General features: G+C 50.3%; 1 protein-coding gene across 1 annotated transcript; it reads left to right on the forward strand.

The window, feature by feature from the left end:
• Positions 1 to 982: 982 nt before the first annotated feature.
• On the forward strand, positions 983 to 242256 carry GRIK3 (glutamate ionotropic receptor kainate type subunit 3). Its single transcript, XM_052636773.1, has 16 exons — positions 983 to 1097; positions 149418 to 149594; positions 158385 to 158642; positions 165836 to 166017; positions 168358 to 168411; positions 179776 to 179949; positions 180509 to 180652; positions 186307 to 186414; positions 189738 to 189851; positions 199368 to 199571; positions 214827 to 215050; positions 221296 to 221414; positions 223809 to 224026; positions 235095 to 235317; positions 235832 to 236082; positions 242062 to 242256. The coding sequence occupies exons 1-16, from the start codon at positions 983 to 985 to the stop codon at positions 242254 to 242256; spliced, it is 2760 nt and encodes a 919-aa protein (XP_052492733.1).
• The last annotated feature ends 45044 nt before the right edge of the window (positions 242257 to 287300 follow it).

Raw genomic sequence — 287300 nt, forward strand, 5'->3', positions numbered from 1 at the left:
CTCCTGGAATTTCGTCTCCCCCGACTCCCGGGCCCAATTCTAACTCTGCTTCCAAGAGGGATGGGGGTTAGGGAGGGAAACCGGCTCCTGGGTCAGTCCCCGGCCGCTGCCGTCCAGCCAGCGCCGGCTGCGTGGGAGCTGGAAGGCGAGACTCCGCCGACGGCGGGCTCCAGGTCCCTCTGCTCCCGGCGGGCGCGTCTCTTCCAGCTGGTCGGGCCGCTAGGCTGCCGCCGTCTCCCAGCTCGCGGTGCCAGCTTTCGTGCTCCACGCCCGGCTCCCAGGCTCCGTGCCCTCGCAGTCGAAGGGGACCGGGGGCCGCGGGGCGGATGGGGACGTCTGAGAAGCGAGGAGTCCTTGTTCTCCGGCCGTCCCCCTAAAGCGGGTCCCGGGCCCCCTTCCCCGCCCCCTGCGCAGGTGTGAGCTCGCGAGTGTACGCCTCGGCGGGTTTGAGTGTGAAGTGTGTGTGCGCGGGGGAGTGCGCGGAGGGAGCGCGGGCGGCGCGGGAGGCGGGAGGCAGGGCGCGAGGGAGGGGGCTGGGAGGGAGTGTGTGCGCGCGTGCAACTCCACTCCGGGGCTTTGTGCGAGCCCGGGCGATAGCATCCGCCGCGGCTGGAGGAGGAGCGGCCGGAGACGCGCGTGCAGCCCGCCTGCCAGCGCCCGGCAGCCGGGGGCAGGTGGGAGCCCGCGCGGGAGCAGAGCCGACGCGAGCCGCAGCTGAGTCCGAGCGGAGCCCGGGCGGAGCCCAGGAGCATCGCTCGAGGGGGGCCCGTGGGCGGCAGCCGGGCGGGGCGGGCGCCGGCGGGGCGGCCCCCCAGTAAGATGTGCGCGGCGCCGCGGGGCGCCCCCCACTCGCAGCGGCGCTCGGGAGCCGGGCTGCTGGCCCAGGCGGCGCCTCGGGGGCTGCTGCGCGCCCGCGCCTAGAGCTGCCGCCCCAGGGAGCCCGCCACGGCCGCGCCCCGGGCACGCTCGGCGGCGCCCAACGATGACCGCTCCCTGGCGGCGCCTCGGGAGTCTGGTTTGGGAATACTGGGCCGGGCTCCTCGTGTGCGCCTTCTGGATCCCAGACTCGCGCGGGATGCCCCACGTCATCCGGATCGGTAAGGGCTCCCGGGAGCCGAGGGTCTCCCTGCGCCCGGGCGGGGGCGGGAACGGGGGGCCACTGACCGCGATCCCAAGAGATTTCCCAATGTCTCTGCGGGCTGCCGGGGCCGGGTGACCACCAGGAGCTCGACCCGGTGAGGACAAAGTTCCCAAGCCGGGGTCACGGGCCTTACTTATTGGGAAAGAGGCGGCTGGGCTGCGGCGGGCGAGGGGCCCTTGGCGCGCTCCTGGACCGCCAGACCTGGCGGAGTGTAGCGAAGCGTTCGGGTCCCAGCCTGAGTCGCGGGCGCATTGGGGCGCATCTGCCCGCGACTGCCAGCAGGACCGGCCGCAGACCGAGTTCTGGGACCTGGCTCTTCCGCGAAGCGGGAACCCTGGGGAAGGCGCCAACTTCTCTTGCCTCCCAGCTTCCCGCGGGGCCCTCGCCCCGACCTGGGGCAGGGCTCGAGCGGCCGCGGCGGGGAAGCAGGGTCCGGCTTCGCCAGACGAGGACGGCCGGTCTCCTCTCCCGGTGGCCGCCCTCGGCCTCGGTGGCCCCCGTTCAGCCCCGCGGCGCGGGGCAGGGGAGGGTCGCCCCCTCCCCCGGTCGCTCCAGCCATCCATCGCGGCACAGGCCTCTCCCCCGCCTGGGGCAGCGCAGAGCCCGAGCGGCGCAAGCAGGGAAGGCGAGGAGAGGGATGCCAGCGGTTTTTAAAGTTAGCCGAAATCCCTCAGCAGCTGGCGGCTGCTGGCGGGTCTGCGCGCGGCTCTGAGGCTCTTGCGTCTCCGCGTCTCTTCTCGCCAGAGACTCTTACTCGGGGCTTTAACTTTGTTGCGGCCGCCGCAGGCATCCCGAAGGCAGCGCTCAGGGCTGTGCGGGGAGGGAGAGTGGTGGCGGGGGAGAGGGTGGAGGGGCGCGTGTCCCAGGCCCGAGACCGCCAGGGCTGGGCCCGGCCTGGCCAGGCGGGAGCCTCGGCCACGCAGGCCCTGCGCCCGCAGCCAGGCGGGAGACCTGGGCCGCCTGGGTTCGCAAGGCGCCCCCACCAGCATCTGGCTCCTCCGAGCCAGGGCCGCCTTCCTCCCCTGTGGCTCTAATCCAGGCGCGGACTCTGGGCTGCCCGCGGCGTGACGGGGTGCAGGCAACCGATATCGAGCTTGGCTTCCGTACTTGAGGTTTTCCTAGGAGGCAATCAGAAATCCCTTCTCTCTCTTCCCTGGTCTCCCCTGGATTCCAGGTCCTCTTGAACTGGACATCTGGACGCGGGTAGAACACAGTCCTCAGCTCTGCCCGAGCTGGGGTCTTCCTGTTCCTGCCCAGGACCCCAGCAGGCAGATATTTGAGGCAGAGGAATCCAGGCACCCGACTCTGGGGACAGCCCTCACGACTAGGCTTAACCCTTTGCAGCCCAGACTGCTCCAGGCAAGCCAAAAATATTGTTTCTATCTCTGCACCTTTGCCTGTCCCAGCGCCGGGTCTGGTTACCGTTCCAGGAGCAGGCAGCCCCTCAGTAGTGGGCCAGGACTTCCTTTATTCCCTCTGTTTTTTTGTTTTTGTTTTTTGGTGTGTGTGTGTGTGTGTGTGTGTGTGTGTGTGTGTGTGTGTGTGTGTGTGTAGGGGCCTGATTGATAGGGTGCCCTTGGGAGAAGAGAGGGGGACCCAAAAGGTGCTATGCACCCAGCCCACGCATTGCAGTTCCCTCTCCTGCGTTCCTTCCCCTGCAGGGGTGGGAGGGGCTCTCTCAAAGCCCAGCGTCAGGGGGTGGTGGTCTTTGGGGGCCCAGGAAGCCAGGAGCAGGTGAGGGAAGCCAGGCAAGGATACGCTGAGGAGGGGCGGTATGGTGTATCCTCACCCGCTCCCTCTTACCGTGAAATTGACTTTCACCCGGGGACTCCTCACTGCCCTGAGGGGAAGCCCCAAGCCTGCCTGCCCTTTCTTGGGTTCAGCGTGTAATAATGCAATTAAGGATGGCAAAGCCCTCCTCTCTTCTAATCTTCTTCGTATTAAGCCCCAGGATTAATTAGCGTGTCGGCCCAAGCCATTTATATCCAAGAGCCCTGCCCCATTTGATTCCCAGCCCGAGGACTGGGGTGCTGTGCCAATGCCAAACGTGACCGCCGGAGCTCTGCCAGCTTGGATGGAGGATGGGTAGGCTCTGAGATCCCTGGGTTTCTCTGGAGCTCCCTGGGGAGCTGAATTTGCCTCCTTCAGAGCCCAGGCTGGAGTTTCAGCAGGAGCCAACGGCTACAGTGGACACGGTGTGTTGAGAGAGACACACACAGAGAATAGCATGTTGAAACCCAAACACAACACCTTGGCCGGGCCCAATGCCCTCTCCTTTCTTCTTTCTCTCTCTCTCTCCAGCCCTGAAATCTCAGGGCTCTGGCTGGGGCCACAGGAATTGAGGCCCTGGAAACTGGGTGTGCTGGATGGTTCTGGTTCCCAAGACGGGGGCCTGAGCTGGCTGTGTTGGGAGCCGAATCCTTCTCCAGTAGGCAGGCGTCGCCTAGCACCAGCCCAGGAGAGGGTTTTCCTGCAGGTGTGCGAGGGGCTCTCTGGACTGGGGAGCAGCGTACCCGCCCCCTCTCTTTGTGCCTTTTTTGGGGGCTTAAATTTCCTCTTAGACAAGGAGATGGATAGCTCAGCAGTGTGACAGAGTGTTCAAACAATCCGTCTTGAATAGATGAATTGCATTGCTCTGTCTTTTTGTAATTGTGTCTATCAGAGGGAGAGGTCAAGGCATTGATTGCTTGGATGGTTTGCAAGTAACAAAGGAGAATAAGGGAGAGAGCGAGGGAGAGAGAGTAATTGGATTGTAGTCTGCAGGAAAAAAAATGATCATTGATTATTTTATATGAATATGTGGAAGATGTATTCTGTGTGTTGTTATCAAGTGTTGCTCGTTGAAGGTTTTCAAGACATTGTTCAGCATTTTATTATTATTATTATCATCGTTATTATTGTTCAGATGGATCCTAGTCTTAACTCACGGAAAGCAGCTTAATGCATGGGTCCTTCCAGTGCTTCTGTGGCCTCATGTGGGGACCTGGATTTCCTGGCTACTAGACCTAGACGCTGATGTGGAGGGACCTTGGGCTGGGAACCAGGAGGCCTGGGTTTTCTACTCTGCCTTCCACCAATTTCCTGAGCCATCTTGGTCAAGTCACACTCTCCCACCACCCTGGAGCCTCAGTTTCCTCATCTGTAAACTATTGAGTTGGCCATGATGCTTGGGATATTCTGTGATTTTAGGTAACCTTTTAGTGTGGTCTGGTGGGGACTGTCCATGCCTTGGTAGGTTTCATGTCTAGATCGTCCCTTATTTTACATACATGTAGAATCAAGGGCCAGCCTAGCATTTGAGAAGGGAACCAGACAGTGGTGGCGTTAGCTGGAGGAGCTCCAGCGGATGGTGGTGATCTCTAGCCAGCCAGGGGGAGGTTCAGAGCCAAATGACTGCAGAGACATAAAGCAGGTGTATGTGGCGGGGTGGAAGGTGGGCGGATCGGGCAGACTCGCCCAGCATCTACACTCGGAGCAAAACAGAGTTTTGAGACTCTGAGCCTGGACTAGGGGCGGGGAAGCCCAGCGGACACTGCAGTCAGTCCCAGGGGCTTGAGGTCCCCTCCCCAAGTCAGCCCTGTCTGCATCCCCTGCCAGCAGTTCACCCAAATGGTCCTGAACGTTCATCTCCTGAGTTTGGTAGCCGCTGTGTGTAAAACAATGAGAAATTCCTCACAGTGACTGGTGATGCGCTGAAGCATCGCGGCCGTGTTGGAGCAGACAGCCACTGAATGAAGATCAATAGGGTTCCCCCCCGGAAGTAAATAGCTTCAGACAAGACCTGGGAGTGGCCCGAGGGGCCTTAGAAAGCATTAACTTGAGGAATTTCTGCCTCCACTTTCCAGCCCAGCTGCTCCTGTCAGCCCGGGCTTCCCTCCTTTGCGAGCTGGAGTTTATAATTTCTTCTTGATGCCTGCCTCGCACTGCGCTAAACCGTCTTTTGACGTCAGGATGATCCGGGGTTTTTAGAGGTGGCTGATGTGGGGTGAGCCAGCACAGTGTCCCGACTAGGCCCTTCCAATGTCACTCGGGTCCCCCCGCCGCCAGCATGATAGCTGACTTCAGAAGTCCAGCCCGCTGTGTTCTTTCGGGCTTTGAGGAGCGACTCTTCGTTCCCACCCTTCCAAATGCAAGGGTGCTTCGTTGCTTCCTTTGTGGGGCCCGTGAGGGTCCTTGAGCCCCCATTGCCACAGGCCTCCTGTCCTGTCCCCAGGAAACAGAGCCAGCTCGGTGGGGGTCGGGGGAAGAGGCACAGATGCCCTGTGGGTTCTAGGACGATCGCATCCTCAGGGGTGGGGGGTGCAAGGTCATATGCAGGGGAGGCTCAGGGCTTAGGGCTGCTTTGGATGTCCATGCAGGGCAGCACCTGGCTGTGCTCCACCACTGGGACCGTTTCTGATCTGCAGAAGCCAGGCTTCCTCCAGGCTGTTACAGTCACCTGCCCCTGCCTTAGCCCCACACTGCTTCAGCCTGCACGTCCCCACCTGCACCTTCCCCCTACCTGCCCCCTCCAGCCCCCTCCTTGCTTACTCAGGACCTTCCAGAGGGAACCGAGGGGCTCCCCAGGCCCTGCCTGGCAGCAGAGAGAACTGAAAGTCCAGGAGCCGGGCCCTTCCTCTGGGGCCGGCACCCAGCAGGCCCTGGCATGTCCTTGCCAAGGTGCTTTGATGGACAGATGAGCCAAGAGTAGGCCTGGTGCAGACACAGACCGGCCTTGGGCTTGTTGGCTGGAATAGCGCTTCTTGCAGGCGCCGATTCCCCCGCATGAGCACCAGGGGGCAGTGTGCCTGTGCTGAGGTGGCAGCACCATCTCCTGCCCGGGACCCCACTGGGTCTGGAACAACACACAACGGAAATACAATGGTCCTGGTTTACTGAGCACTTACTAGCTGCCAAGCACCGTGCTTTTCAAAGAATGACTAGTAGTGTGACTAGTAAGTACTTGAGACCGGTAGCTGTTGCGTATTTTTTTTCTTCACCATCTGGTTTAGCCTTCACCAGCCCTGCCTGGAGACATTGTCCTCATTTTGCAGATGAGGAAACTAAGCTCAGTGAAGTCACTTGCCCAAGATAATGTGGCCAGTAAGTGGTGAACGCAGGATAAGAGCTCTCACCAGCCAGACCCCAGATCCTGCGCTTTTACTGTGTAGTCTGTGTAGTCGGAAGACAGGAGGCGCTGATACTCATGGGTGCTGAGTGCAGCACCCCACCGCCATGCTTCTGGGTGCTGAGTGTGGCCTCAGAGTCCTGGGCTGTTAGGCTTTCTATGGGGATGATTGCATGGGCTCTGTGACACTGAAACCTACCAGTAACTGGTTTTCAGCATCAAACTGTCCTTGCAGATGGACCAAGTGGTAGATAAGCTTTACCGAGAGGAAAGGGATGTTTGGTCTTTCCCACCCCTCCTGCATATGTGATGCACATCCTTACACCCCACCTTGTCTGGGCTTCTGGACTCTGCTTAATTCTTTAATCCAAGTCCGAAATAAAGGTGGGACACTCCTTTGGGTGTGGCCAGTCCACCCACAGGATCCCTCTGCTCTCCAGGAACTCCAGCCTACAGTTCACCCTGGCAGCCTGCTGGCTGTCCTCAAAGACAGCATCAGAGCCTTGAGGAAAGCCCAGGGCTTTGTGTCTCCCTCCATGCTCTTCAGCTGGTGGCCTGGCCAGAAAAGGGGGTCAGCAAATTTGCTTTTGTCCTGCCTTCCTTCCCCACCCCATCTCCCCTCCAACATCCTTTCCAGGCTGATAGGTTGTTTGGTCATTTTTAAAGCAAGAGTCACATTTTGACCTTCTAAATAGAGCCTGCCTTGCTGTGAGCTGAGACTGGTGGACCATCAGAGGGTAAGGTCCACTGATGCTGGGCCCTGGAACATGTTGCTGTCCCATGGACACTGTGGGTGGGGTGCAGGGACCTGGGTGCAAGAGCTGCCCATTCCCCTTCCCATGCCACCTCTGCCAGAGCAAAGGCGAATCCATGCTTACTCTTCTCCTGCACCGCATTCCTTCTTCCGGGGGCACGGCGAGACGGGGATGATGTTGGCTGCCGGGGACGGACCTGTTCTGGAAGTAGGGGAAACTGCCCTGCTTAGAGTCCTCACAGAAGGGACAGCTGTGGAACAAGCATGATAGGAGGGGTCATGTTATTTTCCAGGGTCTCAGTTTCCTCATCTGTAAAATGGGATGAGACTGCTTGCTTCATAGAGTCAGACAGATGGGATATCGTTTTAAAAATCTTGAATTCTGTTCCATTCCAAGATCAGCACTTCTTGTTTTTGTTGGAGGAGAGGAGTCTAACACCAACAAACTGGGTGGGACCGGGGCCAGGGGAGTGTGGCTGCCAGGAAGCAGGATTTAAGGAGGCTCTCGAATGGTGGTCATGCTCTTGCATGACTGACCGTGACAGTGAGCGCCTCCTTAAATTTTGTGCTCCAGATGCCTCACTGGCCTATGCTTATTAGCACCTTTGTTTCCTGTGAAGTCCCTGTTTTCTTCCGCTTCTCTTTGTGCTCCAGAAACCAAAGCTTAATTGAGTGTGGCTGGGAGATCTGAGAAGACTGGACTAAGGGCAGGGGACCTGAGGACAGCAGGTCATTCTGATTTTGCTTTGTTTCCCCTCAGCCACACTTCAAAGGTGCTGCTCACCACACTTTGGTTTATTTCTAGCCATCTGCAGGGTCCACACTACCTAACCTCCAGCCAGGCTTTCTGCTCCCCACAGAGCTTGCATTCCCACGTTCCTCTCCTTGTTTCCTTTGACCTTTGCAGTTTCTTCACCAACGCTCACTGATCTTGATTATAGCTATGTTTGTGGGTTTGTCTAGGGCTTTCTCTCATAGAGAAGTTCTGTGAGTCACTTAATATATCTCACTGATTCTAACATCAGCTCTTCCCCCGACATTTTCACATTTCTGAAATCAGTCTGGATCTCACATCAGGTTTGAGTTTACTTGCAGGATTTTTTCTTTCTCGGCACCTTTAAACATGACGGTATGTCTCAGGTTTGGTGAAATGTAGTGGATCTGAGCTTGAGTGGGAGTCTAAGGTGCTAGCTGTGAGACCTTGGGTAAGTCACTTCACCTCCAAGCCTCCATTTCCTCATCGAGGTGGAAATATTAATATTGGGTTAAACCACTTTCAGCTGGTTTGACCTATAAAAAATTCATATTGTTGAAACTCCTAAGGTCTTCACAGGGCTGTTGTGAGGATTAAAGGAAATAAAGTATATAAAGTTCTTTGCACGGGACCTGGTGCTTAATAAATGTTAAGGAGAAAAAGATTCCCCAAGGATGGAGACTGTCTCCACCCTCAGACTTTGAGCTGTGAGGCTATCTGCTTCTTATCTGCCCTCTGCCTTGTGCCAACCATGTAACCAGTACTCCCTGCAGCTCAATATGTGGGTATTTGGCCACGTCTCACATACCCAGCAATGGAATGAATGTCTCCAGCAGCCTGTGATAGTTACCTGCCATGCTAGGGAGCAAAAGGGGTACTCTTCCTAGCATGCTCCTGTATGCCCAAAGCTCCCAGGCACCTCTTGGCCTGTTATTTATCACACACCCAAAGCCCATGAGGTTCTGGTTCTTCCCTACATTTGCAGTGTTTTGATTGAAATGTGATTTGCATGTATTCAGAGCTGGGAAGACCCTGGCTATGCGATGCTCTTGAAGGATTGGTCCAGGGAGTCTTGATCAGTTCTTCTTGGATGGGGAGTCCAAGCTCGCTCCTGAAGCAAGCTGGTGAATTCTAGAGAGGGTCTGTGGCTGGAGACTAGGCCCCAGGGGATAGGCACTGCTGGCTCTGCTGGGAGACTCCAGGTAATGAAGCCACGGAGTGAATCCCATGGTGCTCTTACAGATGGGAGATAATGAAATGGGGTGAGGTCAGGGAGAGCGGCAGCTTCCACTCCAAATCCTTTGGTGCTATGCTGAATGGGGGTTAAGGAAGACAGATGGAAAAAGAGGAGGGAAAAGGAGCTGAGATCCCAGTTTGTGTGAAGAGGGTTCCCATCCATAGGAGACAGTGAAGTCTTATGCTGTTAAAGGGACCGATGCAGACAGGCTGTGTTGGAAGGGGGTTAAGAGTATTCTCAGAACCACTGCAGAGATGAGCTCTTTAAATATAGGAATGAGGGAGACTTCTGCAAAGCCTTCCTGCATCTGCTTTGCAGAACTGAAATATGCTATTTCAAAAAGCCTGCCCAATTGGGTGGAAAAGCAGGAGCAGGGAGCCAGGGCCTTCCCAGGGCTCCAGGCATCACATTTCCTGTTTACAGTGAAGAATCACAGAATCCAGGCTGAAAAGAACCCCAGGGGTCAGTCTAGGCCTCTGCTTCTCCAATATTAACATGCATCTGAGTCACCTGAAGAGCTCAATAAACTACAGACTGCTGGGTCCCAACCCCAGAGCTTCTGATTCAGTGGGTCTGGGGTGAGGCCTGAGAATTTGCATTTTAATGGATTCCGAGGTAAAGCTGATGCTGCTCATCTGCCTACACTTTCAGAGCCACTGTTCTAAGTCACTGGAGGACCCCTCCCCCATCCCCAGTAAGTGGATATCTAGTCTCCTATTGAATACCACCCGTAACAGGAAACTCACGACTTTTCGATTGTGCTTTGTTCTTTATCACAAACATATTGGCCCACTTCAATCTTTGTTGCAAAATTTGCCCTAAAACTGGTTTTCCTACAGTTCCAGGAAAGGTAGTATGACTTACACGTTGACAGTGTAGGTTCTGAAATCCGTGTCTTGAGTTTGAACTCTCATCTCTTCCTTCCATGCTGTGTCACTTTGGGTAGGTCACTTAACTGCTCTAAGCCTAGACTTCCTCACCTGTAAAATGGGGATAGTAACAGGTCTGACCTCCAGGGATCATTGTGAAAATTAACATGGCTGGCCCAAAAGAAGCCCTCTATAGAAAGTAGAAAGTGAAGTCGTTCAGTCCTGTCCGACTCTGCGACATACTCCTCTGTCCATGGGATTTTCCAGGGAAGAATACTGCGGTGGGTTGCCATTTCCTTCCCCAGGGGATCTTCCTGGGTCTCCTGCACGGCAGGCAGACTCTTTACCATCTGAGCCACCAGAGAAGCAAACTCTCTATAGATTTTAGCCATCTAACATTGTGGGTAAGCTCACAGGTTCTGAAATCTGACAGGCTGAGTTTAAGGACTGCCTCCATCACTTCCCATTTGAGTGATCTGGGACAAATTATTTAATCTCTCATAATAATAATAGTAACACCTGCCTTATGGGGTTTTTATAAGGATTAAATGAGTTAGTGCGCATGATATGTTTGGACCATAGCCGTTGTAAGCTCTCAATAGATGTTACCTATCGTTCTTACTATTACGCTTACCCTGCCCCCCCTGCATCTGGTTTGGATTTATAGCCTGTCCCACAGTGCAACCCCACAGGAATGTAAAGGCATCTTTCCAGACCAACGATGCCCAGTCCTTTCAGTGTGGTGTCCAGAGCCAACCACAGTCCTGCTTATGTACTGAAAACAGTAAGCTCATCCCCTCCTTGCGTCTCAGCATTGGTGTCTGCTTATACACCCCCAGACTATTTCAGCCTTTTCTGCAGCCATTTCACTCTGTTGATTTATCCTGAGCTGGTGGTCTCATGAGATCACAAGGTCTTTTCCACAGGTATGGCTGCCGATCTATCACTCCTCTCATCCTCTCTTTGGCAGTTGATCTTTTGAGCCTAAAGGCAGGACCTGTCATTTATCCCTGGTAAATCCTATCTTGAACCTTCAGGCAGTTTTTCTTGCTCGCTGTTTCTGGACCACCAAAGCCTGTTCCCATCTCTCCATCCTTGGGAGGTAGGCAGGGATTTCACCCTCTTCTTCCTCCTTGACCTCCCACCCATTGCCCCCCAGGGGTCTGTGGTAGAGAAGTAAGTGGTTATTGGCCCGCAATGTGGTTGTGATTGAGAACCATGGGTCTGGACAGTGAAGTTTTGTGCCTCCCTTTCTGTTGTCTGGCATGCTTCATGCCCTCTGAGCCTTGGATGAGCATGCTTGCCTTCACTTCATCTATCCATGCCACCATGCATTAGGCAGGAAATGACCAGTGTCAGAGTCTGTCGACTTTATTCAGTGGTCTTGAATCCACCACCTACACTTTAACCAGAGTTGAAATCCCACTGGCTTCTTCATGCTTTCAGGCCCTTTAAGACTGCTGGGGTTGATATCTGCAGGCTCATGCGCTGTCCCTCCTTGCCTCACACACACTCCCTGCTCCTCTGAACTGAACATCCAAGTCCCTAGAAGTCACTGTGTCTTCCCTTACACTTGACCTCTGCTCTTGCTGTTCTTTCTGGCTAACTTCTTAGTCATCCTTTGGATCTCAGCAAACATATATTTTCCTCCAGGAAGCCTTTCTTGACTTCCATCTCCTTTTATGAGTCCCCACAGCATCCTGAACTTCCTTTGTCATAGCACTTCCTGGATTGTAATTCGTGGTTACCTTACGGACAAGCTTTCTTAGAAAATCTTAGAGACAAGTGTGAACTGCAACTGACTTATTCACCACTTTGCCCAATGCACCTAGCACCACGTGTGGTAAATAGTAGGTGATTAATAACCATCTGTTAAATAAATGAATGCCTTGATACATACAGGTTGAATATAAGTCTCTCTAGCAGCCTTGTCATTCAGCTCAACACTTTTTCCATGTTGCCAGCAAGGATTTCATGAAAGACATTGTTAGATTCTTCTGTGAAGTCAGTATCCTAATGCTGCCCATGGTGGGTCTTCTGCCCCATCAATTCAGCACCTTCTATGCCAAGACCTTTCCTATGAGGTCTATTGGGCAGAGCTGGAGTGTTTAGGGGAATGGATCTTTCTTTCTTGGGCCTGGGATTGGTCTTTACATCCATTTTCTGGTTCCTATCATGATGATTCTCCTCTTGAGAAAGGCACAAGCTGTCGACTTCAAGAAGAGGCAAAAGAAAAGACCATGACCCTCCTGTCTTTTCTGACCTCACCCCTCTCCTCTTCCTGTCTGTCCCTCGGCATCTCTGCTGCTCCCTCTGGGAGCTGAACCATAAAAGAGAACTTCTGCAGTTCCAGCCTCACCAGGCAGGTCACTCAGGACAGCTGCCAGGCAGAACTGTAGCTGGACCACTTGCGCTATCACCAGTCATAGGTCAGGCTTCCCCTTTCCCTGTTTATGCCACATCACAGGATCCTGCTAGGATGTGTAGACAGCAGGTCTACATGACAGCTTTGTGTAAAGTGAGGTGTTGACGGGTAAACCTGGAGATTCGGGCTATATAGACAGTCAGCTTGGGCCATTTAGCTTTGAGAGTATAAATGCCATCCACATTGAGTCTGGTGAGCAGGAGTGTGTGCACGTGTGTGTGTGTGTGTTTGTGTACTTGTAAAGGATGACCAACTGAAGATTCGCTTCTTTAGCATAGGCTTCCCAAACTGAGGTTCAACAGCCATTCTTTATCCCAAGTCTGATGAGTGAATACAGTGACTTTACTTTGGATCATGGGGGAAACAGAGTAATTTCCCACTGGCTGGCCTGACTGTCTACCATGTAGCTGAGAGTCAGGGTGGGACAGGTTGCAGGGCAACCCTGAGCTTCCCCCCCAGAACATGACAGGACTGGGCTCTCCTATTAGACTAGGACCTCCCCTTTCTTGCTTCCCTCCCCCAAGGAAACAGATGACACATTATAAGCAGAAATAGCCTGTTGCCTACATGGCCATTTTTCCTGCCCAGTTTAATAGAGGTGACAGCCGTCTATTTTACTTGTCTCGTAACATCGAATCAGTAAAGAAAATATGGGTGAACTCTCAGGTTTAGCTGAATTATGGCTGGTCCGTGGGGAGTGAGGGCTGGGGGTAGAGTTGAGCAGAGAGAGATTGAATCCCTGACTTCTTACAAGAGAAGCTAAGCCTTGTCTCTTCCTCTGGATCCAGAAAATCTCCATGTGCTGGAGGCCAGGCAAGGTCATCCTGTTTGATAGTCTCTGAGTCCCTGAAAGAGCCAGAACACAGGTGGAGGCACTCTGAATGTCAGCGCTACAGTACAGTACCTGCCCCAGTCTTTCCTATCACAGATTGAGAGGCGCAAAAGGGAAATGGCTTGAGCCACATCCCTTGGTGAGCCGTGGAAAAATCAGATGAAAACATGGATCTCTGATCACCACCCCCAGTCCATTAAGAAACTCCCATCCACTTTCCTGTCATACACACACAAACATGCCCACATTTGAAGCTCTAAATTTACAGTCTTAAGAGAGAGAAGACAAGGAGACCAGATTTTTCCAGTGTTGCAAAACAGACCTACGAAACCTTTTTCACATTGAGGGAGAAATACAAATCAGATGTATGTGTGTTTATAAAAGCTCGTAGATAGTGATAACACTCTGTGTTGTCCGGGGAGCAGCAGGGAAATTAAGGTTCACCCCGGTCTCTGTGTTCAGCACCATGGAGAGCAGCCAAGCCCTGGGGGTGGTGAGTGGGCACCATTTGCATGCTGATTCTTATAGTAGGGGCAGTGTGGTTATTGTAAGGTCTTGCTTAACAGGCATTCTTTTTCCTAATGCTATTCCTCTAGGACTCTGGTGTTCGTAAACCAGACTGAGGTGTTTAGCAGGTACACAGTAGGCTAGTAAGAACTATTATTTGTGGTCGTTCAAATAGAGTAGCTCACAGTAAAAGAAAATGGAGCGAATGGATAGAATTTTCTCCTTTTTTCTCTCTCTCTCACATAAATTGTTCTTAAACCTTTGGTGCCTTGTACGGCTTGTATGCTCAGGAGCAGTAGCAGATGACAAAACGAATGAACATTCCATTGTCAAATATCACACCTGATACCGAGCGTCTTTGCTCAGCTTGTCAGCATCATCTTTCACATTGCATTTGGTAAGTAGGCTTGTGTTATGTATTTTTATCCCACTAAATGTGATTTCGTTAAAGTATTTTCTGTGTTATTATTTCCTGAATCGTGGAGCCCTGCACACCTATAATAGAGCCGTTTTTTCTGCTAGTAAATAAAATTACTCCTTGTTCAGGCGACAGGAATTAAATGTGTCACAGCTCTGTGGCATTCCCCAAAGAACCCCAGCTATACCAAGTGCTCCACCACCTGGATGTGTCTGAGATTTGTGATCAGACTGGGTGTTGACAAAGGTCTCCCCAGCTAGGAAAATCATGACATGGGTGACCTCAGCAGGCCTCAGAGAAAGGGAGAGTTTGCCCATCGCTGGGGTACTGAGAGTGGCCGAAACACCTGGACTTGAAGCCAAGAGCATAGGAGGCTAAGAGTGTTAGAAAGACAGGATCTGAAGAATTGGCTTTGGCCTCTGAACAAGGAGGGAAGCTTGGGTAAATGGGCTCCCAGCATTTAGGAGGCAAGATGGCACCTTGAAGTCATACTGAAGGTAGAAAGGTCAGGAAAGACATGAGCTATGGTTTGTACAGAGTAAGGCTACTCCAGGGGCCCTGGATTAAGATATCTTAGTGAAAGGGGATTGGAGGTTTTGCTGCTCCTGCTTGGGTTCGCAGAATCAGAAGAATCTGCTTTGGAAATGGGGCTATTTTTATGCTGCTTGTAATTTAGTGTTTATTTCCTGTCTTTTTCGCATAGTCTCTGGGCTGACTCACTGATTCAGCAAACATTTCTGGATCACCCACTCTGTGTACTGCAGAGCACACAGGGCAGGGGGTTGAGGGAGTCTGAGGGGTGGCACAGCATCTGAATGGCCTCGTGGCAGGTCCAAGTGGGCGACCTTCAGTGATAGCCACAGTTCCTTGAACATTTAGGGACGTGCAGTTCAGGCTAGAATCTTATGCCTAGATTGTTCTTTGTGCCTTGTTCTCCTGTGTTCTGGGGAGGAGTATGGAGGCTTAGAGAAGAAAAGAAACAAGGTGAACACCTCACAGAAGGACCAGCTGGGAAGCCACATCTCTTATCTTTCAAGCGTCACTGCCCCCCGCCGCCACCTTGTTCTTGCCTTTGCTCCTAAATAATTTCTTCACTCATATTGTTCTGAGAGTTCCCCCATGCCTGAGCTGTCACACCTCATCCTCAAGGCCCACCCAAGGTTCATTTTGGCCAATTCTCTGTCTCTTGGTAGAACTGAGCCTTAACTTTCCTAGATGGAGTGGTTCATGTGTAAGTAGGAAGGAAAAGGTAGGGACAAGCATAAGTATTCAATTTTTTTATGTCTCCAAGAGATATAATTCTGTCTCCTTGGTGAGAAAGTTCTTCTTTCTGGCCAATTCAGATTCTTCCTGCTGCTATGTAAATCCATCTCATCCATGGTGTGATGTGGCCATTCATAAAGCTTGGGAGAAACCTCTAGATTTGTAAGTAGTAGCTTCAGGGACTCTTTTCCTGGGGCTGTAGCAAAGAAGGGCTCAGACAATTAAACTGAAATGGCTACACTTTCACTCACACAGGTTCAGACAGATTTATAATATTTTCTTTTAAAAAAAATTGGGATTGTTTTTCATGGAGACAATGATTTATGGAATAATCAATTTCTTTATCTACCTAATCCATGGGAGTGATCTATCAGTGTAGGCATCAATCTCCCCTAGAGGTTGAGGAGAGTGGACAGCCTTTGAGCCTGAGTCACCCAGCGGAAGGCAGCTTTTACCAGGAGCTACTGTGATCCCAGATCTGGATCTGAGGCCTGTAGGAAGGAAGGGGTGAAGCTCCTGCAGCCTCCCTCTCTGAGCCAAGATGCTCATTCTTTCTCCTCATCAGTCTTATCCCCACCCAAAGAGGAGTAAGGTGCATCACGTGCTATTCCCATCGTACAGGCGTGGAGACCGAGTGCCAGAAAGGATGCTCAAAGACCAGATGTTGGAGACCTGACATCAAGAGGGGCTAGCCCTCTATCTCTGAGGACTGCAGCATAGAAGAGAGGGAAAAACTGATCCAAGAGGCCCCAGGAGAAAATTGGGACCTGTTGGGTGGTGGTCCCAGAAGGCAGAATTTGGTTCAACATCAGCTATCTCCTAGTCAGTGTTCTTTGAAGATTAAGTGAGATACCTTAGGAGTAGTGAGCTTCTTCCCATGGGATATGTTCAAGAACAGATTGGCCTAGGATATTTCAGAGGAGCTCTGGATTCCTTTCACTATGAAATTCTAGGCATCCTCAACTATGCAATTAGAGATGCCATAAAAATTCCGGCTCTCTGAGTTTCCTAAAAGACGAGGCTTGTACCTGCTCTGGGTTACACAAACTCCATGAAGGCTGAGCTCAGTGTGGTGGTTTCAAGGAATATTCTTAAAGATAGACACTTCCCTGGCTGTCTTCTAACAGCAGTTCATCCCTTGGCAGTGCCCTTGGGTCAGAAAGGAGCCTGGTGGCTGCAGCCAGCTCCAGGCAGGGCCCATCAACATTCCTGAGCAGTATAATACCAAATACACTGGCATGCTTGATACCACTTAATTTGCACATCCCTCTGATATAGGGATGGTGACCATCCTTTGCAGATGTAGAAACTGATGTCTGAGGGAGGTGGATGGTTCAAGGTCACATAGCTGGTTGGGGTAGAGCTTTGTCTCTTCGTTCATATGTATATTTGGTTGTCTAGTGAGCCTTTACTGGGCACATGCTCTATGCCAGTCCTCCATGAGGTGCCAGGACTAAAGGGTGAGCAAGACAGACATGATCCTGGCCTCATGGAGCTTTCAATCTAGCAAAAAACAGACAGCAAAGAATCACTACAAACTCCACGCATGTCACAGAGGGACTTGCAGGCTACCAGGGTAACATCAAGAAAGGCTCCCCCAAGGAAGTGACACTTGGGGAGGAGAAAAGGAGTGGTTAGGTGGTGGTGATGGTGGGGAGTAAGGGATACGTTCTAGGCAGAGGGTACAAATGCCCAAGGCACAGGTGGTTGTGTTAAGTTGATGCCCTATAAGCTTTGGAGGTCAGACATAGTCAAATATTGGCAATTTCATATGTTTCAAACCAGTGTTTAAAAAACCACAAGCAAGTCTGCTGTGAATGGAGCAAACAGAAGGGAATGTGAAAAAAGAAAAGTAATATTTGAGTAGTGGGAATATGGAAGGCTGGATAAGCAAGGTAAGGAGGCAGGACTTTAACCCCAGGGCACTGGGGAATCACTGAGGACTTTATGAAGGGGAGCAGCAAAACCACATTGTAGCTTTGAAAAGTCGACCTAGTGGCTGTGTGATGTGACTGCAGGTGTGAAGTTGGAAGATGGGGCAGCGGCAGGGGTGTGGGGCACAGGCATCAGGAAGCTGTTTAAGTAGTCTAGGTAGGAAAGGACAGGGAGATGTAGTGTGGAAGGTTGTTAAAGAACAAATGTCCTGATTCCTGGTCCAGGACTCTCCCCAGAAGCCTGGCCATCCCCTTCGTCCCAGGCTTGAGCACTGAAGGCCGGGCTGTGTTGTGCATGAGTGGACCCTTCCTGGGGCCACCCATCTGTTTCCCGAATCAGCCATCAGTGGATGCCACATCCACTGTCTGCGAGCTCAGCTGGGCCTCCAGTCCCATTTCATGGTTCCTGGTTGGACCGGAAAGCCCTAGGTGTGTTCCAAGGCAGCAAGCATTCCTTGAGGGGTGGGGATGGGGTGGGGTGGGATTAGGAGGATGGTTGCTCGCCTGATAGACTCACCCAGCCAGGACTTCTGTGAGTCCTCAGTATCTATGACAACCCAGCAGGGATACCCAAGAAATGGGCATTGTCTGGTCTCGATTTTTCCCTTAGAAGCCTCCACAGGGCCAGGAGCTTCCCTGTGGCTGAGCTGAAACCTCTCCTCCCAGTGAGGGTGGAGCCATCCTCCTGTTCCTTGGCAGATGTGGTGGGAGTGGGGAGACCTCAGCCTGTAGGACAGGTGCAAGGGTCACTGATACCTAGGACTGTGGCAGCAGGGGTAGGATGGCAGCCCCACACACATCTGGCTGGGCTCTGCTTCCAGTACCCTGAGCTAACCCAGTGTAACTATACTCGTGAAAATAATAATAGTGAACCCTGGATCCCTCGAAGGCTAACAATGTGCCAGATACACTGTGCTAAGCAGCTTCCAGACATTCAGTCACTTAATGCAGCAAATCTAAGAGCTGAGGACTCTATCGCCGCTTTTTAGATGAGGAAGCAAAGCCTGGGGTGATGAACACAGAGGGAGCATTCCATAGAAAGGTGGCCACATCCTCAACACATCGTCATGCTTGCTGTGGTTTAGTCGCTCAGTCGTGTCCAACTCTTTGTGACCCCGTGGACTGTAGCCCACCAGGCTCCTCTGTCCATGGGATTCTCCAGGCAAGATACTGAAGTGGGCTGCCATTTCCTACCCCAGGGGATCTTCCCGACCCAGGGATCAATCCCACATCTCCCGCATTGCAGGTGCATTCTTTACCACTCAACCTGGGAAGCCCCATGATTGCTGATGTTATTTTAAATAGTGGACATAGATAGCTATCACAGTGCCAGCACATAGCAGGTGCTCGGGAGTGTGGGTTGAACCTGTTTATTCAGATTTGGCCAGAAAATGGGGTGAGTCGGCTGGGCCTGGAAACCAGCACAGGACAAGGCTCTTCCCAGCCCTCTCAGTATTCGTGGGTCTCTAGTTCCCATTCCTCTAGCACAGGAGTTTCTTAGCCCAGTCCCTCCCCTTTCTTTTGTACATAGCGTGTCTTCCATTTCTCTAGCCAGGACACCTGATTCTCTGGCCCCCCTGGGTACCCTTTCCTGGCAGCTGCAAGGAATGCAGGTTCAGCCCTCAATACCCCCGATTTGGGTGGGGAGTGAGGGTTATAAAGGGTGTGCTATCCTAAGACTCACCTCTTCCAGGAAGCCTCCTCTGATGCACCCAGGCAGTGGGTCACAACCTTCCCTGAGCCTCCCTGGAGCCCCCTTTATTGGTGCAGAAATGTCTCCTTCCCCACTCCTCTTCCTTGTGACCCCCGGGCTTATAAACTGAGGCTTGTAGATCTTTTGTATTTGCCTCAGATTGACATAGTTTTGTTTGTTTGTTTTCTTTTTCTTTTTTGGCTGCGTGGTGTGTGAGATCTTAGTTCCCCAACCAGGGATTGAACCTGAGCCCCTTATAGTGCAGTGTCTTAACCACTGGACCACTAGGGAAGTCCCTAGACTGTTTTTAAAATCTTGTCATTAAAATAACAACAGTTTCTGATAGTTTATCCTCTTGAAAGACAAAATCCTTAGCCTGGAATTCAAGGAATTCTTTTTCTGAACTCTTTGGGGCTTTGCCCTTAACGTCCATCAATTTAATTTTAAGTTGCATTCATTTTTTTTGAGTTAGCTGACATTCAAAAATGGGGATGTTTTATGTAAAATTTTGGATTTCCAAGTTCTTTTCCCGCCATATCACAGTCCCCACACCTCCTTATCATGCCTCCCTTGTGCCAACACCATTGACTCTCACATGTGTGAGAGTGGAGTTACTTACAATGGAGTTTACTTACAGTGGAGTTAAGATGGAAAAGTAAGATGTTTTGTATACCTGTGTTTTTATTATCAGGAATAAACAGAAGACAAAGGGCTGTTTATTTAGAACATTTCTCTCTCACCAGCCTTGCTTCTCTTTATGTTTCCTGTTGGAACTTCTCAGAGACAAGGTCCTTATCGTATTCTTGTTTATCATATTAAAACAGCTAGTGTTCATTGAACCCTTTTCTGTCTCTTTTTTATTTTCTTTTTTCCCCAATTTCTTTTTAACCCTCCTGGTTAAAAGGAAGGGATCTGAGCCCCAGCTGGGTGCATGTACCCCTTCAATAAGTGATGGTGTGCCCAGGATTTGAATGTCCATCCACCTGGCTCCCACTCTGTTCGCTGCGTATTCCCAGCATCTGCCCCAAGTGATGCCCGCAGTGGGTGATTAAAAAGTGCTGGACAAATCTAATTGAATTCCAGAGTCACAGATGGGATGGAGCCGGGTGGGGAACCTCCACCCTTTGGAGAAGGGACACCTTCAGGATGCTCCTGTCTTCCTTCTTTCTGTTGGCACCTGGCTCCGAGCTCTTGCTGTGCACCTCTAGGGTAGCATCACCCAGAGCTGACACGTGCTGGGTGGAAAATCTGCCGTGGTCCATTTGCTTCACCATGTCTTTGAGGTACCAGAACCTGGTGCAGGCATCAGAGCTCTGTGGGAGGATTTAACAACCTCTGTCCCTGTTTGCTCCCTGTAGGGCTCACAGTGGTCGCAGGCCCAACACTCTGACACAGACCCAGTGACTAATTGGGCCTGGATAATGGGCCACGGGCAAATATGCCCTTTCCCATCCTCCTGAGACTCCGAGGTGGGGGCTGCAAAGGAGGAGACTCTGTGAAGCTACTGAGGTACCGACTCTGCTTGGTGGAGGTTGAGGGAGAATGGGGAGGGAGGAGGAGAATGTGCCCTCAACCAGGAAAGCATGAGGTGCTGGGCATCCTTGCCGTAGCCAGGTCTTGGGCGGGGTCCCTTACAGTGAGCATGTGGGCTGTCTGTTGCCCAGCGTCCCCTGTGGACGTTGTCAGGAGGTGCCTGTAGGAGGAAGAGTTAGAATAGTGTCTGTAAACCCCCCTCACGGAGATCCTGAGATCTTATTATGCCATCGGTCCACTGGAGCCAAGTGGCAACGGGAAGCCTCAGGTTCATTTGGGAGATGTTTTCTTTGCGGAACCTCCAGCTTTCTGTACAAGTAGATGAAGTTCTGGACGCAGTAGGGGTGCTTACTTTCTTAGTATTTGGGGCTGGCTTTACCTTCTGCCTGCTGGGATGTGCTTTGGGCATATGGGTTATCCCCCAAATCCAGACTCAGGGATCCTGGGACTCAGACACACTTCTGGTATGAGATTCTAGACATCTAGTCTTCCTGGGCCTGGAAGCAGGCCCCTTTCCAGGGAGAGAGTATCCTTGGTTGAAGGTGTTGGGTGCAGTGTCTTGGCAGGGATGAGGAGGGACTTGGTCCTGACACCACCCGGGAGAAGGCCAGAGACCGCTTCCCTGGGCCAAGTTCAGCCCTGCCCACGGGGGAAACTGAAAGGTCTCGACCTCCTGGAGATTGCAGTGGCCTGGAGGTCAGATGGGGGCTCAGCTTCTGTGAAAGTCTGTCTGCCTTCCTTCTTCCCAGCCCCAAGGAGGTCATGCTGGGGTCAGCAGACCTGTCATGGGTCAGCAGCTCTTGTGTCTCCACTTCCTGGGATTTAGAACAAGAAGAAGACCATGAAACATACAACCACTCTCACGCTCTGTGCTTCCTGAACCTGCTCAAAGTGTCTCCATCATGGGCCAGGATGAGGCTCAGGTACCCTTGCTGGGTTTAGAGGAGCGAGTCCAAGCAGGGCTTCTCAGAAGACCGCAAGCTCTGTCTCTCCCTTGGGGGTCTTTGCTTTAGCTGCAGGGTGACCTGCAGGGAGATAGGGCTTTTCCTCTCTGTCCTACTCAAGGTGGACAGCACTGCCTTTCCTCATTGGTCCAACCCAGAGGATGGGTGGGGCGGCACTGCAAACAAAGTGAGAGCTAGCAGGCTAAAGCCAGGAAAAGATTATTGTAAGGTGAGTGCAGAGAAAAAGGGAGTGAGCTGGGCAGTCAGGCAAGAAAAGGGAAATATATTAGAGGGAAACGAGAGGGTGACTGGCCCTTGAGGAGGACCAGCATCCTCCCTTTCTAGCGGGGTCTTTCTTATAGCCCACCAATGAAAAATTATCTGAAGGATGGTTAAATTTTAGCTTGTAGTTGAGTCCTGTGGTCACGTAGCCGGAGGTCTGGAATCTGGTGGTCTCGTAGCTTTGAGAAGGTAGGTGCCAGTGATAAAACAGAATGTCATTTGAGCAATTTGATCAGTCTCAAGGATCTCTGTGATTTTATTCTTTGTTTGTGAGGTCAACATAATGAGCCGTCTTAACAATGAGATCCCATGTGGGCCTCATCAATTATAGCCAGTACTTATTGGACACTTACTATGCCAGATACTCTCTGCACATCTCTGTAATCTTCTTTAATCCTCACCATGCCCCTTGTCCCCATTTTGCAGATGGAGAAATTGTGGCTCAGAGCAATGAAAGGACTTGCCTGAGGTCACACAGCCAGTAGATGGCAGATCCTGGATTCCAACCTAGATATCAGGCTCCGAGCCCTGGCCATTAGCCATCTCACTCTAGGAAGTCTCTGTTTACTTAGAGAAAACCTACATTATTGTTTAATAGTAATTTTTTCCCCACACAGACATAGAGATCAGACTTGTGGTTGCCAAGGGGGAGGGGAGGTAGGGGAGGGAAGGACTGGGAGTCTGGGGTTAGCAGATGTAAACTATTACATGTAGGATGGATAAACAAGGCCCTACTGTATAGCACAGGGAACTATGTTCAATATCCTGTGACAGATCATAATGGAAAAGAATTTGTGATGTTTATGCATAACTGAATCACTTTGCTGTACAGCAGAAATTAACACAACATTGTAAATCAACTGTATTTCAATAATTTTTTTTAAATAGTATTTTTTCCAGATTTCTGAGCCCAGAGTCCTAAGAGAATGTGGGTAGGAGTTTCTTGGGTTTCAGGATCCCTTGATGCTAAGATGGAAATGGGATGTTTAGACTCTGTTTTGACCCCACTGGTTTCACACCCCTGAATGAGCCAGTGTGGCTGCATTCTTACTGAGAGATAAACAGCAGGTCAGAAAGAGGAAGCCAGTGACTGAGACAGAGGCACTCGGAGACAAGGAGAGAGAAGCAAAGAGTTGAGAGAGAGACGGGAGAAGAAAAGGAGACGAAATGGGTTGGGGTATTGGGACGATCAGGCTCCCTGGTGGGGTCAGAATATCCTTAGAGTCCAAGTGACCCCTGACCCAGATGTCCACCTGGATCACTTCATCCTGACCCCACCAGTGTTTCTGTACCCTCTGCCCACCTCCAGCTTCTTAGCAAATACGCCACTGGGTGCGGTCTATTGGTGGGTGAGTGCCATATGTAAAATACCTAAATAGTGCCAGCCTGGCACAGAGTGGGGCTCAATAAGTTGTCTGAGACCGTTTTCCTGGGAGAACCAGATCATCTAAATGGGATCAATGTGAAGAAGTGTCTGAGAAACTGCCAGAAAAACAACTCTATAGGTGGACACACCCATCCCTGTTGGCCTGCAGTTCATCTTGCCTGGTTTCTTTCCCCTCCTCCCTCCTCAAGTCTCTTCTCCCTTTAATAAATTCTGGTTGAGCACCTGCTGTGCACCGGGTGGACTAGGAGCTGGGTCTAGAATGATGACCAAAGAGACGAGATTCCTTCCTTCATGAGATCTTGTCTATTCTACTTGGGGTGACAAGCAATAAGCAAGTAAGCAGACATGTAGACACCTGGTTGTGAATTGCAGCAAATGCTGCGCATGAGGACAGTGGGGAGGCCACTCTGGTTTGGAAGCAGGGAGGGCCTCTCGGAGGAAGTGACGTTTAGGTTGAGGCTTGGAGAATGGGAAGAATCCAGCAGGTGAAGAAGGGGGTGCATTCCAGGCAGACAGAAAGCATGCGTGAGGGTGTTGAGGTGGGAAAGGGTGCAGAGTGGTCAAAGAACAGAGAGAAGGCCCGTGTGGCTGGGGCTTGGTGAGCAAGAGGAGAGGCATGGCATAAGATGGCATGCGGGAGGTGTGTTTTCAAAAGCTCGGGGTCATTCCAGGGCTCTTACTCCAACCTCAACCTGCGTATCACTCCCACCACAGACCATTGGCTCCTTTGGTGCTCAGCCACGTTCTCCCCTTCCCTGCATCCTTCCTTGAAGCTGCTCTTGGTAAATGACATCCCCTCCCAGCAAAGGGCCTCACACAAAGCCTGTCCTAAGCACATATGACCCAGTGGCAGAGAAGCCGTATTGCATCACTGGGGAGCAGAGCTCTCTGCAGGGTGGGGCGGGGGTAGGGGGGGGGAGTCCTCTCCTCCAGGGAGGTTTATGTCTCCTGGGAAATCCTTACCATCCAGGTAGGTGAACCCATGGAAGCCTGAAGGTGCTGATCATGCTGGGAGCAGGCAGGGAGTTAAGAAGCAAAGGTTCTGATTGGCTCTGTCCATGAAGCCCATGCCAGAATTTGTAGCTAGGCCTGGCCGACACGTCTGGAGGAAGAGTCCACAGCCATCACCCAGATGTTTCAAGGATGGGATAGCAGGCCGTCCAATGATGCTTCAATCCATCGATGAATTACTCGACATGTATTAGCATCTGGGCTCAGGCTAGGAGCTTTGGGGGCTTTTGGAGGAGAGACCGCTGGCTGGAGGAGTAGAACTCTCCTCCATTCGTCAAGCGCATTCACCTCTGTGTGTAGTTCCATGCTCCCAGTTGTGAGCTCTGCAGACAGGGCAGGACCGAGGCTCCCCCACATGCACGTACAGAAACCGAGAGTCACTGAAGCCAAGTCACTCATTCAGAGTCACACTCGTATGAGCTGGATCAGGCAAGTTCTGAAGTCAGATCTGAATGTGAATTGTTCCTTCACCCTTTAGTTACTCTGTGACTGTGGAAACACACAGTTGTTTAGCTGCCAAGTTGTGTCCGACTCCTTGTGACCTCATGGACTATAGACTGCCAGGCTCCCCTGTCCATGGGATTTCCCAGGCAAGAATACTGGAGCCGGTTGTCATTTCCTACTGCGGGGGATCTTCCCAGCCCAGGGATTGAATCCGTGTCCCCTACACTGGCAGGCAGATTCTTCACCCCTGGGCCACCAGGGAAGCCCTGGGGACACAATTCCAGCCTCTTTTTTCTCATGTTTCTCTCAAATACAGAGAAGCAGGGTAAGTGTTAAAGCATTTAGCTCTGGGTCTGGCAAGCAGTGGGTGCTTAATAAATGCACCGCTCCATTTCCTCCTGGCCTTCCACCTGACCCTGGGCTGGCGTTTCCTAACCCACCACCTTCTTTCAGGTTCATCGTGGTGACCTTGCACAGAGCCATCTTCAGGTAGACAGAACATCTGGAAGATTGGCCCATCTTTTCCCTCCCCATCCCAGTGTTGTGAGGTCATGAAGATAAAGCCACAGAGATGTAACTGCCAGGGCTCAGTTCCCAGAAGGCCATAAAACGCAGGCGACTCTGCCCAGTCCTGCTCACCGCAATCCAGCAAAGTGCTCCTTGCCTCCAGCACTTGGTTATTTTTTACAAAATCGCTGAACTAGCCATGTTAACTGTATTGATCAATAAATTACTTTGATGAAAACTCAATAGGCATTGCCCCCCTTCCCCTGGCACTCATTCCCACACAAAGGAAGGATTTTACACTTTTCATATCTCAAAAACCTTGGTGCTAGGTCCTGTCCTACTTTTCTCCTCTACGTATCACTCCCAGGGCCCGCTGCCCTGGCCAACACGGCCTCGACAGGGCTTGGAGATTTATGGACCCACAGGCAGGGATTCTTTTGGGCTAGGGCTCAGGGGACCCATGGAAGAAGTTGATCCATCTAACCCAGCCTCAAAGAAGCGTTTCACTTTCCAGGGCAGTGTGGACACACAGCCACCACTACTGCTGGACATCCCCCGAAATTAGCTGGCCTGCTGGGGGAGTGACAGCCAGTCACCACACTGGCTTCCCTGCTGGAAAGAGCCAGGAGCCACAACAGGCCGACAGTCTTCCCTTAACTTCCCTCCTTCATTTATTCACTTGGCATTTTCTGAGACCCTGCTCTGTGCTGGGAGCTTTCTGTGTGTAATATTGAATCTATACCAAAAAGCAGGCTTTTGAAGTTAACTTTTCACCCCCTTAGACCTAACAACAGCCTGCATTGCATGCTTATTAGAAAAGGCCGGTGCTGGGCTAAGGCGTGGGCGTCGGATGAAGCAGAGGAACCGTATTGGTTATGAGCCCAGATATTGAGAGCTCACTGCTTGGGTTCACGTCCTGGCTCTTGACCTTGAATGCGGATTTTGAACTTCTTTGAGCTTCAGTTTCTCTATCTGTAAATTGCACATGGAATAGTGTTTTCCTCACAGATAGAGGAAAACACTTTCCTGACTAGATGGGGTTACTGTGGCTATGCTCCATACGCCTGGCACACATGAGCACCAAGTAAGTGTTGGATGCTTTTAGCTGGTGAGGGTCAAACGAGCTTGCTGCTGGTGCTGCTGCGAAGTCGCTTCAGTCATGTCTGACTCTGTGTGACCCCATAGATGGCAGCCCACTAGGCTCCTCTGTCCCTGGGATTCTCCAGGCAAGATTACTGGAGTGGGTTGCCATTTCCTTCTCCAAAGCATGGAAGTGAAAAGTGACATTGAAGTCGCTCAGTCGTGCCCGACTCTTAGCGACCCCATGGACTGCAGCCCACCAGGCTCCTCCATCCGTGGGATTTTCCAGGCAGGAGTGCTGGAGCGGGGCGCCATCGCCTCCTGTATGTGTGCAAAGTGTGTAGAACAGTGTCTGACACCTAGGGCTCAACGTGCATAAGCACAGATCATCATCACCATGTATTATCTTCACAGCAGTGCAGTGAGGCAAGAACCGTTCCCCTCCCCATGTAACTGATGAGAAAGTGGAGGTTAAGCAGATCACCCAGCATTTCAGAACAGAGAGTTAAATAGAGCTGATCTGACTCCAGCCTCAGACGTCTTTCTATAGTGCTGGACTGCATGGTGCCATCCTAGCGCTTTGGAGTTGGAAAGCACCTAGAAGACGCCTGGACCAGCAGAATAAACATGGTATAGATGTGAAAAACTGATGCCCAGAAAGGTGCAGTGACCTGCTGAGAACACACAGGCATTTGGGTCAGTGACTCTTGGGTGCTTCCTGCATGCGTTGCAGCCGGTGCTCACGTGTCCTAGGGTTGTCGGGCTGTCCTGGGGATGATGAATAGCATCACCTTCAGTCCAGGACTGTCTTTCAGAGCTCTCAGACTTGCTGGTTTGGAATCCTGCATCCACCACTTCCCATTGGTCATACTCCCTGTGCCTCAGTTTCCCAGCCTATAGAAAGGGTTGAGTGGGACAAGATGCCTGGTGCTCAGAAAGCACTTGGTTGACTTTACCCCTTATTTATTCTTCTCAAGAATAAGCACTAAAATGAAAAGAATAGATATGGATATGTAGAGCTCTAAATGTATGTACAGCCTGTTTGGGCCCTCTGGGAGATGGGAAGGGTAGAGTTCATCTCTCCTAATTTGAGGCTGAGAGGAGAGGTCCAGCTCTCTTTCGGGGACTTGTCCAGGTCACACAGCTGGCTGGTGAGAGAGGCGAGACCCAAACTCACACCCGTGGATCTGCCAAGTGGCCTGCTCCCCTGCACTACACCTGACCCCTTTGTAAAGGCCCAGCTGCAGGGAAACCCAGCCACCTGCAAAGCAGCTAGTATATAGCAGCATGGGCCTCTCATACAACTTCTTCCCTCTTCCAGGTGTAGGTGAGCTCTCAGCATGCATTAAGGGTGGTCTGCCCAGCTTAACGCTTGCCTTGTCTTCTTTATTATCGAGATATTATCCTAACTCTGCCTCCTGCCAGACCCTGGCCTCTGGCCCCTCCCATAAGCCTTCTTGGGACTGTGGCTGCAGGCCAGGGGACATTTTTCCCAATTACGGCGATTGTCCAAGTTCCTGATTCAGTCTGGACGGGCCCAGCCCCATTTGCATGCCATTAGCTATGATGCTATGCATTATGGATTCATATTTAATTTTAGTATTTTTTAGAGGCAACTCTAACCTGATTAAATCTTCTCCAAGAACCTGACATTTCTCTGAACTCTGATAACATGGGTTGTGCACGAGTGGACCACACACACATACACACATCCCTCCAGCCATAGACACGTACTGCCATTTCAGCCCCAGTTCCATAGATTCTTTTTTTAATGAAAGGGGAAAAAAATGGAAAAAAAAAAGTCTTTTTTTTTCTCTAAGGTGATTTGTATGCAGCCTTGTCTCTATGAGCCCCACGGAGCTTGTGCCTAGAGAGGCTGCCGGAGCCAGGCTCCCTGAGAATCTGGGATAGTGGAGTAGTGGAGACCCAGGCTCCAGCTCGGCCTTGACGCGTCTCCCTCTGGGAGTCATTGAGCCTGCCCTGGCCTCAGTTTCCCTTTTCTTGAGATCATTGAGTTAAAATTCTCAAGTCCCACACCAACATGTTTCCACTCAGGCAACATGAAATGAAGTATGTGAATTTTTTTTTCCTTAATCAAATGAAAATAAAATAGCTGGGCAAGAAAGGGATGAATAGATCAGAGTACAGGGGATTTTTATGGGGGTGAAACTCTTCAGTATCATATGATAGTGGTGGATACATGTCATTGTATGTGTGTCAAATTGCATGGAACATACAACACCAAGCGTGAACCCCAATGTAAACTCCAGGGTCTGGGTGATAATGATGCGTCAATGTAGATTCATCGATTGTAACAAATGTCCCACTCTGGTGGGGGATATTGATAGTAGGGGAGCTTGTGTGTGTGTGGAGGTAGGGCATATATGGGAATCTCCAAGCTTTCTGCTCATTTTTTCTGTAAACCTAAAACTTTTCTAAAAAAATAATGTTTTGTTAAAATTAATAAATAACTTTCTTTGAGTGCGCACCATTTTACACGTGCCAAGTATCTTACAGGCATTAACTAATTCCAGCTGATCCTTGAACAACGTTGGGGCTGGAGGCCCCCAACACACTTGAAAATCCTTGTACTGCTGTCTCTGTCTCAAAAACAAAGGATGTGGTAAATGAGTCACCTAGGGGCAGGAAGTGGAAACACTTCAGATAGAATCGGGACTCAAACCCTAGTTCTCTTGATTCCATACATTGTGATCTCTAATCAAATACAAACATTCCCCCACATTTAATTTAAAGATCTCAGAAATGAAAATACAGGTTTTACTTTATTGAGAAACAGCCACATATAACATGGACCGATGCAGTTCAAACCCATATTGTCCAAGGGTCGACTGTAATTCTCACAACAACAACTTGAGGTTGATGTTATTATTATAATTATTACATCTCCAGTTTACAGATGAGGTTCAGAGGGCCCCATCACTTGCTCAGGGTCACACAGTGAGAAGATGGTAGCGATTGGATTTGGACCCAGACAGTCTGATTCCAGAGCCCAACTATAACACGGCTGCCCCATCCTTTTTACCAAAGAAGAAACCAGGAGTGATGGAATGGAATTATTTCATTGTTCTAATTCTATGATAATGGCTTAATTCTCACCTGACTCGGGGGCAAGGTGTGGGCCACCATTCATCTCCCTGATATTTCTCAGAAATCAGCAGGGCGAGTTTTCTGACCAGGCTCTACTGGATGCAGCGGAGCTCAGACCAAACCTGGGAGCTGGGCCACCCCTCAGCCAGGAGGTCAGGTGTGTGGGGTATGGTGAGAGTGCAGAGCTCCTCAGGGAGCAAGGCCCCTGGCCCAGTGCCATCAGAGGCCCTCACCATCAGCTGTCCAAATCCCTTTGTCGTTCCACATGTGGAACAACCAGAAAGATGCGTCTAGGTAGGTTGCTTTGTTTGGGTTTGGTGCTGGGTTTGCAGCATCCGGGGAAGAAAATGCAGTATTTATTTTCTCCAACATTTAATTATGAGACATTTGAAATGCACAGAAAAGTTGCGAGAATTTTGCAGTGGTTGCCGCTGTGCTCACGTGGTATTTCTCTAGTTCTCGTCTGCCTTGTGGTCTGGCACCATCCCAGATGCCCGTACAGTCATTTCAGTGCCCACACAGACCCCATGGAGGTCCCCACATCACCCTCATGGCACAGATAAAGACACTGAGGCTCAGACAGAGGAAGAAATCTGCCTAGGGCCCCAGCTCTGCCGGGGTGGGAACACGAATTGCTCTTAGAATTTCCTGACCCTAAGGCTGTTCTTTTTTTTTCTACTCTGTCCTCTATTATCCCCACAAGATTTGGGAAGTCCTCTTGACAGTGGCAGGCAAAGCCCTCCCCATCCAGAGTGCTCTGGGTGCTGGGAGGAGATGTGCACTGTGGTCAGATGAAGGAATGGGAGATGCAAGTGAGATACAGGGTATTACTCTCAGGCAAGCTTGCACCAGGCACATTAACCTTTATGGCAAAGGCTCCCACTTCCGGGGCTGCTGGCCCACCAGGGACCCAGGGCTCTAAGGAGCAACTGAGCCCCTGTTGCAAGCTGGGTGGTTCCCAGGCTCCAGGGTCCTCCCTGCCAGAGGCCCACTCCCACCCTTCCGTGGCCACCTGCTATGTCTGCTACGCAGTGAAGGCTGGGTGAGGGCTGTGTCCCATCACCGCCTTCTTCAGAAGACTTGCCTGGCTCCCGCCATGCTCAGCCCCCTTAGCTGGGTCTCTTTGGACAAGTCACTTCACCTCTTTTGCAGGACCACCATACTTCAACTGTGAAGCAAAGAGGTAATCATTGAACCAACCACGTGTGGTTGACAGTATTTAGAAAACGCCTGGCAAGTGCATACCCTGGGCGTGGTACACAGTAGGCGTGTAGTGTGGTGATGTTCTCGTGTTCTCCATCTGCAGCTTCCCAGGGAGATTTGTACCCTTGTCCCCAGCCAGACCCAATGGCTCCCAAATGCCACCACACACTCGGTCCTTTGTCATTTGGTCCTCTCTGCCTGGGATGCCCTTGCCAACATCCATCTGGGTCAGCTCCCACCTCCTCCAGAAGGTCCCCTGGGTAGGAACTACCCCCCTCCTCAGACTCTCCCTGGCACCTGACCTCTGTGGTTAGAGGCACAGAGTCTGGCGCCAACCTGTCTGGTTTGAGTCTCACCTCTGTCACTTACTGGTTGCATGATCTTGGGTTAAGTTGCTCCTCTGTTCTAGGCCTCAGGTTCCTCATCTACAAAATGGGCATGATGATAGTCCCTTCCTTATTGGGAGATCTTAATGGGTTACAACATGAAAGAGCATTCACACAGTGCCAGCATTCACACGGTGCCAGCACGTAGCATCTCAGAGCCCTGTGCATGGTGGGGTCGCCCGTGCTTGTCTGCTGAGTCAAAAAGACTAAGGTCAGCCCTCATGTGTGAGACTCAGCGAGGAGGAGGCCCTGCAGTGACAGGATGCTCTGAGAGGCAGAACTCAGGGCAGCCGGCAGGCTGGGGCGGGGAGTGGGCACGTGGCAGGGCCGAGGCAGGAGCCTCTTTCCTGCCTGGGAGGTATCTGGGTGAGAAAGGCGCTCACAGGGCCACTGTGCTAGTGGTTCAGGGCTGTACAGCAGAGTCTTGGTCCAAGAAGTGGCTCTGGGGACACATAGCCTTGAGTTCCATTCCTGGCCACCCCAGGCCTGCAACATGACCTTAGCCAAGTTCCTTAGGCCCTCTCGGGCCTCAGTGTTCCCTCCTGTGAAGTGGAGACAGTGCTCATCCCCACCTCCTAAGGCTCTTAGCATAGCGAAGCCGCAGCCCTTCCAGTATTTGCGCTGTGACTGCAGATGGTTCGTCTCAGGCCTGGTCTCGATGGCCTGCCTCATCACACAACCCCACCAGTGATGGGGAACAGAGCTCTGACCGAACCCACGTGCCTGGTTTGCATGGAGCCTGCCTGCCCTTTGTCCAGAGGAGTTTAGATTCTTAACGAATAAGTTCACCTGGGTCCTGCAGAGCATTGACCAGGAAGGTCTTTGACTCCAATCTCCCATTAGCTGTCTCCTCCTCTCCTGCCGAGGCTTTTGCAGAAAATCATTTAATGTTTTCTCTGTGTTTAAAGAAAGCTCCGAGGGGCCATCGGGCTCAGCCTGGCTGGCTTGATCTTGAAACAAAGTGTAGTTCCCAGCGGAACAGGCCAACCTCTGCTCTTAAGTAAATTCAGGGGAGCATTTCTACACGTGGCCTGGCTGGCTATATTTAGGCCTTGCGAGGGCTTTGAGTTCCTCCCCCACTGCATTATTAAGGCGTCTGGCTGCCTGAGAGGGCTGAGGCCCCCAGGGCAGCGGGAGAAGCCCCACCTCGGTGAACACAGCTGGAGTTTGCCTTGCAAGGTGTGGAATTCATCTTCCGTCTGCCAGTTGAGTGTTTAGAGACAAGCATCTCACTCCATCTTGCTCCCGCCCTTCCCCACCCAACTCACATCCACGCCCTTCTCTGTTGCTTCCTCTTCATTCCCATCTTTCTTGTTGGTGATTCTCAGTCTTTGGCACGTATTCACAAGTCACGAACCTCGCTCAGAAACCCTCGAGGGCTCCCCAGTTCCTGCGCGATAAAGCATAACCTCCTCAGCCTGGCCATCAAGGCCTTCCACGATCCGGCCTTCACCTACCTTTTCATCCTCATCTGCAACCGCAACCCCTTTGAGAGTGAGCTCCGTGGAGATCAGGCCTTTCATCTTTTTTATGTACCACAGTATGCCCAGGGCTTTGGAGAGTGTCCAGAAGGTTGCAGGTGCTCAGTGAGTATTTGCTGAATGAATGATTGAATGGCTAAGCCAATGAATGAACGATGCCCTGATCTGCAGTTTCCCCACCTCGTGTTTTTGCTTTGACAGCTATTGGTGGCCTGGCCAGCCCTCCTGCCCTCTTTGCCTACTGTGTTCTACCCCTACAGCCCAGATCCTGCCTGCTTCTTCTGTGTACCTCCCTGGAGGCCCAGCCCCTATGATTCCTGCTGCTAACTTTGACATCTGTTGTCAGATACCCAGTGCCTGCCTTGGTATCTGGCTTTCCAGAGGCCACACCTGCACGTGCCCCTCTGAGGTCCAGAACAGGCGAGACTGCCTTTACCCCCAGCCTCCCAGTACAGGCAGCCCTTGGGGACACTGTTGGTTGGGTTCCAGGCCACCGCAATATAGCCAGTATCACAGCAAAGGGAGTCACACTGATTCTTGGTTTCCCAGTGCATATAGAAGCTGCATTTACACTGTGCTATTGTCAATTAAATGTGCAGTAGCATTATGTCTGAAAAAACTATGTACGTACCTTAGTTAAACAATGGTTTGTTGCTGAAAAATGCTAACCATCATCTGAGCCTTCAGCAAGTCATCATCTTTCTGCAGTAGTTACATCAAAGATCACTGATTACAAATCACCGTGACACATACAAGAATGAAAAAGTTTGGTATATTGTGAGAATTACCGAGAAGTGACACAGAAGCACAAAAGCAGATGAGTTTGGAACACAGCGCTCACAGACTTTCTCGACGCTGTGTTGCCGCAAACCTTCAATTTGTAAAAATTGCAGTGTCTGCAAAGCACAGTAAATTGAAGCACAGTAAAATGAGGTCTGTCTGTACCTTGGAGAGTCCCTCTGTGGCCTTTAGTGGATGTGGGACGGCAGAGTGGTCAGCTAGGAGGGGACTTGGACTGTCTGGGAGCGCAGAGCCACCCCTGGTGGGCTGGAGGCTGGGGCAGAGACACAGCCACAAGTAGGGGGTGGGGTCCTCTCAGCGCAGAGCATGATGGCCACAGGCGCTGCCAGCCAAGGTCAGGTAGGGACCCAGGCAACAAGGCCACCAGTGAGGTAGAACACGGGCCAGGAGAGTGGCCAGAAAGCGACAGAGCCCAGAGCAGGAATCCCAGGTGCCGGTCAGCTTTGGTGGTCCAATAGACAGCAGACAGAAGTGGGCCAGGGCTGGGGGCTCTGTCGTTGGAGTAACTGTCCTTAAAGGGAAGAGGCTATGAGACAGGTATCTGAGACCAGCACTGCAGCCCAGGAAACAAGCAGGAGCCCTCACTATACCCAGGAACTAAGACTGGGGCACCAGCCAGCCAAGGGGGCTCTTGATGGTGGGACCACTCTCCGTAGTACAGAGTTGACTGGTAAAGTACTTTCTGTCTCGACTGGGGTAGGGTCCAGAGATCTGAAGGGCCTAGACCTATAGGGAGATTCCAGGGGTCCACAGGGAAGGAGATGGGGCTGCTCCGGTTATACTCAGTAGGCGTTTTGTAAAGATAGACTTCAGCCACTGCAGATAATGATGGTTCCCCTCTGCAGTCACCAAACTTAAGTCAAACCTATGAAATTTCCCATATTGGAAAGCTTTAGAGGACACAAACATGCACACACACACAGACACACATGTGCACACGTACACAGATACACACACACACACACAGTTAAGTAACAACAAGGGGACGACGGGCCTGGCACCTGGCGAGGGACCGATGACCCCTGGAGACTCCTGCTCTGAGCACTCAAGCCTGTGGATTCAAGGGGATAAATGAAAACGGCGTGTTTCCATTTGGGCAACGGGTGCAGAGGCAGGGACCTCAGGCTACGCCCCGCCCAGATCTTGAAGCTCACTTTCTCCCTGGTTCTTCTGGGGTCACTTAGCTCTCAGAGAGAACAATTGCAGTAGCAACTCTCTACTTCTTTGTGTGGTTCTTTATCCTTTTCAAAGTCCTTTTGTGCAGCGTTTTCAATTTGACTCACCCTCTGTGAGATAGACTGGGATCCTTATCTCTGCTTTAAAGATAAGGAAATCGAGGCTCAGAGCAGGTGCGGAGTCCTGTTGGTGGGTGGGCTGTGGAACGGGGGATTAGAACCGGGAGCATATGACATTCTGCCCTGTCACATTCTCCTCTTCCCTCTGATATATGATTCCCCCCCTCCCCGCCACCCCCCCCCCGCCCCCTTTGGAGAGTACTTTCCTCCCGTCATGCCGCCTTGGTGCTTTCTGGTGTGTGTGTGTGCATGTGCGTGTGTGGGTGTGGGTGTGCATCTCTGTGTCGGATGTGGCAATGCCTCTGTGCATGTCTGAGGGGTGCTGAAGCCAGAGGCTGGCCAAGTGCTGCTCCAAGAATTCCATCCTCCCCTCTTCAGCCCTCCCTCAGGGTGGCTTTGGGCTTCCTGATGGGTAGCAGCAGCCATTCCCAGCTCCCTCCCTCCTCTCCCCTCCTCTGCCCAGCTGGGGGAGCATCCACAGAAGAGTGGGGGGGGGGGCTAAGAAGCCAGTGGGCTGGCAGTGTGGGGATGGGGAGACTAGAGATGGCTTACTCAGTCCAGAAGGGTGGCAGCTGCCGGGGCTGGGTTCAGTGTTTGTAAAGACAGAGGACTAGAGAAGGAGCAAGCCTAACTCTCTAGTACCCACCGAAGGGGTCTGTCCTGGGACCAGAAAGGACACGTTTTACGAAACGTTCAAAGGAGAAGTTCAAAGGAATTTGGAGAGAGATGTGGATTTATTGTCAGTTGCTCAGAAAGGCCAGGAGTTAATTCAGGGGACAAATGATAACAAAAAATGTGGTGATTCCACTTGGGCAAGGGGCAGGGAGGTGTGGGGGCTGGGAGCCTCTTGGCTGGACCCCAGACAGACTCCACCCCCATCTAGATCCTGAATCTCAAGCACCTTCACCTTGTGAGACTGGTGTCAGGAGGGGGAGCAAAGGACCTTACTCTTTCTCGTGTCCAAGGCAGACTCAGCAGCTGAACATAGCACTGACCCAGGAGGGCATCACTGATGTTTCCTCTTTGTGTCCAGAAGTGCTATTTGCACTATCGTTGGCTGGGCTTAATTTTTAATCGATGAATTAGTAACTACTTCATCTCATTCCATGAAAGTAATTTGAAGTTGTTTACAAGAATTGCGTAGTTCTTGTACATCATACATCATAAGATAGCTAACTTATCGTTCAAAGAATTCAGGGCCGGAAAAAAAATTATATATATATATATATATATATAAATTAGAATCACTATGTTTCCTAGGAGGAAAAAGAAAATGCTATACTGAACTCATGACATCCATAACAGTTGCTGTAATTGGCCCAAACATTTGACTCTGCACTCCCTGGTGGCCAAAGGGAAAAGAGAAATACTACTAGTTATATACGTTTACATTTTCTATGTGAAAAAAGAAAAATCACCCTAGTATCTCTGAGACAAAATTAAGCTTTCATTAACCCTTCACTTGAAAATAATGATTTCATCTGGGGTTTTAAGAGGAAGATGCTGAGAAAGACAGTATCTTTCTAAAAAATGGCAGTAGCAGATTTCCTAAGACGGTGCCTGGTATTCTGTCTGCTCTGCTTTCTGCTGAAGGCATGAAGACAGAAGACCCAACGACAAACGCCAGGAGCCTAGGCACGCAGTCCAAGTGCACAGCTTCATCAAGGATACATCTGAGAATAACTGGAGATATCAGTGGCCAGTCCACTCTTCTGTCTGTTCTCCAAAAGGTCATTTTTTCCCATCAGACTTTGGATTTGTGCTGGCAAGAAGTGACCGTCTCTGGCAAGACCCGGCATTTGGGCTGTTGTTTGGTTAGATGGAGGCAGCTCCCGTTTAATTTCAAGCAGTGATTGCCAGGCTTCTCTGATTGATAATGATCACCCCTTAGTAACAAAATTTAGCATGTATCCCAATAAAGGTGATTTATTGTCTGTAGATTGTCTACAAGTACACCCAGGTCAGTCTACTATGTATGTAATAAATCATGCACCAGTATGTGTGATTAAAAAGGATGAGATGCAAATCAATGTAGGTAGAAGTTAATAATTTCCTCCTTTCCCCAGTGGGTTGTCTTGAGTACTCCTTAACTGAGCGCATATACCTTTAGATCCTTCTGCAAGCCCAGGCTGCTCACTGAGAATGCCTGCTATTCTTTCCATACGGGCAAGGACAAGAGTGGATGCACCAGGATCCCAGTTTCCTCTTCCATCTGTTGGGATAACTCTGCAGCAGGCTCCACACCACCTCCCACAGGTCCCCAGCAGTAGGCAGTGGCCAGACTGAGCTCCAGCTGCCCAAGTGCAGTTTGCTTGGTGAGGCACCCATCTATCAGCCGCCCTCCTTTCCCCGGCTCACCCTCCCCTTCCCTCTCAGATACCCTCAGATCTGTTGTGGTTTAGTCGCTCAGTTACGTCTGACTCTTTTGCAACCCAATGGACTATAGCCTGCCAGGCTCCTCTGTCCGTGGGATTTCCCAGGCAAGAATACTGGAGTCGGTTTCCATTTCCTTCTCCAGGGCATCTTCCTGGCCCAAGGACTGAACCCGCATCTCTTACTTGGCAGATAGAGTTTTTACCACTGAGTCACCTGGAAAGCCCCAAACCTTGAGGTCACCTCCAAATAAACTACCAACAGTCAACTCTCGGTCTAGAGTCCTGTCCCCAGGGAAAGGCAAATTAATTCCCTCAAAGTTTTCTTTTGAAGGATATTGAAACTTCTTTTTTTTTCACTTCAACATGGAAAAGGGCCCTGGGTTTTTTCTTCAAAACCAGTCTGGTGTCTCTTCCTACAAATGAACAAATGGACAGATCTATTCCTGGTGTGATGATTCTGGGCTGAAATTTCCCTATCAAACATCACGGGCCCCCCTCTAGGGGCGGGGAGAAATTCCATAATGTCCTCCAAGAGGGCAGGCTGGTAGAGCCCCGCGGCTTCCTGCCTGGGGATCAGGTGCAGAACATTCCCCATGTAACTAAGTTAAGCTCCCTGCTGTATAGAGTTATTGAACATAAACTTGTTAAATTTAAGAGGACAACTGCCAAATGCAATTGATTTTTCCTTTAGAACAATTGATCTCAGACAATTCTTTCTGACAATAGGCAGATGAAGGACCACTTGTCTATTTCAGCCACTCCTGGTCTGTGACAATACAATGAAGCCATTGGTTCATGGAAGCTCATCTTTCTGAGTGCAATGAGCAGCAGGGGTGGGGGACATCCATTCACAGCATCTAAAGGCATTTCAATTCTGTAAGTCTGAATGAAGATTACTGGGTGGTGATCCCAGGAATATCCTTGTTATTTTTTGACAGATATTGAAAGTGGGATGTTACTTAGGCATTTTACTCCCTGACCTCTGCAGCCGGGTACCACTGCCAGCTTTCCTGGCTGAAGATTAGGTGAAATCAGGGCCCAGCACATGACTTTGTTATATATCAGTGGATCTGTGTTACATGTAGATTTCAGAGATGGAAGCCTCCTCACAGGCATTTCGACCCAAGAAAGGAAGCGGGATCTAGACCACCCTTTCCAAGGCTCACCTTCCCTCCCACTCTGATTGCAGGTCCCTCTGAATGTCCACTGCTGATAGAAAGCTCCCTGTCCAGGTGGCCACAGGGGGAAGGAGGCTGGGTTTAGATTGAGACACATGTGGGGTTGGATGTAGCCACACATCTTGCTGCCTGTGTGACCTTTGTCAAACAGTTGCATCTCTCTGAGCCTCAGTTTCCTTTTGCACAAAATAGAATGATTGCCTTACAAGACCGATATAAGCATTAAATGATAGGATCCATGTAAATCACTCAGCTGTGTGACCTTGTGCAACTTACCTTACTTCTCTGAACTCCATTCTCCTCATCTGTCAAATGGGGTTAACAGCACTTGCCTCCTAGGGTTGTTGTGAAGATTGAATTGGTTAGATTTATGGGGGTGAAACATTTATCCCAGGATCTGGCACATAGGAAGTGCTCAATAACGTTGGCTGTTAGTACCGTAATTATTATTCACTCATATATATGGGTGAGATAATAAAAGCAACACCTGTCTTGTCAACCTTACTGACTGAAGGGCTGAAAGATCCAATGAGACAGTGGATTTCTGAAGGTCATTCATTCATCTATTCAGCAAGTATTTCTTGAGAGTCCACTGTGTGCCAGGTACTGTTCCGACAAACACTGGGGAGTGAGCAGAGAGTAAGCCAGCAGTGGCCCTCACCCTCAGAGAGCCTGCATTCTAGCGGGGCACTAACCATGAGTGTTATCGTTAAAGTAAAATGTAGCGGGTGCTTGATGATACTGAGTTTTTAGAAGACAAAATAAACAGGGATGAGGAATAGGAAGGGGAAGGAGAAGTGGTGTGGGATCGCGATTGGGTCCCCAGGGCCTCAGTGAGAAGGATGTTTGAGCAAGATCTGAAACAGCACTCTGAATGTGTCAAAGGGACATTTAAGGGACAGTGATTGGTCCCTGCTCTGCAGAGGCCTTTTGCAGGGAGTGGACTGAGTGTGCTGCCCCGAGTCCAAGCCAGAGAACCCGCTTGCACTGTGATGAGCCCGGGCTGCTGCAGGGAGAGCTGAAAACCCTGAGCTGTGTGGGGTTGATTAGGTGACCTTTCCTTAAGGCCGCTTCCCAGCTGCTGCAGCCTCTTCAGCTGGGAGCGGGGAGATAGACTTAGGGTCTCAGGGTGCTTCCCGGAAAGGACCTTTTCAGAAGGCAGCCCTGCAGATCAGATGCTGATGCTGCGCTGTCTCCCTGCCCTGGTCCTCACCTGGCTCCCCATACCTGTCCCTGACTTTCCGTTTTCTTCCTTCTGAGAAAGCAACATCCAGCCCTGGCCTGGAGAGATGATCTGCTCTCCATTAGCCCCTGAAGCCGCCTCTCCCACGTCGGTGCACCTGGGCCGCTTCCCCAGGCCGTGCACCTCTGTTCCTGAACTCTGTGCTCTGATTATTCCTACAAGTGTGAAAGTTGTTCAGTCATGTCCGACTCTTTACGACCCCACGGACTATATAGTCCATGGAATTCTCCAGGCCAGAATACTGGAGTGGGTAGCCTTTCCCTTCTCCAGGGGATCTTTCCAACCCGGGGATCAAGCCCAGGTCTCCTGCACTGCAGGCAGATTCTTTACCAGCTGAGCTACCAGGGAAGCCCCTGATTATTCCTGGGTTGTCCTAATACATGGGGCTGGCTCACTTTCCCCTGCCCTTATGCAGTCAAGTCTCCAACCTTGGGCACCTGTCCTTCCGCTCTGCATCCCACATCTCAGCAGGTCACCTGAGCTGCCCTCCCAGGTCTGGTATCTGTGGGGTCCTCACCCCTCCTTTGTTCCCACCCCTAATACATACCACCCACCCCCACTTACCTCTGAAGTTCAGCAGAGCAGGGTTAGAGGGGACGTGACGGGAACTGCAGACCACACAGATGGCTGTCAAAGGACGTAGCAGGCGCCTCAGAAGCCCCTTGGACTTGAGCCCCTGGGAAGGGTCCTTCAGCAGCTCTGGGGGCCCCAAACCTTGCCTTGCTTCCCTTACTGCCTTGAACTGAAATCCTAACTGCCACTCACAGACTGGGAGAGGGGGTCCCTTCAACGCTAGGATGTTAGGGAGCTGTGGGAGGCTTCTCTGAGCTTCAGACTCCTCTCCTGTAAAATGGAGTTGATAACCCCACATCATAAAGACATTGGGAGGGTGGGGTGAGATGGTGCAAGTGAAGTGCTGAGGACAGCACTTGGCAAGTGATGGGGAGGGAGACCAATAAACGACAGGCAAGATGAAGAAGCTGCTGGTACTTGCCCATCAGTCATCTGCATGTTCATGAATCATCCTAGCAGACACTTATTAAGTGTCTTCTGTGTGTAGGCCTTGGCCAAGGGTGGAGACACAGAGAACACTAGTTATGGGGCTTATCTTGGGGAGGCCATGTTCTTAACTGGTGAGGTGGTGTTAACTTACAAGGCCTTGTGGTCAAGCCTTAACAGCTGTTAGATGGAGTGCCTGGGAGACCAGCAGGAGGGCACAGTCAGAGAAGGGTTTCTATTTGAACTTGGTGGGAAAGGGCTCCTTATGGTGTGGTTTTAGGCCATTTTCCAGCAGGAGGCAACATTTTTGACTCCATCCTCCCATTCCCCAAACCTGGATCTGGTTAAGAACTGCTTGTTTTACTGCTATCCTCCAATCAGAAACTTGGGCTTGAGGGAGTGGCATGGCCAGTTTTGGCCCTTATAACCCCATGGCCTGGACCCCACTGCCTCCTCCCACTCATTCATTCAGCTATGCCTACTATGTGCCAGGCATTCTATGCTCTGAATTTACACCAGGGAGCAAAACAGATCCCAGTCCCTGGATTAATAGAGCTTCAGGTTTATCTTGGGAAGAGATGGCCAATAAAAAGAAGCCAGTTACCCCAAGCTCCTCCCAGGCTGGGCATGGCCATCTGTGGCTCCTTTTAGCTTGGATTTGGTCATGTCCTTTCCAAGACTCAGGTTTGTCCACCCTTAATCCCACCCAGGTTAGGTCTGGTAATTCCTGGTCTTTCTTCGGACCTGACCTTCATGGTACCGCTCAGGCTAAGTGTGGTCACCCTGGCCCCTCCCATGCTGGGCCTGGCACTCTTATTTTCCCCAGAAGCAGCCCGAGTAGTAGGAGTTGGCAAGGGCTTTGGATTGAGTCCCTCTACTGCCCGGGGCTCCTTTACTGTCAAGGTTGCAGCCTACCGCCCCCCAGCCAGTACTGCGGAGGGGGACCCTGGCTCTCCCTCACTGTGTGTGGCATTGAGCTCTGGAATTATATTTCCTGATTTAACAACTGTGAGTATTTGCTGCAGCTTTACTGCCTTAAAAATGTTTTCTAATAATCCCCAGGTGTTTCTCTCACATACAATAGTCTGGCTTGTTACAGCCCAATTAAATCCTTATTTGAGACGCTTAATTAAAACTCTGAACAGAACAAGCCATAAAGCTCTCTCCTTCCCACCCTCATACCTGTCCCTTCCCCTGTTTGCCGCTGCCCCCTTCCCTCCTTTTTGGCACCTGCCCCTGGAATTTTCTATTTCTCGTTAACTTGGTAGAGTGGGAATATCCAGTTTCCTGCCTGGGGGTTGGGTTGGGGCATGGACGCTAAGCTCTGTTCAGACACGGGGAGGGGGCTCCTTGAACCCTTGGTTCCCACCCAGAATTAGCTTCTTCTGGCTCCCTGGAGCAGAGTTCTGCAGCCTTTGCACTCTTGACATTGTGTGCCAGATAAGTCTTTGCTGTGGGAACTGTCTTGTGCGTTGTAGGATATTTAGCAGAATTCCTAGCCTCTGCTCACTGGACCCCAATAACATCCAAACCCTGAGTTATGATGACCAAAAATGTCTCCAGACGTTGCTAAATATCCCCCAGACCAGGAAGGGTTGTGAACCACTGTCTCAGAGGAAGGGACCATCTCAGCACATCCCAACACCATGGATCCAGGAGCCAGGACACAGCAGGGCAGCCCCTGGATGCTAATTCTCACCTCCTATCTCCTCCCCATGGGGAAACAGTGGAAACAGTGTCAGACTTTATTTTGGCGGGCTCCAAAATCACTGCAGAGGGTGATTGCAGCCATGAAATTAAAAGACGCTTACTCCTTGGAAGAAAAGTTATGACCAACCTAGATAGCATATTGAAAAGCAGAGAGATTACTTTGCCAACAAAGGTCCATCTAGTCAAGGCCTTGGTTTTTCCAGTGGTCATGTATGGATGTGAGAGTTGGACTGTGAAGAAAGCTGAGCACTGAAGAATTGATGCTTTTGAACTGTGGTGTTGGAGAAGGCTCTTGAGAGTCCCTTGGACTGCAAGAAGATCCAACCGGTCCATTCTAAAGGAGATCAGTCCTGGGTGTTCATTGGAAGGACTGATGTTGAAGCTGAAACTCCAGTACTTTGGCCGCCTCATGCAAAGAGTTGACTCATTGGAAAAGACTCTATGTTGAGAGGGATTGGGGGCAGGAGGAGAAGGGGATGACAGAGGATGAGATGGCTGGATAGCATTACCAACTCGAATGACATGAGTCTGAGTGAACTCCAGGAGTTGGTGATGGACAGGGAGGCCTGGCGTGCTGCGATTCATGGGGTCTCAGAGTCAGACACAACTGAGCGACTGAACTGACTGACTGACTGACCTCCTACCCCCAGCTGAGTTCTAACTGTTGTTCAGTCTCTAAGAAGTGTCTGACTCTTTGCCCACCCCTCCCCACCCCCACCAGGGACTGGAGCACGCCAGGCTTCCCTGTCCTGCACCATCTCTCAGAGATTGCTCATACTCATATCCATTGAGTTAGTGACTCCATTGAACCATTTCATTCTCTGTCGCCCCATTCTCCTGCCTTCAGTCTTTCCCAGCATCAGGGTCTTTTGCGATGAGTTGGCTCTTCGCATAAGGTAGCCGAAGTATTGAAGCTTCCACTTCAGCATCAGTCCTTCTGATGAATATTCAGGGTTGATTTCCTTTAGGATTGACTAGTTTGATCTCTTTACGGAGAAGGGACTCTCAAGAGTCTTCTCCAGCACCACAATTTGTAAGCATGAATTCTTCAGCACTCAGCCTTCTTCATGGTCCAACTCTCACATGTGTATACAACTACTGTAAAAACCATAGCTTTGACTGTATGGACCTTTGTCAGCAAAGTGATGTCTCTGCTGTCTAGATTTATCCTAGCTTTTCTTCCACGAGCAATCATCTTTTAATTTCATGGCTGCAGTCACCGTCCATGGTGATTTTGGAGCCCAAGAAAATAAAATCTGCCACTGTTTCCATTTTTCCCTCATCTATTTGCCATGAAGTGATGGGACAAGATGCTGTGATCTTAGTTTTTTGAATGTTGAGTTTTAATCACAAGCTGGAGTCAAGATTGCGGGGGAAAGTATCAACAACCTCAGATATGCAGATGATACCACGATAATGACAGAAAGTGAAGAGAAACTAAAGAGCCTGTTGATGTGGGTGAAAGAGGAGAGTGCTAACTGAATGGGGAGTTATAGGTGACGGAGACACCTCTGTTCCCCTCCAGGAGCATGGATGCCCTGATAGCTGGAAAGTGACGGGGGAGAGGGGGGAGCTGAGAGGAGCCCTGCCTTGAATGCAGACACAGATCTCTGCCTGAAGTACCTTCTTTGCTTCCCATCTTCTTGGTCTTCCCTTCTCCTTGCACTAGTACCTCAGCTTAGGACCTAATGTAGCCAGGTTCCTTTGAGTAGCCTTTCCCTCCAGGCAGAAGCTCAAGGTAGGGTGACCAGTTCTCCAAGTTTGCTAGAGGCTTTTCCAGTTTTAGCACTGAAAGCCTCATGTGCTTGGAGGTTCCTTCTGAGAAAATCAAGATGATGGGGAAGGACTGTCCATTGCTCATCCCACCGAGTGGTCCTTGGAACACCTGCCCTGGAATAATGAGTTGTTAGTTATAAGCCATGTGCCCTACATGCATCATCTCATTTCATCTTGCAGCCTGGAGAGTTTGGTGGTATTAGCTTCATCTTATGGGTGAAGAAAGTAGGACTCAGAGAGACTTGCCCATGGTGACCCGCAAGTGGAGAGAGAGGATTCAAACTAGCCCTGCCTCTCCCCATTCTGCTCTCAGAGGCTTTTCCCACAAGATCCCAGAAAGGGGGGACCTGGACACCTGGGGTTCCCATCTACAAAGAGTCTCTCTTTGACCTTGGCTGTGGGGGAAAAGGGTCTGTTTTCCCAGTGCTGATTTTGCAGGCTGATGCAGAAGTAGAGTTGACTGTGACAGGAGAGCCAGACCCCCAGACAGCAGCTAGGAGTATCCTTGGAGCCATACAGATCCTCCAGTGAGTTCTTGACTTGCCTGGTGACAGTTCCAACTCCCACAAAGAATGTGATTGGAGGAGCTGCCTGGGACTTAATTCTGACCAACAAGAAGGTGGCTGGTGAAGGGGCACAGTGGGGTCCAGCTCTTGTGTGATGTCAGAGCGGGTGTATAGCCTGAGCTTTAGCCACTGATGTATTCAAGCTCAGAGGACACATCACGAGCAGCCTTCTGTGGCAGGAGACAGGGCTCAGAAACTTGGAGAAATTTCAGGTTTCTGTTTCCAAAGGTACAGTTGCCAATTGACCCCAGGAAATAGAAGGCTGTGGGGTGATTCCTAAGGAAACCTTCCTGGTTGTATAAGGGAGCTCTCTGGAGAGACTGGATTTATGGGGGTCATTTTCCAAGGATGGAAAGAAGGGAGGTTAATCAAGAAAGCACATCAGAAGGGGTGTGATTCCTGGAGCCCGTCATTCCCCAGGAGGAATTTCAAATGCTGAGACTTTATGGCAGCATACAGAATATACCTAGAGAAAATAACCATATGTCATAATAATGGCTGTTATTTACTGAGTGCTTACTATGTGCCAGATACAGTGCTAAACATCCTTCTTACAATGCCAGGGATAATCCTCCCAACAGGCCAGGATTTAAGCAGTATTGGTCACCCTGTTTTTTCAGATGAGAAAACTGAAGCAGGCTATAGCACTTGCCCAAGTCAGACAGGTAGTTAGTGCTGGAGGCAGGGTTCAAGTTCAACAGACCAGGGTTGAAGTTGTGGTTTGGCTACTCTCTTCCTTGCTGTGTGGCCTTGGAGCAGTTATCAACTTCCCTTTTCTTAGAATGGAGGTTGTGAGACTTGAAGAATTCATCCATGTGAATGATGATATGTTGACAGTGATGGGTGTATAGCTCATGTCCAATACGTAGGAATGCCCTTCTTTTGAAGAGACAGGTAACACTAGCCCTTGAATGGGCTGTGGCATGGAGGCAGAAGGGAGCAAATGGTAGGCCAGAGAGAATGAAAAGTCTCTTCTATTTCTATTGAGGATGAGAAAAGGGTTTCACGTTGATGGGTGATGAGGGACAAAGGTTATATGTCACTCCTGTTTTGCTATTGTTACTGAAGGGAAGTGTTGTCAGCCTTCAGGGGCAGCCCAGGCCTCAGGGAGAGAAACAGCCCCAGAGCGGGCTTTCCCGAATTCCCCTGCCTGGGTACTGGGAGAATTTGCCGCTGAGATGACTAAATCACTGCTGGTGACTTCCGGAGCACAGAGGATAGGAGAGACCTGGGAGCCCAGGATGGGCAGATTTCAAAAGGGAGAGTAGTTTTCAGAAACTACCCGTCAGGGATCTTGCTTGAGGCTGATGTTGGTGAACACGGGTTCACTGTAAACAAAAACCAGGTTTTCTTGAAGCCCTATCATGTGTCACATGCTGTTAGGTGTGAGCCTGAGTTCTGCCAGCTGAAATTTTCTTGGAGGGGTCAGCAGACTTTAGACCAGGGGAAGGCCTATGCCTGAATTCAGAAGGAGAAACTTCTCAAGCTCTCCATGTGGATACAGTGGAGAAGTGCAGATGTCAAGGTGGGTAATACCTGCTCACTGATGATGTTCCATCTACACAGAGAGGGGTCTCTGCTAGAGTGCCACTAGGCTCTGTCCTTGGCTCATAGGTCGAGTGTGGGAGTGGCTGGAAGCAGATTCCCTCTCATGATCTCAGGTCATCAGGGTTTATTGCCATGATACGTGTGTGGGGGACCCAGTCAATGGGAAAGAACCAGGACTCCAGCATAGCAAACGCTGAAGGGTGCTTGGGGTCTGGAACATCCCTGGGGACCTTCCGGAGCACCCCATAGACTGGGCTCAGGTTCCCCGGTTTCTGCCCCACTTTCCTGACTGCCCATTGCCTTCTCACCCTGTTCTCTGCCTCGCCAGCCAGGTCCATACATTGCTCCTGTCCTCTCTACCTGTCACCTGAGTGTGGTCTGTCGTGACCTCTCCTTCCTCCTCCCTAACCTTGCAGCCTTTCAGCTTCTGCTACCCATGGCTTCATGCTTAGCCTGGCCTCGTTCATTCCCATGAGAATGGATCTCACGGGGCCATCGGTTTTTCACACGAGGCCGCTCTTGTGGGCTTTGGGCAACTTGTGGATGGCTGCCAGTCTCAGCCAGTCATTTGAAGCCCAGGAGGAGAAAGGTTGCAGGATCACAAGATACAAAACAGAGGGCCCGCGGGCTGCCCTTTCAATAGATGTGGTGGATGGAATGTGACCACCATGACCAATAGTGATAATTGTTATTATTGATGGTGTGGCTGATGTAAGTGTGGTTATTAATTTCACATGTAATGTGAAATTGTGGGAAATTGCAATTACACTGGACAGCAGCAACATTTCTGAGGATCTTGATGGCTCTGTGATCTTCGTGAAACCGCTCCCTCCCCTTACTGGGCACCTGCCCAGCTCCAGTCTTTGGCGGCTCCTTCTCTGTCCCCACTGCTCTGCAGAGGTCACTGGCAGGGTCTCTCTGTCTCATTTGTGAGCTCTTTCCTCTTCTATTTGTGAAGGGCTTTCCCCAGACTAGACCAAATCAAAGAAGGTTAACTGTCGCAGAGATAAAGCTGGTGCCTAGCACACAGATTCGGAATCCAGCAATAGTCAAAAGACAAAGACATGCTATGAACGTATGTGTGAAAGGGTTTTAGGGGTGGGTTTTCCCCCCAGGAATCTGAGAGTGGTGCTTGGTGTGGTGTGGCAACTAGTGGCTAGAAAGAGTCATCCTCCAAAAATTCTGGGCAGCGTGACTAGAAATAAAAGAGCCAAATTGGGAGGTGGTAGCACCACATTTTCCCCAGTGGCTCAGCAGTAAAGAATCCACTGCCTGTTCAGGAGACGCAGGAGAGGTGGGTTTGATCCCTGGGTTGGGAAGATGCCCTGGAGAAAGAAACGGCAAAAGAGACCATAGCCAATAGCATTGCATTTTAGCTCTCAGAACCAACTAATAAAAGAGTTCTGAAGACAACAGCCGACATCTATTGAAAACCTACTTCAGGCAAGACACTGTTTCCCAAGTGTTCTGTGGATGAAGTACTCAATTTTACAATAACTCTATGGGACTGGAGCCATTTTTGTAGATAATAGAACTGAGGAAGAGAGAGATTAAGTAACTTGCTAAAGGTTGCTCAGCTTAAAGTAACTTGAAACTTAGACGTTTATATAATTATTGGGGAAATTGGGAACGAAAAAAAATTTAAGTCAAATGGTGTGAAGGCAGAGCCCATGTTACATAACCAAGGAGCACATGAATATCTTGAGAAATGTTTCTTAGTCTAACACAATTCTTGCATGAAGTGAGAGTTCCTATGCCCATTTGATGAAGGAAGAGACCAAGGCACAGGGAGGTGAATTAACTTGTCCTGGGTCACAGTGTTAAGTAACAGAAAAGGGGATAGCTCTGACTGTGGAACGCACGCTGGATGAGGTGTGGGATCCTCAGAGAGGCCAGTGCAGCTCCCGGAGGGAGCCCCGGATAATGGCCAGCACTGTCCACCGTTGAGCTTCCCAGGTGGCTCGGGGGAAAAGAATCCACCTACCAGTGCAGATGCCACAGGAGACTCGGGTTTGATCCCTGGGTCGGGAAGATCCCCTGGAGGAGGAAATGGCAACCCACTCCCATATTCTTTTCTGGATAATCCCATGGACAGAGGAGCCATGGCTCCATGCTCAGCCTGGCCTCGTTCATATTCCCATGAGAGTGGATCTGCTGGGGCCATCAGTTTTGGCCTGACTGCAAAGAGCCTCTGCAAATGGTCAGACGTGACTACGCAACTGCACACGCTCATGCACGCACGCATGTCCACTGATGGTCTGGGTGACATGTGGGCTCAGTGATCTCCTGGCAGGCTATTTATTAGGGAATGCTCTCAAGACCCACCGCTGTGAAGGATGGGACAGGAAGCAGGTTTAGTAGAGAGAAACGTTGCTGCAAGACAGTGGCACACAGGGCCTCTGCAATCCCATAAGAAGCTCTGGAGCTGGAATGACCTTTCCGAACTGAACTGTCCAGGGATGAGAGCACCAGGCTGGTACATCCCTGGGCTGGTCAGTTGTTCTATGTGGGCCACCCCTGGAAGGAGGCATGACCTTGGCTGAGGCAGTCCCCAGAGTGGGCTGCTGTCTGAGAGCCGGTCTAGGGAGTGGGGGGAAGTGAGAATAATCTTTCTTCCTGAAGGGGACTTGGGCAGCATGTCTCAGTGTCCACCACACCCCCTCCCCAACTTCCATGTGTCATCTACACAGAGTTCACGCAGGCTCACATCACATAACCAAAACTGTGAGGGTGCTTACAGATAGCCATCAGGTTTCCTGTTAACAAAAGGCTTTTGAAAGTTCAGTCACATTTTATCCTCCCAAATACCCTCTGAACAGAGAATTATTAATGTCCCCACTTGACAGAAAATGGGCTCGCATGCTCAGAGTTAAGATATTGGTTTAAGGATGTACAGCCAGCAAGAGACAACATGGGGACTCATCAAATCTGGCCTCCTGAGCCCAGCCAAGTGCTTCTCACATAAGGTCCCCAGGGCTCTCTCACGGCACGTGCAGGTGGCACCCTAGGTTTGCCACGCTCCGTCAGCCTTCCCAGCTCTTCCTCTGCAGCTGATCCATTAGCCATCCCCTCCGTGACCGCCCCCCCCCCCCCCAGGGCTTCATCACCCATGTCCCTGCTGATGCCTCTGGAACTCCCATCTCCCACAGCCCCGAGATTCAGGTCCATGTTTGCTCCCTATTAGCCCACCCAGATGTCCTGAGTCACCTCAGACTTGCCATGTCCAGCACTGGCTTTCTCATCTGACCCCAGGGCTGCAGGGCAGGAAGGTAGCATGAGCTCAGGGCTCGGGCTCAGACTGGGTTCTAATCCCGGCTCACCACTGCCTAGCTGTGGCCTTGGGAAGTGGCTTAGCCCTTTGTGCCTCAGCATTCTCATCTGTAAAATGGGGATAAAGATGGTGTGTCCACATCCTTAGAGATGCTGTGAGGATCAACTGGGCAGATGCACATAAAGTGCCGACAGCAGGGCCTGGTGCACTGTCAGTGGTCCAGAAACTTGAGCTGCTTTGACTATTGTTCATGGTGGTGCTTAAAGGTACCTCCCTCCGCCAAGTCCCAGGTTGAAACACGCGCTCCCTCAGCCCCCCCTCCTATTGGTCTCTGCCTCCCCATGTGCTGCACACGCACCCCCTCCTGGCCTTCCCCATTGCCGCTGCCTCAGTCGTGGTCAGTTTCCCTTCCGCCAGGACCCACTGTTTCCCAGGATCCATCCTGTTGCTCAGCCACCAGCATCGGACTTCTCTGACATGACTGTTTGATCATGGCCCTCTTCTGGGCCACTCCTTCTATGACCCCCTGTCCCCCTCAGGTTATGGTCTGGCTTCCCAAGGTGGGTGTCTGAGGCCCCTGCCATTCCACCCACGCCTTCCTCCCCACCTCTCCCTGAGGCCTGCACATCCTGGGATCTTGCCTCACTCAACACCCAATATCTCCCTTGCATGTCCTGCCCTGTGACCTGTCTCCCTTAAGTGATCTTCCTTCCTTGAAGTCAGCCTGCCTTACTTCCCCAAACTCTGCATGGGACAGAAGATGGCATCTTGTCCCTCTCTAGGCCCCAGTAACACCATTACTGGTGTTCAGTGAACTTGACCACAAGGAGAAGCACACAGCGGGAGGTTGCTAGCTCCACTGGAAAGCAGGAGTCAGCTTTCTTTTGGGGACCATCCCTATCAGTCCCCTGTTTTCCCACTAGACGTTGGCCTACCCCGACTCGCAGAGGTACTGCAGCCCTGTCTGCCCTCCCTGCCAAGCCACACCTGCTGTGCTGGAAGCGGCTGGGCCCTGGCTGCCCCAGCTCTAACCAGCACGGGGCCTCTTCCAGCAGGTGTGCCTCTCAGCCCACACCAGGACACAAGTCCCTCTGGACAGAGTCTCATATGCTGGTCCCAGGCCCTCCCCACCACCTGGCTGAGAACCTTCACTATTACTGTCACATTTTTCCTGGGCTGGCCAAGGGCAGAATTCAGAAGGGGCAAACCACCTGAGAATGCAGCCCTCAAGGATCTCAGTGCTCAGCTGCAGAAAGGCAGATTCCCAGAAGAGCGCCTTTGGACCTGAGCACCCTGAGACCTGGGTTCAAACCCCCGCCTCTCCCCTTGTGTGGCCCACACTCCTTCCCCTCCCCATCGTGGTTTTTCCTCTGTAAAATGAGGGTTCTTGCTGGAAAGTTCATAAGTCAGCCTCTTGTGCAGGTGAGCTGATGGGAGCAGCCGGGGCACCACGGGAAGGACCTCTGCCACTGCTCTGCCGTGTGCTTGGGGTTGCCCACTTCCTCTCTTTGGTCCTGTAAAGTTCAGGAGATAAAGAAGATGGTTTCTGTGGCCCCTTCGGGCTCTGGCCTCCGATAGTCTAGGACTCCTGTGAAAGGGAGTCTAGCAGAGGTGAGACAAGGAGTGAAAGAAGTGATGCTTATGAAGTGCTCCGAGGTATTCAGCACTGTATCAGGCAAGCCTTGCCTGTGCGAGCTCACTGAATCCTCCCAGCCTCTGGAGCAGTGAGGGCTTCTATCCTTAGTCTTAAGATGGGCTCAGAGAGGTAAGGTGACCTACCTAAGGTGACACAGCAAGGACATTATCGTACTGACTCTGAAACCCATGAGTTTCTCTCGGGCAGCTCAGGGTAAACTACATACCCTACTCTGCTCTTCTGCCACACACACCGAGGATGGGGCAGCTGGGGAGCAGGGGATGGACAGGTGGGGGGGTGCCCAGCCTCCACAGCCACACGGACTATGGAGGCAAAGTCCTTGCCCCTCTCCAGGAGGTGCATGGCCCCAGCAGAGCCTGGATTTGAGTCTAGAGCTAAGCAAGTCTCCATCTCATCTGCCCCCAGTGGCCCCCAGGGCCCACTCTCCCCACTCCCTGGAACTCTGGCTCTCACCAGCAGCCCAGGCCCTGGGCTCAGTGGTTTGCAACTGCCCAGTTGCTTCAGACCCCACACCAGTCCCCTTTGATGCCCTCCACAAATGCCCTCCATTTGATGTTCACATCCACACTTACAAAGAAATTGTGGCATCCATTCCTCGGACAGATCTCAAGATCCTGTTAGTGCCTTCATTTGTCACTCGAGGAAATGAATGTTGTTCTCCTTCTTTGTAAGTTGGGCCTCAGCCCGGGCAGCTCCCTGAAATTCAAATATTAAAAACAGCAAATTAATGGGAATGTGCCTGGGTGGAGCCCTCCGGCCATCCAAATGCTTCTCCAGAACTTCTGGCCTATCCTCCCTACAGCCTCCGAGGCTGTCCAGAGCCTGCCCCAATTCTCCCAGTCCACAGGGATGCACGGACGTCACTGGTTCTTTCGAGCTAGTAGGTAAACAAAGCAGGATCTCGGGATTGGGGACGGGATGATGTGGACCTGGCCTTGTGGGGAAAGCCTTGCCCAGTGGACACAGCCAACTGGGGTGAGGACAGGTGGTGCCCAGGCAAATGGGGCACCATGATTGTCAGCGCCAGCTTATATTTCAGAACCAGGACACCAGGCCTAGTGTGGGCAGCTGGGAGGGCTGGGCAGGAGCTCAGGGCTCAGCCTGGCAGGTCTGAGGGCTGTGGTCAGGCCAGGGACCTGGAGGGCAAGCTGTGAAAGCCTCATGATAGAGTCAGGGTTAAGGTGTGTGCGCTGAAGCTGTGCTGCTGGAGTTCAAACCCTACTGCCCTGTCGCCTGGTGTAATGTCTTAGACGAGTTCCTTGACCTCCCTGTGTCAGTTCCCCTCTCTGAAAATTGAAGATGAAAATAATGGTATGTAGTCTGTGGGATGCCAGGGAGGCTCAAAGGGGATACCGTCTGAAAGAGGCTTAGCATGGTGCCTGGGATGAGGCAATTGCTCCGAAAGGGGGGTGTGGTTGGCCCGGCACTGTGGGTGCTAGGTAGGCCAGGCAAGGCGGTGAGTTAGAACTACTTCAGCCTGAGGCTGGGGAGAGGACAAACCTGGCCCCAGAGGACATTCAGGAAGAAGACCCTATGGAACCCAAAGTGGGTGAACACGAAGGGCAGCCAAGCTTTTCTGGGCTGAGTAGGGACCTGGTCTGTGTCCACTGCGTAGTGGGCAAGGCTGTGCTGGGAAGCAGTGAAGGACCGGGCTTGGTCTCCCCAGAAAGATCCCAATGATCAGAGCATGTGATTCACAGGGGCCATTCTGCGGACAGCTTTCTCCGTCACACCAGACTCCAAGCAATTAACCAGCCAGGCCCCTGGGAGGAGCGCTCCGCGGCAACCAGAGAGTAACCTTGACCTCCTTTGCGTGCTGCCGCCGCAGCAGCCGCCTCCTGCCTCCCGTCTCCAAGGTGCTTGCGTGCTGTTGAAGGGCAGCTCCTCCCCTGCCAGCCAGAGCGGTGAGCAAGGGCGCCTGGGCCCGGCCACAAACGCTGGCACTCGGGTCTCCCACCTGGGACAGGTGGCCTCATTTGCCCTTTACACACTGAGAAACTGTTCACGTTCTGGGTATCTTTCTTAGAGATGCACCATGTCCTCATCTTGTGTGTGTGCGTGCGTGTGTGCACGGGCCCACACGTGTGCAAAGCAGAGAAGGGATGCAGGGCGTGTGTGTGCATAGGCATGCAGAGGTGTTGACACCTGTTTGCCTGTGTGAGGGGAGAGGGCGTGGGTGCTTGTGCTGGTGTAGGAAGATGGACCAAGGGTGCAGGAGCTGGGAGGGAATCGGGTGTGTCTGGTGGGGAGGGGACGAGGTGGGGCATGTGTGGAAGGGGAGGAGGAACTGTGCTGGAGGGGCAGGGGGAGTGTGTCTAAGCATCACGTGAGAAAGAGGCGCTGGAGGTGGGGGAGATGGCGCGAGGGGTGTGTATGGCTTCGGTTTTAGGATGTAGTGACAGTACGCTCCCGCCCCCTCTCTCCACCAGCTCGGGCCTGTACGTTTCAAATACTTCATTGTCAGCCCTGGTAAAGCCTTTATTTATAAAGCGCGGGTGTTTCATTCAGCTTAACTGAAAAGGCCTTTAAATCACCGCAGCTGGGAGGGCTAATTGCAGTTAGAGTTGTCAAGGACTCTCTTGTCTGCTTTTGCCATCTGTGACATAGTGAATGCAAAGATCATTTTAAACATAGGCAGTTAATGCAGAGAATAATTTGAGAGCTTTAGATATTTATGGTAAATTATTTAACTTTATAGTTGAGTTTTATTGCCTCATTATTCCATGTGTGAAGAATCTTGGCGTTTTCTGTGACTCGGCACTTTGTGGAGTTTCACTTTGCAACACTCAGGAGTAAAGTTACTCCGCACTTAACAGGAGCTCTGGATCAGTCCTCCCACAGAAGGGACTCTGATCTTTGCCCGTCTGGCTGACAGCCGCGGCTTCTCCTCGCCCCGCCATCAGGGTCTCTGGGTGGACTTGGGTGCTTAGCAGAGCTTTCTGGTGCTTGTTACCATTAAACCAACCCCTGCTTCCTGCTGCCCCATAGGTGGGAGGCAACTTTGCCAACCTCAGCCCTGCGCCACCCCCATCCCTGCCGAGGACTCCACAGGGATGCCCCTGGGGCCAGGAGGATGGTGCCGGGGCATGGGTTTTTATTTGCATTAAAGCTCTTTGGAACCTCTGTCCTGGCACCTTTTGTACCCTACCTGAGTCCTACTAGGCAAGCACTTGTCATCTGGATGTCATCTATCTGAGTTGTCACTGATCACTGTTTGGAATTGAACCCTCCCAATTATTTAGATTTCTCTTGAGTGGCTGAAACTTAACACTTCCCTCACAGAAGATCGCCTGTCTCTCTCTGCCACGGTCCAGGGCAGAGGTGGTCCTGCCCTGGACACTGCAGCAGAAACCATTGGTGCTGTGCCCATAGGCCCTTGGTACCCATCATCTGTTTGCGTTGGTAGGATTTTACTGCAAGTGCCCAAGACTCCTTCCCCAGACCAAAGAGCTGGGGTGCTGATGCCCCAGGAACAGCCCTCAGGCAATGGTGGATAGAAACTGGAGAAGCACCCTGGCTTGCTAGCAGCTCTGGTGGTTTAGTCACTAAGTCGAGTCCAACTCTTGCAATCCCATGGACTGTAACCCGCCAGGCTCCTCTGTCCATGGGATTCTCCAGGGAAGAATACTAGAGTAGGTTACTATTTCCTTTTCCAGGCGATCTTCCTGACCCAGGAATCGAACCCGAGTCTCCTGTGTTGCAGGCAGATTCTTAACCAACTGAGCCATGAGGGAGCCCTCCTAGTTCCTCTAGAGGAATCTTTCTGGGGCGCTGTCTGCACGTCTCACAGAATGACCCAGCGAGCCTGAGCCCAAGTGGTCCTTGGTGGTATATACTCATCGACACTCTCATTTTTGGGGCTTCCTTCCCTTCCCTGCCTCACATCCCCTTTCTTTACCAGTGTTTATTGGCATCACATTGCAAATAAAATACTTGAAAGCAAATCCTTGTCTCAGGTCTAGGTAAAATACCTGGCAGATGTACCATTAAATCCCAGCCCTGCCCACCAGCTGGCCTTGAAGCTGTGACCCTTGAGTTCTGTGAACCCTTCAAATCCCTGGCTTAACTTTGACTTTGGACAAGACATATCCGCTGTTTGGGGCTCTGCTCTTGACGGTTCAACTTTGATCAGGATTTCTGTGAGAGGGACAGACACTGCTCAGCTAGCCAGAGCTACAGTAGAGCCCCCTAAATGCATAGGCTGGGATTTCTAGGGAAAGGTTTTGTCCTTGGGAGGGGCCAGTGACTATTTTCTGTGAGGCTCCGATTGTTAGTTCAAGGTCTAAAATGACTGCGTCAAGTTTGAGCTCCGTGGCCGGGGAGGATTTAGTTGGAACCCTAAAGTTATTAGTTGTGAAGCTAAAACTGTCACAGGACACCTGAGAGATGTCAGGCTGAGCTCTCCCCGTCATCTCCGGCTGGGAGCCTGCCACTCATTCTACAAGCTCGGTTGAATGTCACCTCTGCCAAGCCTTCCCTGGCTCCTCCAGGCTTTGGCCCATGTGTTTGCACAGCTGTTTGTCTGTCGCCCGGTAGCTGCACTTATCACACTGTCCTGTCGTGTATCTGTGTCCACATCTGGTCCTGAGCCAGACCAGCAGCTCCCCGAGGGCAGGGACTGTGTTGGTTCATCTTCTCTGTCCACAGGGCCCAGGGCCTGGCACAGCTATAGCTTAGGGTGCATGACCTGAACTAATGGAGGGATGAGTACATGGGTGGATGGATGGGTGGGGAGGTGGGTGGATGGATGGACAGACTTGAGGGAAGGATGGATGAAAGGACAGACGGGGAAAGGGAAAGGATGGGCTAAGTGGGTTTGTGAGTTGATGGATGGATAGATGGATGGATGGACAGAAGACTTGAGGCATTCTGTGTTCGAGCTTCAGAATCAGTAAACATCCACTTTCGCCAGTGACTCCTTAGGGTCCTCCCTGGAAGCTCAGAGAGGGGGCCATAGTGAGTCTGGGTCTCTGGGGGTGTGGTGGGCTCCTCAAAGCACACTGAAGGGTGAGGTTCCTTCCTCTTGCCTGGGTAAGGAACGGTTGGGATGGGAGCTGTGATCCAGGGAAATCTCTTTCCCAGCCTTCTTCTGGAGTAAGCATTGTCTACTATCTTGGCCCCCACAACTTTATGAAGACCCCACAGCAAGGAAGGGGGAGGGAAGTCAGCTGGGAGAGGGTCTGCCAACGCCCTCCATTGCAGGTCCTATTTTGGGAGAGATGGGACAGAGAAAGGTCCCAAGTGTGACATGCCTGGGGGGCGAGGGCCGGGAGAAGGAGCCCACATACAACTCCAGCTCTGCAACACAAGGTCTGGGAGTGGCAGAAGCCAGCAGCCGCCCAGAGGGCAGGAAGCAGTAATGTCCAATGACAGTAGCTGGGTCTTAGGGTGCAACCTCTGAAAAGCCACTGTCTGCCATCCAACAATTGCTGTCATGTGGGAGGAAGGCTGAGGTCCCAAAGCCTTTCCTCTGCCCTGAGATGTCGCAGGAGGAAAGGTTACCCCATCACCACACTGAGACCATCCCAGCCATCCTGGGAATGGGCAGCACCCACGCTTTTTGCCCAGCGATGACAAAGGAGGCCAGCAGGATCAGAGGCATGCGTGCCCATGTGCATGCCAGTCTGCACACACGTCTCTGTGCAGGACATAGTGCATTCGGGTATGGTATTCACCCTGCCTGCTCTTGCTGCCCCACCCCAGATATCCACACGAGCTACATGAAGACTGTGCTCTGGGCCCGAGTCCCAGAGTGATGGCAGCCCCTGGGGAGGCAGGTGGTCTGACGGGGTGTGGCTGGTAGAGAGGGGGCATCAGGGGCCCTCGCTGCAGGGTGGCCCTAGCTTCCAGCAGCTTCCTTAGGGGTGGACAGGGACATTCTGGCCTGCCTTGGGGCCTAAGGAGGGGATGGGCAGAGCAAGGGCAGCCCCTCCCCCGCCCCTCCTCCCAGAGCTTGAGCCAGGTTCTTCTGCTGCCACCCTGAGCCTGTCCTTTCCCCATTCCCTCCTTGTTGACTCCAGGCTTCTGTCTGAGCCCTCTGGCCCGCCTCCTGGTTCCCAGGGCTAGAAGCCGCCCCTGTCGCCCGCATGCTGGACATCCACCGAGGGGGCGATCCTGTTTGGGGGTGCACTGTCAGTGCCCAGCATTCTTTCTGCTTCTACCCTTGCTCCCAGGCACCTGTGACCATCATACTGCTCCCTGCCCGACTAGCCCGTGTCCCAGCCTCCTTGTCCAGCCAGGTCCCTCCTCTACCACTCTGCCTGCTCCACGCTCTGCCTGAGATGTCCCTGGGGCCTGGCTCGCCCTGATTCATCCTCAGCCTGCTCTCCGTGCTCACTGTGGCCCCGCTGACCTAGGCCCCATGCCCTCACTGCCCACACGGCCGCATGATTCTGATGTGGAGGTCCTGCCCCTTCAGCTGGGCTAGAGGGGGCCACATGGAAGGGAGGGGGTTCGGTCCTCACCCCAGGCCAAGCCCCCCAAACCCAGTCACTGCATCTGTCTCCCTTCCCTCCTGGCCGCCACCTCCCATGCTTCCATCCCCACACCCACCCTTCCCACCCTGAAAGCACCCCATTATCCACTGACCCCACCTTCCCGTTGCCCAGAACCCTTAAGTCCCAGAGCTTAGACAAGCAGGGAGTAGCCTCTTAGCAAGCTGGGGCAGGAGCTCTGCTGTCCTCTGTTTCCTGCTGGAGCTCCTGGGTTCACCCGTCCCCACCAGTGGGGTGGGTGCCGTCAGTGTGCACGGGTGCGAAGGTGCAATGAGAGGGTCCTTGGGAGAGTGTGTATGTAAGCATCTGTGAGGCTGGGGACCCAGGGCTCCCTGCGGGTGGGCATGCAGGTGTGTGCTGACACGGGAATGAGTTGTGACAATGTTGTCTGTCTTTTCCACGCATCTGTTAATTCAATCTAGACTCTTACTGAGGGCCTGCTCTGTGTCACAGGCACCCCGGGGGCAGTGTGGACAGAACCCCCAGCCCCATGGGAGTGGACAGCAGTGGGAGAGACAGACCGGAACAGGCCTCAGCACCCAGCACAGTGCTGGGAAACACTCCACCAGCACTTGTTGAATGAATAAGTGCAAGTGAGACAAACTCATAAATATGTCATTAACTGCGGTCACCAACTTCAAGGAAAAGCCCAGCGCACCCCAAGACCATATGTCAGAGGAACTAATTTAAACCTGGGGAGGGGCATCAAGGAGGGCCTCAGCTTTGAATGTTTCTTGTCGTGAGCTGAAACATGGGATGGAGCCAGAAAGAGTCTTGATCAAGAGCTCCAGTTTGAGGCCTAGCTCTGCTGCTTATTAGCTGTGTGATCTGAGCCGGTGCCTTGACCTCTCTGTGCCTCCATGCGTGTGAAACGAAAATCACCGTGGCTCCTACCTCCTAGGATGGCAGTGAGGAGTGAAGCCGTGAAAGGCTTTAAGACATGGCCCCGGGTGCTGAAAGAGGTGTGCATGCGTGTACCACCGGTACATAGGGATGTGAGAAGAAGCATGCACGCGGGAGAGTGTAGGTGACTGAGCAGGTGTGGGGGTGTGGGCTCATCCACGCCAGAGTTTGTTTGTGTGACTCCCATGTGCGTGGAACAGGGCAAGTACACTGCGGCTGGGGAGGAGGCGGAGGTGCATGTATTTGCGTGTGCACCAGGCCTAGACAGGCCGTGCCCAGAACCCTGGAACCCCGGTGTGTATGTGGGGAGGAATATGCCAGCCGCTTGGTGTGTGTGGCCATGGGCGCATACCAGTGTGCAAGATGGGAGGGAACGAGTGATGGTGTAACTGAGAAAGAGCCAGCGTGCGTGTGTGTGTGTGTGTGTGTGTGACAGAGAGAGAGACAAGGAGAAAGAGGGGGAGAAGGAGAGAGAGACAAGCAGGGGTGGCGGGGGAGGGTGAGAGAGACAAGGAGAGAGGGAGAGAGAGAAGGGGAGAGAGAGGGCTGGAGCTAGAGCCGCAGCAGCAGGTGGGCCCGGGACTGCCAGGGCTCTCTCGAGACAGTCGGGTTTTAATTGTCCGTGGAGATGATGGGGCTCTGGGGAGATGTCAGCTCTCTCTGAGAGCTGCAGTCGGCTCCTTGCCCTACTTGCTGGCCAGCAGCCTTCAGCTCGCCTGCCTGGCAGCGGCTGCGCCCGGCTCCCTTCCTCCTTCCTCCTCCTCCCCTCTTCCTGCTCGCCTCCCTCCCTGTCCAACCTCAGAGCTCCGTGTCTGACCCCTTCACCCTCCTCCATGCTAATGGACACCCTGACACCCCGGCTCCTGGCTGCCTCTTCCATCCTCCCTGAGCAGTGACTTGCCAGGATCCTCCCTCCAGCAGCTCGACTCCATCCACACAGACCCACTGGACAGCCGTCCTGAGGCAGCGTTCCTCCAATCTGAACGGAAGGATCATTTCTTCTACAGATCTGATTCCAGGGGCCTGGGGTGGAGCCTGAGATGGAGCCTGAGACTCTGCATTTCTAACACGCCCCCTAGATCTGGTCTGCGTACCGTAGCAAGGTCTTGAGTAGCAAGGACTTGAGGCCTTCGGGGTCAGCTGTGAACCAAGGGCCTTTCTCAAGAACTCCGTGTCCTCCCCACCCCTCCTCTCAGGTGATGGGCTGAGCCAGGCCGCCTCCTCTGGCAGCTGTAGAATCAGTAGCCACATGTGAGAGAGCCCAGCTCTACACGGGCACAGCCCACAGCAGTGCTTCCGGCCGGGTGGTCTGGGCACCTGGCCACTGGTGTCCTCTCTTGGGGAGCTGCCTCTCACCAACACCACTGACGCCCTCCACGTGCCCCACCCGGTTCAGCTGGACAAACTGAGATGTTGCCCTGAGAGTCTGCAGGACGCGTACCTTCTGGGGCTTCCTCACCTGAGCCGGCTGAAGGAGGGACTACAAGGAGTGGGATTCAGGAGCTGGGGGCCTGGGGATGACTTGGCAACAAGGTGAGGAAGAACCCTGGAGAGGGCGCCTTCCCACCTGCAGTGCCTCCTCTGGGCCCGCTTGCCACCTCACATTCCTTTGCAGGCACAACCCAGAGAGCCTCAGACACGTGGCTCCCTTGTAACTGGACTTGATGTTGCAAGTTCATTCACCGGTTTGTGGTCTGATTTCCTCAATGGGACTCTAGGCTCTAGGATGGACTTTTCTCAGTGTCATATCCTCACTGTGAGCACACTGCCCGGTATATAGTAATCGCTTAAAAATATTAACTGCGTGGATGCCCTAGGCCACCTGTATACCCTCCTAGAAAGAATAAATAGGAGTAATAAAGAAGAGACACAAGTTGCCCCTCATCCTTATCCTTCCTGGAGGAACCACCAGGCTGGCTTCTGGGAGGTAAAATGGAGCAGATGACAAGCAGAGGCTGGTCAGACAGGCCTGGCTGTGCTCCCAGCTTTGGCCACTATGAACTGTGTGAGTCTCCTAGGCTTAGTTTTCTCAACTGCAAAAGGGAAACAACAATCTCCATCTCACTGTAGCGATAAGGAGTCTGAGAACATCATCTAAGTGGAGCTCCAGTGATAGTTCCCTTTACTTTTCCTTTCATCACCTCTGATCCTGGCTGGCTGCCTTACCACCCCACCTGCCTGGTCACTAGGCAACCAACAAAGGGGGTGTGGTGGAGCCTGACTCACTCCCCTTCCTGGAGACCTAGCTCAGAGTCCCATGGTCAAGGCAGGTGAGCACCTTCTAGCCCTGTCTCTCTCCACGTACCCTCCAGCCACTTGCCTCCATGGAGAAGCCCCAGATTAGCCTGAGTTGCCTGAGACAGCTCAAGTTAGTGGAGCAGGCATTAGTTCTGGAGCTAGACTGCCTGGGTTTAAATTCAACCCTCACTTAGCAAGTGAGGGACTCTTAAAGCCTCCCTGAGCCCCAGTTTCTTCATCTGGTTAATGTGTTGTAAGAATGAAATAAAATCACCAGCGTCAGATACTTAGCACAGTGCTTGGTGTATGGTCAGCACTCAACAGATTGCAGTTGTGGTTATTATCTTTGGATATAGCTCATTGTTCTTATGGCCAAGCCAATGGGACAGAAATGTGGGTGGGGGGAAGATGGAAAGATGGTGGGAGCTTTAGTTTCCTCATCTAAAATTAAAAGAGCAAGACAATCTTTCCTATCATTTCCTGCTGCTATGGACCCTAAACTTAGCGTTCGTATCCCTTGCTAGCTAAAGTCTATACTCTCTTCTCTGGAGGGATGGGGGTTGGGGATGGAAGAGAGAAAAGCCAACTCCACAGAGGGAAGCCAGACCCTCCCAAAACTGGGGTGGGCGGGGCTGTCCTCAGGTGGGCGGGGCCTGGAGCTCCCCTGGTGCCTGTTGTTAACTCCTGCAGATGTGGTGAGGTCAGTCCCTGAGTGTGCGTGAGCAAGGCTTTTCCTTGAGGATGTCCAGGCAGGTCCAGTGTCCAAACCATATGAACTGATCCTAGGAGTCACGGGGGCAAATGGCACCCCAGGAGGAGGGAGAGTGACCCAGGCAGAAGGAGCAGCAGGGGCAAAAATTCCATGTGAAAAGAAGCAAGGCCCATTCATGTCCACAAGGAACCCAGCTAGCAGGGGAGGGGAGTGTGGTAGGAGATGGGCTGGAAGCCTGGCCACAGGCCAGACCACACAGAGCTCTGTAGGCCTTGGGAGGATTTGCAGTTTATCTTAAGAGTGATGGGAAGTGTCCAAGGGTTTTAAGGAGGGCTATAGCCAGATTTAAATTTTAAAAATATCCCTCTGGCTACTGCATAGAGAACGGGTTGGAGGTCCATGGTTTGGTCCTGCTGGTTCTGCTACAATGAAGTTGTATTCTTTCAAAGGGAGCTTTCCTAGGAAACTGAGAAGAACATGAGGAGACCCAGACATGCTGGAGCTTGTGAGTTTGTAGAGTGTTGTGGTTAATTAGGTTTTTCAAGTTCCAGGGAATAAAAGCCCACTTAGAAGAACTCACTCTCAAGAAGCACGTGGATTGGAACTGCAACTGGAAAGCCTTCGGGATCCAGGGGACCCTGGAGAGCAGCCTCTCTTTATCTCAGTTTGCCCCTCTGCCACCACCCTGTCTCAGGGGCAATGTGGCTTCAGGCTTGTGAAGTCTGAGGCCCCCTGTTCTCCTCCTCCACCCTCTGTACCTCATGGCTTCTCCGTGCCATCACTTGAGGTCCTTTCTGGCCTGATGAAAACCTTATCCTCTTTCAGCTGCAGCTCCTGCCACTGACCAGCAAATTGTTTCTATTTCTTAATTCAAATACTCAAGAGAAGAAACCTAATTGGATCAACTCTTCTTTATGAGCCAGGTCATAGATGATTTGTCTTTGGTTCAAGTGCCTGCTCTTTTGTCTAATCAACTGTGTCCAAGGAAGATGTGATCCAAACTGTGGCCTCCAAGGCAGCAAGGGCTTTGTAGGGGGCAGCCCTGCTGCTCCCCTTGGAGAGGGTGCACATACCTGCTTATTCCAGACCTAAAGCGTTACCATGCTATGCCTTCCAGATCTGAGCGCTCAACCGGCTGAGCTGGAAGACCAAACCCAGGCCTTTGAACTCTGGGTGGACCAGAACTAGACATGAATCTCCAGCTATAGGTTAAGACCTAACTCTGACCTGTTGGTTCGTGAGTCTATGCCACTGGTGCCAACAAGGGAATGTGAATGGTTCTTGGCAGTCTGACGCTACCATCAGACCACAAGTTGTAGTGAGGACTGGTGGATCTGGGGTCCCCTTCTGTCTCAGTGCCTAGCCTATTAGACTGGGGTCGGATACCACACTTAGAGGCACAATTCAGTTTATAGAGGTTATCATAACCAGTAGCAATCCATCTGTCCCTGACCACCACCCCCCCAGTGGGCTACACTGCTCCATCATCATGAAGTGGCACCTGAGCATGGCCAGTCCAGCCTCTCTTGCTCTTCAAGTATGTATAGTTCAACATCTCCAGCAGTAGGGTGACGGCAAATGGCTATAGGTTTTCATCCCTCCCTGCATCCAGGATATAAGCAGTATAACTGCAGCATCTCTTATCAAGAGGTGAAGTCTAGTTTAGCCAATAGAATTTGCAGAAGGAACATTGTGCCAGTTCTAAACCAGACATTAAGACTCCTCACCTGCTTTTACAATCTCTCTCTTTCTCTGTGAATCCAGCTACTGCCGTATGAATAAACCTGGCATGCCTACTGGGTGATGAGAGATGGGATGGGTGGCTAAGTCATCCCCATCACCCCAGTTGATAGTCAGTCAACTGCTAGACATTAAATGAGGTCATCCTAGACCAGCTAGCCCCTGTAGACACAGACACACTAGTGAGTTCTGCCTAGCTCTCCCTAGCCTGGCCCACTTCAGTAGAGCCATTCAGTTATCTGTAGACTGCTGAGTGAGTGAAGTCACTCAGTCGTGTCTGACTCTTTGCAACCCCGTGGACTGTAGCCTACCAGGCTTCACTGTCCACGGGATTTTCCAGGCAAGAGTACTGGAGTGGGGTGCCATTGCCTTCTCCAAGGGAAGTGCTAAGCAGTAGCAAATGTTCATTGCTTTAAGCCACTGAATTTTACAGTGGTTTGTTACACACCAATAGCTAATTGATACACCTCCCTGCTGGGAGACCTCCAGGAATGTGTTCATTTACCCTTTTTAATTTAGTCCCTGAGCCTGGGAGGTCCACTCCTCGAAGGCAGGACTTGAAACGTAGTCAGTCTCAAGTTGCAATGATGACTCTGTATATTGATAGATGCCCCGAAATCTGGGTGCGGTGTGTGCCAGGCAGCTGCACTTCCTGCCACTTACAGAGAATTTGCTGTAATGCATTGTGATGCATTAGCATAATAATTGCTAAGCATTCGCAAATGAATAGCTCACTGACTGATGGATTTTGTACAGAATCTGTGAAGGTTACATCGAGGGTGAAAACATTTCACTGTGTCAATGAACATACTTAATTTTTCTGGAAGTGCTATTTAAATTGCGTCGTGCTATGACATTAGCATAACAAAGACATAATGCATTCGTTTATGCTGTAGTAGGGAGCACTGCCTTAATCAGCGGACACAATGCGGGGGGGGGGGGGGGGGAAGGTGGAGAGGGGGTGGGATCTGTAGAGAGTAGCCTGGGAGCTAGCAGCCCCATTGGTTCCCTGTGACCATGTAAGGGAGGTCCCAGCCCTGCAAGCTCCACCCTCAGCTTGGCTCCAAGGGCTGTGGGGGCTCTGGCAGTGGGTGGACTCTTTATTGGCTTGTTTTCCTTCCACCGATTTTCTCTTCTCACAGCACTGGCCACCAAATCCTGCTAATGGGTGGGTGGGTCTTGGCTGTCAGTGAAGAAATCCTCAGAAGAATTAGGAAGCATTCAAATCTGGCAGGACTCACCCACCCCCTTCAGCAGGGCAAGGCAGCCTCCTCAGAATCAACCAGCTGGTCCCAGGAAGCTGGGTCTTGCGCCCTTGGTCTCTCTATCCTCTTCTCCTAAAAAGGGCCATCAGAGCTGTCATAGAAATAGAAAGCCTCATGAGGAGACTGGAGGATGGCTCTATTATGGTGTCTTAATTTCCTACATTTTCTGCATATCTGGCTCTTCAAAGGGGAAGTGTTTGGGGGAAGAGAGAGCCTGCTAATAGTATATGTTGCTTGGCAGACCCTGAGCTCCCAACTTCTCAGCCAGCTGTGCATAGATGCTGGATTTCATGGTCCAGCCCTGGGTTAAACAGATTTTTGCAGAACTTTCTAGAACCTTTAGTATTGTAATGAATCTTATATGTCTCGAAGAGGGACACATAAGTGCATCAAAGCTTTAAAACAGTGGAATATGTTTTGGGAGAGACAGGCATGATTTCATTTGTTGCTTTATAAGGACTCAGTGAGGTAAAGATTATTAACCCTATTTCAAAGCTAAGGAAATAGAAGCTTCACTAGGAAGTAATTTGCAGCGAGCTGGCAAATGGCCCAGGTGGGATTTTAATCCACATCTCCCTGGTTCTGACACCAGAGGGATAATGTAAACTGGCTTCTTGAGGGGAAAGGAGGTGATTGTCAGCCAGCCTGTTGGAGGGACAGACCAAATTGAGGACCACCCACAATTGCTGCTGGTCACACCCCATTTGGACTCCTACGTATGACCTGATTGTCTGAGGGAGCCGTTCTGGGGATGCTCAACTGAGGTCCAGGCTGAGAGAGGAGTAACTCTCTCTGTCCCATGGCCAGGGGCCCTTCTGGCAGAAAGCATGTGGCTCAGAAGTGTAACTTGGGAAGGGGTCAATCAGCCCTCCCTGACCCCAGGGTTGTGGTTCATGGAAGAGGTCACTTGAGTGTCACTTGGGCTAGTGTGGAGTGGAGGGGTGCAAGGAGGTTGCAACTCAGAGCCAGGTGGTGACTCAGAGCCCTGGAAAGGGTGAAGAACCAGCAGATTCAAGAACCAAGGGGAGGGGATGGAATCAGCCCCAGCACCATCTGCTTGAGCATACCAGACCCTTGAAATACAACTGATTTCACACCCTTGAGTCCCAGGTTTCAATTCAGGTGGTTTTGAGGTCTGCATAATGGCTGAGCTTCCTGGGTGGGCACCTCTACTTTCACCTGCCAAGGTCTAAGGCGCATGGGGATGGGGGGACAATTTGAGTGGGTCTCACTGGCTTTTTCCTTGGAGCCAGGAATTTCTCACTCTTCAAGGGAGCACAAGTCCTTCTGGAATCTGATGAAAGTTATGGAGTCTTTCCCCAGAAAAACACACATTCATATAATAAGTTATATACAATATGAAGGATCACAAGGGTCAGAAAGACCAACCCCCAGTAAGGCCTCCTGTCTTGGGGTGAAAGAATCTGAGACTTAAGACCCTGTCAAAGGGAAGAGGCAGGGAGCCTTCCTATTGGCTTACCAGGACTCAGCCAGTTGCCCTAGGTTGGCGTTCCAGGGCTCATTTCTCTAACCACACATACCTGCCCACACCCCACATTCCTGTCCTCTGCTCCAGCCTGGCATGACAGATCACTGTCTCCAGAACATGCCATGGGTCTCTACTTTAGGTTCCCGCTTGGGCTGCTCTTCTATTAATCCTTCTGCTGCCAGAACAAAACTTGTCCACTTTTCCTGATAGCTTCTGATTCATTCCTGTTCAATGGAGCATGTATTATTGAGTACTTTCCACATCCCCTGTGCTGGGATGCAGAGAGGAACAGGTAAGATGAGTCACTGATTCCATGTGACCAATAGGCCAGTGAGCAACCAGACAAGGAAATAAGCATTTACCAATGTGATGGGTATTATAAAAAGGCAAAAGTGGAGGGTGTTCTGGGAGCAATGGTGGGGCTTCGTTTCATGTAGGGTGAGGTTTCCCAAATTCTGATCATTTAAATTCCATCCTCACAATTTTTGCCACATCAGCATATCATCTGTACTGTTATTTCTCTTTTTTTTCTTCCTTTAAACTCTAAATAGGCTCACTGATCTTCTTAGTCTTGTCCTAAGCAATATTATCTGTGAGATCTTGGATATTAATGTACTATTTACGTGTATATATATACATATATATTTAAAGTTTGAAGTTTTATTTATTGTGGTAAAATAGAAACTTCAGTAAAATATAAATGAATATGAATTTTAAGCGTTTTAAAATGTATTTGGGGGCATTAAGTACATTCATGATGTTGCACAACCATCATTGCTATCCATTTCTGGGTTTTTTTTCCATCATCCCAAACAAACTATACCCATTAAACAGTAATTCCATTATCTCCTCCTTCCAGTCCCTAGTGACCTCAGTTCTACTTTGTGTCTCTATGGATTTGCTTATTCTAGATAACCCATAAGGGCAGAATCATAGAATATTGTCCTTTTGTGCCTGGCTTGTTTCACTTAGCATAATGTCCTCAAGATTCATTCATTTTTGTAGCCTGTATCTGAATTCCATTCTGTGGTGGTGCAGGGGTTAGGACTCCACATTTCCCCTGCTAGGGGCCTGGGTTTAATCCTTGGTTGGGGAATAAGACCCTGAAAGCTGTGTGGAGTGACCAAAAACAAGACAGACAAACAAATTCCTTTTTAAGGCTGAGTAATATTCCATAGCTCAGTCGGTAAAGAATATGCCTGCAACGCAGGAGACCTGGGTTCAATCCCTAGGTTGGGAAGATCTCCTGGAGAAGGAAATGGCAACCCATTCCAGTGCCTGGAGAATCCCATGGACAGAGGATCCATGAGATCCTCTGGCAGGCTGCAGTCCATGGGGTTGTAAGAGTCAGACACTACTTAGCAACTAAACTTCCACCACCAATATTCCATTGAGTATATATAACACATTGTTCATCCAGTCTTCACTGATAGACATTCAGATCATTTCCACCCTTGGGTTATTATGTGTGCTATTTATATTTCAATACATGTTGAAACATATACATAACTATTAAAGTAAGAAGATAGTTTCTTTGTGATCATTTGTCCTGAGAACAGAGCCCAAGATAAGGTCTTCTAGGAAAGGACTTGAGTACAAATGGTTTATTTGTACTCAAGATAAGGACTTGAGTAGAAAGAAAGAAAGAAAGTGAAGTCGCTCAGTCATGTCTGACTCTTTGCGAGAGCCTACCAGGTTCCACCATCCATGGGATTTTCCAGGCAAGAGTACTGGAGTGGGTTGCCATTTCCTTCTCTAGGAGATCTTCCTGACCCAGGGATTGAACCCGGGTCCCCCACATGGTAGGCATTGTAGGCAGACGCTTTACCGTCTGAGCCACCATTTGGGATTGCTTGAAATGGAACGTGGGTGGGGAACTGTCCACTACAGCTGTGCTGAAATCAGGTGAGCAGAAAGGATGCGGTGTACTATATCATAAAGACTGCTACCTCATCTAAAGACATTTCTTATACCTGATTCTATCCTTGAGGAAGTTGGGCCCTAAAGAAAGTGATGTCTAAGCATCACCTGAAGAAAGAGTAAGAGCTAGTCAGGCAGAGAGTGTGAGAAGGGTGTTCTTGGTGGAAGGAAGGGCTCAGGCAAAGACCTGGAGTACAGACAAAGCAAGGTATGTTTCTAGACCAGAGCTGCTGAAGCAAGGAGGAGGAGCAGAAAGATGGCTCGGTGGAGGTGAGCAGAGGACAGGCTATGGAGGGCCCTGAGTGCTGCAGTGATGTCTGTATGTTATTTTAAGAGCCATGGGAAGCCTAGGAAGGATTTAAACAAGGTTTGTGTGATGTGACCACCTGGTGCCTTGCCTTTCTTCCATTCTCCTGGGGCAGAGAGTAGACTGTCATGGGTCACTCACTTATAATACCTGACTATCTCCCCGAGGAACTACAGTGGGAGCCTGTCGGGGTTTTGCATTCCCAGGATCCTTTGGTATCTTGTACATGATCAGAGTTGATAGTGATGATGGTGAAACCCTAAGCCTGAGACCACCTTAGCAGGCTGCCAAGCCCCTATGTGTCTGGCCAGTTTCTTCCGTGTTAGAGAATCCTCCTGTGGACACACACATTCAACCCCATCCTTTGGCCTCCAGTGTAGCAGAGAGGAAAGGGTCCCATGGAACTGGGTTCCACTTCTGCCACCAGCTATCCAAAGAACTTTGAGCAAGTCATTTTCTTCCCGGGGCCTTAGTTGCTGGGCTGTTAAGCAGGAGGAATAGTGTTTTTCTTGCCTGGTTTTGAGACAAGTTCCATGAGAAAAATTTACTAAGGGCACAGCAAGCCTAAGTGCTCAATTGCTCAAGACATGGGGATTTCTTTTCTCAGTCAGTTCAGTCAGTTCAGTTGCTCAGTCGTGTCCGACTCTTTGTGACCCCATGAATTGCAGCATGCCAGGCCTCCCTGTCCATCACCAACTCCTGGAGTTCACCCAGACTCACATCCATAGAGTTGGTGATGCCATCTAGCCATCTCATCCTCTGTCGTCCCCTTCTCCTCCTGCCCCCAATCCCTCCCAGCATCAGAGTCTTTTCCAATGAGTCAACTCTTCGCATGAGGTGGCCAAAGTATTGGAGTTTCAGCTTCAACATCATTCCTTCCAAAGAACACCCAGGGCTGATCTCCTTCAGAATGGACTGGTAGGATCTCCTTGCAGTCATCTTGACTCCCTGAACATAGTGGCCCAGCCTACCTGAGGGAAAAGCCACATAACAATGGCAGGAGGAAGGTCTCAGGATAGTAGGATCCCTTATAGGACAGGATCCCTCTCATTTCTCAAAAGTCTGCCTCTACCCCTTCCATTCTCTCTGCAATGCACCCTCATCCAGGGGCTGACTAGGGTGGTACTTTGCTTCCAAGGTGTTGAAGCCAGGCAGAGCTGGGCCATTCCAGCAGAATCTGTCCACTTCCAGTCTGGGCTGGCTCTTTGGACGTAGACAGAGTGGAGTCCTTGGGGGCTGCAAAGCAGCTCCAGGCCCAGGGAGGTTCTGACAGGCAATTCCCAGGGCTCCCAGGCCCTGTGGATTTCCCTTCAGAAATAGAGGCCTTGTTGGGATGCTGACCACGTGGCAAAGCCCACACCAAAGATGGATCAGGAGACTCCACGTGTGGCCCGGCTGGGATGATTATAGCCGCTAAGTAAATTGCCAGGGCCTCCTCGAGCCCCATTCTGCCTGACTTTGTGATTCATTTCCGTTCAGAGAAGTTTAATAATTAGCAAAGGGGATTTCTAACAACAGATGGCGCCTGGCCCTGGGGAGTGGTTCTGCTGCAGACGTACTTCGCAAAGAGGTAAGCTGGAGATGTTCTCTGCTCCCTCCAAACAGGTGTCTCCAGGGTTCTGTGACTGTTAGGTCAATTTGCATAATGTGGCTGCAAGATGAGCAGGAGGAAGGGAGGATATCATCTGGGCGCACATGGGGGTTCGTGGCTCTGCTGGAAAGGGGATGCCAGGCAGTGGTCTCCTTCACTCTGTTATTCATCTGGAGGTCTTCAAACATAGAAGGTGAGAGCAAGAGCCTTGAGAGACCACTCGAGAGCCTGCTGGGATTGAAGCAAGATAGCACAAATGGGCTAGGAGCCTCCAGGAACCTGTAAGAGGCCTCTGATGTCTAAGCAGAAACTTTTCCTCCAACCACTTCTGAAAGCAGAGCAATTTGCTCATCTCCCATCCTCTTCATGGTACAGAGGAACAGCTTAGACCTTGGTCTCAATTTTGGAAACCCAGCTCAAAGAAGCTTAAATAAAAGGGGAATTGGCAGGCCCTCTGAATTGGACAATTGAAGGGTAGGCTGGCTTCAGACTTAACTACACCTACAAGACCAGGCTAGGCCATCTTTGGCTTTGCTTCTGAAAGGCCTAGATGTAGCCCCATTCTCTTCTCTAGCATAGATTTTCTTCCACTGGTGTGGGAAAGACATTTCCCCTGGTAGCTCTGTCATAAACTCTCTGATGGGTCTGGACTTGGTCATGTGCCCATCCTAGAGTTGGTCTCTGTGGCAATGAACAGGACTATATTGGTTGGCCAGCTTGAACATTTGCCCACCCTTGTGGCTGATTGACAGTCCCACCCGAACCATAAGGGGTAGAAGGTTTTCCAAAGGAAGGGCTGCAGAAGAGCCAGACCAAACATGTTCTGGAGGTCCAAAAAGAAGTGAGCAGCCACGGCCACACAACACAGAGCTGAGAGGAGAGAAATCAGGCTTTACTTGGCTGGTAGCTTCTCATGCCTTGGCATAGCTCCCCAGTGAGGGCTTGTTGTGATCCCATCATCACCTAGTGAGTTTCTCCTGGGACTTGTCCAATGAGCCAGGACTGTGTTAGAACAAAACACAGGTTGTTTATTTTTGTGGTAGTTGTAGGCTACCTGAAGAACAGATGTGAAAAGTTGCAAAACTAAGAAGAATTAAGAGATATTGCAGGGTAGTTTGTGGAATTAAGGCATGATTTATTTCCTGGTGAGCCCAACAGATCCATTACCAGGAATTAAGATGAACAAATAATCACTGTGGGATGGAATGGGTTGGGGGTGGGGAGGAGAGGTCCTGGAGGGCTTGAGAGGGAGAGGTCTTATGAGTCAAATTTTCAAAGGTGAGCTGGATTTAGATAGGGTATTCCAGACAAAGCAAATGACGTGATGGTAGGACCTACCCAACCATTAATCCACCCACTCACCCTTTTATTCATTCTACAAGATACTTATTGAGTACAATTTATATGCTAAGAGTTGAAGTTACAATGGTGATCAAAACAGTAGAGCATGTAAGGTGAATGATGAGTAGAATGACCCAGCTGGCTTAGAGAGTATTGTGAAAGAAAAGGCTGAAAATGTAGTTTTGGTCAGACTATGGGAGCCTCAAATACCAGACATAGGCATTTGAGAATTTTTCTGGGGGCAGCCAGGCCTGGCATGATGAGGTGACCTTACTCAACACCCAAGGATTCCGTGGGAACAGCCTCTTAGGTCAGACTAGAGGCTTCAGGAGCATAGAGACCCTCCACTGCTCTGACCATCGAGTGATCTTTTCCCAGATCACAGAAACTGTGCAGTTAGTTGATAGGATTTTCTCAATCACCCCAACCCTACAGCATTTTAATTAAACATTTGGTGCCCGCTAACACTGGCTCCCAGGAGTCAGTAGCAGGTGACATGACCAATGACCATTCGGTTTTCAGATATCACACCTGACACCAAGCATCCTTGCCAGCCTGTTGACCTTACGCTTCACGCTGTCATTGGTGAGACGACTTGTGTTACGTATCTTCTCCCTGCCAAAATGGGATTTCTTTACAGTACTTCATATTGTTTTGACACAATCATAATTTCTGTTGGCTGAATTGTTCTTAGCTTATGTGATAGAGTTCTATCCAACCACATTTTCGCAGTGTTCCACAGAGTGCACTGTGATTTCTGGGTATGCCATACCAAGATGCACTTGCAAAGACTTGTGTTGCAGCCTGAAGCGAGGACCCCATGACTCTGTTGAACTCTCTGAGCTCCTTGTCACCCCTTGATGAATTCCTACTTATCCTTCTAGTAGCTATGCCAATGTCCTCTTGGATTTGAAACCCTTTCTGATACCCTTAGAAAATAATGAATCTCTCCCCACCACAGGCTCACGGGGCACCTTGCATGTAGCTCTACCCTAGTACTAATTTCATTATCAGGGTTTTCATATCCGTGCCTCCGAGGCCTAGGTACAGGCCTGGTACATGGTTGGTGCCAGTAGATGTTGAATGAGTGAATGAATGAATCTATCAGTGATTGTGTGTGGAGGAGGTTAAATTTTCAAGACCAAAACTCTGAAAACTCTGTTCCTTAAAATCCTCAACAGCACAAAACCCAACTCCTGTTCCCAGATGGCAGACTCAAAATAAAACAGATCCCACTCACCTGGTTAGCTCCTGCCACTGGTCTCACAGGGGACATACAGAATGTGGATGACCAGACATAGCCCCCATGCTGCTTGCCAGGGCAGGGTGACCTCCCTGTATGAGTCCATTCCTTCCCCTTCTCCCTGGCTGTCTCAATGGGCCCCTACCACTGTCACGGACCTGCTCAGCCTTCAAGGAGGCTCTTGGCAAGAGAACCTCCAGGGCTGATTGAGGAGATGAGCTGGAGGATACTTGCCTGGCCTTCTGGAAAGTTTGCTTTGTCTTGGAAGCCAGAGTAATTTGGGGAAGAGAGGGTAGCATTTGCAGTCAAATCCATTAATCTGGTTTCCCCATAGGAAGCAGAGGGAGTGGACAACGGGGGCTGGCTCTGCAGTGGACACTCTGGTGAGGCCGCTTAATTAGTTTGCCTCCCTTGAGGGAGGATTGGAAAGGCTCGCTGCCTTGGTTTTGTCTCCAGGATGAGTCATTCTCTTTCAAATTGTCGATCATCAAACCGCAGTCAAGAGTGTGTCCTGGGTGGAGGGTCAGTGCCGTCCTGACAGGCATATCTGTTCCCAAGACCCCTGCAGCTGGGAACTGAGGACCGTGCTGCTACCAAGTTACTGGCCTGGAGGTCTTAGCAAGGGCTGCATGGAGACCAGGCTGGCCCCGTATGGAGCTGTTTCTGGAAGATGGGAGGTGGGGGTTCCAGGCTAAGAGGAGGAGGAAGCTCTTGAGACTGTGTCCCTGTGTTGGTGGACTGGTGAGATGTCTGTGTGTATACAAGAGAGTGAAAGTAAAAGTCGCTCAGTTGTGTCCAACTCTTTGTGACCCCATGGATTATATGGTCCATGGAATTCTCCAGACCAGAATACTGGAGTGGGTAGCCATTTCCTCTTCCAGGGGATCTTCCCCAAAGTGAAAGAAGTGAAAATAGTCATGTCCGACTCTTTGCAACTCCGTGGACTATACAGTCCATGGACTATATTGTCCAGGTCAGAATCCTGGAGTGGGTAGCCTTTCCCTTCTCGAGGGGATCTTCCCAACCCAGGGATTGAAGCCAGGTCTCCCGCACTGCAGGCGGATTCTTTACCAGCTGAGCCACCAGGGAAGCCCAAGAATACTGCAGTGGGTAGCCTGTCCCTTCTTCAGGGGATCTTCCTGACCCAGGAATCGAACTGGGGTCTCCTGCATTGCAGGTGGATTCTTAACCAGCTGAGCTACCAGGAAAGCCCATATAAGACAGGGGTAGATAAGTCAGAGGCCTTTGAAAAGGCAAGTGAAGCTAGTGTCTGAGCTGCCCAAAGCTTGACTGGAAACAGCTTAAAATATTCTTTGTTCTTGGGGGAGCCTCAATACCTGGGGAAAGGATATTTAATCAACCCCCTTAACAAAGAACTTCTTATTAGCTTTTGGGAACATGTGCTGTTCTCAAGGGCCACCAGTTATCTTTCCCTGCAGGGCAGTGGTAATGATGGAGGGGGCAGAGACGGAGAAGGAGAAAAATAATGCTAGAGAGAGAACATGACCAGAAGGAGACAATATGAAGAGACATAGACAGAGAGGCAGAAAGAGAAAGATGTGTCAGCAGGTGAAACTGTGCGGAAGTGAATAAAGGTGCTCCCATAACCCATGATGAAAGCTCCTACCTTCAAGAGGCGGATATAGATGGGGTAGGGTGGTGGGGAGTGGGGGTCTGTACCATCACAGAACACCTGCCCTCGGCTCTCGGTGGAGTAAAGGACCTGGAGCTGAATCTGGGTTTCTGTTCCCAGGTGCTTGGGAGCCAGGTCTTTCAGAACAGGCTCAGTTGATGAGTATATGTCATTCATATCCTGACTCTTATTGATTGAGTGGTTACTATGGATCACAGATCCATTATCTCAATTGATTCTCACAACAAGGATGTATTTTTGCCATTATTAGCCCCATTCTACAGATGAGGAAACTGAACCTTTGGAAGTTGAAATAACCTTCCTATCAGTGGCAAAGTTGGGCTCTAACTCAGGCCTGTCTCCAAAGTGTATCTTCTTTGCCCTCCTGTCGTTCACCTCTCATCATATACCTTCCATGGGCACTGCCTAAAGACTCCTCTTGCCCACACCCCTCTGTGTATGTCCGGCTGGATTTTCTTCTTGGTTTTCCCTCCTACTTCCTCTTACCTTCTGTTCTGTCACCTCCCACACAGCCATACCACAGACTGTGGTTCTGAGTCCTGGTGTTGTCTTTTCTCAGCTAGCCGCAGATGACCCAGGGGTCTCTGCTCCCTTAGGTCCAATGTTAGGCCCCTCAAGGGCCTATAGGATGTATATGGTGTGACCCCCTAGGTGGGGGGCCAATCAGCTCCTCCTGGGCATGGAGATGGGAGCAGAAAGCCAGAACAGGCTGGACAAAAGCAACAGTCAGAAGCACTACTCAGGGCCTCGTGGTGCCCAGTAGAAGGGGCCCAGGACTGAGCACATGGCCCCTGGTATCTCAGCTTTCAGTAGGGAAGGGACGACCAGGGGCTATGAAAGAGAATGGAGGACCAGAAAAGCTCTCCTAGGCACTCAAAGACCTCTCTGACTCCATGACAGTACAGCTCAAACTATACTATCATTTTCAACTCATGCAAATTGGGTCTGTGCACAGGTGATTGGAGGGATGAGAGGAAAGTTCACTGGTTTTCCTCTGTCTTTTATCCTTAATACTTCTGACGCCAGTTACTTCCTCCCCCCGCCCCGCCACACCAAGTAATTATCCAGTTTTCTGCAGACACTGACTGGGTATCCTATAATTTAACTCAATTTTGACTCAATCTACTGGAGTTAGTATCAGATTTCGTGGGTTAAGGTGCTCAGTTCCAAAGACTGCCTCCACTTCAGACACCAGTCACAGGCAGCAGTTCCCCAGGATACCCACACTTCTGTTTAACTTGGCTATAAATTGGGGGTTCTCACAACCTCCTCCTCAAGTTAGATAGTTAATTCTAACAGTTCACAGAACTCAAAGAAACTTACTTATGTTTAGCAGTTTACTATAAATTAAGGGATATGAGCAAGGACATAGATGAACAACCACAGGTGCAGAGGAAAGCGCTTCTGTCCCTGTGGAGTTGAAGTGACCCACTCTGCTGGCTGATGGATGTGTTCACCAACCTGGAATTTCTGTGAACCCACACTGATCCAGAGATTTTTATGGAGGCATCATCACACAGACACGATCAATTATTACCCAGTCCCTGATGTCTTTCCCCTCCCGGGGCTCACCACTAGTGGGGCTGACCACTCCAAGTTTCTGATCGTGGCTTGGGCTTTCTGATGACCAGCCCGTATCCAGAAGCCCACCAAGAGTCATCTCGTTAGAACAAAAGACACTTCTGTTGCCCAGGAAATTCCAAAGGATGTATAAGGTCTGCGTAAAATACTCCTATCACCTCCATCACTGAGGAAATTACAAGGATGTTAGGAACTTGGTCAGGAACTGTGGTCAAAGATCAAATATTAGTAGGAGGTGGGGGGCAGAGACCAAATAAATCTTATAAAGTCACAGGTAACCCCTCAGGACAAAAGATAATTACATTAATACACAGCTGGCTGGACCAGCACTCTTGGTGGGGGCCTCTCACCAGCCAGCATCCCCTATGGCCCAGCATCTATTGGGATCATGGGCCATATTTCTCTTTCAGAGCAAAACTTGTGTTTCGGGTGGGGTTGAGAAGTGCCGTCTCAGCACGATGCTTCCCCGGCTAATATAGCAGTGTGAAGGCTCATCCCTGGAAGGGCAGATTAATCATTTCCGCCTGGAGTCACCATCCGGGCCAGATTTACGGTGGCGGGAGCATGGGAGCCCCCGACTTTATGGTCTTGTAAATTACAGAGCTGCTTGTGCAAGAAGCAGGCTGGGCTGTAAATCATGTGTAAGTGCTTGTAAATTGGGAAACAAATAGTATTTTTGCTTAAATTACCCTCTTTGCCATGTTTCTTAGGGAATCGAGGTTCCATAAAGGACCTTTAACCTCACTGGGACCAAAATTCCCACTGGGACTCAATATAAACCATCTCAAAGTCTTTCAATGCCACATCCCAGCTGGTCTGGAGGCCTTAGGGTCAAATGGAGAAGAATTGACTGCGGTTGTCATAAATCCCTCTTTTAGGCAGGCATAATCCACATTCTCCTGGGGCCTCCTCCCCACCCCCACCCGCCCCCGGCTTCATTTCAAATTAACCCCGGTCCCAGCTGGCCCCTCACTACAGCCAGTCCTCCCCAGGGCTCTGGGAGGACAAGCTCACGTGCGCTGCAGAGAATCGGATTTCATTCCTCCTTCTCCCCCATGCAAAGGCAGTGACTCACTTGTGTGCTGGTAAGCGTGGCCTCTGTGTTAAGACGCTATCTGCTGGCTTTTTCTCATCTTTTCCCATTTCAATGAAATTACATTTATAATCTTTTTGCCTGCCTTGGTCAACTTTGAAGAGTCATTAAATTTGCTGATAGGCAGCCTGGCAAACTTTAATTGAATCAGGAATCATGGGCTCTTAGAAGGTTCAGCCTTCAGGGGACCTTGGGGACCACATAATTCAACTGCTTCATTCGACAGATGAGGAAATAGAAGCCTGGGATGGTTAAGTGACTTGCCCAAGGTCATACTCTGAGGGAGGGCAGCTCTGGGATGAGAATTGAGCCTCCCTTCTCAAGTGCAGGCACGCTTTCCACTCCGCAGGGCGGGGCCCCTTGGATTTAGCTGTCACTTGTACAGCTCTGCTGTGCGATGAACCCTAACAGGATCAACAGGCATTTGTCTTATTACTGGGAGAATTAGCTCATTTCAAATCCTTCCCCAGGAGACTGGGGCTGTGATGGGGGCCCCTGGCAGCTCTGGGAGCTTCCTTATGGGCTCTGGCATATGATTTTTGTCAGATGCCTTGGAAACTCCACTTTGTGAAGTGGCACTTGAGGCTTGACTTTGATGCTCAGTTACGGCTGCACTGATCACATCATGTGGGGTAGTTGCAGGGAGAGGAGCGGAAAGGACATGAATAGCCTTGGATCCAGGCGGGGCTACTCACCGTGGATGTGGTCTTGCCCAAGTCACCCCCCTGAGCCTTGGTCTCCTCGGCTGTCAAATGGGCCTCAGGAGCTTTCCCTGGCAGTGTTCCTGTGAAGACAACAGATACAGAATGAGAAATCATCTAGGCACATGGCGAGCCCTCGTCCACACTGGTTGTATCAGAAGGGCCGAGGTGTGGAAAGTGAAAGTGAAAGTCGCTCAGTTGCGTCTGACTCTTTGCGACCCCATGGACTATATAGTCCATGGAATTCTCCAGGCCAGAATGCTGGAGTGGCTAGCCTTCCCATTCTCCAGAGGATCTTCTCAACCCAGGGATTGAACCCAGGTCTCCCACATTGCAGGCAGATTCTTTACCAGCTGAGCCACAAAGAAAGCCCAAGAATACTGGAGTAGGTAGCCTATCCCTTCTCCAGCAGATCTTCCCAGCCCAGGGATCGAACCCAGGTCCCCCACATTGCAGGCAGATTCTTTACCAGCTGAGCTATGAGGGAAGCCCCCTGAGATGTGGGGCTTTGGGTTTTAAACGACCTGAACTTGTCTGCGGAGGCTCTATATGTAAGAAGAGGGAGAGGGATAACTGTGTGGAGGGCATCCGTGCTCATGTGGAGCCTGGGGGCTGACTTCCTGTCCTTCAGTCCTCATCAGCCATGCTAGCCGAGGCTGCCGGGCCAGAGGTCATGAGCCCTCTCCACAGGGAGGTCGCCTGAGCTCTGACAAACCCTGAACCTTCAGCCGGTACCTCTCTGGGCAAAACAAGGTGAGGGGGATACTGTCTAGAGAAGGGCTACGGGGTCGTCCAGAGGGCCGACCCGCCACGGTAGATGAGGAGCTCCCACAAAGGATGGCGCTCTCCCACTGCTCTTCATACATCACTAGGACTAGAAATTTCAAGCACAGGTTCAAGTCCCGGCCCCACCACTTCCCAGCTGAGCCACTTTGGGCGAGCTCCCGAACTTCTCTGAGCCTCAGATGTTCAGAGGGAGTGAGTCCCAGTACACAGCTCAGAGTGGCTGTGAGGCTCATTGAGATAACGCCAAGAAAGAGCTTAAAACGGTGTCTGCCACGGAGAAAGGTTTCCTCGACATTGTGGTTATTCATGGAACTCCCAGGCCTCCTTCCGGGCCGGCAGGAAACCACCGGGAAGCATGACGGGTGTGACTTTCATGTTCAGCCCGGCGTCCTGAGTGTCCTGGTCTCAGGAGGCTGAGCAGGAGGGTTGTTTATTCCTGGAGCTGTTTTCTCCACCGCCTGCCTCCCCCAGACATACTTAAGGAGCCAAGTGGGCAGGAGGCACGAGGGAGCCCTGCCAGCCTGATGGAGTGGAAGACTGCGGACAGCTCCTGTGGACAGAGAGATGGAGCAGCGAACATTGGGCCGGCGGCCCCCTGCCCAGCACCTTGACCCTAGGCCTGGCCTGGCCTGGCTTAAGGCCCTCCTCCTCCTCCTCTCCCCCTTCCTGCATCTCTCTCCTCCCTGACCCTGGCTGCTTCTGTCTCTTCTACCCTTCCCGTCCTTGCCTTTGCTCCCCCTTGCCTCCACCCACCCCACATAGTTGTTGCCTGTTTATCTGCCTCTGTGAGCTTTTCCTCTTTCCTCCCTTCCACTCCTTCCCTTTGTACGGTCTTTGTCTGTTTTGATCCTCTTCTCTGGCTCTCCGTCTCTCTCTCTCTGATCTTCTCTTCTCTGCTCGTCAATTGTCTGGCTCATTCTTTCTCTCTGTGTGTCTCTTTCTCTAATTTGTTTGTTTTCCCTCCTTCCTCCCCCCACCTGTCCCTCTGCATGAACTCCCTCTCCAGCCTTCGACCTGCTCCCCTCAGGGTTGATCAGCCTGCACTGCGGACATGCCTGGCTCTGCTCAGATCTCTTAGGTCTTCTTTACCTGCTGGGTGGCTCAGCTCTCTTTCTCCTTCCCTGCCCCTTCCCCCAGAAGCCAGAAGCATCACTTCAGTTCTTTCCTAAGTGGATTCTGGGCTGTATCCTCCTAGAACATGTATCTGGGGGAGACCTTGAATCCTTTGGAGCAGAAAATACAGGGACGTGAACTTAGTACGCTCTACCCATGGCCATTTTCTGAGCACAGACAAAGCTTCCATTCGATGAGGATTTGTGGGGCCCACTGTGTGCCTAGGACTGTGGGAGAGAGAAGAGAAATGCTGGAGTGCCCACTTGCAAGGATCTTTCTACCTAGTTGTGGCTGAGAAACTGACACATCCTTGTGGAATTGTTCAGAGGCAGGTACTGTGCAGTTAGGGAAAAGAGCCATCCACCAGGGGGTCTGGAGTTGTCAGGGCCAGCTCCAGCCCCTCCCCAGTACTTCCTTGGGTCTCCCTTCCCTTAGAAACCTTCATGTCATCCCTGACAACCTGGATCCAGTATCCTTCATTCTCATTCCAAGGGCACCTGTATTCAGGCTCTGAGACCAGTGGTCACAGCATATTGAAATCCCCTGGTTGGATTTCTCTGTCCTCCACCCCATCAGGCTGGAAGCTACCCAAGATGAAGGACAGTTGGCTTTTCTGGTCCCTGTCAGAGTCCCCTGTGCCTAGCACAGTGCCTGGTGCAGAGAAGGGACACATTCTGAGCTCTTCATGAGAAAAGCTGGGGAAATAAGGAAATGTGACCTGAATTACAGCAGGATAACCTTGTTGCAAGGGTCTTTGCATCCTTCGGCAAAGTGATTTTGTCTAGTACATCCCAGCTCTGCCATCTCCAGGCTTTAGTGTTGGGGTGGCAGGACCTTGAGCTCGCTTGGTCCAGCCCTCCCAGGTCACAGAGGAGCATCTGGTGCCCATGCTGGGCCTGGTGTAGAGGGAGTGGAGGAAGGAAGGGCTCCCTCGGGCTCTGCCTGGGGCCAGCATCCCTGCTTCCTCTTCTGGATGGCTGCTTCCCTGAAGATGCCACCTCTCACCGTGCCTGTCTCTGTCTTTGTCTCTGCCCCTGGCCATCTCTCTGTCTGCCACTGTCCTCGTCCTCTCCTGGTTTCTTTTTTTTTCCCCCTCTGATGGGATAATTATGCTAATCAGCCTGTCAGAACAAAGATAATTTGTGGTGGGCTATTATTTCAGACTTTGGAATTCAGGCCGAGGCCCCTTTCCTGCCTGCCTCTGCATGCTGTTTGACCTGTGGCTCAGGGTCTGAGCCAGGCAGGTTTGTTGACGGAGGGGTGGTGGGCACTCAGGGGCAGATGGCAGGGTAAGGGTGTGGATGAGTGCTTAGGTGTGCACATGCAGTGTACAGGGCCCACTTCTGCACAGGCACACGCTGCATGAGATGCCTGCAGACACCAGCAGATGTGGAGAGGCTAATCAGAGCCAGTGCCCTGTACACTGCTTGTGTACACCTACGCACTCATGAGCTTCTGGCTTCTGGCTTCCCCTCTGGGGTGGGTGACCACTGACCACCCCAAAGCTCTGATAGTACTGACATGCACATGGTGGTCCCCTGATACAGGCCAAATCAATACCCTTTCTTCTCTGGGGCTTTGAACCCCATCCTCCACTCTAGCCAGTCCTGGGCTAGAAGGGGCTTTGGAACATTCACTCACTGGGTGCAGTCGGTCATGACTGTGGGGAAACGGGGCTGGTATGCCAGGCAGCAGGGCCAGAGGGGTAGTTCCGTGTCCCTGGGACCTCCAGGGTCTAAAGATATGGATTCACGAGGACCCAGGTTTAGCAGCGGGAGTCCTGGAGGTGCCAGTGGGGTGAGCCCAGAGACTGGACACAGAATTCTGGGCCACCTGGCCTGCTCCTGTTTCTCTGAGATTCTGAAATGGGTCAGGAGAGCATGGCCTCCACCGGCTATGGAACGAGAACCCCGGAGGCCATACATACCGCATTCTTGCCTTCAGTGTCCCCCTCCTTCTCCAGGGGCCACCAGTCCCCTCACCTTCCTCTCACATTCATCCACTTGACAATATTTATTGAGCAACATGAGTCTGAGTAAGCTCCAGGAGTTGGTGATGGATGGGGAAGCCTGGCGTGCTGCAGTCCATGAGGTCACAAAGAGTCAGACACGACCAAGCGACTGAACTGAACTGAGCAGGGGCCAAGAACTGTGTCAAGCACTGGAGTTACAGAGGATGCTTGCCTGATGGAGCGCAGTGCAGACTCACAGAGCTTCTCACAGCCTCGCCACTCCCTGCCCCAGCCTGGGAGTTCCCTGCAGCATAAATGTCTCCTTCTGTCTCTCTTAGTAAGAGTGCAGGCCCCTGACCAGTCTTATTCAGGGGCTGGTTTGTTTGAGCCTCAGCTTTATACCTGTCAAGTGGGCATCGTGCTCCTTGCCTCCCAGAAATGTCAATGAGGCGATGGAGGGATGGTGTCTGGTACTCTATGGGGCTCAAAGCATGGTGGCCCCACCTCCACCCCACTGCCATCATTCTCTTTCTCCTACCACCACCCCCAATACACCCAGCCTCCTCTCTGCCCTGTCCTGGCATTTGGCTGTTATAAAAAACTCATCCAGCCCATCTATAAATTCACCTTTAAGGCTGGCCTCCTCTGCACCAGCCCAGCCCCTGTCCACTACGCTGCATTCCCTTTCCTCTTGGCTTCAAAGGGCCAATCCATGCTAGCCCCTCTGGGTGGAGTGCTACCCCCATCCATCCTTCTCCAAGCATCTTCCTGCTCATCACTCCAGACCAGCCTGAGTCCTCCTGCTCTGCAGCGGGTGGGGGGGATGGGTCTTGCCTCTCGTACCCTCATAGGTGCTCAGCCTCACCCAGAGAGACGCAGATGAGTCCACTGGACAGTGGGTGCTGTCAGGGTAGGGCCTCCGAGAAAGGGATGGTTTGAATGACCGCGTGATGGAGTAACTGAGAGATGGATGAGTGTTATCTCTAAGAAAGGGGATCCAGAACTTAAAACAAACAAATGAACAAAAACCCTTTTATTTCAGAACACTTCAAAATATGCCAAAGGAGAGAGACTGGACAAGTGAGTCCTCATGTGCTCATCAACTCAATTGTCAGCTCGGGGCTGGTCCTGTCTCGTCGATTCCCCACCTGCCTCTGAGTGACAGGAGCACCTGCAAGAGCTTTCGCTCTGTGCTCCCTGTCCCTTCCCAAGAATGCTGGGGCTCTGGGTCCGGCTCATTTTAGGAGTCTTCTAAGACTGCCTCGCAGTGGTGATGGGGTGCGCAGGCCGAGGGAGGGTGGCGGACTTGACCCCGGCAGCCCTCCTCTCAAAGACAGAAACCCACCGGCCACCGGCCAGCACGGAAAGAGTTAGCGGCAGTCCTCCCTTTCTCTGGTGTGCAATTGGCATGCCGCCGTCCTGGTAAATTGTGGCGGTTTTGCAATTGAGGCTTTGAGTCATTTAAATGGCTGTGGGTGAGATGCTGCACTGACTCACTTCATCTTCCTAAGTAACTTTCCTCTCTTGTGCTTGTGCTTACGCAGCACCGGGTGGTCTCATCAAGGCAGCTGCCAGACCCTGCCGCTGCCGCCCGCCTGCAAGCCTGCACCCCCAGCTCCCTCCTCCAAGGGCTTCCTCCCCCTCTGCTGCCCTGGCTCAGCGCAAGCTGGCTTAGCAGGAAAGGGGAGAGGTTGCTGTTGGACAGGTGGGTGTCAGAGCTCCCGGTGCGCCATGCCCCAGGCTGAGGACCAAGACGGATGAGCAGGACGCCTTGACTCCTGCCCAGGGGTCTTCCACATGACACACTAGCTGTCGAGGGAGCCTGGAGGCCTGGGAGAAGAGGCAGCACCCAGACTCTGTGTCTGAGCACTGTTGACTACCAGTCCTGACAATCCTGTCCAGACGCCAGGCCTTGGCTGTGAAGGCCTCGGTCATAGCAACCCCCCAGGGGTGATCAGCCTGAACACCAGACCCTGGCCCTGTTGGCGATGAGGGGAGTCTCATGTGAAAGGCCTGCAGACACTCTGTGGTTGTGTGTGTGAATGTACGCATGTGCAGTGTGTCTGCCTGTGTGTGTCCTGATCCTAAATGCCTTGGTACTTTGGATGCGTTCACATCTATATGGCATGTACCAGGGTGTTTTGAGCCTTCTGCTGTTGTGTCCGCATATACGTGTGCTTCAGCGTGTGTGTGTGTTTTGTGTGCTCTGGGTATATCTGGTATCTTTGAGCATGCGAGTGTGTGTGTGTGCTCTGTGTGACTGCTGGAGTCTGTGTTTGTCCTACTATGCCTGTGTGTGGCCGTATGTGTGAGTGCCCCGAGTCTCCCTGTATCCAGGCAGTGTATGTGGTGTGTCTGTTGTGAGTCTGTGCCGTGTGTCTCGGCCTCTGTGTTTGGATGATGTGAGGGTCTGTGATGACTCAGTATACTTGAGTTTCTCTTGTGTCAGTGCCGTGCACGTGTTCACGCCTCCGTCAGCCTCTCTGCTTCTGTGTACGTTTGCATGCTTGTCCACATGTGCGTGTGTGACCCTGTCTCTCGAGGTGAATGGGGGTGGGGGAAGCACAGTCAGGGTGGCGACTGGTCAGGCCTGGCCCGGATGTCCTGTGCCTGCCGTTTCCCATCCGCTGTCGGGTTGAGGACAGGCCGGCCAGGCCCTGCCATCAGCCAGGTGGGCTGTCACTCAGCCACAGCCTCCATTATAGGAGGGGAAGCAGCTGACTGGCAGACAGATGTGCTCACCCTGAGCTTCAGTAAATCTGTGAGCTCGAGGCCCATTCTGGGCACCCCTGCCTCTGCGGAGGGCTGTTGAGGGCTCCCCAGAGCTGGGGGCCCACGTGGGTAAAGCCTCTGCCCATATGGCCTGACACACCACCATCTAACACAGAGCCAGCTTGGGCTTTCCTGCCTGCTCTTGAAAGAATAGGGCCTTTCCCAGGGCTCCTATGGGCCCCTGCACACGTGTTTGTGTGTGTATGTGTGTACACATAGGAGTGTGTCCCTCTGGGCATACCTGCAGGCCCTTGTCCATTCTCCCCTCGTGTGCTGAAGCACCTTCGTGTGGCCTGAACTTGTGTGTCCCTGCATGTCTGTGCTTGGTGTTACCCGTGATATGTATGTGTGGGTGTTTGTCCTCATGTGTATGCAGGATACGCATGTGCCTCTGCAAACGTGTGCGTGGATCTGTCTATGTGTGTGTGGCTGCGGGGGGTGGTTTGCTGTATATCCTCTTTTCCCCAGCTTCCTCATACTAGCCAGTCTGTCTTTTGGAAGTTTGCTGTCATTTCCTCCCCTGAAGGACATCCGCAAACCTTTCTCAGTGCTGGGCCCTGGGAGATACAGGCAGGAGCGAGCGCAGCTTGGGTTCCCGTGCCTCTCAGGCCAGTGCAGTGGCAGCATCCCCGGCCTGGGACGTAAGCCATGCTCGAGAGACAGGGGTGTTCCGCCAGGTCCAGGTCCTCTGTGCCTCTGGTCCTCTGTCTCCACCTGGAGAAGCCACCTCTGTCTTCAAGGATTCCTTCTTGAGCCCCTTTCCAGGACTAAAGACACAGGCTTTGCCTTCCTCATGCCTACATGGCAGCATCAGACATCGTGCTCCTGGGAGATCCCTTTCCTTCAGGGACAGTAGGTTTCCCGAGCCAGGGCTGGGGCCAGCAGCCAGCTTGGAAGAGGGGGGCCAAGGGCAGGGGCAGCAGGGGGAGCACTGCAGGGGCAGCACTCTGGGGAGAGGGGGGCATGGCGGTGGCTCCCTGGTGCCCGCAGTGCCATCCTGGGAGTCCTCTTGTCGCTCTCTGGCTGCACTTTCCTGCAGTTTTCCCACTCAGACTGTTCATTCTCAGGGTCCCTCTTTGCATCCTCTGCAAGGAGCTCTGCCATGGCCACACTTTGATTGTTGTTGAGCCAACAAAGCCCTCTTGAGTATCTCCTCTGAGCTCCAAACCCCAAGTCTCCCATAACTTGCTCCACATCTCCACGTGGAAACCACAAAAGTGCCCAACCTCCAGCCAGTGGCACCTGCAGGGCTCCTGTTCCACAGACTGGGAAACCACAGTTTCACTGCTGACTCCTTCCCATCCATCTCTGCTCCCCTCACCTGGCCCATCACTCTCTTGTAGGTTTCCCTTTCTAAGGGTGCCCGGAACAGTTTTCTTCTCTCCATCCTTTCTGCCACCTCCTGCCCTGGGCCACTGTGATTGCCATCTCTGCTGCTCTCCTGCATCTGCTCTGGTCCCACCCCTTCATCTGTTCCACCTGTGGTATCTGCACATTCCATCATGGGGACCCCCTGCTTAAAGTCATCAACAGCTCCCCGTTGGTCTTACAATAAGACTCTAGCTCTGTGCTAGGCCCACTAGTCCCTTCAGTCCATTAATTTCTCCTCATCCTGCAGATCTCTGCTCAGCATCACACATCACACATCAGAGAGGACTCCTCTGACCTCTCCTCCTTCCCAACTTGTGCCAGGCCAGGTCATCCTGCCACCTGCTCTGACCACACTGAGCACCTCTTAGCACTTGCAGTGACCAAAGTGAGATGCTTATTAGGGATTATCTATTTCATTAGCTTCCGAGACCTCCTCTAAGGGCTCTGAGGCCAGGGCCATATCAGGGTTTGCCCGGTGCCGGCAGGGAGGTCCACAGTCTGCAGACTGGGAGCTCGGCAGATGTGTCTTGATGAATGGGTGAGTGGAAGGAAAAACGAGTGGAGAGAGCCCCATCTCTTCCTCCTTTTTCCTCCTCCTCCTCCTCCTCCAAGCAGTCCTGGGTCAGCCTGTAGAGCCCTTCAGAGGAAGGTGTGGACACCTAATGGTTCACTGATGCTCCCTGTGACCTTTCTCTACCTGGAGAGCTTTCCCTTGTCACCTGGCAAGGGAAAGCTCCCTTTGAAAGTTCCCTTCCTGAGGAGGACTTCCCTGGCACCACAGGTAAGTTAGACCCCTCCTACCACTCTCTATCATGGTACCTTGTCTTTTTCCTCCAAGCACTTAGGCAGTTGAATGTCATTCATTCACATGCATCTTAATTGTTTGTCCCATCAAACCATAAGCTCCTTCAGGACACAGATCACATCTGTTTATTCCCCACTGGTTACCCAGAGCCTTCTTGGCACTCAGTAGATGCTCAATAAGTGTACACATGAATGAATGAGAGATTGTGTTATGTAATTTATTTTCCAACTTTGCAACGGATTCATTTTAGAGGTGAGAAAACCAAGGGCTCACTGGTGGTCTGGAGATCATGAGAGGTAGAGTAGGGATTCAAACCCAGGTTTGTCCCATTCATTCATTCAGGGCCTGCCCTGTGCCTGGGACTGGGGCACCGAGGTGAATCATCAGACTTGCTGCCTGGGAGATGTCTCAGGCCAGCTGAGGGTCTGACCCAGATGATGGCCATTGGGAAGGACAGACAGCAGGAGGTTGTGGGGGCCCTGCAGAGACTTCCTGGAGGAGGTGTTCTTTGAGTGGGGTTTTGAGGGATGTGTAGGCATCTGTCACTGCGTGGTGTGTATTGCACAGCAGAAAGAGCACTGGACAGGGTCAGGAGGCCTGGGCTTCACTCATCTACCATGCCTCCCACCCATAACTTTGGGAACTCACCTTCTGCCCCGGAACTGTTTCCACATCTATAAAGCAAGGTGGTTGATCCTCTCTGCCAGTGAAAGGCTCAAGTGGCTGATTGGCAGGACATTGGTTTTCCTTCACTCCTCCCCTTACAAAGGTCCTGGAGTGGGGGGCTGTTTGGTGGTGAGAAGCATGGGGCAGCAGCTGGGCTCACTTCCTGCCCTCTGCCCTCTGCCTCCCGGCCCCCCCACTGCCCGCTCCTTCCTCCCTCCTGCTTCCCTGTTCCTACTCCCTCCTCTTCCTCCTCATGCCCCTCCTCCTGTCCTCTCCTCCCTGCCCCCATCCTCCTTTTCCTCCCTTCTGGGCCTCCTCCCATTCCTCTCCTTCTGCCCTGCCCTAGGGGGAGAGCACAAAGGGTAGTCATAGTTAATTTAGGCTCAAGTAGCTGGTCACCTGGAAACAAGGCCAGTCCCCCGGCACAGGGCCTCAGCCGTGGCCTCATTAATCTGCGCAAGACCAGCCTTGTCAGTGCTGATCTAAGTAGGGCAGAAGCCACGCTGCCGTGGAGAAGGGACCTGGTGCTCTGGCCGGTTGGCCCCCAGCGGTCACATGGCCAGCCCCAGGTGTGCGGTGGGAGGAAGACAAGGAAGAAGCAAGGAGAAATGAAGACCCTGGGGGTGTCTGCGGTCCCATCCCCGCTGTGTCCTTGCTGGTAGCTTGAGGACTCCTGGGCTTCTACCGTGCCTTCCTTGCATGTGTCCGTGACCATAGTCCGCTCCTGCCCACCCTCCCCTCCTCCCCGAATGCAGGGCTATGTTGTCCCCCCTTCAGAGGGAGGATGCTGCAGAGCTTGGGGTCCCCAGTTCCCGCCTCTGCTCGAGTGCACGGACCCTCAGACAACTTCTGTGTCCAGCCTCGTGGCTGCAAGCCTCTGCCATGGGAGAGCTGGGTGACCCCAAGCAGCTTGGCTCCCTCCACAGAGCCACCTCCTCCCGACCCCAGGCCTTCTCCTCTGCTGGGTGCTGCTCTGGGACGTTTTCCCTGCAGGGCTGAGTACATTGCCTCTGTCCTGCCTTGGCTAATGTGTTTAGAAGAACCTCTGACCCCAGCCTGCAGCGGAGGTTCTGCCATGCCCCACCTTAGGCTTCAACTGGCCTATTCACAGTAGCATCATAGGCCCCAGCATTCAAGGGAGGCGGGGAATGGAGGTGGGGGGGAGTGTGTAATTGATAGGTCAGAGTGCATGATCACTTGTGACATCAGCTTCCACAGACTGTGACCCCCAAAGCCCTAGTTCGGCTCTGCAGTGAGGGAAACAGCACGTTTTCATCCAGACAGCCCCTGAGGATAAACTGGCAAAGGTCGTGAAGGCTCTTGCCTTTCCCAAAGCCAACTGTGCAGCAGGCTGGAGGGTACCAGCTGGGCTACCATGTCCATCACACGTTCCTCTGCTCTGAGCAGCTCGCCAGCCGCACAGCCTGCCTGGCACAGCCCAGCCCAGTACAGCCCAGTCCAGAAGCAGGTTGCCGAGTCTATTCTAGCTTTGCTTCTGAAAATCTGATCCATTCGGAATGCAGGAAGATGGATGTAAACACTGGCTACAACCTGACTGCCCAACTGTTGGGATTTGTCAAGGGAATTATGGAGCATCTACATTTTTTTATGGGAAAATATTTTGTTGAATGGAAAAATGTTATTTTATACATGGAGAAATGACTTGAAAGGACCTGCACCGCAATACAGACAGTGATTTTTCCGGATGGTGCAGTTATAAGTGCTATTAATTTTTTTTCTATTATTCAGTGGATGTGTATTTTGTAAGGAGAGATGAGTATATTTCAGAGTCTGAGTTTGAATGCCAACTGATCTAGTCTCAGCTGTGCTGTCTTTGGCAAGCCAGCTCTCCTTTCAGAGTTCCAATTTCTACACCTCTAGGACTGGGCAATAAAAATCATTTCATATTAGCATTGTCCCGAGAAAGAAAATGAGATTGTGTGTGTGTACATACTGAAGCAGAAGCTGGTACATATTTAGAGCAACTCCAGTGTGATGGGCACATAGGTAGCCTGGATTCAAATCCTGACTCTGATACTTACCAGCTGTGTGAGTTTGGAAAAGCTGCCTAACCACTCTGCACCACTGTTTCTTGTCTTTAAAAAACGGGGTTGTTATAAGGGATAAAGCATTAGCAGCGCAATCATGTTTGACTCTTTGTGACCCCATGGACTGTGGCCCGCCAGACTCCTCTCTCCATGGAGTTTTCCAGGCAAGAATACTGGAGTGGTTTGCTGTTTCCTACTCCAGGAGATCTTCCCGACCCAGTGATCAAACCTATGTCTCCTCTGTCTCTTACATTGCAGGCAGATTATGTACCATTAATTAATTATGTACCATTCATTAATATATGAAACACACTTAATATGGTGCTTGTATAGAGCAGGTGCTCAATAAAGGCTAGCTGTTATTCTGGTTCTTATCATTTTATTATTGAATATGTATTCTTTCACTTTCTTTTCAGGCGATTAGGATTCAGAGGCTCGAGAAGCCATGGGGGTCACCTTTTTCAGAGGTTCTTCCCACCAGTTTCAGAGTCAAACAGACAGAGGTCCTCTGGTGACTTCAGTCAAGGGGCTGGAGGCCACCAGGAAGATTGGGGTTCTCTGTAACAGCTGGGGTCAGAGGTCAGATTGGGGTGATAGGGTTCAGTCTGGGCTCAGGATCAGGACTAATTTGGGGCCCACATCTGTCTCGTGCTCCCCAGTGGAACCAGACAGTCTGGGGTCTGATCCATGCTGCTGGCTGGGCATCCAGAAAGGACCTTGCCGTGGGTTCCAGCCTCACTCTTCGAGTGAATCCATCCTTTAACTTGTTTCAGCATCCCCACAGGCCCCGTGATACCTCCCTTCCCAGGCAGACTGAATCCCCGAGCAGTGCCCTTGACCTGTCCTCCCCAGGAGTTGCCCACTGTGTCCTGGCCTCTGAGCATCCTCGAGGAGCATCCAGCTCAGCTTGGGCGTGGGGGAGGAGCATACCTGCCCCCCCAACCCCATACCTGGGCCCCCAACCTTGGCTGTACTTTTATTTTTTTTTTTTTTCTCTTGCATTTGACATTTTATTTTATTTTAAAAATTTAATTATTTACTTTAATTGGAGGATAATTGCTTTACAATATTATAGTGGTTTTTGCCATACATTGACATGAATCAGCCATGGGTGTACATGTGTTTCCCATCCTAAATGCCCTTCCCTTATCATTCCTGCCTCTCCACCTGGTGGGCAGTGGGCTGGAGACAGGGAGGCCGGCTGCCCCTTTCCCCAGGCAATGACAAGTTGATGGAAGGCCCAGATGCTCCCTAGAGCCGAGCTGGGCTCCTGTGCTGGCCCTCGCTGGTGATGAGCAGGCACGGAGCTGTGTGCACAGATGGCCCTGCATGTGCTCATAATTTGCCAGAATAAATGGTTATTATTAATCTCCCCTGTGCTTTCCTTCTTCCCCTTCCTCTCCTATTTACTGTCCGTCCCAGGCTGATGAGGAAGCGCTTGAAGGCAGGGCCTGACTTGTACTCTTCTTGTTGCCCCAGTGCCTGGTTCAGGACTGGCACACAGTAGGTGTACTCTCAGCATGAAGCCAAGCACAGAATTGCTCCTTCCTCATCCCTCCATCATAAGAGTTCTTCCAAACAAGATCTGTGCCCACGAGGGTTTCGGCCAACTCAGGTTGGCACACAGTAGATGCTTTCTTGGCCTGGAGCCTGGCATAGAGTAGGGCCTCTCCCTGCATGGGACCTGGCTCATAGAAGAAATTCATCCAGCATGATATTGGACACACAGTAGGGCCTCAGCCAACCCAGAGTTTGGTTGGGAATAGGTAGGTTTCAGACAAATATTTACCAAATCAAGTTTTCATCCTCTCTGCTATGCTCAAGAAATACTTACAAAGTACTTAGTATGTGCCCAGTTTGGTACCAGGTATTGTGAGGATTGCTTCTTGGAAGAAAAGCTATGTCAAACCTAGATGTGCTGTGCTGTGCTAAGTTGCTTCAATCATGTCTGACTCTTTGTGACCCTATGGACTATAACCCAGGTTCATCTGTCCATGGGATTCCCCAGGCAAGAATACTGGAGTGGGTGGCCAGGCCCTTCTCCAGGGGATCTTCCCAATTCTGGAATCTAACCCACATCTCGTATGTCTCCTGCATTGGCAGGTGGATTCTTTACCACTAGCACCTCCTGGGTAGCCCTATGACAAACCTAGACAGCATATTAAAGAGCAGAGACATCAGACATCACTTTGCTGGCATATTAAAAAGCAGAGACATCAGACATCACTTTGCCTACAAAGGTCCATACAGTCAAAGCTGTGGTTTTTCCAGTGGTCATGTAGTTATGTGAGAGGTAGACCAAAAAGAAAGCTGAGAGGCAAAGAATTGATGCTTTCAAACTGTGGTGTTGGAGAAGACTCTTGAGAGTCTCCTGGACAGCAAGGAGCTCAAACCAGTCAACTCTGAAGGAAATCAACCCTGAATATTCATTGGAGGGACTGATGCTGACAGTCCAATACTTTGGCCACCTGATGTGCAGAGCCGACTCATTGAAAAAGACCCTGATTCTGGGAAAGATTGAGGGCAGGAGAAGGGAGTGACAGAGGATAAGATGGTTGGATGGCATCACTGACTCAGTGGATATGAGTTTGAGCAAACTCTGGGAGATGGTGAAGGACAGGGAAGCTGGGCCTGCTGCAGTCCATTGGGTTGCAAAGAATCAGACACAATTTAGCCACAGAACAGTAACAGCAAATTATGAGGGGAGCAGGGCAGGTTAAGACAGGGACCATTCGTTCTTTTTTAAGGGACCTACAGCCGAATGATGAAGCACTGGCCCTATACAAAAACCCCATCACAAGGTGGACTGAGTTGGGTGTAAGAAGGGGGAGCTGCCTGGAGGAGGAGGTGCTGGAGATGGGTCATGTTTCCTCTGTCCTCTAAAGAGCAGAGGTGAGTGATAGAGTGGGTGGGGCCTGTTAGAATGGCTGTTAACTGTCACAGCTGTAGGTTGGCAGGGCGGTCATTCATTTATTCAACAAGTGTCAAGTGCCTGTGATATGCTGGCACTGCTCTGAGCCCTGATGGCATGGCTCAGAATAAAAGCCTCCCCACCTTCGTGGGGATGGCGGATCGAAAATCCAGTGTATTAGATGTCAGCTGGTGATTGTGCTTTGAGGAAACATAAAGGAGGGAAAGGGGACAGAAGACGGGAGGGGGTGAGCTCTTTTGCAAGGTTTGACATGAGGTGGTATGATGACACTTGAGCTGGAAGCTGACCCAGTGAGGGACAGAGCGTGTGGGTTAACAGGGGGAGAGCCTGGCAGACGTAGGGAAGGGGTGTGGGGGGCGCTGATTAAGAAGGGCCTTGAACACCAGGGTGAAGAATCTGGACCTGATTTTGTCATGGCAGCCAGCCTTTGAAGGCCTTTGAGCAGAGGAGGGATGTGATCAGAGCCTTAGGAAGAAGAACTGGCAGAACTGGAGGCTGAGGCCAGGCAGGGGGTGCGTGGCCATGGTCTAGGTGGGAGAGACAGGCCAGGTGGTGATGGGGAGGGGAGGGGCAGACGCCATAGGTTCTTAATGGTGGGATTGGTTGTGTGAGATCAAGGGAAGGGGGAAAACAAAAAGGCAGTGAGAGTGACTCTCACTGTGAACCCCTCCAGAGCCTCCCCTACAGCCTAGAAACGCCACAATCTAGGTCCCCTTTCCTCGCCTCCTCTTCTTTCATCTCCCTATGTCTTTCTCTGTCTCCTTTGTCCTTCACACCCCTTCTGAGCCAACCTCCCTGGAGGAATATTAAAAACCAAATTGTCAAGGCCTTCGTGGAGACCCCGGTGGCCTGATGGGGCAATGGCCACATCAGAAGTAGTTAAGCGCTCTGTTTTTTGTGTCGGACAATAAAGGGTTTGCATCCCAGCTCTGCTGTTGATAAGCCACACGATGGTGGTTGAGTTAATATCACTGAACCACTGATTCCTCAGCTATAAGATGAGAAGATGCCAGTGCTAGCCCAGGGCCCCGGCGGGTTCCGCGAGTGTGGCTGTTGCTCTTATTGTTGTTATTTAACCAAATGGGAGGCTGTTAACATAGGTGGATCCTTCAGACACTACAGCCGCTTTCAGGGAGGTATGACTGATTCGGAATCAGGCCTGTCTGCCCAGGTCACTCCTGATGCTGGGCACACCCAAGTGTCCAAAGTCCCCACTCCAGGAAGGCTGCCTGGAAACCACTCAGGATGGCCTTTCTGCAGCCCCCAGCAGGCACCTGACCCTCAGTCTCCCTGTAGAAGGCCCAGAGGACACTGCAGACCCTTTGATGCCTGCTGGAGCTGCAAACTCTGGGGTGCCCCAAGGCCTGGACCTCCCTCAGCCTGCGCTGTGATGCCCCTGGGACCTGTGTTCCCTCACCTCTTCTAGGGTTTGGCCCTGCCTCCCAGCCCCACGTCTCAGTTGTCAGGGCTTCCACGGAGGCTCTGGCTGCAGAACTCACTTCCGGTCTGGCCTGGGCTGGGCCCCAGGGCCAATGCTTTAATGGTGGAACTTTTGGCACCTGTGCTATCCACTGACCACAGGCCCATGAATCCCTGGCTCTTTACTGTTACCCCTAGGCTGGAACTTCTTGGGGGCCAGGAATTTGTCACCCTGGACAAACCAGGAGACCCCAGATGGTAAGACTCTTTGGGGCACAACAAGGGTTCACAAGGACCCAAGGGAATGAGAGAAGCATCCCCATCAGGCATGGGCTGGTAAGAGCAGAACATCCTGTACTGCCACGCATCAGCTGTGTGACCTTGGGCAAGTCACACAACCTCTCTGAACTTCTTTTTCTTTATCTCTGAAGTTAAGACAAGTAATTCCATCCTTTCAGGGCCAGTGTACTGATTAAATGAGATTATAAACAGCAAAAGCACATTATGTGCTGGGGAATATTGGTTGTGGATCAATACCTGAGTCAGTAGACTCAAGCCCTGTCTCTGACTTGATGGACAACTTTGAACCATCGATACAGTCTCTCGGGTCCCCAGTGTCCTCCTATCTGTTGTGTGAAGGATCCGTTTAAATGATGTTGCAGGATGAGTCTTAATCATGTCACAAGTCCCTGCCAGTGCTGAAAGTCAGTGATGGGCACCTGGACATTTCCGTCCCCAGTGGAAACCCTGAGGCCTGGGAGCCCCTCCCTGCCCAGACCTGGTCCTCAAGACTGGTTCAGGCCCCTCTCTAGCTGCCCGGTCTCATCCACTCCCCCACTAGCCTCTCTCCACGCCTCTACCCCTTTCCCCCTAAATGGATGTGTTGTCCAGAAAACTAACTGCTGTGACTCCAGTGTTTATTTGGAGACAATACAAGCCGATTGAAACTGCCGCATCAGGAGAAATACATTCTACTTAGATCTTTAAATTAGCTCGGCACCGGCCTTTGATGAGGCCGGCCTGCGAGAGGCATCTGCCCTCGCGCTCTGCTGATCACTGGCCACTGCAGGCTATTTGCTTAATGAACAGTGTGGCCAGCAGCCAGGGGGCAGGACCAGCTGGGCACACCTGCTGCCATGGGCCGCATTGGCTGGAGTGCCCTCACTGTGCCCTGGCCTTGGACTTCTGCCCTTCTGATTGAGGAGGACACTGAAGTCAGCTCAGTCACTGCTAATGGCCCTGATATAAAGATGGTCCCATTACTGGGTGCTTCCTGCATCCCCTGTCATGCAGGCTGAGCTCTCTGCAGACATTACCTCGTTAAAGATTAGAGCAGTCTATAGAGGTTGGGGCTGTTGTTCACCCATTTTGCAGATGTGGAGACTGATTTAGAAGTGCATGGCAGTCATGGGGAAAGGACAAGAGGAAGGGGACTGAAGTGGAGGATGAAGAACCATATACTTCCTGTCAGAAATGCAAGGTCAGAAGGACCATTCCCTTAATGTCTCCAAGGCCCCTTCCTCTTCCCTTCTCTTCCTGTGGCCTCCCTTGGTCCTGGGAGCAGTCTCTGCTTCCCGACAGTGTGCTCCACTGCCTCTCCTCATCCCTGTCCTCCTCTGCCTTCCTCTTTTCTTCTTTCCACCTTCCATCCCTTCCCCTGCCCTGATATCCTGCAGTCCTCAATTTCCTGCTCCCTCACCCCAGATTCCTGTACTTGCAGACTGTGGAAGGCAGTGGAAGGCTGCGACCCTTTCAACCCTAAGGGCCTTCCAGCAAAGATGCTCCTTTGCCATCTCCCTTATCCATCTCCAGGGAATGACATTCTCAGATGTTGGGGATTCACCTTGCCTCCCAGCTGTTCTGTTTACTAGCAGCCCGCTAGCCCTGGGAGTTGCTCTTGTCCTTCCTCTCCTTGTTTCCTCCCGTGGTTATTCCCAGCCCTCCTCCTGGGGATGGGGTGAGATGTATACATTAGGACAGCAGCCCTTCAAGGGCCCCCCTGGTCTGGGCCAGCTGTGCGCCTCCCTAGGGGAAGGGGATGGGGTTGTAAGCCCTGGGAGTCAGTTACACAGTTCTGTAGATGCCTCTGATGCCTGTGTGAGATGCAGGTCCTGGGTTGGCTTATGGCCTGATGAGAAGGTTTTGAGGGGGCAGAGCTCTCAACTCTCCCAGAACTGCTGCACCTGCAGACCTAGCTGATGTCTCTGTCTGAGAGTCAAGCCTTCACCTGCAGCCACGTACCTGGCAGGTACCTGTGAGTCCCTCCAACAGGTTGGGGCCAATGCCTGAACCAGCCCAGCCCAGCTTTGCAGGACTTCCTCCTAGACTGTGAGCTCCTCCAAGGCAGGGCACATGCCTCATTTTCCTAAACCCCTTGACTACTGTCCTGCACATGGTGTAGCAATAGACCAAGAATGAATGAACGGTAGCTGACTATCATTCATTCAGCCACTATTCATTCATTTTTCTTTTCTTCATTTGCTCATTTATTGTCTACTCTTGCCAGGAAGTTTCTGGTCCAGATTCTTAACATGTAATTACCTCCAGGGCCAGACTAGGGAAAGACTAATGAGGTGCCTCAGGCCCAAAATTTAAGGAGACACTTACTCTCAGGGTCATGTGAGTACCTGATTAGCTCAGTTCCTGAAAATGACCTTGCTGATAGGTATTGTAATTTCCATTTTAGAGAGGAGGAAATGGAAGTCAGAGAAAGGCTAATTACTTCCGTGGTCACCTGGCTGGTAAATATTTGTTCCCAGGTCTGTGTGATTCTAATGTCTTTGTGTTTTCTTCTGAATGGCCCTCAGTTTCCTTGCCCTGCCTGACCTCTGAGCAGGGGGGCCCCCAGCACTAGGGAGGAGGGCTGAGTTGCAGCCCCTTCCCTCCCTGTGTTATGCTCGCCTCCAGCTCGTCTTCCGAACAGACTGTCTGCCTGGAGTCTAGTCCCAGCTCCTCTTCTTAGGGGATGACAGTGACCTTGGGCAAGTTACTGAAACTCTCAGGGCCTCAGTGTCCTTCTCTGTAAAAAGGGACACAGTAGTAGAGCCTGTTTCATGGGTTGCAGCGAGGATGCAAATGAGTAGGGCTATAGATATGCACAGCACTTAAGACACTGCCTCCCACATAGCACACTCCGTGGACGTGTGAGCTGTTACTTTCAATAGCTGAGGAATCTATTATCACCTGGAAGTGGGTAGAGTCTGCGCTGAGCCCCAGACCGTCCTCAAACTGAGCTCTCGGGGCTCAGTCCCCACCTCCCCAGGGTCAGCAGCTCTCAGGGTGTCACCTCAACTCTCCTGAGATGACAGGGTCCAAGAGTCTTTGGGAGGTGGAACCAGTTTGGTCCCTGACACCCCAGTTCCCCTTCAGCTCTGGGAGAGCAAGCAGCTTGCCTGGCTCCTTCCAGCTTGAGCTCTCCTGGAATTCACAGAAGGTTTGAAGAGAGAGAATTCACACTTCACTGAAAATGTGTTTCAAACAATTAGCAGGTCTTTACCAGAGGAGCCTTTGAAGTAGAAGCCCAGACCCATCTCTGTGAAGGATTTCCCCAGAACTGACAGGCTGGCAGACAGCACCACCAGCTCAGCCCTTCCCCGGGTGCCAGGAGCTCCTGCAAGCCCCTCTGTGTGGCAGCTCCAGCGTCCTCTATGGCACAGAAGACTGCTGCTGCTATAGGTTGTACCATGGGGCTGGACTCACACTCATGTCCTGTGTTAAATCCATGGGATTTTTTTTTTCTCCAGATCTTCCAACATATAGACCAGGGCAGCTGAAGCCTTTGACTGTGAACTCAGACCTCCTGCATCCTTAAACAATGCCTAAAACCATATGTAATTATTACTTGAATAAATGTGTGCATTCCTCCAGTGATTGGCCCCATGGCCTGAGGCCAGCCTCAGTCTCCCCATCTGCAAGCTAGAGACAGGTGGGGTGGGAAAGGAATGGGCTAACTGACCTCTAGAACTCTCAGCTAAACCTCAGTGTCCTTGGAAGGGCCCTGGTGGCAGTGGAATGAAGGTTGGATCCTAATTCTGCTCCCTAAACTTTTAGCTGCATGATCTTGAGCAAGTCAGTGAATGCGTCTCAGTTTTCCCATCTATGGAAAGGGTAAAATAATCCCCTTTATTTTGTAGAGCCGTCTTGAAGATGAAATGAGGAAACACCTAGAAAGTTCTTGGTACAATAAGTGCTCTGGATTTATTGAATACAGCTATGATTCTCATTGTGCCTTTTCTGACCTCTTCTTCTTGAGCCAAAGTGACCGGTTAGCTATGGTAGGAGGGACCCTTTAAGCAGTATCCCTCCCCCCCAAAACCGAGGGGAGGAAGGGCAGAACGAGCCAGCACAATGGGAGCTGAAAGGGCCTGTCCGCATTCTCATGGCCCACGAAGATGCCCGCCTCCTCCCCCCACCCCCCCACCGCCCCCCAAGCCTGGGTCTCTACGCTGCTGTTTGATTCCCTCTCCCTGACATTGCATCCATCATCATAATTGCTTCTCCTGAAAAATGAATTTGTAGTTGATTTCTTCAAAAGAGGGAATCAGCCAACAGATAAAAAGGTTGTTTTATTTAATTTGCATGAAGAGGCTGCCTGCTGCTGCCCAGCTGTGCTGGCGGGGCTTGTGGGGAGGGTGCCGGGCAGTGTGCAGCGGGTGTGCACAGGTAGGCATGGCCGTTCCCTGGCTCAGGGCCTGCCTCCCATGTTGTTGGGATCCTGGCCCCAGAGATCGGATCCTTGGTGGTTACTCTGAGCTGAAATCGTTCTATTTTAGTAGGTCCCTCGCCTGCCCCACATCTGTTGTTCAGCGGCAGGACAGGGCTTCTAGTCCAGGAGGCTGAAGGTCGCGAAGCTAAATATTCATGAGGGCAAAACTCAGGAGGTCAAGGGCTCTGAAAGGCCAGGGGCTCTGTACACAGGACAAACATCAGTAAGCTTTCTCAGGAGGAAGGAGTATTTATATAGCACGTGTGTTCAGATCAAATTGGGAACCCCGGACTCCCCTCTGAGATAGATTTCCTCTACAAGGGTGTTGTGTTTCCTCTCTAACTCAGCAAACACCCAGTGATTCTCCCTTGTGTCCAGGGCATGGCTGATTCTCTCCAGAAGCTTCTCAGGTAGTGAATATGAGCTCCATGTTCAGGAGAAACCCTTGGCAGGGAGTGGAAGTTAATGGCCAAGGCGGAGCTACCAAGAGATAGAGGTGGGAGCAAGCAGGGAAGGCATCTGAAGAGATGCTTTCTCCTCTGCCAAAGCACCTCAAGGGCGGAACAATAATCAGGGAGGTGGGCCCGAGGTCTTCTGGGGCAGAATGTGGTAGGGCCCCTTGTGTTGTTCCACATCTGGAGAAGACGTGAAACATCCATTCTGGCATCAGGATGCTCCAGGGGTCCAGAGGCTTGGGTACTTCAACAGATGAGGAGGGGCATATAACTTATTATCTAAACCTGGACACTTCTGCAAGTGGAAATGGGTTCTATTAACTACTCCAGGACAACAAGTGTAAACTAGAACTGTCCCCAGTGAAGCAGACATGTGATTACTCTAACCATGTGCTGAATGTGATAGGGACTTAGGCCAATAGGGCATCCTCCCAGGAGTTGCCAAAAAGAGCATTGTATACTTCTGGATAGAACCACAGCACATCCTTGGGGCCGCAGACTGGAGGTAGCGGAGCCGCTGGGGTAGAGCAAGCAGGAGTTGAGTTTCATCTCCCGGGGCTGCTGATTAGAGCAAGTCACTTACTCTGCCTGGACCCCCGTCTCCTCTCCGTGAGATGCTGAGGATCTTTTATATTGATTACGACCTGTAATTGTCTTGTTCCTTCATTTGTTTACTTGCTTCTGTCCCCAGCTGCCAGGTAAGTCTCTGAGGATGGAGACCTTGTCTGTCTTATTCACTGCCATGTCCCCAACTTCTGGAATGAGTAGACACTCAGTAAGGGGGACACAGATTTAAGGAGCCTGTGAGGGGGTCTCGTCTGCACATTTTCAGGTTCAGGAAGATGACTGTGTCAGGGTGGTCCAGGACAACTTTGGTGAAGGCAGGTGGTAGACCAGTTGTCTTCTGGGAGCTCCTTCTTGGTCTCTGCTGCTATTTCCTTGACCCCCTTCTCTGACTCACATGGAATTCCTCTGCCCGTCTGTAATATTCTGTAATATCCTCTGTAATATTCTGGATACAGAACCTTGGGTATAATTATTAAGGCAGGTTTAGGGGTGGGACACAACAGAGGGGTCCCTGACTTAAAACTTTGTGAAGATGACAACAGGATTATCAACAATGACAAAACACTAGCAGGAAACTTAAAGAGCATTGTGAACAGCCATGGTAACTCACCCTGGTGGGCTTCTAATACTCATTTCTACTTCTTCTTTCTCCTTGAAGCCTTGGTGAGAACCCCTGCCTGAGATCTGCAATTGTACTATCCGAATTGCTCCTCTACCGGAGTCAACCCCCGATCTCTTTGTTCTCTGAGTGGTTCTGGTCCCACGCGCTCTAAGCTGGGATGTGCAGCCTTCTGTCAACATGGACCTCTTAGTGTTTGCAGAACAGAGTGGTCCTGCACTGGCAAAATGCACAAACCCAAGTGTGGGGTCTTTCTCTATTGTTCTGTTTGGGAGAGTTTCTTCCTTGGCGGCAATCCTCCAGGAGAAAGGCTGCTGTTCTGACCGTGTCAGTCCCCATTTGGGTTGCGTTATTCTGCAGGCACTGGGCCTCTCCCACCAGCTCCCTCTCTGGTTGCACCATCAGCTTTCTGTGCTCTGCTTCTGTGTGCCATGTGTTAGAGGGATATTAGGCCTTGATTACGAGTGGTGGGAACCTTGTATCAAGCAGCTGACGTATCAGTAGAGGCCTTTATTGGCTCATGCAGCCAAATGCAGGGAGGCAGGGGCAAGTAAGTGCCCCCCTTTGTCTCTCTCTTTCTCTGTCTCTCTATGCCTCCATCTCTCTGTCTCTACGTGTTTCTGTCTCTCCCTCTTTCTTTGTCTCTCTGTCTTCCTCTGTCTCGGTCTATCTCCCTTTATCTCTGTCTCTCTGTCTTTTTATTATGATTTCATTTACTTATTTACTTATTTATTGGCTGCACTGGGTCTTCGTGGCTGGCGTGGGCTTCCTCTAGCTGTGGCGAGTGGGGGCTACTCTCTAGCCGCAGTGCAAAGGCTTCTCGTTGCAGTGGTCCCGTGTCTCCTACATTGGCAGGTGGATTCTTGACCATTGGGCCACCAGGGAGGCCCTCTCTCTGTCCTTGTCTCTCCCTCTTTCTTTGTCTCTCTCTGCCTCTCTGTCTCTCTCTCTGTCTCCTTCTGTCTCTGTCTCTTCCTCTCTCTGTCTCCCTCCGTCTCTGACTCTCCCCATGAGTCAACTTCATTCTTTCTAGCTGGTGTCTCCAGGAGGCCCAAATCACAGCCTCCGGGAACTGCAGGCTTTCAGCTGTTATGGTCTTATGTCGAGAAAAAAAAAGTTCTTCTCTCACATCTCCTGTTTGAAAGATACCAGGAAAGGACTCAGTTGATTCACCTTGGAGCTGCTGACCCTACAACCAATGACTGTGGTCAGGGAGTTGACTCAAGAAAGAGGATAATAGCCCCCATCCAGAATGCTGGCCAAGAGTCAGAGGCAGGAGGCTGCTGCCTGAAGGAGGCGGCAGAGAGTGGGACGACACAGACGTTGCTACTGGGGGGATGGAGTGAGCTGGGCAAAATCACTCCAGTTTATGACTGACACATGAGGGGCGTTTCATCTCCTGGCCTCTCAGCAGGAAGAATGTGGAGAGTCAGTCCAGGCTGCAAACATATTTCTGCAGTGAACAGAAATGCAGGCACCACGGAGTTCCTGACTGACACCATTGATGCCCTCCCCAGCAGCAGCAAGGCGAGGCTTCACTGTTTAACCAAGGCAACCCCTGCTCCTTGGTTCGTGATTCAGCTCTGGGCTCCAGCGGGCCTGCCTGGAGCAGAAACACCCCACCGCCTTTGAGGGAGAGGAAGTCAGGTCTGTACCCCCTTGTCTGGCCCGGAATGGGGCCTGTCTCCCCATCCACTCTCGGCCTGGGCTGGCTGAGAGCCAGACATGGTGAAACCAGGAGGAACTGTCCATCTCCCCTCGCTCATGCCCCACCCTCCAGACCCAGCCCTCCGTCTCTCTGCTGCTTTGCCTGGGATTGCAGCCTGCCTTGAAATGGTGCATGTTTTTCTCTCCTGCTAGTCCTTGGGCACCCAAAGGCCACAGACTAGGTCTTGTTTGTTGGTTTGTCCTAACATGTGACATAGGGCAGGGCACCCAACATATCCTTAAGGGGATGCTTGTTTATTATTTATGAATAAAAGAATGTGGGCTCAGAAGGTGCGCGGGCAGATGGGGTTAGCAGAGGGTGAGGTGTCCAGCAGAGACCACTCCGTGCGGCCTGACTAGCATTTATCTGAGGGCCTTCCAGGCTGCCTGCACAGTGCATTGCCCTCCAGCTGGGTTGGTTCATGACTGTAGTGGCCCTTGGACTGTTGTGAGTAGCTGTGGAACTTGACTGTTCATTATAAACCTGAAACGATCACAGTTGGAAAGGCTGTTTGTAAGAGCTAGTTTTCCCCTCCCTCCCTTCCTCTCTCTTTCTCTTCCTTGGAGCCTGACTTGTCTCCTCAGCTGGATTGTCAATTCCACAAGGCAGGAGCTAGGCCTTAGCTGTGTCTGCTCCCCACCTCCACCCCGACTCTAGTCACATGGGGATGTGAAGGGCTAGGCATGACTCTGGGGTTATTTTTCCCCACAAGATTTCCCTTTCATTGAATCACAATGAACTCAGGCCGAGTTTATTTATCTAGGGGATCTGAGACAGTGATCCCATGATGAGGAATAGCACACAAAGCCTGATAACAGGTCCATCTTTCAGCATCAAATGTTGAACCTCAAAATTGAGTCCAGTTCCGTCTATACCCCAGAGTGAAGTAACATCTCATCCTCATCCTCCTAGATATTCCACTGATCTCTGTAGCTTTCTGGGAAACTGATTCACACTGGGCTGGTTGATCACTGAACGGGGTGTCACTGAGGTACGTCACCCCATCCTGCACTGTGGTCCAAGGATGGGATTCAGTATCCTCCTGGGACAGCTCATCCCGAAGGGCTGGTCCATTGTTCCGGCTCGCCAAGATTCTTCTATCCTGATTCCCAGCCATCCCTCTGGCTTTGTGACATGTTTCTCATTTGCTGACAAGTTGGGGGAAGAAACAGAAAGTCCGCCTTGGTCTTTTGGCATAAGTTATGTTTTCCAGTACAACCCTTCTAGGGAAGATACAGAAAGAGGAAAGAATGGAGGCGTCCGGGACACTGGGGCAGCTCCTGACTGGCTAAGCAGTGCCTCCTCTCCCGTGCCCTTCCTTGGCCAGGAATCCCAGGCACTCCCAAACCCAAGGCCCCTTCGGTTCTATCACGCAGTCTTGTGGATTCTGCCTTTTTCTCATCCTCCAGGCCTGTACACCTCTCTCTTACAAGTACTCAATATGGTGAGGAAGCAAGACTCTTTCACCCCAGGCTTCCTGGGGAAGGGTGTGTATCCAGCCTGTACAACCGCCCCTCCACTCCCCTCTCTGGGGCTTCCCTGGGTCTTCCCTGGCAGGCAGCCCAGACAAATATCCAGGAGGCCTCTCTGTCCACGGTAACTCGGCGCCTCTGCTCTCCTGTTTGCCAACTCCCATGATGTCACTCTTTCCTGGTCACCTGAGTGCCTTTCTGAATCTCATCTTCTCCCTGATCCTAGCTAGCCCCATAGTTTTTTCCTGCCTGAGCCATGATGACTGTGATTCAGTTTTTTAACAAACCAGGCTCTTCCCTGTCTCAGAGATTTCGCAGTGCTGTTCCCTCTAATGGAAGGCTCTTCCAGCCACCCACTCTGGCTACCTTTTTTTTTTTAATTTGGCTGTGCTGGATCTCTGGTCACAGCATGCAGAATCTTCATCGCCACATGCAGGCCCTTAGTTGTGCACTCGGGATCTACTTCCTCAACAGGGAGAGTTACCCCCTGCGTTGGTTACTAGACCACCAGGGAAGTCCCTCGGCTAACTTATGTCTCAACTCAAACGTCACATCTTCAGATAAGCCTTCTCCTCCCTGCCACTTTTTGTTCTTTTCCTTCAGAGAATTTATAACAAATCGAAATTATACGTGAACGCTGCCAAAGTAATAGATCTCCCCAGATCTCACCAGATGATCCCCTCACCCGTGAGCCCCTCTCTAGTTTCCCTTTCTGTGCCTATCTGTGCCTCCTTCTCTTCTCCTTATTTGGTCTCGATTTCCTACTGTATTTGGAGTAATTTTGCCTCTTGGTTCATAAATCCCTTCCTCCTCCCCACCAGCCAAACAAACGGTGTAAAAGAAGCAAGAGAGTATCTGAGAAGTGCATTTGTGTTGAATACATACCTGACGGTGTATTTGTTTGATGACACCCTACTACTATATTGCAAGTTTCATGACACTTTCATGTCTTCAGGGACACTTCATCACCACTGTATACCCAGTGCCTAACATGGTGCCTGGCACACAGTACAGGGGTTGATAAATATTGTCAGGATGAATGAATATCATATTTCTGTAGTGAAACTCATACTGACCTCAATTTGCATGTTGAAAACCCCTGGATATCTAAATCTGGGTGACTGCCTATATACCAATTAGAATGTTCCTGTGGTATAATAAGGAAGATATATGTGGTCTTTGTCCCCAGTTCTTGACACAGAGCTCCAAAAACTCTTGGAATTTCCAGAGTGGTAAGGGTGTTGAGGGACTCCTTGGTGGCTCAGTGATAAAGAATCTGCCTGTAATGCAGGAGACTGGGGTTCGATTCCTGTATCAGGAAGATCCCCTGGAGAGCATGGCAACCCACTCCAGTACTCTTACCTGGAGAATCCATGGACTAGGAGCCTGGCGGGCTATGGTCCATAGGGTCACAAAGAGCTGGACACGACTGAGTATACATGCCTGCTAGGGTGATAGGAGCATCTTTCATTCCAAAGAGGTAATTCTTGGGGGGCCCCTTGTAGCTTCAGGATGAGGGGTGATTGCCAGAAAGACCGCCTTGATTAGAACCTTGATTAGAAGCTTGGAGCTTTCTGTCCCACCCCACCAACCTCCTCTGGGAAGGGAGAGGAGCTAGAGATTAAGCTAAATCACCAGTGGCCAATGAGTCAATCAACCATGCCTGCGTAATGAAACCTTTATAAAACCCCTGAACCATGAGGTCTAAAGAAATTCTGGGCTGGTTAACACAAGGAGGTACACTTTCTAAGTTGTAGCAGTAAGTCAAGGGTGTTCCTAAGTTCTGTAGCTGTTCTAGTAAATCACTGACCTTAAGGAGGGGATCATGGGAACCCCTGATGTATAACCAGTGTGTCAGAAGTCCAGGTAGCCCAGGATTTGCAGCTGTTATCTGAAGTAAAGCTTGAAGTAGGGAGAGACTTGTGGGAACCCTTAACCTCTGAGGTCTGCACTAATTCTGGGTAGTCAGTGTCAGAATTGCACTGAATTATTGGATACCCAGTGGGTATGGGAGAATCAGAGAATTGGTTAGGTAGAGGAAAAAATCATCAGAGTCACCATAGCCAGCGGACATTTCTAGTCTTCTTAACCTCCTGGGACAGGCGTTAGCATCCAGAACTCTCAACCACGTTTGGATTACACTCATCCCATTTAGGTAGGGGCTCCTCTGAATCTGGAATAACGGGAAAAATCATCTCCTCTCCTCCTCCCCTCCCCTATGGTCTCTCCCCTGCCCTGCCGCCATTCCAAGTAAAGATAAAGAGATTGACTGAACAAGCATGAAAAATATGGAAACTTCCCCCCTGAATGATCCTGCTAATGGTAAACTGATGGGATTGAATACATTCGAGTCGGAAATGATCCAAATATATGCTAATGAAGCTGAATATGCATTATTTAGACTAAAACAAACTAACTGCGAGTCAGGAAATAAAGTAGGTGAATTATTAGTTTGGCAACTCAAAGAATTGGAAAACTCAAGCACCGTTCCAGAGACAGGCAGAGAGGCAGGCAGGAAAATGTGGTTAATGAATTCTAAACCAATTAACGGCAAATTGATGGCACACTCAAAGACTCGCCACCCCCGGCTCGACTCCCTCAGATTACTTTCTGAAAATTTAAAAAGGAAACACTGTTGCCACGCACTTCCCTTGTTTCCACTTGCTACATGGGCTCCCCTGGAAACTTGAGTGAAACCAAAAAAAGAAGAAAGGTAGAAAACTACAAACAGATTTCCGAGATGGGGAATAGGGCTATTTTGGCTACAGGGGAAGATAAATAATGCAAGGAGGATTTTCTCAATTCTTCTTTGTCAAAGATAGCCATCCTCAGACTGAAGAAAAGAAAGCAAGTCTTGACGGAGGAGAGCTCAAGTCCCAGATGGAGAAGAAAATATAACAACACACCTTGCTTGTCCAGACTAGACTGCCCTGGCTGAATTCTACCCTGGGGAACAAAAGATACACACATTAGGTCCTGGTGAGAGTGTGAGACTGAGGAAGTCACAAGGAAGAGGTTAGAACACAGAAGGTGCCAAAGAAGGAGACCGTAAGTTTCAAAGCATTGGATGATGATCATCGAAAAATCTCAGGTTCAATTCTTAAAAAGGTGTAGGTTGTGAGGTCTCAGGAAATTGAGCAGTGGTTAGCTGGAGCCAGCATGGGTTCCCCAGGTACGAGATCTTTGCCGGAAGGGCACCTTTCTTGGTGAAGGCTCTCCTGCTCTCTATAGAAAATAGCCCTCCTCACCAGCCCCAACCCCTCATCTTGTGCATCCCCCATTGACTGCCTTATTTTTCTCCATAGCAGTGCATGTCATCAAATACACATATATAGTTGTCCCTTGATGTATTTGAGGGGCTGGTTCTAGGACTAGCTGCAGATACCAAACTCCGAAGATGCTCAAGTCCCAAAGTCAGCCCTTTGTATCCGCAGTTCCACACCTAGGGATTCAATCAGCAGCAGGTCACGTCATACTATATGTATTTATTGGTGGAAAAAAATCCATATATGAGTGTCCCGCACAGTTCAAATCCCTGTTGTTCAAGAGTCAACTGTGTTTACTTGTTTATTTTCTTCTCCTCCCACTGGACTGAAAGTTCCACGAGGACCAAGACTTTGCCTGGTGCCTGTTAGAGGCTCAATAAATGTCTGTTGGATGAGTGGGACTTCTCCCTCATTTCACACTCACCCATATTGGCCACACCCTCAAGGCAGACGCGCCCCTACCCACCCACCCTCTCACAGACAGAAATTCTGGAACTGAGCTGGAGGGCAGCCCTGGGGCCCCTGCTACTCAGGTCTTGACCTCTAAGGCGCATAGCCTGTCCACTAAGAAATATGGACTCTGAATACTCAGATTGACTATTCATTCTCATCCTATGTAGGGCATGAGGAGGGGGCAGAGGAGGAAAGAAGCACCCAGGGGAGCTCTTTCTTCCTCTAGAAAGAAGCAGAAGCTTGAGAAAAGGGGCAAGGATTCTGTCCTCCCCTGGCACTCCATCTAACCAGCCGAGGAAATGGAGGAGAAGGCATAGCTCGTGAGTGCTGACTCTCAGCCCTGTACCCCTTCTACTGTACTCTGCTGTTCTGAACTTGGAACTAACGTTGGAGAAAAGTGTGTAAGACATATGAAGGACTTCTGCTGCCTCAAGCCAGCCAGAGCAACTGGAGATATTCTGCCTTTGATTAGGAGAGAGTCACTCAGTTATCTGTGGGTAAATTAACTGGCTTGCAGGTAAACCATGGAAAAACACATCATAATACAGAAAATAATGGGGCAGGGGGCAGACGTGGAAAAAAAAGTCAAATTGATTACCGATCAGCAACAACCTCCTTCTTTCAGAAGATGCCAACTGTGTGGAACACATGCTTACGTGGAGGTCCACATTGTGCCCTTGGCAACATGGAAACCTCCCCTGCATCAGCAGTCCATTCCGGCAGAGAATGGGTGAAGGCAGAGAAGTGAGGACTCCACGAGTAACTCTCTGTGGCGTGTGTGGACTGAGGTCTGACACCTTGAGCCCAGGGGGGTCACCTGGCAGAGGTGGGGGTCGGCATGGGTGGGGGAGGGGATGCTTACTAAACCAAGCCCCCGAAGCTGCTGGGCTTTGTCACCTTGGCCCGGGCAGGCTGCCAGACTGTTTAGAAAGCAAAGAGCTCAGCCTGCTCAGTGACAGACCGTGTTAGTGTAAGCTTTGTTCTCAATTCACACACAAAAAAGATAGCTCAGATAGAAGCAGACAGTGTAACAGACTGCAGAATGAAGGGTAAATGTGTTTGTACATATTGGATGTGACTGTAACAGAATCAGCTGACATCAAACGTGTCTTTGGCATGTTTGGGGTTTTAGTGTTAGCAGTGACTTGGGGTTCTTTCTGGTCTCTTTCCCCCTCCATTATCCCAGGACATTCATTCAACATAGATGTATGTGCCAGGCACTGAGCTAGAGATGCCACAGTGAGCTAACAGATGTGGTACCTGGCCTTGGGGTGTTTACAGGCAAAGCCCGATGATAGATGCGCCCGGCAGAGTGGCTACGTGTGACCACCTCTCTGTTGTTCAGTCACTGAGTTGTCAATGACTCTGTGATGCCTTGGATTCTAGCCCTCCAGGCTCCTCTGTCCATGGGGTTTTCCAGGCAAGATTACTGGAGTGGGTTGCCTTTGCCTTCTCCAGTGACTGCCTCTCTACTCAGATTGACTACTCATCCTCATCCTATGCAGGGCGTGAGGAGGGGGCGGAGGAGGACAAGAAGCCCCCAGGGAAGCTCTTTCTTCCTAGTTTCCAGAGATTGGGTGCAAACCACAACTCCAGGTTGGCTTTGTATGCCTGGAAGATCTATAGCATGATAAAAATTAAAATGAGGATTAGATTAAGTCACGTAGAAACTAATTCAATCAAATTAGAGTTAAGGTCAGTCATCAGGAAATTGCCAGCATCGGAATCCAAGTCTGAAGATCCTTCATCGTTGCCCTGGAGAAGGAGGAACAAGCCGAGAGGCCAGTAGGTAAATGGGATGCTGGCCCCCAAAGAAGCCCCGAGCATAAACTGGGTTTACCCAGGAAGAGGAGAGAGCAATGAAGCCAGGCTGTCCCAGCAAACATTGAGGTCCAAGATGGGTCTTGTCTCTGGGGTGTCGGGGGGCTGGACAGGGTGGAGAGAGAGAAGTGGCCTGGCAGAAGGGTTGATGCCAAGCTTCAGAAAGATCCAACCAGAACCAGACAGGATGAAGGAGCAATGGACAGTTCACTCCTGAGAAATAGGGGCTGACAAGAGCGGGGTCAGCCCCAGCCAGCCAGCTGAGGAGCAGGCAGGACTTCTTGCTGGATGCCAGAGACACAGCATCTGAAACCCAGACGGAAGGGGATGTGCATGCCTCTCTGTGGGAGTGGGTTGGAGAAACTCTCATCTGGCCCTGCTGCCAAAATTAGGAAGGCGGACTCTCCTCCAGATGTCTCTACTCTTGGGCATATGGCAAAGGAAAACCCTCTCCTATCAAGGCGAGAACAATCATTCAGAGTGCCAGCACTGTGCTGGGCACTGAGGACAGGGCAGGGAATCAAACTGTTACTATCCACATCCTCCTGAAACTTGCAGTCTAAAAAGGGAGGTAGTGAACAAGCAAACAGCTCGTGGATAAGTAAATTAAGTGCTATGAAAGAAACAAACAGGATTCAGAATGAAGATGAATAGAGTGAGTAAACCTTTAAGGTGTTCAGAGAGGGTTCTTGGAGGAGGGTGATGTTTAAGCTGAGGCCTGCAGAATAATGAAGACTCACTCTTGCCTCTCTTTAGGGGACACTGGGTCCGAGATGGAGCTTACTTCAGCAGGATGAGTGGGGTGGTGGCGTTTCTATTTCTATTCAGTCTTGCTCCTTATTGAATTCCCCGTTTGTCTTGATTTTATCATCATCTGAGGTTTACTGTAATAATTGGACAAATTTAGTTTGTAGCAAGAAAACATGCTTATGGAAACTTGTGACAGGTATTTTGAGTCCTAAAGACTGAGTGCAGGTGAGACCTTGAAACTGGCTCCACCAGCCACTCATGACAGTGACCAGAAAGGCAGCCCCTGTGTCTGGAAGGACAGTCCCTGTGAGTGCTCTGTACAAATTCAAGCTGGGCCAGAGATACAGGGTCAGCAGGCAGCCCGGTGGCCACAGATCGCCCGTCCACAGCGGCACTGGTTCCTCTACTGTGTGGGTGGCTGAGCTCATGTTTGGAGAGGGGGGTGGGTCTCCAAATCAGGTTTTGAGAAGAATGTTCCTAGGGGTCCCCACCACAAGGACTTAAGAAGCCCTGAAATAAAGGAGCCTCTTGAGTTTTGTTTAACCCAGAGTTCTCTAAACTCACTTGACTATGGATACCTTTTTGTGCCTAATGTTTCCAGGAATTCATGCCCCTTATCATATGTTTGGGGAACTCCTGTTCTAGGACAAATAGAAGATTTGAAAGTCACTAATGCACTGTAATCTCATACCTGTGTTACCCCAGGGTCTGTTTGGGTTCAAAATATATCTAAATTCATTCATCTATCCATTTAACCACATTCCTGCCTCATCTCTGCAGGAACCCATCCTGGGTCCCAGGAGTACAGAAATGAATCAGGCAGTCCCTATCTTCAAAGGCTCACAGTCCAGTGGGGTTTAGCAGGGTAGTTAGGATGAAGGCTCAGATGTTATAATGCCTGATTCTGAAGCCCAGTTCTGTCCCTTACAAGCCGTGTGACCTGGGGCAAGTTCCTTCCCCTCTCTGATTTAGTCCTCTCATCTGTAAGTAGGCATTAATAACAATGATATCTGGCCCACAGGGAAGGTTTTAGGATTCAGTGAAACATCAGAGGTAAAGCACTGATTGTGTGCCTGGCACATAGTAAGTATCGAATAAACATGAGCTATTCTCCGAGCGCCGAAGAATTGATGCTTTTGAACTGTGGTGTTGGAGAAGACTCTTGAGAGTCCCTTGGTCTGCAGGGAGATCAAACCAGTCCGTTCTAAAGGAGATCGGTCCTCGGTGTTCTTTGGACGGACTGATGCTAAAGCTGAAACTCTAGTATTTTGGCCACCTCATGCGAAGAGTTGATTCATTGGAAAAGATTCTGACGCTGGGAGGGATTGGGGGCAGGAGGAGAAGGGGACAACAGATGATGAGATGGCTGGATGGCATCACCGACTCGATGGACGTGAATTTGAGTGAACTCAAGTTGGTGATGGAAGGGAGGCCTGGCGTGCTGCAATTCATGGGGTCACAAAGGGTCGGACACGACTGAGCGACTAAACTGAACTGAACTGATTCTCCTTATGTTTGTTGTCCTTTCTGCAGAGTTTAACATAGGTGCCATTTTCTCCAGGAACTGTTCTCTAGAAGCTGTATCCCCAGGCTAATTAAGGTGCCCCTATTCTCTCCTTCTTTGAGAATATCATAACTTCATTTTCCTGCTGCCTAACTGGGAACAGTGAGGAGCCAGAGCAGAGTATAAGAGCATGAATGAAGAGGTAGGGATGGGGGCTCTGTTTTTTTAATTTTTATTTTTTGGTCAGGCTGAAGTCTCAGCTAGATTCACTGGGAGATGGGAAGCCAGGGAGGGTTGGAAGTGAGGGTGTAGACAGCCAGCCCTCCACCCCAAGCCTGGCTCACCCTGTCATCAAAATGATGTCCCACAAGGCAGTCCTTACCCACTCGTGAGCAGGGTCCTGTTCTAAGCCCTGTGTTGGCAGCCAGTGGTTTTGCATAGCAAGGGGGGTAACATCATCGCTTTCGCCGCCCTGTGGGACTGCCACTTTTGTTCAGACATGTCCAGTTTAGCAGGTAACCCCTTTCCTGGTTCACCTGGGCATCCACAGTGAAAGGTTTGAGTGATGGTATGGAAACCACTGTGGTTCCTCAGGCCTGCATCCCTGGGGTGGAGGGAGCGGGGACTAAACCCTGGCTGTAGGAGTTCCTTGTCTTGTTACAGCTGCAGCACACACTCTTGCAGAGAACAGCTGGTAAATTCGCTTCGGAGTCTGCCTCCCCCAGCCCCTCCCTGCGCCCTGTGTGGGTGGCTGCCTCTCCATCAAGACACAGCTCTGAAGGAGCCTCCAGATGACTCCGAGGCCCACCCAGCTCCCCAGGGACAGCTCCCAACCAGCAGGCCTGGCTCTGAGGCTCCCTAACCCCCCTCCCAGCCCATTCTCTTTGAGCAGAAGCAGCAGCCTCATTCCAGCAGCTCCAGGGGGGTCCAGGCGAGGCCGGGTGTCTCCACCTCTGCTCTGTTTCCCTCTCACACACAATTCTGCAGGCGGAATTCTAGACAATCTCTTTTTCTTCTTAAATCTGTGAAATCAGGGACCAGAGGGCAAACTAGGGCTCTGGGTCTCCAATTATCTCTCTCCCCTTGCCTCTCGGGGAGCCTCACACTCTCCCACTCGGCTCCAAGCAGTCAACAGCCTCTCGGAACCTGTTGAAATCTATTACCGACCTTTGGTCTCATCACCACAAAGGAGCTTTCTGCAGCGCGGAGATGGATTAAACAGAAATGAATTGGCTGACGAAGGCTTTACGACCCTCTTAGGTTTTTGCCTTCCTTTTCCCCCCCTTCTCTCCCTGTATTGCACTTTTATTTTTTTATAGAAAGCCAGCTGGGCAGAGCTGAGATAAGGCAACGTGGCCTGCATGGACTGAGGTCACAGATACCTGAATGAAATTCACTTTGTTCGTTTTGCAAACTAGGACACTGGCAGTTCCACGGCACGGGGCCTGTTAGCGCTAAATTCATCGTGTCTGGCAAAAAAGAAAATAAAACAAAATGAAAAGCCCATAAAGTTGAACCGTTAAATATTTAGGGCTCATGATAAACAGCATGTCATAATATTTGTTGAATTGCATTTGCTATTCAATGCATCTTTTCCACTTATGGCCCCAGTTTGGGGAGGTAGATGGCGGGAAACTAGAAGAACTGGGTTGCGTCAAAAATGAAACGTGGGCTTTAATTTAACCTCAAAAGACAAATCTCTCTGTCTGCACATCCTGAGCTGCACGGCTGTTAGCGCTCTTGAACGGGGGTCTTCGCCTTCCCTGGAGCCTGTCTCTTGGTGTTCACACACAGCTCCGCGTGTAATTAAGCAGATGCTCTTAGACGTTCGACTTAAATTATCAAGTGTCAGGACATGACGCTTTATTTGTGTATGTTTCCCTTGCTTAGCAAATCAGGCAGTACCTGGGGAAGGGGTTGTGTTTCCTCAGCTCTAGGAAGGAACCTATTCCTGTTGCTCTGTGTCTGAAATTCTACCCTTAGAGGTTTACTTCTTGGCTTATTAACTCTTCGCAGGCACATTCCCCAGGAAAACCCAGGCAGACTCAGTTTCTTACCTGGTCAGAGGATGGGTTAATAAGATCTTTTCTTGACAGCAAAAAAATAAGAGTGTATATGAGAACTTGGGGGAATCTAAGAGGTGATGGGGGGCTGGCTCTGGTCCAGAGACAATGAAAGTGAAAATGTTAGCTGCTCAGTCATGTCCAGCTCTTTCTGACCCTACAGACTGTGGCCCGCTAGGCTCCTCTGTCCCTGGAATTCTCCAGGCCAGACAAAATAGTAGATTCCTTTTCAACAGGCTTGGGGGATCTTGCTGAAGAAGTTGGGGTGGTGACAGGAGAAAGAAGGAAGGGAAAGCGAGGGAGGAAGGGAGGAGCCCTTCCTCCTCAAGCATGTAACTTGTATGTCAATTACAAAATTCCCCAGAAGCACACTCCACCCCTCCCCGCCAGCACCATCCCTGCCCTGTGGTACTCACCATCTAGCTGGGAAGTTTGACTGTTCCAGACTTGCCTTTTTGTCAGGAGCCCATAGGGCCAAGGCTGAGGACAGAGTCAGATCTTCCTTGAATAGAAACACAGCCTCAGAAATGCCTGACACTGACCCTAGGAACCACTCTGATCTCAGGAGTCAATCAGAAATGGTCTTAAGTGTCTCTTTCCAATCACTGCCCAAATCATCATGCATGACCTTGGGAGTCAGTGAGGAATGACTTTGAAAATTACTGAGAAGTTGGTCGAGAGCATCAATTTTTAGTGACCTTGGGAGCCAGGAAATAGTAACCTTGAAAATCAGTGAGTACAGATCTGGTGACTCAGTGAGTGATGACGCCCAGTGGAGGGTGCTCAGAGAGGCCTAGAGGCAGTGGGTCAGGCCAGGTGCCCAAGTGGGCAAGGCCAGTGGGGGCTGAGATATGGCTGATGCTTAGGGTTCCCTAGCCAGACTCCTACCACACTAGCACTGAAAACCTCTCTGTCCCCTGGGTTGCCTAGACCCAAGTAGTTTTTTTTGCTGAGCTGCCCAGGGCTCTGGAGAAGTCCAGGCACCAGAGCTGAGCCCTCCCTGCCTGTTGCCAGGCTGTTGTGCCAGGCTTGACTCATGGTTCAGGCCATACTGGCTGCACCATGAGCAGAGCCCCAGCCTTTGGGAGGGCTACGCAGCAGGGCCTGGCTGTAGCTGAGCTCCCAATTTCAGCAGACTTGTTTGTTTCCATACAGCATCTGGGGCCTACTGCCACCATCTGGACTTGCTCCCTGTCAAAGCCCACTTTCTCTTGCCAGCTGCCAGTGCTGTTATCAACAGCAGCCAGGTAGCCTGCTCTGAACCTGGGGAGGTTGCAGGGAAAGGACTCGAGCACATGGACTGGCTCCCTGGAGGCAATGTGTCCAGGCCCCTGAGGGCACTGAGGCAGAGGGTACATGGCTGGGGAGGGAAGTATTTGTGCTGAGTGTGTGTGTGTGCGTGCAAATGTGTTTCTGTGAACAAACGTGTGTGAGAGTCCAAGTTTGTCTCCATGTGTTTGTTCACATCTGTGTGTGTCTGAGTGTACACATGAATGTGTGTGTGTGGGCAGGTGTGTGGTGGTGTAGTGAATGGTAAGAACTCTAGCTGTGGAGTCAGCCTGTTGGAGACTCAATTTTATCTGAAAAATGGGACCATGATAACACCTCTCATCTAGAGTTGTCAGGAGAGTTGGACTATGTAACACCAACTAATCGTTTGGAAACAACACACGTGGTAAGTGCTCAGTGTATACGACATATGGGTTTGTGTGTGCATGTCTGCGTGTGCACGTCTGTTTGTGTATCGACGGTACTTGTGTCTCTGGGTCCCTGTGTGTCTGGGGAGTAAGTCTGGTGGACGTTTGTATCTGAGCGTCGGCATGCTGTGCCCCATGTGAGCAGGTGTGCGCGCGTGTGCTGGAGGGCCTGGCGCCTGCTAAATATTTGTTTTGCTGGGCCCTAGGGAGCACAGTTGGCAGAGCTGCCAGCACTGCGTGCAGTGTTTCTGACAGCTCGAGTGCGGCCTCCAGAAGTGTGAACTTTCTCAGGGTAAACAGCTAATGATACTGTGATGCTAGTGCGGACCCCCTCTAGGGCCTCCTCGCAGGCTGGGAGGGATTAGAAGGCTCCTGGCTGGCGCCTCCCTCCCACTCCTTCAGCGTGGCACCTACAGCCAGAAACGTGTGAGAGAGAGTGGTGGGGCTCAGTAGCAAACCCCCACCCCTGCCGCTCCCCACCCTGCCTATGGCAGCCTAGTGATGGAAGAGGATAGCATCTCCTAGCCAATCTCTCCCTGCCCTCAGCCAGTCAGCACCTTGGAGAGCTCCTGAGCCGCGCTTGGGGGAGTGGGAAGGATACAGCACCAACCCCTGCTGTTAGTGCAGGTGCCATCAAGACTGGGTTGTGGGACTGCAGCCACTTCAGGTCTCTGGATCAAGGGAAGCCCTGGTGAGGATGTGATTACTTGTTAATTTATTCAAAACCTCACTCTTGTCTAAATTGGGTCACAGCCTCTGGGAGCTCCTGAAACCCTGGCAAGAAACCTCTTTCGTTGAGGAGAAAAGTGGCCCTTGATCCTTTGCCCTATAGCAGCACCCTCCCTGCCCCTCACTCTGCTGCTGTCTCCTGCCTGCGCCTGGCCAGGACAGAGCTTCCTCTTCTACGCAACTGTGTGGGAACTCATATGGGAGCTCTGAGTACGTGTGTATGTGTGTGCAGGCTTGCTTGTATGCATGGGTCCCTAGATGCAGATGTGTGCCGGTAGGGGTCAGCCAGTGCATAACAGCAGAGACACGTGAGGACTTTTCTGTGCTTGTGTGTCACAACAGGGGTTTTCTATAAGTCATGCAAGGGCAAGGGATGTCTGGGGCTCAGCTCTTACTAGGTTATCTGCTAAGAGTAAGGACAGGGTAAACACCAGCATTTATCCTAGAAGCTGGTGATGTGGGAGAAGCAAAAACTGGGAGGAAGGTGTTGAGGATTGTTTCATTCTCTTCCCCAATTTACAGATGAGAAAACGGAGGCCCTGCCAGGCAATTGACGTGCGTAAAGTCTACAGGAGCAGAGCCAGAGCCATATCGATGATCCTAATTCCTGCACAGTGTGCCCCCGCCCCCAACCCCAGCACCACCCCACCTCATGACTGGTCAACTACCTGGCCTTGAACCTCCCCCGCAAGGCTCCAGAAAATCAGGGTCAAAGACTCCAAAATTCTCAGGTCTCCAGTCAGGCCCAAGGAAGCCCCCTTAGGCCTCTCTTGCCTGCCTTGCCCCGTGCCAAGCAGCTGAGGTCCCTCTAACAGATGGGTCAGGCCCCTGCCCCCCACCCCCTGCCACTGCTGCTGAAGAGTGAGAACCTTTCCAGACAGCCCCCGTCTGTGTTTCATTACAAAGACCCAGCCATATTCCATTAATTCCTCATTTGCTATGGGCTGAGCGCTGATACGTACATTTTTACCTGGGGTGGTTTTAATCAGTTAATTTAACCAGAAGCATTAATAATGTATTTCTTTGCCACACGACTGCCCATCTGTTGAACAACTTACCTGTTGGAGAGCAATGTCACCTCCTGTGACTCGGAGCCCTCGGCTTCCCAGGAACAAGATGAGATCCTGCATATTTAATGGATTTGCAGACCAAGGGTGAGAGCTGAGAGTGCTTCCCCCTGCTCGGCATGGGCCCCAGGCTGCAGCTAGCAGCATGGCCTGCCTTTACCCCAAGGTCTGGATAAACACCACCTTCCCGCCTTTGATCATGCTTCATGGATAGATTCAAGATTGCAGGAGAGGTTAAGGAGTGGAGGGGGCTCTGTGAGCCAGGAGATAACCAGCAGACAGATCCAGCACTCTGAGTGCCTCCTGGCCTCTGCTTGGGCAGGCAGCTGCACCCCTGAGCCTCAGTTTCCTCCTCCACTTCTTGGGTCTGTTGGAAGGACTCAGTGAGGAAGTCTGTGTGAAGTCCAGGCTACAGGGCCAGGCACAGAGTGGGTCCCCAGATAAGGTTTACTTCCTTGAGGCTGAGTAACCCCATGGCCCCATAGAGTCAGGACTGATCCCAAGGAAGCTGAAAGCTGGAATTACCTTAGGGGAGGCAGGGGTGATACTCTGTATAAGTAACCACCAGTCTGGGAGGAGGGGCAGCAGCCAGTCAAAGCTCCTTTTAGGATTAGGCCTGGTGGCTCAAATGGTAAGGAATCTGGCTGCAATGCAGGATACCCAGGTTCAATCCCTGGGTTAGGAAGATCCCCTGGAGAAGGAAATGGCAACCCACTCCAGAATTCTTGCCTGGAGAATCCCATGGACAGAGGAGCCTGGCAGGCTGCAGTCCACAAAGGACACAACTGAGGGACTAACTTTTACTTTCATTAACCATTTAGCTGCTGGTAAAGGATCCCAGGGAAGGGATTGAAGCAGTTGAGGCTGCAGCAGCACTTCCAGAGGTTTGGGGCTGCTGTGTTGGCTGAGGAGGTCAGGGGGTGCCAGCCATAGGACAGAAAGTGTGACCTGGCCTCCCTTAAATCTCGCCTTTCCTGGGCTTCTCAGCTTCACTTTCCCTCCATAGAAGCCAGGCAGCAGCCAGAGCTCTGGGTGCACCACCCCACTTCAGAACCCACCCCTCTGGGCCTGACACGCAGCCAGCTCAGGTCTGTGTCCTGTTCTCCCACAGTCCTGGGGTCACTGGAGGGCGGCGAAGGTGCTGCGCTCCCACCTGGTGGCTCAGGATCCCAGTGCACACTCATTGCCTGGTCACCTCAGCCACCGTCACCTCGACGGGGGCCTCAGGAGCAACATAAAAGCAGAACAGATGCTTCTCTGTTCAAGAGCTTCCCTGTCCTGAAGGACACTGACCTCACTCCCGGAAGAAAGAGCAGGCGGGTGACAGGGAGAGGCAGGTGGGTTAGGAGGGGACATTGGACCCCAGGTGGCCAGAAGACCTTGTTCCCGAGGTGGCCAGGGATGGGGGACAAGGCCAGCTGGATACCCTCAGGACACAGCAGGGCCGGGCCCTTGGTGAGAACTCTCCTTGCCTTGGTCTGTTTTGATTTCATAAATACTGAAACACCACTGATGGTAAGGTGCGTAATTTGATGTACTTCCCTAAGAAAGAAAAAAAAATGCCACCAATTAAACTATGACACAGTGCTTTTTTATCATCTATTGCAAGACTCATCTCCATTTCAGGGATGTTAAAATGTGGAGGAAAAAAAAAGTGTGATTTGGAATCAGTGAAATATGGTCATAGAAACAACACTCACTGCAGTTTATCAAGTTCTCTGCTGAGGGCTATCCGTGCAGCATCTCTTTCAATCCTTCCAAACCCTGTGAGATATCATTCAGAGAGGTTAAGCAACGTTACAAGGTCACACAGACAATCCTAATAATACTTAGTGTATGACTAAATTCAAATACCAGCATGATCGCTCTGCAAATCTATAGTTAAGGATTTTGAGACACCCAGAGCTTGACAAGCTTATCTGAGTTCCTGTAGCCTGTAGGTGGCAGAGGAGTTGGGGCTGGCTGACCTCCCTACCATCCTGTGAGCAGCTAGCAGGGGTGGAACTGGGCCTCAAATCCTGCCCTCTGGAACTCCAGGCTGTGCTCCTAGCCACTGGGCATCACTACCTCTCTTCAAGAGAAAAGGGCACCAAAGAGGATGGGTCTGCACAGGTGTCTACCTGCAGGACTCACCCTCTCTCTGGCCCTCCCAGGCCCCTGGGGGCTGCTCCTCACTGTCCACCCCCCTCCTCTGGATGGGCATTTGCTTTCCCTTCTGACTGGCCGGTAGAGGGTGATTCCCACCTCTCTGGCCTCCTTCAGAATCCTAAGAGCCAGTGGAATGAGAGGGAGCAGCAGGCAGGCAGAGATGAGGCAGAAACAGAGAGCGAGAGCTGCCTTCGAAAACTCACAAATTGGTCCCAGAGAGAAATGGAGTCTCTTTTTTGCCCATCAGCTCACTCCCCCAACCATTACCCAGCAAGCAGAGTGAGGGCCTGGGCTGGAGCAAAACCCCGGCATGGGTGTGGGGAATGGCATCTTAGGGCAGCCATGGCTCCCTCTCAGAGGGGCAGGGACACCCTGGGAGCCAGCCTGGGCCCGGCCTCCTCGGAGGAGAATTGGGCAGGAACACACAGCTGGTACCTGGGGAAGACTTGACCCTGCTAACTTCAGGTGGATGGGAGAGGCCAGGACCTGCTTGATGCAGGGAGCAGGGGCAGGTGCTGGAGAGACACACCCAGGGGGCTGGGGTCCCAAAATCTACCCCAAAGCAGACAGTGACTTCTGGGGATCAGGCATAGGTAAGAGGTGGGGCTTGGAATTATAGATTCAGGAATCAGAGCCTTATCCCAAGCTACAGGCAGAGAGCAGCGAGGAAGGAGAATCAGAGGAACATTCACAATGTGCCCAGCACTGGGCCAAGAGCTTTAGGTGTATCACTTGCTCTAACCCATCCAGCAGCACTGGGGAGGTGAAATTTCCATTTCACAGATGCAAAAACTGACAATTCAGAGCAGATGAGTAATGGCTAGTCAGTGGTTGAGCCTGGATGTGAACTGTACCAAAGCAGTCTGGCTCCAGACCACCATGCTCTGGTGCTTCTAGAGAAATGAGGCGTTAGACAAGCAAGCCAGGCCGGACAAGATGAGCTCTCAGAGCTGGATCACACAATCAGTACAGACTAACCTTCAGGAGCTAGTACACCGTGGCTCCTGAATCCCCTCCCAGCCCTGCTCAGCTGTGGTCCTTAGTCCTCAGTTCAGGGTAGGGCTGAGTGTGGGGGAGGTAGGGGTGGGGACATAGGCTTTGCTTCTAAGAACTGGGAGCCAAGCAGGTTTCCACAACTGCAGCCTGCACACTTCTGCTGACACCCTGGATCGAACTGGCTGTCCGGCTAGGAGGGCTGTTCCATCCTTTCCCCTGCATCACGTGCCTCTCTTCTGAAAATGAGGATGCTCGCCAGCCTGGGAGGCGCTCCCACTGTGCTTCCCCACAAGACTCTCCGCTCCCGCACGCTGGCCTCGCAGGCAGCCCCAGTGCCTGGTGAGAGATGCGAAGGAGATGCAGTCACAGGGTGTCTGCTGTGAGCAGAGCATAGTGCTGGAGAAAGGAGCAGCAGTTCCTAGAGGCAGCCTGTCTTTCTGAGTCAGGGACTGAGAAAACTGATACCTGGGTGGAGACGGCCTGGCAGGCGGGGCTACAATCACCAGACTCTTCCACGTTTCACCCCTGCTGTTCCTCTGCCCATTCGGCGCTTTTACTATGCTGCTTGATCCGCTTCTACTCACTCTTCGAGGCCTTGCTTGAAGATCACGTCCTCTAAGGAGCCTTCTAGGATTTCTCCTGGCAATTTCATTCCCTAAAGCACTTCATATTAATCACAACAGAACAGCTATCACCCTTATTGTTAATTATTTCTTTGACTCTTTACCCCTTCAATCTGTGAGCAACCCAAGGAGACAACTACTCTTATCCAATTTTTTTATCCCCCTGCACTGAGAAGGTAGCAATAAATGTTTGTTGCATTGAACGTCCCTTGGCAAAAATCATTAAAAAAAAAAATAGCCCTCTGTAGATACTTGTTATCATCTTACCTGTTAATTCTTCTCATAGCTTCTATAACAAGAAGGTTAGCACTTAAAAGGCTAGGAGATTATTTGCTTCAGTTCAGTTCATTTCAGTCGCTCAGTTGTGTCTGACTCTTTGTGACCCCATGAATCACAGCACGCCAGGCCTTCCTGTCCATCACCAACTCCCAGAGTGTACCCAGACCCATGTCCATCGAGTCGGTGATGCCATCCAGCCATCTCATCCTCTGTCATCCCCTTCTCCTCCTGCCCCCAATCCTTCCCAGCATTAGGGTCTTTTCCAATGAGTCAACTCTTCATATGAGGTGGCCAAAGTATTGGAGTTTCAGCTTCAACATCAGTCCTTCCAATGAACACCCAGGACTGATCTCCTTCAGGATGGACTGGTTGGATCTCCCTGCAGTCCAAGGGACTCTCAAGAGTCTTCTCAAACACCATAGTTCAAAAGCATCAGTTCTTCGGCACTCAGCTTTCTTCATCGTCCAACTCTCATATCCATACATGACCACTGGAAAAACCATAGCCTTGACTAGATGGACCTTTGTTGGTAAAGTAATGTCTCTGCTTTTGAATATACTATCTAGGTTGGTCATAACTTTCCTTCCAAGGAGTAAGCGTCTTTTAATTTCATGGCTGCAGTCACCATCTGCAGTGATTTTGGAGCCCCCCAAAATAAAGTCAGCCACTGTTTCCACTGTTTCCCCATCTATGCCGTGAAGTGATGGGACCAGATGCCATGATCTTAGTTTTCTGAGTGTTGAGCTTTAGGCCAACTTTTTCACTCTCCTCTTTCACTTTCAAGAGGTTTTTAGTTCCTCTTCACTTTCTGCCATAAGGGTGGTGTCGTGTGCATATGTGAGGTTATTGATATTTCTCCCGGCAATCTTGATTCCAGCTTGTGCTTCTTCCAGCCCAGCGTTTCTCATGATGTACTCTGCATATAAGTTAAATAAGCAGGGTGACAGTATACAGCCTTGACGTACTCCTTGCTTAGATCAACACTATCTCCCCAACTCTAGAAACAATCCTTTAACACAGAGTAGATGCTCAGTAAACACTTATTGAATTAATGCATGAATTAGAAAAAGGCTGCTCTGAGAGTTCAGACACACAGGGACTGATGTGGGTTGTATTCCCACCTGCTCCCTGGTAGCCCAGCTGGTAAAGAATCTGCCTGCAATATAGGAGACCCCAGTTAGATTCCTGGGTTTGGAAGATCCCCTGGAGAAGGGATAGGTCACCCACTCCAGTATTCTTGGGCTTCCTTGGTGGCTCACATGGTAAAGAATCTGCCTGCAATGCGGGAGACCTGGGTTCGATCCCTGGGTTGGGAAGATCCCCTAGAGGAGAGCATGGCAACCCACTCCAGTATTCTTGCCTGGAGGATCCCCATGGACGGAGGAGCCTGGTGGGCTACAGTCCATGGGGTCACAAAAAATTGGACACAACTGGATCGCTAAGCATGGCCTATCACTGTACTGGACACAGGATGATACTTTCCTTACAGGTCCTGCAGTCTAGTTGGGGGACCAACATGGAAACAATGACAGGTAAATGTCAAACCAAAGATTGAGCTGTAGTCAGGACATACCTGAGCACACTTGGGATCCAGATGTGAGTGGAGAAGTTACTACTCTATCTAAGTCTCAGTTTCCTCATTCATAATATAGTGAGAATCTGATATTTAGGGATATTGTAAAGATTAAACAAGATGATGCTCATAAAGCATTTGGCACAGTACCTAATGCCTGAGAAGGCATCAAATACTTTGTCACCGTTAATAAGGAACATAATGTCATGAGCAAAGGCATAAAAGTGTGGAAGTTAATGGAGTAGTTGAGAAACTGATGGGGAGACGTGTACATGGATAGACTCAAGATAAGGCAGAAAGGTCGATGCGAGCCAGATTTATGATGTTGGAAACCAAAAGAAAACTGGGCACCGATCTTCTGGGCAGAAGGAAGCCAGGGAGGCTGAAACTGAGCACTGGCATCGCCAAGTGTGTGCTTCGGGAATCCCTGGGGCTGATGTGTGGAGGGCAGACTGGGGAAAGAGAGGGTGGAGGGAGCAGGAAGGAGCTGGTGCCACAGTGCAGGGCGTGGGCTGGAGGGTGACGATGGAGATGGCAAAGACAGATCCCAGAGTCATCTGGGGGACAAAAGGTGATGCAAGAGATGGGGCTGGGAGGTGAAAATGATACCTAGGTTTCTAGTCTGGACCACTGAAGGGCGTTGGTACCCTTCCCTGAGATGGGAAGCCCAGAGAAAGCATAGTTTTGGGGAGAAGATGCTATGTTTGATTTTGAAATGTTGGGCTGTAGATACCATTGAGAACTTGAAGGTAGATCTTAAGACAGAGATCCTTAACCAGACAAAAGTCCATTTCTTACCCACAGCCTGGAGGCTGCCAACCCCTCATCAAAGGCCATGTGGAGGTAAGGGTGGTGGAGAAGAACCCTATTCTGGACAAGGATGACAAGCAGCCCTCTCAGGCATGAATAGGCCCATTCTAGAAGGGGGCACTGACTTGGTCTGTTTTTGTGGAAAACAAGCTTTCATCTGTCTTATTCTCATGGCCTGATTCCCTCTGCTTGTAAACACTCGAATATTTTTGTTTTTGTTGTTGTTAAATTATAACCTTTAAGGCAATGGAAGAATTCATTGGAAAAGATTGAACCCAGACATAGAATGAGAACCCCACACCATAAGTCTAGCAGTGCTAATTTGTGAATAACCTACAGACTTAAGGACTCTCTGGATGCTGGTGTTAATTACCAGGAGAGATCCTTTCCCAGTTGAGGCTTAGGAAGGACGTTCTTTCTTGGTTCTAGGCTAAAGACTCATTCATTACCAGTATTTTACAATCTTAGTATGTATTCTTTGGAAAATCAGAGCAGAGCATGATTCCTGGATCTGCAGAAATACGCAGTTTTGGACAAATCACTAATTTCTCCGCCCCTCCAGCTCCTCCTCTGAAAAAATGAGAATAATAGTAGAATCCCCTCATCGAGTTGTTATGAGGATTAAATGAGTTAATGACTGGAGAAGGCTTAGAACATACACTCAGTAGGTATTAGTGATCCTTATTACTGTTATTATGACCCCTGCACTGCTTTTGATCCCCTGCTAACTCACACCAGATGGTGAGGCAGAAAACTCTGTCTCTGTGTTTGTTCCAAGTGCAGGGTTTAGAGGAGGATGTCTTTAAGTCTTTATTTTGTCTTCCAGTTTTATTGAGACATAATTGATATACAACACTTGTATACAAGTTTAAGGTGTACAACATAGTGATTTGTCTTGTTGTACATATGTCAAGAACTGATTACCACAATAAGTTTAGCAAACATCCATAATCTCATATACATGTAAAAGAAATGAAAAAGTGTTTTCTTCTTGTAATGAGAACTCACAATTTACTATCTCAACAACTTTCATAGATAAAACATTCTGCAGTGTTAATTATATGTCATGTTGTATGTTACATCACTAGTACTTATTTATTTTATAACTGAAAGTTTGTACCTTTTGACCACCTTCATCAAATTCTGCCTTTCCCAAACCCCTTGCTCAGGTAACCACATATTTGATCTATTCTTTCTTTTTTCTTTTTTTTTAAAAACAACTGAAGTATAGTTGGTTTATAATATTTTATTAGTTTCAGGTGTATAGTAAAGTGATCCAGCTATTTTTTTCAGATTATTTTCCATGATAGGTTATTACAAGATACTGAATATTGTACCCTGTGCTATCAGCAAATCCTTGTTGCTTATCTATTTTATGTATAGTAGTTTGTATCTGTTAATCCTATACTATTAATTTATCCTTCCCCTCCTCCCTTTCCCCTTTGGTAACTATAAGTTTGTTTTCTGTCTGTGAGTCTATTTCTGTTTGTATTATATATTGATTCATTTGTATTATTTTTTAGATTCCACATAAAGTGATATCATATGATATTTCTCTTTCTCTGTCTGACTTAACAACACTTAGTATGATTTTCTCTATGTTTTCTCTATGCAGTCCATCTATGTTGCTACAAATGGCAATGTTTAATTCTTCTTATGGCCAAGTAATTTTCCATTGTGTATATATCAGTTCAGTTCAGTCGCTCAGTCGTATCTGACTCTTTGCGACCCCATGAATCACAGCACGCCAGGCCTCCCTGTCCATCACCAACTCCTGGAGTTCACTCAGACTCACATCCATCGAGTCGGTGATGCCATCCAGCCATCTCATCCTCTGTCATCCCCTTCTCCTCCTGCCCCCAATCCCTCCCAGCATCAGTCTTCTCCAATGAGTCAGCTCTTTGCATGAGGTGGCCAAAGTACTGGAGTTTCAGCTTTAGCATCATTCCTTCCAAAGAAATCCCAGGGCTGATCTCCTTCAGAATGGACTGGTTGGATCTCCTTGCAGTCCAAGGGACTCTCAAGAGTCTTCTCCAACACCACAGTTCAAAAGCATCAATTCTTCAGCGCTCAGCCTTCTTCACAGTCCAACTCTCACATCCATACATGACCACAGGAAAAACTACAGCCTTGACTAAATGGACCTTAGTTGGCAAAGTAATGTCTCTGCTTATTCAGCCATAAAAAGAATGAAATCTTGACCTTTGTGACAACATGGATGGACCTAGAAGGTATTATACTAAGCAAAATAAGTCAGACAGAGAAAAACAAATGCCAGGTGATTTCACTTATATGTGGAATCTAAAAAACAAATCAAATCAACAGACAGAACAAAATAGTCACAGAGAGCAAACAGGGGGTTGCCAGACAGAGAGAGTGGTTGAAAAATGAGTGAAACAGATGAAGGAAATTAAGAGGTACAAACTTCCAGCTGCAAAACAAATGAGTCATGGGGCTGAAATGTACAGCATGGGAAATAACAGTCAATAATTCTGTAATATCCCTATATGGTGATGGATGTTAACTAGACTTATCATGGTGATAGTTTTGTAACATATAGAAATATTGAATCACTATTTTATGCATCAGGTACTAACACCATCTTGTAGGTCAATTATATTTCAAAAATAAACTCATAGAGAAAGAGATCAGTGCAGATGACATTAACACTTTATGTAGAGAACCCTAAGGCTCCATACAAAAGCTATTAGAACTAATAAATGAATTCAGCAAGGCAGCAGGATTACAAGATTAACATATTGAAATTTGTTGCATTTTTTACACTAATAATGACATATCAGAAAGATAAAGATTTAAAAAAAGTCCCATTCAAAATCATGTCCAAAAAAAGATACCTAGGGATAAATTTAACCAAAGAAGTTAAAGACCTATACACTGAAAACTATGAAACACTGGTAAAGGAAACTAAAGCTGATTCAAAGGAATGGAAAGATATTCCATGCTCTTGGATTAGAAGAATTAATACTGTTAAACTGGTCAAACTACTCAAAGTAATCTTCATATTTAATGTGATCCTTATCAACATATTCTTGAAAATTTTCAAATAATACTAGAATTTATATAGAACCACAAAAGACCCAGAATTGCCAAAGCAATCCTAAAAAGAACAAAGCTGGAGTCATAATCCTCCCAGATCTTAGACAATACTACAAAGCTACAATAATCAAAACAGCATGGTATTGGCTCAGAAATAAACATATGGGTCAATGGAACAGAATAAAGAGGCCATAAATAAACCCACACACCTATGGTCAATTAATCTACAACAAAAGAGGCAAGAATATTCGATGAAGAAAAGTCAAACTCTTCAACAAGTGGTGTTGGAAAATCTGGACAGCTACTTGTAAACCAATGCAATTAAAACACCCCCTCACAGCACATATAAAAATAAACTGAAGATGATGTGTAATATAAGACACAACAGCATAAAAATCCTAAAAGAGAATACAAGAAAAAAATTCTCTGACATAAATCATAGCATTATTTTTTTAGATCAGTTTCCCAAGGCAAAAAAAAAAAAAAAAAGCAAAAATAAACAAATGGGACCTAATCAAACTTAAAAGCTTTTGCAAAGCAAAGGAAATCATCAAAATGAAAAGACAACCTATGGAATGGGAGAAAATATTTGCAAATGATGCTACCAACAAGGGATTATATCCAGAATATACTAGCAACTCATAAAACTCAATATTAAAATCAAAAAATGGGAAGAAGACCTAAATAGACATTTCTCAAAAGCAGACATACAGATGATCAATGGACACATGGAAACATGCTCAACTCTGCTAATTATTTGAGAAATGTACATTAAAACCACAATGACGTATTACCTCACATTAGTCAGAATGGCTCAGAGAAGGCAATGGCACCCCACTCCAGTACTCTTGCCTGGAAAATCCCATGGATGGAGGAGCCTGGTAGGCTGCAGTCCATGGGGTCGCTAAGAGTCGGACACAACTGAGTGACTTCACTTTCACTTTTCACTGTCATACATTGGAGAAGGAAATGGCAACCCACTCCAGTGTTCTTGCCTGGAGAATCCCAGGGACGGGGGAGCCTGGTGGGCTGCCATCTATGGGGTTGCACAGAGTTGGACACGACTGAAGCAACTTAGCAGCAGCAGCAGCAGTCAGGGATGGCTACCATCAAAAAAAAATCTACAGATAATAAATGCTGGAGAAAAGGGAACCCTCCTATACTGTTGGTGAGAATGTAGATTGGTGGAGAAACTATGAAAAACAGTGTTCAGGTTCTTTAAAAAACAAAAACTAGAGCCAAGATGTAATCCAGCAATCCCACTCCTGGGCATATACCCTGAAAAGATTAAAAACCTCTAATTCAAAAAGATACATATACCTCAATGTTCATAGCAGCATGATTTATAATAGCCAAGACACAAAAGCAACCCAAGTGTCATTAACAGACAATTAGTTTAAGATGAGGTATATGGTTTTACCTGTGGTCATGTATGGATGTAAGAGTTGGACTGTGAAGAAGGCTGAGCGCCGAAGAATTGATGCTTTTGAACTGTGGCATCGGAGAAGACTCTTGAGAGTCCCTTGGACTGCAAGGAGATCCAACCAGTCCATTCTGAAGATCAGCCCTGGGATTTCTTTGGAAGGAATGATGCTAAAGCTGAAACTCCAGTACTTTGGCCAACTCATGAGAAGAGTTGACTCATTGGAAAATACTCTGATGCTGGGAGGGATTGGGGGCAGGAGGAGAAGGGGACGACAGAGGATGAGATGGCTGGACGGCATCGCTGACTCGATGGACATGAGTCTGAGTGAACTCCAGGAGTTGGTGATGGACAGGGAGGCCTGGAGTGCTGCGATTCATGGGGTCGCAAAGTGTCGGACACTGAACTAAACTGAATATTCTATTATAAACACACACCACAACATTTTTACACACTCAACTATCAGTGGGCACTTAGATTGCTTCCATATATTGGCTATTGTGAATAATGCTGCACTGAATATTGGGGTGCACATATGCTTTTGAATTGGTGTTTTTATTTTCCTTGTAAAAATACTCAGAAGTGGAATTGCTGGGCAATATGGTAGTTCTATTTTTGATTTTCTGAGAAATGTCCATACTGTTTTCCACAGTGGCTGCACCAGTTTACATTCTCACCATCAATGCACAAGTGTTCCCTTTTCTTCACATTACTGATAACACTTATTTGTTGTCTTTTTGATAACAGCCTTTTGGACAAGTGTGAAATGATAGCTCATTCAAGTCCTGATTTGCATTTCCCTGATGATGAGTGATACTGGGTTTCTTTTCATGTACCTGTTGGCCCATTTTTCAATTGAGTTGTTTGTTTTTGTGATGTTGAGTTGTATGAGTTCTTTGTATATTTTGGATATTAAGCCTGTGAATATTTTCTCCTGCTCAATAGGCTACCTTTTCATTTTGTTGGTTGTTTCCTACACAAAGAAGAAATCATTCCTTCCAAAGAAATCATTCCTTCCAAAGAAATCCCAGGGCTGATCTCCTTCCTGTGCAAAATCTTTTTGGGTTGGTGTAGGACTATCTGTTTACTTTTGCATTTGTTTCCTTTGCCTGAGGACACATATCCAGAAAAATGTTCCTAAGACCAGTGTTAAAGAATGTACTGCGTATGTTTTCTTCAAAGAGTTTTATGGTTTCAGGTCTTATATTCAAGTCTGTAATCCATTTTGAGTTTATTTTTGTATATGGTCTGAGAATGCAGTCCAGTCTGATTCTTTTGCAAGTGGCTCTCTAGTTTTTCCAACACCACTTATTGAAGAGGCTCTCTCTTCCTCCATTGCATATTCTTGCCTCCTTTTTTGTAGATTAATTGACCATATAAGTGTTGGCTTATTTCTGGGCTCTCTATTCTACTCCATTGAGCTATATGTCTTTTGTGCCAGTGCCATACTGTTTTGGTTACTGTAACTTTGTAGTATAGTTTGAAACCAGGGCGTGTGATACCTCAAGCTTTGGTATTCTTTCTCAAGGTTGTTTTGGCTAGTTGGTCTTCTGTGTTCCATACAAATCTTTGAATTATTTTTTATAGTTCTGTGAAAAAAATACCACTTGTATTTTGATAGGAATTGCATTTGCTTTGGTTCGTATGGTTATTTTAATAATATTAACCCTTCCATTCCATGAGAATGGTATATCTTTCCATCTGTTTGTGCCATCTTCAATTTTTTTCATCAGCGTCTTGTAATTTTCTGAATACAGGCCTTTTGCCTCCTTAGTTAGATTTATCCCAAGGTATTTTGTTCTTTTTGATGTAATTGTAAGTAAGACTATTTTCTTTCTTTTTTTTTTTAAAGACTATTTTCTTAATTTCTCTTTTTGATACTTTGTTGTTAGTGTTTAGAAATGCAATATATTTCTGTATATTAATTTTATATTCTGCAACTTAAGTGAATTCATTTATTAGTTCTAATAGTTTTTTTAGTATCATCTTTATGATTTTCTATATGTAGTATCATGTCATCTGCAAACAGCAACAGTTTCACTTCTTTCTTTCTAATATGAATTCCTTTTTTTCTTTTTCTTGTCCAATTGCTGTGACTAAGACTTTCAGTACTGCGTTGAATAGAAGTGGTGAGGGTGGTCAGCCTTGTCTTCTTCCTGATCTTGGAGGAAATGCTTTCAGCTTTTCACCTTTGAGTATGTTGTCTGTATATTCGTCAGATATGGCCTTTATTGTGCTGAGGTATGTTCCCTCTATACCCCTTGTTGAGAGTTGTTTTTTTTTTTTCTTTTTTATCATAAGAGGATGTTGAATTGTGTCAAATGCTTTTTCCACATTGACTGAGATGATCATAAGAGTTTATTCTTCAGTTTGTTAATTTGGTGTAGCACACTGACTGATCTGTGGATATTGGACCATTCTTGCATTCCTGGAATAAATCCTACTTGATCATGGTATGTGAACCTTTTACTGTATGTTGAATTTGCTTTGCTCATGTTTTGTAGAAGATTTTTGCATCCATGTTTATCAGTGAGATTAGCCAGTGATTTTCCCCTTTTTGTGGTACCTTTTCCTGGTTTGGGTATCGAGTGGTGCTGGTACTGCAGAATAAGTTCAGGAGCATGCCTTCCTTTTCAGTCTTTTGGAATCATTTGAGAAGGATTGGTGTCAGCACTTCTTTAAGTGTTTGGTAGAATTAACCTGTGAAGTTGTCTGGTCCTGGACTTTTGTTTGTTGAGAGTTTTAAAGTTACTTATTCAGTATCATTACTGATATCTGGTCTAGTTCTATTTTGTATTTCTTCCTGATTCAGTCTTGGGAGATTGTACGTTTTCAGGAATTTACCCATTTCTTCTAGGTTATCTATTTTATTGGCATATAATTGTTTGTAGTAATCTCATGTCAATGTCTTTTCCAATGAGTCAACCCTTCACATGAGGTGGCCAAAGTGCTGGAGTTTCACTGACTCGATGGACGCGAGTCTGAGTGAACTCCGGGAGCTGGTGATGGACAGGGAGGCCTGGCGTGCTGCGATTCACGGGGTCGCAAAGAGTCGGACACAACTGAGTGACTGAACTGAACTGAATCTCATATGATTATATTTCTCTTTTAACTTCTCTTTCATTCTGATTTTATTTATTTGGGCATTCTCTCTTTTTTCCTTGATGAGTTTGGCTAAAGGCTTATCAATTGCATTTATCGTTTCAAAGAATCATCTCTTATTTTCATTGATCTTTTCTATTGTTTTTTAGTCTCTGTTTCAACAACAGCATGATTAAAGACAGAGACTAAAATAACAATAGGAATATAGATAGCCTCACCAACACAATGGACAGGAATCTCAGCAAACTCCAGGAGACAGTGAAGGACAGGGGAGGCTGGCATGTGGCCGTCCATGGGGTTACAAAGAATGTGACATGACTTAGCAGCTGAACCACAACCACATGATCATTATTATTTATTTCATTAACTTTAGTGTTTATTTGTTCTTTTTATATTTCCTTTAGGTGTAAGCTTAAATTGTTTATTAAACCTGAATTTTAAAATAAATTTTAAAGTATTCACCATGGCTGTTGACAGTCTATGCAAATTTTAGGATTGCAACTTTGTGTATGATGTGAAACAGAGGCTGTTTTATACTTTTGCATGTGGCTGTCTAGTATTTCCAAGACCATTTATTGAAGAGACTATCTTTTCTCAGTTGTATGTTCTTTGTCATAAATTAATTGTCCATATATGTGTGGGTTTATTTCTGAGATTTCAGTTCTGTTCCATTGATCTATGTGTCTGTTTTCTGGCCAATACTGTGCTGTTTTGATTACTATAACTTTATAATATAATCTGAAATCAGGGAATATGATACCTTCAGCTTTGGGTTTTTTTTTTTTTTTTCTCAGAATTGCTCTAGGTAATTGGCCTTTTGCAGTTCCATATAAATTTTAGAAATTTTGTTCTATTTTTGTGAAAAATGTCACTGAGATTTTGATAGGGTTGAATGAGACTATGTTTTGCTGTAGGTAATATGGGCATTTTAATTACCAATGTTAATTCTTTCAGCTCATGAGCATGAAATATCTTTCCATTTCTTGGTGTTTCTTTACTTTCATTCAAAAATGGCTTATATTTTTCAGTGTACAGGTCTTTCCTTCCTGGTTAAATTTATTCCTAGATATTTTAGTTTTTGCAGTTGCAATTATAAATCGAATTGTTTTCCTAACTTCTCTTTCTGCTAGTAAATCAAAATGGATCAAAGAGTTGAATGTAAGACCTGAAACCATAAAACTCCTAGAAAAAAAAGTGGTGGTTTGCCCTTTGACATCACTCTTATCAATTTTTCTGGATACCTTTCCTTAGGCAAGGGAAACCAAAGCAAAAATCAACACAAGGAGCTACATCAAACTAAAAATTTCTGCACAGCAAAAGAAATCAACAAAACGAAAAGATGTCTACCAAATGGGAAAAGATATTTGCAAATCATAGATCCAATAAGAGATTAATATCCAAAATATATGAAGAACTCAATGATAAAAAAAAACCAATCTGATTGAAAAATTGGCAGATTTGCATATGAAAAGATGTTCAATGTCACTAATCATCAAGGAAATGCAAATCAAAACAATTAGATGTCACCACATGCCTGTTAGGATGGCTGTGGATGAAAAAGTCAAGAAAAAAGCACTGGAGACGATGTGAAGAAAGGGAATCCTTATGCATTGTTGGTGGGAATGTAAATAGGTGGAGCCACTATGGAAAACAGTATGGAGGTTCCTCAAATTATTAAGAATAGAATTACTGGGGCTTCCTTAGAAGTCCAGAGGTTAAGATTCCATGCTTCCACTATAGTGGGTAAGGGTTTGATCCTTGGTTGGGGAACTAAGATCCTGCAAGCCACACATCATGTCCACAAAAGTGATTTTTAATTAAAAAAAAAAAAAACAGAACTACCATATGGTCCATCATTTCCACTTCTGGGTATTTAACTGAAGAATAAAAACCACTAATTTGGAAAGATATGAGTGTTCAGTTGCTCAGTTGTGTCTGACTCTTTGCGACCCCATGGACTGTATGTAGCCCACCAGGCTCCTCTGTCCATGGAATTTTCCAGGCAAGAATACTGGGGTGGGTTGTCGTTTCCCACTTACTCCAGAGGATCTTCCCAACTGAGGATCAAACCCATAACTCTTGCATCTCCTGCATTGGCAGGTAGATTCTTTACCACTTACCACCTGAGAAGCCCATGGAGAGATCTATGTATTTCTATATTTGCCACAGCATTCATTATAATAGCCAAGATGTGGAAACAATCTAAGTGCCCCTCAGCTGGTGAGTGGATAAAGAAGGTATGGTATATGTGATTGACCCTTAAGAAGGTATGGTATATGTGATTGACCCTTGAACGAAGAGGAGACTAGGGATACAGTTGAAAATCCAAATATAACTTATAATCTACCCTCCACATAGGTGGGTCCTCTGTATCTGCAGTTCCACATCTGCTGATTCAACAAACTGCAGATGCTGTATGTATGAGATGTACTATTGAAAACAATCTGCAAAATAAAAAAAGAAAAAAGAAAATAACCTGCATGTCAGTGAACTCACACAGTCCAAACTCATGTTGTTCAAAGGTCAACAATGTATAGAATAGAATATGACTCAGCCATAAAAAAAGATGAAGTCTTGCCATTTATAACAACATAGAGGGTAAAAAGTAAGTGAGGTAAGTCAGACAAAGACAAATACTGTATGGTTTCACTGGAGTGTAGAATAAAATAAAATGCATAAGCCAAATCCAACCAGAACAAGTACATAGATAACAGAGCAGCAGCTACTAGAGGAGAAGGAGGGTTGAGGGGAGGGCAAAGTGGGTAAAGAAGGTCAACTGTGTAGTTATGAATGGAAACTAAATTTTCGGTGGTGAGCACGCTGTAGCTTCCCAGGTTGCTCAGTGGTAAAGAATCTGCCTGCCAATGCAGGAGACACAGGAGATGCAGGTTCTGTCCCTGGGTTGGGAAGATCCCCTGGGGAAGGAAAAGGCAACCCACTTCAATATTCATGCCTGGAAAGTCTCATGGACAGAGGAGCCTGGGGGGGTTACAGTCCATGGGGTCACAAAGAGTCAGACATGACTGAGCATGCATGTGCACACACATGAAACTTATATAAAGTTATAAACCAATAACATGAAAGTGATTGCAATTTTTCTCTAGTCTTGGGAAAGCACCTGCTGTCCTGCCTGTTACAAACTGCCTTGGGCTTTTCTGAATGGCTGTGACTAGAAGGGATTATGAGTCTTTCTGGCTTTTGGCAAGAAGTGTTCAGCTTTCTGATCTCAGTGCTTCCTATAAGGAATCTCCCCCCACCGCTTAAAAGTCCCAAATTATATTCTTACTTTTTGTGCTGTCCCCTTCTGTCATTTGTTCCGTCCCTCAGTCGTGTCCAACTCTGCAATCCCATGGACTGCAGCACACCAGGCTTCCCTGTCCTTCACCATCTCCCAGAACTTGCTCAAACTCATGTCCATTGAGTTGGTGATGCCATTCAACCATCTCATCCTCTGTCATCCCCTTCTTCTCTTGCCCTCACTTTTTCCAGGATCAGGGTCTTTCCTAGTGGGTCAGTTCTTCCCATCAGGTGACCAAAGTATTGGAGTTTCAGCTTCAGCATCAGTCCTTCCAATGAATATTCAGGACTGATTTCTTTTAGGATTGACTGGTTTGATTTCTTTGCAGTCCAAGGGACTCTCAAGAGTCTTCTCCAACATCACAGTTCAAAAGCATCAATTCTTTGGTGCATAAAGAAAGCTCAGCCTTCTTTATGGTCCAATTCTTACATCCATACATGACTACTAGAAAAACCATAGCTTTGACTATACAGACCTTTGTCTGCAAAGTAATATTTCTGCTTTTTAATATGCTGTCTAGGTTTGTAATATCTTTTCTTCCATGGAGCAAACATCTTTTAATTTCATGGCTGCACTCACCATCTGCAGTGATTTTGGAGCCCGGAAGTAAAGTCTCTCACTATTTCCATTATTTCCCCATCTATTTGCCATGAAGTAATGAGACTGGATGCCACGATCTTTGCTTTTTGAATGTTGAGTTTCAAGCCAACTTTTTCACTCTCCTCTTTCATCTTCATCAAGAGGCTCTTTAGTTCCTCTTCACTTTCTGCCATAAGGGTGGTGTCATCTGCATATCTGAGGTTATTGATATTTCTCCTGGCATTCTTGATTCCAGCTTATGCTTCATCCTGCCCAGCATTTCACATGATGTACTCTGCATAAAAGTTAAATAAGCAGCCTTGACATACTTGACAATATACAGTATTGGCGATATACAGCCTTGACATACTCCCTTCCCAATTTGGAATCAGTCCATCATTCCATGTCCAGTTCTAACTATTGCTTCTTGACCTGCATCCATTTTTCTCAGGTGCAGGTAAGGTGGTCTGGCATTCCCATCTCTTTAAGAATTTTCCAGTCTGTTATGATCCACCCTGGCCTTCTATCTTGTCAAGGCATAAAAGACACCATCCATGCGTCACCTCCTTGGAGTTTTGTTGTTTAGCCATTTCATGCTTGCTTATACTTGTCTGTTCCATACATCTTCCTTTACAGTTGAGAAATACTAAGTGCTTGCTATGTGCCAGGCACTAGAGAAAAAAAAAATGAACAAGCTCTTCATGCTCAAAGAGCTTATATTATAGTGGTAGAGGTGGGGGACACAGGCAGACTCTAAGCTAGATAACAGATATTTGAGATCATTTCAACCTGCATTAGGAGCTTTGGGAAATAAACGGGGTGTTTCAGGGGTAGAGGTCTCCCCTACTGTTTATCTGCTGCGTGCCTGGTGTGTGACTCATGGGAGGTGCTCTCTGAGTATTTGGAGAAGGAAAGAAGGGCTGAGCAGATGACCCTCTCCATCAGTGGTGTCTGTGGGAGGTAAGGTCGCTTGGAATTCCTTTGTAGGATCTGAGAGCTTACGAAGATGCAAGCAGTCTCATTTCCTAATGATCATAATTAAGTCAGAGTCTCTTAGTTCAGCCCAATGCCTTGGGGAGAGAGGCACAAAGCATTGGGTTGATGAATTGGCTCCCCACGCTTCCCTCCCTGCTGTGCTCCCCCCAGTTGTGTGCCCACACCTGCCCAGGTGCACACAAACACACATAGACACATGCTAATGAGAGCCCAGCAGAGTAATCACACCCCTACGCTGCGTTAAAACAACCTGTCCCTGACGTCCCGGAATCAATCCAGTGAAAAACCAAACCCATCACACCGGGCCCCTGGTGTTAAATAGATTGAATACCTTCACCATCATACTTTGTCATACGGTCTTCATTCTTTCTGGTGTGTCTCTGGTTCTCAGTGCTGGGGACCAGCTTCTGTGGGGCAGGCTGACCTATGAAGGCTTTAGTCCTGAACATCAAATAGCTCACTCCTTGGAAAGGGGAAAAAAATAAAAACTTTTGCCCAAATCACTGTAAAGCAGCGATTCCCAAAGTATGTTTTCAGTGAGATGCTCTGCCAAAAAAGGTTTCCACGGTTGTCAAGTAAGTTTGGAAAATGTCACTTACCCTCCCCATCTCTCAGACGCAGCGCGCAAGCACAGTACAAGCCCAGAGAAGTTCTGCAGAAAAGAAACTGCTCAATCCTGTTTAACTTGTAGTTTCCCAAACATCGGGAGGATGGTAGCCTCCCTGCACACTGACTGCAGTTTCTCTAAAACAGCAGTGGCGCACTTTCCCCTCCAGCCAAAGTAGAGGTGCCCAAGCTCCGTTCTACCCAAGGCAGCCTGGTAGATGGAGCCAGAACCTGGACAGGGAGGGAAGAGAAAGCAACAGGGCACATCTCCTGAGCAGGAGAGGAAGCCACTGTTCCTGGGCTGAGGAGCCCTGGCTCCCTCAGCTGTGGTCCAGGCACCCGGGGGCCGCAGCCTGGGATGATGAAGAGGGAGCTATGGGAGGGTCCAGAAGAGTGCCAAGAGAACCTGAACTGCACTGCCTAAATCCAGGAGGCCAGTCCAGAATCACGAGCTGAGACCCCAGAGGTCAAAATGTGTGAGCAGAAAGTGGACTTGGAGCAACTTGGGCTGCGTTTGTGGTTTGGGTTTTTTTTTTTTTAAGCAGGGAAGGCCTGCAGTGTGGGTAGGGTGAGAGCAGACAGCCGTACTAATATTTTCAGCATCTTGAAGTCCTGCCTTTAAGAGCTTCCACCTGGGAAAGCTGTGCCCAGGAGGCCCACCTGGGGGAGCTCATCCCAGTCAGGGGCCTGGTGTGGGGGTTGAAGGCGGGTGGGCAGGGCCTGCAGGGCAAGTTTGGGCTGCTTCCGAATCAAAACAACATGTGTTTTGCACCACCAGACCCCTTTCTGTCACTCCAGCAGCATTGTCAGAGAAGAAACAAAACAAAATAGAGAAATGGAGGTTGATTCCATAATTAGTGCAGTTTCTTCACTGTTCATTCAGGATCTCCAGAGATCAATTAGCTTGCTTTTAAGCTAAAAGGCATCTGAATAAGTATTTAACCTGCATAGCAATTGATATTTAAAACAGATGAGGACGGGAGTAATAATGCAGAACGGGCTGGCTCCTTCCTCCTCCACTAATTTCCCAGGTTCTGCTCCCCCTGCCCCTTACCCTTGCCCATTCCGCATCCCAGTGGCCTTAGATTGGCCTGCTGGCATTCTCAGGGCCGGGCTGTGGGTGGGCAGGCTGGCACTGGGGGGCTGCTGGAGGCAGGGTGATCTTCCAGACGCTGACACCGCTGTGGAGCAGGGTCCAGGGTTTGGAGAGAAGCTTCGGTTAGGGCTACTTGTAGGGTCCACACCCAGCCAGGGAGAATCAGGCCCTTTCTCTATAGCCATGCAGCCATGTCACTGGGCACATGGCACTCTATCTACCCCTGCAAGGGGCAGGCACCTGGAAGTGCACCTACTGAGGACACCTCAGCCTCAGCTTCCACCTCTCTAAGAGCCAATCATGGCCAGAGCTGGGGAGAGGGAGAGCTTGAAAACTGCAGGACCTGGGTGTCTGCCCTGCTGGGCATCGCTATGGCAGGTGGTCTGGAGGATGTTTGTGTGTTTTTCGCTTTGTCACTTACGTATCAAAGTCCTGAATAGGAATTAGCTTGTAAAAGCAAGTAGTGGGCTTCCCTTGTGGCTCAGCTGGTAAAGAATCTGCCTGCAGTGTTCGAGACCTGGGTTCAATCCCTGGGTTGGGAAGATCCCCTGGAGAAGGGAACAGCTACCCACTCCAGTAGTCTGGCCTGGAGAATTCCATGGACTGTATAGTCCATGGGGTCGCAAAGAGTCGGACACGACCGACACACTTAACAGTTACTCATCTTGGGCTTTCCTGGTGGCTCAGGCAGTTAAGAATCTGCCTGAAATATGGGAGACCCGGGTTTGATCCCTGGATTGGGAAGATCCCCTGGAGGAGGGCATGGCAACCCAGAGGCAACCCACTCCAGTATCCTTGCCTGGAGAATCCCCGTGGACAGAGAAGGCTGGCAGGCTACAGTCCACGGGGTCGCAAAGAGTCGGACACGACTGAGCGACTAAGCACAGCACAGTGTGTGCGTGTGTGTGTCTACAGGCACACACTCATGTACTTATGTATGTATTTATTTAACAAATGTATCTCGACATCCTCTCTGTGCTAGTGTTCGACATTGGGGAGCGGGAAAAAGATGCCTGGCCCGTGCATCTAAGCTGTGCCCGCCCACCACAGATGACCACAACCGGATGGGGAGGGAGCAGGGCACAGGATACCCAGCACCCGCACCCGTTGAGGGCAGAGAGGATGCATTTGGACCTCAGGGAGGGCATCTTAGTTGGGAGCCCCTGAGAGCAGGCAACAAGAGTTAGGATGCGAGCAGTTTACCTGGGAGATGATTCCGGGAAGCATGGTGATGGAGCAGGGAAGCCAGACGGGGAAGGAGAAAAGCCAGTGAAGGAGAGTCATCGGGGGCTTGTGCTGTGGGTGACTGGGGCTCAGCCTAGCTGTGGACCTTTGAAAAATTGCGTGGGTCATGGCCCGGAATTGCACTCTGAGGGCTGAGGATGCCAAGGTCTGTTCACAGCTCCGTGCGTCCTCAGCCGAGGCTCTGCTGAGCTCAGCTCCCTGGCTGTTGTGTGCTATCCTCGCTGGTCTCACCTGTGCCATCGCCAGAGAATGTCCAGGATACAAAGCCCGGGGTGGGGGCGGGGGCAGAGGAAAGGTCTGCAAGTGGCCCCTGGGGGTGGGAGGAGGACGTAAAGGACAGTGCCTGTGATGCAGGCTCAGGAGAGAGATACGGAAGCCAGGTTTAGAAGGAGGAGCTAGAAGGAAAGGCGAGCCAGGCAGAGAAGGAACATGCTCGCAGGCAGAGTGGCATGAAGTGGTGGCTGACAAGTGCGGTGACAAGTGCGGTGGATGGAGGTGTCCTGGGGGAAGAACTGAGTCTGGAGGAGGTCAGGCTGGACCAGGAAGGGTCCCGAATGCCAGGCTTATGGTGGGCCTTTCTGCTGTGGGCAGGCATGCAAGGGGCAGGCCGTGTGTCGGCTCCGCCTGTCCAGGAAGTGAGAGCACCAGGGACTCGGAATTCAGGATCATTGTTCCTTCGGCCCCTCCAGCAAGGGCGCTCATGGCCTCTTGGGCCCCTCCACCGCAACCCTGTTCCCAGCAACCCTGCTCCAGCTCCTCCACCTGATGACAGCCCATCGGTCATCAGGGTCTCTGGGCAGCCCGGGAGCCTCCGGCCATCCTCCCAACATGGTCGATCCTGCAGTATTTGACTTGTGCATCCCCGAGTTGTACAGACAAAGCTCTGCATATCACCAGATCAATTAAAACAACTGCTACCAGGCCCCAGGACTCCATCAGGAGCCCTCCCCTTGGCCCTCCCCCAGGATTGCAATCCTCTCCTCTCATCCACTGTTTTTCTGGATACCTCCATCTCAGTTTTAAAGGCCTCCCCGCCACAGCTTCCTTGTCATTACATAATAATAATTTCTTGTCCTTATGAGGGCTTACAATATGCCTAAGATGATTTATGGCATTTAAGCCTTAAAGTAGAGCTATATTGTAAGTGCTGTTAATATCCCTGTGTTCAGTTGATCAGACAGAGGCATGGGGCAGGGAATGGACTTGCCCAAGGTCACACAGCTTAGAAGTGATGAGATCAATTCCAATCCAGGCAGGCTGGCTGCAGAGTCCACAGGCTTGACTGCACTCCCACCCTGGTTCGGGATCCGGGGTCTTCTCTGATGCTGCCTCTGCCCTACCTCCCTTCATCACCTAACCCCTGACCAGTCCTGATGATAGAGAAGCAAACCCAGCAGCTCCCCTCCTGTCTGGCCCCCTGCTTCACTCCCTCCTCCCGGCCTGCCCAAGCCCAAGTCCTCATCCCCGGGAACCCACCCAAGGCCATTCTCCCCCTCGCTGGTGCCACATTCCTTCCATAGCTCAGCTCTGAGCGGAGAGGATGCTGCCTCTTGCATGGAGACATCCGTGACTCCCTCGTCTCTGAGCCTCCGCAGCTTTCTGTTCATATGGACAGTTTTTACCCTTTTACTCCACAAATCAAAAAATGCTTTGATTTATGCACCTCGTCTTGTTTCTTCTTCTGAGCTGTGAGTTCCTGAAGACCTGGGAGTATTGCTTAATCTCTCTCTCTGACTCATCTAGTGCCCAGTGGGGTTCCTTGTGAACCGTTGTAGCCTGTAAACTGCTTGGGGAATGAATGAATGAGTCAACAAACCCACAGGAGGGGAGACATTCATACTCCTTGTCTCCTTTCCCTTGCCTAGGACCTCAGAAAGCCCATCCCTGGCCCTTTTCCACTGGGCACTGCTTACCTTCTATAAACCACCTACTATGCCCAGCAGGGAAAGCCAGCCAATGTGTTCCCCAGCTCCTTCTGCTGAGACCAGGAAACAGAGAGCCCCAGAAGCAAGACCCCAGGCAATGCCGGGACCTCAGGAGCTGGTGCATCAGAGAGCAGAGCCTTGTTTTTCCAACCCACAGTCTGCACAGAGCTGCAGGGGCCCCGGCAGGGAGAAGAGAGAACCCTGATCAGAACAGACAGGGAGGCGGCCCTGGGAAGAGGCTATTAGCAACCACCTTGCTGATCAGTGTCTCAATTAATCTCTATGACACATTGGAAACTTCAGAAAGAGAACAAAGCAGATTAGAAAACAAAAAAACAAAAAAAGAGAACAGACTCAGGCCCCAGAGGACAGGTGCCTGGGCTGGATACTGGGAATGTGAGTGTCTCTTGGGACTCGGCTGCCCAACAGTGGCAGCGCGTTGTAGACCGTGCCTGAGTCTCATTGCGCCAGGGGCTGGGCTGGCTGGGCCAGCCCTTGCTTTGGCAAGGGCCAAATTCAAAAGCACAAAGTTGTTCAAGAGAAAGGAAAATCTCAAGATTCCAGAGGGGCCCTAGACAGTCATGAGGCCATGAGCTTAAGTCGGGGACTCAGTCTTCTGCCTACATCTACCCTGGGAGCTGTGTGTTGGAGACTCTCCCAGGCCACCTGCCCAAAGGAGTGTGTGTTGGGAAAGAAGGAGGTGTGGGGTGCCTCCTGGCCCTTCACGATGAGACATGGCAGGACAGCACTGGGTTGTGAAGGTCACGCTCAGCTTAACACAGGCTCCCATAGCTCATCCGAGAGGCAGACGATGCTACCATTTGGGCACATTTCCAGGGACAGAAAAAGCCATTTTAACAATAAGAGCCTTTATGCTCAGGGCAGTCAGAATGTTTCTCGAAACATTTGACAACATGTCATGATATAGAAGGCAAAGTGTTGGTTGAGCTGGCCCAGCTAGTTCGAGTCCTCCGCTCCCACCTGGCTCTGTTTTGCCGTCTGCATATGAGGTTAGTTTGGAGAGGTGGTTTTCATGATATCCCTGGTGGAGCCCTGAGAAGAGCTATGGAGCCTTCTCGGTACCTGTGGCATCCAGTCTTTAAGAGCCCAGAGGACAGAAATGGGTTCAGGCAGTGTGGGCTGGTAATCAAGCTCTCCAGGAAAATGAAGCCCTCCTTTGTAGCACCTGCTTGTTCATGTGGTGTAAACACACTCACCATGCCTGATTTCAAGCTGCCAATGGTTTAGCGACTTGCTTTCAAAACTCCTGAAAAGTTAACAATTGTCCCTAACAAGCTGGTTTTGGTTGCAGAAGAAAATTTACCGCATGGTAATTGTCACAACATCTTTAACCTCCCTGGGCCTCCATTTTCTCTTGTGTGAAATGGGATGATAACAGTGTCTATGTAATGGGATTGTAGGGGTTGTAGAGGTTCTTGTGAGTGTTAAATGAAGGGGGTGGAATACACTCAGCATCATGCCTGGCACATGATCAGTTGTGTTGCTGTTATTATTATAGTTGGTGTTATTTGTTTTACCCATTGGGCTTCCACTCAAGGTTTTGTTGGAAGAAAATGATCCAGCTGCACCCATGCTTTCCCTGCTAACATCTTCTGGGACCCATGCACGCACGCACACACATATACACACACCCCATCCCATTTCCTCAGCAGCCTTGGTGTCTGCTCCATTTTATTAAAGCAGAAAGCAGTGACAATTATTTTCATAATGAACTGGCTCTTCAAATTAATGCCAATTACACTATGCAATCATGATTAAGATTATGCATTAATCAACGGTGCCAACCTACTTATTAGCCTCTTTAAATAACGATCATGAGGAATGTATAACGATCGTGAGGAATGTATGGGAAGGAAGAGAATGGAGAGGAGCCAGTTGGGTGGGGGAGCTGCCTGGAAGTGGGACGGGGTGCTCTCTCCAGAAGCCAAGACCCAGAGCAGACTTTCTTCCATGGGGTGGAGCCTGAGTCAGAACCCAAGCCCATTAGACCCTGAGCTTCCAGACTTCCTGCTCTCCAGAGCCCCCTGCACAAGAGAGAAAGATCAAGAAGACCAGAAAGGAGAAGGGAGAGGAACCCTCAACAGATGAGAGTTTTTCAATAGCTGAGGTTCGGTGCCCCCGTCCCTTCCTCCTAGAGCCCTGAAAAGTGAGTGTGGCTGATACTTGCCTTGGATCAATGTCACCCCTGTCTTTGGCTAGGTCTCTCAGATCCAGAGCCTGAGTCAAGGATTCAGGTGCCTAGGGTTGATGCGGGGAAGGGCATGCTTTAGGAAAACCCCATAGGGGAGCGAGCACAGCAAAACAGAGAAGGGGACAGAGCTGGGCAGCCTCGGGTGAGATCTGGCCTCTGTCTGATGTAAGGTGGCAGTGTTGGAAAGGTCTCGGAAGCATCCATGCACCACAGTTACACCCACCCTGAGACAAGGGGACGACCCTTTATAGTGATACTGCACCCAGCATCACTCAGATAGGGCTTCCCTGGTGGCTTAGCGGGAAAGAATCCACCTGTAATGCAGGAGATGCTGAACACTTAGGTTCAATCCCTGGGCCGGGAAGATCCCCTGGAGGAAGGCATGGCAACCCACTCTAGTATTCCTGCCAGGAGAATCCCAGGGACGGCGGAGCCTGGCGGGCTACAGTCCACAGGGTCGCGAAGAGTCAGATACGACTGAGTGATTGAGCACATCTTTCAATTATTGCCTGCGCTCTGCCCCCAGGACAGCTGCTCCTCCTAAGTCGCTTCAGTCGTGTCCGACGCTGTGCGACCCCATAGGCGGCAGCCCACCGGTCTCCGCCGTCCCTGGGATTCTCCAGGCAAGAACACTGGAGTGGGTTGCCATTTCCTTCTTCAATGCAGGAAAGTGAAAAGTGAAAGTGAAGTCGCTCAGTCATGTCCGACCCTCAGCAACCCCATGGACGGCAGCCCACCAGGCTCCTCCGTCCATGGGATTTTCCAGGCAGGTGTACTGGAGTGGGGTGCTATTGCCTTCTCCGGCCCCCAGGGCAGAGGTAAGAGCAATTCTCTAGAAAAGGACAGCCTGTGAACAGAACTAAGATTCAAAACCGGGTCTGCTGCATCCAGAACCCACTCTCTGAACCTCTGTGCTGTATCTAAATATTTGCTCTCTGGGTATCCCAAGACATTCAAACTTTAGGGGTCACTTTGCCCCTAATTTTCAAGTAGGATGACCCAAGCTTGCACTGTGTTTGGGGGATAGAGGTTGGAGGGCAGCCCCTCCCTAGCACCTCTGAGATGCCCTAGGGCTTAAGTTTCTCATCTCCTCTTGTTCCAACTTCCTTCTCTGCTGAATTTTCCATGCCCTCTCTCATCCCAGCTACTGCACCTCTTTTCCTCTTTCTGCCCCAATTCACCCTGTGCCAGGCTTTGCCCACCTTCCTTCTCTGTTCCCGAAGAACACAAGCCAGGGGTAGTTTGCTGTGACTGGCTTTGGTAAACTATGAGGCTCCTGTACGTAAGGAGATAACAGCACAGCTCAGGCTAAATGGGCACTAAAGTGTTAGCATGGCCTTTCCTGCCACGAGGTCACTTGCCTTTGGGCCTGGGATATACTGTCCTTTCCTTTCTCCCTTTTGGGGCACACTTCCTCTTTCTCTTGGGCCCTTCTCACCCATCCTCCCCACACAAACAATCAACAGCCTACCTTTGTTTCTTTCGCACAGCAATTTCCGAAGAAGGAGATGGCACCCCACTCCAGTACCCTTGCCTGGAAAATCCCTTGGACGGAGGAGCCTGGTAGGCTGCAGTCCATGGGGTCGCTAAGAGTAGGACACAACTGAGTGACTTCTCTTTCACTTTTCACTTTCATGCACTGGAGAAGGAAATGACAACCCACTCCAGTGTTCTTGCCTGGAGAATCCCAGGGACAGGGGAGCCTGGTGGGCTGCCGTCTATGGGGTCGCACAGAGTTGGACACGACTGAAGTGACTTAGCAGTCAGTACTATAAATGTCTTTTCTTCTCCATCCAGGTCTTAAGGTGCTTTTACCTCTAAGATAAAGGCTGCCCTTCACTTGGAAGAGGGGACAAATTGCAGCCCCCACTGGCCAAATCCAGCCTACTACCTGGTTTTGTAAATAAAGTTTTACTGAAACACAGCTGCACCGTTATTTACATATTGGCTACCTCTCTCATGCTGCAATGGAAGAGTCCAGTAGACCTTCTGGCCCACAAAGCCAAAAATATTTACTGCTGCTTCTTTACAGAAAATGTTTGTCAACCCTTGACCTAGAATGTAGAAGCTCAGAATTTGTTTTTTCTAGATAGCATTGTTTCACCCCTCCTTTAATAACTACTAAGTCCTGGCCACATCCCATGCATTTAGCTACATTGTTTTCTTTCTTCCTCACAGCAATCAACCTTGGAAATATGTACCCCATTTTGCAGATGGAAAAACTGAGTCTTGGAGAGTGTAACTTCCTCCTGTGACTAGAGCTGGGGTTTGCACTGAGGTCTGGCACTCCACTGTTGGTTCTAACAGCTGACTACCACCTGTATGTGCTGGTTATGGTCATCTGTTTATTGTCAGCTGAGTCCTCCTTGAGAGCAGGGGCCCAGGACTGACTTCTCTCATTCCAGCACCCAGTGACAGGTGGGCACATGAATACCAATGGGTATTCATGGAACCAAATGGTGTAGCCTCTGGGCTTGGGTCTCAGTGACTTGAGACTCCTCTCTCTCCTTTCCCCCCTCCACCTGCCACAGTCTGAGAGGCAGGCAAGGACATGTGAAGCCCTAGGAAATGGCCCTTTCTCCCATGACCTTTGACTTTCATTTGAGATAGGACTCCATAATAGCTAGTTTTCTCCCTAGACTTTCTCGTGGAAAGATTTTTTTAATGTTTATGTTTTAAAATATTAAAAATAATACTCATTCACTGGAAGTAATTTGGAAAAATCAAGAAACTACAAACAGCAAGACTAAAAGTATCTATAAATCTCCTCTTCCCAGAGAAGCTCACTGGTACCATGGTACAAATCCTTCCAGTCTTTTTTCTATAAATGTAGTTACGTGCTTTTTATTTGATAAATAGGTTTCATACTGTAATATTACTTTGTTGCCTTTCGGGGGAAGCAGAATGAGCATTTCCGGTATCATTAAGTATTTTTTAAGAGCATTTTTTAAAAGCTTTTTTCCTTATTGCCAAAGCTCTTCTTCATTGCAGAACACTTGGGGGAGAAAAGCACTAAGCAAAAGGAATCCATTATCTTTTTACTTTCTAGAAAGAACCTCTGTTAACATTTTGGTGTATGCCCTTCTGGTATGTCCTTTTTGATTTTAATTGGAATTGCATTAAATTTATAAATTAATTTGAGGAGAACTGACATCTTTACAATATTGAGCCTTCCCTTCCAGGAGAAAGTTATGTCTCTCCATTTATTCAAGTCTTCTTTTATGTCCCCCAGTAAAGTTTTGTAGTTTTCTTGATATAGGAATTGCACGTTTATTGTAAAGTATTTTATTTTTTTGCAGTTGCTTTTGTGAATAGGGTTTCTTCTTTCCCTTGTAATTCCTCACTGTTTATTGCTGATTTATAGGAAAGCTATACATTTTTCTATATACGTTTTTATGTGCTGGCCCCTTGATGAGCTTTCTGTTTACTTTCTACTAGGTTTTGATATGACTCTCTTGAGTTTTTAAGAAAATGGTAATAAGCATCTTCAAATAATACTGTCTCTTCTCTGATTGCATGACTGTGATTTGTTATTTTTACCTTATATACCATGATTTTGAAGGCAATTTTATCATGGAAGATATGCTTATATAAGCTTGTGCTTAGGGAGAATGGGATAGTGAATCCCTGTGTACTTACCACCTGGACCAACAACCCATGACTTTTCCTATCCTATCTGCATTCCCTTCACTTCTACTCCACCCATATTATTTTGAAGCAAATCCCGGACACCACATCCTGCCATCCTATACCCTGACTGTTAATGCCTGCAAGTTGTTCTGCCATATGGGTGGATTTTAATACATTGAGCAGTCTTCTGCTTTTGAACATTGAGTTGTTTCTATTTTTTCAATATTATGTCAAAAATATCCTTATACATAAATGTTTATGTGTCTCTAACTCTCTAACTTCTTCTAAATTTGTATCTAGAAAATGGAATTACTGGATCATATGGTATTTTGATCACTTTTTTTCCTCTAAGCACATACACACCATCACATGATGGCTTTTCTGATTAGAAATATAACACATGTTCACTGCAGAACTTTTTGAAAATACAGAAAAACACAAAGAAGGAAATTAAAATCATCCATAATCCTTCCACTCAGAGAGACCTCCTCTTAACATTTGAGGCGGTGTTCTCCTTGTCTTCTTTTATGGACGTGCTGCAACCCCACACAGACTCACATGCAGGCACACTCTGTGTTACAAACCGTAACCCTGCTGGAATACCAGCATGGGGCTGGGGAGAACAACAGATTTATTTGTTCACTTTTTTAAACATTCAAAAAATCATTTTTTAAAACAATGAAACAACCTGGATACCCATCAACTGGTGGTGAATGGGTAAATAAGATATGGTACAGCCGTACAAAGTAATACTGTTTAACAATAAAGAGAAACGAAGTACTGATACGTGCTACAACATAGATGAGCCTCAGAAACATTATGCTCAGTGAAAGAAGCCAGATGCCGAAGACCACCCGTAATATGATTCCATCTAAAGGAAGTGCCCAGCAAAGACAGATCTCTAGAAACAGAAAGTAAATTAATGGTTGCCTGAGGCTGGAGCGTGGAGGGGACTGAAAACAGTGATTGACTGTAAGTGGACACCAGGGATCTTATAGGGTTGCTGGAAGTGTTCTGAAACTGGATTGTGGTGATGGTTAAGCAATTTAGTAAATTTACTAAAAATTATTGTACATCTAAAAGGGTGAATTTTGTGGAATTTCTTCATGTAAATAATACCTCAATGAAGTTAATGTTTTTTTTTAACAAATAGAGGTTTATATGGGGAAAATAAACAGAAAGAAAAAATTAAGAAATCTATTACCTAGGACTGTTTACTGGTGTTGCTTTGAAATGTCTTCTCTTCTTTTGTCACTGACGTAAACCCCTCCTCATCTTCCTTTTTATTCTTCCTTCTCTAACGTGGGGTCACACTGCATCTCTGCTTTATAACTTTTGTTTTTCACTTAAAGCAGTCTCATGGATATTTCCCAATCATTAAATGTTAGCTATTATTTGGAAATATATAGCTATTTCCATGTAATAGTAAATGAATGACAAAAAAAAATTGCCATTCATTTACTATTTCTTTGGTGTTGAGTGCCTTTAGATCCATCTCCTTTCACATGATCTGTGTACCCATTGTTGAATTCAATGACTAGAAACTGAGGTGTTGAGTCAAAGATCTGCGAGTTTTTAAGGCTTTTTGTATATTTCTAACAGCCATCAAGGAAGGAGGATGTACTGGTTCCTACTCCTACCAACAGTTAAGCAAATGTCCGTTTCCGAACCCCCTGGGCAACGCTGAGTGCTATCATTTATTTTTTGTTTGTCAATGGGACAGTCAGAAAACAGTATCTCACTGTTGGCTCAAACTGACTTTATTTGATTATTAGCGGGGGTGACCATTTCATCATGTATTAACAGTTCCTTTGTATTGTTCTTTCCTTTTGTGAGAAGCCCATGCTTGCTCTTTGCATATTTTTCATTTGAGTATTTACCTTTTTAAAGAATTTTAAGTGGTTTTTGTAAAATTAGAGCATCAACCTTTACATGTTACGGATATTATTTCCAAGTTTGTTTACCGTTTAATTTTGTTTTGGGGGGTTTTGAAATCTAAATATGTTATATTGTCTCTATGAAGTTATCAATCATTCTCCTATAATTTCTGACTTTATTGGAAGGCCTCCTCCACTTCAATATTATATAATATTCACTTCTATTTATTGTCTCTTTGGTTCTTTTATAGTGTTTTTCCCCCTTCCTTCCCTTACTTCCTTGCTATTTAATCTTTACTCCATCTGAAACTTTTTTTTGATATATGGCTTAAGATTGGAATCTAACTTACACTTCTCCCAAATAATTGAATAATTGCCTCAGCACAATTAATGAATAATTCATCTTCTGCCTTCTGATTGGAAATAGCCATCTTTATCATGTCTTAAATATTTATCTCTACTAGAGCCTCTTTCTGGGGATTTTATCTCATTCTATTGACTTATCTGTGTTTTCATATGCCGTTAGGGCTGGGTTTTAATTATTTTTGCATCATGATAGATTTTAAATCTGGCACTGCAAGTCATCTCTCATCTCTGCTTAGGCTGTCTCCTGTTTAGTCTTCCAGATGTATTTTAGAGCTGTTTTGTCAAGTAAAAAAAAAGAGTGTGTATCAGTTCAGTTCAGTTCAGTCGCTCAGTTGTGTCTGACTCTTTGTGACCCCATGAATCGCAGCACGCCAGGCCTCCGTGTCCATCATCAACTCCCGGAGTTCACTCAGACTCACGTCCATCGAGTCAGCGATGCCGTCCAGCCATCTCATCCTCTGTCGTCCCCTTCTCCTCCTGCCCCCAATCCCTCCCAGCATCAGAGTCTTTTCCAATGAGTCAACTCTTCTCATGAGGTGGCCAAAGTACTGGAGTTTCAGCTTTAGCATCATTCCTTCCAAAGAAATCCCAGGGCTGATTTCCTTCAGAATGGACTGGTTGGATCTCCTTGCAGTCCAAGGGACTCTCAAGAGTCTTCTCCAATACCACAGTTCAAAAGCATCAATTCTTCGGCGCTCAGCCTTCTTCACAGTCCAACTCTCAAATCTATACATGACCACTATATATATATATATATATATATACATATATATTCTATGATTCTGACTGGAATCACATTAAACTGAAAAAGTAATTTAGACACCTCTATCCTTGACCCTGACTGCCCAACATGACATGCTTCCTCATTTAACATGCCTCCTATTTTTATGTCCCTCACCTAAGGTGTTTTGTTTTGTTTCGTTGCCATTTTTAATATTGGAGTTGGTTCATGATTAGTTATTTAATATTTGCTGATATTGCAAAGGAAATCCTTTGGCCATTAAGTTTTTACTGGTTGTTGTTTATTTAAAGTAACAATTTGTGCTCACTGGTCATTGAACTTGAATCTCCTACTAGTTCTTATTGGTTTTCATGTTTAGGGATTATTTTAAGAGTTTTTACAAAGGCATTTATATCATTTGCAAATAAGAATTTTTTTCTTCCTAAGAGGTGTGCCTCTGAGTTATATTTCCTTCTTATCTCAATGGTTAATGGTGTAATGTAACTCTTCACACACCTCCTCTTTTTTTCCTTCAATGAGCATGCCTCTTGTGTTTCACCATTAGTTGATATTAAAGGCCAATTTGAGCTGAAGATGCTTCAAGTAAGTATCTTTTCTAGAGCTAGATTATTAAGCATTCTTAACAGCAGTAGATACTGAATTTTATCAAATGCCTTCCTGCATTTTGTGAGTTGATCATATTTTTCCCCTTTGAACTACGGATGTGATGGAATGATATTCATAGATTTCTCTATATTGAACCACACTTTACATTCCTGGAATACAACTCTGTGATCATGGTATGTTATCCTTATAATAATATTCTGGTAGAGTCTATTGCCAGCATTCTACTGAGAATTTTCATAGCAACATTCATAAGTTGGTCAGTTTCATTTTAGCTCTGTTTGTCAGTCTCTGTTACCAGGAATTTGCCAGCTGAGGGAAATGAACTAGGAGAATTTTCATATTTCTTATGCTCCGGCACAATTTCTACATAGGGGGATTATCTGGCATATTATTGAACACTTGGGGTAAGAATCTTGCCCATAAAACCTTCTGAGCCAAGCATATTCTTAACATATCTCCTCCTTCACCAGCACACACAGTTTTCCCCATCTCTCGCAGGAGGAATCTTTGAGTATGCAGACGGCCCCAACGCCCAGGTCATGAATGCCGAGGAGCATGCCTTTCGATTTTCTGCCAACATCATCAACAGGAACAGGACTCTGCTGCCCAACACAACCTTGACCTATGACATCCAGAGGATCCACTTCCACGACAGCTTCGAGGCCACCAAGAAGGGTGAGTGTGCTGCCCCACCGTCCTCTTTCTGGCCTTGGGGGGCATAGGCCTGTGTTTGTTGTCCAAGGTCCTTAAAACATACCAAACCTCTGGCTGGGTTTAGGGATTAGAGCCTTTTCTGCCTGGTTTTTGGACCAGCCGCAGGCCCAGTTAGGCTTAAGTTGAGTCACCTCCCAGGAGCAGTGGTTTGTCCATCAGGAGTTCCCAGGCCACAGGCAAAGGCCATGAAGGGCCTTGGGAAGGGGTGGGGTATGAGGGATGGAATCCGAGATGGATGAGGAGACAGCTCAGGTCTTCACAGCCTATGAACCAAAGCCAGCATTTTCACATTTACTTTTTCTTTCATTGAAATCCTGCCCAGTAAATTGGTATTTAAAATATATATAAAACAGATTATGTAGAGATTCAAACATGCAACATTTACTTGCCATAAAAGGACTTGCTAAAAACAAAAACAGCTGTGTCTGTGGCTGCAACAATTTGACCCCAGGGATGGATGACACTTGAAGTCTGACTCTGACCTCAGCTTAAGTATGTTTTCCTTTTTTTTTTTTTTGCTGCATAATAACAATAAAACCATAATTCACAAAAATAATTGTAGTAAATCCAATCAAACAGTTTTCACCATACCTGAGTTTTAAAAAGTCAAAACTAAAATATTGGGCTATATTCTTTCACGTTAGTGACATGTTTACAGTAAACTCTAATGCCTGCACAGAAAGGACTGGAGAACTTTATTCCAAGATCCTCATGGAAAAATCATGGTAATTTGTCAATACATGAATGAGCTACCAGTTTCCAATGTGGCATATAGCACGTCTGAGTATACAAGTATGCCCTTTTGTTACTGTCTTTTAAAAATACCATATACATATATTTAAGTGGAATTTAACTTAAAGGCCTAAATAACTTTGGGAATAACTTCCAAAGAACCCTAGAGGTCCATGGAACTCCATTTAAAAAAACCCTCAGACCTAAGGAATCTTGGTTCCCAGAGAAACCTAGGTCATTCCTCCCATAATATTCTTTTATAGATCCTCACTTTTCTTCTTCAAGGCCCTTATCACAATTTTAAATTAAATCATTGTAGGTATTTAATGTCTTTCCCCTCCTTACCAACACCACTGAAAAGAAGGTTCTCTCTTAGTTAACTGATATAGCCTGGCACCTAAAAGGCTGGCATATAGTAAGTGCTCAATGAAATGGTCATTGAATGAATCTGTGAATGCGTAGTATGAGGACAGGGCATGGGAGGCTGAGCATCACTGCCCAGGACCACTGCCCAGGCTGAGCTGACTGTGATATCCATGCATCTTGAGAAGACAGCCCATCCACAAGATCCCCTTGGTCTTTCTAAGGGCTTCCCAGTAGCTAATCCAGGTCTCCTGGGCTCTCAAGTGCAGACTTGCCAAGGTGCTGCCTGCTCCCAGCTCTTTTGCAAAGCCCCCTTGTAAAGTAAACCTCTCTGTACAGAAAGGCAGAGTAGCATGGGCTTGGAGCCAGACAGCCCAGAGTTGCACCCTGTCCACTCTGATATTTGCTGTGTGACCTTGCACAAAATACACAGTGACTCAGTTTTCTCCATCTACAAAATGGGCACACCTCTGTGATTAGAGCAGTGCCTGGTTCACACAAAGTACCAGCAGACTTTGCTCCTTTTACATTGGCTGCCTTGCTGTCCAGCCACTGAACCATCAGGTCAGGGGCTTCACACCTTCAGGCACTTTCCCGTTGTGGTCCCTGTCTCACCCACCCTGCTCCTTCTTGCCTTGTGCACTGAAGATGGAGGGGTCTCTGACATTGAACACAGCTGTCACTGAGATTTTTGAGGCCACTGCCTCAGGGCCAACCTGCACACAAACTAGAGGCACTCACCCTGCTAGCCTTGAAGAGTGGTCCTTCCCCATCACTCCATCACTCACGTTCTCTGGTGCTGGCGTGCTCTCCTCCCTACCTCCATCCTCCTAGCCATCTCCCAGCAAGCACTGCGGCCAACACCGTGCAGTCAGGTCTCCATCTCCCTGCTGAGAGTCCATGCTGGCACCCTCTGCCTGGCCTTGTCCAGCTGGAAAATGGTTGACCTCAATCAAAACTGCTCAGTAAAAAGGTCAAAACACAAAACCGATGCCTGGAGACAGAACACAGAGGTCTGTATGCACACAACCACCCCAGAGGACCAGGCTGTGCCTTCTGTCCATTTCCCCTAAAATTCACTAAAAGACTATGATAACTCTCTAGTGGTGCGCAAGCCATTCAGTGCAGAGACCTTGCCCAGCAGTGAGCCAGGAGCAGTTTCAGAGCCTGCCAAGAAGCTTCCTCCAGTGGGAACTCACAGTCCCACACTATGTGGAACGGCCTGGTGGTGGGTGAGCAGACCCGAGATGGAGACACTCAGCTATGAAAGTCCAATAGATTGGTCCAAGTGACCAAAGCCACAGCCCCTCCCCATCCTACAGGAGGTCACATGACTTGTTTGCGGGCCTGTCTAGTCTACCACCAACGTGGCCCGCCAGCCACATCTGCGCCGCTTGCCCCTGTCTCTGGGTTCTAGTCGTCCCTGCTGTCCTCAGGACACCGTGCTTCCTCCCACCTCAGGGCTTCTGCACATGCTGCTCTGCTTATAACTCCCTTCCCCCACCCCACCTCTTTGTCTAAATAACTCCTCCCTCCTCTCTTAGCCTCCTGGTCCTCAGGGAGCCCTCCCCAATCCCATAGACAAGGTCAGATTTCCCTGCTTCCATCTCTTAACACCCTGGACCTTTCCATCACATCTCTGACCCCTGGCTGTGTGGATACGGGTGTGTGGGTATATCATGTGATTGCTCCATTGCTTCCGCTCAGTGGCACGTCAGTTTGCCTCCTCAATGACGTAAATACAGAATCATGGTTCTGGTGCCATATGCTAGTTTCGCTTGTCTTTGAACTTTCCCTGAGTAGAATACCAATATATACTTTTCTGAGTCTCACTTCCTTCACCCTTCACTAGATCTTGAGATTCATCTCTGCTGCCAGATGTAACGGTGGTCTCTTGTTCTTCATTGTCGCGTAGTATTCCATTATATGAATAGGCCACAATGTTTAAAAAGCAAATTTACTGTTGAACATTTGAGTTGTTTCCATGTGAGGCCACAGAGTGCTCCTGCTAGGAACATTCTTGTGGATATCTTTTGGCGCACAAACGCGCACATTTTTCATTGGCTGCATACCTTGTTGTTGTTCAGTCGCTCAGTCATGTCCGACTCTTTGAGACCCCATGGAATGCAGCATGCCAGGCTTCCCTGTCCTTCACTATCCCTCAGAGTTTGTTCCAACTCATGCCCTTTGATTTGGTGATGCCATCCAACCATCTCATCCTCTGTGGTCCCCTTCTCCTCCTGCCTTCAATCTTTCCCAGCATCAGGGTCTTTTCCAATGAGTCAGCTCTTCGTATCAGGTGGCCAAAGTATTGGAGCTTCAGCTTCAGCATCAGTCCTTCCAATGAATATTCAGGGTTGATTTCCTAGGATGCATACCTAGGAGTGGAAATGTGAGGTCATCCAGTGTGCATATGTTCAGCCTAACAGGTTTCCAACTAATTGCCGTACCAATCAGCACCCCATGCCCCTGCAGAAAAGCAGGACAGTTGTGGTTGCTCTATGTCTATGGCTAACTTGTGGTGAAGCATGTTTTATTTCTGGTGGTTTATGTGGCGGATGTCTCACTGTGGTTTTATTTTGTATTTCCCTGATGACCAGAGTTATTGAGCATCTTTTCATATGCTAATAGATCATTTGGAGCTTCTCTTTCCTGGAGTGTCTTTTCGAGGCTTTCAACCACTTTTGAAAATTGAATTGCTTGTCATTTTCTTATTGATTTGTAGGAGTCTTTATACATTCTGGACACGTGTCCTTTCTTGCATATACGTATTGCATATATTTATTGCCAATGAGCTTGCCTCCTCGCTCTCTTAGTAGTATCTTTTGGGGAGCAAAGTTTTTCATTCAAAGGAGTCCAATTTATCAATGTTTCCATTATGGCTAATGCCTTTTGTGTTCTGTTTTTTTCTATCCTAAGGTCATGAAGATATTCTCCTATGTTCTCTTCTAAAAGTTCGATTGTTTTATCTTTCAGAGTTAGCTTTATGATCTGTCTCAAATTGATTTTCTGGGTAGGGTGGGAGGTATGAGTTGAGGTATATTTTTTCTACATAATGCTGGTGGGAGTGAAAACTGGTTCAACTTCTCAGGAGAACTGTGTGGAAATATTTACTAAAGCGGAATATATGTGTGTAAGGATATTCCTAGCCACTTTCTTGATAATAGCCAAAGTTGGAAATAAATGAAAGGTCCATCAACAGCAGAATGGATAGATGGGGGAGGGTACAGCTATACAATGGAATTGAATCAGCAATAAAAACAGAAGCAACTCTTGCTATGCGTACCATCATGGATGAGGCTCACAGACACTGTTGAGTGAATGAACAGTGATTACTTTTGGAGGAGGGAGTCCAGTGGATATAAACTGGAAAGGGGAAGACAGAACCTTCTTAGGTGTTGCAAATGTTCTGTATTCTGATCTAAGTAGTAGTTACATGAGGACATTTATATGTGAAAATTCATAGAAGTCTATGCTTCAAATTAATGCACTCCACTGAATTATATTATATCTCAATAAAAAAATTAAGTGGCTCCTGTCTACCATCACTCTCCCTTAATGTCCTTCTGATAACACACCTAAGACAGACCCCTGCTGTGGTTAGAATCATCGCTGTCTGACCCTGAAGGCATTTCTGCTGTTGGATCGTACTCCCCATTGGGTACCCTCTATCCCTCGGGGAACCCCGTGTTCTGTGATCTTTATTTTTCCGTTTGATCTTTGGTTTTTAAAAATGTATTTCTTGGGAGCATCATTAGGACTCTTCCAGGGGGGTGAACTTGGGCCTCATTCTAATTAACCCAATGGTAATTCATTTTTTCTGGGCAGAGGTTCTCATCACAGCTGGACCCAGCCACCTCAGGCCCTGTGGGTTGAGAGGATGCAGAGGCAGAGAGCCTGGCACCGCCTGCCCGGCCAGCCCTGGTTGAATCAGTCCTTCCCTCCACATGAGGCCCAGAAGGTCTTTTCCCATTAACAGGGACATTCACTTATTGTCTTTATTTTTAAATGTTTTGTGGAAAATTAAAAGAAGAGTGACTGCCAGGCAGTGCTTGAGCCAACAACTCAGAGAGCGTCTGTGTTTTCTTCCAAGCCTGACCGGAGTGAGCCTGGAATCGACCCAGCCCTCCCCAGGCTCCTCTGCCTTCATTTATTCTCTGGGCGGCTCAGTTCCTTTTAAGACACAAATTGATTGGGATAATTTTTGCTATAACTACAATTGCCATGGAAAGGGGGTGGCGGGGGGGTGCGTTCAGGCTGTGGACTCCTGCAATGACTGTGAACCACTGAGTTACTGTAAAATGACCAGAAAATGGATTCAAAATTGAAGTCACCAATAATGTAATTACTGCTGTGTGTGTTCAGGGCTGCCAGAACAAGAGTTGGCTGCTGCCCTGGAAACATCTGGAGATAAAGCTGCGGCTGCTATAACCCTACACTCCTCATCCCTTTGGGGCAGCAGTATTCTTCCAGGCCGGAAGCCCCTCAGAGGGTGGAAGGAACATGAAGGGAAAAGGGATGTGGAGAGAGGCCACAGAGAAGAAACAGGTGAAAGGCAGGGCTTACCCCTCCTGTAACCCAACAGTGGGATCTGGTCATTGCATCTCTGGCAGAATGAAGCCCAGTGTGGTCACTGTCATCATATCACACTGTCATCACCGCTATCAACACCTCAACCCCACTGCCCGTCACCACAGTCACTACTGCCCCTGTCAGTCGTGGCATCACCCCCACTCCTGAAGCATCAGCACTGCCATCGGCAGCAGCAGCATCACAGCAGTGACAGCAGCGTCTTCATCATCACCAGTCTCATCCACGCCAACATCACCACCACCATTCCCCTATCGTTGCCTCCATTACAGTCATAGCATCAACATGATCATGACCAATCTTATCCATGCCATCAAAGCTGTTTCCAGCTCCATCCACATCCTTGCCAACATCACTCTCGCATCATCAGCATCCTCATCGTCACCACCATCACTGTTATCACCATCAACATGGTTATCACCTCCTCTCTCATCAGCACTACCATCTTCATTGCTACCATCATCATCACCATTACTTGCGTGACACTGACGTATTTATCGTCGTCAATCCCCTCATCGCCATCCCCCCATTGTTACAGCATCATCACCGCTCCACCCCACCAGTGCCATCACCATGATCATCAACAGCCTCACAACGTGGTCTGAAGACACCATCATGACTATCACAACTGTCACGACAGTTCCTTTACCATCTCACAGTCAATATCAAAATCATTTCCTTCAAGATCCCTCTTGCAGTCCTCAGCCCAGTTGGCTCTGTGCTCGCCTCCAAGCCTACATGTGCCATCCTCTGGAGGTACAGCCACGCTGCCATGGTCATACTCCTAGGCCCTGTCCAGGGGTAGCCAGTAGACAGCTCCTTGTAAGGGGTGTGGACAGAGCTTGGACATGAGAAGTAGGGTGTCCATATGACGCATTCAAGGCCCTTTATGGTTCAATATGAAACCAGTGGTCAAAGAGGAGGGGGCAGGGAGTGGGGGAGCTGGTGCCACCCCTCCCCACATCACTGAGTAGAAGTCTCCATTCTCACCTGACTTTCCAGGTTGTTTTGAGCGTATTTGCCAAGGTAGAAGGAAAGGGCATGTTTTATAAAACAGTTTGTTAGCTTGACTTAAAGTACTTAAATATTTAGCCACTTGATATGTGGGCCTCTATTTGATCTCTGGCCCTGGGCTTTGCAAAGCTTAGGGGTAGGCCAGAGCCCAGGCCTTTCCCAGAGGCCCTTGAGGCAGCCAGGACATGTGTGAATCCACTATTCATCCATGTCTTGCCTCCTCCCACATGCATCGTGTGTTCATATATGTGCGCACTGTGTCATTCCCATGGCCACAAGCTGGTGGCCACAATGCTGGGTTGAGGGTTGCAAGTGACAGAAAGCCAAATCCTAACTGGCTTAAGCAAAAAGAGAACCTATTGGTTCAGGTAACGGAAGTCCAGGGTGCCGCTTGATCACGGGGCCCATATTTCTTTCTGTCTCTTAGCTCGGCTCTCCTCCACAATGACTCCATTCACAGACAAGCACCAGGGTTTTTCTGTGCGCACCAGGGGCTACACTACCTCCAGATCTTACCTCCTCCCAGGTCCAGTTATAGCAGGAAGTTGCCCCTTTTCACTGAGAGGTCTCATGCCATCCCATTGGCTCCAACTAGTCACATGACCAGCCTCCCAACCAATGACTGGCCTGGGGGTGGTGAGTGAAGAGTCCAGCTAGAGCCTGTCGCCCTGCCGCTCAGAGGCTGCAAGTGGGAAAGGCAGTGGAGCCCAGAGGAAAACTAGAGATAGCTGCCAGAGAAGGGGCAGTGGCTCCTGGAGAGCCCTCCCCAGGGCCGCCCCTGAGGTCCCACCTCATGGCTCTTTTAGGCATGGTCCCTGCATGAGCCTGTGCCCTGCTTTGAGCCCCAGCTGCCCTGGTTCCTACTCATTTCATGCTTCCGCTGTGCCCAGTGTTTCTTGCCCGTCCCAGAAGCATCTGCCTTCTGAGCTGCCTAAGCCCTTGGGCCTCCCGCAGGACGAGTAGCTGTTTGAAGGCAGGGATTCAGCCTCCATTCACTCAGCAGTTGTCAGTTAAGCACCAGATACTGTTAAGCACTGTTGATACACAATCATCATTTCTGCTTCATGAGTTCTGTGCTGTCTTTTTTTTAACTGAAGCGTTACAGTGTGGTTTACAATGTTGTGTTAGTTTCAGGTGCACAGCAAAGTGATTGAACTACACACACACACACACACACACACACACACACACATACACACACATACATATAATGTTGAGCATAGTTCCCCGTGCTGTATACTAGGGCCTTGTTGATTATCTATTTCACATATGGCAGAGTATATCTGTTAATCCCAAACTCCTAGTTTATCCCTATGCCTCTTTCCCCCTTGGTAATCATAAATTTGTTTTCTGTGTCTGTGAGTCTATTTCTGTTTTGTAAGTAAGTTTATTTGTATCATTTTTTTTCAGATTTCACATATAAGTGGTACCATGATATTTGTCTTTCTCTGTCCAACTTACTTCAGTTAGTATGATAATTTCTGGGTCCACCCACATTGCCACAAATGGCATTATTTCATTTTTTATGGCTAATATTCCAGTGTGTGTGTGTGTGTGTGTGTTTGTGCGCGCACGCACATGTGCCTCTGTATGCCACATGTTCTCATCCATTCATCTGTCGATAGACATTTAGGTTGTCTCCATGTCTTGGCTATTGTAAACAGTGCTGTGATGAACAATGGGGTACATATATTTCTTTGAATTAGAGCTTTCTCCAGATACATGCCCAGGAGTGGGATTGCAGGGTCATTTGGTGACTCTACTTCTAGCCTTTTAAGCAACCTCCATATTGTTTTCCATAGTGGCTACACCAACTGACATTCCCCTCAACAGCGTATACTCATTATCTCATTCAACTTTCCTATGATTCTCTAAGGCCGGGACTATTGCAACCCCAGTTTTGAGATGCAGAAACTGAGGTTCAGAGAGCTCATCAGTGGTGCAGCCTCAGAGTGGTCATCAGGCTCACAGCCACTCATGCTCACAGTGCCCGGCTGCCTGATGAGACAGCATGACCCCTGTACTGTCCTTCCCTCCCTCCTCCCGTTGCAGCCTGCGACCAGCTGGCGCTGGGGGTGGTGGCCATTTTCGGGCCATCCCAGGGCTCCTGCACCAATGCTGTCCAATCCATCTGCAATGCGCTGGAGGTGCCCCACATCCAGCTGCGCTGGAAGCACCACCCACTGGACAACAAAGACACCTTCTACGTGAACCTGTACCCGGACTACGCATCTCTCAGCCACGCCATCCTCGACCTGGTGCAGTACCTCAAGTGGCGGTCGGCCACTGTGGTCTATGATGACAGCACCGGTGAGTAGCCATGCCTGGCCGCACCAAGAGCAGGAGGGGAGGGTGGCAGAGCCCCGGGATTGGGTTCTTTGCTGCTTGCTCAGCTCAGCCGCCCTGTCCACACTTACACCCAAGCCTCATCCAGTCACACTGATGCTCGCCCTGCACTCACCCACAACCCTGTGCGCACCAGCAACACCCACCCAAGCTGCTCCACACCTGCCCCGAACTGCCCCCGCCCCAACCCAGGCAGCATGCTCCAATCTGCACTCACACCTGCATGGCCACGCCCACACCTGCCTACACCCTCACGTTCACACATTCTCACCAGAAGCACACACATCCAGCTCTGTGCTGTGGGGCTGTGAGCACAGACTCTGGATTCAAACCAAACAGTGCATGATGTGGGCTGACCCTGCACTTAATAGCTGAGCAGCACAGAGCTATTTCCTCCCTGCCTCCTTCTTTCCAAAGACTCAAGTCCCAAAACGTTTCTTAGCCCTGCCTCTTAGAGAGTGACCTTGGCAAGTCACTTAACCCATCTGGCCCTGCTCTGCCACGTGACAAGCCAAGAACTATAGCAGCCAGTTTGGAGAGAGCCCTCCAGCTCTCAGCTCCCTGTGATTGGATGTCAGCTCTTGATTACCTCCTAAATGGGGAGTCAGGGTAGTGGGGAGAGACTCCCTCAGAAGAGACACTCAGAAGTTGTTTTGTTAACTCAGGATTCAACAAGCATCTCTTGAGTTCCTGCTCTATCCGAAGCACCGGACGGTAGATCCTGGGTGGCAGAGATCCCCCCAACCCCTGCTCACTGCCCCCAGCCATTGAGAGGCACTGCTGCCCAGCTCCAAGTCTCAGCCTGTGACACTGCAGCCCTGTGTTTTTGTCTGTCTTCACGCACCACTATGAATGATTATCTGTCTCGGAGCCTGTTTCTGCATCCAGACCATGAACCTTCTGTGCCTCTGGCATTTAGCACAGCACCTGGTACAATGAATACTGTTTAAATATTTGTTGAGTTGAGTTGAGCTGAAAATAAAATGGAAATAAACTGTAATTAAATATGGCAGGAAATGGCTTGTTGGGCACTGGTAAGGAAGAAGAAATAAAGATGAAGTTATCCCATCTTCTTTTGAGAAGTTAGTCATATTGAAGGGGAGTGAGTGCCCACCCAGAGCTCACTGGTCTTTTCCTGGCCATCAGAGCTAAGAACCAAGTGACATGTTCATACAGTCAGAGCTAGAGGCACTTGGAGAGGGGAAGCTCCATGACCTTGGCTGGTGTGGGCTGATACCAGAGGAACAGCGACATGAGCCTGGCTTTGAGGATGGGTGGACAGGAAGAGGAGTCATGAAGGTGTTATATGAAGGAGGAACCGCAGGGGATCCCAGTATGGTAGGTGGGAGGAAAAGATCAGATACACAGTGTGTATCAGGCTATGGGCAAGGTCTCTGCAGTCTAGCTTCAGAGTTCAGACTTTATCTTGTAAGTGGCTGAGGACCATTGAGTGTTGTTGAACAAAGACATAGAATAATAAAAGCAGAGTTTTAGAGGGTGGTACTGACAGCTGGCCACCTGATGTGAAGAACTGACTCATTGGAAAAGACCTTGATGTTGGGAAAGATTGAAGGCAGGAGGAGAAGGGGACGACAGAGGATAAGGTGGTTGGATGGCATCACCGACTCAATGAACATGAGTTTGAGCAAGCTCCAGGAGTTTATGATAGACAGGGAAGCCTGGCGTGCTGCAGTCCATGGGGTCGCAAAGGGCTGGACACGACTGAGCGACTGAGCTGAACTGACAGCAATGTGCAGAGAGTTAGAGGGAGAACGTGGAGCAAGAAGACTGGGGCAGAGGTGGCCATATTGGTCCAGGCAGGCACAAAAGGGTTGCTTGGAAGAGAACTTGGGGCCAGCATAGGAGAGAAGAATTAGATATGAACGGATCGTATTGAAATTATGTAGGAGTGTCATGGGCACAGAGTGGCCGCAGTAGACACTGACGTAAACTGCTGCCCAGCAGGACTGGGGCCTCCATATGCTGGATGCAGATAGAGAGAGAGGCTTTGCAGAGGAAGATGCTGTGGCATCAAGGCGGTCCTGGTGAGACTGGTCCAAGCAGATGCTGAGATCTGGAACCTCCTCTCCCTGTGGATGGCTAGCTCTGATTGTATGTACACAACACCTGATTCTTGGCTCTGACGACCAGTGGCTTCTGGGTGGGCACTCACTCCCCTACAATATGATTAACTTCTTAAAAGAAGATGGGATAGCATCTTCATTTCTTCACCTTTCCCAATGCCCAACACACTTTTTCCTTCAGTATTTATCATTTTATTCAATTTTTATATTTAATTCTATTCAACAAACATTTTAAAACGTAGGGTAGTCAGTAATGGCGTTGGTTTAGTTAAGAAGACACTTAGTACTAGGTATTCAGTGTTGGATTCAGTCAAACAATAATATGACTTTGATGAGGAATAGTATTAGTAGGAAGTATGCTCCCAGAATCAGGATATTTCAAGGGGACAGCTTGTGGGTCATCAAGCCCATGAAGTGGGAAGCGCTTAATAGCAGGCTTTGACTGTATTTGCTTTGGGGGTTGTTTCCATTAGGATATTTTGGCTGTAAGTAACAGACAACCCAACTCAAATTGGCTGGAGCAGTAGCCACTTAGTTATCTCACTGACGAGAAGTCTGGAGATGGGCCCTTCTAGGACGAGTTTTTAGCAGTTCATCTGAGTCAGGATGCTGAATCAGTATCACTGCAGTTCCCGTAATTTTCCCCCTCATGGTCACAATAAAGATGCTCCAGCTCCAAATATCAGATCCTCGCGTGATGATACCCCAGAAAGTGGGAAGGAAAGAGGTAGAAGACAAAGGGATTTTTCTTAATGTGATTTGTGCCTGTTCAGGGAGGAAAAGCTGTCTCAGAACCTTCCGGCATACCACCCTATCCAGTTCATTGAGTCTGTGCTCACTACCCTCAACATCCCATTCAGACAGGAATGGGACTCCTACTGATTGATTCCACCTACCATGAGTCATTTCTTAGGGCTGGCACACAGCCACCAAAATCAATGGTTCTCTTAATATGCTAGAAGAGGGGACATCAGTTATCTATTTCGATGATAATTCTGTATAACAAACCACCCCAAAACAATGTGGCTTGAAATAATAAGCATCTGTTTAGCTCACAAGTCTGTAGAGTCAGTGACTGAATGAGGTTGGCCAGGCAGTTATTCTGGTCTCAGCTGGATCACTCACCTGCCCAGGGGTCGGCTGAGTGTTGGCTGAAATAGACCGGCCTTGGCTGAGATGAGAGGGTAGCTGGGCTCTCATCCTCCAGCAGGCTACCCCACACATGTGGTCATGATGATGGCAGAGGGGAAAAGAACAAAACCAGTGTACAATTCCTTTTCAAGTATTTGATTTCGTCATGCCTGCTGATACCCCATTGGCCAAAACAGTTCACACAGTTGAGCCCAGTGTCGTGGGTAGACCAAGTCACCTGCCCACAGTTAGAGGGCACTGCAAAGTTACACAGCAAAGGATGGGGATGTAGGGAAGGGTGGAAATTGGAGTCATCACTGCAACCCACTACAGGTAGAACTGCTTTAAAATGTACCTGGGATCTAAAGAGTAGATATGACTAAGTGATAACACAGAGAGGTCAATGGCACAAAAAGATGAGTTGTTACTTACAGTTCCCTAAAAGCCGAAGGGGGCACACCATGGCACCTAAGGCCACATGCAAGGCTGGTCAGGAGGTAGGAGCAAGGGGAAGACACAGGCAAGAGCCTTTATTACTCTAGAGTCTCTATTACTTATTCCCATGGTGGCTCAAGTGATAAAGAATTCTCCTGCCAATGCAGGAGATGTGGGCTTGATCCCTGGTCCAGGAAGATCCCATGGAGAAGACAATGGCAACCCACTCCAGTATTCTTGCATGGAAAACCCTGTGGACAGAGGAGCCTGGTGGGCTGCAGTCCATGGGGTTGCAAAAGAGTCAAACATGACTGAGTGACTGAACAGCTATAAGATTGCCCCTGTTACTACTAGGTGGAATTTGTTAGGTGCCACCATCCCATATGGGGTAGGAAGCAAAACACAGATTTGGGAGTTTGTGACTGAAGAGTTTATAATATGATTTTGGTGTGCCAGGAAAACACAGGTACTAGGGATACAAACAACTTTGGTCATTAGTTTGGCCCATGGATGCCAAGTCATCAGTTACAGAATATCAAGAATGATTATTCCAGGGACCAACAGTGTTTGCCTCTCGAGTTTTGCCATGCAAACCTAATCTGCGCACAAGCCAAATTTATATCAAGAATGAAAGGAAGGGGCTTAGAAAAAGCTGGGGTTAAAAAAAAAGGGCCCAGCCTAAGAGCCCAAAAGATTGGGTCTTGAATTTTGATCCCATTGCTAACATTCTGCAGAATCTTGGGAGGATCACTTAACCTTTATGGGCCTCAATTTCTTTATCTGAATATTGGAACCAAAGCACCTACTCTGTATGTCTTCTAGGACAGGGAGATGGTTAAATAGGGTAATGAATGCAGAAGTGCTTTGTAAGTGAAAAGCATGACTTCAACAACCAAGATTCACTGCAGATATTTTGAGAGAGATTGATTAGGGAAGCAGCCAGAAGGAGTGCTAATCTCAGGCAAACGAAGAACCTAGTCCTCTGCTGGGATGGGCTAGGATGAGCCTCTGGTCTCCTTCGGGAATACGCTGATGGGAAGGAGTTCTGACACTTGCTGTGAGAGAATGTGGGTCACTGTGTATTACACGGGGCAATGAACTTGGCTGACAAGAAGGCTCTGATGGCCCTTCTCCAGCATCCACAATGTCCCTGTCCTCATGTCCTGGGTCCCTAAAGCCCATGTGCCTACTGATGCTGTCCCTGGGTCTGAAAACTGAGCCAGTAGGAGCAAAGTGTGTGCTCAGAGCCTCGCAGGGTAACAGGTGTGAGCAGGCAGAAGCATTCAGCCAAACCAAGGACTTCTGGGGTTCGTTGAGGAGGGAGGGTAAGGGTGGGGGTGTGTGTTTGGGGGAGCTTGCGGCCCTTCCCTCCTCTGCTAAGATTACCTGATATCCCCTTCCTGCCCCATCAAGTCTGGTATTAGGAGGTACTGGGGTCCCTGTTTGATCCAGATCCCTCCAGGACTCCAGAGCCCTCTCCCAGCCACACACCTGGATCTGAGACTAGCCAGGGGACCAGGGGTTCCTGATGCCCACAATCATGGCAAAGCTTGTTTGGAAGCTCTTTGGGAGGCTTAGGTCCTAGAGAAATATCTGTCTTCCCCAGCAGAGATAACTCCCTGGTAGTTCAGGTGGTAAAAAATCTGCCTGCAAAGCAGGAAACCCAGGTTCGATCCCTGGGTTGGGAAGATCCCCTGAAGAAGGGAATGGCTACCCACCGCAGTATTCTTGCCTGGAGAAGTCCACAGACAGAGGAGCCTGGCAGGCTACAGTCCACAGGGTTGCACAGAGTTGGACACTACTGAAGCGACTTAGCACACACACACATCTATAGGGCTTAATTTCTTTCTATGTGTCCTGACTTCTGCCCTGTTGGAATCCTTCTCAGGTTCTAAGTGGTGACCCCCAGACTCACTCCCTCCCACCCCAATTTGAAGTTAAATTTAAAGAGAGTTATCTCTTACCAGTTGCCTTGGCACAACTCCTGGGAGTCATCTGATAAGACCAACTGGCATCTCACATCCATCTCGTACCTATACCTCAAGCAATGTGTGTGCTGATTGACTGGGGTGGGGGTGGGGGGGACAGAGTCTGTGTCCCTAGAGTGGGAACAGATCCCTTCTGAGTCATGTGGACTGAACATGGGGGAGGAGTTGTTCCCCAAAGGAAAACCAGAGTGCTGTTAGCGGGGAAATGGAGCATGGCTGAGTGGACAGTGCAGCCAGGATGCAGACACCAAGCCCTGCGTATGGGCAGTGAGCCCAGCAGGTGGGAGGGGCCAGCCTGCCTGGGACCCTGGCCCGGTGCTGCCGCAGCCCTCCCTGAGGTAGGCGGGGCTGTAGAGACCAGCAAGCAGGCTTGTTTCCAGGCTAAGCACAGAAGAGTCAGCAAGAAGGGACCTCGAAACAGGGACGGAAATGAACTTAATTAGGCCTAAGCAAGCCATTTGTCTCTAGGAAGTGACATTCAGTTTTCCCTGGAAGTCCCCAGATTAACTGGTTTTGCAAAATGCCAAGGTGGAGGGTGGATTTTTCAGTGTAAAGAGAAGAAAAACAGTAGCCAGTCCAATTATGGAAACTGGTGTTGAGTACAACCAAAGGGCCAGGCCCTGTGTTGTGGGGCTGTGGAGACCTACCCCGCCTGATGTTGAAGAGCTTGTGACAGGACAAGGAAAGTGAGATGAGGTCCGAGGAGGCGAGCACTGAGGGAAGAGGCCACCGACTTGGTTGGCGGGGGCAGGATGGGAGTTGGGTAGAGAGATCTTCTCCGGGCAGAGCAGTAGGGGTAGGCTTCATGGAGGAGGCGGGTGCATTGAGGCTGGAAGAATGGGAAAAGTTTACAGAGGGAGCCTGCTCTTGGGGCTGGGGGTGGGGGCGGTAACTCAGCACAAATACCCCCTGGCCTTACCTGGTCCAACAGTGGGTACAGCTGAGCCTGAGCTGCCACTTGTGCCGCATTCTGGCAGCAGGTTGCTGAGGCTGTTTCGGAAGATTATGTCCCGTGCTTTGGAGTGTTGTAGAGGGCGGGGGAAGGAGGAGGGGGTTGCCTCTAATTCAGGCTCCATAAGCCTCTACACCCACTGGATGAGAGAGGAGCAGATGGGTGGAGTCAGCGGGGATTTGCTAGCTGTCTGTGCCTGCTTTTGAATCTACAGGTGTGTACACGTTATCTGTGTGTGCACACACCTTTATCTACATGTATAGGCATGTCTATCAACCCAAGCATATGTCCTGTCTGTAACATGCATGTGTGTATGTAAGCATGTGTTTGTGTGTGCACACATGTGTGTGTGCATATGCAGGCCTGCACAGCTGGGTGCACGGGTCTGTGCCCCAGTGTGCCAGGGCCTGTGTCTGCACACGTGTCACTGTGTCCATGCACAAATCTCCGTGGGCCACATGTTGGTGTCTATGTGTGGTTGTAGACCTGTGACCACCCAAGTCTGTGGTGTCTGCAGCTGTGTGTCCATGTGCTCACGTGTGTCTTTTATGCCCCGGGCCCTCTCAGGGCTCATCCGACTGCAGGAGCTCATCATGGCCCCGTCGAGGTACAACATCCGCCTCAAGATCCGCCAGCTCCCCCTTGACTCTGATGACTCGCGCCCGCTGCTCAAGGAGATGAAGCGAGGCCGGGAATTCCGCATTATCTTCGACTGCAGCCACACCATGGCTGCCCAGATCCTCAAGCAGGTGCGTGGGCACCGGCCAGCGGGAGGGAAGGCTGGGATCTGCTTGCCATTTCTCCCAGCCACCCCCATTTCCCAAACACAGGCCTGACGTCAGCCAGATCCGAGTTTGATCCCTAGTCTGCCTCTTTCTGGCTGTATGACCTTGGGTGGTCACTCTACCCCTATGAGCCTCAGTTTCACCAGGAGCAAAATGGGCACAGTGGTCTTGACACTCCGACTTGGTGTGAGGATGGGATGAGACAATGGATCAGCTGCCCAGCCAGGCCTGGAGCACAGGGGGTGCTGAGTTTCCACATCACCTTGATGCAAGTGGGAGGCAGGGGCTACTGAGGAAGCATAGGACACTCGAGGAAGCACAGAGAACTGGGGGTATCAGGAACAGCCTCCAGACTGCCTCTTCCAGCCACTAATTCCCTGCAGCCTGTGGCACTCAGTGTCAGTCTCCGATCACTGGGAGGTTTATCAAGGCTCCGCGTCCCATCTGCTCAGCTCTGCAGTGACGGTGGGGGAGGAGAGTGGCTTGCAGTCCTGGCCGCGCCTCCATTCCCAGACGAGCCCAGCGTGGTGTGCTGGGAACCAGACCGAGCTCTGCCAGCCACCCAAGAAATCAACAATGAAATCGCTCACAGCCCCCTTTGGGGGTGTCGCGGCTGAAACCAAAACCACTCTGATTTGAGCCAGTGCTTTGTGTAAAAGGCAATTATGTGGTCTCAGCGTCCCTGGTGATTGGAGGAGGCATTCTGTGGGGCCTTAACACATGACTCTGGGAGAGGCAGGTGGCAGGTAGGGGATGCAGGGATGCCGAGGGAGAGCTGCCGAGCTGGGGCCAGGAATCTATTCAAGGCCTGACGCCCCCGCCCAATCCTGCAAGGGGTGCCAAGAGGAATAGCGGCCTGTGTCTTCCCCGAGGAAGCCTCCCACCAGGCACCTTCACACAGCAGCTAAAAACTCAGTTGAGGGCGTGAATCCTGTTCCTGCCCTGGGGCGTGGTGTACCTGAGAGCGAGTGGCCCCGGGGTCATCCCCTGCTCTATAGATGGAGTGAACGATCCCTCCTTCATCTGGTTCTGGAGGATTTGGTGAGACGAGTGAAGGAAGGAGTTCATCCTTGTGCCTAGGGCACAGTCAGCACTGGATGTGGCGCAGCTTTAAACTCAAAGTGGGAGAAACAAAGCTCCCGGAAGTCCCTTAACCCTCGTTCTCTGGCCCATGGCACCCAGCGCCTCTCTCCTTTTTCAGGCACGTGGAACCAAGTAATAAAGACCACCACTGCTCATGTTCACTGAGGAGTGACTGTGCAGTGTACACACACCCCTGGGAAGTGGGGTGATTATCCTGCTTGATTTACCAGCAGGGAAACTGAGGCTCCAGGGGAAAGTCCTGGGCCTGAGGTCACCCAGCCAGAAAGTGAGAATTCACTCCCTAGTCTGCTGACGTGGAAACCCCTAGAACTGGAGATTCTGTGTTCAGCCTGACACTGAACTAAACCAAGGTGAGCGTGACTGCAGCCCGAGGACTGCTCCAGCCTTTCACCTGTGAATGCAGGCTGTGAATCCCCTCCAAGACCGGGAAGAGATGAGAGCCATTTTCAAAGTATACTTGACCTCGTGACATTTCCCCCTGAGCACTATGTGGGCCTGCATTCTGAAGAACTCTGTAGAAAATGCATTATGGTCATTAGTACTATAGAACAGAGACTTCTAATAAATTACATAATATAAAATGCAGACTTCACGATGGTGGGTGATAATAATTCACACAGCCACGTGGCCCGCTGTGTGGTCAGCCAGCACCCGGGAAGCAGGGATGTCTCACTGCTTCCCACTGGGGATCCTCAGACCAAGGATAGACCCTGCTCTTTAAGTCTGGCTGGGTTGGTGGGGTCCGGGTTCCCACAGACATCTTTCCAGAGCCAGGACAGTGGATTCAGCTGAGTGGAGTCAGGGCACTAGAGAACCCAGTGTTCAGTGGATTCCATCAGCATTTCTCTGAGTGCACAGACCTGGAGATGCTTCCTAAAAACTCAGACACCTGCCCCCCCCCCCCCGGCCCTGCAGAATTTGGCATCTTTAGAGAGTGCGGCCCAAGATTCTGCACTTGAAAGTGTCCCCTGTGATTTTGCTGCACACTCCGGAGTGAAGTCCCCTGCTGTCTGCCTGCCAGCCACTGTCATGGTCAAAAGGTCTCACAGGACATCCCGCTCTGAGCATCCAGCCTCCCCCAGCCCACTGCCAGCCAGCCTGGGACGCCCCCGTCCCCAGCCTGGCCCCACGCCAGGGTGGAGAGGAGGAGGGGCTTCTTGGGTGCTCCCTGCAGGGCGCTCACGCTTTGCTCTCCCACAGGCCATGGCCATGGGCATGATGACCGAGTACTACCACTTCATCTTCACCACACTGGTAACGTACCTTCAGGTCCCGGCATGGGTCAGGGTGGGGCTCCCTCCGAACAAGGTCAACCTGGCGGGGAGGGACAGTTGCTACAAGAGATTCAGACGGGACTTGCTTCCTAAGGCTGTAGGCGTAACCCCAGACAAGGGCGCAATCTGTCTCGGTGGCCCACCCACTTTGAGAAGGTGGGGACTTTAGAACCTGCCGGTGTGAACACATGCCCCTCTGCCTGCTGGCAGAGAGACCTTGCAGAAGTCAGTTCTTCCTCTGCAAAATGGGCAAGCTCGTGGCTCCTGCCTCCTAGGACTGCTGTGGGAACTGGGCGGGTTCACGCACTGATGCACTGAGGGCAGTGCCTGGCTCGTGTGAAGCGCTGTTATTAGGACAATGACCCTTGGCCCCTGGCCCACGCACCTCCACACAGGTCTCAGGCCTCACGCAACAACAGGAGCTGCCACTTTGGATTCCTGCAGCATCCACGCTTAAGTCTGCCTACTCACCGTCAGCCAGGCCAGCCCACCTGCAGGCTCCAGATGGGTCTTTTCCAAACCATGAGAACATTTAGGACCATTTAAACCCATTAGGATAATTAGTTGTGGTCTGAGATCAGCAGAATAAAGAGATCCCTGTGCCAAAGGGGTACCAACTCCCAGCCACCCTGTCTTGGAGCCAGATGCCCTCAGATGTCACTGGGCCCCAGGTAGACTCTTCTGTCCAGCCCAGGTCTGGGGCAAGTGACAGCATCTTTAACCATCCTGTTGATGCAACCATCTCCTGAAATCTACATCAGACTTGCTGCTGCAGCTCTTCAGGCCTCTAGCTGTGTTCCTTCAGTCATCCAGCACCTGGCTAACATTCCTTACCCAGGGCCTGTGTTCGGCTAGGTGTCTCAGGATGCCTGATGCTGAGGCCTGCCCTCAAGGAACTCCCATCCTGTCCAGTCTGCATCTGTACATCTAACTCATTCGGCAGACATGCGCTGTCACATGCCTGGACAGATTGCCGTGGGGCACAGTGGAAGGAGGCGTCAGATGCCACAGGGCTGGTGGAAGGAGGGGAATTTCAGACTGCCTTTATAGGAAAGAAGATGCTTGAACTGGGCCTTGAAGGGTCAGAGGGAATTCACCAAGAAGAGAGAGCAATGACATTCCACAGAGAGGGAACGGCATAAGCAAAAGTCAAAGACAGGTTAGCCCTTCGAGGTTCATCCTGGTTGAGTCAAAGTGTCAGTTGCTCAGTCGTGTCTGACTCTTGGCGACCTCATGGACTGTAACCCACCAGGTTCCTCTGTCCATGGGATATTCCAGGCAAGAATCCTGGAGTGGGTAACCATTCCCTTCTCTAGGGGATCTTTCTGACTCGGGGATCGAACCAGGGAGCGTCTCCTGCATTGCAGGCAGATTCTTCACCATCTGAGCCACGCTCCTTTATGTACTGGTTGATTGTCAGAGCCAATTGTGTTCATCTCTTCCCAACTCCATAGTCAATGACATCACTCAGGTAGCTTGAAATTAGTCATGGCAGGCGTATTCATACTATAGAAGCTGGCAGATGCTACAAATAAAAGACACTTTCCTACCATCCCCTGAGAGCTGGTTATTAAGCATTTCCCAGCGCAACACTGTCTCTCTGCACCCGCAGCCACTATACCTTGTACTCATGTCTGAGTCACCATGCTCCCTCTCCTGATCCAGAGCTCAGATCGGGGGACCTGCCAGGAGCCGTGGTGGGAGAAAGGGATTCTGGAAGCTGGTGATTGAGACCAGGCATCTTCTTTCACAATTCCCTTTCGGAATTCTTCTCTTTCAGAGAAGCTGGCTTCTCTCCTGGGAGAGTCATGGGAGGCTGGGGATGAAGCCGTCAAATCCCCAACATTCCATCTGAAGCTAGAAGCAGGGAAGAGGAGCAAGTCTGGGAAGGTGTGCACATTCTGGGGATCCCAGGCTCTCTCTGCAGGTGTGGCAGCCCTGGCATTCCCCCACTGGGCTCCTTGGGTGCTGAGACCTCTGCACCCTTAGAGGTCCCCACTAGCCCTGTGCTAGCTCAACACATTCTTCCCACACTTCCATCCTGCTGGCTCACCTCCCTGAGTCCTTGCTGCTCTGAGTTGCTATAACAGAGCCTTAGAGTCCCCATAGGAAAATACAAGGGAGGAGCAGGCAGAGCTCCCAAGGTGGCCGTGGCCCCCTTACAGACCATGCCCATCCCTGCTTCACATTGCTGTCCAGCGCAGTGATGGGAGAGCAGGCCTCAGAGGCACAGATAAGGATGAGAGTTGCTGTTCCACCACCTCTTGGTGGTGCCCGTGGGCAGATTGCTTAACTTCCCTGGACCTCAGTTTCCTTGCCTTTAAAATGGGAATAATTCTGATGCCTTTAGGCCTCAGGGGTTTCTTTGGTGGCTCAGACAGTAAAGAATCCACCTGCAATGTGAGAGACCAAGGTTCAGCCCCCAGGTTGGGAAGATCCCCTGTATTATTCTTGCTGCCTGGAGAATCCCCATGGATAGAGGAGTCTGGCAGGCTACAGTCCATGGGGATGCAAAGAGTTGGACATGACTGAGCAACTAAGCACAGCACACATTTAGGCCTGCGATCCCACATTTAGCCTCTTTCGGTCTCAAAAGAGCAGCAAAACTCACTCAAGTAACCTCAAGTCACTAGGAACTCAGGAATGAACTATGAGGCTTAAGAGCAGACATGGAGGGTGGTTCTGGATCCAGAGCATCTCTGAACATCATGGGGTTTATGGTCCAACTCTCTGCCCTGAGACTCAACCAAGCTTCTCCAGTCCCCTCTCTCTGCCCGTTGCTCCCTCCCTCCTCTCTCAGCCTCAGCTCCTTCCCTGTGATCTCTGTTCCCTGGAAACTTCAGCTCATCTCAGCTGCCCTGGGATCATCACATCCCAACAGACCGTCCATTTGGTCTCTGCCACTTTTCAGCATCTCTTGCTCTGAGTGTTATCTGCCTTCCCCAGGTCAAATTTCGGACTGGCCAGGTACCAGTCAGGGCACTATATAGGCATTTGAGGCTGGACAGTTCCTTCTGGAATATCCTGCCCAGTATACAGGGTTTAGCATCCCTTCTCCGCTTATTGATTTCCAGGGTTGATGACAAATAAATGCCTTCCCCACATTTTCTACAGCCCCCAGGAGAGTCATCAGCCAGATTGTAGCAACCCCCCTGGGAGGTGACCCCCTTGGCTGGTCAGCTGAGGTCTGACGGTGGGAGGCAGAGTGCAGTGGATTCACAGAATCTAAGACTTGGCCACCAAGCAGAAGGACTGGGGCACTGAGCAGTCCCTTTCGAAGTGGCAGGAACAAAATCCACAGATCTCATTCCCCAGCGCTGAATATTGCCCCCTCATCCACTGTGTCCACATAGGACCTGTGTTTAAGCCCTCTCTGGGCCTTGCTCCCAATCCTGGCTCCAGAGAGTCTATTAAAGGCAACTCCACCTGGCTCATGCCCTCATTCCAAGGCCAGAGGGGTGTCCCCTCAAGGAGCTGAAGCTTTGAACTCTCAGCCCCATGGTCTGACCTGACCTTCTAGGCAAGGCTCTGGGAAAGGTACTACCCTGGTGACACGGGTGGCTCCCCACATTAATGGCACTGCAGGCACGGGGTCACAGAGAAGGCAATGGGACCCCACTCCAGTACTCTTGCCTAGAAAACCCCTGGACGGAGGAGCCTGGAAGGCTGCAGTCCATGGGGTCGCTGAGGGTCAGACACGACTGAGCGACTTCACTTTCACTTTTCACTTTCATGCATTGGAGAAGGAAATGGCAACCCACTCCAGTACTCTTGCCTGGAGAATCCCAGGGATGGGGGAGCCTGGTGGGCTGCCGTCTATGGGGCGCACAGAGTCGGACATGACTGAAGTGACTTAGCAGCAGCAGCAGGCACGGGGTCAAGGTTGGAGGTCCCGGAGGGAAGGGCAGGGCCAACGTATCCTTGCATCCTGAGGCAGTATCCTATTCACAGAGTGTCTGCTTTCCCTAAGTTTTTATGTTTTTGTTTGTTTGTCTTGGGGGGTTGTTGGAGTCTTTTGCCTCAAAGCATGTGAGATCTCAGTTCTCAACTAGGGATCAAACCCACACACCCTGTAGTGGAAGTGTGGAGTATCAACCACTTGACCACCAGGGAAGTCCCTGCTTTCCCTGCCTTTACATATCCTCCGTTCAATCACTCATCTCTCACTATCCAGCAGCCATATACATGCGCTCTCAAGGTCCCGGGTACCGAGCTAGACACTTAGGTGAGGGATGAGGGGGTTGTCTAGAGATGGATCCAACACAAGTTCACCAGCTGGTAGGCTTCCTTTGTGCATATTAGACTCAAGGATACTGCCCCTGTATCTCCAGTGACCAAATAGAGCCTGGAATACAGTAGGTGCTCACCGATGCCTGAATGAATGAATACAATATGAAGCAGAAAGTAATCGGTGAAGTCAGCATCCTCATCATAGCAAGAGTGAAGACCATGCACTCTGGGGCCCGTCTGCCTGGGTTAGAATCGAGATTCTTCCACTTACTTGGGCAAGCTACTTCACTTCACTGTGCCTCATTCCCCACCCGTAAAATGGCCACAGCAACAGTACTGCCTCGTAGAACTGGTAAGCACTAAGCATTAAGCAGGTATGTCGACACCAGTAAAGTTCTATGGAAAGTGCGTGGCGTTTAGCACTATGTAAGAGTTAAACAGATCGATAAAATAACCCTGCTTATATTTTTTATGTGCTCAGCATACCCCATTTCATCCAAAATTCAGAACAACTCTCCTAGGAAGGTATGACTTTTCCAGTTTTACGAAAGAGTAGACACTGAGACTCAAAGAGTCTACTCAGTAAGAAAGGGGAAGAGCAAGGATTTGACCAGCGGGGGGCTGTCTGACTCCAAAGCCCTCTGCTAGGCTTGTAGCAAGAGCCTTCATGCAGTGTTGCCTGGCTTCCTCTGGCTGGCTCAGGCTCAGATTCCGCAGGCCATGTTGGTCTAGGCATCACGTGATTGACACTAATGGCGGGGGTGGGGGGGAGGGGGGAAAGCCTCCACAAATCCCTGCAGCACCCACACTTGACAGGTTCTAAAGCCCTTTCTCCACGTTGCTGATTTTCCTTTTCACAGGGCAGTTTATGATTGATGGGGAAACCTGGGACCAGAGAGGTTGAGTGAGCTGCCCTGAGCCCCGCAGCAGATCAATGACAGAAACCTAGGCTCCTGACTTCTTTTCCAGCCCACTGCCCTCCCTCCCCCCACCTCTCTGAGGGCCAGGGAGAGCCGATCCTTCTAGAGACACAGTTGCTGCAAGATAAACAGTTCTGCAGTGGAATATGCATGTGTGTTGGAGGGGGCAGGTACCAGGGCATCTCCCAGCAGCTCCCCACATGCCAGGGCATCAGCTATGTTCCCCAGGTCCCCGCGTTATGCTTCAGCTCCAGCTCCAAGGCCCTCCTTCCAGCTCCACTGGCTTAGGAGCCTACCTCGTGATTCTGCCTCTTGGTGCTCATTGTTCAGTCGTGGCTGGATTTGGGAGGGCAATGGCATTTGACATTTATCTCCTTTGCTTTAGGAAACCTATGTGTCACCAATTCCTCTCCTCAAAATAATTCTCCAAACTTGCTTCTCCCACACAGAAGACATTTTAATTACCCCAGCTGCCATTATCTGTGCCAGCCAGCTTTGAGCCATTCCCAGATAACCCCACGTTAATCAGCCCCAGCTGAGCCCCTGGTCCATGTCATGTGTAGGTAAAAGCCTGGAGGTGAAAAAAGAATTATAATAAATTAATAGATAAGCAATCACAATTAATGCCACTTCCCGGCAATAACAGTTATATCATGGGAAAGATATTTTCATCTGTCATTCCTTAAGGCGATGTTTTCCAAGCTTCAGCTTCTACCCAGTCAGACCCATGGGGTGCTAATGAATTAGTCTATTATGTTATGCTGAATGTTTCTAAAAGGTCCCTCGTCGATCCTGAATTCAATGTGTCAACATTTGGCATGGAGAACAGCAACTTTTTGCCAAGCAGCAAGGTTGTGCACAGTTCACTGTGTACAGCACATGGGGTCTCAGCCCAGGGCAGTTTGGACAAAAAATTGTAGCCAGACAAAGAGGCCCCTTTTCCAGCTCCCCGTTGTCACTGCCCTCATGTCACAGGGATGGTGGCACTTGGTGCCACAAGCCTTGCAACACTTTGCAGCTGAGCCCAGGCTCAGAGTGACAGGGATGAAGATGACCGCCCAGCAGTGCCACCCCATCATGCCCCCTCCCAGGCTGTGATTGGCCACAGCCACTGTGGGAGTGTCAGCCAACCCAGCGCTGCATCTGGAAACTGAAAGGGCTGACATCGCCAGCACCCGAGCCCCACCAAAGCCAGAGATGCTGCCCTCCACACCAAGTCCAGAGGGCCTCTGGTCCTCAAGGAGGTAAGCCAAGCCAGGGAGGCCCTAGGTAGACTCGTGATGGGCATCTTTCAGGCTTTAGGTATCAGCACTGAATCGGAGAAGAGGCTGAGCCTCATTACAGGGGAAGAGGGAGAAGGGCGCCCCCTGGGGGCAGAGCTCAGCTTTTCTTCTGTGTCCCAGACAATTCAACTCTGGCCCCAAACTTGCATTCACCACTCCACAAAGCAAAATCCCTCCATCTCCCCAGACCCACCTTCTTCAAAGGCAGTTTAGGGAAGATCTGTTATTTCCAAAGCAGTCCCTTGAGGGGCTCATCCACCACCCCAGGCAATTTACCAAATCACTCCTAACTTCTAGCCCCATAGAAAGCTCCCTCTGAGAGGAGGTTATGAAATTCTACTCTCTCATTTCCAGGCACTTCCCAGAGAGCTACCCAGCTAGCTGATCCTTCTATCCATTTTGATTGATGGGAGTATTTGGTATGGGAGCTTGTAGGGGAGACAGATGCAGACATAGAGAGTTATCATGAGTGGGATGAAAGCCAAAATGTCCCAAGATAAGAGCAGAAGCACCTTTGACCCACCCGATCATGTGTATCTAGAGTAGCAGTCAGGGGAGGCTTCACAGAAGAGGTGACACTTGAGCTGAATCTCAGGGTGAACCCACCCAAGAAGAGTTGAGAAGACAGACGTTCCAGCCCAGAGATAGATAGAGCACACACAAAGACACTGGCACAGGGAAGCTGCATGATGGGGAAAGGGGCCACGAGGAATGGGGAAGGGAGACGAAAATGGTTTGGTGCTCCTGGGGCAAAAAACTGAGAGGGAGTGGGAAGAAAAGTGAGGCTGGAGGGGTGGAGAACCTCGCAAACTACACTAAGGAATTTGTGCTTTATTCTGAGAAGCAAGTAGGATCCATTGAAATACACCAAGCAGGGGAGTAGCAGGGTTGGATTTATTCTTCAGAAAGACCCGTCTGAATGCCATGTAGAGGGTGACTGGAACATCCAGTGGGTGGGAACTGAGGGCTGGTCATGGGACAGAGGGAGGGCTTGGGAGCTGGCAGCCTGGGTTTGACACTGTTGCTCCCAAGTGTACAGCTGTGAGCAAAAGACCTAACCTCTCTGTGACTGAGTTCCTTCCTCTAAAATGGAGCGATAATAACACCTTTATTGTAAGGCGTAAATGTACATTTAGTGAGTTAGCATACATAAGGCACTTAGAAACTGTTCTGAGGTTTATAGGTGTTCAGTGAATGTTAGTTCAATGTGATTGTTTTGATATTTCCAAGAGGGGTAAGGCAGGAAGGATGCAACTCGGGTCTGCTCCTCTCCTCCAAGAACCCAGTCGTGTCCTGGGGGCCAAGTCAATTAGCTGTCACAACCTGCTGCCAGAGAAGGCAGAATATGAATATTTATCAGCACTTCTGTGATGTCTACCATGCACCAGACACGTTCTAAGTATGTCTATTTACCCATTTCTTCTTCAGGATGACCCTATATGGCAGGTACTATTTTCATACCCATTTTGCAGATGAGGCAGGTGAAGTAAGGAGAGTAGATGGCCTGGCCTCAAAATCTGTGCTCGTAACCATCACCTGGGGCTGCCCAGTGAACTGTTCTCAGGGAGCAGCTATGGGAAGAGAGGCCTCTTTCCTGTGTGTCCCCTGCCTTGCTCTCCATCTCTGATTCCACAGGTCTCCGCATCTAAGCCCAGAGCCGTCTCTGTGTGTTTCCCAGTCAGGAGTAACAGCTTAGATGAGCGACTTCTCAAAACACGGATTGCAACCCCACCCCACATTCTCAATGGCCCATACTTTCCAAAAGAAGTTCTCCAAAAGCAATTCTGATGCGTATCTTGTGTTTGACAACCACTGGGGACATAAACACGGGAAGTTTTAAATAGAACAGACACTGTGTACTAGTAAATGTATACAACCAGCTATCCAGATAGCTATCCAGCTATCTGGGGGAAAACCCAGATTTGTAGTGCTTGCCAATCTTCATGGTGTGAACTCTCCCACCATGGCCAATGTCAAGCTACCAACGAATGTCACTGAACATAGAGTCGGGAAGTGTTGATGATTAGCTCTTACAAGCCGATGGGAGCCAGCTCCAACACCCCACTGAGCTGGACCTGGGAACAATTTCTGCACTGCTTCCATGAGCTCTGCGAACTTAGGCAAGCCACGTCACCCCTCTGGTCCTTGTTTCCTCTGCAAAAAGGGAATGCTCTTGAACACTTACTTTAGAGGGGATCAAGAGAATCAGATGACACGCTCCACTTGAAGGGCTGAGCACAGTGCCCACCCCACTCACTCCCCACTGAGACTGGGGCCACACAGACACCCTCTGGCCAATTCCACGGGGACTCCTCCATCTATTTCCGCCCAGCCCCTCACCCCTCCCAAATCCTGGTCTTGAACCAGGGCCCCATTTGAGCAAGGCTGGGACTAAACTTTCTTTCCCAGGCTCAAAACTGCCCCCAGCCTCTCCCCTAATCCCTATACTCTTAAAGAGGAAACCAATACTGTGTATTTCAGAAGGAGGCCAATCAGAATTACAGGAGGAGTTCAGCGTGAATTAGGAACATCTCAGAGGCCAGAGGAGAAGCGCAGTGCGAAAGAGCTGCTCTGTGGGCTCCAGGTTTATCCCTCATTATCTTTCCATGAACCATCATGGATTTAACTGAAGCTGGGACTGTGATGAGGCCAGATGTTTCTCCTGACGACTGCAGCCACGGACCATTCTGACCCAACGTTGGACGGACTGACTGAGTTGAGGGACCTGGGAAAGATGATGGGCCAGGTTGCGGGGGTCTGGGGAGAGAGTGGAGGAGGGAGGGGAACAGTGGAAGGCTGCTGGATGGGAGGAGAGTGCAGAAAAGAGCAGACGATAGATGAGGAGGACCTCAGACTAAGACCTTAAGACTCATTTTCCTACTAGTGGAATGAGGCCCATCTAGATTATCAGCGTATATGTTTCAAAAAGTAACGTGACTCTTATGCAAATATAGAATGAACAGGAGTCAAAGATGTATTCAACTCATGAACAAAGGAACCAGTAGGATGACAATGCTGGCTCAAAGAGTATTTGAAGGATTGAGTATTTATAGGTATTTGGTGTAGGGGGAACATCATATAAGTCAGCAAAGTTAGGTACAAAATGGATTAATGTCCTACAGGGCAATAAAACCACCAGCTTGGGGATTATCTTTTCTATGGGCAAAAGTCTACACATTAACTCAGAATCTGGGCCTTTAACCAGCGGCTGACAGTGCAGTCAAACCCAGGTGAATTCTCCCAGAGAATCGCACAGTCCCCGGAGGGCCTGGTGAGCAATGTGTCCACGAGACGTTGGAAGGACATGCTGGTCTCCAACTCCCTTATCTCCAAGTTTAGGAAGTTTTTCTTTCTTTTCTCCTTTTTTTTTTTTTTTAATTGGAGGATAACTGCTTTACAATGTTGTGTTAGTTTCTGTTGTACAACAACATGAATTAGCTATATGTATACACAAATCCCCTTCCTCTTGGACCTCCCTCTCACTACCCCCATCACCCCTCGAGGTCATCTCAGGGGACTGAGCTGAGCTCCCCACACCACCCACCTCCTGACATCCCTTCTCAGCCTAGCATCTGGCTCTTCCCTCTGCAGCCAACCCCCTTTCAACCCCTGCCCCCTCCCCTCACCAGCTCACGATGTCCCAGAGCTGAAGCTAGGTTGCCCCCATGCATTAAGACCTGTCTTCCCGGGTTTTAGACCCATGCACCAAACTGGTTGTGACCTGGCCAACAGGCTGACTGCTCCTAGGATGCAGGGTGTCAGGGGGCCTGGCTGGTGATGTGGGGTCGAGGAGAGAGAAGAGGGCCCTATACTCCTTCAGTCCCAGGCACAAGAGTCAATTTTAATTCTTTTTATTGAAGTATGGTTAATTTACAACATTGTATAAGTTTCAGGTGTTCAACAGATGATTCAGTTAATGCGTGTGTGTGTGTGTGTGTGTGTGTGTGTGTGTGTGTGAATCACTCAGTCATGTCAGACCCTGTGACCCCATGGACACATCAGGCTCCTCTATCCAGAGAATTCTCCAGGGAAGAATACTGGAGTGGGTTGGAGATCTCCAGGGGATCTTCCCGAGCCAGGGATCAAACCCTGGTCTCCTGTGTTACAGGCAGATTCTTTACCATCTGAGCCACAGGGAAGCCCCCTCAGTTATGCATATATACCTATATATCTATCCTTTTTGAGATTCTTTTCCATTATAAACTATAAGACAATGAATATAGTTCCCTGTGCTATGCAGTAGATCCTTGTTGCTTATCCGTTTTATATATAGTAGTGTGTATCTGTTAATCCCAAACTCCTAATCTATCCCTCCCCCGCTTCCCCTTTGGTAATCATAAATTTGTTTTCAGAAGAGACTATTTTAAAATACCCTCTTTGGGAGAATAAAATCCTCCCTCAGCCTCCCTCTGGGAACTTGGAGATGCCCAGACCCAGTGCCCTTTGTCTTCCCAAAGGAGGCCTCCCCCATCAGAGGAAGTGACGGTCAGGACCATTATCAAGCTTCTTTGCTGTTCCAGGCTGGGCATTTCATATGAACTGCTTCACTGGGGCCTATAAAGGAGGCACGATCCCCATTTTGTAGATGAAGAAACAGGCTGCTTCACTGGGGCCTATAAAGAAGGCACGATCCCCGTTTTGTAGATGAAGAAACAGGCTGAGCCGTGTGTCTGAGGTCCGGCAGTGAGTCCGTGGGGTTAGCCACCAGGCAGCCGGGTCTGGCCGACTCCAAGTGCAGAGCTGCCGTGAGTGCTCCGTCAGCCGCCCTGAGCCTCCCTGCCCAGAACTCTGCAGGGAGCTACAGAGAGCAGAGCAGGGAGCTGCTCTGGGGCCCCAGTAGGAGGTGTGGGAGGTAGGGCTGGAGCTCACAGCCGGGTCACATCTTTGTTTACTGAAACTCTCTCTGTCAAGGATCTTTACGCGTTAGACCTGGAGCCCTACCGCTACTCGGGCGTGAACCTGACGGGATTCCGGATCCTCAACGTGGACAACCCTCACGTCTCGGCCATCGTGGAGAAGTGGTCCATGGAGCGGCTGCAGGCGGCTCCCCGGGCAGAGTCCGGCCTGTTGGACGGAGTGATGATGGTACTGCCGCTGGGTGCGCCAGACCCAGGGGCTCCCCTCCCTCCCTTCCTTCCTTCCCTTCTTCTCTCCTTCCTCCCTGTTTCTTTTTTCCCTCTCACCACTTCCCTTCTTAAGACCTATGCTGTGTCTGCTAGACCTTAGGCCAGGGGCCGGGGACACTCAGGAATCAGACGCAGCTCCCCCTCCCCCCACCCAAGTGTGGGAGTGCAGGCACAGAAACAGATGGTTACAGAGAGTGGGGATAATGTCCTGGACGTGGAGGACTTTCAGCTGTGGTGGGCAGGAAGCTGGGGAGGCTGGAAAGGTGAACCAGGCAACAGAGAGACGCCGGGGGTTGAGGGCCTGGCAGAGAAGATCTGAGCTGCAGAGGGAGGGAGTCAGGTGTCTGCAGAGCTGCAAAGACACCCCAAGCCCGGCCTCTCATCAGGAGCCAGGTCAGGGCGTTTCCCTCTCCAGGACACCATGCCTTTGGCGAGGGAGATAAAGGGAGACAGGGAAGGGTGGGCTGAGGACTCTCAGGGCCCGAGCCACTCTCAGGCAGCCCTGGGCCTCCCGCCAGACGGACGCGGCCTTGCTGTACGATGCCGTCCACATCGTGTCTGTGTGCTACCAGCGGGCACCGCAGATGACCGTGAACTCCCTGCAGTGCCACCGGCACAAGGCCTGGCGCTTCGGCGGCCGCTTCATGAACTTCATCAAGGAGGTGAGTGGCCCCTGCACCCACCCCCACCAGGGCCATCTCCTGGGGGCCACAGAGCAGTCAAGGGCCCAAGTTTGGGAGTCCAGTCCATGTGAACTTGGGCCAGAGCTTGTTTCCTCAGGTGCAAATGGGCTCAGCAGGGACCAGTCTTACAAAGTGGCAGAGAGGCTGCGTCCTTGGCACATAGTAGGTGCTCAGTGGGCGGGCAGCATTGTCAGCAGGACATAGCCTGGGTTTTAAACAGCTGAGCATCTTTGCCTCCAGCTGTGTGACCTCAGGCAAGCTAGAGTACCTTGCTGAGGCGGGTATGAAGCGTGCCCATCTCATGCGGACGCTGTGAGGACAAAATGAGGCGTCATGTGGAGAAGGCTTAGTGCTGAGGGCAGAGGCAGCTCAGTAACTCGTAATCAGCCCCACAAACTCCTCTTCACATCACGGGCCCATCAGCCTGTGGTCCCTAGTGGGACCTGGCTCTCCTGGCACCATGGCAACTGTGAAGAAGTCCCATCCGATTCAAAAAACCAGAGAACATGTCCTGCTGCCGAGAGGATGACCATGGAGACGCACAGTGCCCATGTTTCCTTTCAGACGCTCCATCACTGTCGTCCTTACAAATGCAGAGTTTATTGTTCCCATTTTACAGGTGGGGACACCCAGGCCTGGGTTTGTACCCTGGCTCCATGACAACAAGCTGTGTGACTTTGGGGAAGATGATTAACTTTTTGATCCTCAGTCTCCTCAACTATAAAATAGGTATAGAAAGAGTCCCTGCCTCAACGCATTGTTGGAAAACTAGTGTGAAAAACTGTAACCAAAGCACATAGTCCAAGACTGGGTAGAGTCAAGTCCCAGTAATGGTAGGTGAGGAAGGCATATAGGGGTGAGATCTAGGCATGTAGGGGTGAGATCCCTGGGTCAGAAGGAGCAACCTGTCCAGGGCAGTGTCAAGTGCAGTTAGGAGAAGCCTCCTAGGAGGGCTTTGCATAGACCACGTCTATGTAGCCATCACAATGAGCCAGGAATGAAGCAGACTGGCTTGAGAGTTCATTCAGTTCATTTATTCACTAACTATGTGTGTGGGTCTGCTGAGTGGCCAGCACTGAGCCTGTGCTGGGGATCCAGCGGGGTTAAACCAGACTGGCAACAGCATGCACAGAGCTCACCACCTAGGGAAACGTCAATCAGGGCATTCCATTAGTGAATGTAATCCCATATGCAAAGGAAGGCAGCACAATGAGGATAAATAACAAAGAAATTCACCACTCAGCAGACAGGACTGCTCCCCTAGAGATCCCAGTTCATCATTACTGCTTGGGATAAGGGCAGTAACACCTCCTGTATTTGGTGTGTGTGAAGTCACTCAGTTGTGTCCGACTCTTTGAGACCCCATGGACTGTAGCCCACCAGGCTCCTCTGTCCATGGGATTCTCCAGGTTTTAGAATGACACTAAACGGCATATGTCTTTAGAATCTGATATCAGAGGCTTGTCTCTGTCTCTTCCCAGCTGTATGGTTTTATACAAACTCCTGGACATTCCTGAGTGTCAGTTTCCTCACCTGGCAAACCATGTCATAGTCCCTGTGAGGGAGCAGTTAATTCCTTGGCACTGGTTCCTTCACACCTAGAAGAGACTCCGGTGTCAGTTGTTTTGGTAGAAGAGGACCATGAAGGTTCCTTCTCATGCAACCCCTCAAAACTGTGGAGGAAGTCTGATTGTCCCATGCCCTGAGCGAGGCCTGGCTGGCTTGCACAGTCATCACCTTGTTCTTGGGGGAGCGTGGAGGCCTCACACCCCACCCCCTGAGCCTCCTACCTCTGCAGGCCTCCAACCCAGTAGCCAGAGACTGGCGTGGGTTTTTCAGTGACAGGGGCCACAACTCTAAGACCCTTAGGAGCCAGACATAAGTGACTTTGAAACCTAAGCACTTTTCAGCGGTGTGATCTTAGACAAGCTACTGAACCTCTCTGTGCCGCAGGGCCTCTGGCACAATGGACACAACAGCAGTGTGGTCGTAGGTGTGAGTCATGATGTGTGGAGTGCTTAGGACAGTGCCTGGCACAGCAGACACTGAGCTGATTGACTGCTGTTATTATTTCTATCATCACGACTGTCTTCACAGGGGCTTCTTGCTCCCTGGTGGGTTTCCAGCTACAGAGAATCTCCAGGCCACAGAGCTTCAGAGAACCCCCTGGAGTGCTCGAGGCTCAGTCCTGAAGCCCCAAAGGGAGCAGATGGCTTGCAGAGCAGAAAGGGGCCTCCCACCCGGGACTGACGGGCCCTGCTGGAGTATCCCGCTCTCCTGTTTCCTGGCCCCAGCCCAGTGAACAGCCTTCACCACACACTCTCCTTCACACAGTACTTTCAGAAACATCTTTGTCTCAATTCCATGTGGGGGAAGTGGAGACTGAGGCCCAGAGCAGCTGTGGGGCTCCCCGATGGCCCCACAGCTGGCCACCCCCAAGACCCAGGCCCCCTGCCTGAGCCCAGCACCCGGTCTCCCCTCAGACCATTTCCAAGTCTCCCGTCTCCCCATCTGACTGCGTGACAGTAAATCATTTTAAAGACTTGGCATTTCCGAGAGGAGCTGGAAAATACCAGGCCGGAGTTCAGAGCTTGTGAAGCATCTTTCATTTAGGGAGTCCTGCTCGGCAGCTGAAAAGGGCGGGAGGGCTGGGAAATGTCATGGGGCGGAGCTCCAGCGGCCCCCTGGCCTGGCCCTGCCCCTGCCTGCCCGCCCACAGACAGGCCGCACACCTGCTGACATTTAAGTCCTCTGGAGATGTCAGAGAGGAAAGCTTCCCTCCCGCGCAGGTTTGAAGACGCCTGCCATGATTTCCCCAGGGGGCCCGGGGAGGTAGCCTCAGGGGGCGGGCCCAGGCAGAGGAGGGGGAGGCGAGGGACTGGGGAGCCTGAAGGGAGCGGAGCTTCCCTGTGAGGTCATACACAGCGGCCTTCACCTTCACTCATGCATTTTTAACTGAAGTAAAATAGTGTATGGCCTTCCTGGTAGCTCAGAGGTAAAGAATCCGCCTGCCAATGTAGGAGACGCGGGTTTGATCCCTGGGTGGGGAAGATGCCCTGGAGGAAGGCGTGGCAACCCATTCTAGTCTTCCTGCCAGGAGAATCCCATGCACAGAGGAGCCTGGGCTATAGTTCATGGGGTCGCAAAGAGTCGGACACGACTGAGTGACTAAATAAGAACAAAACAGTGTATAACATGTAAGTTTCAGGTGTAGGACATTATAGCTCCACATCAGTGTATGTTACAGAATAGTCCCCGCTGAAGGTCTGGTTACCATCTATCACCATACAATTGACCCGCCACACTTTCTGCCCACCCGCAACCCGGTGCCTCACTGTTAACCACCTATCTGTTCTCTGAATCAGATGCATCTTTAAATCTCCATCCCCAAGTCCAGTCCGCAGTTTCCTGGGCTTCATAAACTCTCCCCACTCAACTTGGACACAGGGACCCCAGCCCTTCAGCTCTGCTCAGCACAGAGGGGATCTGCCTGGCACCACCATTACTTGGGACCTGCAGAGCTCAGCCTCTCTTTGAGCCTCAGTGGCCATGACTGTAAAATGGGGACAATCATGACACCCACCTGATAGGACTGTGATGCAAACCAGATGAGCTCATGCAGGGAAGTTAATCACGGACAAGCCTTCTGTGATAGGTTTCTACGGAGGTGGCCCACGTGATCATCCTCCCCCCTGCCAAGGGCCAGCCCTAATCCAAGGGAGCCCCACAGGAGGAAGGGACCAAGGAGAAATCATAGATGGGGTTTTGTGTTCCAGGCACTGTGCTAAGCCCTTTATACACCTTTGTCACCACCTGTGAAATAGGTCATGTCCCTCTTCCTGAAGCTCAGAGAGGTAGGATGCCTTATGCAAAGTCCATGTTCCACCCACTTTTGATTTCCAGCCCCCTGAAGCCCTTCAAGGTGCACCCTTCTGCCTGAGCTAGCATAACACATGCCATCTACACCCTTATACACAAGACTTTACAGTGCCAAACGGCTGCCCAAGTGCTCAGAGATTCCCATGGGTTTTAGCTTCAGTCTACAGATGGACCTTCAGGGATCCAGGAACCCATGAACTTGTGTGTTATATTGTGTAAGCTTGGGTGCTGGGGAAACTTCAGCCTTGGAGAGGCTATGGAGCCTTCTTCAGAGTCTGCAGGGATCATGACCCCAGTGGGGTGAGGCACCCACTGAGCCCATCTCCCAGGGCTGCTGCGGAGGCTTCATGGGGCGAGTGGAAGGAAGGTCCTTATAGCGCTAATGCTCTAGGCCCACGGGAGAGGCATTGGCTAGAAGGGGAGATGGCAAACTTTCTATACAAACGGCCAGATAGTGAATATTTTGGACTTTGCAGACCAGGACTTCCCAGGTGGCTCAGTGATAAAGAATCTGCCTGCCAATACAGGAGACGTAGGTTTGATCCCTGGGTCAGGAAGATACTCCAGTATTCTTGCCTGGAGAATTCCATAGACAGAGGAGCCTGAGGGGCCACAGTTCATGGTGGTGGCATACATACCATCTAATGGGTGCCACAAAGAGTCAGACACAACTTAGAAACCAAATAAAAACAACAACAGACTGGACAGTCTCTACAGCAACTATTCAACTCTGAAGCCACAGCACAAAAGCAGCCAGAGACAACCGGTAAATCCACGGGCGTGACTTTAACAGGAAATGGGTCCACGTGTATCACCAGCCATAGCTCCCAATCCTGGCTTTAGAAGACGGAGCCTTTCTCAGCTTAGCCCTGTTCCTTCTCTGAACCTCTGCCTGCCTCTCTGTTAATGATGCTAAAAGCAAGAAAAAGTAGAGAAAGCTACCATTTATTCAGGGCTCAGCTTGTACCCATGGGCATGAATCTGAACCAACTCTGGGAGACAGGGAGAGACAAGGAAGTCTGGCATGTGGCAGTTCCTGGGGTTGCAGAGAGTCGGACACGACTTAGCTATTGAACAACGAAAACAACAGGTTGTACCAGGCACCATTCCCAGTTTTTCATGAGACGTACTTCATTCTGCCCTCACAGTGTTTTGGTGAAATGGGTAGTGTTATTAGTTCCATTTTACAGATGAGGAAACTGAGGCAGCGAGGCAGAATGAAATCCCCAGGTCACACAGCTGAGGTTGGGCCCTGTATTCTGACCCCAGTTTTTAACCAGGACATGAGTGGAGCTGGGGTGAGAGACCTGTTCTGTCAGCCCTGGCTCTCTGGGGATTACTCTGTCTGGTCCTACAGCCAGAGCTGGCTTGGCCCCTTGCCTTTCTGCCCCTCGGCAGATCTCACCTGCCACAGTCTACCCACTTGCCTCTTTGCCCCTCCCTGGGGACCTGACATGGACCGGACTCCCCCGCTTCTCATGGCTTCGAGGCGGGGCTCATCTGAGCGCATCTGAGATCGATGTTGTACACGAGAAGGTGCAAGTATAAAGCTGGCTAAAGAGCATAATAGAATTTATGGAAATCGCTGGCTCGCACCACAGCCCTAGCAATGATGGAGGTGATTATTAATTAATCATGGTCTTGGGGGAACAGTATCAGTGCAAGGAGTAATTAAAATGAAGCATTGTACAGTTGTACCGAATGATGATTTATGAGCCCGAGGAATTGCCGCTCTGCCCTCTCCCCTCCGGCAGGCTCAATGGGAAGGATTAACTGGACGGATTGTTTTCAACAAAACCAGTGGCTTACGGACGGATTTCGATCTGGACATCATCAGCTTGAAGGAAGATGGCTTGGAGAAGGTGTGTGAGCTCAGCAGTGGGGGGGCGGGCCAAGGAGCAGGGGCTGTTAAATCCTCCACGAGAGATCCCAGGAAGAGACCCTGAGCAAGAGGGCAAGACCCCATCCAGCTGCCCCCTCGGGGCTCAACACGACCCAGTGTGGCCACTGCCTTGGCCCCTCTTGGCCTTCTCAGCCTGGAGGGGTGCAGAATCCAGTGGCCTGGCCGTGGCAGATACTCAAATGATCACCCTGCCAGCAAGGGCCATCAGAGAGATGCTTAACCTGGGAAAGGCTCATGGGACAGACAGACTGTCTCTAAGTCCTCTGTCATGGGGCAGAGGGACAGACGTGTCCTTGGGTAGGAGAAACTCTCTAATAACTTGTGGACGCCTGCCTGGGGAGCAGTGAGCTCACTGTCCCTGGAGACATTTCAGCAAAATTGAACAAAGGGATTGCTTGTCTGGGAGACTGGAGCTGATTCTTATCCTTGGAGAGAGGTTGAAGCATATGGATTCTGAATTCCCCATGCTAAGCTTCTAAGGCCTCTGTGATTCTGAGAATTACAAGGAAAGCAAGCCCACAGGGCTGGCCTCCCATCCCACTACCATAGAAATGTTCGTAATGGGACCAGTTCTGACCCCTGGGAGTCATAAGCAATATTGTGACAAAGTCAGGCTGCTGGGCTGAGAAGGGGATTTAACATTAGCCCTGATTCTCAGCATTTCATCGGACCTCAGGACCAAGGGCTCAGCCACACCCACTGGTCCCTGGGAGCCACCAGGGCACCTCTCCAACCCTGGGAGAGGGAGTATATAAAATGCAGAAGTGGAGGGGCCACTCCTGGTGCCTGTGATCCTTCAGGGGCCCTTGATTCCTCTCCTATCTTCCCCTGCCCTCCCTGGTCCAGGGCTCTTCTGTGGACTTCTTTTAACACACCACCCTGGCTTGCCGCTTCTACTCCTGGACCCTCCATCCATCCCGAGTGCACACACAGATGAAGCTACCCAATGCACAGCTCTGCTCTGCCCTGGCACTGGGACTCCCCAGTGGGCATTCCGCATCTGCCTCTCCCCCCAGCCTTGAAGACTGTCCAGGAGATGCCCCAGTTTCCTGTCCAGGGCTAGTCTCCACTGCCCCTCAAATATTCCTCGAGGCCCAGCCACACCCCTCCCTCCTGCACCTCCAGGCCTTTGCCCATGCCATCCCTCTGGTTATAGGAGCAGCCTTTGTCTCCTTGGTTCATTCCCACAGACACAAACCCAGCTCTGCCTGGGTTGTACTTTGTGGCCAAGGTGATGCCATTTAGTCCTGAGTTTCCCATGGACTTGTGGGGCCACTGTGCTGGGGCCAGGTGGCCAGGGCACCCTCGCCACTCCCCTGCCACTCTTTCAGCCACTTATAACACCAGCCCCTAAGGACAAGGTGCTATACCCTGTCTTCCTAAGATGATCCAGCCCTGTTGGTCTAACTCTATTCCAACTATAGCTTATCAAGCACTCTGCCAGCTCATGTTTAGACTCCTGCAGTGCTGGGGAGCCCGCTTCCCCCTCTGGCAGGACCACTATAATAGTTGTCACTCGAGTAACCGTCTCATTTTTGCTCTCTCAACTGTCCATCTCTGGGGATAGCCTAAAATTCTAAGGATGGCAATTAGATGGCATGTATGCCACCACCTCCCACTCTCCTATCGATGGTAGGCATCAGTAATTGCCCATCAGAGCACTTTTGCCATCTGAGCCTACCCGCAGCTCCTACTAGCCCTCCAGCAACCGCAGACAGACCACAGCTAATACTCAAGAAAACCTCTCTACTATACCTAGATACTGGCTGACCTGCAGAGGCCCCACCAGAGGCTCCTGGTCACAGCCTCCCAGATAGTGGGCAGAGAGTCTCTGAAAGCTGGGTCCTCCTCAGTCTTAACTGTTCTCTGATGCCCATGGGAGATAGGGCATCAATAGCTGCTTGCTGGAGCAAGGGTTCCTGCTGGTCACCTGGCTGTCAGCCAGCTGTTTGTTGAGAGCTTTCTGCACCCAGGCCTGCCACTAGGGTCCCTCATGCTGGGGCTGGGCTCTGCGCTTGGCCCCCTTGAGAGAAGAACCTCTTTAATGCTGTGTGCTTGTTTTCTCTCCTCTGGGCTCTGGGGGTCTGCATAGAGAAAGATGCTGCCCAGAGAGGGTGCTGAGCTGCCAAACACAGCCATGCTGCCTCTCATCACTTCTCTCTCATCACTTCTGTTTCCTAAGCCGGGTCATAGCTGATTCAGCCAGCTCCAGCCAGTGGCTTTGGGGGGATTAAGGCAGAATTACCCAAGCATAATTACATGTCTCTCTGCTATCTGCTTTGCACAGCTCTCTTAATGGGATGTTTGCATTCGGCCTCCCTGTTTAATTGATTAGGTTTCCTGAGTGCCGTCCCCCCAGCCCCCAAGCAACTGGGCCAAGGACAGGATGGTCAGGCCAGAATCTTCCTTGAGAGGTGCTGAGATGGGCACAGAGAGGGGCAGAGCTGGATCCCAAAGGATTTTCAAGAGACCCAGGGCTTGAGAACCATTTGTAAACTTGATCTTCCCTTGCCTCCTTCCAACCCCAGGCCTGATGTCCACAAAGGCACTATGGGAACAGAGATTAGGCCACCTCAGCTAGAACATCTGCCAACTTTAGGTATAAAACTACAAAACAAATTGCCTTCAAATCCAGTGGCATCCACTGCCCTCTGTGAGGGTTTTCCACTCTGTCTGCCACCCCCTGAAATAGCCGCGAAGACCAGCATCCTGCCCAGACTGACTTCCTGCACAAGACACATCTTGTCCTTCCACACATGCCTAGGGAACATCTCCCTCGCTCCAGGCCCTGTCCTGGGCTCTGGAGGGCATCTGGCCCCAGAGCTGGCACAGGCTGAGACCCAGTGAGTGAGCAGCTGGTGCCCAGCTCTTCCCTAGGAGGCGGGAGGCCGCCCTCCACTCCCAGGCTTGGAATGACTCTGACCTAGGGCAGGACCTGGCCCTAACACTAACTTGACTTCGTGGCATCCGCTCCACCCCAGGCTGGCTTCCACCGTGCTCCCTGGGCTCTCCTTATATTCCTCTTATCCCTCTGCATTTCCCTTCCATCTGGGGTGGGTTTGCCAGCAAATGGGGAGGGAGGAGAATTCAGGAGACTCGACATCTCGGGGGCTTCCTGTGGGAAGAAGGAAGGCAGCAGGGCTGTCAGAAAAGCTGGCTCAGAACTTGTCAGCGATGACGATGCTCCTGAAAGGTGGAAGCAAGATGGGTTGCTTGCTGATGTGAAGAAAGGGTGGAGACACTGTGCACTCAGCCCCTGTACTGCGTCGTCTGCCCATCCAGGTGGGAGTGTGGAGTCCCGCCGAGGGGCTCAATATCACGGAGGTCGCCAAAGGCCGAGGCCCTAATGTCACCGACTCGCTGACCAACAGGTCTCTCATCGTCACCACCGTGCTGGTAAGAGCTGCAGCCCTGCAGGAGGCCCCCTGTGAGCTGGGAGACGGGCTGGCCTTGGGGCTAGAGGGACCCCTCCATCACCCCGCCGAGCATAGACCAGCTGACTCTTATGGGGCTGCTGAGAGGCTGGAAGATGAGGGAGGGGAGCTGAAGGAAGCTGGAAACATGGAGGGTCCCTCAGAAAGCCCCCAGAGAGAAGTTGAAATATAGCAATACTGCTCACGGTCACAGGTCAGAGACACCAGGAGATAACTGGGCTGTCTCTTCCCAAAGGTGGAGCGGGCCAGCGCTCCTGCCTGGACCTGCTTGGCCAGCCCCTGCTGCAGAGGCCTGCGTGTTTGTATCCCAGCCCCGTCCGCTCCCTGAGCCCCTGATGCCTGTGTGGGAACTGTGATGGGTGGAAGGAAGGAGGGGTGACCTGCTCTCTGCACCAGGACCTGAGTCTGCTTCTTCCAACCCAGTTCCCAGGAAAAAGGCCCTTCCCAGCAGTCCCCCACCCCAGCCTGGCAGGTGCTATGGTCATACCCAGGGAGCCCAGCGGGTGTGGTGGGCCCTCACACGTGCCACCCCCACAGTGTCCTGACCCAAGTGCTCCTGGCCATGGCTGTGACCATTCTCCCTGCCCTCCTCCCTCCACTGCCCAGAACTAAATAGCGCGTCCTTCTTCTGACCATTTAAACCCAAGGAATTGCTCCTGGGGTCTCCCGAGCTCCGTGCATCTTAGAGCTCAGGGTGAGCAGGACACCCAGGCAGTTGGCCTCCTTTGGCTGCCACTGTGCCCACTCCATGTGCACCAGCCCCTCCCGGAAGGCCTCCAGGGTGTCCAGAGGTTCAGGACGCACACTCTCAGAGGCGCAGCACTGCTCCTGGGACCCAAGCTGGACCAGAGGGCCACCTGGTCACAGCCCAGTGGATTCTGACCAAACACCCTTTGAGGACAGTCTGGCCCCGGTCAGCTTCTCCTTGTAATGAAGCAAATATGTTTGTCAGGACCACGTGCTGAGGATATTCTCAACCAAAAAAAGGGAGCTCAACCCGGTTTGGAGCACTTAGATAGAGTAAGACTGTCACAGGATGGACCCTGGGAGCAGGGCTGGGAACCCCACTCTGGGTCTTCACAGCACTCAAACAAAGCTTATCCCGCCTGCCTCCCGCCAGCGGCAGCTCAGCCAGGCCCTGTGCCTTCCCTCTAGTGCCAGGTATATGCTCAGTGACTGGGTGTTGGACACCATGGAGGAAGAAGGGATATCACATTTCATTCTCCCAAGAATCCAGTGAGCAGTGGACTCCAGGGGCACTGTCAGCATCTGAGGAGCGATTTTTACCTATGAATCTCATCCTCAGCCTTCAGGCTTATGACTATTAAGACAGTCCATGCTAAAGATTATGGATACCTAAGAGCTCTGAACATGTTGCTGATGGGGCCAGAAGGAGAAGGCTGGGGAGACACCTCCCCACCCCCTTTTGGGAGTGAGACCCCCACTGGTATCTTCCCCCAAACCATACATCCTGCCTGCCTTTATTGATTTTTTGTTAACAGGATAAAATACAAATACCAAACTATAAAACCAGTAAGTCAAAAGATCTCATCAGGAACAGGGAGAAAAGTATAAAAAATAAATTAGAGACTAAAAATAAAATAAGCTATAAAGATATATTGGACAGCACAGGGAATATAGCCAATATTTTATAATCACTATAAATCGGGTATAACCTTTAAAAATTGTGAATCATCCTATTGCACACTTATAAGTTATATAATAAATAAAAAAGAATAAAGCAAAAAAGATTAAAAATAAAAAGACAAAATAAAAGGAGCAAAAGGGATAGAAGGAAGAGTGATGAGCAATTAAAGGAATATTGATGTGGATAAAAATAGAAAGGATAAAAGGAGAGTTGAAGGAGGACAAAATAAAGGTTAAAAGGAAGATAATAAAGAGAGAAATGAAAATAAGAGACGAGATTAAAAGGAAAGCTACCCAGAGAGAGGAAAGATTAAAATAAATAATTAACAGCTCCAGCTAGAGAAGGTGAAAAATGTAAAACCGAAATGTCAGAAAGCAAAAGGATAAAAGTGTGACAAAGCTAAAATATAAAAGGGTAAAAATAAAATAATAAAAAGGTGGTAAAAGATTAAAAGCGGAGCTGCATACAATGTGAGACATAAATAAAACACTTTTCAGAAGACAAGATTAAAAAAAGGTAGAACTGCTATGCTCGGAGAGATTAGGAGAGATGATTAAATGAACAGAGATGATTCAGCCACAAAACAACACTCTCACGTAACAAGAGAGCTGAAGATGATACAGCAGAAGGATGCAAACTACACACCCTTCAAAGACCACAGGTTAAATTTTATTAAAGTAGCAGGAGCCCGGTTTAAAGGGTGTAAGACCCTTCCGCAGAGCCGCAGGACATTTAGGTACACCTGCAGGGGCAGAATCCCGCAGACTTCCTGTGCTCTTCTCACAGCTGTTTAGCCAATACTAGAAGCTTCCCTGATAGATCAATCGGTAAAGAATCTGCCTGCAGTGCAGGAGATTCCGGTTCGATTCCTGGGTTGGGAAGATCCCCTGGAGAAGGGATAAAGCTACCCACTCCAGTATTCTGGCCTGGAGAATTCCATGGACTTTACAGTCCATGGGGTCGCAAAGAGTTGGACACTGACTGAGCGAATTTCACTTTCACTTTCAGAAGCTCCTTTCAGGGCTTCCCAGGTGGCGCTAGTGGTAAAGAACCCACCTGCGCATACAGGAGACATGAAACACGGGTTCGACCCCTGGGTTGGGAAGATCCCCTGGAGAGTGGCACGGCAACCTACTCCAGCATTCTTGCCTAGAAAATTTCATGGACAGAGGAGCCTGGTGGACTACAGTACATAGGGTTGCAAAGGGTCAGACACGACTGAAGCAGCTTAGAACGCACATGGGAGCTTCTTGCAGAGGCCCCAGTTGCTCACTGAGGGTCCCACCAGCAGCCTCCTGCTGGCTCCCAGCACCCCCCAGAGAAGGAGAGAAGCCCCCTTGGCCAGCAGCCTGGACACAGCTCCATCTGTCCCCCTGCCCCTCATCTGGGCAAACATGAGCCCAGCAGCTCTTGGGGGCGTGCAAGAGTGACCAGAACACAGCAGTCAGACTGTGAGGTGCTTAAGAGACTCAGACCTTTGCATTTGAGTCCTGGCTGTACTGTTCTCTAGCTCTATGATCCTGAGAAATTGCTTAGTCGATCTGTGCCTCTCTTTCCTCATCTGCAAAAGAAAGGTGATAATAACTGTATCTACTTCATGGAGTTGAAAGAATGAATGATTAAATAGAATGCATGGCACAGGGGACTTCCCTGGCAGTCCAGTGGTTATGACTTCACCTTCCAGTGCAGGAGATGTGGATTTGATCACTGATCGGGGAGCTAATATCCACATGACTCGCGGCCAAAAAACCAAAACAGAAAACAGAAACAATATTATAGCAAAATTCAGGGAAGACTTTAAAAAATGGTGCACATCAAAAAAAATCTAAAAATAAATAAATAAAAATAAGTAAATGGTACAGAGTGGATGCTGTCAAGTAATGGCTGCTGTTGGTATTATTGATTACAGATCCAGTCCCCAGTAAGCTCAGGTTTAATACAATAAGCACAGTGAGTGTTCTAGAGAAAACCTCTGCTTCCATCCACAAGCAGGGCCCTGAACGTCACTGAAGATTGACCGCTGACCGTGGTCACAGAGGTTATCTCTGTCTACCACAGGATGCATCATACACGTGGAGCTAGGGTTTAAATGCCTTTGAGGCCTGGCTCACTGCAGACCCCACCACTCCCTCTCGCTTACTCTGGGCTGCTTCTTATACAGGCAGTTCCTGACTGTAAAGCCCTGGGGTGTGAGCCACTCTCTAGGCCCTCATCTCCTGCTGATACATAAGACTCCGCATCCCAACCGCCACCTCATCCCCTGTCCCAGCGGAGGTCTGAGCCCCTAGCACTGACATTGTGATAATCCCCTCCCCCGAACTCCTTTGTCTTGACCCCAGACGTGGCTGCTGACCCACTTGAAGCAGACATCCCACCATCTTAACCGCATTATGCAGTGTCAGATATTCACATGGCCTGGGGGTGAGCCATGATGCAGCTCTCTCCAGCCCCACTGCCCAGAGATCATGCGGAATTGGGTCTGCCTCTTCCCTGAGAGAAGCCCAGTCTTTCCTAGAAGCAGGACGGAGACAGAGGATGTGACACACAGCCTTTACAATGGTCTCCAAGAAACTCTCTGTGTCCAGCTGAAAATGTCCTCGGGGTCCCCTGAAAGTCTCAGCATGGTCTGCATGTCCCAGAGCCCGGGGTGGGGTGGGTGGGGGTGTGATGCTCTCAGCCTGGGCTTTGGAGGACACCACCACCTGTTGTGTGGAGTGGCCCAGGCTGACCCAGCCCAGCTGCTCTGGGAAAAACCCCAACCCCAAGCTTGGCAGCCTCAAAGCAGGGCCAGCAACTCCCACAGAGAGCACTGGCCCCTGCCTCTCTGGAAGTGTGTTGTCAGGGCAACGGTGCTTTGAGTGACAGACCGGTACCAAGCCTGAGTACAGGAACATCCACCAGCTTTGCCCCAGAGAACGGGGCTGGACCTGCACCCACGCTGAGGGGGTCTCTCCTCCTCTTCTGGTCCCTAAAATCTGGATGTGGCAAAAACCACAGGGAGATGTAGGGACTGCCCCCAAGCTCCATCTTTTCTCTTTTCTCTCCCATCCTGAATCCCGGGGTTAGGTGCTTAGGGCTCATTACCCTGGAAACAGATGGACAGAGCCTGGACCCTGCCCTTTCTGGCTCATCAGAGCCGCAGGCTCTTCCCCCTTCTTGGGGCTGAAGCAGCAGCAGCAAGAGGCTGGAAGCCTGCCCTCCCCGCCCTCTCCTTGCCAGGCCCCAGCTTCTGCTCAGGTTTCCCTCTTCCATGAGCTCATGAAAAATTCATCTGCCCAAACCTCAGCTCACACACCGAGAAAACACACTCAGCTCTCTCCTGGGGGCCCTGCTTTGAAAGGTTCAGGGTTCTTGGGGCCACTGAAGTGAGCAGCTGTGTCGGCATGCGTATGGATACCTGTGCCGGCATGGGGTTGGCTATACACAGGGGTGTCTGGATTCAAACCGATGGGTGTGTTTGTGCCGTGTGTACATTGTGACCCATTTAGACTCAACTGCCAGGCAGGCTGGACCTGTGCGTCCGCTACAGGAGAGGAGAAGCTGCGGAGACCAGAATATGGGCTGGGAGAACCATTCCGGGCCAGGCTGAGGGCCTTTCTGGGCCCCACCTGCTGGAGGACCGGACTCCTAATGCTCTGCCCTGGTTCTAACTGCCAGAAGCCAAGGCCTGAGGACCAGGGTCCTTGACCTCTGCCTCTGAGCAGGGCAGAACATCCGAGAAAGTGTGTCTTCATGCCCGTGGCATTGTGTGTGTACAGAGTGCATGCGCGTGCAGATGTGTGTTGAGATGGCCTAAGCCAGGCGGACTTGGGAACGCAGCTCTTGGGTAGCTAACCCTTGGCTCCCTGCCCCCCAAAACCCCCTCTTCCAACTCCACAGGTCCCGTCACTGGGAGAATCTGAGCACCAGGCCTGGCTCTCATGATGGTGAAGCTCGACTAAGAAACTAAGAGCCCTAGCGATGAAAAGTCAGAAAAGGTTATTTTTCAGGACCCTTGTTTCCTGTGACTTGTTGCAGAGAAATATTACCCCTGTTCTTACCGCTGTTCTCCCAGAGCAATAGGAGAGCGTGAAGTTATGAAATTGAGGGCACCTTCACTGAGCAATCGATTAGCAGCCGAGAGAGCTTGTGAATTGGCTGTCTGGACATTTCCAGTAATAAATTGTGAAATAGTCCATGAATAAGTAGTTGGCGGAGTTCAGAATTACCCCCTAGGAAATGTTGCAGGTCTAGAGACATTACTAAGGCGAGCACCATTTTAATGCTCTGGGCTTTGGCTGTTAAATATGTATGCCATCCGCAAAGCACTTCCCGAAATTAATGGCATTTTACAGCTGCTCCGAAGGCAGCGTATTTATATGGAGATGTATAGATTCTGGGGCTTGGTGGCTTCACAAATGAAGTGCTAATTTTAGAGGATAGGGCCAGGGAGGGGCTGAGAGATAGGGTCAGGAAGTGAGCCATCTCAGGGACCTTTCTGGAAATAGTTTTCCGCTGCTAGCTATGATTTTTAACCTTTGGTGCCTTTGGGCATGGCCTCGAGGCTGGAAAGGTCACTGCAGTAACAGGCCACGCAGTGCACAGAAAGATAATTATGATATTCATAATAATAATAATATTGCAGTTTATATTTGCCAAGCACTAAGTGCTTTTCACAGATTAACCCATGTAATCCTCCCAACAGTTCTGTAAGGTAGGTTCTATTATTATTCCCATTTTACAGAAGGAGGTCGATTTCACTTAGCAGTCTATGCGTGGATGGTGATTCTCCTGGCAGAGAAGTTGCCTTCTCTTTAATTCGTTCCTGAGCTAACAGCAGGGCCACCTAGTGCAGCGGTGTAGGTTGTTCACTGCGCAAGAGCATCTGACCTACAGTTGAGACAGGATTGAAATCTCCACCCTGGCCTTCTCCCCAGGCCCCGTGCTGGGGTCCCAGGCAGCATGGTCCACACTAGCCTGAGTCCCCTTCTCTCTAGGCAGGCCCAGCCCCTTCCCCGGCACCTCCTAGACTCTTTCCTCCAACCTTGTGAGCTGCCTACTTGGTTGGAGGCAGGGATGGGGGTCCTTGAGACTTAGCATGGACTCTAGTCAAAGGACCCAGATTTCCACCCAATTAGACGGCAAAGTGGTTTTCTCAGAACCCCTTAGGTGTGCAGACACTCCCTTGCCCTTTCTCTGAAGCATCCCAAAGGGCTGTTGAAACTCTAGAGTGAATCAGTCATGGGGTGGGATGGGATTTTGAGAACTAGTGTTGCCAGGGAAACAGGGCCAGAGAATGAGCCCATCTTCTGCAGTGGGAGCCTGGCAAGAGGCTGCTGGTGGGTTTCTGCACCTGAGGACCCCTAATGAAGGCCCTTCAGGCTCAGCCAGCCCCAGGGGTCCACAGTGGCAAAGGAATGGCCTCCTTCTCTCATCACCACTTGAGAGAATGATGTGCTTAGTCGCTCATTCGTGTCCAGCTCTTTTGCAACTCCACGGACTGTAGCCCGCCAGGCTCCACTGTCCATGGGGATTCTCCAGGCAAGAATACTGGAATGGGTTGCCATACCCTCCTCCAGGGGATCTTCCCACCCCTGGGATCGAACTTAAGTCTCCCACACTGCAGGTGGATTCTTTACCATCCGAGTCACCAGGGAGGTGCCTCCAAAGGAGATATGTGCTCTTCTTGTGGGTCCAAGGACATGCGCTTCCCAGAACAAGTGTGTTCTGTCAGCTAACGATTGTCACCCATCAGCTGAAGGCTTGGGGCATTCGGACACATGAGGGTGCAGAGGTGGCTGAGGGGAGGGTTAAGGTCCAGAAAGGCCAGGGCGCTACAAGCAGGAAGGACTGGACCTGGACTCCATCTGACTATAGTTCAACTCCTGTGTGGCCTTGGGCAACTTACTGACCTTCTCTGAGCCTCAGTTTCCTCATCTATCAAATAGGGATAATGTCACCTGTCTTACAAGCTTCAATCAAACGGCTTATGAAACTGTTTGTCAGTGCCTGACACATAGTAGGAACTCAATAAATGACTAGTTTGCTGAGTTGAGCCCGTACACTGCAGTTCCTCACTCTGGGTATCTCATGCTAGACAAGGTCAACAGCTGTTTTCACCATTTTCCTGTCTCTGTTCCTAGTTATTGGGCTTCCTGGGTAGCTCAGCTGGTAAGTTCGATTCCTAGGTTGGAAAGTTCCCCTGGAGAAGGGATCGGCTACCTACTTCAGTATTCTTGGGCTTCCCTAGTGGCTCATACAGTAAAGAATCTGCCTGCAATGCAGGAGACCTGAGTTCAATCCCTGAGTTGGGAAGATCCCTGGAGGAGGGCATGGCAACCCACACTTGCCTGGAGAATCCCCACAGACAGAGCAGCCTGGCGGGCTACAGTCCATGGGGTCACAAAGAGTCAGACGTGACTGAGCAGCGAAGCACAGCACATCCCTAATTATTCTTTACAGGGCTGTCAGTGTTTATTTCTAAATGAGAAATCAGACAGAGGTGGGCCCTTTGAGAGCCCATTACTGGCTCCCCATCACCTTGGAGAGAGGGAACCTGACATGGGACAGCTGCCAGGTGTACTGTAGAACCCAAGCCACCTCCTGAGGACCCCCCTGCCCACTAGGGAGAGGCACCGTGTGACTCAGGGCCTCTGGCACAGTGAGGTGGTTAAGAGCTCCCGCTCTGGGATTATACCAACCTGAGTCCAGATCCTCTCTCTATGGCAGCTGAGTGACCTCTCACAAGTCACCTTGTCTTCACCAATTTACTCTCTGCATGTACAGGATGAGGTTATTAGTATCTATCCCAGAGGTTAAAATTAAGACTAACAAGGTGATACCAGCTACTTCCACTGAACCCCACTGCTATGCTGGGCTCTGCACTGGGCCCTCCACAGGCACCACTTCATCTGCTGGTGTCTGGCCCATCCACATGTAAATGCAAACTGTCATACTTATCAGGAATCACCAGCAGATCCTAATGCTGGGGACTAGACCCTTGGAAAGAGAGAAAGGTATCAGGGAGTGGGTGGGTGTAGTCTTTTTATGCAGGAGTTGGGGGAGATGGCACAGGCTTCCCCTGGTGGCTCGGATGGTAAAGAATCTGCCTGCGATGCAGGAGCCCTGGGTTCGATCCCTGGGTGGGGAAGATCCCCTGGAGAAGGGAATGGCAACCTGTTCCAGTATTCTTGCCTGGAGAATCCCATGGACAGAGGAGCCTGGCGGGCTACAGTCCATGGGGTTGCAATGAGTCAGTTGGACATGACTGAGCAACTAACACTTTCACTTACTTTCTTGGGGGAGCAGTCAGAAGAAACTCGATGAAGGTCTTCTGGAGCAGCGTGCTCACACTTGAGCAGACGTCAGAATCCTCTGGAGGGCTTCTCAAAGCACACATTTCCAGGCCCCACCTAAGGGTTTCTGGTTCATTATTTCTGGATGGGGTCTGAGAATGTGCAATTCTGACAAGTTCCCAGGTGATGCTGCTGGTCTGGGGACCACATTTTGAGAACCATCAGCCTGCGTGGATGGTGCAACAGAGAGAAAGTGAGATTCAGAATCACAGTCTTGAGTTCAAATTCCAGTTCCACTAGCTTCTAGCTCTGTGAACATTGGGACGATCAAATCCATAAGGACCTACTAAGTTCTGCATGCGTTATCAGTAGGTGGCCAGCTGTGAGGCACTAACTTGGCTTTCCCTCTCCTGACTTAGTGAGCCATTCTTCTGAGCCACCCCGAAAGATGGCTTAGAACACGCTTGCAGAGGCCTGGGCCCAGGCTCTCTGACCCCAGGTGGCCCTGTCCCACCCACTCAGCGTCCATCAGCCCCTGTCCTCTCTGTCCCCACAGGAGGAGCCCTTCGTCATGTTCCGGAAGTCCGACAGGACCCTGTTTGGGAATGACCGGTTTGAGGGCTACTGCATCGACCTGCTCAAGGAACTGGCCCACATCCTGGGCTTCTCCTACGAGATCCGGTTGGTGGAGGACGGGAAATATGGGGCACAGGACGACAAGGGCCAGTGGAACGGCATGATCAAGGAGCTCATTGACCACGTAAGTGGGGTGGGAGCACCATGGACAGGGCCGTCCGGGAGGCTTGGCCAAGTCCTCTATGCACATCAAGATGGGGCATCCTGGCAGACCGCAGCCCTGGGGCAGGGGAGATGGAGACAAAGGAGCCATTGGTACAGGCTCCCCCGGCACATTCTAAACATTACCTGCCCTCCAGCTCAGGGCCTTCGCTTTCCAGAAGCATTTTTCTATCCAGGACCTGCTAACGAATGCAAGGACATGATCTGTACCCCTTATTTCTTCTATCGTTTATCCTTACAACAGTGCAGTGAGATGGGTACTGTTATTACCACCCGTTTAACAGATGAGGAGGGTAAGGCAGAGAAAGATGAAGGCTCCCAGCTAGTAAGAAGTGGAGCTGGGACTGAGAGTCTTTTGGAGGCTCTCTGCTTATGAAAGCCCTGGGCTCCCACATCTGCAAAGAGCCATCTGACCACCAGACCCAGGGTTCATGCAGTCAGTCTTTTCCACCTGAAAAGCATCAGCCAGAAGAATTATTGTCACTTCTCCTCTCCAAGTGCAGACAGGTAGCCTCAGGACCTTCTTCAGTTAGCCCTCTTGCCCCTGTCAGAGGGGAGCCAGGAAGAGAAGGAGGCTGGAACTCAGAGCTAGAAGGCTCAAGTAGAGCCTCAGTGGTGGAGTCATTTCCTCGGCCCTAGAAAATCAGTCCCCCAGGGAAGGCTGGTGGGAGAGGCTAATGGTCAAGAGAGTGAACCCAGTCTGGACTTGATCCCTACTCTTCCACTTACTAGCTGTGTGCTTCTGGACAAGTTTCTTAACCTCTCTGCTCCTCAGTTTCCTCATCTGTAAAATGGGAATGATAATAATGGCCCCCCTCCCCCACAGGCTGTAGTGAGGACTAAGGTCACATGTGCGCACTACACAGTCAGCGCCGTGTCAGTGCTTGCTTGTATTATTTTAATCATTATGGCTACTCCTTTGAGGCGGGAAGAGGGCTTCAGGAAGTCTCTTTTTCTCCCTAAGCTCATTTCCTACCTCAACAGTGAGAATAATGATGCCTGCTCTGCGTTCTTCCCTGCTTGTTGGCGGAGGTGACAACTGGTGGGGAAGCAGCTCCTAGACAGTGGAATTCAGTCTAACCGGGAGGGAGGGGTGTTGTCACCACTATTAGTAATAACTTTAATTATTATGGAAATTAGTCAGCAGGCCCCAGAGACATCTCCATTTATCGGCTCCCCCCTGAGCGTTACGAGTGGGGCTCTGGAGCATGGGGCTCTGGGTGGGATCTGAGCATGTCATTTGCAGAAGTGAGCTGGGCTGGGGAGGAGGGCGGGATCCCATGGACAGTGGAGGCCACATTTGGAGGGGAATAAGGCTAGTGACGCTCTTGCCATCCACGGCATCCCCAGCAGCCCGAGAGCTCTGCAGAGCCATTTGTAAGGGGGAAGACCAGAAAACCTAGCAGCTTCCGAGGCTGACCCTCAGCTGGAGGAAAGAGGGGGTCTTGTTCATGGCCTGCATGCAGCCTAGTATCCATCAAGACCATGGGCCCTGACGGCACATGCAGGGACCTTGTTAAACCCAATTCCCTACAATTGATGAGCCTATTAATCCTAGCTTGGTGCCACTTTTAATAACATCATAACCATTTATTAGTGTCGTCAGATAATTAGTCTTCTCACTAGCTCATAGAAAGCGTGGCAAAGGCTTGGCAATATTATTACTTCCTTATTAGGGATCTGAACGCAGATGTAAAAATGATGAATGCCCACCTTTGCAAGAATCTGCCCCCTGAGGGCCATTTGGAGGCCCTGGGTGGAGCCTCTGACCAGCAGGACTTGAAAAGTCCTTCACTGATACTCTCTGCTCGTCTCTGTCCATGCCACAGGCCATCCCAGGAGACAAGATTATGGGGGAAGGTGGGGGATCTAAAGGGTGTGTCCCCTTCTTGCTCACATCCTCGCCTTCCTCCGAGTTGTCTCCAACTACGGGAGCAAAACAGATGATTGGACAGAGCAGTGGTTTCTCCATCCATCTCCTGGTCTCTCAGACCATCACTGTTCCCATCCCCACTGCCCGCTCTCTCTCACTCCCCCCCACCAACCCCCTTTGGAAGTCTCCTGCTGGAGTCCCTGCCTTAAATTACTCCCATGTGTTTTAATGTCTTTGGAATCCAAGAGAGGTGGGTTCAAATTCAGGGTCCAGCACATTTTAGCTGGCAGTAGGAAAGCTATTCAACCTCTCTGGCCTCTATTTCCACATCTAGGAAGTGGGAATAATAAGCCTTCTGCCCAGGGTTCGTGGGAAGATTTAAAAATGCTTAGCCAAGTGCCTGGTGCTCAGTAACTGTGCAGTGCACAGGACTGTCTTACTCCTCACCATTTCCTCCTGTCTAAAGTATGTATGTGCGTGGCCATGATGATAGTGAGGGAGTCTGCCCCTCAGCCATGATCACCCTGGTGGGCCGCAGTGACCCGGGATCTGGATCTTGCCCCTCTGAATCTAAAAAGGAGACTCAGGGAACTGACTCACACTGATCAGAGTCACAGGGAATCGAGGCACACATGAGACATCACCCGCTTACGGCACTGGAGACCTTTCCCGACACCTGCCGTCCAGAGCTCCTGTTCTGGCACCAGGTGCCTGGGATCTTGCTAGGGAGTATGGAGACAGAGCTCCAAGTGTGGAAAGCCTGGAACCAAGAGGAGAGATGGCTGCTGGAGAAAGGGGCAAGAGATGAGCCTTGAAGGGCCTTGGGTGCTACAAGGCACAGTTGAAAGATGGAGAGCAAGGGAGTGACATCAAATTGGGACTTGTGCTGCCAGGCTGAAATGGAGCCAGTCTGGAGGCCATCCCTGGGACCTGGGTGAAGGAGAGCATGGTGGCCCCCAAGGATTGTGGTCAGAAAGGAGAGAAGTCGATGGCACAGGATGGAGCCATGAAGGTAGAATCCATGAGGTTGGCAGTTGACTGGATGAAGGAGGAGAAGGGCAGGGAGGAATCAAGGACATGGTGTGAAGTTCTAGCCTGGATGGCTGGGGAGGGACTGGCATCATCCCCAGGGACAGAGCCTCCCGGGAAAGCAGAGGGTCCAGGAGAGGTTCTGACATCATGTTGGCATTGGGGTTCCTAGAGACTGGGGTTCCAGCCACAAGGGTTCCTTTCTTGTGGCTGGACACTCAGAGTGGGGATTGATGGGGAGAAAAGAGAGGAGGACTGGGGGCAGGACCCTGAATGGTGAGAGAATGGGATGAACAGGAGGCCTCCACAGGATCCCCACTCCTGCAAAGCCAGAGCGGAGGGAGGAGAGCCAGGGAGAGTGGGCGATGGAGCCAAAGGAGCAAAGAGGCTGCTGGGAAGGTGTGGGCACAGGGTGTGAAGCAGCAGGTGAGGAAGTGGAGGCAGGTGAGGATGGACCTGCATCCATGGGTTAGCATGAGTGCGATCTCCCAGGGGTACAGGTCAGCCCAGCACGGGTTCTGTGACCACCCCGGCCTGGCCTCCTGCAGGCTTTGTGCTCAGAGGCCAAGGAGTCCTGTCCTGGCTGCTCTACCAGGCCCTTGAACAGTAGGGGAAGGAGAGGGAGCAGGAGCCTGGCCTCAAGGGGAGGCCTGACTGCCCTCCAGCCACAGGAAGCTGTTCATTCTTTTATCTTGAAATTGTTACATCTCCCTATAGCATATAAGGCAGTTTGCCTGGCTCATGGAAGGGGCTGGACCAAAATGGGTTTGGACCAAGATGGATAGGAGTGGTCCTGGGTAACCCTGATGTCATCCCTTCCCCTGTGAAAGAAGTCGCACGGCCCAGATGTGATGGAGAGCAGAGCAGGGGAGTGGCGCAGCTCCACGGACCCATGTCCCAGCCCGACTCTTCTTCTGGACAGACAGTGCCTTTGGATTACACTGGCACTGCCCGCACCTGGCGTGGGGCTGGGCTTGCAGAGCAGGCGTTGATGGGTGAGGGGGCGTGTGAATGAGCACGTGGACTGGCATGCCTTCCCCAGAGACAAGGCTGTGGGGTCGTGACTACTGAGCCTCCCATCCAAAGTGTGTGAGCAGAGGGTCTAGTGTCAAAGTCGTGACCCCGTCATGCACTGTCTCCTGCCTCCAAAGCAGGAACCAGATCTTGGTTCTGGCCGGCATGCATTGGTGTTAGAAGGAGCCCCAGACTCCTGTTTGGGTGGCCGGGAAATTCTAAGCCAAGCCACCTCCTTCAGACTGGCCAGTGCACTTTGAAGCCAGGCATGCTGGGACCTCGCCTGGGGCAGGTAAGAATCCTGAATGAGACAGAGCAGGTGAGGGCAAGGAAGCAGATGGATGAAAAGGTAGCCTCTTATCAGGGCATCCAGGTTGCCCAGAGCACTGACTGAGGCACTCTGAGGAAGCTCAGGATCTACCTGGGGACGACCAGATAAGCAGGTGAGGGAGACAGGAAGGACTTGGGCTCCATTGAGATGCGCCCCAGGGCTGTCAGCTGGACTCAGCAAGCAGAGACCAGCCTGGAAAGATGTGGAAAGAGCCTGGCAGGAGGTCAGGGTCTAGACAACCGGGTGTGAGAGAGGACACGAAGCAAGGTAGCAATAGAGCTGCAGGGGCGAGGTGGGTATTGAAGAGAAAGTGAGGTCAGAGGGAGCAACAGGAACAAGCTAACCCCCCCTGCTGAGGACTGTTCCTTCATTCTTTCTGCAAAGCTGTATAGAGCCCTGTCTCAGCCTGGGCTCCTGGGGGCGGGGCCTGGGCTCCTGGGGGCGGGGCCTGGGCTCCTGAAGGGCGGGGCCTGAGGAGGAGGCTCAGATGCCACTGGTGACTGAGTTAGAGGGTGTGATGCTGGGGAGAGTCAGGGCAGGGAAGTGGAGCAGAGGGGAGGGAAGGCCAATGCAAGGATGTCATATTGAGCTGGTCACCACCGAGTGAGACTAATCCAAGTTGGCACCCCAGAAAAGCCTGACAAAGCGTGTCTCAGAGCCATCTCTTGGGGTGAAGGGAGAAGAGGAGCAGGTGCATCCACTGGCTCCTGACTTCCATGCATTTCTGGGTTTGGCAGGGCAGGCATGGGAACCAATCAGGACCCTGCCGGAGCATCAACAGGAAGTTATGGGGTGGGGGTGTCTGTGTGCAAGAAGTGCTCAGGTAGACAGGAGGCGAGATGCTGTCAGCTTGTGCCTGTATGAGGCTGGTGGTGGCCAGAGGGTCTGACCTGGTGCATAAGAGGGGTGAGCCAAGCACAAATGATGTACCGGACCCAAGGCGGTGACAGGAAATGTAGGAGCAACCAAGGTCAACGTGATCCCTTCCCCTCTAGGAACAAGCAATGAATCAGCCGAGTTAAATTTCATTAAAATTTTGATCAGTGCTGCAAGGGGGAATATGTATAGGGGACTTTGGGAGTATAAAGCAGGAAAATGACTCAGACTTCCCTGCAGAGGTGACTCTTGGAGCTGAAACTTGAAAAATGAAGGAGAGATATTCAGGGCTTGGATGTGAGTACTGACCTGGATGGGGGCACCTAGACTGCTGAAGTCTCTGCCCTCGTGGGGTCCTGTGGGGTGAGCAGTAAGGTTCCCCAGGCGGACCCTGGGCAGACACCAGCCTTGCAGATATGCTGGCGATAGGGGAGGGGGTATATTCTAGAGATGGGAATGGAGGTGTGGTGTATCCCCCATAGTGTGCCACAAAGTAGGGAACACCAGCTGAGCCGTCCTGAAAGACAGCCCTGCAGGGATTCAGGAGTGGGCCGTTCTCCCAGGCCTTGGAAAGGCACAGGCTTCAAGTCTCACTCCTGGGCATCCGTCAACTCAGGAGGCCTATGTGTGAATCATGGGTATACAACTCCTCGGTCAACACTTAGGAATTTTCTAGCACCTGTCCCATCTCTTTAGATATATACAAGCTTTTGTGAGGTTATTGGAAGCTGCATTGCTGATTGAAAAGTGCAGCGCTGGCTGGCTGGAGGGACATCAATGGACACTTCTCGTGACTCAGGGTACCCTCCCGCAAGAATGGCGGTGCACCAGGCCCCAAGAGAAGGCTCACTGGGTGACCTCTTCTAAACCTCAGAGGGGGAATCCAGCCAATGCCTCCTTTGATCAGGTTATTCATTCATTTGTTTATTCAGTTAAGTCCCATGCTAGGTGCCATGGATACAGTGTGAACAAAACAGTCAGGATCCCTTCCCTGAGCCTCAGGATCTTACGTTCTAGCAGGGGAAACAGGCAGTAATCTATGACTGTGTAAATAGGTGTCACTGTTCTGTGAGAGGAGTGTGGTAAGTGAAAGAGCTTCCCTGGCTCCCAGGCTGGGGCCCGGGCTGAGAGATCCTGCCGAACGGAAACCAGTGGGAAGCTGCTGCTGATCCATCCCAGGAAAGCCTGGAGGAAAGTACTGGAGACTTGTGAGAGGTGAGGGTAACTCAGGAAATGCCTTTCCCATGCTCTTGGCTGGCAGCATTCAGAGAGATCCAGGAAGGGGGTCTGGGTCATTTCTAACTCCCTGGCATGCAGCAGAAGATGGCACATGAGGGGCAGAAGGAGGAGGGGCATGGACTTGGGAGGATGTCCCCCAGTAACAGCCACAGCCTTGAGACTACGCCCTCGGGCTTCCCAGCCTCCAGGTAGGCTGGTGTATGTGCCGGGAAGATCTGGTCTCACAGACACACCACCATCGCCCTCCTGTGTCCCATCTTCCTCCTAACTGGGACAGAGACCTTGTTTCTGTCCTGTATGTGTTAGACCCAACCCCTGTTTGCAAGGCCGGGGGCTGTCACTGAGGGTGCCATGGAGCTGAAAACATCGCTAGGCCCTGACTGAAGAGGGCCGTGAGGACAAGTGAGGGCCATCAGTGAATGCTCAGGACCACTGATGGTCATAAGAAAGGTTGCCATTAAGGGCAAGGATGCAGCGCAGCATCCAAACTTTGGAGGGAGGCTGGAGAGAGACAGTCAGGACCGGGCAGACTGGCAGGGGTCAGCATGGCCTCAGAGAGAAGGGGGATGCTGAACAGGGAAACAGGCCAGAGCTCAGCCCACGGGCTGGAGTAAGGGCTGATTGGAACTCTTGGGGGTACTTTGATGCCAAGTCTTCCACCAAAACCATACTGAGCCCCTTCTGTCTGCCTGCCTTGGTGCTGATGCTAGAGGTGCATCAGAGTGTGAAGTGAATGTAGCCCCCGCCCCCCCCCCCCACCAGAGCTTATGTACCAGCAGAGGAGCTAGATATCAAGCTGCTGCTGCTGCTGAGTCGCCTCAGTCGTGTCCGACTCTGTGCGACCCCACAGACGGCAGCCCACCAGGCTCCTGCATCCACAGGATTTTCCAGGCAAGAGTACTGGAGTAGGGTGCCATTGCCAGTGACTTACAAATCAATATTCAGCTGTGTGAAGACCAGTGCAGGGGCTATGGGAATGTACAACTCAGACCTCACAGCCTATAGAGGGAGGGGGCTCCCTGTCCCTAGGTCCTTGGGCTTGACTGGGCAGGGCCTGTCTGGGCGGACACCACCCTTAGGGCCCTGTGGGATGGGGAAAGAGAACCACCATAGATAGGAGACGGAGCCATAGCTCATCCTTCCCCAGGGTCCCTGTGGCTACGAAGCAGGAGGACCTGCTCATGCTTCCTGGAGACAGAGGTGCAGCATGGTGCCTGCCGGGACTCAGGAATCAGCTGCTCTCCCAGGCCAGGGAGAAACACAGCATCATTCCGCACTATCAGGCCATGAGACTGCCGTTAGCTCAGGAAGCTGGTGTGTGAATCACAGGTGTTGGTAGCAGACCCATCCGCTAACATTCATGAATTTACTAGCACTCCTTTCCCCTCTGTTCAGGTGTGTGGGTTATTGAGGTTGCTGGCTGTCGGATTAATGTCTAGGGCTTTTCAGGGGGCTCTGTGTTTTCTTTAGCTCAGAGTCTGGGGTTCATCAGCAGGCACTGTCTGTGACTTGCTCTTAGAAACTGTGAGGTGCCCAGCCAGCTGGCTCTGAGAGCATGCTTGCCAATTTTCTTTTCTAAACCAGCAACATCCCATTCATTCAGTCCCCAGGTCTCTACTTGGAGGCCTGCTATGAGCTGGACACTGTGTTAGGTAGAGGGCATACCGTAGTGAAAAGACACTGACTCAGGCCAGCTCTCAGGACCTTATGGGCCAGTAGAGAGGAAATCACTCAAAACCTCTGAAATCACAACGGTGATCAGTGCTGAGAGCGCAAGTACCTGGTGCTGTCAGAGTCATCACTGGGGAGGCTTGATTTCATCTGAGGATTTTGTCTGTGGAAGTGATGTTTGAGCTGAGATCTGAAGGAGAAGCAGATATTAGCTAGACAAAGGTTCAGGGAAGAAGTTCCAGGTAGAGAAGAGTATTGTCCAAAGGTCCTGAGGTAAGCATGGACTGGAGGGTCTGAAAGAAGCCAGTGGGAAGAGATCCAGGGGGAACAAGATGGGAGGTGAGACTGTAGAGCCAGGCAGGACTGAAACTGCACTTTCTAATGCAGGAGCCACCAGCCACATGGGGTTGTTTAAATCTGAACTTTAATTAAAATCAACTGGTTACATTAATTTAAATTACTTAATTTACAATGAATGAAATCAAAGTATAAATTCAGTTCCTCAGTTATACAAGCCACATTTCAAATTCTACTTGTGGCCAGTGGCTGCCATATTGGACAGTGAAGATACAAAGCATTTCCATCATCGCAGAAAGTTCTGCTGGACAGCACCAGCTAGATTGTGAATGGTTTCATGAACCCATAATACGAATTTTCTGGAGGGCAGAGGGAAAAGTCTTAACATATACTAAGCAGCATTGGGAATCAGAAAAGATTCTATTTGGAGAAACAACACTTTAGGGAAAGAATGGAAGGTGAATTCCATGGATCCCACACGCTAGAAATGTGGGCAGAGAGCCAGCAAACAGGGCCCCGGATTCAAGTCCTGCCCATGTGGTAAGAGTAAGCCTTGTTTTCTTGGGTGGCTTTGGAAGTAGAAGTACAAGGACCTGGTGGAAAGTAGGGGCGAATCAGCATGTTCCTGCAGCCACAGGGTTCCCAAGCATGACCAGGTGTTGCAAAGTGTATTCTGGGGAGGCCCAGGTAGTCATGGTCAGGAGCCAGAGTCAAGTTCAGGTCTCTGGGAATGCAACGTGGGCTCAGGAAGGGCAGGGTGGGCCCAGCCCTAAAACTTGCCAACAGAATGGGCCAGGTGCAGGGGCGGGGCTGGCAGCAGCTGGTACGGGGAGTTGCATGCATCCCCCCCAGAATCTAAGTAATATGTGTATGAGTGTCCTTGGGCTGTCACAAACCTGGGGACTTAAAAAGTTTATTCTCTCTCAGTTCTGGAGGCCAGAACTCAGAAATCAAGGTGTCTGCAGAGTTGGTCCCTCTGGAGGGAGCATTTGCTCACTGACTCGCCTAGCATCTGGCGTGGCTGGCAATCCTTGGCATCCTTGGCTCAAAGCTACATCACTCCAGTCTCTACCGCCATTATCACGTGGTCTCCTCTGTGTGTATCTGTGTATCCTCTCCTCTTTTATAAGAACGTCAGTCATTGGATTTAGAGCTCCCCCTAACCCAGTATGACTTCATCTTAACTTGGTGACTTCCACAAGAGCCTAATTTCCAGAGCTTCTGGGTTGGTGAACACGTGAAGATGAGGGGAGGATGGGACGCCCAGTGAAAGAGAGAAAGCATGGAAGCACCATACCCACTCCTGTATAACCTGCCCTATGTATCTTCTCCATCTAGCTGTTCCTGAGTTCCGTCCTTCTATAATATCCGGTAACTTCAGTGGCTTCACCATTGTACCCCCCACCAACCACCTGTGAGGGATCCAGTTGCTCTGCATCCTCATTGCCATTTGGTATTATTACCATTGTTTTATTTTGGCTCTTCTGATAATTGGGCAGTAGTATTAGGGGGATTTTAAACCACGTGGGCTGTGTTGCTGGGGGACAGCTGAGGGAACTACTGTGATGCAGAGAGTCTGAATAAAAAAAAAAAAAAAACAGGCTTGTGCCAGGAGACTTCACAAGGCTGCACATTCAGGAGAGGCTGTTTTGCACACCAGTGGATTTAGGGGCACTCGGCAGGAGCCAGAGAGAAACAGATCTTTGGGGAAGTGAACAATCCCACTGAAGACATAGAAAGTGAGGCCTTCCTTAGCAAAGTCCCAGTTACTCTACCCAGGAATTTCTCCAAGATTATTTAATCATAGTGGCAACAATAAGATGCTGTTTTAGTGGGGAGGAGGGGAGGGGAGGAGGAGCCTATTTCCAGGTCATGTCACATTCATAGGTACCAAGAGTTATGACTTGAATATATTTGGAAGAGGATGCACAGTTCAACTCATTGAATGTGGCTGGTATGGCAGAGTGATAAAACATTTGAGTTTGAGGTCATGGTCAACGGGTCCATGCACTGGCTCAGCCACTCACCAGCGTGGGAGGCAGCTCTGCTCATTTCTGTATGACAAATGTCACTGACCACTCACAAGCTTGACCAAATCTCCTAGCCTAACTGAATCACATTACCCTTACCTGGGATGTGGTGATCATGTTTACTGCACCATGGGACTGCTGGGAGGTCACATAACGTAACACATATAGTACACGTAGCAGTGCTTGGTATGTAAGTGAAAGTAAAAGTTGCTCAGCCGTGTCCGATTCTTTGTGACCCCATGGACTATAAAGTCCACGGGATTCTCCAGGCCAGAATACTGGAGTGGGTAGCCGTTCCCTCCTCCAGGGGATCTTTCCAACCCAGAGATTGAACCCAGGTCTCCCGCATGGCAGGCAATTCTTTACCAACTGAGCCCCCAGGGAAGCCCAAGAATGCTGGAGTGGGTAGCCTATCCCTTCTCCAGCGGATCTTCCTGACCTAGGATTCAAACTGCGGTCTCCTGCTTTGCAGGTGGATTCTTTACCAGCTGAGCTACCAGAAGTACCCACAAAAGATGTAGTTCTTTCCACAGAAGGTATATGTAAACTATAACAGGTCACAGTCAGCAAGCAGATGCCCCGGGGAACCCCAGTCAAGAGGCAGAGCACATAGATGGGGAATCTGGTTGAGATCATGCTTAGGAAGCAAAGCAGGCAGGGACACCAGACACAGGTAGCAAGCTGAGGCTTTCCAGGCTCCACTCTCAGGTATGTGGCTAGTGTCTGACCAGCAGTCAAGGGGCCTGGATACTAAGGGCCAAAATGTGGAGCTGTAGCCAGTTAAGCATTCTTTCCTTCACTTTTGGTTGTAGAGATGCGGTAAAGTAAGTGGTGCCAATCGACCTCATGGAAGCTTGGAGGAGAGTAGGACAGCTTCTTTGTAAGTAGAAAGCTGCTTATGGTGATGGAGTTCTGGAAGTGCTATCCTGTCTGGTCCAGAGGTTTATAGAAAAAGGTATGGAAGGTCTTCAGTGAGGCAGATGGAGCTAACAAACCACCCATAAGACCAATGAATATGTCGGACGAGTCAGAGGTTTGGTTTGTTCAAGGACGTGATTACTGACAGCGAAGTCTTCATACCCTCTGTGAGCCTCAGTTTCCCTCCGTAAATAATACAGGTTGGAATAGATGTGCTGAAGGTCTCTTGTCCAGCTCTGACAGCCTATGATTTTATGAATCATCCTCAAAGAAAACTTGCACAAGTAGGAAGAGCCTGCCAAGATTGGGCCTTTCATTCTGAGTAATGAGCTGAAACAGCAAAGGCTTGACATCTGTTCGGCTCTTTCAAGGGAAGTTGGACAAAATAATGCCTTTTTCAAAGAAATCATAACCAACAGTGAAATGTAGTATTTCCTGCCCAAACCAAAGTGGAGAACTCCAGCCTTGCTGAAGCCCAAGGGAGAACACACATCAAAACTTCTCATAAAGAAAGTCAGGTTGACCAGCTGTCTTGCTGCTGTAGGCACAGAATGCCTAGACACTCCTGCCTTCTAACACCATTAAAACCAGAGAGCAGAAAGGCTGGTGGCAAGATTCTGAAGATTTCTGAGACCATCTGGGGAAAGAAAGAGGGCCTGTGGCCCTGTGGTTGGCTTTCTGGCTAGCCCAGGAATACTCCTGGTTGGGATAAGCATTGGCCCCAAACACCTTGATCCTCGAGTTACTAACACTCTCATCCAACCTGCCATCAAAAGCCAGAGGAAGATTTGCCACCACTGACTTTGAGGTTCTTCCCAAGAATCCATTCCAAACCCCAGAAGCCATTCCCAGAGACCAGTTCCAAATGCATTCTGAGCAGTGATGATGACTTTGGAGTCCGAACAGAGCCTCCCAAAGTGATGTGCTTTGAAAGGAGAGGGCTAGGGAAACAGTGGAAACAGTGTCAGACTTTATTTTTTAAGGCTCCAAAATCACTGCAGATGGTGATTGCAGCCATGAAATTAAAAGACACTTACTCCTTGGAAGGGAAGTTATGACCAACCTAGATAGCATATTGAAAAGCAGAGACATTACTTTGCCAACAAAGGTCCGTCTAGTCAAGGTTATGGTTTTTCCAGTAGTCATGTATGGATGTGAGAGGTGGACTGTGAAGAAAGCTGAGCACCGAAGAATTGATGCTTTTGAACTGTGGTGTTGGAGAAGACTCTTGAGAGTCCCTTGGACTGCAAGGAGATCCAACCAGTCCATCCTGAAGGAGATCAGTCCTGGGTGTTCATTGGAAGGAATGATGCTAAAGCTGAAACTTCAGTGCTTTGGCCACCTCATGCGAAGAGTTGACTCATTGGAAAAGACTCTGATGCTGGGAGGGATTGGGGGCGGGAGGAGAAGGGGACGACAGAGGATGAGATGGCTGGGTGGCATCATCGATTCAATGGATATGAGTTTGAGTGAACTCCAGGAGTTGGTGATGGACAGGGAGGCCTGGCGTGCTGCAATTCATGGGGTTGCAAAGAGTCGGACACGACTGAGCGACTGAACTGAACTGAACTGAGGGGAAGCCAAGTTCTAGAATCATGATATGCCAACATTATGAGGGATCCTAGAACTTCAGGACTTAAAGGGATCCTCCAGAATGTCCCACCGCAGTTCCCACTGCACTTGGAATCTTATCCACAGTCTCCAAAGGGGATTCCCTTGCCTGGAAGCTGCATGAGAGCAGAGCTGGATCTCTTGCTCGCCTCTCTACCCCTGACTGTTGCACAGTAGGTCTTGACCAAATACATGTTAGTCACTGGGCACCTTCCCTGACAGTTCTCTCTCCTTTTGTTGCTTTCCTTTGAACACACCCTGAGATGAGAGTACTCCAGGGAGCCGAGGTAGCAGCAGCTGCTCATTTCTTCTCCCTTGCCTTCAAAGCTAGGCAAGTTCCAACACACACGTTTAGAAATTTACCAAAGTAAGATCCTAGTATGAAACAGCCTTTCTAATAGGCTCCCCTTCCTTGATGTTCCCAAGTAGTCCTGCTGCTAAGTCACTTCAGTTGTGTCTGACTCTGTGCGACCCCATAGACGGCAGCCCACCGGGCTCCCCCAAGTAGTCCTAAGATTCACTAAACCCTTGGGCTTCTAATGTCAGTAATCAGCCATGGGGGCTGGTGCTAGAAGGAGAAACACTGGGGTGAGCAACACCAGGGTTATGTGTTTGCCAACGTCCCCCAGCCTGGGGCACCAACAGTCATTTCAGAGCTGGGGTTCTACCCATAGCAATCCTCCTTGCCTTGAAGTCTCATTTCAACTTGGTTGCCGGTTTCCATTCTAGGATTGGTGGAGTCGGAGGTGTGTTAACAGCTATCACTTAGAAAAGAATCTGATTAATGTCCATTTTCCCTACTAGACTGTAAGCCCCATAAAGGCAGAAGCCACGTCTGTTTGGCTCAGCTGTGTATCCCTAGTGCCTAGTGGATCTCACAAAATAATTAATTGTTTAATTAATCAACTAATTAAGCTGGGCCAAGTCAGAGGGTGACTCCCTAGGGACTATTGTTTGGAAGGGGATTCTAAGAGGCAGCTGCCGCCACCCTTAGCAAAAGGGTCTTTAGTGCTGATCTTTAGAACTCAGCCTCCCTTTCTGTTCTGCCCCATCTGAGAAAGGGAATTGATTATTTTGTTCACATTCTGGTAAATATCCACAGGAGCCCAAGGGAGAGCCTCTGAGAGGGAAACATTATTAATCAACAAACACTACATAGGCTGAGATGGGGCTTGGTGGTAGAAAAACAGAGCAGTGAATCAGCCACAGTCCCAACTATGCTTAGGGACTTACAGGTAAGTAGGCAGATATGACAAAAGGGCACATGCCGGCACATACTGCCATTTCAACTGAGCAGGTTAGGACCTTACCACAGGACAGAAGGAGCTTCACGGGCGTTCAGAATTGCAGGCTATCAGGGAGGACTTCTTGGAAGAGGTAGCATGTGCAAAGAAATATTTAAGGTGGTGAAAGTTAGACAGCAGGGAGAGGCATTCTCAACAGGCACAGTGTGTGTAAAACATAGAGGTCAAGAAGGGAATGTGGTAAACAAGAAGCAGTTAAGTGGGACCTTGTGCTCGAGGAGAGCAGTGGGGCAAGCCTGCAAAGATGGGAAGGTGAGATTTCAGATTTTTAATCAGAAAAAGCTCAGCCTAGAGATATGAAACTTTAATTACTCCCCTTGTTAGAACTGTGATGGAGTGAGCTCTATCGGCGTGTGAACATCCCTAGCTTTCTCCAATCCCTTCCCTGCCTTCCTCTGCTCTGTCCTCTTCCCGCCCCTCTGCTACTACAGAGGGCTCAAAATTTTGTTTCATTTCTCCCCCCACCCTTTCCCACCAAAGAGAGTATTATTTTTGCCCAACAGGTTATGGGGGCTTTGAGGATATATAGAATATCCAAAATGGGGTAAAGCATGCAAGAAGTAGATAGGAAAGGAAAACGGATATAAATAAGGGGTGCTGTGGATTCTGTGTCCTCTTCATGACATTTGAAAGTCACAAAAAAAGAACACAAGCTATTTTTAAATGTTCGTAGATTGCTGAACTATATTTGACAAGGCACCATTTCGAGAATGGACCACATGGGTTACAGCTGTAATAGTGTTCCACTCTCCACATGTTGATACCATGTCCTCTTCCTCAAGGCCATCAGCTCTTGGATAACAGGGGTTAAGTCTAATTCACGGTTGTCTCCCAGCACCCTGGGCATTGCCTGGCCCAGAAGAAGAATTAGTAAACACTGAAATTGAAGAGTGTTAAAGTGTTCCGGGGTTCAGGCAACAAACTCCACTTCCCTCCCTCGTCTCTCCTCCTTTCAAGAAGGGATGTTCTGTCGCCCGCCAGCTTAGGCTTTGCTCATAGTCTGTCTATGTCTCTCTCACTGCAGAAGGCAGACCTGGCCGTGGCCCCCCTGACCATCACCCACGTCCGCGAGAAGGCCATCGATTTCTCCAAGCCCTTCATGACCCTCGGCGTGAGCATCCTCTATCGCAAGCCCAATGGCACCAACCCTAGTGTCTTCTCCTTCCTCAACCCCCTGTCCCCAGACATCTGGATGTATGTGCTCCTCGCCTACCTCGGTGTCAGCTGTGTCCTCTTTGTCATCGCCAGGTAAGAGCAATGCCCTGGCCAGAGCTCTGGCCCAGGGTTAGGGGCTCAGGGAGCCAGGCAAGTCCCCCCCATCCTCAGCAGTTGGCACAGAAGGCCCAGGTTCAGACCACTGCTTACCTGCTCCTGTCTCTTTCCCTGAGGCTCAGATCCTTTCATATCCCCCAAGGAACATTTCATGGCCCTCTGACTTAAATCCCCTAGTCCTCACCCTGGTCTGTGTCCATGACTTTGAGAGGTATCAGTTGTATCCTAGGTCCTATGACCAGGCTTGGAGAGGTTCAGTCACTCCCCAAAGCTGGACCACTTGGACCAGGCACCCAGTACAGCAGACCCAGGTGGCCCAGCAGGTAGCTTAAAACTTACAAAACAGACTGTGTCCATCCACTCCACAACAGCAGGAGGAACAATGCCACATAAACTCACTCGCATACACACATGCAGAAACTTGGCTTGCACACATCCTTACCTGCCTCTAACACATGCCAGCAATACCCTTGCATATTCAGTTGTTCATATGAAGTAGGCGTAGTACATCCTTACTGGTGGGTCATAGGTAGAGGCCACTGGGAAGCGGGTTTAGCCCAGTGCTTACTGAGCACCAACTGTGTGCCAAGCACCATGCTCTGTCCTTTATAGCCAGTTATCTTACTTAATTCTCATGGCCTCCCATGAAGGGGAGACATCCGACACTCAGAGAGGCTCAGTACTCCTCCAGGCCACCCTAGCAATAAGGGATACATCCGGCTCATTGAACTCAGGTCACCAAGTGTTTTATCTGCAACCCACATCTCTGCCACCTGGACATCTGTGTTCTGCTTCCGCCCTAAGTTGGTAGCTCCTGGGCCCCAGCCTTCTGCCCCCTCCCTCCAGGCTCCAGCCCCAGCCCTTGCCCTGGTTCTTTTCTCTCTAAATCCTAACAAGGTGTGATGCGAGACTTCTCCGGAGAAGCAATCTGAGATCCAAGGACTTGGTGTGTCGGCCTTTTTCTCTGCTGAGTCTTCTTTGAAAGCTTTTCCCCACCCTGCTCCTTTTCACTCCCTCCTCCCACACAGACACAGACCAAAGGGAAGGATGTGAGAGAGGAAATTGTCCTGCCTCCGAAATCCTTTGCTGCCGGCAGGCCTGGTGCTGCCTGCCTGCTCGCCCAGCCGGCAGCCCAGGCTGCCACAGAGAGACCTTCATTATGCCTCTTGTCTCTAATGGTCTAACAAGCCTTTGAAAGCCAGGAGCCATTCTCCAGAGCTCTCACCATAATTTTAGCAGCGCCAGCCGGCCTCTTGGCTCCCCACCCCCTCGAAAACAGCTCAAGCTTTCCCAGCATCAGCTTTGCTCATTTGATGTGCATCCCATCCCCCTCCGATTTCTGGCCTTTCATCCCCTGCAGCCGAGCCTGCTTTCCACCCCTTACCTTCTGGCCAGGCAGGTAGGAGCCCCCCTTCCAAGGTCAGGATGAGGAGACTTTCTGGAAGAGAGGGGCTTTCTGGAGCTGCTGGAATGACACAGAATGCCTGGAGAGGGACAAGGGTCTTCATCACAGAGCCATGAATAGCATCACAGGACGATCATCAGTGTACCACTCACACAACTCAATTCACACCTATCCGTCAAAGCCTTACAGCAGTCCTGGTAAGGTCAGTATAATTATTCCCATGCTACAGAAGCAGAAACTGAGGCTCAGAGGGGTTAAGTCTTTGCCCAAAGCCAGAAACCCTTTTGCCGCAGAGTTTGGGCTTCAAACCAAGACTTGCCGGACTTTTAATCAGGGGTGGCACACACAGGAAGCATGAGGGAGTGAAGCACCCTGGGTGGTAGGCAGCAGGGGGTGGTGGGGACTGAGGCAAACTCGAGCACACACCTGGAGAAAAGAGTCATTACCACTGGGCTTCAACAGACCATGCCAAGCAGGAATGCAGGCCAGTGCTGTGGGGGTTCATGATTTTAGAGAGTTTCAGATCTTCATGTGATGCCTCATGGCTTTTATAAGTAGCCACTAATTTGGTTTTTTTAGAATGCCGTTGAGGTCAAGCACCGCCCATCTGCAGTGTGGAAGTGGCCCTCTGTCCCCTCCCCTCTGTATGCCCTGTGTCCTTTGGACCTCTGCTTGCTGGCTACCAGAGAGCTAGACACAGCTGTGCAAGAGACAGGGTCTGCAAAGGGTGAGTAGGTGTCTAGATTCTTTCTGGGCAGCTCCAGCAAGACACAGGGCTGTCCATCCGACAAACTGGCTGGCCTATACCTGGCTAGCATCAGGGGTCTAGGCATTGACCAAGGCCTTTCTCTGTGAGAAGAAAAGGGAGGGAGAGAAGGAGGAAGGGCTGGAAGGCGTGGGGAGGGACGCTGCTCCCCATCACTTAGACCAGGCCAGTTGGCACTCATGACAAGGAGATAATCCTAAGTGCTTGACCCCGGAAGCAGGACTGAGGGCGAGCCGCCAGTCCAGCCCCTCAAGAGTCACATTCCAGCCAACAGATGAGAGCCCCCGGGAAGAGGTGATCCCAGCCACAGTCTACACCTGTCATCTGGGGCTGGAGTTTAGCCTTCACCCTTCAGGGGAGACAGGGTATCTCCAAGTCAGTCTCTCCCACTGACTTGCAAAACTTGGAGAACCCCTCGTAGCCACAAGCCATAAACCCAAGATCCATCATTCACTTTGGTGGCACCTCCCTTACTGTACAGCAGCCCTTCCACCCCTCTGCCCTCCTGGGGCACTGGAGTTGGAATCTGGGCCCTTCCACCCCCTGACTGCAGGACCACCGCCAGCTGGAGGGCCCAGGCTGCCTCCCCCCCTGTGAAGTGGGCATCTGCTGCACTGTCTGCCCCTCAAGGGGTAGTGAGGACCCAGGTCTACAACAAGACTTAATAACCCAGAGACCCATTCTAGACCAGTTATTTTTATCATGGTAAGAAATTCCACCTCCGGGAATGTATCCTGTTGAAAGTCACCACTGAGCCTCACTTTACATGCATGTGCGTGCTTGGTCGCTTCAGTCATGTCTGACTCTGTGTGAGCTACCCATGGACTGTAGCCTCTTCTGTCCATGGGATTTTCCAGGCAAGAATACTGGAGTGGGTTGCCATGTCCTCCTCCAGGGGATCTTCCCGACCCAGGGATCAAACCCATGTCTCCTGCGGCTCCTGCACTAAGGGCAGATTCTTTACTGGTGACCCACTGGGGAAGCCCTGCCTCACTTTACAGTCCTCGTGAATCTAGAAACCCTTCTCAGCAAAGCCCTAGACAAGGCTGCCCTTTGGCCTGGAGACTCATAGAAGTGTGAGCAAGGATGTTTCTTTCAGCAGAGTGTATCACAGTGGAAAAAAAGGGCCAGGCTGTGTCAACGAAAGAGGAGTGATTAAAAACACCCATTAACTGAAAAATTACACAAATGAACTTATTCACAAAACAGAAAGAGATTCACAGGCATAGAAAACAAACTTATGGCTACCAAAGGGGATGGTGGGAAATGGGGAGGGGGAGGGTAAAAATTAGGAGTTTTGGATTAATACATACACACTACTGAACAGAAAGTAGAACAGGGACCTACTGTATAGCAAACGCCATACGATCACACACGCTATGCTCAATAGCTTATGATAACCTAGAATGGAAAAGAATCTGAAAAAGAATACACATTCAGAACTAAAGCTATATGCCTGAAACTAGCGCAACATTGTAAATCAACTATACTTCAATATTAAAAACATATTTTTAAAAACCCTATTAAGTAGTTATAAAGAATAAAGGACATTAGGAGTAACTGGTCTGAAGGAGGCTGGTGGCTTATTCAGTGAAAAATCAAGACCTAAGACATTATTATGGTATGATGTGATTTTTTTCTATGTAAAAGGATGATTACATGTATCCTATCTATCTATTTATATACATATATATTGTGTGTGTGTACATTTAAAAAGCAGGGCTCATGAGATCTCATCAGAAATCACCTTTGCTTTGTCCTTCACCCACTTGTCACCCACCTGCCAGGAGAAGGAGCTGGCAACCCACTCCAGTACTCTTGCCCGGAGAATCCCATGGACAGAGGAGCCTGGTGGGCTACAGTCCATGGGGTCGCAAAGAGTCGGGCACAACTAAGTGACTAACACACACACCTTTCAGTGTGTACAGAGAAGTTATTTGCCCCAGTGGAAGCTCTGCTGGGACCTGTCACTTTTTGGATCACTTCCAGAGCACAGAAACCCTAGGTCTCTCTCTGTAGCACAAGCACACTTTCAACTCGGAAGTTAGAAGACTATACTGGAAGTTAGTTAGACTATACTGGACTATACTGAGTCCAGTATAGTCCTCCGCGTTTCTGTCGTCATGCACAGTTCAGACTTTTCCCCTTGCCCTGTCACGGGTCCGCTTTGGCAATACCTCCTTAGTCGGCCCACTGCCCTATGGCTTCTCTCTGTTGGAGTCTCATTGCCTTTCTTGGATACAAGTCGCGATGGATCTCTCTTCTGTATAAGCCCATCTGGTCCAGGAAAACAACCTTAGCCCTGACCGTGCCAGGCCTGCAGGCCAGTCCTGTGCAGCAAGGACTTACTCTTCTCTCTCTCGTAGAAAACATGCATCAGCCCAACCCCTGCCCTCCAGATTTCCCAGCTAGCGTCCACCACATCCTTCCCAGGCTCTCCCAGCCACCCTGTGGAAGCCACTCTCCCTAGACTTCACTGTGGGAATGCAGGGGCCCCTGAGTACACAGCTCTCCAAAGGCTTTCTCTAAAACCCTTCTCACAACAGCCTCTCATCTCCGCTGTCTTCATCCTCTATCTCTTCCTTGTGGATTTTTAGAGCATCTCGCCAGATCGTGGTCATTCCCTTTGAAAATCCCCATCTTGATTTGAAGCCTCACTTTGGAATTTCCTATTTGCAGGATCTTTCCACTTCGTGAAAACCAAATTCTTTTCATGTGAGCATTTTGGTGATCAATGTTTAATTTACTAAAGCTTTTAGAAGAGAGATGGAAAGTCACAGCCTCACTCTTAAAACTCATCACACTTTAAAAAACAAAAGAGAATTCCATCAGACATGTCTCTCCTTCCCGGTCTCTCATCTCAGCATCTGACCCTACACCAGCCACTCTGAACACACCGACAACAGCCACGTCAACCACACCAGTCACACCAACCACACTAGACTGGTGGGGACTTTCTCCAGAGTCTCTCAATCTCTCCAGAGTGTTCCAGCTTCCTCCAACTTACATTTTCTCAACTGGAATTCACACAATAAACAAAGATCCCTCCAGTTATCAGGACTTATCTTCCTTAGAAGGCAATGGGGGCGGGGAGGCTTAAATAACATTTTTTTTTCCTGTCATGCATGTATTTGTATATTCAAAGAGAAAAATCTGAAAAAAACGATAGAACACATTGTTCTTCCCAAGAGATGGGATCATGGAGTACTTTCGCTTTCTCATTGTGTTTTATACTGTCTGAATATTTTATGAGGAGTGTATTTTACTATTTTTCCATTTCAAGGTTTTTAAAGTATATAAGTAATTTAAAAGCCTATTTTCATTTTTCAAAGTTCATGCAATACATACAAAGCAACAGGCTTCCATGAAATTTCTTCTGCGTTTCCCCTCCCCAGAGGTCAATAGTGATTTTTTTTCAGATGTGGATCCTTCCAGACTGTATATGCATTTGTATTCAAATGTACATAAATAGGAATGCAACTGTGTCTTCAGGAATCTATTTATGTAAATGTGATCATATTGTTCTTATTTTTATCACTTAAAAAAAACCAAACAATATGTGTTGTAGATCTTTCCCTGTTGGTGCATCTCTTCTAACGGCTGCATGCGGTTTCAGGGTGCGATTGTGGCGTAGTCTATTTAATCATTCCTCTATTGAAGGACATTTAGCTTGTTTCCAGTTTTTTGCTATTACAAACAATGCTTTGATAAACACCCCCATGCACTTCTCTTTATGCTCCTGGAAGAGTGTTTTTTCTACGATGGATAATGAGTCACAGAATTGCTAGGTTGAAGGGCATGTGCACTTTTAATTTTAAGAGATACTGCTGAATTACTTTTATCACCAGAAAAGGGCACTAACAATAAAAAATGAGAAGCAAAATGATTCTGGTTTCCCATTCCCTGACTCCCTAGCAGAACAATGAGGGAATTGATGTTAAAGTGGTCGGCACATCACTGTTTGCTAAACCGCCAGCTTGTAAGGCGTGAACACCCCTTCCTCCCTTCTCCCCGAAGATTTGCCTCATTGCTCCCCTCTTTCTGCTTCAGGTTCAGCCCTTACGAGTGGTACGATGCTCACCCCTGCAACCCCGGCTCTGAGGTGGTGGAAAATAACTTCACTCTGCTGAACAGCTTCTGGTTCGGAATGGGGTCCCTGATGCAACAAGGTATGTGTGCCCTTAGAAGGTTGCAGACACCTGGATGCTCAAGTGTGTGCCCTTTCCCAGGTCCCTGAGCTCCACCTCTGCTGGAGCCAGCTGGACTGGCTCACTGTCTGAGGCTGAAGCATATACCAATACCTGCGGCAGGCAGGGCTCATCCCCAGCCCCTCCTGCTCCAGCTGGGATGGACATACAGCATCCTGCAGTCAACCTGCAGTCAACCCCCTGATTCTCACCACCGCAGAATCTGCCTGAGCAAAGTTGGGCTGAGGATGGAGGGAGACTGGAGGCAGGGAGGCTGGGTGGAAGGCCACTGCAGAAATGAGATGGTGAGACCTGAGCCAGGGTAGTGGCTGCGGGAGTGGAGGCCAGAGATGGACTTTGAGAACTTCAGGCTGTAGCAGGGACTGGACTTGGTGACTGTCTAGCTCTGGGAGCCCAGTAGAAGGAAGGGGGCACATCTGTGTTGGGGCCATTAGCCTGAGTGCATCAGATCTGGTATACCCAGAAGGATGCCATTTTTCTCACATCCTCCTGAGGGAGGTTGGGATAGGGTACCTGCCCCCTCATCACCACCACCACCACCCCCGCCCCCACCCCCCACCCCCAGCTGGTAGCCTAGCTTCTGGAAGGATTTGCAGCTGCTCAAATATCTCAGAAAGCAGAGCACCTGCAAGGAGCAGAGGCTGGAGGACAAGCAGAGCAGGAGGGGACCTCAGCCAGGAAAGAGCCCCAGAAGAACCCTACCCCCACAGTCCCTGATGACCAGGAGCCAAATGCTGATTGCCTCTTGTCTACGGAGTCACTGTCAGAGCCGCTTATCTCAGGGAATGGGATGGAGGCAAGGACCAAAGTCTCTGCCTGGGTTAGGGCCCCACAAAGGGACAAAGGAGGCCAGGGAGGGAAGGAGATACAAGGGGCAAAGACTGTCCCTGTCCCTCCCTCACGTGTGTATCCTCAAGGCCTGGCACAAACCCTGGTCCTCAGTAATGTCTACCAGCAAGTGCCGCAGGCATGCATGGCTGATGTTATCTAAGCGTGTCCTGAGGGCCCACGACCTGCCAAGCCTTGTGAATGAAGGACCCTGGACCCGAGCAAACTCTCAGTCATGACAGAGGCCAGGGGTGGGGTCCAACAGAACCTGACCGAGCTCGCGAAGCAAACAACTAAAATAAGTCATTCTCCCTTTGGGGGCACCTCCAGCCGCTTGTTTGTGGGAGGGCCAGGCGGGTGAGGCTGGGGTGGGGGTGGGGGAGTGGTCTCTGGTAGCTGGGAAGTGACAGGCAGCTTGAGGGGGAAGCACCTCATTCTGTCCCCACGACTAATGAGCGTCCTGAAGCCTCACCTTGCTGCTCTGTCCATCATCTCTGCTCAGTGACAGTTAGGAAAGAACCTGAAGGCCCCTCCACACAGTAATAGCTTCTCTTCCACCTCCTGCTGCTATTCAAAGCATTGGCCCCTGATGTATTCCCCGCGAGGTTTTGATTAGGAGGGAGAAAAATGGTTATGTATTTGAAAAACTCTCCCTTGAGTGATTTCTTTGAGAAAAAAAAATCATCCATATCAAAGCAGACGCTTTTCAGATGCAGGTCCAAATATTCTGGAAAGTTCAGGAGTCACTTGCTATTTAAATCTCTTGAAAGCCACCTAGTTAATTACTTCAGTTAAAAGGTTTCAGCTAAACTGTGCTCCGCACCCAAGGTCGGGAAGGAAGAATGATCGGTACTCTTTCTATTTCGGCAAAGAGCTTCGAAAAATGTTGATTTTTCTCCTCCTGCAAAGCATCGTATAGCAATCTTGTATTTGTATACCACTCACATTTCCAACACACTTTCCTCCTCAAATTATGTCATTGCAGCAGTATTGTGAGGCTGGAACAGAAGAAGGACAATGCTTTGCCGAGTCCCAAAGAGGGAAAACGATGGGCACAAGAAAACACAGACAGCTAAGAGCAGGATTTACTCAAGAACCCAGGGGTTCTTGAACCTGGAACACATTCAGGTGTTCAGAACCTGGGACCACACGTGTGGTTCACAGATATGCATCAGAGGGTCTGATATGCCTGAGAAATAAATATTCTGCTTGTGTGTGTTTTTATCAAGCAGTGGTTCTTAAATTTTAGCCCAGATCAGGATCACCTAGAGGGCTTACTGAACCCAGATTGCTGGGCCCCATCCCTAAAGTTACTGATTCAGTGGGTCCTGGGTGGGACCTGAGAGTGTGCATTTCTAACAAGTTCCCAGGTGATGCTGTCAGTCCAGGAACTACACTTCGAGAACCACTGGTCTAAGGAAGAGGTCTCCGCTGTTACTAGATGATCAGTGGAGTCTGTGACCCCGAGGACCGAGCGGCCCTGGTCTGGGCCTTGTCAGGGACCACGTGTCTCCTCCTTCCTCCCAGGGTCTGAACTGATGCCCAAAGCCCTGTCCACGCGCATCATTGGTGGCATCTGGTGGTTCTTCACGCTGATCATCATCTCCTCCTACACGGCCAACCTGGCTGCCTTTCTGACCGTGGAGCGCATGGAGTCACCCATAGACTCTGCGGATGACCTGGCCAAGCAAACCAAAATCGAGTATGGGGCAGTCAAAGACGGCGCCACCATGACCTTCTTCAAGGTGAGACCCTCTCCCTCCCTTCACTGTCCTTCCTTAATCGCACGGAGCCAGAAATCCCAAGGGCTCAGCCCCTCCCTATTTAGGAACAATTGACTTTGGGGAGCTGTAGTGATATGGCCAACTGGATGGGTCCCAGCGCAGATCCTAGAAGTTTCCATACCTGGGACAAGCAGCATGAATATGCTGTGTTTCCCTAAATCATCAGAGGAGAACATCAAAGGAAGCTGGAGAAGGGGGAAGGAGAAGCATGGCCCAGATAACACACAAACAGGCCCTGGGGCCAGTAGGCTCCCTACTCTTGGCTTTGCATCTCAGTGGCTTTCATCTCCAAGAGGCTGACCTGAGCTTGGGGTGAGCTGGCAACACCGAGGGGGCAGCAGGGGTGCATCCTCCAAGGAAGGCTTAAAACTTGAGCAAGCATTTACGGATGTCTACCAGCATGTTACACTCGTGGAATGCTGGTGTCCAGGTAAAGCCTCTGTCACCTGCTTAGGTTCCTGCTTTCGTGGGGATCTGGCCATGACTTCGTTGCGTCCTCCTGTTTTGTAAAGCACTGGCTCACTTCCTTAACATTTTTTCACCTTCTACAAGAGTAGCTGAGGGTTTAGGAAACTGGCTGACCCTGACTACCAGTAGCTATAAATGTTCCCCAGGAAATTAAGGTAATAATGACTATACTGGGCACCACTAAGAGCTCACAGTGGGCCAGGCACTGCCCTGAGCTTCATTTAATCTTCATGACAAATCCCGTGAAGTAGGTATTGCAGTTATTTCACACGTGTGGAAACTAAGGCTCGGAGCCATTAAGCGAGTTGTCCCAAGGACTCACAGCTGAAGCAGCCTGGGTCTGGCCCAGGTCTGCCTTCCTTCAGAGCCCATGTTCTAAGCCGTGGTTCTCAGACTCAGTGTGTGTCCAGATCACCTGGAAGGCTCAGGGAACGCCAGGTTGCCAGGTCCCAACCTCTGCAGTTACTGATTCAGCAGATCCAGGGGCAGGGCCTGGAATGTCCATTTCTAATGAGTTCCCAGATGATGCTGATGCTGCTGGTCCGGGGACCACACTTTGAGAATCACTAATGATTTCTCAGAAATGGTCAGGATTGGGACCTCTGTGGCTCTGAGTCCATTCATTCATGTATTTATTTAGTAGTCAATTGCACTCAGTCAGTCTGAAAGCCTAGGGTGTTTTCCTTTCCACTAGGCCCTGGTTCCCCATCCCCTAGCCCTTGCCTCCTTCCAGGCTAAGCCTCTGAGTGATGGATAGAGCCTCCAGTGAGGCCTGAGTGAGGAGAGAAGGAAGGGGTTGGGTGGAAAGCCTTCTACCTCCTGGGCATGGCCACTCTCCTCCCCCTCCCCTGCACCCCATTCCCCTCCCCTACATGCTACCCTGACCTCGCCTGTTATGGGCTCTCCCTGGTGGCTAAGGTGGTGAAGAATCTGCCTGCAATGCAGAAGAGCCTGGTTCAATCCCCAGGTCAGGAAGATCCCCTTGAGAAAGGAATGGCAACCCACTAGAGTATGCTTACCTGGTGAATTCCATGGACAGAGGAGCCTGGCAGGCTACAGTCCACAGGGCTCCCTTCTTAAAAGTAGAAGCAGTTCTGTGCTTAGTGAGGAGGAACGAGAGGAAACAGACTTCCCTCTGGAATGCTGCTACTGGCAAACGCAGTCTTCCTGTGAGGTCACCCCCCATGTATTTATTTATAGTGAAGGGGAGATAAAGCACTGTCATAAGCACACTAGGGGCTCTCTGGGACCCTGTGTATGTATTCATGAGGGTGAGCAAGTATGTGAGTATGTGACTGCATGCACGGTGCACGGAGCAGTATATGATGTGTATATGTATATGCACATGTGTGCCTACACACGAGTCAGCCTGTCTGGGTGCTCGTATGTCTTTCTGCTTGACCACAAGTGTCTGCATATATGCGCTGGTGAGCACATGTGTGCCTGTGTCCCTGTGATACGGGCATGTGGACACGTGACTATGACTGTGTGAAGTATGAGCTTGAGTATCTACATGTGTATGTATGTGGAGAGTGCACACATGTCTGTGCTTACATAAGTGTGAGTGGGGGGATGGGCCCATGTATGTGTGTGTGTGTGTGTGCACATACACGCACACGCCTGCTCCTGCCAATCCCCAGGCTGCAGCCCAGCCCTTTGACTATGCCAGAGCATCCCTCATGCATTACACATGAGCCCGTCTCTAAGCAGAGCTCCCGATCAAAGGGAAGCAGCATAAATAAGCCCAGTGCAGGCTCATTGGCGCTGATTGGATGCCCTTGCCTCCCTCCATGCTAAGATGCTCAGATTGGCTTCCAAGAACCCGGTCCCTGCTCCCCACCGAGCTGCTGTCCTCGGCATCAAGCAGCACCTCCCGCAGCCCGCGCCGCCCTCACCCACCTTCCCTGCAAATGGTGCAGCGAGGAGGGCAGGGGAGGGATGCAGATGCTACCACCCAGCTGGGATGCTGGGGCGGAAGGGCCCAGGCTCACCAGGGCCTTGGGCCAGGAAGAGCAACTGCACAGCCCCTGAAGAACCAGCTCCCCTTCCTCACTCTCCTGATTGCCAGTGAATTCCGCTTGCTGTCTGGCCACCTTGTCTCCTGCTTTAATTCAAATGAAGTGCTTCCTGCCCAGCCTCCCTACCAATGGCATCAGCCGTGGGACTGTTATATAGGCAGAGAGGAACCTGAGTGCGGCTAAACCTCGGATGATAAGCTAGAAGCAAAGATCCTCCCAGAAGGTCCCTGGACAAACTTCCTTCCTCCCTGCCCCACCCCTACCCTGCCTTGCCTAGTCGTACGTTCCTCTCCCAAGCCCTCCTCCTCCCCCACACCTGTACCGGGCCTAGGGGTAGCCTCCTTATGGTAGCTTTCAAATTAGAGCTGGAAGGAAACCTGAGTTTAACCTAGAGAATCAGAGGCCCAGAGGGGCTGGGTGAATTGATCGTGGCTCAGTGGAGATGATGTACGGTCGGTTACTCTGTCGGCACACACACTGCCCACTCCCACATCCCCTCTAGGGTCTTCTCCTGGAGGGGCGGGCCTCTCCCCTGCCCATGAGTGTGTACCGCAAGGTTGGCACTAGGGTTGAACAGGAATCGGCTCCAGAGGTTGCCATTAGATGTCCTGGAGACACTGGCAAAGTCCACAATTACAGTAACATTTATTGAGCACTTACTGTGTGCTAGGCAACGTTCTAAGCACTTTATCTGTATTCACACCTATCATCCTCATGACATCCCTAGAAGGCAGACACTATTATCACCCCCACAGCGAACATATGGTGAAAGGAAGGCTCCGAAAGTAACCTGAGTTCATACTTCTTGCCTCACATCTCACAGCCGGTGAAACGCAGCATTGGGATTTGAGCCCAAGTAGTCTTGCTCAACGGAGAAGGCGATGGTACCCCACTCCAGTACTCTTGCCTGGAAAATCCCATGGATGGAGGAGCCTGGTAGGCTACAGTCCATGGGGTCGCACAGAGTCAGACACAACTGAAGCAACTTAGCAGCAGGAGCAGCAGCAGCAGTCTGGCTCAAAGGCCTGTGCTCTTTGTCCCTGTATCCATAGCATTTCTCCAAGGAGCCAGCTACCATCCAAGAATTCCTTGGGGGAAGGAGTGAAGCCGTATACTCATAGCCTAGAACAGTCCTGGTACTTCGTAGTTGCTTAAATACTACATGTCGAGCGGATGCCGTTGTTGGATTAAAGGATGGAAGGAAAAGACGGCAGGAAGCAAGTAAAGCAAACACGAGAGACCATGGTGAGGCTAGGGCCCAGCAGGGAGCACCCCTGAAGGTTCCAGAGCCCAGGGCAGATGAACTTTGGTTCTGCGGTTAGCCTGTCTCCAGGTTAAGCTGCAAACCGTCTTAAAAAGCATCCCCTGATGGAGAGGAGCACTCAAGGGAGAGAACGCATCCCCATCCAAAGATGGCAACAACAGGAAGTGGGGCGCTGGTCTCTCGGGGGACTGCGGATCCCTCGCCCCCTACTCTGTAGCCTGGGAGACACGTGGCTGGAGGCAGCCCGTCATTCCAAAGGAAATTTCATCTGAAGAGTTGTCAGGGAGCAGCAAGCATCACAAACAGCGTCTCCTGTGTTGTGCTCCCTCCGTCTTGGAAGATAAAAATTAATTAGGAGATAAAAAAGGAGGCCTTTGAAAGCGCTGTTTGGCTGTAAAAATATGTAGGCAAAAATGTAAAGGAGGATGTGGGGAAAGCGTGTTCTCGGCAGGGAGGGTTGGGGAGCTTTGAAGAGAGAGGGTGTCGGAAGGCAGCTTCTCCAAGGATTTAGCCCTCTTTGGTCTCGCGGTAGGAGAGACATCACACGTGGGAGAGACTGTGTGTGAGCCACAGCTGCTTAGGAAAGCGACAGAGCTGGGGACCAAGACTTCCAGGCTCCCAGGGTCCCTGGCACCATCAGGCCCCACTGAGGCCATAGTGTTGCCCCATGCTAGCAACTGAGTCTGGAAGGTGCCTGGAGAGGCCATCCAGTCCAACTCCCACCTTCCAGCTGCTCAACAGACTATGCCCTGGGCTGGAAGTCTCAGGAGGGTGCTCCCGAGCTCCGCTTCTAATTCCTCCTGAGCTGATTGCTGGCCTCTCTGATGGCACTTAGCAGAAGCAGAATAGGACAGAAATGCAGTGACCAGGCAGAACTGGGTGTGGTGCAGCCTGGCACAGTCAAGTCACATCAGTCTTAGAGTCAGACAGACCAGGACTCGAGTCTTGGCTATTGTCTCTGATGGGTGACCATGGGGAAGTCATGTTATTCCTCTGAGCCTCAGTCTGCTCACCTGGATGACATGGATTCTGAGTCCCACTGCACCACAATTAGCAAGGAGATTCAATGAACTACCGTATATACCAGGGCCAGGCACACAGAGGCAAAGGCTTTCTTCTCTGATGTCCCTCCGTGTGGCTGACCCAGAAGATGGGCAAACTGGCTGGCTCCTTTTCTCCTTTTTCCCTGTAGTCCCCTCCTGAGGCAAACAGGAGCCCCATGGAGAAACCACAGCCCGTAGATACCTGGAGAACCTCTCATCTTCCAGGTTCCTCCAGATTGGGTGCGGGCAGCGTTGTGGAGGATATTGGTGCCTCTGTCACAAAACGGCTGTCTACCTCTGCACAGAGCCGAGCACTTCAGGGGAGCCCAGAGGCCCTCAGAATAGAAGAGACCCAGAGCAGGCAGCCCGAGGGGCAGTAACAGGTGCAGGGTCAGCCCGGGGATGATGGGATGTTATTGAGAATGACTCGGTTACTGGGGAGCTCTCTGTGCCTTGGTTTTCTCGCCTATGAAATGGGTATAATAATGATACACCCCCCCCCATTGAGGTGATTTTTGAGAAGATTAAATGGGATAATTTACATAAACAACTTCGAGCCATACCTGACACCGGATATACATGCAATGAATGTCAGCTCTTTTTGTTGTTTATTCTCGGTGATACACAGCCCTGTTGAGCCCATAGATATGATTTTAGGGGCCAGATATTTCTTATATAGTTTAATTAGTGATCAGCATTTTAAAATAGGGAGATTTTTGCATTAAAAATAATCATATATCCAGCTTCTTGAAAACATGAAAGATGGAGTGTCACTGAACCAGCACTCATGCAGAGAGATAGACTGTTGGGAGCCAAGAGGGCACTCACCCTCTCCAGCTTACCAGAACTCCATTCAGCCGTATTTACAGTATCCCTGCCTGGACCCTGTCAGCCCTGGCATTTTCTACCACTGAGTCTTATGTCATTTCATTTCTGTAGGAACTCTGCACTCTAGAAATTATTATCCCCAATTTCTGGATGAGAAAACTGAGCCTTACAGAGAATTAAGGAGGCTTAAAAAGATAGAATGATGCCAGCCATTCATCAAGCACATCCTAGGAACTTAGCTCTATGCTAAGTGTATCCCTATTTTACCCATGTGGAAAGGGAGGTTCAGAGATGTAACATCACTTGCCTGTGGTCACAGAAGGAGTTGGCATTTGAACCCAGGTAAGTGTGACACCAGAGTCCATGCAGAGGGACCAACCTCTCCCATTACCTCCATCCCGCACCTGCAGCCCTCACCTCCTCACTCTCCCTACAGGGGCCAGTCTGCAACCCTTACCTCCTGACTCTCCCCTGCACAGGCCAGCCTCAGGGGCTCATGCAGTCTGTAGAAGCAGCTGCTAGGCCAGAGGATTGGCAAGTCTGTGCTGGGAAGGTGGGCAGAGCCCCCTCAAGGAGCCCCCTGATCCCCATGAAAATAACCCAAGAGACATGATTAACTGCTGGAGTATGTGGATCCGATAAGGCCAAAGACTCCACATCCATGGATAAGAAAGCCAATTAATCTGGGGAAAGGTCTCCTCTCCAGTATGGAAAATACCCAAGGTCTCGCATGGAATCACATTGCCACTGCCTCCCCGCATACATTCCCTGAGATTCAGCTCCCTTTGGAATTGATTTATGTTTATATATATATATATATATACCTATATACATTTTCTTGTACAGAAATGTTAAATTCTCAAGATTAAATATCTTCAGTTGGGGAAAATCAATTTACTTCTTTGAGAAGGCTAGAATTGAAAGTCGTGAGCCTGAAACTTACTTTCTTGCCAATTTCACTGATAAAAAAAGCCTCTCCGTCCTGGCGTGTCGCCCTGTATCAGCTGCTCCAAACGATTCCATTAATTGATTGGGTGACTGGCCCTGAAACAGCGCTTATTAAGGCTCCCACTGGAGCTGGGGGACAGGCAGGATTGCATTGGAGCCATAGTAATGTGGGGCCATCCCCTGGGGTGGTGACTACTCGGGCCAGTGATGGAACTCGGGCCTCTGGTGACCCGGCCCAGGAAGGTGGGAGAGGGGGCCGAGATTCCAGGAAGGGCCCTGGCTGTAACCCTCCCTGCCTCCGAGGTACCAGAAGGAAGTTTCCCAGGGATATACTTGGAATCATGGACTATCACTCAAGGACGGGACAGAATCTAAGGGGAATTAGAAACCATGAGTGGGTTTTGTGGAAAATGGGGATCCCAAGATATGAGACAACACAGGAGGTGGCCTGTCTAGGGAGGCAGGTTTCAGGCTCACCTGCCTGCAGGTGATGGAGGTAGTGAATTTGTTGACACTGGAGCCGGGAGAGCCGAAACTATTGAAATCAGTATCACAGCCAGCTTCCCGCTTTACTGTTACTTTTCATCTGAACTGGTCCAAGTTCTCTGGTGTCCTTTCCCACCTTCCTCATCCTGGTCCTGCTGCAGGCGTCAGAGCCCATCAGCCCCAATACCAGTCCCTGCCCCCTTCAGCCTCCAATGGAAATTTCTGTCTACATTTATGATGGGGTGTTCCTGGGACGAGCTTATGTTTTGATGTCTGGCAGGCCTATGTATAGGAGGAACTAGGTGTTGGGATGTTAAGGAAGAGGATTCAGGGAAGGGTTTCCAGAAACAGGAGAAGTTCTCCCCTTCTGACACAGAGAGAATGGGACAAGGCTCCCTGAATGGCTCATTGTCAAGTTACTGATGGCTAGTTGTGGGGAGAATGAGTGGGTAAGATGGGTGAGGTGAAGAGGTGCCGGGATGGCTGGTGATGGGGAGGTGGATAAGAGAATGGGTGGGTATTGGATGGATGAATAAATAGGTAAAAGATTGGGTGGATAGTTGTATAGTTAGTAGAATGAATTGGTGTGTAGATAGTGTGAGAGAGACTAGGTGAGAATATGAACGTGACGAGTAAGAGAATAGATGGGTGGGTGGGTGGATGGATATGTAGATGGAAGGATAGATAGTTAGATGGATGGATACATTAGGAGATATAAGGGGAGCCCTGAAGGCCTCAGCCACTCCTAATTCCCACCTCTAGGAGAAGAAGGACAATTTGGAAAGCAGGAGAGACTGGGATGGAAAAGGAGTTGCCGTGCTGAAGTCACTGATGAGAGAATAGCATTTAGTTTTTATATGGCTCGGGGTTCCCTGGTAGCTCAGGTGGTAAGAATCTGCCTGTAATGCGGGAGACCTGAGTTCAATCCCTGGGTTGGGAAGATCCCCTGAAAGAGGGCATAGCAACCCACTCCAGTATTCTTGCCTGGAGAATCCCCATGGACAGAAGAGCCTGATGGGCTACAGTCTATGGGCTTGGAAAAGAGTTGGACACGACTTAGCAACTAAGCAACAACAACAAACCGAGAAAGCAGAGTGCCTGAGGCCATGTGTCCCCGGCAAGCAGGAATAACTGGACTGGGATAATCTTATGAGAGGAATAGTTGCAACTGATTGTCTGAGAAAGCAACTATTTTGGGAATAAAAGCAGCTTGCGTCAGCATGCGTGTAAGAGAGTATATCAGTTACCTGCTGCTACATAACAAATTACCCCAAACTTAGTGTCTTAAACAATAATAGTATGACCTCTCAGTCTGTGGGTCAGGAATCAGCACAGCATAGCCGGGTCGTCTGCAAAGGGCCTCTCACAGGCCAGGATCGAGGTGCTGGCTAACGCTGCACCTCCAGGTCCAGCTTTCAAACTCACTCAAGTAATAGTTGGCAGCCTTCAGTTCCCCCTAGGCTGTTGGACTGAGGGCTTCTGACTCCCCATTGACTGTTGGCTAGAGACTGCCCTCTGATCCTTGTCATGTGGACCTCTCCACGGGCCAGCTCACAGCATACCAGTGAGCTTCCTTCAGAGCAGCAAGCCAGAGAGAGTACAAGCAAGGCAGAAGTCAGCCTCTCCTGTAACCTAATCTCAGGTGTGAGATTTCCTATCACTAGTGGAAAAACGAAAGTGAAAGTCACTCAGTCATGTCCAACTCTTTGCGACCCCATGGACTATGAAGTCCATGGAATTCTCCAGGCCAGAATACTGCATTGGGTAACCTTTCCCTTCTCCAGGGAATCTTCCCAACCCAGGGATGGAAACCAGGTCTACCGCATTGCGGGCAGATTCTTTACCAGCTGAGCCACAAGGGAAGCTCAAGAATAGTGGAGTGGTGCTATCCCTTCTCTAGCAAACCTTCCTGACCCAGGAATCAAACCGAGGTCTCCTGCATTACAGGTGGATTCTTACCAGCTGAGCTATCAGGGAAGCCCGTCACTCCTGGGGGCAGGGGTTAAAAGCAAATCACTGGGCCCAGCCCACACTCCAGGGACAGGGATCACTGGAGCCAGTTTGAAGTTTCAGACTATGAGAATCTGGGCAGGAAAAGGGACAGAGTGAGAGCAGACCCGAGGGAGAAGCTGGAGGGGGCAGAGTCTGGATAGCAGAAGTTATCTAGAAAATAAGAGACATCTGGAGAGTTCGAAGAGCTGAAAATCATGAATATTCTTGAGGGCAAGAATAGTTAAGTGTGGGGTGGGTGTGGGGAGCATCTGGGGCTATGGGAGGATGAAAAAGTTGAGGAGCAGGAATAGCTGATCATGTGACAGGCTGAGGATAGGCAGGAGTGGGATCAGCCAGCTTGCTGCTCCAGTGGAACCCACTGAGGGGTTCCAGGCATCCGAGCCCTCCCAGACCTTCGGCTTCAGGGGAGATAAATTTGCAGGAGGAGAGTGTCTGTGAAGGTGCCCTCAGACCCTATGCCCAAAGGCAGCATCACTGGCACTCAAGGGATTCTGGGCTCAGGTGGAATCTCAAGTGAGGAGCTGCCTGCTGCTCTGGGGCTCCCTCCTGCCCAGGCACTTTTGGAGCGACAGCCCTTAAAACTAGGAGGCACCTGGGGAGTAGAAGGTCCACTGTCCTCCCAGCCCCCTCCCCCCCCCCCCACTCCTGACAGTCACAGCTCTTCCCTTCTCCCCCAGCCCCACAGCAGCCTCTTGGAGCACACCCATGCCATCACACACCCCGGAGCTGGGCCAGGTGCCAGTCAGACAGGCCGATATCACAGACGGGCATGGCCAGACTCAGAAAAAGCCGGGGACAGTGGGGACTGCAGAGCCACCTGCTCCCTTGGGATGCATGGAGGTGGGGCTGATCCCTGCTGGGAGCAGGCAGCCGGCAGACACTAAGATCCCAAGAAATCTCATGAAGGCATGCATCTTGTTCTGCCCAGTCCTATCCGGCAGCAAGAGACACAACCTCTCCTGGCCCCAGGCCCTCCCTGAGTCCCCCCATCTGGGGATCAAGCACAACAGCCCACTCACCAGCCTGTTCTCAAGGATGCTGGTTCCACCCAGGCAGCAGCATCCAGCCCGGGACACTCTGGAACCAGAGGGTGAGGGGGCCACCAGACCACCTGCTCTGACTACCCCTACTCTCCTGCCCTCTCAGCAATGCTCACCCTGCTTCTCTTTCACTATATTGATGGAGAACAGACAGGAACCCTTGCCTGAGACAAACCTTCCCCAGGAACATGGTGCATAAGAGGGCCTGCTTGAAGTGGGAGTAGGGGGCCTAGAATCCACCGAGCTTTGCCCTCCTCAGCATCCACCCACCTTCCCTGCCACCCTCACAGTGGTTTCTAAGAGGCAGTGAAGCTCAGTGGTTAGGAGCATGGACTCTGGGGTCAGATAGCCTGGTTTTGCCAGTTTGTGTCTGAGTAAATCAGCCAAATTGAGGCACAGCTAAACTCCATTCTTTTATCTGTAAACTGGAGCTAGTGATATTACTGGGTTGGCCCAAAAGTTCATTTGGGTTTTTCCATAAGATGCTGTGGAAAAACCAAAACAAAATTTTGGCCAACCCATACCTGCCCCCTCTGACTATGGGGAAGAATCAGTGAGTTTATGCAGGCAAAGCACTTGGAACATGACCTGCATGTGTTTAATTGTTTAATAAATCTTAGAGAAATAAAAAAAGTTTTTTAAGAAAAGCCTGAAGACCTCTTGTGCCACAGCAAAGAGTCAAGGGTTTCCATGTGTGTGGGCCCGAGTCTGACTCTCAGCTTTACGATCAGATGCCATGTGTTTGAGGACATACCTTCCCAGGGCCTCAGTTTCCACATCTGAGCAGTGGGCGGAACTCACTCACTCTAAGGACTGTGCACAGAATTCAGTGACCCAGGCCTGCGAAGAGTGAGCAGTGCTTGGTCCCTGTGTGCTCAGTAACTGTGCGTACATGACCCCCACTGCTTCCCCATGGCCCAGAAATCCAAGATCTCCACCTTCGAGAAGATGTGGGCCTTCATGAGCAGCAAACCTTCGGCGCTGGTGAAGAACAACGAGGAGGGCATCCAGCGGACGCTGACGGCCGACTACGCGCTGCTCATGGAATCGACCACCATCGAGTACGTCACCCAGAGGAACTGCAACCTCACCCAGATCGGGGGCCTCATCGACTCCAAGGGCTATGGCATCGGCACGCCCATGGGTGAGCACAGGGGCCGCAGACGGGAGGGCGGGGGGGACAGAGGGTGGGCAAGACCCCCAGGTTCACTCTTGTGCACACGTGGCCTCCCACTCCCTCTCTCAGATCACCCCCTGAGCCTTGAAAGGGCTCAGCCCAGAAACAAAACGGCAGAGCCACAAGCCTCATGAGGTCAGCGCCGGCCTGAGAAGAGGAGACCCGGGGGCGGACACAGAGATGGGGGTCAGTTCAAGGTCTTGCCTCCTCTCTCTGACCTCACCCCTGCTGAGGCAGCTCAGATACACTGGGTCTTCCAGAGGCCTGCGGGGACAGGGATTCATAGGCAAAACTCTCCACCCTGGATTCGTGGAGACACCATTGATGGATTAAAAGAGGGGCCTCCTGGCACTGGGGGCCCCCTTCGGAAGAGCGTGCTGAGAGGGCTAGTGATGGTGGCTAGCCCCAGCCAGGGTGCTGGCAGGGGTGCACAGATGGGCTGAAGGCTGCTGATGGCCAGGGTCCCCTCTCCCCCACCCAGGCTCCCCGTACCGGGACAAGATCACCATTGCCATCCTGCAGCTCCAGGAGGAGGACAAGCTGCACATCATGAAGGAGAAGTGGTGGAGGGGCAGCGGGTGTCCTGAGGAGGAAAACAAAGAGGCCAGCGCCCTGGGCATCCAGAAGATCGGGGGCATCTTCATCGTCCTAGCCGCCGGGCTGGTCCTGTCTGTGCTGGTGGCTGTGGGCGAGTTTGTGTACAAGCTCCGCAAGACCGCAGAGCGAGAGCAGGTAAACCTCCAAGAACTGGAGCGGGCACAGGGAAGGGACGGAACAGATCAGGGACCACACTGGCTTCACACTCCTTAGGTGCCAGGTGCAAGGTGGTGTCTGATCCCACCCCTCCCCCCATAGCCCGCTCTGCATCCCACTCACCAGGAAGCCCTACCAGCCCCATTCGGCACGTTTTCCCATCACGCTGGCTCCATGCCAGGCCATGCCCATCATCCCCAGCTGGACCACACACTAGCCTCTGGTCGGGTCTTCCTGCCTCCTCTCTTCCTCTCCACCAGCTGCTCTCCATACAGCAGCCAGTGCCCTGTTTAAAACTTAATTCGAACCATGTCGTTCCCCTGCATAAAACCCTCCAGGGTAATTGTGGATGCTTCGTGATGCTTACATAGGGGTTCATTATACTGTTCTCTTCACTTCTGCATATATTTGGAAATTTCCATAATCAAAAGTTTAACAGAGAAAAAGAGTTAAGAGGGCTAGCCCAAGCTTGCTAGGTTCAACCCATCTGATTAATTCACGTGTGGTTGGGCAGTGGTTCCGGGTCCCAGTAGCAAATTGGAATCACAGGGAGAAGTGTTTTAAGTGCTAATACCCTGACCTCACTCCCAGAGACTGTGTTTTAATTGGTCTGTGGTGGCCTCTGGGATTGGCTTCTTAAGAAAGTGTACAGAGTGATTTGAATGTGCACCTTGAGTGGAGGGCCAGTGGTCTGTGGGGAAGCTCTTCTCACAGGGAAGTTCAAAGGGAGACAGGGCAAGTGTGGAAGGAGATTGTGGTTAAGTCTTCTGTATAAGATGCACTTACACATCCACCCAAAATTCAGTGGAGTCGTTTCTAATCAGTAAGCCTGAGTGAGCAAAGAGGAAGGGCAAAGGTAATTCTTGGTGTTCAAGTTCACACAGGTGTGAGAAAAGGGACATGTTACCACATTGCTCAGGGGGAGTCCAAGAGGGTAAGTTTCTGGAAGGTAACTCTGCAGTATGGCCAGAGTCTTTAAAGGAGGCTACATGTTTGGATCAGTCAATTTCTACTTTTAGAAATGCACCCAATGGAAGTGGCCAAAACATGTGCAATTTTATTGACAAGAATGTTCATTGACGTGTTCATTGTAATGTGAAAAAAAAAAAATGTGAGAAAACCTAAATGTCCAATAATTGGGAATGGTTTTTAAAAATTATGATTCATCTAAGAAGAACAATCAAATCCTTTAGGTTAAATTAGAATTACATTACAATTGAAATGAGCTCCAAATTCCATTGAAAAGCCTTATACAATCTAGTCCTTACCCACCTCCCCAGCCTCCTCCTTCCCACTCTCCCCTCTCTTACTCTGCTCCACACACACTGGCCACGTTTTTAGTCCCTAACCAGCCAAGCACACTTCTGCCTTAGGGCCTTTGCACATTCTGTTCCAGAACCCTGCACTGTGCTTCCCACAGAGCCCCATATTCTTAGAGTCTTCTGGGCATTCACCTGAAGCTCAAGTAGTCTTTCCCACCTATCGCCCCTCCCTACCCAACTCCATCCCATTTCAATGCTTTATTCTCTTAATAATAGTTAACTCTTTCTGAAACTATTTATTTGTCCACATGTTTATTACCTGTTTCTATCCCATCATCAGCGTTCCCTGAGCACTAGGGCCTTGTCTGTCTGTTTCACTGCCATGTGCCTAACACCTAGAAGTGCCTGGCACAGAGTTCAGCTCAGTTCAGCTCAGTTCAGTTCAGTCGCTCTGTTGTGTTCGACTCGTTGAGACCCCACGGACTGCAGCACACCAGGCCTCCCTCTCCTTCACCAACTCCCGGAGTTTACTCAAACTCATGTCCATTGAGTCGATGATGCCATCCAACCATCCCATCCTCTGTCGTCCCCTTCTCCTCCCGCCTTCAATCTTTCCCAGCATCAGGGTCTTTTCAAATGAGTCAGTTCTTTGCATCAGGTGGTCAAAGCATTGGAGTTTCAGCTTCAACTTCAGTCCTTCCAATGACTATTCAAGACTGATTTCGTTTAGGATGGACTAGTTGGATCTCCTTGCAGTCCAAGGGACTCTCAAGAGTATTCTCCAACAGTTCAAAAACATCAATTATTCAGTGCTCAGCTTTCTTTATAGTCCAACTCTCACATCCATACATGACTACTGGAAAAACCATAGCTTTGACTAGACGGACCTTTGTTGGCAAAGTAATGTCTCTGCTTTTTAATATACTGTCCAGGTTGGTCATAAATTTTCTTCCAAGGAGTAAGTCTTTTAATTTCATGGCTGCAGTCACCATCTGCAGTGATTTTGGAGCCCCAAAAGATAAAGTCTGTCATGGTTTCCACTGTTTCCCCATCTATTTGCCATGAAGTGATGGGACCAGATGCCATAATCTTAGTTTCCTGAATGTTGAGCTTTAAGCCAACTTTTTCACTCTCCTCTTTCACTTTCATCAAGAGGCCCTTTAGTTCTTCACTTTCTGCCATAAGGATGGTACTATCTGCATATCTGAGGTTATTGATATTTCTCTTGGCAATCTTGATTCCAGCTTGTGCTTCTTCCGGCCCAGCAATTCTCATGATGTACTCTGCATAGAAGGTAAATAAGCAGGGTGACAATATACAGCCTTGAAGTACTCCTTTTCCTATTTGGAACCAGTCTGTTGTTCCATGTCCAGTTCTAACTGTTGCTTCCTGACCTGCATACAGAATTCTCAAGAAGCAGGTTGGGTGGTCTGGTATTCCCATCTCTTTGAGAATCTTCCACAGTTTATTGTGATCCACACAGTCAAAGGCTTTGGCATAGTCAATAAAGCAGAAATAGATGTTTTTCTGGAATCCTCTTGCTTTTTCAACGATCCAACAGATGTTGGCAATTTGATCTCCAGTTCCTCTGCCTTTTCTAAATCCAGCTTGAACATCTGAAAGTCCATAGTTCAGATACTGTTGAAGCCTGGCTTGGAGAATTTTGAGTATTTCTTTACTAGCATGTGAGATGAGTGCAATTGTGTGGTAGTTTGAGCATTCTTTGGCATTGCCTTTCTTTTGGATTGGAATGAAATCTGACATTTTCCAGTCCTGTGGCCACTGCTGAGTTTTCCAAATTTGCTGGCTTATTGAGTGCAGCACTTTCACAGCATCATCTTTCAGGATTTGAGATAGCTCAATTGGAATTCCATCACCTCCCCTAGCTTTGTTCGTAGTGATGCTTCCTAAGGCCCACTTGACTTCCCACTCCAGGATGCCTGGCTCTAGGTGAATGATCACAGCATCGTGGTTATCTGGGTCATGAAGATCTTTTTTGTATAGTTCTTCTGTGTATTCTTGCCACCTCTTCTTAATATCTTCTGCTTCTGTTAGGTTCATACCATTTCTGTCCTTTATTGAGCCCATCTTTGAATGAAATGTTCCCTTGGTATCTCTAATTTTCTTGAAGAGATCTCTAGTCTTTCCCATTCTATTGTTTTCCTCTATTTCTTTGCATTGATCACTGGGGAAGACTTTCTTATCTCTCCTTGCTATTCTTTGGAACTCTGCATTCAAATAGGTATATCTTTCCTTTTCTCCTTTGCCTTTCACTTCTCTTCTGTTCACAGCTATTTGTAAGGCCTCATCAGATAACCATTGCCTTTTTGCATTTCTTTTCCATGGGGATGGTCTTGATCCCTGCCTCCTGTACAATGTCACTAACCTCCGTCCATAGTTCTTGGGTACTCTGTCTATCAGATCTAATTCCTTGAATCTATTTCTCACTTCCACTGTATAATCATAAGGGATTTGATTTAGGTCATACCTGAATGGTCTAGTGGTTTTCCCTACTTTCTTCAATTTGAGTCTGAATTTGGCAATAAGGAGTTCATGATCTGAGCCACAGTCAGCTCCTGGTCTTGTTCTTGCTGACGGGATAGAGCTTCTCCATCTTTGGCTGCAAAGGATATAATCAGTCTGATTTCGGTGTTGACCATCTTGTGATGTTCATGTGTAGAGTTGTCTCTTGTGTTGTTGGAAGAGGGTGTTTGCTATGACCAGTGCATTCTCTTGGCAAAACTCTATTAGCCTTTGCCCTGCTTCATTCTGTACTCCAAGACAAAATTTGCCTGTTACTCCAGGTATTTCTTGACTTCCTACTTTTGCATTCCAGTCCCCGATAATGAAAAAGACATCTTTGGGGGGTGTTAATTCTAGAAGGTCTTGTAGGTCTTCATAGAACTGTTTAACTTCAGCTTCCTAAGCATTACTAGTCAGGGCTTGGATTACTGTGATATTGAATGCTTTGCCTTGGAAACGAACAGAGATCGTTCTGTCGTTTTTGAGATTGCATCCAAGTACTTCATCAGACTCTTTTGTTGACCATGATGGCTACTCAATTTCTTCTAAGGGATTCTTGCCCACAGCAGGAGAGATGATGGTCATCTGAGTTAAATTCACCCATTCCAGTCCATTTTAGTTTGCTGATTCCTAGAATGTTGATGCTCACCCTTGCCATCTCCTGTTTGACCACTTCCAATTTGCCTTGATTCATGGACCTAACATTCCAGGTTCCTATGCAATACTGCTCTTTACAGCATCAGACTTTACTTCTATTACCAGTCACATCCACAACTGGGTGTTGTGTTTGCTTTGGCTCCATCTCTTCATCGTTTCTGGAGTTTTTTCTCCACTGATCTCCAGTAGAATATTGAGCACCTACTGACCTGGGGAGTTCATCTTTCAGTGTCACATGGACCACAGCCTTGTCTAACTCAATGAAACTATGAGCCATGCTGTGTAGGGCCACCCAAGACAGACGGATCACGGTGGAGAGTTCTGACAAAACATGGTCCACTGGAGAAGGGGACGGCCAACCACTTCAGTACTCTTGCCTTGAGAACCCCATGAAGAGTATGAACAGTATGAAAATGGCACAGAGTAGGTCTCAGTAAATAGTCGCAGAATGAAGAGGGGAGGTAAGGAGGGAAGATGTCCTGCATTTAGTGGAGGAGCAAGAGGAAGCTTGGTGAGGTCACACAGAGGGTAAGAGGCAGAGTCAGAATTCAAAGCCAAGTCCTCATTCCCCAGTACCACATGACCTACCTACAACCTGTCTGAGTGCTGATGCCCGGGCCTCCCCGGGCAAGTTGAGACATTGACAGACTGCTGCCTTCTCAACAAGCCATGGGACAGCCTCTGGCAGCTGGTCTCATAGAAGCCCCTGCCATCAGATACCTATGGGCAGTGTGCCCTTGAGCTGTCCCTCTTGGACACCCACAGGGACCCAAGCCAGAAAAAGCCCTACAGGGACCTGCCTCCCTATCAAGAAATCTACATTAGGCTTTCCTGAATGGGAGCAAAGTGACTCCTCCCTTCAATGGGAACCCCTCTCACAGAGGTTATCCATATATTCATCAAGCGTTTCTTAAGCCCTGACTCTGAGCCAGGCCTAGAGCTGGAGGCTGGGCTCATAGGATGAAACTGGCTGGTTCCTGCCCTCAGAAGCTAGTGGAGAAAAGTCAGGCGGGTAAACTGCTCAGACTTTAATGTGCATGCCAGTCAGAACCACAGTTTGTTCATCAGTAAAATGGGGCTAAGATGATATCACCTGATTCCAAACAAGGACGTGATGCTTTGTAAGCTGCTCTCCAAACTACCTGGGCTTCCCTAGTGGTTCAGTGGTAAAGAACCCACCTACCAATGCAAGAAATGCAATTCAATTCCTGGGTTGGAAAGACCCCCTGGAGAAGGAAATGGCAACCCACTCCAGTAATCTTGCCTGGGAAATCCCATGGACAGAGGAGCCTGGCAGTCTACAATCCATGCGGTCGCAAAAGAGTTGGACACAACTTAGCGACTAAACAACAACCCACACTAGTCACCTTGCAGGGGGCAGAGGGCAGGTGGTGTAAACGTGTGAAGGAAACCCGGCGGCCTTAGCACAGGCTTTGGGAGGAAGGGGAGGAGTTGGCTGGAGTTCCACGGCCGGGCCTCACCCCTGTGCTCCTTCCCCTCCCACCCCCGACCCCAGCGCTCCTTCTGCAGCACCGTGGCTGACGAGATCCGCTTCTCCCTTACCTGCCAGCGTCGGGTCAAGCACAAGCCGCAGCCTCCCATGATGGTTAAGACTGACGCCGTCATCAACATGCACACGTTCAACGACCGCCGGCTTCCGGGCAAAGACAGCATGACCTGCAGCACATCACTGGCCCCCGTGTTCCCCTAGGCACAGGTGAGCTGGGGACCGCCGGCCTGGGGGCAGGGCGGAGGAGAGCAAAGGAGACTGGAAGGAACATCCCCAAGCCCCACGCTGGACTTGGGGACCAGAGCTGCTGCCTGCCTGTTGGGCCAGGAGCCCTCTGCCCTTACCTACCAGGAAACCAGCAGGCCCCCTAGGCCAGCTGCTTGGGCTTCACCCTCCTGTTGTTTCTTCTATGGGTTTCTAAAGCTGCCAACCAAGACAGCCAAGGCCAAAGGAAGCACATGCCTCTCTCAGGCCAAATCCACCTGCCCCTCAACTCTCGTCTATAGTCAGAAGTTTCTACCATGGCCCTGCAGGGTCAAAAGGAAACAGGAAACAGCTCTCATGTTGCCGCTCCTTCCCCACGAGGCCAGGCCTCCTGGAACTTGACTATGAGGCCAGAGACACAGACCTTGGGTACCGAAAAGGATGCTATCGTTCGGCTGCCAATGGGAGCTGAAGCTGGAGGACAGCCACCCCACATGCCTGGTCAGAAGGAAGAACTCGTCCCCCAGGGGCTGCTCACATGGTCCTGATCTCCTGGACTTGACACCACCCATGGTGGAGCCCCTGTTTGGGCAAAGTTAAAGGCAGGAGCCCCACAGGGAAAAGGAGGAGTTTGGAGTCTGGGAGAGAGGAGGATGCACAGAGAATGCCAATTTGAACTCTTCTGGACAATGTCCCAAAGGGTCCCGCTCCTCTAGAAGGTCTCTAGGAGTGGGAGAGTGGTCAGAGCAGGTTCTCTTCCCTGTTGTGACCAGAGGAGAACGGACCCCCGGGATCTCTCACAAAGGATGCCCAGAGACACGGGCAGAGGAACAGTGGATTCCATGGAAATCCCACAGGCCCTCAAGCCATTGGATTTTATTTTGCTGGTCTCCAAGCTGTTTTCTAAGCCCCGGTGGCATTAGGACGCTTGAGCTCTTTGCCATCTATTCTTCAGCAACTCCCCATTCCTGGCCAGTTGACCTTGACCGTCTTCTGTCATCATGGAAGGAGGAAAGTGGCCTAGATTGAAGTGAACATTGTCGCCCATCCTCCAAGGAGGATCAAGTCCACTGCACAGGCTCACTTTGGGGTAGCTGGATTGGGGTGGGGGGGCGCTTAAAGAACTCCATGCCTCCTGGACTTGTCAAACCTAAAGATGCCCCCCAGAGAAAAAATTTCCAGGGGGCAGAATAGCCTCCCTGGTAGAGGCCCCTGGAGTGGGGAGGCTGAAGCTGCCTCCTGGAGGATTAACCAAATACCCCACACAGAGATACAAGGTGGTGGTAGCCCCTGGTCTCTTGTCCAGAGGAGCTAGGACCTTGTGGGGTTTGGGGGTTCAGCAGAGGAGGCGCAGCGAGGGGTGGACCAGGTGATATGTGGGTTCCAGCCAGCTGGGACAGATACTCTAGGTCTGAGACTCTTAAGACTCTGGGAGGAGAATGAGACGTGGAGGGATTAGGAACAAAGTGTCCTTAAAGAGAGCACGATGAGGCCAGCAAGGCTGCCCATGGCCAAGGGCAGAGGGCAGGCTTTGCGCCAGGGAAAGGGGGCTGGAAATCTGTACAGACACCAGGAGACACCAGCCACCCACCCCCGCCACTCTTCTGCTTCTGCCTGGGGACCCTGGTTAGGAAAAGAGCCACATTTAGGTCTCAAGAACCTTCTCAGCTGGGGTGAAGGGTAATCTCTAACTCTCCTCAGGAGTCCCAAAGCAGGAGAGCACAGTGGACGCATGTGAAAACTCTCGTTTCTTCTCCAAACTGGGCCAAACCAGCTGGTTCCCAGGGCCACAGCGGTTCCGACAGGCTGTGAGCACTGGAGGTGGGAGAAGAGGGATGGAATGCCACGTGGCCAACATGCATCATGATAGGAAAAGCCATGCTGTTGTGAGCTCCTGGATGTAGGAATGTATGTGTGTCTGTGTGTGCGTGTGCATATATGTATATCTTCGTATGTCTGATCTCTGGGGGCTGGGCATGAAGGATAAAAGAGGGCATGTAACAGAGTCCCAGGCATGCAATAATAGGAGAACCCTTTGGGATCTGATGTGTGTGTGTGCACGTGTGTGTGAATTTGGGGTGAAGGAGATAAATCTGGACAAGCAGCAGGACCCCATACATGTAAAAACAGGAGAAGCCATGCCATATTGGGGGTTCTGGTGAGTATACATATGTATACATATGTGAACAACTGTGTATGCTTGTGTGTGTGTGTGTGTGTGTGCACGCTTTTGTGCACCTAATGGCAGAGGGTGGAGGACAAGATAAAATATGTTTTAATGGAGAAGCTGCTGCCGCTGCTAAGTTGCTTGAGTCATGTCCGACTCTGCGTGACCCCATAGACGGCAGCCCACCAGGCTCCCCCGTCCCTGGGATTCTCCAGGCAAGAACACTGAAGTGGGTTGCCATTTCCTTCTCCAATACGTGAAAGTGAAAAGTGAAAGTGAAGCCGCTCAGTAGTGCCCGACTCTTAGCAACCCCATGGACTGCAGCCTACCAGGCTCCTCCACCCATGGGATTCTCTCCAATGGAGAAGCTAAGTAAGTTTAAATGGAGAAGCCATGTCATCAAGGGGTCCATTTGTGAGCGCGTGTGCATGTGTGTGTGCAGTGGAGCGTGGGAGGGAAGACAGAACTAGACCGGTGCACAGCACAAAGGAATGCATGTTGCATGTGAGGAGCCACGTGGGCCTGGAGTTCGTGTGTGTGTGTTCATACATGTTTGTTCAAACGTACACATATGTTCCAGCTCACAATAGGAGCAGAGATGGACAATCAGGAAGGGAACTAGAGTCTGGGTCCACTTCTGCTGTGGAGAGAGGTCATTTGTCACAAAGATTTGCTGAGATTACATAGGCCTGGGGAGACTGGCCAAGTGGGGCGAAACCCTGAAGGCACCCACAGCTCATGACTCCTTTGCTCTCTGTGGAGTGTCCTATTTGAAGGGAAAATGACTGTTTTTGGCAATTTCTAGATAACCAGATTCTGATGGAGATATTTGCCAATTTTTCTCACCAGTCACAGACATGAGCCACTCTCTCTCTTTATCCGGTCTACCTTCATGGCACACGCCCACATCCATGTTCATATCACACACTCAACCGTGTGTGTGCTTTTGTGTGTGACACGCCATGAACGTGTCATTTCTTCTGAGGCTATGCACATATATAGACTGTGATGACAGGAAGACTGGGAGCTGGTGGGGTAGGAAGAGCTTCATCAAAGGAGGGGAGGAAGGTGGAACTCAGTGGCACAATTCCATTAGGGAAATCCCCCGAGAGGGACTGAAATGATCTCTCAAGTCCTACATGGAGATGGGAGGACTCGCAGCCTGATATCGCCTCCCGTTCGAGGCTTATGTCCGTGTGTGGATGATGGTTCCAACTCTGCCTGATGACCTGTGTTTGTCTCCGAGACCAGCCCAGCATTCAGAGTGCAGCGGAGGTCGCTTCTCTCCGAATGTGAGCTCTATCCCAGGGGACGAAGGTGCTGCTGCGTCTTGGGGTGGGGGCCGGGGAACTATTCCCAGCAAGGTGGGTCGAGTGGAAATAACATTCAGGCCCACCTGCCCACGGGCGTGGATCTGAGCCACGGTGGGTGCGCGCACGCACACACGGAGGCACTGAGGTCAGTGGCAGCTCAACACTGGTTTGGATAGAGCAGAGGATGGGACTGGCCCAAGCAGGCACTGGACTGTTCCTCTCCAGCACGTACTGGCCCTGAAGAGAAGAGCACCCCTACCTTGCACCTCCATCCCCCACCCCAAAATGCCAGTGCCTCCCCTCAGCCTGCTCCAACTGGCCAGATTGAGGGGCAGCACTGAATACATACACACCTTGTCAAGACCCTGGGAGGTGGGGCCACGAGGCCTCATCTTCTCTCTCCCCTTGACCTGTTACTAGTCCATCTTCTGTGGACAGATAAGAAAAACCTGAGAACTTTGTCACCATTCAGTGGGCCCCATGCTGGGTGCGTGTCTCAAGATGAGTAAGGCCCCCTTGGCTGAGGAGCTGACTCTGAGCCTCTGAAGGGTGGGAGCACCTCCCCTGCTCACAGCCAAGACTCTGTCTCCACTAGCCAAGCCCACGGGTTCCCCGCAAGGTCCCGGGCATGGGCAGAGGGCAAGTCCAGCCCTGGATGGAGGAGGGCTCTGGCAGTGGAGAGAATGCTCCACGTGGTTAGAAGTCACTCCCTCCCTAAGCCCCAGGAAAGCAGAAGTCAGACACAGGCACCCGCTCACCCAGAACAGTGGGAAGCTCCCTCCCCGACATCTCCCAGGTGGGTGTGCCATGTGTGGGCTGGCGGCTGCAGCGTCATCACTCAGCATGAAGCACATCCCTTCCCAGACCCTTCCCGGCTCTCTGCTCCGGCCCACATCTCTGGTCCTGTGTGGACAGCCATCTGGGAAGGCCTTAGCAATCTGGACAAACAGCTGTATGGACTTAACCTCTGAGATGGGCCCAGCCCCGTGGACAGACTCGAGAAGTGCGCCCAGCTCTGTAGACGGGCCTCTGGACTAGACCCATCTGGAAAAGCCCCGGGCTGGGAGGACCCATCTGGAACGGGCCCAGCTGCTTGCCCCAGTAGAAGGGTCCCTCCCTCAGTCCCCTGGCCAGCCTGAATGGAGCCGTCCTTTCTGTCCTGGCTTTGCCCAGGAGTTAGAAGTTCAGAGATGAGGCCATACATGAAAGTCACAAAACTGTTTTTGGTGGAAGGTTAAAGTTCTGTACAGTATATATATGAATGTAAAAAGATATATATATATGCTGTATATATATATATATGCACAGTGTATATATGACCTGTAGCCCATGTGTATACGCACCCCTCCCCGCACGTCTGCACACAGAGTGTACATTACCCAGCCAGTGTGGGTGGGGACCAGGTGAGCGGCGGGGGCTGCAGCTGCAGAGTTTGGGATGGAGGCTGCTTGGGGCACGGGCTGCGGAGAGCCCTGTGGGGGACGAGAAGGGCCGATGCATGTCAGAGCTGCAGACCCTGAGGAGGAAGGGAGAGCCGAGGGGCTGGCGGATAGGCCTCCTGAGGACAACAGGAGTGGCCCAAGGGCCTTGTCTGCATCTGAGAGGCTCTGAGGATTGTCGGGCCTCTGTCTGGGGGGGCAGTGTCGTACAGTACTGGGCTCCTGGGCCAACGTGACAGCTGCAGTCCCAGGGCAGTTAGCAGGGAGCTGGAAGGACTGGGAAAGAGGGGGCCACTCACTGGACCAGCTCTCAATACCTGTCTGCCCAGCCACCAGGGATGCTCTACCTGGAATACCCTAGAAGGCTGGAGTAGGGCAGAGGCCATTGCCTCACATTCTCAACCATACACAAGGACAACCCAGCTCCCAGCTAAGAAAAACCCTTTGCCAGCATGCCAGTCTGATATCCCCGGCCCCTGTCTTCTAGAACAGACTTCAAATCACCCCGCAGCGTCTCTAGTTTACAGATCAAAACTCTGAGGCCTCCAGATGTAAGAAAACGGCTGTGGAGCCAGCAATTCCAGTCATGAGTTTGTCCCACCCCAGACAATCTCCGCAGCCCCATTTGACCGCAGGGTCAGCTGTCAGGGAGTGACTGGGGAGCCAGAGATGTGGGCAGAGCAGTGACAGGGGGTGGAAGAGGCGAAGCTAAGACAGCAGTCTGAACACAGCCTCGTGCCATATGTCTGCCCTCTCCCCCCACCACACCTTCCTTGCAGGGCAGTTGGCATAGAGCCTGGCCCCGCCCCTGCAGTAGCTGCAGACCTCCGTCCCTACCACGCTCGGATCCGTCTGTTCCTTCCCTTCTAACCCTTCAGCGAGTGGTTCGGCTCCATCACCAACGAGAGCATCTCTGGACCACGTGGGAAAGGGTCTGGAGTGGGCTTCCGTGTGGTCAGCGGTCTGCCCTCTGCGTTAGCCCCATACGTCAGACTGGTCTGCACTTAACTCTGGGTCTGCCTCTGTTTGGGGTCCTGACGGAGCATACCTGAACCCAGCCTCCTGCGGATGGGCCTGTCCTGACTCCAGGACAGGAACAAGAGGCTCCAGGGGCCCCCTTGCCACTGTGCTCCAAGCCCCCAGCCCACCTCTACCTGGGCCAGCTTCCTGGCCGCGCCTCCCACAATGGGGACTTGGGTTCCCAGCCCCTTGGTGAAGCCCCAAAACAGCACCATGTGAGACCCCTGGCCTGTCCCACCACCCAGACCAGAGTGCCTGGACACCCTCCCAATCCCACTCAACATAGTTCCCACACACTGGTCTCTGGGCCATTCAGGGGATGCCCTTTGTGGACATGCAGAATTTCTATGAATATAGTTTTTTGTAAACATTTTGTAACAATTTGGGTTTCATAGTAACTGTGTTACTTGCCAATCATTCTAGGCTGATGTAAATAAATTTCCAAACAAATCTGATTATTTTCCTTTTTAAGACACTGTGATATATCAAAGTGCACAGTTTGCTGTATGAAGTAATATGGTTTTAAATTTTAAATAAAGAAATGTTTCTAGAAAACAGGGCCCTCTTGAGATGTGTTTTCTGCTTCTCTTGTCTCTTTAGAACCAGAGGGTCCTGAAGTTGTGCCATCTTCACCCAAGGGTGACTGTGTTCCGGGCAGGGGCCCCTGGTGATGAGCAGGTGACTCCAGCCCAGGCTCCTGGTCCCCATTTCAGATGTTTATGTGGGACATCAGTATTGATATCATCTGACCTCCATCTTACCTTTTCTTGGGCTCGTTCCTCTCCATCTCCTCTCCATCCCATAGCTACCTTTGAAGTCGCCACATCCCTATGTGATCCTGTTCCTTTGGCAACAGCTGAGGAAGCAAGATAAGCCTCTTATCCAGAGTTGGCCAATCAGAGGTCTTGGCTGAGCTTTTTCAAACTAGAAATTAGAGAGTGCTCAGTTGGTTACTCTTGAGTGATGGAAACTACACATAATAAAGGGCAGGACACTTAAGCAGGAAGAGGTTGAATACAGATGTTTACAAAACCAGTGAAAGATAAGGGAGCAAGGACATGCTGGGCTTCCAGTGGCTCTCAGAACAATACAGAAGTGACCCACTAGAGGAGCGACCCCCTGCAAGACTGGTACTAGAATTGGGAGGCAAGACACACCAGACAGCTATGCCCTCAATGTCAAGGCCTCCCTTCCCTTTGACCTTGGTCACCTCACCCTACCCAGAACCCTCCTGCTCCAAGTTCTGAAGACCCAGGCCCAATACAACAGCAGCACAGAGCTGGACCTGTCCCCATTTAACCCTTCACCTGCCCTATCTGAAATGCTTATGAATTCCATCTCTCACTGCACTGCCCTATTCCTCTGTCTTGTCTAGCCCCAGAATGTGTAGGTTGGAGTGGACACAGATCACTCAGCATCCCTCTGCTTAGGCCTGATGACAAGCCCCACCAAGCAGTACAATCAAGGAGGCCGGGGTAAACTTGCTAGGCTCTGCCCACCCCCACCCCACCACCGCTGTGTCTTCTTCAAGCTTCAGTCTCCTCCCCTGCAGAGAGGAGAGGCTAAGATCCGCCTCCCGAGGTTGTCGTAGGGATTCGATGACACTGTAGCTGCCTTGCACTGCTACGGCTCATCATTTTCTGGTGGAGGGAAAGTAACAAATGACCGGACACCTCCCCAAATATTCCAAGAGTCAGAGTAGCCCAGGAACAGAGAAATCAAAGATGGCCAAATACTCACCTTTGTTCAACTTCAAAGAGGTGGGTTCTTGTCTCAAATCCAAAACATCTGGAAGGATACATGATCCCATCACCCCTCCAGCACTTCCTCAATTAGGCCCAAGATTCCATGGCTGGAGGAGGGAAATGGGGGAGGGACGGCCAGACAGAAACAGAATCATGTGTGGAGGGCTCCCCTGGTTGCCAGTGCTAGCCAGCTCCAGGGGGTGGACCCTAGTCTCCACCTGCACAAAGCTGGTACAGATGTGCCAGACTAGAACATCCTTCTCAGCACCTCCATAAAGACCGCTTCCTAAGCAGCCAGATGATGCCCCCTGGCCATCTTGCATGACTGAAGAGCCATATGTAGCCTGAGAGCTCCCCAGCCCACGTGGCTAAGTCCTCCTTTATTGAATCAGGAAATCAGAGCTTTGTCCTGAATACTTAGAGGGAGGGTGGTGGTGCGTTGAGGCATCTCCGCACCTCCAGCCAAGTGAGACTGGACTAGAGGTTTCCCTCTGAGTCGTGGAAAAGTCCCTCTCCACTGTGTTATTCATCACCATCATCATTATTGTGGTGGTGGTGGTTGTCAGTTCTGCTTCCCAGACGGCGGTCAGGAAGCCCTGGTGTCTTGGAGTTGATAGGCCAGGATGGTTCTGGAGCAGGTTCTGGTTAGGCTCCTTTTGGGCCTCTAGGTCTGGGGAAGTCCCATCTCAGATAACTATACCCTCAGTGTCAAGGGCTCCCTTCCCATTGACTCTGGTCATTTCACCCTGCCCAGAACACAGAGGTCTGAGACCCCTCGAGCTAGCTTTCAATCCTGTAGGTCCCTACCATCCTCCAGGTCAGGGACACACCCTCCCCCTTGACATCTCCCATGGCAAGGGCCTCCGATCACTCATGTCCAGAATCAGGGACGAGCTTCAAGGCCCTCCTGCCACCTTAATTTGAGCAGGTGATCTTGGACCATTCACAAACCTTAGCTTCTCTCCTATGCAGTGTGAATGCCCACTTTGACTGCCTCAGGGAGCTCATGTAAGAATGAAAGAAAAAGCTCCCATGAAAGCACATGTTAAGTGTGAGGCATCAGGCTCACTAGCTGTGAGGGTCCTTCTCTGCTCTTCTGTCAGTTTCCCCTTCTCCCACATCTGTCCCAGCCCCCAGGTCCAGCTGAAGTGAGCAGGAAGGGTTCAGGAACCAGGCACTTCTGGGGCTGCAGGTTGCCATTCCAAGAATCAGGCTGGGGCCAGGGCTTGCAGCTCCCCCGGGGCCTTGATGACACTTCCTTGGGAAACAGAAGCTGAGTGTTTAAGAAGCATCTGTCATTATGGAAACAAAGTTGCCAGGCCATTTTTTCTTTTACTATTTTTACTGCGGTTTCATTATCTTATGCAAATGAGGCCGCTGATGAAGCCTTTCTGCAGGGTGGCCCATGCTGGGACCAGCTCCACCAAGGGGATTTATTGCCTGCCTCAGCCTCCAGACTCGATCTGGGATGAGGAGGCCCTGTGGAGATGGCTTCCAGAGCAGCTGCCCCACCCTGGAACACACGACTTCCTGCCAGACAAGCCCCCAGGTCCTGCCTCTGTCCTAGGAGAGCCCTGGTCCTTTATTTCCGAAGACGTAAGTGTCAGCACAGCCTGGCCCAGGCCTCTGTCCCCATTTCCTCAATAGTTGGAACTCCTTGAAGACAGAGTTGCCAGTATCCAGCGGGATGCAAGGGAAATGATGGGAAGCAACTGGGGCTCCATCCCTCTAGGACCTCTGGGAACAACATATAATAAGCAACTCAGTTTCCCATTCAAAGAGAAGAGAGCTGGGCGAGGTACACCCCCACCTGGTCTCGGCTGGTCTCTGGAGGCTGGCATCACACACGTTTCTGGCATGCCCCGGGTGTAAGATGGGCTCTGGGGTAGGATAAAGTCTCAGGGAAAGCAATGCAGGTGGTGGCAACCAATAACGGGGTGGTAATTATGCACAAGCAATAATTGTGCAGACGTGTAAGGGCAGGAGATACGTGTAAGACAGTGCCAGCATCTGCTATGACCCCATTTTAGAGACGAAAGGCCCAAGGCTCAAAGAAGCCAAATAACTTGCCCACACTCCAGGGCTGTCTGCCTCCCCAGCTCAAGGATCCCACAGTCGCTTACTGTCTCCTGACTCTTTGCTCCTCCCTCACACATTTCCTCCCAGCTCGAAGTGTGCTGGCCAAGCTCACGTTCTTCCCGGTGAGTCCAGAGGCTCCCAGATGTGGGGAGAATTTTCCCTGAGAGTGCCCATCCTCTGTCCAGTCCCTCTGGCCCCAAACTTGCCCTTTCAGTGTACCATGAGGACCAGCCTCCCCTCCTTCTGCCTACTTTAGTCTTGGAAACTCTCTCAAGTCTAGTAAGGCATGTTCAGACACAAGAGCAGGTCAAGCCTTCAATAAGAGCCTTCTGAACTATGTGGGCACTTCCCTCTATGAGGTGGTCTAACTCAGCCTATATTTCCCAAGAGTTGGGCATTGATGAAATGATGTGAAAAGTCAGAAGTTTCTCAGCCTTGCTCACCTGAAGTGGGTGTGGAGGGAATAAGGTCCCAGCCATTGCCATAACCCAAATGTCCTGCTCTGTGCCTTCTTGCATTACCTTGACTTCCAGACCCCCACAAAATCTAAGAGAAAGGTGCCCCCTGCACTCAGAATCACCCTGTCATTTGAGGAACAGAGGTTAAGAGCTCTTAGTCCTCAGCTCTTTCTTTTCCAGGAGAAGCTGTCATTAATAATAAAATAATAAAAATAACAACAACAATAATAATAACACATTCTAGCTACCTAAGCAACAACTCCAGACCTGGGACAGTGTTCAGCACTTTGCATATCTCACCTTACAGAATTCTCACCATAACCCTATGAACTAGGAGTTATTGTCCCCATTTTACAGATGTGGAAACTGAGGCAAAGAGAAGTAGGATAACTCACCCACAATTACCCAGTCAGTATCAGACCTCCTTCAGCTGGGACCTCCACATCATAGATTTGATAAATGAGTGAATAACTAAATGAATGAGTGAATCAGAAAGCAGTCAATAATCAATGGTGTTTAGAGACACTGGGGAACTCTCCTACTTATAGAAAAAAAATCCAAACTCGATTGGGCCAAAAATGAGAATTACTAATTACAGCCGCTCATAGGAACGACCTACCATTTATGCCTAATTGCAGTGCAGTCCAATAACAATTATGCACATCAATAAATGTGTCAGATTAACTTGGGTGTAAGCTTTATTTGATTGCAACACTAAAGCTGGTGGCGGCTCAGACTTGGGAGGCTGTGGCCCATCCTTGGAAGCCCATGGTCCCTTCTGGAAGCAAGGTTGGTGATAGAGGGGAAGTGGGAGGTGGGGGCAGAGAGGAACAGAGCTCTCGTCTGCCGTGGCAGGTCTGTTCTGGCAAGCTCAGGAAAAATATTTTGGCAGGGGGTCTTTGTGGGGCACACAACGTCACAAAGCCTCCCCTCCCTCCCTCAATGCCAAAGGCAGCTTCCTAATTAGAACATCCATAACCCTCAGCATCTGCTCCAAGAGAATTCAGCTGCTCTAAGATGGAGAAGTCCATTAACTTTATTGCAAAAACGTCGGACTTGCTTTTAGACAGAGGATCATTGCCAAGTGAGATAAACTGCCAGGACCTGCCAGGGGGACAGGCCAGAACTTCCTGCTGTTCCCATTTGGGTCCTCCTGACTGCCTCCTCTCCCTAGCCAATGCCCTGGGTGGGACCACAGCCTCCTGGGAGGCTGGAGCTGGGGAAACTGTGAATTTCAAATGCAGGTGCAGTCTGAGCACACTGGCTTTCCCCGTGCAATTCACAGCCTCCTGGATGGCAGCGCCAAACTGGCACCATCTAACTCCCAGAATGCACCAGGAGCCCACTCCACGGTCGGGCCCCTCATTCCTGCGTCAGCAGAAGTTGGATTTGTTGGTGTCCCTGGGAGCAGTGGAGCAAGGTAGCTAAGAACGGGCTTTGGAATTAGATCTTCCTGGGGCTGAATCTCGACTTTGCCACTTAGGAGTCACTGTGTGACCTTGCAACAGTGGCTTAATGTTCTGAAACTCCAAAGCCACCTCTCAGAGGGTTAGACGAGATGACGCCAGGAAGCTTCAACTCGGTGCCTGTCACGCAGCAAGGGCTCTGCAAACAAGAGTATCCCTGCCAGGTCTGCAGTGTGGAAATGGAGAGGAAACCAAAACCCTAAAAGTGTGTCAGGGAAGGGAGTAAACACCAGGTTGGAGTCAGTCGGTCCTGGCGTCTAATCCCAGCTTTGCCCTATGCTTTGTTAGCCTAGACCCTCAGTTTCCTCATCTGTAAAATGGGATTGATGGTCCCTGTCCTCCTTTCCCCAAAGGACAATTAGGAAGACGTGAAAGTACTTTGAGGCCACTAGAGGGATATTCAAAAGTGCCACTTTATTGCTCCTGTTACTCTGGTTGTCAACCTGATGTCTAGTGCTCGCCCCGGACACACCAGGCCTGAGGCTGGCTGTGCCCCAGCCTGGAGTTCATCTCTGCCTCGGCACCCCACGCCACAGCCCTCCTGCCTCGTCCTGGGCGGCACGGTTCTCCACAGGGAACAACCACAGACCTCCCAGGCTTTGCAAACGTCTTGCCAAGTAGGCCTCCTGGGTGTCCTTTCTCAGATTCGGATTGTTCTTAATATGAATAATTAGCAGAAGCAATCCGAGGGGGAGGCAGCCACCATAGCAATCGACCCCCGTGATTTCCGAGCTGCGGGGAGAGCCCAATTTTGCTCCAATCCGGATGCTGTAAATTCCCATCAAGCTAAGAAAATATAGTGCAATTTAGAAACACTGATACGGCAATAAAACACAGATCTCCGGCAAATGGAATTCAGCAACATCTAAAAATGGAGCCATACATTACTCCGCCTGCAAACTCCCTCTGGGGACACGCTGCTGGGAGAAGTTGGGGGAGTTTTAGGTCTAAGCTGATCTTTCCTTTCTGGATGAAGGCAGGACCACCCATGGCTGGATCCCAGGCAACTGTCTCAGGCAGGCCTCCTCTGTGGGTCCAGAGAAGAATCCCAGCAGAGTTCCCCAGCCAGAGGCCCTGCGGCCTGGCCTCTATCATCCAGCGGCCACTGGAAGAAGCATTTCTGAACGGGTGGGAGGGGAAGGAGGGAGAGAAACTTACCACCGTTTAGTCCTCACATGTGGCCTTCAAGGGAAATGTGATTGTTCTTATTTATCAGATGAAGATCCTGACATTTGGAAGTAAAGTGACGTGTTCAAGGTCATTCGGGGACAAGTGTTAAAAGCTGGATTTGAACCCACATCTGTCAGCCTCTTTCTCTTCTATGTACATCCCATTACTGACTCTACAAAAGCCAGAATGGAGCCAAACATCACTGCTCACTGCCTTCTGGGAGTGTAGATAGGAACACAGTCCACAAATGGGCTCATCACTCTGCTTCCTGGTGTTATTAGCCCCACTCTACAGCTACTGAGCGCACGCATATAACATAAGATGCAGGAAGAGGTATGCTGACAGAGTCCTCTGACTCCTAAACAGGTCAGGGAGACCTGAGTTCCCTTGGGAAGGATTGATGGACAGAGGGCAGACTCACAGCCCCTAGTACACCCAGTATCTTCACTTCCCCCCAGAAGGGGCTCAGGGGCTCAGCACACTGTCCTCTCTGAGCCAGGCCAGCCTCCTCACTAAACCCATTCCATCTCACACTCAATGATACCCATGCACACATGCATGCACATGCATGCGCACACGTGCACACACACACACACACACACACACACCATTCATTCTCACTTCCACACTGGTCCCTATCAGACTGTGAGCTCCATGGGAGCAGAGTGGGCTTGTGGCCCTTGACTGACTCCACTCAGGAATTCCATCAATACCTGGGTCTCTCTGGAGACAGCTTTCAGATGCTCCCCTGGGTCCTACTACACCGTGGTGCCTAGATCCCAATAAGGGCAGAAAGACTAAGGTGGCCTTTCTGGAATTTGTGTGTTAAGAACCCCAGCTCTGGAATCAGACAGACCTGGGCTTGCCTTCCAGCTCTGCCACCTACTAGCTGTGAGATAACTTGTGGAAACTACTTAATCCCTCTTAGCCTCAGTTTTCTCACCTGTAAAACAGTTAATAATAGGCCCTGCCTGGAAGTAGGGCTGCAAAGATTTTATGAGATTATGTGTGTAAAGCACTTACCACAATACTTGACCCACAGTAGGTGAATAAGAAACTGCAGTTAGTCAGGCTAGCCTAGGTTAGGCTACAACAAATATCCCCACATATTCATGGTTTAATACAGTTCTCTTTCTCCGTGGATCTGGTGACCACCTGGGACAATTGTCCTCCACTGTGAAAATCGGTGGTCCAGGCTGCTTCCATCATGTGGCTCCAGCATCTCAACAGGAGGCCTTCTCTGTAATCACCTCAACAAAGAAATAAATGGACTGAAGCATCATATGAGTGCTTTTTACTGCCTCTGCCCAGAAGAATGGTATGATGTCCACTCACATTTCATAGACGAGAACAGCCCTGGTGGTTCAGATGGTGAAGAATCTGCCTGTGATGTGGGAGACCCAGGTTCGATTCCTGGCTTGGGAAGATCCCTTGAAGAAGGGAATGGCTACCCACTGCACTATTTTTGCCTGGAGAATTCCATGGACAGAGGGGCCTGGCAGGCTACAGTCCATGGGGTCACAAAGAGTCAGACACAACACTTCCATCCTTTTCATGTTTCATAGGCTAGAACAGCCAGACCTAGACTCGGCCTAACTGCCATCAGCAGTTGGAGTGTGTATCCCAGATGGAGAAAAGAACTGGATGCCAGTGAGTCCCCGTAACTTCTTCCACCATCCTTAGCTGTTGTCCCTCTCCTGCATCTGTATCTCAGTTTGTTTCCTAGACCCGGAGCCAGCTGTACTCCCCAAGATTTTCTTCTTCCCCCTTTTCATTTCTGTCACGTGTGCTACAGGCCGCCCTGTGCCCCTCTGGCTAAAGGCCAGCCCTGGCCCAGGGTAGGTGATTCTTGCAGAGGAAGGGCTATTTCTGAAGCCCTTCCTGACCCTCTCCCCGGCCCTTCTTCCGCTGACTGAAGAGCCCTCGTCAATTTGTTGACAACCCCGAATCAGGCCTCCGGCATCTGATTACAGCAGTGCCTCTGACTGTCAGGGATAAATGTCTGTTGTCTTTAGGAAGATCTATGTTGATGGAGGTGTCAGCAGAGACAGTGGTGGCAGAACCAGAGCCCTCCCCAGTGAGATGTCATTTGTGGGCAAGTCAGATATTTCCAGTTCCTGGCAGAATTCAGGCCTCTGAAGAGAGTGGAGATAGGATGGCTGGCAGATATGTGAGGCTGCCTGGGGTGAAGGGCAGGGAACCAGAAGCCAGAAGTGAGCAGATCATGTGTGAAGTGGCATCAGCGGCCCAGAGGGGAAACTACTTGAAAGAAGCTAAGCTTCTGGGCTACAGGAGACCATGAAGATCCCCCAAGTGGAATCTAGCAGGCCTGACAAACAGGGACCAGAACACAGTGCAGGTATGGTCTCTGGAAATTAGATCTGACTCCTGGTCCTATCGCCAGACAGCTGTGCACCCTTGGAATAATTGCTCAGCCTCCCTGTGTCTCCTTGGTAAATGAGTGCTCAAAAGCCCTGCCTTGTGAGCGTCTCATAAAACTGCAGTGAGATGGATGCAATGTGTTCAGCATAGGGCTTGGCCCACAGCAAGACCTCCATCAGGGGTGAGTGGAAGCTCAGTGAGAGGGAAACAGGCCCATTCTGGAGATGCTGGGCCACTGTAGCATGTTCTTCACCCAGACTGCCTTTGCCTGGACGATGCACCCATTCCTCTGTGAGTGTTGGCTGCTAATGGCTCCCAGCTGTCCCCTTCTCACTTACCACTGAGGCTAGGTTTCCCATTTCCTGGCACCTGGGTCAGCTCACAGCCTAAGACCTGCAATGTGGATGTACAAAAGACCTCCTTGTTTCCTTAAGATAGGACTGACTCCATGTGCTCCAGAGCTCAGCAGCAGGACCAGCATGAAGCTAGACTCCTGCTGAGACCATGAGCTTGCCCTTATCTTATCCTGCTGCTCTCTGGAGAGCATCTTCTCAACACATTATGGGTTCTCAAGCCCCCATCTCAAGCTCTGCTTCTAGAGAATCTGACCAAGACAGACATCAAATGGAAGGCCAAAAAATGAGATCTAAGGTGGTCTCAGGTGGCCTAGAGCTGGTCATGACCTGGGTCTGACCCCAGCTGGGCAGCCAGACTGGGCTCCTGCACAGACACTGAGTTACGTGGCCTCTGGTGAACTTTGATCCCTTGCCTGGGGGCACTGGCCCAGAGCTGGTGTGGCATTTGGTCCGGGCATTTAGATAAGCTTTAGGGAGATAGGGAGGCAAAGCAGGGAAGAACAGTGAATTCCCAGCCCTTCCAATTTCTCTATTTATTGCTTCATTCATGGACGCCTTATCCCTATGTACTTAAACAGGATTTGAGGAGCTTAAAACTAAATGCACTTAAAAGGGAATGATCGTAAAAGCAAAACAGCACAAAAACCATGTCAAAGGAGTGAAATATTTTTATTTCCTTGGAGGTTAACTGGGATAATGAAGTCAGAACTTCTTACTTAGATCACCAGGAAAGCAAGTTATTGCACATAGCGCCCCTGAAGAGTCAACAGAGCCCTTACTTCCCTGGGAAGTTGCTCCAGGAGTTCTGGGACCCCCGCAGGTATCCTCCCTGTCCAACCCTGGAGCTATGCCTCCTGACTTCAACAGAGGAGGCAGAGGCTCCCACCCCACCCCCAGCACTTTGCAGGGCCTGGGGAATGTCCCTCCCCTGTCCAGGCACTTGCCACCTCTGCACAATGAGGGGGTTGAGCCCGATGATCTCAGGGAGTGCTCTCTAGCTCTGAGGCTCAAGAACCCCATCTAAGAAAACCAGAGGCCAGAGTTCCGAGGTCTCAAGCAGGTGGAAAGTGAATCTCACACTCGCAGGTGGTAGGAGATGCAGACACTGGGAGATGCTGAGAACCCAGCGCCGGGTCTGAAGTGAAGTGAAAGTCACTCAGTCATGTCCAACTCTTTCTGACCCTGACTGTAGCCCTCCAGGCTCCTCTCTCCATGGAATACTCCAAGCAATAATACTGGAGTGGGTAGGCATCCCCTTCTATTTGGAGATCAAACCTGGGTTTCCCACATTGCAGGCAAATTTTTCACCATCTAAGCCACTAGAGAAACCCATTGAGTCTGAAGCTGATGGACAAAAGTAAAGAGATTGGATACAGTGTCGAGCTAAATCCAAGACAGAGAAAGTACAGGAGAGGGACATTGAGGCAGGAGACCAGGACAACCTGCAAGCTCAGAAAAGGACTGGAACAACAAGGGATGTCTCTGTCCCACTGGGAGGGTTTGATCTGAGCTAGGGTTAGAACCAAGAGAAATGAGCAGAGACAGACAGGATACCCTGCCCTGGATGAGGGGACCTAGGGGCAGGCAGGAGAGAACTTGGGGGCCCTGGACCAGGGGTCTTCAGAGTCTCCACTCGTCATTGGCCACTTAGCTGGAGGCAGGCACTGTGCTAAGCCCTGGATGTGCACTCCCTCTCCTATTTCATCCTCCCAATGCTCTTTGAGATGGATTCCACTGCAAGCTCCATCTTGGAGGTGAGGCCAATGTTAAGACTCTGCCCCAGGTCATCACCTGGTAAGAAGCAGAGTCAGGTTTTGCCTCAGTTATCTTTGACTCAGAGTCAGTGTTTTCCTGCCACAATGCCTCTCTCAGTGGGACTCAGGGCATTCTAGGTCCTGGGAGGACCCAAAAGAAGTCAGGTCCCGCTTTGCTAATCCCATCACTTTCTAGTACCACATTTGTGCTCTCACTTGCCTTCAGGAGCTAAGCCCTTCACAGTAAAGGCACTGGTGGTGGGAGGTGGGGGGGGGGGGGGGGGGGGCGGTGCTATCAGCCACTAGATCAGAAGAGGATGAGAGAAGAATCTTAGCAAGTGGGGCCTTTCGGTGTCCATAGACGTCAGTTGGTCAGCCAGACCCCTATCTGATCTAGCACCTGACTGCACCCACCTCGAGATCTCTGCCCTAAGCATTTGCATTTCCCAGGACCAAGGAGGCAGCCTCTGAGTTTCAGGGCACCCAGCGATGCTGGCTTCAAGCATTCCTGGGGCACCGCTGGCACAGGGGAGACGTCAGGGGCATCTGCCACTTAAAGAGCATTTTTGTGCACTGAGGTGCCAGGAGTGCACAGAACTGTTTGGCACAGTGGAGATTAGTGAGCTGAGCCTCTCATTTTGCAGGCAGCCCTGCTCCTTGGTGCTCAGAGACCAACATTTCACGAGGAGCATCATCCAGGTGCAGAGCAGCTCTTGAAAGAAAACCAGGGCAGACAGTGAGAGATGTGAATGGTGTGTTCCAGGCAGGCTCCCTGAGCAGGGACCCTGAGGATCCAGAGGCAACCAGGTTCAGGCCTGGCATCGAGGGCTCAGAGAGCATCACCCTGATTTCCTGGCCCTTCAAGGGCCCCACAGAAATTCCACAGTTACCACCATGCTGGGCATGAGGTTGATACTGTCATTATCCCCTTTCTATAGCTGGGGAAACTGAGGCTCAAATGAGAGGAGCTAGTTGAGACTGAGGTTAAGAATGTGTTGTACCACACTGGTCGGTTAAATCCTGACTCTACCATCTTCCAGCTTTGTGTCCTTGGACAAGTTCCTTGACCTCTCTGAACCTCAACTTTTCTAGCCATAATGTGAAAGAAATAACAGTACTCCTAGATGTCATATGGAAATCAGATAAAAAGTGAGAGCATGGAGATCAGCACCCAAAGTCCAGACGTTTCAGGGAGAAGTGAGCAGGAGATTAGAGTTGGGAAGTGAACCTCAGAAGGTGAGATATTAGAGGTGGGTTTAGGGGGCATGAGGCAGGTGTGGACGGAGCTAGGTAGGCATGTAATCACACTCGACCTAAGCTGCTTCAGCCTCTGCCTCACCCACCCTCTCCTGGCACCAGGAACGGACAGTCTGCTCAAGAATCTGCTGCTGGTCCTGGAATGGTCAGCCAGCTTGGCTGAGGGTGGGTGGCCCTGTGGATCCAGACCCCCTCTTTACCACTTACTGCCACACCCTGGTGGTGTCTTCAGGATACCATGAACATAAAATGTAAGATCTAAGCATCTGGGAACTCTTCTCTTTCTGTTCTGCCTAGCATCCCCAGTTCCCAGAAAAGGCTTTACCTGCAGTCAGTGATCAAGGAAGCTGCCCATGTGGTCCAGAAATTTGGCTTTCTTGGACAGTTCCTGAGTTGAATTACAATAAACTCTCTCTGTCCCTGTGTTTCCACTTCTCAGTCTCTCACCCTTTTCTTCTCCTTTCCTCCTCTCTCCTTCCCACCTTCCTTACCTAATTTTTCCTACCACATTCAAGTCCAAGAATCCGAGGCACCTTAAAACAGATGTATTTAACAAACTTCAAGGGAAGAGGAAATGAAAGCAAGCAAATTCAGAGCATGGGGTCAAGACAGAAAACACAAACCAGAAGTTACTACAAGGAATTTGGCTCCAGGCCAAAGCAGAAGGAGCTGGGATCTGTCACTGGACCTGGGGATCCACAGGGCAAAATCAAACAGGCTGCTCACATGTCCTGGGTCTACAGACCACAGAACCATTTGAATGCCCTCACCAGCAGCTGTTGCAAAGAGCTGACTCATTGGAAAAGACCCCGATGCTGGGAAAGATTGAGAGCAGGAGGAAAAGAGGGTGGCAGAGGATGAGATGGTTGGATAGCGTCAGCAACTCGATGGACATGAGTCTGAGCAAACTCCAGGAGATAGCGAAGGACAGGGAAGCCTGGCACAGTGCATTCCATGGGTTCACAAAGAGTCAGACACGCTTAGGGACTGAACAACAGCAACTGACAACTGACTCAAAAATCCTGCCCTAAAATCCTGCCCAGGGCCTGTGAATTGGCAGTGCTCTCTGGGGATGGAACCTGACCCCCTGGGAGGACAGATGGCAGGGATCCAGGCTCTGCATCCCAGCCTGAGGGACCTAAGCCCACAGGGATAGCCTACTTCCCCGGTCCTTCCAACTACTGGCTGGTGCCTTTTATCCAGGGCAACTGCTATCCTGCCTCCTCAGATTCACAGAGAATCAGAGGGGCTGGCGGGGTGGGGGGAGGCGGGGAGGCACATTTACTGAGCTCCTACTGTATTCCAGGCACTTGCTCACCCCTTTACACCTCCCACGGGCTCTTTCCCATCTGGGTCTTGGTTAATCTCTGTGCCTGAAATGTTCTTTCTCCCCTTTGCCATTGGACAAATCCCTCCCAACCGACACAGCATCTCTCCATTAGAGGTCCTCTGCCCATCCCTGCATCATGCTTCCTGTCATCCTCTCTCATAAGCCACTTCCTCTCCCCTTGCAGCACACAGCACAATTTATGATGCTTCCTAAACACTTGTTAAACGCGCATGTCTGCCTTCTTTTGTGCTCTGTTCTCCTGTGTGTCTGTGGCATTTATGACACCGCCCGGTGCCTAGTAGGTGCTCAATAAATATTTGTTGAAGGAGGAAAAGATTATTTCTACTTATCTGGTGTGTCTGGGGTGGGGGGATTTAAATAATCTGCTCAAGGTCACACAGCAAGGAGGAGCTGGAGCCAGGATCTGAGCCCAGATGGTCTGGCTCTAAAGTCCACTCTCTTTTCTCAGCATTAGCTAGCAGACTCCAGCTAAGGATGCGGGTCAGGGAACAATAGAGGGGATGGCTTTGGGGTCCCCAGCAGCTTGGGTGGTAGGAGGCAAGAGGTATTTGGCTTTGAATCAGTCATGCCACAGCAAAAAGCATTGCAAGGAACATTTCCTGCCACCTGTTATTCATAAATTCTAGAAACATTTACTGAGTCCCAAACACTGAGCTCGGTGGCAAAGATTCAACAGTGAACAAGACAGAGGTGGCCCTGCTTCTGTAGACCTTGTAGCCTAGCAGGACCACCTAGACCTGTTCCCAGTGGGATGCTGGCACAGGCCCAAACCAGCTCTCAAGGACCGATCGTCAATTTTTCAAGAATTTTCAAGCTGGCTGATAAACACTGGCACTGTTAAAAATCAAATGATGCAAATGTGCAAACAAATAAACTCTACTATAAACAAGTATGATAAATGTTCAAAGCCCATCGTGTATGCGCGTGTGATCCGTCATGTCCAACTCTGTGCGACCCCATGGACTGTAGCCCACCCAGCTCCTCTCTCCCTGGGATTCTCCAGGCAAGAACAGTGGAGCAGGTTGCCGTTTTCTCCTCCAGGAGGTTTTCTCCAACCAGAGATCGAACTCCAGTCTCCTTCATCTCCTGTACTGCAGGCGGATTCTTTACCACTGAGCCATCAGGGAAGCCCCAAAACCCATCTGGTCTTGGCTATTATCTATGACTCAGAGATTATTTTTATCTATTGAATCTGGAAATACCAAATTTCCAGTGATGTCATATCGTACTTGGAAACTGGAAGTCTTTACATCAGGTTACTGGCAAACACGACATATCAGGGTGTGTTACGTTGTGTTGTGGTTGTTTGAGAGCCAGTGGCTAAGCACTCAGCGTCCCCCACTGCCGGACCCCCATTACACAATCCAGATCATCTTAGACCACCTCGGCTCCTCACTGGAAGAGCCAGGATTCAGGCTGCAAGGAGAGGACCTTGGCAGGGGCATATTCTGCACCCCTCGTTCCCTCCTCCTTGGCCTCTGGGTGAGTTTACATATGCCGGGCCCCGGCTCACCACCTCTTCACCTCCTCAGAAAAATATCTAAGCCCGGTCATTCCATCGGAAAACAGCTGTTCCCACAAAGCTTTCAGGCTTATTTCCGATCGCAGACACAGCTGGACAGCAGCTCCCAGGCCGATATGTAACTAACTTTCACTTTACTCACATTCACAGGAAAATTGACGATTTTCTGCCGTTTTATTACACTTGACGATAATTTAAAAGGCAGGTTTAGTGCATCCATAAAACCAACTTTGCAACAAGCTTGTGATGATAGAAAAATATATGCAGCTGGAACCTATTGTTTGGAGTTCTAAAATGGAGACCAGGGAGAGCCCTCTGGAGGGGCCGTGTCTACCTTTGGCTTCTGTTTCCAGAACCTTGGCCCACCTCTGTTCCACTTCTGGAGGGGCCAGGCCAGCCTGAGGCTCTTTCCTGCACGTCCCCATGCCAGCTTGAGCAGAGCGCTCCCAGCCTCCATCCCTGAGCGGCCGCTCACTGACCACCGATGCCGGAAAACTTGACCCACGTTCTGGGGCACACACGCACCAAGTGCTCTGCTGAGGCCTTCAAGGGCAACACTGGCTTCCGAAAGGAAATTTATAGCCAGCTAATCAAAGCTTAATTACAGCAGCTCAGCGGGCTCCAGCAGGAACTCAGGCCAGAATGGTTTTGCTAGGAAACTTTTTACGAGCTTAAGCAGAAGCAGCAAATTAGCAGGAATGAGAGGAAAATCGTCCTGTCTTTGCCGTGTCCCTGAGCTGGGGATCTGCAGAGTCACCCGCAGAACGTGGCTCTGGGGAGGCCGGGAGGAGGAGTCAGGGGTGGCGGCTGCCTGAGTGCGGTCCCCTGGGGTCAGCAGGTGGGATCCACCTGTCACATGCACTCCTGCCACCCTGGTGGTGAGAAAGAAATGGTGACTGCACACCTCTCCTCACCACCACCCACTAGCCCCCACCCTGTTCCATCTCCGTGGCCACTGGGTGTGGCTGAAGGTCACCCACAATCATGTGACCTGGAGTCTCCTCCTTCCTAGGCATACCCTTCATCTCAATCCTCAATTCCTTCTAAGTGCTTCTGATCAATAAATTCTCCCACCTTTCCCCCATCCATATTTCAAAATTCCTCTGCTCTCTCTCCAAAAGCCTCCAATCCGCCACTTAACTAACTCCTCTCCTGCTCAAAGACCTGCCTCCAAGTTCCCAGCAAAACCAAAGCTATGAGTCAGCACTGTTTCCAAACCCTGACCTCTCTACACCCGGCACCCACACATTCCTACATGCTCACCCCTCCTTTCTTCCTCCCTCACTTCTCTAAGGAAAGGCCACTTTAGAGCCAAGAGCCACACCTGGGTTTGACTCTTGTCCCCGCCACCAACTAAAATGTACTTCCTTAGGCAGATAATTTAGCTTCTCAGAGCTGCAGTGTCCTTGCCTATAAAATGGGAAAAATAAAATCCTCAACACGAGGTGAGGCGCTACATTGAATAATTCACACGCCACAGAACTCCACACCTGCACATTGTAACATTCATACGTGATGGTTATTATATTTAATTACAACATGGGCAGCAGAAATCCGAAGAAACTATAGTTGCCCCCTAAATCAAGGGTCTGGGGTTTGAGAGCTTCTGGATCCCTGTATCTGTTGTCAATGGTCAGACTCAAAAGACGTTGTCTCTGCAACCGAACTGGGGAAATGGTGCCCCGAGGGAGGTGTGCATGGCACTAAAGACAAGCAAATTGGAAGGATGGAGGCCTCAGGATAGATAAAAGCAGGGGCCCTGGAGCTGGGCGGGCGTTTCTGCCTAGATGAGTCGACCACGTGTAACTCCCAGGGGCACAGAGCAGGAGGGAGGAGGGTATACTGGGTTCATTTTAATTTCTCAGCTGAAGCAGCCTTTGGGGATTAGTCATTTTATTTACAAATTAAGAAAGGACTGAAATATGCCTGGTGCTGCTTTAGCCCATGTAGATGCTTGCTTTCGACTTTATGAACTTCTTTAACAATGAATAAAACCACTCTGGCATGACAGGCGCCTGTATTATTCTGTGCGGATTCCTTATTCCTAATGTCATCAATTACAATAATCAGAAAACTGTAACACCAGGTTGGAACAGGGATGTTGCTGGGGAGCGGAGCAGACGTGCGAGACCACGGCTCTTCAGAACCGCTCACTCGTGCTTTTAAAGCACCGTAAGGTGGTGGGAAATGTGATTGCCCTTAAGTTTTAAATTACCTGCAATCATTAAAATAATCTAGTTCTTATTCATAAAGCTGTGATTATATTTTACATACCCAGTAAACACTTTATGAGACAAACCCACAATTCTGCAATGAAATAAAGAAACTCAGTCTGGTGGTGTCAAAATGCTAAGACATGTTGGCGTGAAATTAGCCCAACACGCTGAGTATGGAGGGTGAACACTTCTCATGGTGCATACCCTGTGTCTCTCTGGTGGGTGGTAGGGTGGGTTTTTGAAAGGATATTAAGCAGACGAGGAAGAGAAAGGACAGGCGAGGAGGAGGCAGCCCATTTCTGAGCTTCTGGAATTGTCTTCAGCCTGTGTCTCTGGGTGACCTCTCTCCCTCTGACCCCTCTGGTGCCAGTGGGGAAGGTCACTACCCATCATGCAGCTAGCCTGGCACTACAAAAGGCATGTTGGGAATCCTTGAAGGAGAAACTCTTGTTTCTCTCATATGATAGATGAGGAACCTGAGGCTCAGAGAGGTCAACTGATTTTCCTAAGATCACACAGTAAGTGGCAACGCCACACTCAAGCTGCAGGTCTGTGTGACACCAAAGCCTACACATCACACTTTTTCGTGGGTGCCTTGGCCCAGGTCACATGGCAGTGAACGCACACTGGCACCCTGCTGGCTGGTGACTGGTCTGACCTGACCCCACTCAGGCATTTTTTATTATGCTGAGTCATACTGTAATATGGTCCAGGTAGCCTCAGCATTCAGTGAAATGTCAAGGATAAGGCCCAGGGGGCACTGGATCTGAAGCCAAATATTTTGGAAAAAATCCCTGACTTATTAAAGAAGATTATCCATGTGCTTCCCAATTTTTAACAAGACATTTTTTTGACACTATTCATGCTTAGGAAAACCCAATAAATAACATCCTTCTTTTCCCACCAGAATTAGACAAGTGGAGATCAGAGTACCAGCCTTAGCACATATGAGAACGTGATTTAGGTATAAGAGCCATGTGGCCCTGTCAAGTTGAGATCCTTACATTGAGCTTCCTCCCCTTGACTGCTGACCTGCCTCTGTGGGCAAAGCCCACCCCACCACAGGAGGGAAAGAGATGGGGAAACCTCTCTGCAGGCAGGCAGAACCCAGGGAGGAGGGGCCTGAGCTGAGTATGCTCAGTGAAGTTAGGTGACGTCAAAGTTGTTCAAAAAGTCCTGTCCGACTCTTTGTGACCCCATGGACTATACAGTCCATGGAATTCTCTAGGACAGAATACTGGAGTCGGTAGCCTTTCCCTTCTCCAGGGGATCTTCCCAACCCAGGAATTGAACCCAGGTCTCCCGCACTGCAGGCAGGTTCTTTAGCAGCTGAGCCAAGCATGCTCATTGCCTTTGCCCAAACCACCAATCAGAGGAGTTCCTCCTCTTCCCAAAGTGATCAGAGGCTGAGCAAATGCAAAGGTAGGTCCTAAGCGTTGTTCCAAAGGAAGTGCCTCTACCTGGAACCCCAAGTTGTGATGAATGAGAGCTGCCCTTACCCCAAACAATAAAGGTAAAGAGAGTGAAAACCATTTCTAATCCCCTCTCTCCAGACCTTCTCTGGAGAGAGAAGTCACATGACTGTAGTCACTGGGCACACCCATGGCACTTCAGTGTCAGCTATCTCAGGGATTACTAAGGCTGCTCAGAATTATCACAGCCACATCCACAGGCTGGGAGTGTTTCCACGCGGCAGGAGCCCACCACGGAAGCACCCTCTGCTTCTCAGTGATGGGACAGGGGCTGCTTCCAGAAAGGGCGTTACAAATAGCTCCTGATGGTACTGAGCTTTCAGCCTGGCCTTGGCCATTCTTTCATGCATGTGCTGGCCACCCAGACCCCCACCAAGTCCCAGCATGACTTTGGTTGGGAAGTAGCTAAAGGGCTAAAGGAAGTCCCATCCCCTTACAGTTCCAGGGAGAGATATGTCTTTTCCAGGCGTGCACTCATCTGGGGTCTTAGCAAACAGTGGTCATTAGTGAGAAGGACTGGAGCCCCACTAGGCAAAAAATGATTGAGATTTAGCACAATCGCTGTAGTTCAAGAGCCGCTCTGTGGTCTCCTCATTTGTTAATATCAACAGCCAGTATACCTTGTAGATAGGTACCTGACACCTGCCCTGTACACCAGCCTCAGAAACAAGTTTGACACAGCTCAAGAGCAACAGTCCAGCAACCATCTGCCCATAGGCTGTGTTAAGAAGCATTCTGAGACTACCTAAGGAACAAAGTGGGGCCCAGGTTCTCAGAAGTGTGCTATTTGGGAGCAAGGCCAAGATGCCAAGGAGCCTGAGCCTTCTGTACTCCCCTCTGTCCCTTACCTCCCTTAGCTCCTCCCAGTCCACCACCAGATCCTGCTGAGTCCCCCTCCTAACATCGCTCTCGGATTGGCTGCTTCTCCCCGTGCCCGTGGCTGCCCCCTGCCCATCCCTCCACCCTCATCTCCATCACCTGCCCTTCAACACTAGGCCAGCTCCTTGAACACACCACTGAGGCATGAGGGAAAAATAAATAGCTCTCTCTTTCTTTCTATGTTCAGGCTTGGACTCCCGTGGGAGTCTGGTGAGAGAAAAGGAGAGAATTGAGCAAAGTCACACTCTTAAACTCACAGATGACTTGAGTCTCTGCTTTTCCCTCAGGGAGAGCCAGGGAGAAGCAAGGGGACAGAAGAACAAGGTTACTCTCCCCGGAGGAGACATCTCCTCCTGGAAACATGAAGACGGGAGACCAGGATTCTCCCTGACATGTTTCCCACCCCAGGGCCCTCACACATGTGCCTCCACTGCAAACATTTACCTCCCTAATCCCCTCCCCACACCCCTGCATCCTGTACACCCAGCTCAAGCGTCTCTTGCTCAGAGGAGCCTTCCTGATTCCCCTGTAAGGTGCTCTCACAGCTCTTCACACACTTCCTCAGATCACTCATCACAATTCCATCTAGACACATAGTTGAGGAAGCTATTGTTTAATGTGTGGGTCCCTATTACAGTGGAGGTGTCCTGAGTGGAAGATCCTTATTTGCTTGCATCTCCAGGCTCCTGGCCACAGGAGGCACTCATTCAATATCACTGAATGATGGAGCAATGGAGTACTACCACCCCACCTATGCCAACGAGAATTGACCATGTTGCACAGCAGCAACAAACAACCCCAGGATTTCAGGGGGGTTAGCCAGATCTAACTCTTGTTAAACCCACGGGTTCATCATAGACCATCTGGGTTACTGACCTCTCACTCAAAGCAGCCACTGTCTGGAGCACTGCTGGTCCTTGGCGGAGGAAAAGAGAGCACAGTGACCTCCAGCCTTGCTTGTTAAAGCTTCTCCCCAGAATCACACGTCCACTCAGCATTACTGGTCAAAGTGAGTCATGCGTTCACCTCCACCTTCAGGGGCTGGACAAGTAACAATCCTAACCTGTGCCTAAGAGAATGGTAACATTTGATGGGCAACACTAATGACCTCCACACCACCCATCCAGTCCCTGATGCCACCCTGGGCTTGGCCCTATGCTGGTACTGGGTGGAGACCTGAGTCCCAGACACTGAGATGTCCAATACGGTGGGGACATATGACAGTCAAGCACTTAAACTGTGATTAGTCTGGATTTAGACATGCTCCAATTATAAAGTACACACCCAATTTCAAAGACCTGGCATGATGGAAAGATTTTTAAATGTCTCATGAATAATTTTTAATTTTGATTACATATTGAAATGATGCCACTTGGGTTAAATAAAAGATATTATCAAACCTAATTTCACCTCTTTTTTTTAATCTTTTTAATGTGGCTACTAGGAAACTTTATATATGAGGCTGGCCTGTGTGGCTCACGTTCTGTTTCTATCAGCCAGCAAGAACCTCTAGAACCTCTGCTCTAGAACCTCTAATTCTAGATGTGGCCAAAAGTAGGACTGAGACTGCAAATGAAGTCAAGAGGGCCCACCTGTGGGAGGGAAGGGAGCAGAGGGGTGGGAGAGAGCCAGCAGGTGGGGTAGCTATAGCTTTCACTTCGTTTGAAACCTCACCAGCCCTCAGTGAAGATGAAGCCACTGCTCCATCCCTGGGTGGAGACCTCATTTACTGGTCTGCCTAGAGCGCCCTTAACACAGGCAAGCCCTGGGGTGTGGCATGGAGCATCGCTGCTACAGTCTGATGCCCCAGGAGCTGCAGCCAAGAAGGCGCTCTCGCCTGCAGAGGAGTGTTAATAAATATTTACCGAGCCCTTTGACAGCGCCAAGGGAGAATACAAATCAGCCCCAGCAGGCGCTGAAATGAGCCTCCCGGGGCTGGCAGCCAGAGACACTGGCCACACAGGGCCAGGCAGCGCACTGACCTTCGCCCACCTGCACCTACCCCGGAGTGGCCCAGCCATCCCCGTTTACAGAAGCCGTGAAATAGAACAATCTCTCACTATTGATTTTGTGCCTGTCCCTGTGACCGCCGCCCTGGATAACTCACAGCATATGGATTTTTCTATAAACCCCCAAATTAATATCTGCAGCGGGAGGGAATATACTGCTGTTGGATGTGGCAAAACCTCCTGAACCCACCAGCCTGGAAATTGGAGGACACGTGGCCTATGGTTATTTCTCATGGGTCTGGGTGCACAGCCTGACCTCTGCTTGCAAAAGTCAGCAGGCCAGGGGCATGAAAATTGCCCTGCTGGCCTACCCACCTAACCACCAGGGGCTCTTGGTGATCTCTGTGTTTGAATGAGGTTGGGCATTGAAGAGTGTCATCTCAAGATCCTACAATTTTTAAACAGGAAGAGCAAGGAAAGAGCAGTTTTTGCATTCATTGAACTTTGGTTTACTCTCGGCTTTACCACCAACCTGCTGTGTGACTTTTGAAAGTTACTTAACCTCTCTGTGCCTCCATTTCCTAATCAGTAAAATGGGAATGATATGATATGAACATTGCAGAGTTGTTGCAATGATAATTTACTCATTTAACAAGTGCAAAGCAATAGAATTTCCACTTGGATAAAAGCTATAAGGAAATAAGCAGGAGGCTGATCTAAATGGTAACTTGGGAAGGTCTCTTGAGGGAGGGTTGTCAGGGAGGGTTTCTCTGAAGAGGTGACATTTGAGTTTAGACCTGAAGGGTGAGAAGAAGCCCTGCAAAGAACTGGGAAAGAAAATTTCAGACAGAGGGGACACAAGTGCCAGAGCCCAGAGGAGAAGGTATGGTCAGTGCATAGCACACTTCCCTGCAGGGAGAGGGAACCCAGGGATGTGAAGTCTTCTCTTTGCTTCAAGGGAAGGGACCTTTGTTAGGGCGGTGAGTGGGAGTTGGAGACAGTGGAGAGAGAGTTGGGCCCTGCTTACCTCCAACTCCCTTCTTCTGAGTTCAACCCTCCCTCCTGGTTAGAGGCAACAAGAGAGTCAGGGCGCTGTCCTGGGTGCTGAAGTGAAAAGGGGGTGGCAGGTAAGATGAGAATATAGGAGAGAGGCAGCCAGGGTGTGCGTCCAGCCAGACAAGTGCTCCAAGGGCCAACAATTGAGAGAGAGAGCAGACACATTAGTGAAAAATGAATAAACTCCCCCAGCTAAAGTCAAGTAAACGTTTGCTGCAGAGGCGTCTAATCCAATTGTCTTTAATAAAACTGTTAATTGGGTTTGGGAGTCTCCTAGGGGCCTGGCCAAGCCGGTTGGTTGCATAGCTGCTCCTCAATTCCTCCCCATTCAAGGTCCCTCCTTTGCTTTCATGAGTTAATTTGACTTGACACTTCAGGGCATAAAGATGCGGAGGTAAGTCAGGGCCAAAGGAACGCTCGTGGTTAGGGCAGGCATGGGCGTGCGCTTGGGTTGAGGTGTGCATGTCTGTGTGCTTCTGGATGCATGCATGTGCCACTGAGAAGAAAGTGGTTAAGGATGCCAGCTCTGGAGCCAGGCTGTCTGGGTTCCAATCTCAGCTTTCTACAACTTACTCAACCTCTTAGGTCTCGGTTTTGGCATCTGTAAAATGGAGATGAAAACAAGAGTGGAAACCTCAAACTGCTGCTGTGAGGATTTGATGAGATAACCCACGTAAAGTGCTCAGTGAGCACCTGCTCCCTGGCCCGCACTGCTAACCATGCCCCAGGCTGGGCCTTGGGCCTCAGTTTTTCCATCAAGTACTTTGGTGCCTCCTCTGCTGATTCTGAGGCATCCTGCTTGCTCACATCCCTGAAGCCTGCAGAGCCTGTGCCTGTATCCTTGCTAGGAGCTAGATCCTGCTCCCAGGTCCTCACTGCTCTCCTGGGACAAACCAAGCCCTCATCCTCTCACTTCTCAGACCAGGGGCTATAACTACATCAGGTCTTATCAGTCATACAGCCTCCTCCATCAGACTGGTTCCCGTGCTAGCAGCTGGCTTTGTGCTTCCTGGCTCCTGGGCCAGTCTAGGCTTCTTTCTCTTTCAGGGTGGCAGGACCCTGAGCCCCTGAGCTGCCAGCCTCTGACTCCACTCTCTCTTGCCTGTGAAGGGGGTGTCCCAAGTGTCCCAGGCCCAAAACTGTTCCCATTAATATCTCATATACTTATATGGGAGTGTGTATGTCTGTGCAAGAGAGAGTATATGGATGTGGGTCCATGCGTGTATCGGAATGTAAGAGGGGAGTGAAAACGTGCTTTAGAGGTGAATCTGGTGGCAGATCCAGAGGAGAAAAGAGGCAAAGACCGTACAATACAGGCTGGATGAGGTGGCCCAGGACAGGGAGCCAGGGCACAGAGGAGGGCCCAATGCTACTTGCAGAGGAGGCGATGCCTGAGCTGAAGCATGAGACACACACAGAATTAGGTGAAGGGCTGCCAGGGCAGGGACACAGTGAGCAAGCCAGGTGGTTGGAGGGACCACCATGCAAGCCACCACCAACGCTGGGGTTTTGCTGGAGCCGAGGACAGGTGAGTGGGGTCAACAGCACCTGGGGGGCTGCTAGTCCCAGGGAGGGATGGGGGGAGGGCTGGGCAGAGTCCTGAAGATGAGAGGAGCGTGAGGAAGAGGCGTCTCCCCTCACCCACAGGGGCAAGAGGGGAGGGGGCTTGTGGAGAGAGGACTGGGGTTGGGGCAGACACAGGAAGGTGCACTGATGCTGCCCACCAATGAGCCAGTCCAGCAGGCAGAGAGCTGGACTGAATGGAGTGAGGGGCAGGGCCCATAGAATAGAGAGGAGATTGGGGATCAGAACTGACCCCTGTGGCCCCAGTGAGACCTGGGACCACGAATCAGCAGGGTGCTTGGGCCCTGGTGTGTGGTCTTGTCCAGGTGGCAGAGCCTCTGAGTAAAAGCGGTGGGAAAGAAGTGGGGAAGAATCCATGCAAGGCTGGGCCCTACCAGGCAGGCAGAACATGGGCAAGGGGCAAAAGTACAAGCAGATGGTACAGGTGGCTCCCTACCTGGTCTCAGGCTGAGCAAAACAAAGTGGGCTCAGAAGGGGGTGGAGGAAAGAGGGGATGAGGAGGAGGCAGAATGGAGAGCCACCATGTAGGAGACCTACTAAGTGCCAGGCACTGGGCTAAGCACTTGATATACATCAACACTCAGAGCTGGCAGCAGCCCTGCAAGCCAGGATTAGTAAACTCTTCTTAGAGAAGAGGAAGCAGAAGCTTGGAGGGATTCAGTGACCTTCCTGGAATCATACAGCTAATTACTTCCACCGAGTAACTTAAAAGGACACTGAAAAGATGGGAGGTTACAGACAGAGAGAGCAGTTAAGATTGCAAAGCTGCATACGACTTAAGTGATGAGATGGTCCAAGGTGTGGCACCTCTGACAGAGAGGCCAGAGTGCTGGACAGCCTGTCCACATGGCCCCTGAAACCCCCAGGACGGTGGCTGTTGAAAACAGCCAAGTATTTTACCAGCAAAATGGGCTTATTTGAATATAGGAGAGAATTGTGATTAGGGACAAGCGTACTATGGCAAAAACTATAGGCAAACAAAGGAGAGGGACATTACATTGTAGACAAACGATAACGTTGGGATGCGTGCTTTGAATGAAAGACTGTCGGAGGAAGCGAAAATTCAGGGTGGTGAAGGCTTCCCACTGCCTGACTTGCAATGGTTCCCATTGGCTGGGTTTGTTGCTGGGTAAGCAGAAGTCTTTCTTTCTCCTGCTGGAATGGTAAAGTAGACACTTTCTGCGGGGAATGCAGGGCAGGTCTCTTCCTGTTGGGGTCTCTGGCTGGAGTGGTAGTGTGTGGGAGCTCCCTCTTCTGGCCTCCTGGTTCCATTTTGAATGAAGTTTCCGTTATTCACTTTCACATTGCAGGACTTGGGGTGGATCATGTGCCAAAGTCATCATGAGATCTCCCTCCCATCCTTCTTCCCTTGCCTTCTTCCCTCCCTCCTTCCCTCTTCTCTTTCTTCCTTCCTCCCTTCCTTTCCTTCATTCCTTCAATAACTCAATATTTCTTGAGCACTGGGATTCAAGGTATGAACTAGATAAATTGGCCCCTCCCTTTTGAAGGAATTCTATTTCAGTAGGGGAGAGACAGAGTTTTCCCTAGTGGCTCAAAGGCAAAGAATCCGCCTGCTGTTCAGGAAACACAGCAGACCTGGGTTTGATCCCTGGGTTGGGAGGAGCCCCTGGAGGAGGAAATGGCAACCCGCTCCACTATTCATGCTGGGAAAAGCCCATGGACAGAGGGGCCTAGCAGGCTACAGTCCATAGGGTCACAACGAGTTGGGCATTACTGAGCTACTGAGCCTGCACACACAGGGAAGAGACAATTTTCAAACACAAATAAATAAAATAATTCCACTAGTGATAAGTGTTAGTTGTTCAGTCATGTCCAATTTTTTGTGATCCCATGGACTGTAGCCCACTAGGCTCCTCTGTTCATGGGATTCTCCAGGCAAGAATACTGGAGTGGGTTGCCATTCCTTCCTCCAGGGGACCTTCCTGACCCAGGGATGGAACCTGGGTCTCCCACATTGCAGGTGGGTCCTTTACCTTCTGAGCCACTAGGGAAGACCCATTAGTGATAAGTTCATAAAGAAAGTAAGAAGGTGATTGAACTGAGTGCCCAGGAAAGGTTGCCCTAGAGAGAAACCCAGGGATGGGAAAGAGTCAGCTATGTAGGGGTCTCTGGGCAGAGCATTCCAGGAAGAGGGGCATCCCTGAGTAGGGAACAACCAGTGGATTAGAGATGCAGCAAGAAGTCGTGGTGGGGTGGGAGTGCTGTGTGAGGGGGGGCAGGACGGAGAGGACTTGAAAGGTTACCAGGGCTTGAGCTTGAAGGGACTAGAAAGGGTTAGAATCTATTCTAGTTACAATGAGAATCTCCTGGAGGCTTTTAGCCAGGGGGAAAATATCCCTTATTCACATTTTAAGAAATCTACGTCTTCTCTGTGGACCGTGGACTGCAGAGGCAAGAAGAGGCAGCAGAGTGGGCCTTGGGGAGACTGTGGTTGAGCCCAGGAGAGAGAGATGCTGGGGGCCTGCAGGAGGGGTCAGGGAAGAGTTGACATCAAACCTGGGAGATACGGGAACAAAGAGGGATCACCGAGAAGCTGGCAGTTCCAGTAGCTCCCTATGTGCTGCGTGTTTATATCCATCCTCTATCCCTGTATGCTTATATTTAGTGAGCATCTGCATGAACCAGATGCTGTCCTGGGAGCCAGGGCCACAGCCGCAAACCAAAGAGACAAAAGTCCCTGTTCTCAGGCAGCACCCATTCTAGCGCGAAGAAGTGAGACCACGAGCACCTGATGACATAGACTGTCAGGCGGGGGCAGGTGCCGGGGAACAAACAGCGAGGCGGGATGGGGACTGAACAGGGGAGGGGTTGTCATTTCAGATCAAGGGCCGAGAAAGGCCGCACAGAGCTGAAGGTCTGCATCAGCAGAAGGAGATCTGGGGAAGCACATTCCAGGAAGGGGGAAAGGCAAGCGCAAAGGCCGGAGAGGAGAGCTAACTTGACAGGACCGAGGAATAGTGAGGAGGCCCGTAGGACTGGGGCAACGGATAGGAGAGAAAAGGCGAAGAGGTGGGAGAGGTGGTGGTGTCTCAGGGGATCCCCTGTGCAACACTGAAGGCACTTACCGTGAGCCCCACTTCACAGATAGGGCGAGCGAGGGGTGGAGGGCCAAAGCTGGTGGCCAGCGGCCAGGACACAGCACGCCCCAGAGTCAGGATTTAAACCTGGCTGGTTCCACGGCCAGTGCACTGAGTACCTGCCTCCGCCATCACTGGTGGGCAGAATCAGGGAAGACAAGATGCAGGATTGTGGTGCGGTCACTCAGCACCACAGAATATCAGCCAAATGCTATTTTTTTAGTACTAGACCCATTTTACAGATGAGGAGATAGAGGCAGTGAATGTTTAAATCAGTTGCCTGAGGCCATGCTACTAGGGAAGGGTGGAACAGGGCTTCAAACCAGATCAGTCTGACCCCAGTGCCATGCACACATCAGCTGCTATAGCTGTTGATCCCTGAGCTTGGACAAGGGTGGCCCTGAGCCCAGGAAGAGGGGCCTGCTGGGACAGAATAAAGCACAGACTCTGCCCACCCAGCCCTCTATCCATCCATCCTTCCATCCACCACCACCTTCATTGGCTCTGCACTTGGACTCTGCTCCTAGGCTTCCCTCTGGCTCAGGGGCTGGCACCAGGGCTGACCCCAGGGTCACCTCCCTGCCATAGTCCACCCACCAGCTGCCCATCAGCATGACACATCCTGGAACTTCTTGTCATTTGCCATCCAAGATTCCTTCCCGGGGTGTGATTGCTGAACTAATAGACAGATAACGGATCTGTCCGGGCCCTGCCTGGCGCACCGGGCAGCTGCCGGGTTTTTCCCATTAGCCACAGGGCTTGACGGACAGTAATGGATTTCATACTGATGCCAGAGCCTGCGGCGGATAATTCCATGATAACGGTTTATCAGGCGCTGACGGGAGGTAATGGGTAATCACCAGGCAGAAAGCAAACCCGTCAGGGAGCCCTGGCTTCCGCCCAGTCTGGCCCTGCTTTTGTTGCACCAACTGCCATCTTCCAGCTCACGGGCCACCTCCCCTCTGTGTCCTGAAGGACAGAAGAGCGCTGGTCCCGGCTGGGGTCCGTGGGACCGTTGCAGACGTGATTCTCATGGATGACGTCCTCCCAACAAGCCTCAGACACCTTCTTGCCCTCTGGGACTTGAAGCAAACTCAGGAAAAGAAACATTAGGGGTTTCAAGGACAAAGCAACCCAGTGTGGCCCCCAGGTTCCAGTACTCCTGGCACACAGAGCCCTCTCCCGGCTCAGCATTTCAAAAGGGGGACCATGCCCAAGTCAGACTCTGGCCACTCTTTGCATCCCCCGTGGAGTTAACCAACATCTCTGCCTCCCTGGTGACTCAATGGTAAAGAATCTTCCTGCCAATACAGGGGACACAGGTCGATGAGGGTTTGATCCCTGGGTTGGGAAGATCCCCTGAAAAAGGAAACGGCACCCCATTCTAGTATTCTTGCCTGGGAAATTCCATGGACAGAGGAGCCTGGCTGGAGCCATGGGGTCGCAAGGAGTTGGACTACTGAAGCAACTAAACAGCAACTGCAGCCTGGAAACTACCCCCCGGACCCTGGAGACCCAGGAGTGTCGAGAGCCCCCTGCCACCACCTTGATGGCCCCCACACCCCATCCACACCTTTGCAAACATCTGAGAATGCCACCTACTTCCCGCCCTATAGCATCTGTCTTTTCCAGATCTGTAGAAGAAAAAAATAATGAAATGAATGGATACAATTTCCCCTACTTTAAAGTTTTCTGCCTTGTAATTATTTTTTAAACATCCAGCTTCTCCTTATCTCCCTATGACTCCTGAAAGCAAAAGAAACAAATAGGGAATAAATGGTCACTAATGAGAAAGCCCATGGCAGGCTTTTCATACCTTGATCCACCTGGGTTTCCTTAATATGGTTAGGATTTTCCGGAGTTGGTTTTTTTTTTTTTTTACAAATATGTAGCTTATCATATTTAACATTTCTAAGCTCCTCCAACAAAAGATGCCTGAATTACAACTCAGTGCAAAATCCCAGTCCCCTGACAGAATGTCAGTCACTAGAACGTGATCTGTGTCTGCGGATTCCCAAAACCCTCCCCACAAAGGACCAGGTCTGGGATCCCTGATCTGAGCACAGGGAGGCAGAGAGCTCCAGCCACTGGCTGAAAATACTGGCCACAGAGAAAAGGGAGACCAAGAGTTAAAGAGGGTCCCTTCTAAAGACCTCAGGAGGAGCCTGGGGAGAGCCAAGGCACCATTCATTCATTTGTTCGTTGCACTTGTGCATATAGCCTAAAGTTAGGCTCTGAGAAGACAGACCAAGTGCAAGGGGAGATGTAGATGTGGGAACAGACAGTAGCAGTGAGGGGTAAGGACCGGGGAGAGAAGCCCAAGCTGGCCCTGAATGAGCTCCTTCTTAAGTGTGAACTGGTCAAACAGCCTGCCTGATCACACAGGCTTCCTGCAGCTCTGCGAGCCAACACGGAGACGGACGCCCTGCCTCCTGCCCCAGTATCCTCTCGGCCTGATGCCCCTCTGCACCCCTAGACACAGGGGCCTTTCTTTAGGGTGCATTGTCCCTGGGGCTCAGGGTTCCCTTTGCTTGGAAATCGTACACACACACAAACTCATCTCCCCTCACCTGGTGGATGTCCTCTCACCCATCAAATGTCAGCTCAAATGCCATTTCCTCAAAAGCCTCTAGACCACTCTGGGCCTCTCACCCCCACCAACCACATCCAGCCCCCCACCCACATCTCTCTCTGAGCACATCCCATGTGCTAGGATGAAATATGCTTCTGTATGATTATTTGGCCAATGTCTGCTGTCCACTTCCAGACTAAAACTGCAGAGACAGAGCCTTCACCTTTTCTGTGCCCAGAACAGGGGCCAGCAAACAATAGGTGATCCATCACTACTTGATGGGCAGGTGAATGAGTGAATGAATGGAGGACGAAGGCACAGGTGAAGCCGGGAGGCATGTGAAGGAGCCTCAGGTGGTTCCCTGCAGCTGGAGCCCCAGATGCAGTGAGAAGCAGGGGGTTCTGGGCTGTCCTTCGGGGGAGAGAGACAGCATGAATTCTCTCCATCCTTTAGCAGCCCTGTAACTCTCAAGGGCTCAGTACAGTGGGCGAAAGGGCTAGGGTGGACAGACAGACAAACAGGGACTGGCCCAGCTGCCCCAGAGAGGCCAACAGCTGAGCCAAGAGAAGCTGCCACCCCACCCCATGCATCCCCGCCCCCACCGGCTGAGCACCGGAGCTAATTAAACTGGGTTTGCTCAGCCAGGCCCTGGAGGGGCCCAGCTCCAAGCACTCCAGATGGGCTTTATTTGTCAATTTGAGAACTAATCTCTGACTATTTAAACAGCAGCTTATCCAGGCCCAGACCAGGATTAGCATTTGGCACCTTGGCTGAAGAGAGTGGGTGGCACTCCCCCAGGTGCTAGGGAAGGATTTAAGGGTGAATTTCCACCCAGAAAGAGGAAGAGCCCCAAGCACCCGTAACCTCCAGGCCCCAACCCCAAGCTGGTCAGTTACTTGCTCTGGGGAGCACTCCAGCCCCGCCAACCACACCTTGTGTCTCCAGGGTGCACCCCTGACCTGGATCCCAGGGAGCCTGTGATTGTCTCTATCCTTACCTGGGGAGGAGGGGAGGGCAGGTAGAGGCTGTCTCCATTCACATCTTAGAGCCCCAGCCTCACTCCAAGAGAGCCAGGAAAGCCAACATCGGGGGTCCCTGGGGAACCCCAGATACCCCTTGACTATTCCTTGGGGGCTGTCACCCTTGACTCTCACCCCTGGGAGCAGGTTCCATAGGTCAGATGGTCACTTGGAAATGGGCGGGCATCTTGCAAAACATTGGTCTGGCCTCCTGGGTCCAGCTCTCCCTTGGTGTGTCAGCCCTGCTGTCCCTCCCAGCAAGGCTCGACCTCCACCTGGGAAATTCATTAAAAATGATTACAGAGACTATCACACTCCAGGCACTGAACTAGGTCCTGGGAATCCAGGGGTGGGACCAAGACAGACGTGGCTCCCGCCCTTTAGGGGTCTCAGTCTGGAAAGGCAGGTAAGTATTTACAAATATCTCTCTAGTTCCAGGACTGAAAAAAGGAACAGTTAAGGCTGCTTTGTGAGCTGTATCAGGGCCCCAGCTGACCTCTGTGAGGCCAAATCTAATGGTCAGTTCTTAGGCTCATCTTGACCTCTCTGCGGCATTGAACCCAGTCAAACCACTGCCCTCTTCCCCCAAAACATCTTCTCTGCCTGCTTCTAGGACATCACTGGCCTCCCCTCATCTGACCATCCCCATCTCTATGCCTGTACCCCGGTAGTTGGTTGAATGGTGACTCTGAAGATAATGTACTCATATTCTAGAACCTGTGGATGGGACCTTATTTGGGAAAAGCATCTTTGTAGATGTAATCAAGCAAAAGATCTCAAAATGAAATAACCCCAAATTATCCGGTGGGCCCTAAATCCAAAGACACCTGTCCTCAGAAGAGACAGAAGGGGAGAAGACACTGCCATGTGAAGATGGAGGGAGAGATTGGAGCAGTGTGGCCACAAGCCAAGGGACGTCTGGGCCCCCAGAAGCTGAAAGAGGCAGGGACGGAGTCTCCTCCAAACCTACTGTTAGGAGCTCAGCCCTGCAGACTCTTGATTTCAGGCCCGTTCCCTCTAGAGCCATCAGGGAGTATAGTGTTTTAGGGAGTGTGTGGCACTTTGTTCCTACAGCTCTAGAAACAATACAGTAATACGAGCCCCTACTGTCCTGGCCTCCAGATGCTGGCGGGCCCCAGGGCTCGGGCCCTGGGCCTCTGCTCTTCTCTCTCCACCCTCTCTCCCTCAGTGATCTCGTCCAAGGACATGGCCCTAGAAGCCTTCTATAAACTGAGGACACCTGAGTGTGTTGTCCAGCCCTAACCCCTCCCTGATCTCTTGGGCTTCCCCATAAACCCACCTCCCCGAGGCTTCTGCATCTGAATACGCGTTACCAAGTTGCTCAGGCCAGAACCACTGCTGGCTTTCTTTCACACCCTGGATTCAGCTCATGGGCAAAGCCTATGGACTCTACCTTGAAATCCTGTCCTTCAGAATCCACCCCCTGCCTCCACCGTGACAGCTGCTGTCCCTGTTCCAACAACCACCATGTCTACCGGACCATTGCCTGGCCCTTGCCAGCCTCCCTGCTTCCAGGCTCTGCTACCACACAGCAGCCAGAAGGGGCCTGCAAAAATGAGGATCAGATCATCAAATCACCCCCACTAAAAACCCTTGGTGGCTTCTCACTGCAAAAGCGAGTAAGACCCCAAGTCCCTACTGGGACCCAAAAGGCCCTCCCTGACCTGAATCCCTTTCAACACCTGTGACCTCCTCCCCTGCTTCTCCCTCAGCTCCCTGCTCTCCACCCCTCTGGGCTCCTCCAAGCTCCTTCCAGCCAACTCCCCGACCCAGACCCACTGCTCCTTCTCCTGGAACTCTCCACCTCTAGAGACCACTGGCTCATCTCTCCATTTGCTTCAAGCTTGTGCTCAGATGTAACCTCCTCAGAGAGTCATCTTCTGAGCAGATGGCCTGAAACTCCTCATCCCCAGGCAGCCAGCACCCTGTACCCATTTCACTTCCTTCCATAGTGTATGTGTGTGTGAGTGTATGTCTGTGTGTTAGTGTGTATATATATATATATGTGTGTGTAGTCTGTGTGTACGTGTGTTAGTGTGTATATATATGTCTGTGTGTGTGTATATCTGTGTGTATGTGTGTCTGTGCATCAGTGTGTGTATGTGTGTGAGTGTCTCTGTGTGTATCTGTGTATGTGTGTCTAGCTGTGTGTCTGAGTGTGTATGTCTGTGTGTGTATATGTATGCTCCACCTCCACTTCAGGGGTAATATAATACAAGCTCCAATTTGTTTCCTTCACCAGTGGCCTCTAGAAAAGTCGCTCACATCTATTAGGGGCTCAAAAATATTTACTGAACTATTGAGGTCAGATAAGAACAGATTTCTCTGAGAAAAGTGATATTTAAGCCAAGGCCTGAAAAATAAGAAAGGAATAGCAAAGCAAAGTGGGGGATGGTGAACAGAGATTTCCATGAAGATGAAACAGAATAAGCAAAGTCTCTGTTGCAAAATTGCTGGCACATTCCAGAATCAGAGCATGCTAGTGTGGATGGAATACAGTGAGCTAACCAGGGAAACATGGTGTCCACCCCGCTTAATTTGGCCTCAGCCTATGGCTCTCCAACATCCTGTGCTGATCAGTCCCACTGCCTCAGGATGCAGGTCCAGGCCTAGAATTTCCTCCCTGAGAGGCAGGCATCTCAGTGGTAGAAGGACCATTGTACTGAAGTCCAGAGATCTCATTCCTTGCATGTGTGACCTCACCTCTGGACCTCAGGTTCACCATTTATACAGTGAGGAGCTGGGGCCTTTCCATCAAGAACTCTCTGCTCTTTCCCCCGAAGAGAGAGGCATTACCATTACCCAGGGCTGAATATCCAGGCTGAGTCTCAGCAAACCCACCGTCAGTGGGGTTCTTTTGTTTCAAACACCAACAGAAACACCCACCAAAACTGGCTTAAACATATAGAGAATACATTAGCTGATGTGTCAAAGAGTTGCAAAAATCTGTTTCACTTATGGTTTGATCCAGGTCTCAAACAGTTCTTCAAGATACAATCTCCTCTCCTCTCTTCTCTTCTTTCTAGAATACAGCTCTCCCTAGTTCTACGCTTTTACTGGTAGCTCCCCTCATAAGCCTCTTGTGATTTCAAAATGGCTACAGTATCTCCAACCCCTTCATCCTCCCAGATAAAAGGAAGTGTGGCCAGAGAGGAAAGAACAAGGTAGGGAGTGCTGAGAGAGGAGGCAGGATCAGATTAAGCAGGACTTCAGCCTGAGAGCAACCAGAGCCATGGAAAGTTTCCACAGGGGAATGGCAATGACCCAACATAGCTGAGTTTCCCAAGACCAGCCCTCCCACTCCTACCCCAACCCCAGGGCCGCAGCCATAGCCACAGGTTTGTCCTCTGACCCACTGTGCGGCCCCATGGGTCTGTCCAGACCTCTGCCAGGGCTCACCAAGACCAAACTGAGTCAGTTGGTCACCATCCTGCAGGTCCATCCCAGGTCCACGGCTCCCCCATGAGCTAAGGCCTTTGTTGCCTCTGCACCACCATTCAGCCCCTTCCTCTGCCTAAGTCTGTATCCTTCCTGCCCCCACACCTCGCCAAACTTCCTGCCCACAACTCCCCATCTCAGAGTGTGCCTCCCCAGGAGCCCGACCTCAGCTAGCACCTCCCCTGTGCCCTGCTCCAGGCTGGCACGTGCCTTGCCCTGTCCAGCCCTCAGCAGCAGCACTGGAGGGGGGCAGCACTGTCCCCTAAGAAAACTGAGGCTCATGGATGCCAACTAAGTTGTCCAAGTTCACAGAGCATGCCCACACCCTTGCCTCCGCCACACTGTAGACCCGGCGCCTTGGCTATCTACTTGCTTTTCTGCAGGTATCTCTCTACTGTGCCTTATCTGTTTTGAAAATAAATCCAACCACTCTGGGGGATTAAATCCCTTTCTTTTAGCCAGGACGAGCAAGAAAAGCCAGAATGTGTACCTGGAGTGCAGAAGAAAGTGATGTGTCTGCCTGGTGTCGCCTGCAGCAGGGAGGGCTGCTGGGGAAGAACAGCTGCAGACTGGTGGCCAGCTTGCTTACTTGCAAGGCTCCTATAAACTCAGACCCTCCTCATCGCCTCCTGAGTTGTGTTCCTTTCTTCCTTTCTGTGAAAAGATGATGATGCTCTCAGGCTTCATTTGTAAACAAGTCCCAGCTTTCCAATTTCTCTAAGAGGCAGCTGCCTCCATAGCTAGAAACAGTTCCCATTTGTTTGTGGGCTGTCCCTGCAGTTGCCCTCACATCACTGTCTAATTCTCATCTCCCCTAAAGATGGAGGGGCAGCTAACTCTTAGGATGAGAGAGAAGTGCCCCTGCTTCCCCTCTCCTCCGCTCTTCTCTTCCCACCTTCCTTTGCTCTGTTCCCCTCCTCCCCGTCCCCTCTTCAATCTCCCTGTCCCATCTGCCTCTCACTGCCCTCCCATCTCCTCCCCTTTCTCCTCTCCCCCTCCCTTCCTCACGCCCCTCTAGGCTCATGTCCCTCCTTCCTTGCTGGATCTGTATACTATTTAAGACCTTGGCACCCTGCAAATGCCTGAGGCTTACAAATCAAACACACTCAGGCTCAAACATTCGCTCTGGTTTTCTCACCTATCGTTATTGCTGTCTAGTCACTAAATCATGTCCCACCAGGCTCCTCTGTCCATGAGATTTCCCAGGCAAGAATATTGGAATGGGTTGCCATCCCCTTCCCTGGGGGATCTTCCAAACCCAGGGATCAAACCTGCATCTCCTGCGTTGGCAAGTGGATTCTTTACCACTGAGCCATCAAGGAAGCCCTTTCTCACTATACAAGACGACAAATGAGACCTACTTCTCATGGTGGTTGTGAAAATCAGTGCGATCACATAGGGCGTGGCACACAGAAGGGGCACCATCTATTCTTATTCCAACCTCCTCAAGGGACATAATACAGATAAGAGTTTCTTCCAAGAGGGAGAAGAAGATGGATGAGGGAGGTGACCCGGGAAGCCCTCCTCTTCTCGTTAGCAATTGGCAGTTTGTTAGCAAACTTTGCAATTTGCTGAGAGGGAGGCTGCCCCCAAGACGCAATGCAACGTTTCCTCAGCACCCCCCACAACCCTTCTCCTGGGGTTGAGAGCGACGTCTGCCGTGGGCTCCTCCAGCACAAGCCATCAAAGTGCCACCAGCACCATCTGGCCTGCCAACGTCCTCATGCGGGATTTATTACCTATTCCTTTCCATTAGCATAAATAATATGGAGCTTGAGTTTCATGATGGTTTACATAATAAATAAAACAGGTCAATTGCCCACAAAACTAGTCTCTGTGAACAGTAGCAGATTTAATTAGATTTATTTTACCCTGGGTTTTCTGGAGTGAAGCGGATGTCTCTCATGCCAGGGATATACTTCCCCCATAAACTTCTATTTCTGGGAAGGCAGCTCCCCATCCTCCAAGAAGACAAAAGGGAAGAGAGAAGAAAAGGGAGGAGAGGGATTGAGAGAGAGAGAGAGGGAGGGAGGGAGAGAGGTCAGAGACAGGAGGGGAAGGAGTGAAAGGAAGACAGAGGGGGGCCTATATCACCCTTCACCCTCCCCAGGTCATCTGGTCCCTTCCACTGCCTCTGTGCCTATCTGAATCACCTATAATGGACTGAATGCTTTTATCCCCCTAAAACGTATATGTTGAAGCCCTACTCCCCAGCGTGATGGTGCTCGAAGATGGGGCCTTTGGGAGGGAATAGGGCTAGATGAGGTCGTGAGGGTGAGGCCCTCCTGATGGGATTAGGGGCTCTATAAGAAAATGGTCTTGCACAGGCACCAAGGCAAGAGCATGTGAGGACGCAGTGAGAAGACAGCTGCTTACGAGCCAAGAGCAGGGCTCTATCAAAAACGCGATCAGCGGGCACCTTGGTCTTAAACTTCCTAGATTCTTTCTGTTTTGTTTCTCTCCAGGTAAAGACAAACAATGTGCTTTCATTTATGTCTAAATCAGTGAAACAAAGTATTTCATACTGCAAGGTACAAACTTTTTTAGCTTGTAAAGTACCAAATCTTCTTATATTTGAACATAAAATATCTTGCTGAATTTGAAAAAAAAATATGTTTCAAAGCGAAATTTATTCCTAATTGTCAGCTATTCTGAAACTATGGAACAAAGGAAATAAAATTACATTAATTAGGGCTGCTTAAATTGTATCTTTTGCCAATTTTTTTTTAAATTTTTATATACATATATATTTTTTCATTGAAATATAGTTGATTTACAATGCTGTATTAGTTTCAAGTGTACAAAACTTCCTAGTTTCCAGAACTGAGAAACGCAAGTCTATTGGTTAAGCCACCCACCCTACGTATTTGTTATGGCAGCCGGAGGAGACTGACCCGGCCTCAGCTACCTCAAGTCTCACAGGCCTGAGGGAACTGCTGTCTTGCTCAGAACCCGCTACTGGCTCCGCATTGCCTGAGATCAAGTCCAAGCCCCTTGGCAAGGCCTCCCTCCCCTCCATTCTCCTTTATCTTGGCCTCGTCTCTCACCACCTCTCCTCACAGCCAGTCCCCACATCAACCCTCCAGTCACAGCGTCCACCTGCAGTTACTATTGATAAGTTCTCTTTCCCCTCCCAGGTCTCCACACCTTTGTTTGGGCTGTTCATCTATCTGGAATACACCCCCTCTTCCAGGCCCCTCCTGTCTTTAACAGTCATCCTTCAAGTCTCAAAGCCTTGCGCGTCTCATTCTCCTCTCCCCCTACCCCACCCTCTGATTTTCAGAGCACCTGTGACCTGCTGACTCTGAATGTCTGTTATTTCTGCACATGTGTCCCCTACAAAGGATGAAAGCTCTCTGAAGGCAGTTCAGTTCAGTTCAGTTCAGTCGCTCAGTCGTGTCCGACTCTTTGCAACCCCATGAATTGCAGCACGCCAGGCCTCCCTGTCCATCACCATCTCCCAGAGTTCACTCAGACTCACGTCCATCGAGTCCGTGATGCCATCCAGCCATCTCATCCTCGGTCGTCCCCTTCTCCTCCTGCCCCCAATCCTTCCCAGCATCAGAATTTTTCCAATGAGTCAACTCTTTGCATGAGGTGGCCAAAGTATTGGAGCTTCAGCTTTAGCATCATTCCTTCCAAAGAAATCCCAGGGTTGATCTCCTTCAGGATGGATTGGTTGGATCTCCTTGCAGTCTAAGGGACTCTCAAGAGTCTTCTCCAACATCACAGTTCAAAAACATCAATTCTTCGGCGCTCAGCCTTCTTCACAGTCCAACTCTCACATCCATACCTGACCACAGGAAAAACCATAGCCTTGACTAGACGGACCTTAGTCGGCAAAGTAATATCTCTGCTTTTGAATATACTATCTAGATTGTTCATAACTTTTCTTCCAAGGAGTAAGCGTCTTTTAATTTCATGGCTGCAATCACCATCTGCAGTGATTTTGGAGACCCAAAAAATAAAGTCTGACACTATTTCTACTGTTTCCCCATCTAGTTCCCATCAAGTGATGGGACCGGATGCCATGATCTTCGTTTTCTGAATGTTGAGCTTTAAGCCAACTTTTTCACTCTCCTCTTTCACTTTCATCAAGAGGCTTTTTAGCTTCTCTTCACTTTCTGCCATAAGGGTGGTGTCATCTGCATAACTGAGGTTAGTGATATTTCTCCTGGCAATCTTGATTCCAGCTTGTGTTTCTTCCAGTCCAGCATTTCTCATGATGTTCTATGCATATAAGTTAAATAAGCAGGGT

This window comes from Budorcas taxicolor, chromosome 3, assembly GCF_023091745.1.
Source record: "Budorcas taxicolor isolate Tak-1 chromosome 3, Takin1.1, whole genome shotgun sequence".
In the NCBI taxonomy this organism is placed as follows: domain Eukaryota; kingdom Metazoa; phylum Chordata; class Mammalia; order Artiodactyla; family Bovidae; genus Budorcas; species Budorcas taxicolor.

Coding starts and splice junctions, on each gene's coding strand:
- GRIK3 (XM_052636773.1), top strand. CDS start 983: ATGACCGCTCCCTGGCGGCGCCTCGGGAGTCTGGTTTGGGAATACTGG. Junction 1,098..149,417: donor GCCCCACGTCATCCGGATCG/GTAAGGGCTCCC, acceptor CATCTCTCGCAG/GAGGAATCTTTGAGTATGCA. Junction 180,653..186,306: donor TCATGAACTTCATCAAGGAG/GTGAGTGGCCCC, acceptor CCCCTCCGGCAG/GCTCAATGGGAAGGATTAAC.